Consider the following 277,038-nt stretch of genomic DNA (forward strand, 5'->3'; position numbering starts at 1 on the left):
TGACATTTGCAATCTTCCAGTCCTCCGGAACCATGCCAGAATCTATCGACTTTTGAAAGATCATCGCTAGTGCCTCCGCAATCTCCACAGCTACCTCCTTCAGAACACGAGGGTGCATTCCATCTGGTCCAGGAGATTTATCGACCTTTAGCCTATTCAGCTTCCTGAGTACTTCCTCTGTCGTAATTTTGACTGCGCACACTTCTCTTCCCTGCCACCCTTGAGTGTCCGGTATACTGCTGTCTTCCTCAGTGAAGACTGATGCAAAATACTTGTTCAGTTCCTCTGCCATCTCCTCATCTCCCATTACAATTTCTCCAACATCATTTTCTATCGGTCCTATATCTACTCTCACCTGTCTTTTTACTCTTTATAAACTTGAAAAAGCTCTTAGTATCCTCTTTGATATTATTTGCTAGCTTCCTTTCATAGTTAATCTTTTCTCTCTTAATGACCTTCTTGGTTTCCTTTTGTAAGGTTTTAAAAACTTCCCAATCCTCTCTCTTCCCACTAATTTTTGCTTCCTCGTATGCCCTCTCTTTTGCTTTAACTTTGGCTTTGACTTCTCTTGTCAACCACGGTTGCATCCTTTTTCCACTCGAAAATTTCTTCTTTTTTGGAATATACCTGTCTTGCACATTCCTCGTTTCTCGCATAAACTCCAGCCACTGCTGCTCTGCTGTCTTTCCCGCCAGTGTCCCTTTCCAGTCAACTTTGGCCAGTTCCTCTCTCATGCCACTGTAATTTCCTTTACTCTACTGAAATACCGACACATCAGATTTCGGCTTCTCTCTTTCTAATTTCACAGTGAACTCAATCATGTTATGATCACTGCCTCCTAAGGGTTCCTTCACCTCAATCTCTCTAATCACCTCCAGTTCATTACACAATACCCAATCCAGTACAGCCGATCCCCTAGCGGGCTCAACAACAAGCTGTTCTAAAAAGCCATTTCGCAGACATTCTACGAATTCTCTCTCTTGAGATCCAGTGCTGACCTGATTTTCCCAATCCACTCGCATGTTAAAATCTCCCACCATTATCATAACACTGCCCTTCTGACAAGCCTTTTCTATTTCCAGTTGTAATTTGTAGTCCACATCCCTGCAGCTGTTTGGAGGCCTATAAATAACTGCCATCAGGGTCCTTTTACCCCTGTGATTTCTTAGCTCAACCCATAAAGATTCTGCACCTTCCGATCCCATGGCATTACAGGAAAGATACTGGCATGGATAGAGGAATGGCTGACAGGCAGGAGACAGTTAATGGGAATAAAGGGGACCTTTTCTTATTGGCTGCCAGTGACTAGTGGCATTCCTCAGGGGTTAGTATTGGGACCAATACTTTTCACATTGTTTGTCAACGATTCAGATAGTCTAATTGATGATTTTGTGGCAAAGTTTGCTGGTGATACAAAGATAGGTGGAGGGGTAGGTAGTGCTGAGGAAACAATGTGATTACAGCAGGACTTAGACAAATTAGAAGAATGAGCAAAAAGGGTGGCAGATGGAATGCAGTGTTGGGAAATGTATGATAGTGCATTTTGGTAAAAGGAACAATGTTATTTAAATGGGGAGAAAATTGAAACATCAGAGGTTCAGAGGGACTTAGCAGTCCTCACACAAGACTCCCAGAGGTTAATTTACAGGTTGAGTCTGTGGTAAAGAAGGCAAATGCAATGTTGGTATTCATTTCAAGGGGAATAGAATATAAAAGCAATAAGATAGTGCTAAGGCTTTATAAGACACTAGTTAGGTCACACTTGGAGTATTGTCAACAGTTTTGGATCCCATATCTCAGAAAGGAAGTGTTGTCATTGGAGAGAGTCCAGAGAGGATTCTCAAGGATGATTCCGGGAATGAAGGGGTTAACATACGTGAAGCATTTGGCAGCTTTGGGCCTGTACTCACTGGAATTTAGAAGAATGCAAGGATCTCATTGAAACCTGCTGAATGTTGAAAGGGCTAGATAGGGTGGATGTGGAGAGCATGTTTCCTGTGGTAGAGGTGTCCAGAACTAGAGGGCACAGCCTCAAAACTGAGGGGCGACATTTTAGAACAGAGTTGAGGAAGAATTTTTTTTAGCCAGAGAGTAATGAATCTGTGGAATGCTCTGCCATAGGCTGTAGTGGAGGCCAAGGCCGTGGGTGTATTTAAGGCAGAAGTTGATAGTTTTCTGATCGGTCAGGGCATCAAAGGATATGGCGAGAAGGTAGGTGTATGGGGACCAGGATCAGCCATCATGGAATGGCTGAGCAGACTCAATGGGCTGAAATGGCTTTATTCTGCTTCTATGTCTTATGGTCCTATGTCACCATATACTACCTTGAGATTTATTTTCTTGCAAACATTCACAGTAGGATAGAGAAATAAAATAGAATAATTGAAAACCTATAACAACCAATGTGCAAAAGAAGACAAACTGTGCAAATAAAAAAAGCAAATAGATAACACTGAGAACCTGAGTTGTAGAGTCCTTAAAAGTGAGTCCATAGGTTGCGGAATCAGTTCAGTGCTGAGGTGAGTGAAGTTATCCACGCTGGTTCAGGAGCCTGATGGTTGAAGGGTAATAACTGTTCCCGAATCTGGTGGTCTGAGACCCACGGTTCCTGTACCTCCTTCCTGATGGCAGCAGCGAGAAGACAGCATGGTCAGGGTGGTTGGGGTCCTTGAAGATGGACGCTGCTTCCTTACTGCGCTCCTTGCAGACATGCTCAGTGGTGTGGAGGGCTGTGCCTGTGATGGACTGGGCATTGGAGTTGATATGCTTCAGTCAGGCAGGTAATGGAATGCTCTCCATTTTGTTTGGGTGAGTGCATTGTCAGAACTTTCTGGAAGCTTAACATTGTCTAGGATAAAATGGTTTGATTGCTACACCATCCAATACTCTGAACAATCATCCTCCCCACCCCTCCAGCAATCATCCTCCCCACCCCTCTGAACAATCAGTCTCCCAACCCCTCTGACCAATCATTCTCCTCATCCCTCCGAACAATCATTGTCAAGTCAGATTTCTTTTTCTTCTTTGAACATGTGCAGCTTCCCCACTTGAAAGAGATTGAATGTGTCTGCACAAGGGTTTTTTAACTGGATTCCACTCAATGACCAAACAACTTTTCCTTATTCCTCCTATTATTTTTCGCAAGTGTGGCAGTTTGATAGTTCCATTAGTTCCATCAGTTCCATCAACCATTAACCATTAGCCATTAGTTATTAGTCATTAGACATTAGTCACTAGTCACTAGTCACTAGTAACTAGGTAAAAAACTGGCTACCTCTGCGGACTTTGTAGACGGATTCGACCTGCACCTCTCCGCAGCACTCAGGCAGCGGGTTCCATCCAGTCTATCAGTGGATTCTTCCTATTACTTTTAAATGTTATTTTCTTTTGCCTCTAGGTCCCAATACTTTCTAGAAACTCTAGTTTGACTTGACACCTCCCACTCGATCTTCCCATGGAAACATTGGGGAGATTGCCAGCTTCAAAGGCAAACTTGGTGGTCCCAGTTTGGTGTTCTTATGATGTATTGTTGACTTGACTTACCATCTGTTCCTCAGCAGGTAGTAAGACAACCAGCCGCCTGACGTCCCTGTGAAGGATGGTGGCTTGGATCCCGTCTTTTTTCCCATCAGAGATTGGATGCCTTATTGTTACTTTCAGAGCTTTTGTCACAGGAACACTGTAGCTTGGGAAGATCCTGACGTTGACGTCCCTCACGATGCCTTTGCTGTCTGGATTAGTATTGACGACTCTGCCAAGCTTGAAATATCCTCTCAGTGCATTTTGATCGCCTAACCAGACGATGTTCCCTACAGTGACGTTTCTCTGTGCAGTATGCCACTTGCTCCTGACAAACAAATTAGGACCAGTAAGTTGGATCCAGCACCTCCAGAACTTGGTCACCTCTGACTGCATTGCTCGGAGTCCTTTGTAGGGGTAGCTGGAAAAGTCAAAGGTTTTGAAATCCCCACTTTGAGATGCTTGACCGAGTAGAAGAGTGTTGGGTGTGACATACTGAATACAGTCTTCCCAGCTCTGTACCCTGGTGTCAATTGGGCGCTCATTGGCAAGGTTGGCTGCTATGTGAAGAGTTGTCTGGAACTCACTGTAACTGAGCCCAGACTCCTTCCCAAGACTCTGGAGTGCTCTCTTTACAATGCGTACAGTGGCTTCTGCAGCACCATTTCTGTGTGGAGAATCAGGCGGATGGATTTTCCACATCCACTCCGTTCCACTTTTTGCCACGGTCTCCTGCAAGGCTGCTTTGTTCAGGCCGTCCAAGAATCTGTACAGCTCCTCCAAGACTGGTTTCGCTCCAATGAAATTGGTGCCTGGATCTGACCAGATCTTTCTTGGATGTCCCCTGATTGCTGTGAACCTTTGATAGGCCATCAGGAATCCTTTGGTTGATAGGGTGTTTACCAACTCTGTGTGGATGGCTCTGCTGGCCATGCAGCAAAAGACCACTCCCCAGACTTTCAGTGTTACTCTTTTCTTGTCATCATCTTTTACTTGGTAGGGTCCGAAGAGGTCCACCGTTGTGAACTGTAATGGTGCAGCAGGTTCGGTTCTTTCTGGCGGCAAGTCACCCATTACTTGTTGACATTTCCTTGCTTTTGACTTCCTGCAGAGCATGCAGCCATCAACAACTTTTTGGGCAATTTTCCTTCCCCTTATGACCCATGCCTTTCTTCTCATCTTGAGCAAGGTTCCGGCTACTGTGTCATGACTCTCATTGTGGGCCTCCTGAGTTAACAGTGTGGACACCCAGGCATCATAGGGCAAGATGGGGACACCAACTTGATCTTCTTTGAAGATTTGCACTCGACCACCACAAACCAACAGCCCAGAGTCTTGGTTTTTGTAGACTACCAGCCTGTCTCGAGTGGTGCTTGGGAAGGTTGCGCCCTCTTGTGCTGCTAGAAAAATGTCTCTTAGAGTCTCGTTCCCTTACTGAGATGACTCCTGACAAAGAAACTGCCTCCCACTTTGGACTGTCCACGGCTTGATTTTGTCCAGTGAACTTTTTTGCTGGTCTCCAGATCCATGCAACTGTTTTGACTAGTCGAATTCAAACATTGAACCGCTTGACGTCCACAAGGCTTTGGATGGCTGACGCTGCAGGCGGCCTCCATTGGTCTGTTTTGACCTGGTACTGTTTTTGTGCTGGTTCTTGTTTCTTTGCCTTGGCCCTTGTCAAAACAGCCACAAATGCCTTCTTTTGCAACTGGTTGATGCTTTCTCTGGCAGTGGCTGCCAGTTCTTTGGCTGTTTTCATCGGCCACTCATTCACTGGCAAACTCAAAAACTTTGGCCCATTTTGCCATTCTGAGTCTTCATCCAGGTCTTGAGGTCTGGCTCCTCTGGTGATTACATCAGTGATATTTTGTGGACCAGGAGTCCACCGCCAGTCCTGGATCCCTGTGCTGTTTTGAATCTCTCCGATCCTATTTGCAAAGAATGTTTGATAGCCATAGCTTTCTCGCTGTACTGCACCAAGGACTGTTTGGCTATCAATGAAATGGTACCACCTCCCAACTTGGATTCAGCTATGCAGCTCAAAGTACTTTCTCAGGCATGAGGCAAAAACTGCTCCACACATCTCTGCTTTGACAGCATCTCCTTTGTGATCCAAGGGAGTTAATTTGGTTTTAGATTCCACCAGCCTGACGATTGAGCCCTGGTCCGAGTTCCACCTTAGGTACATCACTGCTCCATAGGCGTGCTTGCTTCCATCAGAGAACGTGATTGCCCAGGGTTCCTCAGTGAAGCATGGGGGAGTCAGTGCCCTGGTGAACTTTACCTTGCTAAGTTGACGTACTCCTCGAAGAGCTTAATTGCACCCTCCCTGAGGCCATCTGAGAGTGCTATGTCCCATGTGTCTTTGACTGGACACCTTTCGCCCTTTGCCTCTTGGAACACCCTTCATACCAGAATAGCTCCCTCCTGCTTAGCAGGAGTTACCAGGCCAACTGGGTCATACAGCCCTGATACTTGGCTGAGCAGTTCTCTTCATGTCAGGGGGTTTGGCGTCTGGTCTCTGATTTGCTCTTGTAGAAGGTCTTGGCCAAGTCTCATTTTTTTCTTTCTCTTCGAGAAATTGATTGCAATCATGACGTGGAGCTTGTCCTCCTTTACTATGTAGCCCAGGCCAAGTGCCTTGTTGTCATTATCGCGCATTTCGTTTGGCAAGACCATGGTTTCTGCCTTGGACTTCTCCAGCTTGTCATTGCACTCTTTCCTCCCACTTTGCCCAGAAAAGACCCAAGGCTTGAGCTCGAAACCTCCAGCCTTCAGGATCTGCTCCACGTTTGCTGTGATGGATTTCAGCTGGTCAAGGTTGCTGTGGGATGTGAGAATGTCATCAACGTAGCTGTCATGTTGGAGCACCTGCCGCTCCCCTCTGAGGTGGCGAAAGGAGGGAGGTTAGCAGTTTCTCACATTGCTAGCTGCGCAATGCACCCTGCTGGTTTATCTCCGATGTTCACTCTTGTGATTGCATATTCCCCCAGCTCCTCGTCCTCGGAGTCTCGCCAGAGGAATCTATGCAGGTGCACTTCTCGGTCTTCCAACCAAACTGAATTGTACATCTTTTTATGTCACCCAGAGCAGCGTAGGTCAGCGTGAATCTGAGTAGGACAGTGCAAATCTGGTTGACATCTGGACCTTTCATTAGCAGGTTGTTCAAGCTCACGCCTCGGAACTTTTGGCTGCTGTTCCACACGAGTCTCACTGGGGTCGTGACAGAGTGCGGGTTCGGAGCAATAAGGTGACTCACGTACCAGACTGGCCCGTTCTAGTTGATGACCGTGTCTTTGGACAATTTAATTGCAGCCCTTTGATCGACCATGTCACGCCCTTCAGCTTTCCACTCAGGTTCTTTGGCTAGTTGCTTTTCCGTCCTGAGAAATGTAGCATCAACTGTTCTTTTATTGTTTGGCAAGGAAGCTGGATCTTCTAACCAAGGATATCTGGCGTGCCAATGTGGTTCCTTGCTGTGGTGGTCACCTGTGACATAGGTGAGGCCTCTTCTTACAACTTCAAGTTCCCTCTCCTCAGCAAGAGTCATTCCTTTGCCGTCCGGCTGGCAGTTTCCACAGCGGCAACCCCTGCATTTTGGCTCGCATGCTGCGCCAATACTATCCCACTTTCACCACTCTAGGAAGTCCCGGTTGGTGCTTGAATTACCTGACTCCTGGAGCTTGATGCCATCCTGTTTGTTTGGTGGAAGTTGCTCTGGGACTCTGCTGGTGAGCTCCCCATACTTTACAGCAGCTGCTCTCATTGACCTTGCAAAATGTGTCTTGGACATGTGGGCTGACACAGACAGCTCCTCAAAGAGATCAGGGTGTGCTCCTCCGACCGTCTTCTCCAGTGGTCCGTCCCACAGCACGAGGTCTCCAACAGCTCTTGTTCTCTGAGGCGCGAGCTGACCTTCTCTATGGCTTATGAGTAAATTTATTTCTCTGGGTCTCACAAGTTCACCAAGCAGTATGTCTGGGAAGAACTTCTGCAGTTGCTTCGGTGTCACATATTTGTGGACATTTGCAATGCTGTCTAGTCCATAACAAACCAATTGGTGTGATTTGAGAGTGGCCTTGGGAGTGTTTACTCTGATTTTTAGAAGGTACCGCTTTGTCTCCACCTGAACCTTCATCCCCCCAACTCCATGGACAACGAGAGTGATTTCCTCACTTCTGAGGTTCAGTCTGCTTGCAGCCTTGTGGGTTATATAATTGGTGTCTGAAGCCAAGTCAATTAACGTCCTGATTTTTTGCCCAGCATTAGCTGTGACCTCGAGAAGCATCATAATCACTGGCAGCTCTTGCAATCCACTTTCCACCAGAAGGCCCGGTTTATCTTTCACAGATCTGAAGGCTCTGGATGCAGTGTTTGAAAATACATTGCGACATTGTTTAGCCAATTCTGGTGAAAGTTTGCTGAAGAACTCCTCTTGATCCTTTGTATATTTCTTCCTGCCTTTATCTTCCTCTGGACCAAATCTGCTCTTTTTCTGACCTGCACTGCTTTTTTTTATTTCAGCATTGGGACACAGATAGTAATGATGCTCAGGTGTATGCTCATCCTTGCAGTCTTGGTTTTTACACAGATAGGCGGGTTTGCAGTATGAACTGTCATCATGAACCTCGAGACACCTCTTGCATGCCCCCAACTTTCTTACTGCAGCCTTTTTCTCTGGTAGCTTTAGCGCTCGAAACTGTTTGCAAAAGTAGAGCTTCCTTTTGTGCTTTCCATCACCACAGTCTGCACACCCTGCATGGTCGTTGCCTGACTTGGTAGACTTGGTTCTGGCATGTCTTGGCTCAGCCCTGGCTCTTCATCCCTCAGTTGCTCGAGCTGCTCATATATGCTTTCTTGCCCTTTGAAGAATTCCAAGAGACTGTCAAGCCGATTACCTGGTGTCACAGCATTTTTCCTGTCAGTGACATAGACCAGCCATTCCTTTTCGCGAGTTTCTGGAAGTTTACTTTCAATTGATTTTGTCACCAGCGGATTTTTGATAGCACCCGTGTCTCCAAGGTCACTCAAGTCTTGAAGTGCTTTATCTGCAGCTTGAATTAATTCCACTATTTTCCGTGACTGATGACTTCTGACAGCTGGCATTTTCTGCAACTCTTCCACTATTTCAATAGCAATGCACGTTTGATTTCCACAGCGGTTTTCTAGAACACAGAAGATGTCATCTGCAGTGTTATAAGTAGTGAGGAGAAGGTCTCTTCTGATTTTGTCGTTAAGACTGTCCAGCAGTTGAACCTCTTTCACCTCTCTTGAACCGGTTGACTCTCCCTGCCTCTGGAGTGCTTCCCAGTCCTTTCTCCACCTGTGAAAATCACATTTACTGCCAGTAAACTTGGGAAGGGCCGTTGGTTTCAATCTGATGGCTGGCGTGGGAAAATTGGAGGAAAAGTCCAACGCCGTCGGTGTTAGTCTTTCAGCATTCCCCTTTTTCCTTGCCTGTATGAAGTGGCCCTTCTTGGAAACCAAGTTGGGGATGTGGAGTTCAAGCCCCTTTAGGTGACTCTGAAGGTCCTTCTGATCCCCTGGCGGGATCCATCGTTTCCACCGACCATGCACCCCATTCGCTGTCGTTACCAGTCCTTGCAGGTGGTTAAGCATGAAGTCATACGCCTCCTGGTGGCCATTGGGTTGTACAGCAGTGACATTTTTACATTCACCTTCTGCTGCTTGTAGTGCTGTGAGCAATTCAACATTTCCAAAGTTGGTCCAAAGAGTCTCCTGGATTAGGCTTCTGACCTCCTTTAGTTTCAACTCACACTCATTTGCTGTCTTTGCCAGGTCAGCTTTTTGCTGTTTGGTTAACACAGCTACTTCCTCTGTGTTCAGCTCCACCTCCAGTTCTGCAATGAGTCCGGACTCCACATCATCATTGGCTTCCATGAATTTCTCGGCTTCTATTGTGAGTTTATTGAAACTGACTCTGAGCTCCTCTTCAGACATGTCTTCATAGGTCCTAGTAATACTGTTGACCAGACGAGATAATAATCTTCTTGCTGTCGTTTCTCTACCTTGAGTTGCTCAACTGATTTCCCAATAGCTTGATTAGCCAGTTTGATTTCCTCTGCAGGCTGTCCACAGGTGAGAAGGTAAGTACAACTTTTTAATGATGCTTTGATGTTGTTTCATCTTAACTTGATTGTCTTCCTTTTTCAGGATTCCAGGTTATTGCTTCTGTTGTTCCAGCTCAAAGCTCCCAGATTTCTGTTTCCTGGTCCTCCAGTTTCCTGGTCAACCAGTTTTTTCACTGTCAAGTCGGATTTCTTTTTGTTCTTTGAACATGTGCAGCTTCCCCACTTGAAAGGGATTGAATGCGTCTGCCCGAGAGTTTTTTAACTGGATTCCACTCAATGGCCAAACAACTTTTCCTTTTTCCTCCTTTTATTTTTCGCAAGTGCGGCAGTTTGATAGTTCCATCAACCATTAGCCATTAGACATTTGACATTAGACGTTAGTCACCAGGTGAAAAACTGGCTGCCTCTCTGGACTTTGTAGACGGATTCGACCCGCACCTCTCCGCTCCCTCATAGACTGTTATGTTTTCAAACCGGGCGACCCTTCCCGAAGGTTCCCGAGCTCTTCTTAAACTTCACACCATTTTCCAGAAGCGCCTGTGCGCGATGACCCCCGTGACGTGAAGCTAGTGCTAACCCAAAACGCAGTGACAGCAGTGCTCTCTTCCATGAAACAGTCTCTCAAGTTATTTAAAGTTCAGCAGATTCCAACGCTGCTCCCGGACTGCCGCTGTGATGCTGCCGGGTCCTCCCGATGTTCCGAGCAGAAGCAGCACTCAGGCAGCGGGTTCCATCCGGTCTGTCAGTGGATTCTTCCTATTACTTTTAAATTTTATTTTCTTTTGCCTCTAGGTCCCAATACTTTCTAGAAACTCTAGTTTGACTTGACAATCATCCTCCCCACCCCTCCAAACAATCATCCTCCCCACCCCTCTGAACAATCACTCTCCCCACCCCTCTGAACAACTATCTTCCCCACCCCACTGAACAATGTTTCTCCCCACCCCTCTGAACACTCATTCTCCAAACACCAGCTTACGCTGGTGGAATTGGAAATGCACTGCATTTATTCACATTGGATATTTAGAAAGCAACTTCTTAAACCAGTGACCTTTACTATTGAGGACAAGGTCACCACGGAAATGAGAAATTTACCATCTTTAGACTCTCATCCCAGTCATACACCATCTTGACTTATAATATGTCACGGGTCATTCATTAATCATTACTGAGACTAAACTGGGAGCATTCTTCCCAGCAACACTGTGAAGGGTTTTTCATCAATGGCTACAAAAGCCCGAACACCACCAGCTTCTCAAAGGATGTGTAATAAATGCTAGCATTACCAGATTACCAAAATGATTAACATTAAACAAATGTGAGAAGCAATGAGATACTGTGGATAGGATGTAGAAGGCGGTTCTGCTGAAAGAGTAGTTTTATTTACCTATTAAGAGATAGAGTGTGGAACAGCCCCTTTTGGCCCAGCAAGTCATACTGCTCAGACCTACCTGTTGAACACTAGCCTACTCAAAGGAAAACTTACAATGACCAATTAACCTACTAACCGGTATGTCTTTGAGGGAGGAAACTGGAGCACCTGGAAGAACCATGTGGTCATGGGGAGAATGTGCAGACTCGTTACTGAAGGTGCCAGAACTGAACTCTGTGCTCGGGAACACCCTGAGCAGGAGTATCATTGCACTAACCACTATGCTCCCATGGCACATAGTACGAACAGTTTGGGTCCAAGTGAAAAAGGTAGAACCAGAATGGAATTAATATCTGAATATTGTCTGAGCTAGGTGCAAATCAGCATAGGGTCAATGAAGTCAGAGAGTTGAATTTGTGGTCAAAGATTGATGCGGAAGAAATGAATCTTAGTTTAAAGTGTACTGGATCCTGCACTATGGAAAGAGGGAGACACAACAGACTGCAATTGCTTGAATCTGGAGCAAGAACAAATGGCTATGTCCATTTCCCTACATAGATGTTGCCTCACAGATAGATGCTTCAGGTTTCTGGATCATTGGGTTCCCTTCTGGGGGAGGGTATGACCTGTATAAAAAGGACAGGTTACACCTGAGCGCAAGGGGGACCAATATCCTTGCAGACAGATTTACTAGAACTGTTGGGGAGGGTTTAAACTAAATTGGCAGGGGATGGGGACCAGAGTGATAGGGCTGAGGATGGGGCTGTTGATACACAAGTTGATATAGTGTGTAGTGGATGATCACAGTATGACTGAGTTTCTCATACAAACAGAGGGTGCAATAGTTCAATCTAAAACCGGTGTATTATGCTTTAACAATGGAGGTGACAATGGGATGAGGGAGGTTTTGGCAATTGTAGACTGGGAACACAGGCTATATGGTGGGATGGTTGAGAAACAGTGGAAGACTTTCAAAGAGATTTTTCACAGTGCTCAACAAAAGTATATTCCAATTAAAAACAAGTACAGTAAGGGTAGGGAGAGCCAGCCTTAGATAACTAAGGAAATAAAAGAAGGCACCAAACTAAAAGCTTGTGCATACAAAGTTGCCAAGAGTAGTCGGAAACTGAAAAATTGGGAAAACTTTAAAAAGCAACAAAAAACCACTAAGTAAGCAATAAAGAAAGGGAAACTAGATTATGAAAATAAACTAACACAAAATATGAAAACAGATAATAAAAGTTTTTATAATTATATAAAGCAGAAAAGGGTAGCTAAAGTGAACATAGATCCATCGGAGGATGAGAAGGGGGAATTGATATTGGGTAATGAGGAAATGGCAGAGGATCTGAATGACTATTTTGTGTCGATCTTCATGGTGAAGGACATGTCTAGCTTGGCAAAGACAGATGTTATGGATGTGATGAGAGGTGAGGATCTCGATACAATAGCTATCACTAAAGAGGTAGAGCTGAGCAAACTTGTGGACCTGAAGATAGATAAGTCCCCTGGTCCTGATGGAATGCATCCCACGGTACTGAAAGAAATGGCAAGTTTATAGTAGAGACTTTGATAATAATTTACCATAATTTTCTGGACTCTGGGCAGGTCCCGGCAGATTGGAAGATGGTCATGCCACTGTTTAAAAAAGAATGTAGGCAAAAGGCAGGTGACTGTAGGCCAGTTAGTTTAAAATCTGTAGTTTGAAAATGCTTGAAGCTATCATTGAAGAAGAAATAGCAAGGCATCTGGAAAGAAATGGATCCATCAGGCAGACGCAGCATGGATTCAGCAAAGGCAGGTCCTGTTTGACAAACTTACTGCAGTTCTTCGAGGATATAATGAGCGCAGTGGATAGAGGGCAAAAGATGGACATTATTTACTTGGATTTCCAGAAGGCATTCGATAAGGTGCCACATAAAAGACTTATCCATAAGATAAGGATGCATAGAGTTGGGGGTGATGTATTAGAATGGATTGGTTAACTAATAGAAAGCAGAAAGTTGGGATACGTGGATGTTACTCTGGTTGACAATCAGTGGTGAGTGGTGTGCCACAGGGGTCGGTGCTGGGCCCGCAACTGTTCATGATATACATTAATGATCAGGAAGAGTGAACTGAGTGTAGTGTATCTAAGTTTGCTGATCATACAAAATTGAGTGGAAAAGCAAATTGTGCAGAACATACGCAGAGTCTGCAGAGAGATATAGATAGGTTAAGTGAGTGGGCAAAGGTCTGGCACATGGAGTACAATGTTGGTAAATGTGAGGTCATCCACTTTGGAAGGGAAAATGAAGGAGCAGATTATCATTTAAGTGGTAAAAGACTGCAGCATGCTGTTGTGCAGAGGGACTTGGGAGTGTTTGTGCATGAATCACAAAAAGTTGGTTTGCAGGTACAGCAGGCTATCAAGAAGGCAAATGGAGTGTTGGCCTTCATTGCTGGAGGGATTGAACTTAAGAGCAGGGAGGTTATGCTGCAACTGTACAAGGTACTGGTGAGGCTGCACCTGGAGTACTGTGTGCAGTTCTGGTCTCCTTACTTGAGGAAGGAGATACTGGCTTTGGAGGCAGTGCAGAGGAGGTTCACCAGGTTGATTCCAGAGATGAGGAGTTAGTCTATGAGGAGAGATTGAGTCGCCTGGGACTGTATTTGCTGGAATTCAGAAGAATGAGAGGAGATCTTATAGAAACATATAGAATTATGAAAGGCATAGATAAGATACAGGCAGGAAAGTTGTTTCCACTGGTAGGTGAAACTAGAACTAGGGGACATAGCCTCAAGATTCGAGGGAGTAGATTTAGGAAGGAGATGAGGAGGAACTGCTTTTCCCAGAGAGTGGTGAATCTGTGGAATTCTCTGCCCAATGAAGCAGTGGAGACTACCTCAGTAAATATATTTAAGACAAGGTTGGATAGATTTTTGCATGGTAGGGGAATTAAGGGTTATGGGGAAAAGGCAGGTAGGTGGAGATGAGTCCATGGCCAGATCAGCCATGATCTTATTGAATGGCGGAGCAGGCTCAATGGGACAGATGGTCTACTCCTGCTCCTATTTCTTATGTTCTAATGTAGTGAGACTGTGAGGAAGGACAGGCAGATGATAGGGCAAATTTGCAGTCAATGGGATAAGGTGACATGCACATGGGGCAAAATCAGAAAGGCTGATGAACACAGGACTGAAGGTGTTATATTTGAATGCATACAGTATACAGAATAAGGTAGATCTTGTAGCACAGTTAGAGATTAGCAGATATAATGTTGTGGGCATCACTGAGTCACGGCTGGAGAAAGGTCTTAGTTGGGAACTGAACCTCCAAGGACACTCATTGCATTGAAAAGACAGGCAGGTAGGCAGAGGGAATGGGGTGGCTCTGTGGGTAAAAATGAAATCAATTCCTTAGAAAGAAGGTGACATAGGATCAGGAGATGTAGAATCCTTGTGGCTGGAGTTAAGAGACTGATGGGTGTTATATACAGGCCTCAGAACAGTAGCCAGGAGATGGGATATAAATTTCAACGAGAAGTAGAAAAGCCATGTAATAAGGGCAATGTTGCAATAGTCATGGGGAATTTCAATATGCAGGTAGATTGGAAAAATCAGGTTGGTGTTGGATCCTAAGAGGGGGAATTGGTAGAATACCCATGAGATGGCCTTTTAGAGCAACTTGTTGTTGATCCAACTAGGGGAAAGGCAATTTTGGATAGGGTGTTATGTATTGAGCCAGATTTGATTAGGGAGCTTGTAAAGGAACTCTTGGGAGGCAGTGATCATAATGTGATGGAATTCACCCTACAGTTTGAGAGGGATAAGATAAAGTCAGATATAGCAGTATTACAGTGAAATAAAAGGAATTACAGAGGCATGAGAGAGAAACTGGCTGAGGTTTATTGTGAGAGGACATTAGCCAGGAAGATGGCAGAACGGCAATGACTAGAGTTTCTGGGGGTAACTTGGAAGGAACAGGAAAGATACTTCCCAAAGATGAAAAAGTATTCTAAAGGGAGGATGAGGCAACCTTCGCTAACAAGGGAAATCAAAGACGACATAAGAGCAAAAGAGAAAACATAAAATATAGCAAAAATTAGAGGAAAGCCTGAGGATTCAAAAGCTTTTAAAAACCGTCAGAAAGTAACTAAAAAGACTACAAAGAGAGGAAAGATGAAATATGAAGGTAAGCTAGCCAATAACATCAAAGAAGATACCAAAGGTTGTTTTCCCAGATACATAAAGAGTAAAAGAGAGATGCCAGTAGATATTGAACCACTGGAAAATGACACTGGAGAGGTAGTAATGGGGGACAAAGAAATGGCAGACAAACTTGATAAAATAAGCTCAAGTCAGAATGGTTTCCTAAGGGGAAATATTGCCTGAAAAATCTGTTAGAACTCTGTGGAAATAACAGGCAGGATAGATAGTCAATGGACGTTGTTTACTTGAAGGCCTTTGACAAGGTGCTGCTCAAGAGGATGCTTAACATTATCAGAGCCCATGGTATTACAGGAAAGATACTAGCATCAATGGAAGATTGGCTGACTGGCAGGAGGTAAAGAGTCAAAATTTGAGGGTTGTGGTTCTGTGGAATGCTCTGCCTCAGAAGGCAGTGAAGGCCAATTCTCTGGATTCTTTCAAGAAAGAGTTAGATAGAGATCTTAAAGATAGCGGAGTGAAGGGATATGGGGAGAAGGCAGGAAAAGGGTACTGATTGTGGATGATCTGCCATGATCACAGTGAATGGTGGTGCTGGCTTGAAGGGCTGAATGGCCTACTCCTGCACCTATTGTCTATTGTCTTAAATAAGGGGGTCCATTCTGGCTGGCTGCCTGTGACAAGTGGTGTTCTGGGGAGGTCGGTATTGGGGCTGCTCCTTTTCATGTTATATGTCAATGATTTGCACGACAGAATTAACGGCTTTGTGGCCAAGTTTGCACACGATACTGAGAAGAGTAGACAAGCAGGTAGTGTTGAGGAAGCAACCTGTCTGCAGAAGGGCTTAGACAGATTGGGAGAATGGACAAAGAAGTGGCAGATAGATATAGAGTAGGGAAGTGCACCTTGGTAGAAGAAATAAAAGCATAGAATATTTTCTAAATGGGGAGAAAATTAAAAAAATCAGAGGTGCAAATGGTCTTTTGAGTTCCCTAAAAGTTAACTTGCAGATTGAGCTGGTGATAAGGAAGACAAATGCAATTTTAGCAATCATTTCAAGAGGATGAGAATATAAGAATAAGGATGAGATGCTTGGAACAATACAAACAGTTTTTGGTCCCTTATCTAAGAAAAGACATGTTCGTGTTGGAGAGGATCCAAAGAAAGTTTATGAGAATGAATCCAAGAATGAAAGGGTTCATGTATTAGGATCGCTTATTGGCTCTGAGCCTGTACTCGCTGGAGTTTAGGAGAATGAGGAGGGAGTTCATTGAAACCTATCGAATATTGAAAGGCATAGACAGAGTGGATGTGGAGTTGACGTTTCCTATAGTGGGACCTAATGGCACAACTTTAGAATGGAGAGACATTGAATTGAACTGAATTGACTTTATTTCTTACGCCCTTCACATACATGAGGAGTAAAAATCTTAATGTTACATCTTCGTCTAAATGTGCAATTTATAGTAATTTGTAATAAATAGTATGTACAACAGGACAGTCACTTTAATATAGGGATACAGTTATGTCAGTGCAAATTAATCAGTCTGATGGCTTGGTGGAAGAAGCTGTCCCAGAGCCTGCGGGTCCTGGCTTTTATGCTGTGGTAGCAGCTGGAACAGTTTGTGGTTGGGGTGATTTGGGTTCCCAATGATCCTTTGGGCCCTTTTGATACATCCATTTAGAAAAAAAAGATGAGAAGGGATGGAGTGTACTTAAAGCAGAGGTGGATAGGTTCTTGATTAGTCAGGATGTCAAAGGTTACAGGGACTGGGCAGGAGAATGGGGTTGTGAGGGATAATAAATCAAACATGATGAAATAGTGGAGCAGAGGTCAATGAACTATGTGGCCTAATTCTGCTCCTATGTCTTATGATCTGTTGAGGAACAGGAACAGGAAGGGAGCAGTTACTCTACTGGGGGTATTCTATAGGCCCCCTGATAGCAGCAGAGATACAGAGGAGCAGATTGGGAGGCAGATTTTGGAAAGGTGCAAAAATAACAGGGTTGTTATCATGGGTGACTTTAACTTCCCTAATATTGATTGGCACCTGATTAGTTCCAAGGGTTTAGATGGGGCAGAGTTTGTTAAGTGTGTCCAGGATGGATTCCTGTCACAGTATGTTGACAGGCCGACTAGGGAGAATGCCATACTAGATCTAGTACTAGGTAATGAACCAGGTCAGGTCACAGATCTCTCAGTGGGTGAGCATCTGGGGGACAGTGACCACCGCTCCCTGGCCTTTAGCATTATCATGGAAAAGGATAGAATCAGAGAGGACAGGAAAATTTTTAATTGGGGAAAGGCAAATTATGAGACTATAAGGCTAGAACTTGTGGGTGTGAATTGGGATGATGTTTTTGCAGGGAAATGTACTATGGACATGTGGTCGATGTTTAGAGATCTCTTGTGGGATGTAAGGGATAAATTTGTCCCAGTGAGGAAGATAAAGAATGGTAGGGTGAAGGAACCATGGGTGACAAGTGAGGTGGAAAATCTAGTCGGGTGGAAGGCGGCAGCATACATGAAATTTAGGAAGCAGGGATCTATTGAAGAATATAGGGAAGCAAGAAAGGAGCTTAAGAAGGGGCTGAGAAGAGCAAGAAGGGGGCATGAGAAGGCCTTGGCGAGTAGGGTAAAGTAAAACCCCAAGGCGTTCTTCAATTATGTGAAGAAAAAAAAGGATGACAGGAGTGAAGGTAGGACTGATTAGAGATAAAGGTGGGAAGATGTGCCTGGAGGCTGTGGAACTGAGCGAGGTCCTCAATGAATACTTCTCTTCGGTATTCACCAATGAGAGGGAAATTGATGATGGTGAGGACAATATGAGTGAGGTTGATGTTCTGGAGCATGTTGATATTAAGGGAGAGGAGGTGTTGGAGTTGTTAAAATACATTAGGACGGATAAGTCCCCGGGGCCTGATAGAATATTCCCCAGGCTGCTCCACGAGGCGAGGGAAGAGATTGCTGAACCTCTGGCTAGGATCTTTATGTCCTCATTGGAATGGTACTGGACGATTGGAGGGAGGCGAATGTTGTCCCCTTGTTCAAAAAAGGTAGTAGGGATAGTCCGGGTAATTATAGACCAGTGAGCCTTACATCTGTGGTGGGAAAGCTGTTGGAAAAGATTCTTAGAGATAGGATCTCTGGGCATTTAGAGAATTATGGTCTGATCAGGGACAGTTAGCATGGCTTTGTGAAGGGCAGATCATGTCTAACAAGACTGATAGAGTTCTTTGAGGAGGTGACCAGGCATATAGATGAGGGTAGTGCAGTGGATGTGATCTATATGGATTTTAGTAAGGCATTTGACAAGGTTCCACACGGTAGGCTTATTCAGAAAGTCAGAAGGCATGGGATCCAGGGAAGTTTGGTCAGGTGGATTCAGAATTGGCTTGCCTGCAGAAGGCAGAGGGTGGTGGTGGAGGGAGTACATTCAGACTGGAGGATTGTGACTAGTGGTGTCCCACAAGGATCTGTTCTGGGACCTCTACTTTTAGTGATTTTTATTAACGATTTGGATGTGGGGGTAGAAGGGTGGGTTGGCAAGTTTGCAGATGACACAAAGGTTGGTGGTGTTGTAGATAGTGTAGAGGATTGTCAAAGATTGCAGAGAGACATTGATAGGATGCAGAAGTGGGCTGAGAAGTGGCAGATAGAGTTCAACCCTGAGAAGTGTGAGGTGATACACGTTGGAAGGACAAACTCCAAGGCAGAGTACAAAGTAAATGGCAGGATACTTGGTAGTGTGGAGGAGCAGAGGGATCTCGGGGTACATATCCACAGATTCCTGAAAGTTGCCTCACAGGTGGATAGGGCAGTTAAGAAATCTTATGGGGTGTTAGCTTTCATAAGTCGAGGGGTAGAGTTTAAGAGTCATGATGTAATGATGCAGCTCTATAAAACTCTGGTTAGGCCACACTTGGAGTACTGTGTCCAGTTCTGGTCGCCTCACTATAGGAAGGATGTGGAAGCACTGGAAAGGGTACAGAGGAGATTTACCAGGATGCTGCCTGGTTTAGAGAGTATGCATTATGATCAGAGATTAAGGGAGCTAGGGCTTTACTCTTTGGAGAGAAGGAGGATGACGGGAGACATGATAGAGGTGTACAAGATAATAAGAGGAATAGATAGAGTGGATAGTCAGCGCCTCTTCCCCAGGGCACCACCGCTCAATACAAGACGACATGGCTTTAAGGTAAGGGGTGGGAAGTTCAAGGGGGATACTAGAGGAAGGTTTTTTACTCAGAGAGTGGTTGGTGCATGGAATGCACTGCCTGAGTCAGTGGTGGAGGCAGATACACTAGTGAAGTGTAAGAGACTACTAGACAGGTATATGGAGGAATTTAAGGTGGGGGGTTATATGGGAGGGAGGGTTTGAGGGTTGGCACAACATTGTAGGCTGAAGGGCCTGTACTGTGCTGTACTATTCTATGCTCTAACTGCTCTGACCATTTCTCCACAGAGTTATTGCTTTACCTGCTGAGTTCCCTCAACTCCTTTGAGGAGGAGATGGAAGAACTGAACAGTTCAGGCAATATCTACGTTAGTGGTCGCCAACCTGTTGATGGCGATTGACCGGTCGATCTTTGAGACTTTCCCAGTAGATCCCAAAAAAAAAGAAAAATAAATACACAAATAGTGTCGTAATATGAGCATTATAAAAATAAGTAATACTAATTAGGATAATGGTAATATAGCAATACTGCTGCTACTGAAAGCTGTTTGTAAAGAGAGATTTTTTCCGGGTTGCAGGGTTTTAGTTCCGTTCTTTCTGCCCAGTATGCCTGTGTGTAGCTCCCCCGCCATGCACCGCAGTAGAAAAGAACGGAAGTAAAACCCCGCAACCCGGAAGCAACCTCTCTTTACAAACAGCTTTCCGTAGTGGGAGTATTGCTATATTACCATTATCTTAATTTGTATTAACTTATCTTTATAATGCTCACATTACAACTCTTCTACCCCTTTAAATTCCAACATTCCCCAAATGTAAATAACTGGGAAACAAAAAACGGTGGTGTCATTATCTTGCGTACCTCTGAAACTAATACTAGTGTCTCAGTAACAGTTTACCAATACAAAACACTTGAAAAACGTGGCAGATTCGACATTCAGTCTAACAAAGGAAACTGTCCATTCAAATATTCAGTCTGTCAGGAGGTTTGCGAGGGCGCTGTGCTGCAACAGATGAAAATTATGAAATCTAAGTACAGGAGCTGTCTTACTGACAGACACTTCACAGACTGTCTCAAACTGGCTGTCTGTAGTTATGAGCCAAATTTCAGGGAACCAGCAGAAAGTATTCAGCTCCAGTCATCACACTGAGTGAAACAGTCGATCTTTATTCATTTATATTTCATGTTGAAATAAAATTAAATAATGAAATATAGAATTAAAGGTGTTGTAATGTGAGCATTATAAAAATAAGTAATACTAATTATGATAATGATAATGTAGCAATACTCCCGCTATGGAAAGCTGTTTGTAAAGAGAGGCTGTTTCCGGGTTACGGGGTTTTACTTCTGGTCTTTTCCGCCCGGTGCGCATGCGTGTGACTAACCGATTTAGTAAGTCGATCTTGCCTTTCAATAAGGCCGAGGTAGGGGATCTTGAGCTTAAAAAGGTTGGCGATCACTAATCTACATTATGTAGGGAAATGGACAGAGCAGGTTGTCTTTTTCTCCAGAATTCCTCCAGCAGTTTGCAGTTTGCTGCAGGGAGATGCTAAGTTAGTATGGGCTTCACTTGACTGAGGATTGACCGACATCCCGGAAAATTGAAATCTTGGATTTCAACGTCAAGCTAAAGATGAGGTTTGGGGAAGAATGATTCAGTGACGAAAACTAAATAGAAGGTTCAGGAGAATGTAAGATGCGATGGGATCAGTACGTTTCTGTTGCTGAATCAGTGAGATAGGTTTGAATCCACAGCTTTTTGGTAATAGTTTATAAGGAAGGGAAAAGCATACAGTGTAAACATATAGGCTTTTTTCTCCAGTTCTGCTGAAGGGTTTTGGCCCGAAATGTTGACTATACTTTTTTCCATAAATGCTGCCAGACCTGCTGAGTTCCCCTAGCATTTTGTGTGTGTAGCTCGGATTTCCAGCATCTGCAGATTTTCTCATGTTCGTGATATAAAAAAAACAAAGTTCAGAACAAGATTCAAAATCATTGTTAAGTTTAATATCACTGGTATATGTCGTGAAATGTTTTTGCCTTTGTGGCAGCATTACAATGCAATATATGATAATAGAGAAAAAAAATCTGTGAATTACAGTAAATATATATGCATTAAATATTTAGATGAAATAAGTAGTACAAAAATAATTTTTTAAAGAAGAGTAGTGAGGTAGTGTTGATGGGTTCAATGCCCATTCAGAAATTGAATGGAGTTACGATATGCACCCAATCGCGCCAGCTTCTGGAATTTCAACGCTCTAACTCTCTGGAGTATGGATAGCTGGTGCGGCCCCTTTAAGAATCCAGCTCTATCCCTCTAATTCACTACCGTGATTAGGTGCCAGGATTTCAATATTTAGGAAGCACCTGAATGGAGGTTCAGTGCTCGATTGGAAGCTCAACTTGGATGATTGTCCAGTGTTTTATTTAGTGGTCAGTTCTTGTTTCAGTTGTACCATGTCTCAATCCTAGCCTCGGATACTCCAGCACCTGAGTCCCACCCATCCTCGTCTAGGTCTGTTGTCACAGATGGCACACAGAAAGAAACTGTTCTTGAATCATTGGGTTTGTGCCTTCAGGCTCCTGAACCTCCTTCCTGATGGTAGCAATAAGAACAAGGCATGACCTGGGTAATGGGGGTCCTTAGTGATCACCTTTTTGAGTATCACTCCTTGAAGACACCAGGCATGATAGTTGTACGCTCCTCTTGCAGGATGTGGGAAGGCAGGGAGACCTCCAGTGTCCCTGACAACTACAAATGCAAGAAGTACATCCAGATGCAGCTTCTAACAATCCATGTTAAGGAGCTGGAGCTGGAACTGGATGAACTTCGGAACATTCTGGAGGCTGAAGGGGTGATAGATTGGACATATAGAGCGGTAATTACACCCAAGGTGCAGGATACAGGACACTGGGTGACAGTCAGGAAGGGGAAAGGGGTCAAGGAGCCAGTGCAGAGTACCCCTGTGGCCATCCCCCCAACAACAAGTATATTGCTTTGGATACTATTGTGGGGGGGGGGGGGAATGACCTTACAGAGGAAAACCACAGTGATCGGATCTCTGGCACTGAGTCTGCCTCTGTGACACAGAAGGGAAGAGGGGAGAAGAGGCGCACTGTGGTGATGGGAGGTTTGTTAGTTAGGGGCATGGACTGAAGGTTCTGTGGGTGAGAATGAGATTCCTGGAAGGGATGTTGCCTCCTAGGTGCCAGTGCTAGAGTGGCTATGACTACATTGTAAGTAGCTGATAGGTGGGTACTTACAGTGATGTCCTAACACCTCTACTCTGGCGTCTCCCCTACAGTTCACATCTCTATTCATGCAAAGATAAGACTAATGATCCTCTCATTATCTCTATGACTCTTAACAGCCCTCAGGTGATTGCTGTAACTTTAAACAATTCACAGAGTTTATAAACCAGAAAATTACCCACCATGGATCAGAACTGAAGAAGCCTCTTGGATGAGTGGTGAAATGTCTTCTAGACAACACAGCAAGTCCAGTTGCCTTGAGTCACTACTGCTTGACATACATTGATCTGGATGACTGAGAACCTTTATAGACATATGTCTAAAGGTTAACTTGCAGGTTGAGTCTGCAGTGAGGAAGGCAAATGCAGTGCTAGCATTCATTTCAAGAGGACTAGAGTACAAAAGCAAGCATTTAATGTTGAAACTTTATAAAGCACTGGTGAGGCCTCACTTGGAGTATTGTGAGCAGGTTTGGGCCCCTCATCTTAAAAAGTATATGCTGAAACTGGAGAGGGTTCAAAGCAGGTTCATGAAAATGATTTCAGTATTGAATAGCTTGTCCAGTGAAGAGTGTTTGATGGCTCTGGGCCTGCATTCACTGGAATTTGGAAGAATGAGGGATGACCTATCAAGTGGTGAAAGGCCTTGATAGAGTGGATATGGAGAGGATGTTTCCTATGGAGGGATAGTCTAAGACCAGAGAACTGAGGAGATTTACCAGGGTGCTGCCTGGTTTAGAGAGAATGCATTATGATCATAGATTAAGTGAGCTAGGACTTTACTCTTTGGAGAGAAGGAGGATGAGAGGAGTCATGATAGAGGTATACAAGATATTAAGAGGAATAGATAGAGTGGATAGCCAGCACCTCTTCCCCAGGGCACCACTGCTCAATACAAGAGGACATGGCTTTAAGGTAAGGGGTGGGAAGTTCAAGGGGGATATTAGAGGAAGGTTTTTTACTCAGAGAGTGGTTGGTGCGTGGAATGCACTGCCTGAGTCAGTGGTGGAGGCAGATACACTAGTGAAGTGTAAGAGACTACTAGACAGGTATATGGAGGAATTTAAGGTGGGGCTTATATGGGAGGGAGGGTTTGAGGGTTGGCACAACATTGTGGGCCGAAGGGCCTGTAATATACTGTACTATTCTATGTTTTTATCACATCCTCAGAATAGAGGGGCGTCCTTTGAGAACAGAGATGAGGAGGAATTTCTTCAGCCAGAGAGTGGTGAATCCATGCAATTCTTTGCCACAGGCAGCTGTGGAGGCCAAGTGTTTATGAACATTAAAGTCAGCGGCTGATAGATTCTTGATTGGTCAGGGCATGATGGGATATGGGGATAAGGCAAGAGATTGGGGCTGAGAGGAAAATTGAATCAGCTGTGATGAAATGGCAGACTTGGTGGGTGAAATGGTCTAATTCTGATCCGATATCTTCCAGTCTTATGGTCTTAAGATGTTTTGGATACTATGGAGGCGGTGCCCATAATGCAGTAGCCTCCTGAGCACTCCCCCGCCCCCCATACCAGCCAGTGATGCAGCCAGCTAGAATGCTCCCCACAGTACATCTGCAGAAAGTTACGACTGTCTTTGGTGACATACCAAATCTCCTCAGACTCCTAATAACTTAGCCACTGTCGTTGCATTGCGTCAGTATGTTAGGCCCAGTATAGATCCTCAGAGATATGGATACCTAAAAACTTGAATTTGCCCACTCTTTCCTCTTCTGATCCCTCTGAGGACTGATGTGTGTTCTCTCATCGTTCCCTTTCTGAAGGCAACACTTAGTTCTTTGGTCTTACTGATGGCTCTTCACCTGAAATCACATTGCATTAAAAATGAGATGAAATAGAGCCCTGGTAATCTGCTATCTCGTTCTTCACAGTTCCCAGTGGTTTGCATCTTACTTCTGGTCTCCCATGCTCCAGTTGAACTTGGTTGGGCTCACTTGCCAAAGTCCCTACTCTCTATAGAGTGTATAGGTAGTACAGTAGCAGAGTGATAAGTGCAACACTTTACAGTGCTGGTAATTAGAAGATCAGCTTTCAATTCCCACTGGTGTCTGTAAGGAGCCTCCCTGTCATCACATGGGTTTTGTCTAGGTGCTCCGGTTTTATTCTACTCCCCCAAAAAAAGGATGTGCCGGCAAGGGTTAGTAAGTTGTGGATGTGTTATGTTGGCACCTGATGTATGGCAACAAGAAACATAGAAAGACTACAGCACAATACAGGCCCTTCGGCCCACAATGCTGTGCTGAACATGTACTTACAACACTTGTGGACTTACCCCCCCCCCCGCAACACACACACACACTGTAAATGATGACACATGATGAATTTCATTCTACATTTTGATGGACATCTATCAAATAAAGTCCATCATTATCTCACTGGGGCCCCAGCTGCTGAGCTCCAATTAAACTCACCAGCCCCTGGATCCAGGTGCTTTCCCGGACCTCTATGGTGCCCCAATTTAACAAAAATTGACACAATCTAACAGCCATTACAGAAACAATACTAGGGAGTGTGGCGGAATGGAGGGACCTAGGAGTACACACTTGTGCACAGCTCACTGACAATGGCATGACGAGTATACATGGGTGCTGAAAAAGCATTTAGCTGTCTGGCCTTCATCAGTTAGGCATTTCTGGGTCACTGTGTTGTAGCTGCCTGTCATTGGTGAGGCCACACTTGGAGTGCTGTGTACAGTTTTGTTCACCCTGTTAAGGAAAGAGTGCAGAGAAGATCTATGAGGCTGCTGCCAGGCCCAGAGGACCCAAGCTACAGGGAGACGGTGTCCAGGCCAGGTCTTCGTTCCTTGGAATGTAGGAGGCTGGTAGGTGACCTTACAGAAATACAGGAAGCATAGACCAGATGGAGGGTAGCGGTCTTTTCCACAGGGCAGCAGAGTCCAAAACTAGGGACATGGATTTAGGGTGAGAGGGGGAATCTTTAAAGGTGATCAGAGGAGCAATCATTTTCACGCAGAGGGCCATGAGCATGTGGAACGAGCTGCCAGAAGGAGTGGTTGAGGAAGATGTAACAGTGTCATTTAAAAAGCACTTGGGTAGGTGCATGGAGGGGCAGGGGTTAGAGGGATGTGGGCAGAGTTCAGAAAATTGGGCCTAGGTGGGTTGGTATGGGCTAATTTGCCCTGAAGGGCTGTATCCATGCTCTATGACAATGACAATGGAAATATGGGAGCTGGGACATAAAACAAGCTGCACAAAGAGTGTTTAAAAAGCATTTGGACAGTTTGATGGATGGGTAAGGAATAGGAGGGTACGGGCCAAATGCAGGAAGATTGATTTGGCATAATAGATCCACGCCAGTGACTGGGGTATGGAGGCCTGATGTCTGCAAGTCTAAGAAGCCAAGGCCGAGGACAGGAGGCCTGGAGACAGCCTGTCCAAGGGCTGTAGATCTATCTGTGTGTGTGAGGGTAGAAAAGGGGCTTGTTTGCTGTTGTTGTATTATTTTGTTGTTGCTGTTGCTTGCGTTGTTCTGCCGAACATTACTGGCATACTATGTTGGCGCTGGAGCATGGGGCAACATTTGCCGGCTGTCCCCAGCACATCCCTGGGTGTGTCAGTTATCTTTGCAAATGACACATTTCATGGTTTGTTCCGATGTACGTGTGACAAGTAAATCTCAATCTGAGTCATAGATGGGCGTGTTGGTCAGCAGGGGTGAGTTGGGCTGAAGGCCCGTTTCCATTGACTATGATTATGGATGTTAGGAGGAAGCAGGTTCACGGGTTCGGTAAGTGAGGCAGAGGACACTGATTATGAATAGGCACAGTGATCATTTATTTACAAGCAAACATCAAACATTCAACCAAACATCTAAGACCCCCCCCATTCCCAAGATACACAATCTACAAAACTAAAGATCCAACAAACAGTTACTTTTCAGTAAAGTTACTAAGAGTGTGCGTGCACCCTCTAATCTGCAGCGTACTTTGCCAATGGTTGTTCAGCACTGGTTGTGACCTCAGCCTGAAGCGGGCCGTGGGGATGAAAGGAAGAGGCTGGGCCTCCTGCACGTGCTATTCTTATACCCCTGAGGTGCCTGAAACCGGACACTGGTGCCGTGACACACAAGGCGACCAATGGGAAAGAGCTGCTGCATCCTTTAAACCGGCCAATCGATGACTGGCACGTAGGAGTGGCCATTGACCAACAAGTAAGCTAACACCCCAAATGACTGAAAAATTGCAAACGTCTCCACTCTTTAGGAAAGGAGGAAGGCAGCAGAAGGGAAATTATAGATCAGTTAGCCTGACCTCAGTGGCTGGGCAGATTTGATGTCAATCGTTAAGGAAAAGGATATGAAGCATTTGGTGACACAGTCAGCATGGTTTCCTTAAGGGAGAATCTTGCCTGACGAACCTGTTGGAATTCTTTGAGGAGATTACATGTAGGTTAGATAAAGGGTATGCAGTGGATGTTGTAAATTTGGACTTTCAGATGGTGCCACATATGAGGCTGCTTACCACGTAAAGAGCCCATGGTATTTTTGACGAGTTACTGGCTGACGTAGTTAGAGCATTGGCTGATCGGTAGGAGGTAGTGAGTGGGAATAAAAAGATCCTTTTCTTGTTGGCTGCTAGTGACTGGTGGTGTTCTGCAGGTGTCAGTGTTGGGACCACTTCTTTTTATGCTGTATATCAATGGTTTAGATGGAATTGATGGCTTTGTTTCCAAGTTTGCAGATGATATGAAGTTTGGTGGAGGGGCAGGTAGTGTTGAGGAAATAGGAAGGCTGCAGAAGGACTTAGATGGATTAGGAGAAAGGGCAAGAAAGTGGCAAATGAAATGCAATGTTGGAAAATGAATGGTTGTGCACTTTGGTAGAAGAAACAAATGCGCATATTCTGAGATGTAAAGATACTTGGGAGTCCTTGCGCAGAACACCCTGAAGGTTAACTTGCAGGTTCAGTCAGTGGTGAGGAAGGCAAATGCAACATTAGCATTCATTTCAGGAGGGTCTTTACAAGATGGGTGACCCCAGCCATTATCAATACTCTTCAGAGATTGTCTGCCTGGCGTCGGTGGTCGCATAACCAGGACCTGTGATGTGCACCAGCTGCTCATACAACCATCCACCACCTGCTCCCATGGCTTCATGTGACCTTGATTGGGGGCTAAACGGGTGCTACACCTTGCCAAAGGGTGACCTACAGCCGGTGGAGGGAAAGAGTGCCTCACACCTCCTTTAGTAGAGAGGTAGCTCCACCCCACCACCCATGCATTGAGCTAGAATAAGGTATTAAAAAAAAGCAATGCAGAACAAACTGTAAAAGCTACTGTAAATGTGCAGTGCAGGTAAACAGTGAGATGCAAGGTCATAATGATGTAGATTGAGAGGTCAAGAATCCACCCTATTGTATAAAAGGGCCATTCAAGAGTCTGATAACAGAGTGATAGAAGCTGTCTTTGAACCTGGTGGTACATGCTTTCAGGCTTTTGTATGATAGACTGTACAGGTCATTGGTCAGACCAGACATTTGCAATATTGTGAGCAGTTTTGGGCCCTTTATGTAAAAAAAGCAGTGCTGGCATTGGAGAGTGTCCAGAGGAGGTTCACGAGAATGATCCCAGGAATGAAAGGGTTAACATATGGGGAGCATTTGATGGCTCTGGGCCTGTACTCACTGGAGTTTAGAATAATGAGGTGGATCTCATTGAAACAGACTGAATATTGAAAGGCCTATATAGAGTGGATATGTAGAGGATGTTTCCTATATTGGAAGAGTCCAGGACCAGAGGGTACAGCCTTGGAATTCAAGGACGTCTCTTTAGGACAGAGATAAGGAAGAGTTTCTTTAATGGTGAATCTGCAGAATTCATTGTCACAGACCTGGAGGTATATTTAAAGGTATATTAGGTATTTTTAAAGCGGAGGTTAATAGGTATATTTAAAGTGGAGGTTAATAGGTATATTTAAAGTGGAGGTTAATAGGTTCTTGATTGGTAAAGGTGTCAAAAGTTACAGAGAGCAGACATGAGAATGGAGTTGAGAGTGTAACTTTTGGTTCGGTTTGTGGCTTGATCTAAAACTGCTCACAATATTCCAAATGTGTGGTCTGACCAATAACCGATGTAGATTGAAAGGAGCTAACTCAATATGATGGTCACATCATTATTGAGTACATATGTACACAATGTCCGACAATGTTGAACTTCTGATCAATGTTCCTTGCCTTAGACACAGGTGTACAGGGATTAAGTTTCAATACCTTTTCTTTCAGCCGCTTTCACCAGGTCTGAAAATGAATTCCATCTGGGCTTTAAGGCATTGCTCTCTGCATTAAGGGCACTGACACCTGAAATTGTTTCATCCAGTTTACCTCAGCTTGAAATCCCTGATCTAATTTCACTTGGTTTCTAAATATTTAAAAATGTTAACTGGAGTAAACGATGGATTAACTGTCTGACAATACGTTGCCTTTCAGGATCACATTTTAGCGCAAGGTAAGAATATATCGCTTTGTTTTCCAAGTGCTATTATCAGTTATGTAAACACTGCTAATGTTACTGGGCACAGACCAGTGGAGGATTGATAGGGTTGTGGAAAATAACAGTTTATATGAAAGCAATAGAGTGTTACGACTGCGTAGGTTGAAATTCAATAGGGCATTGAAAGGAGTTATGAGCTGGATAGAAATTATTGACTATTCAGTCATTAGAAGTGCCAGCGATGAGTCACAGTAAACTTTCTGCTGGCAGTCTTCAATGCCGCAGACCCTGATGTGCGGCAAAATGCAGTCCTGTCAAATTCAAACTGACTGAGAGGAATTGTGGGAATGGGAAAATGTAATAAAAACTCAGCACAGGTCTAAAGAATTCAAGTAGAGGATCAGGTTGCCTGAGTTTACACTGGTCTGGAAATTCAGTGATGTTTCAGTGAACTCTACAACTATAAGAATTAGAAGAAAGAGCGAGTGACACCCTCCCTTGAACCTGTTACATCATCACCACAAATCTGATCAATTGTCTCATCTCCACGTTTCCCCTCTGATCCTCATCACCCTTTATAGCCCAAGGACTACTGTAGTCCAAAGACCTATCCATCCCCACCCTGAACTTCCTCAGTCTCCTCGGCTCTTTGGAGTGGAACGTTCCAAATTAATTGACAGAAGAAATTCCTCCTTAATGCTACCTTAAAAGGTGATTTTTAAAATTCTGAAACTATACTTAAAGGTAAAACATCCCCTCAGTATCTATGTGGCTAAGTCCCCTCAGACACTTTACATGTTTTAATCCTGTATTTTTCTAAACTCTAATGAGTTTAGACCTAAGCAACTCAGTTATTTCTCATAAAACAACAACGTCAAGTCTGAAATCAACCTAATGAACCTTCTCTGCAGTGCTTCTCGTCACAACATGCGCTGGCAATATTGGAACCCAAGTGCGGAGGAAAGACAGACTCCGATGTAGAGACGGCGACCGGGGTTTGTTCATAATAATTCCCCAAAAATTCGTGGCTCAGCTGAGCGACACTGGGAGAAGTAATGTTCCCAAAACTAGGACCCCACGATAGGCACTAATCAGGCATCTGCTTAAGTAATACAAGTAACACAAATCTCCAAGCTTATCAAAATAAGTTAGCAAGCTTAAACAGGAAGCACCTGGAAACTGCCTTACAGAGAGCGAGTCACTTGAAAAAAACACAAAGAAGCCTGAACGATGTTTCACTCTTATTAAACAACAAATAACCATTTTAGCTGCTCTATAAACCTCAGAGCCCAATGCCCTCTGGCGCCCCTAACAGGCCTGAAGAGCTCATTACACCTTCTAGTGCAAGTATGTGCGGTTGTCTCAACAAGTTTTCTACACATAGAAACTTCCCTCCTTTAAACTATTTCCTCCTTGCAACAATACCTGAGACATAATTTACATTCCTAATTATTTGCTGTATCAGCATGCAAACTGTCTGTGCCGAAATCAAATCAAATCAAGTTTAATTATCATTCAACCATAATAGAAACAGCAAATGAAACTGTGTTCCTCTGGGGCCAAGGTGCAAAATCAAACAAAATAGCACATTTGAAAAAGCGAGCAAAGAAGTATATTAATGTGAAAAAAACATATATAAAGACCAAGACCCTCAGCCACATGTCCTACAATTGCTACTGCAGTCTCTCGGCAGTTTGCAGGTGCACGCAATGCAGCCTTTCATTCCCTGCTTGAGCATGGGGGTGTAAGGGTCTTTGCCCCACTGACTCCCCCATTGCCGAGGGTGAATAGCCGTCAACCCCGCCAAACAGTGCAATTGCTTTGGTGCGGATAAGGTGTGAGTCGCCCAATGATCAGCCATGACACGAGTATGAAACAATATACAAAGTGCGATAAAGAATTATACTTTATAGCAAATTTTTTGGTGTTGGGTTAGTAGAAACAAGAAAAGGCGCCACATAAGTAACTTATCAGTCTTGTGCACATAATATTTTAATACGTTGGAGCTCACGCCTCCGATTCTATCCACAGCATCCTTCCGAGACTTCGGCCACCCTCCGAACCCCTGAGGTCCGGTGTCCGCCGCCCGGGAACCACCGTCCGTTCCTCACATGTCTGTCCTCTCTGCTCGCCTCCCGAAAAAGCCCGCGCTCCTCGACTCAGCACACATATACAAGATAACAGAACGTGACTTCCATTGGCTAACAAATGAATACAATTTCCATTATCTCCCTGTATAACCCAGACATTGCAGTTACAGAGAACCCCTTGCTCAGCAGTTAACATTACGAGAAGCCATTTTAACATAACACTTCAGAGAAGCCATTTTGGTAATAAGCAATCAACAGTTAACAGTCCACCTGGTATACTGAGAGCCCTACAGAGGTCAGCATGACAGGAGAGGCAGAACGCCCCGCCAAGCACAGGTGCCATGCTGCACCGTCTCTGGCATTTCAAAGGCACCTGATGCTCTTCATACAGCAATATTCTGTTTTTTTTTCCATATTTAAAAATATTTTCTTATTTTTTTAACTAAATCCTAGCTAGCAATGCAAATCAGAGGTAATGAAACATCTATAGTTTTGTTAGCAGATAACAGGTAGTCATGGCAAGTGCCTGACCTTAAGTTTGCAAAAATAGACCAAATGCTTACGTTACACACATAAAAATTGCTGGTGAACGCAGCAGGCCAGGCAGCATCTATAGGAAGAGGTATAGTCGACGTTTCGGGCCGAGACCCTTCGTCATTTAGTCCTGTTGAAGGGTCCCGGCCTGAAACGTCGACTGTACCTCTTCCTAGAGATGCTGCCTGGCCTGCTGCGTTCACCAGCAATTTTTATGTGCGTTGCTTGAAATTCCTGCATCTGCAGATTTCCTTGTGTTTGCGTGCAAATGCTCACGTTGCAGGTTTTGTTTTGCCCAAAGCCCCTGCGGTCTTTATTCTGTCAACTACTACATCTATCTTCTCAAAGTGAAAACTACTGAAATCTCTGGGTTTTACTCATTAAATCAGACACTTGCTAGAAGGGATGAATTCCTCTTTTCATTATGTCCAACCTTTGGTACCTCTGTTGTTTCTCAGATGCTGACACAGCTTGATCATGAATTTGTGTGGCTTATGCCAAGCTGGTTCAGCACTCACTTAAGACTCCAATGGCTTTGTTGATTATTCCATTCCCCATTCTGGTTTCCCTTCACCTTGTCTCTTCTCCTTGCCTGCCCATCACCACCCTCTGGTGGCCAACCTCCTTCCATGGTCCATCGTCCTCTCCTATCAGATTCCTTTATAAAGCTGCCAGGTTACTTTATTGTACCCATATCATTGTGAATTATATTTGCCTTGTGGATCCCCACCAGGAAGGTGGCCTGGTCTCTCAACTGGCCTTCTCTGTTCCAATAAATTTTCCATTTCAAATGTTTGCAAGTATTTTGAAAAATAAAACATCTTACCTTAATTATAAGACAATATAAGCTATTATTTCAAGTATGGTCCAAGAGAGGTATACAGTAATTCAGGAATAACTGAGATTTATCAAGAAAAATGCATGAACTACTAAACAGAAACATTTAACCAAAATTGTTTTTAATCACAATTATTTATCGAATGTTTGAGAACATCAAGTGGTAAATTAAATTACTCCTTTCTTCCTACATATTTGAAAACCTTAGCAAGAACTTGAACTTGAAGAAACAGGGTTCCTTATCTAAGAGCAAGGTTCTTCTGATGGAGAAAGCACAAAGGATCTGGAATTGAAGCAGATGTTCCTGGAGCTCGTGGAATCTGTAAATCACTGGAGACTCTGGGTCCCAGCCTGTAGTACAAGTAATCCTGAAGTTTGCTCCATTAGGATTGGTTTGCTGTCAGAAGTCTTCTGCTTGTGGTTTCTGCCTTTCTGAATTCAGCAGGTCTATCTCATTTACATTTATTCGCCCTTGAATGTGGTGGCATCAGAGTGTAGTGGTTAGCGCAACACAATACCAACTGTAAGATCGGGGTTCAACTCCTGCTGCTCTCTGTATGGAGTTTTGATATTCTCCCCGTGATCACAAGGGTTTCTTCCGAGTGCTCTAGTTTCCTCCCACATTCCAAAGACGTATGGGTGAATTGTGGCATGCTATATTGGCACCAGAACTATGGCGACACTAGCGGGCTGCTCAGCCCAATCCTTGCTGACGCAAAACGATGCATTTCACCGTACTTCTTGATGTACAAGTGACAGACCTATAATCTTGAGTCAGACGACAAGATCACAGGCAGTGTAAGGGCCCCATTCCCAGAATACCATTCACTCCTGACGGACTTTGATGAAAAGCAAGTCAGGGGCAGGGGAACATTTTGCCTCCTGCCAAAGCTATAAATTGATTAAACAATTTTTAAAAAATCTGTAAAGCATCACTATAAGCTATTACTTGCAAGCACACGAATTACCGACAAAGTTTTAAAACTAGGGAAGTTAATTGAAACGTATAATTACATAGTAATTACAAGGATCAAATTAAAGCAAATTAATTCCATCTTCTCTTCTTCCTTAGCTCATACTTCCCCATGGGAGTCTCCAATCTTATGCCAGGAGTGACCTGAGTTCGGATCAAAGAGACGGCTCCTGCGAGCAATGGTGACGAAACCCTGCTCCATCACTGAAATCCCTGTGGAGTTCTGCACCGTAGTTCAGTGGCAGGTGTGTTTCCATCGGTCACTCAGTAAGTCTCGGACTTGCGTGTTTGGCAAAGAATGGAGGACGTCAGTGATTTACTGATGTTTCAATGACTGGAATCTAGAACTTCTGACTGGAACTCTTAACACCAGCCCAGCCAGCCTTGTCCTGTTACTTTTTTATGCATTTGAGATAATGTTAATATCTTGGTAATTGCAGTGAAGAGAATATTCTGTACCAGACATTTATTTTATGTTCTTGGAAAGATTGAAAGTTCTTCCAAGTGACAAATCAAGTTTTATTCCTGTCTCAATGGGGAAATTTTATCATGTACTCAAAAACTTACAAATGAAAGAATCAGTACATGCAATCGAATGAGCTTGACGGGCAACTTTTTCACACAAGGGGCGGTGTATATATGGAACAAGCTCCCAGAGAAAGTGGTGGTGGTGGGTAAAACTACAATATTTAAAAGATATTTCGACAGGTACATGGATAGGAAAGATTTAGACCATAAGACCATAAGACAAAGGAGCAGAAGTAGGCCATTCGGCCCATCGAGTCTGCTCCGCCATTTTATCATGAGCTGATCCATTTTATCCTATTTAGTCCCACTGCCCCGCTTCTCACCATAACCTTTGATGCCCTGGCTACTCAGATACCTATCAATTTCTGCCTTAAATACACCCAATGACTTGGCCTCCACTGCTGCCCGTGGCAACAAATTCCATAGATTCACCACCCTCTGACTAAAAAAATTCTTTCGCATTTCTGTTCTGAAAGGGTGCCCTTCAATCCTGAAGTCATTACCTCTCGTACTAGACTCCCCCATCATGGGAAACAACTTTGCCACATCCACTCTGTCCATGCCTTTTAACATTCGAAATGTTTCTATGAGGTCTCCCCTCATTCTTCTAAACTCCAAGGAATACAGTCCAAGAGCGGACAAACGTTCCTCATATGTTAACCCTCTCATTCCCGGAATCATTCTAGTGAATCTTCTCTGTACCCTTTCCAACGTCAGCACATCCCTTCTTAAATAAGGAGACCAAAACTGCCCACAGTACTCCAAGTGAGGTCTCACCAGCGCCTTATAGAGCCTCAACATCACATCCCTGCTCCTATACTCTATTCCTCTAGAAATGAATGCCAACATTGCATTCGCCTTCTTCACTACCGACTCAACCTGGAGGTTAACTTTAAGGGAATCCTGTACGAGGACTCCCAAGTCCCGTTGCATCTCAGAACTTTGAATTCTTTCCCCATTTAAATAATAGTCTGCCCGTTTATTTTTTCTGCCAAAGTGCATAACCATACACTTTCCAACATTGTACTTCATTTGCCATTTCTCTGCCCATTCTTCCAATCTATCCAAGTCTCTCTGCAGACTCTCCATTTCCTCAGCACTACCAGCCCCTCCACCTATCTTTGTATCATCAGCAAACTTAGCCACAAAGCCATCTATTCCATAATCCTCCCATTTAGTGGGAGGTCGGCCAAATGCGGGCAAGTGGGACTAGTTCAGTTAGCCATATTAGTTGGGCTGAAGTACCTGTTTTCTATGTTGTATAACTGTATGAGGAGCTCTATTAGCTGTGCACAGTGCCCCCTTTTTAAGTAGACTTGCCAAAAATAAACCATCAAATACAATTAAAGAAACAAAATTAAAAGGAACTGTTCAACAACAGGGGAGAGAAAATTCAGGGGAATGTAGGAGGTGGATTTGAAAAAGGTGACCAAAATGTGAGAGGGAACATGGAAAGAAACTGGAAGGAGATGTCACTCGGAGGGTGAAACTTTTCACTCAGGGGGTCGTGAGAGTACGGAATGAGCTGTCAGCACAAGTGAGCTCGATTTCAAAGTTTAAGAGAAATTTGGATAGGTACGTGGATGGTAGAGGTATGGAGGGCTATGGTCCCAGTGCAGGTCGATGGCAGTAGGCATGGAGTGAACGTGCCAAAAGGCTTGTTTCTGTTCTGTACTTTTCTATGACTCTAAATGCGGAGAGCTTTTTCTTTAGGGAAGAAAGGGACAAATACTATATTACTCCTTGTCTGCATGCAGGAATTGGACAGTATGTATGTCTTGTGTTGTACTCCACTTGTGAAATACAGATCCATTGAAGTCAACAGAACTGAGTTTTGCCAACAGAATCCATTGTGGATCAGGTGCATGTGACAGAACTGTGGAAGGTTATTGATAAGTACTTGGTACATGGAAAAAGAAAGGGTTAACGACGGCAGAGCAAAATAATTGGAAATAGAGTATATCGATAATTATAAACAGAAAGAGCTAGAAATACACAACATCTGTGAAAAGGGAAATAGAGTTAATGGTTCAAGCAGATGACTTTTTAATCAGATCTAAAAACATTAGAGATGTAGCTAAGGAATTTGTCTTTGGTTCGAATCACAATACAAGTGCACGTGCACAACTCTACACAGTAATTATGCTGGTGACCTTGGAAGAGGTTTTTACCGTTTATTCCTTTAGAGGATAAGGACACTATGATGAAGTGACATTTATTAAACATTCCTAAATGTGTCTAATGAACCCACACCACCCAATTACATCGCCAAATTCAAATTTAAAGTACATTTATCATTAAAGTATGTTTGCAGTATACAACCTTGAGGTTCGTCTTCCCATAGACAGCAACAATACAGGGAAAACCATGAAACCCATCAAACCCTAACGTGCAAAGGAAAATAACAAATCATGCAAATGGCAAAAAAAAGTGAAAAATACAGACTATAAAACACCAAAACACAAAATCATTGAAAGAGCCCAGGTATATTCAGTCCAGCTCACTTCAGTCCAATCCAGTGCTGTGTTTTCGTTATCTACAGGCCACAGAGCCAGTGCACACCATTCAAAATCACACTTAATAGCTACAAAAAAAAGGACCAATTAATCTACTAACCCATACGTCTTCGGAATGCAGGAGGAAACCGATGGACTCAAAGCCATGGGGAGAGTGTGCAGACTCCCTTCAGACAGTGACAAGAATTGAGTCTAGGTCACTGGCACTGTAAAGTGATGTGCTAAAGACCGTACCACCCAATTTTACAATTCATTTGTCCATGTTTGTCCAGATTAGGCAATGATTCAGTCAGTGGTGATGCTCGTTTTTTCTCTCTCTCTGATTTCAACGTTCTGATGATCTAATTCCCCATTAATTGTTATTTTGTTAGCCCACTGGGTATCCTGAATACCATCTGCACAATCATCTACAAACGTACTGCTTGCAAGTGAACACTAAACCCAGACAGGCAGCAGAAATAATCCCTTGGGCTTGAAACTTGACAGAATATAGGCTACACACATCAAAGTTGCTGGTGAACGCAGCAGGCCAGGCAGCATCTATAGGAAGAGGCGCAGTCGACGTTTCAGGCCGAGACCCTTCGTCAGGACACTCTTCCTATAGATGCTGCCTGGCCTGCTGCGTTCACCAGCAACTTTGATGTGTGTTGCTTGAATTTCCAGCATCTGCAGAATTCCTGTTGTTTGAGAATATAGGCTATGTTGTATCCATCAAGAGATATATTTCCCTTTGCTCACAACATTAATGTGTTAAGGCCCTTTATTTAGCAACACATGCAGTAGTCTCTCTTCGTGTGTTATGTGGGTTCTCATTTCAGTCACCTTTTACAAAGCTTACTGAGACAAGTCGCACGATTTTTCATTAATTTATTTATTGAATGTGGATGATGCTGAGAGCTATTGATTTCTAACTACCTTTCGATTGATTGGTTTGCTAGACTGTTTTAGTGGGTGGCTGAAGGTCAGCTACATTAGTGAGTGTGGAAGCACATGAAGGACAAGACCTGTTTGGGATGGAAGATTCTCTTCCCTTAAGGACACTGGTGAATTAGATGGGTTTTAACAACAGCCCAATAATCTCATGCTCACTGCCATTAATTCCAGCTCTATTTAATTGAATTTAAATTCTCCAGCTGCCATTGATGGGTTTTAATAATCCAGGTTTCTTACGCTAATCCTGTAACATAAACAGCTTGTACAGTGCCCTTACGGCACAGCCCAATAATCAGTACTGCACTCCTAGAGCGTTATCAACATAGCAGAAGATACTATTTTACTGGCTACTCACTCTTTTCTGGACTACCTGGACAAGACTAATGATACACTCAGTGGCCACTTTATTAGGAGCACTGGTACACCTTCTCATTAATTCAAAGCTCAAAGAACAAATTTCAAGGTAAATTTATTATCAAAGTACATATATGTCACCATGTACAACCCTGAAATTCATTGTCTTGTGGGCAAACTCAATAAATCCATAGAATAATAGTCATTATAGAATCAAGAAAGATTGCACCAGTGGGTGTTCAACCAATGTGCAGAAGACGACAAACTGTAGAAATACAAAAAGAAATAAATAATAGTAATAAATAAATAAGCAATAAGTATTATGAACATGAGTTGAAGAATCTTTGAAAGTGAATCCATTGGTTATGAGAACATTTCAATGATTGGATGAGTGAAGTTGAGTGATGTTATCCACTTTGGTTCAAGAGCCTGATGGTTGTGAGGTAATAACTGTTCCTGAACCTGGGGATGTGAGTTCTGAGGCTCTTATACCTTTTTCCTCACGGCAGCAGTGAGAAGAGAGCATGTCTTGGGTGGTGTGGGGTTCAGCCAGTCATGTGGCAGCAACTCAATGCATAAAAGAAAGCAGACATGGTTCAGTTGTTGTTCATAACAAACATCAGAATGGGGAAGGAATGTGATCTAAGAGACTTTAACTGTGGTATGATTGTGGCGTCAGATGGGGTGATTTGCTGATCTCATGGGATTTTCACGTACAGCAGTCTCTAGAGTTTACAGAAAATGGTGCAAAAAACAAAAAAAAAAATCCAGTGAGTGGCAGTTCTGTGGGTGAAAACACCTTTTAAAGAGAGGGATCAGAGGAGAATGGCTAGACAGTAACTCAAATAACCATGCATTACAATGGTGGTGTGCAGAAGCACATCTCCAAATGCATAAGATGCCGAACCTTGAAGTGGAAGGGCTACCGCAATAGAAGACCGTGAACATACACTCAGTGGCCATTGTATTAGGTACAGGAGGTACCTAATAAAGTAGTGAATGAGGGTATATCAGGCCTAGGCCTTATTGGCCGATCTCAATCAGTATGGATTGGTAACAACATCACCTCCTCACTGACGATGAACGCTAGTACGTCCCAAGGCCTCGTGGGATTGTCTGTCCACTCAGTGACCAGATTGGTTTCAACCAGGGACTATGGTTTCCCTTTGACTTTCCAACCCTGTGCAGGTTGGTAGGTTAATTGGCCACTCTTTTGGCCCCTGTGAAGCAGGTGAATGGCCGAATTTGAGGAGAAAGAGGATGAATAAAGTAAACTGGATGAGTGTAAATGGACGGTTGTGGTTGGGGAAGGCCGGTGGTCTGCAGGTTCGGCTTCTCTGTTGTATTTCTTTGTTACTCTATGACTTTATGACTGGGCAGCTATTAAATGAGTCAGATAACAAAAATAAAGACACAGCTTATTGCTTTCTTTTGTAACCATGTTATATTCCTGTTTGCTTCAGTTGGGTTACTGATCAGTGTTGAACCCCAAGATGTACATTGCAGAGGTACTCGGGGAAGATAATATCATTCCCATCTGTGTGGCTAGGCACAGTTCAAACGCCATCTGTAAATTTGCCAATGTCACAACTATTGCTGGCAGAATTTCAGAATACCACCACCACTTACAAAGTGAAATCAAGCGACACAAATGACAACAAGGCTTCGCTTCCAGATGAGCTCAATGCCTGCTATGCTCGCTTTGACCATCAAAGCATGGAGAAACCATCACCAGCTCAGCTCCCACAATCCCTGATGATCCTGTCAGTTCTGACTCTGAGGGTGACATGAGATCATTCTTCAGAAAGGTAAGCCCACAGAAAGCACTGGCTCCAGAACTGGCACCTGGCTAAGTACCACAGACCTGTGCTGATCAGCTGGTTGGAGTATTCACTGAGAAGTTTAAGAACTCACTGTGGCAATCTGAGGAACCCACTTGCTTCAAGTAGGCTTCAATTATACCGGTGCCTAAGAGTTCAGGGTGACCTGCCTCAATAACTATTGTCCAGTAGCACTTACATCCACAGTGATAAAGTACTTTGAGAGACTGGTGATGAAACACATCAACTCCTGCCTGAGAAGTGGCTTGGATCCACTCCAATTTGCCTACAGGCACAGCAGGTCCACAGCAGATGCCGTTTCATTGCCTCCTCACTCAACCCTGAAATATCTGGACAGCAAGGTACATACTTCAGGATGTTCTTTATTGACTACAGCTCAGATTTCAATACTATCATTCCCTCAGAATTAATCAATAAGCTTCAAGGCCTTGGCCTCAATACCTCCTTGTGCAATTGAATCTTTGCTTTCTTCACTTACAGTCCCTAGTCAGTTCAGGTTGGCAACAACATCTCCCCCACAATGCCTTTCTCCAGGTGCACCACAAGGCTGTGTGCTTAGCCCCCTGCTCTGCTTGCTTTACACTTATGACTGTGAGGCTAAGCACAGTTCCAATGCCATAATTAAGTTTGTTGATGGCATCACTCTTATTGGCCAAATCAAAGGTGGTGACAAATCAGCATATAGGAGGGAGATTGAGAATCTGACTGAGTGGTGCCACATCAACAACCTCTTGCTCAATGTCAGCAAGACCAAAGAGCTGATTATTGACTTCAGGAGGAGAAAACCTGAGGTCGATGAGTCAGTCCTCATCAGGGCATCAGAGGTGGAGAGAGTTAGCCACTTTAAGTTCCTCAAGTGTTATCCTTTCAGAGGATATGTCCTGAGCCCAGTGAGCAGGTGCAATTATGAAGAAAGTATGGCAGTGCCTCTACTTCTTAAGAGTTTGTGAAGGTTTTAACTTAACATCTAGAACTTTGACAAACTTCTATAGATATGTGAGGAGAGTATATAAGCTGGCTGTACTACGGCCTGGTTTGGAAACACCAATGCCCTTGAATGGAAAATCCTACAAAAAGTAATAGATACAGCCCCGTTCACCATGGGTAAAGCCCTCCCCGCAACTGAGCACATCTACACGGAGCGTTGTTGCAGGAAAGCAGCATCCACCATCAGGGACCGCCACCACCCAGGTCATGCTGTCTCCTCGCTGCTGCCATCAGGAGGGAGGTACAGGAGCCTCAGGACTCAAACCACCAGGTTTAGGAACAGTTATTACCCCTCAACCATCAGGCTCTTGAACCAGAGGGGATAATTCCACTCAACTTCACTTGCCCCATTTTTGAGATGTTCCCACAACCTATGGACTCACTTTCAAGAACTCTTCGTCTCATGTTGTCGATCTGTATTATCTATCTATCTATTTATTTATTTATTTCTGTTTGTATTTGCACCGTTTGTTGTATTTGGCATGCTGTTTGTCCACTGTGTTGGTGCAGCCTTTCATTAATCCTATTATGGTAATTAGATTTATTGAGTATGCCCACAAGAGAATGAATCTCAGGGCTGTATATGGTGACAATTAATTCTAATAATTAATTTACTTTGAACTTTGATGAGGAGGCATACAGGAGTGAGATAAATCAGCTGGTCGAGTGGTGTCACAACAACTAACTTGCACTCAAAGACAGTAAGATTAGGGAATTGATTTTGGACTTCAGGAAGGGGAAGTCGAGGGAACATACACCAATCCTCACTGAGGAATCAGCAGAGAAAAGGGTGAGCAGTTTCAAGTTTCTGGGTGTTGACATCTCTGAAAATCTATCCTATGCCCAAAATATTAATGTAATTACAAAGAAGACACAACAGTAACCGTATGTCATTAGGAGTTTCAGGAGACTTGGTATGTCACCCAAGACTCTCTCAAATTTCTAAGGATGCATAGTGAAGAACGTTCTAACTGATTGCATCATCACCTGGTATCCAGCTGTCACTGCACAGGATTAGAACTACTTACAGAAAGTTCCAGACTGAGCTAGTTCTGTCATGGGCACTAGCCTCCCCAGCATCGAGGACATACTCAAAAGCCGATGCTTCAAAAAGGCGGCATCCATTGTTAACGATCCCCATCCTCAGAACATGCCCTCCTCTCTTTATTTCCATCAAGGAGCAGATAGAGGAGCATATAGACACACACTCAGCCTTTTAGGAATAGTTTCTTCCCCTTAGACATCAGATTTCTGAATGGACAATGAACCTGTGAACACTATCTCACTATTTTCCCTCCACTTTTGCACGACTTACTTATTTTAATTATATATATTTCTTATTGTAATTTATAGTGTTTTTATTATGTACTGCATTGTACTGTTGCCGTGAACCAACAACATTCACGACACATGCCCGTGATATTAAACCTGATTTGGATTCTACTTCTGAATACATGAAGAACTTACCTGCACAAAGTGAACCATGTTGATACATGAATCTGAAATATTTCCTTAGACTAATCATATTAAGTGAATAAAAGAAAGGCAAAGTTAATTGGAGACGGGTGGGCGAGTGTTTCCTTTGGTGGATGACAATGCCTAGTGGATTACTGCAATTAGTCAATGAAGATTTTCCAATGTATCTATACATACAGGCAGATGAGTGCAGAATAGCTGGATGATTCTAGAATAACTATTTTGTTTCAATGTGACAGTAACATTTTAGAATTATGTCACACAGCCACAATGTCGGAACACGAGCACCAATAAAGAATTCTAATCTGGCACTGCAATGGAGTTTCTATAGATCAATTAGTTTTGATACTGCTCTCTGTGTAATGAAGCCACACAGAACAGACAAATCCCAGGATCATTCTTGATTCTATGCAGTATTAGGTGATCTAAGCTCTTTCTTATGCAATCCTTCATTAGTTAAGTAAAATTGTTTATCAGGATAAGAGGGAAAAAAAGTGCTTTAAAATATTTTTCTTCTTTGGCAAATATTTGAATTACTTTGTAAACTTACAGTACATCCTAACTAAAAACAAACAGATAAATGAGAACCAAGTAGACAGTGTGGTGATATGGATGGACACTGGTTGCACTGTTAATGTTCTACCTTTGGAGAAACACCAATATGTTTGACTTTGTGATTGCTTTGATATGGAAACTATAGAAAGGGTGCAGAGGAGATTTACAAAGATGTTGCCTGGATTGGGGAGCATGCCTTATGAGAAAAGGCTGAGTGAACTTGGCCATTTCTCCTCGGAGCGACAGAGGATGCGAGGTAACCTGATAGAGGTGTATAAGATGATGAGATGCATTGATCGTGTGGATAGTCGGAGGCTTTTTCCCAGGACTGAAATGGCTAATGCGAGAGGGCACAGTTTTAAGGTGCTTGGAAGTAGGTACAGACGAGATGTCAGGGGTAAGTTTTTTATGCAGAGAGTGGTGAGTGCATGGAATGGGCTGCAGGTGACGGTGGTGGAGGCAGAAACGATAGGGTCTTTTAAGAGACTCTTGGCTAGGTACATGGAGCTTAGAAAAATAGAGGGCTATGGGTAACCCTAGGTAATTTCTAAAATAAGTACATGTTCGGTTCAGCATTGTGGGCTGAAGGGTTGTATTGTGCTGTAGGTTTTCTCTGTTTCTATGATTTTGGACTACTGCATTTCTGGATGGAGTCCTTTGTGATACTGGTTTCGATAGAGCATGGCCCCCAATATTCCAGCCAATCAACATCTAAAACACAATAGCTAGCCATCCACAAATCGTCATTTGTGGGAGATTGTTGTGCATGCACTGGCTGTTTGCATAAGAACATAACCATGCTTACCATGGTATCATAGCAGTTAGCCCGCCTCTAATACAACTTCGGGGTTCGGAGCTCAGAGTTCATTGCTGGTGCTGTCTGTAAGGAGTTTGTACCTTCTCCCTGTGAATATGTGGGATTTCTCAGGATGCTGTGTTTTGCTCCCACAGTCCAAAGTCATATCATCTATTAGGTTAATTGTACAAACGTAAATTGTTCTGTGATTAGGTGGGTTGTCAGGCAGTGTGGCTGGTTGGGCCAGATGGGTCTGTTCCACACTGTATCTGTAAATAAAAAACATAAACAAAATCCACAGATACCTCTCATCACACACCTCTTGGCCTGACAAGCTATTGTGTTATGCTCTTGTACTTTATCATTTAGCTGCAAATTTTTCAATAGATTTTACACTTTATTCTGCATTGTTTATGTTTTACCTTATTCTAGCTCAAGGCACTGTGTAATGATTTGATCTGTATGAACAGTACACAAGATAAGCTTTTCACTGTGTCTTGGTACACGTGACATTGATAAGGCAAAACCAATACTGAACCAACAGCAATACCATGTCAGTTTTGAAACTTAAAGCTGCTGAGTATTGTCCCCGGGTTTTAAATTGGAACTCTCCACCCAACAACATGATGGGAATAACGTAAACATGAGGAATTCTGCAGATGCCGGAAATTCAAGCAACACACATCAAAGTTGCTGGTGAACGCAGCAGGCCAGGCAACATCTCTAGGAAGAGGTACAGTCGACGTTTCGGGCCTGACGAAGGGTCTCGGCCTGAAACATTGACTGTACCTCTTCCTAGAGATGCTGCCTGCGTTCACCAGCAACTTTGATGATGGGAATAACCTTAGGTTCAAGAAAACAGCACAACAGGAGAAATTCGAGGTGATTAGTAAGTGCCAGTAGCACCCACCTCCAGTAACTTGAAAAGAAAATAAAGTTTTTTTTAATGAAAGTTGTATATTCTGATTCTGAAATACTCAATTCAGAAACAGCTTAATTCCCTTTGTCATCAGGTTTCCGAACTGAACCCATGAACACTACCGTACTACTTTTTGTTTCTCTTTTTGCACTGCTTTTTTAATTTAACATTTTAAAAGTATAATTATATATGTTAACTTTCATATACTGTAATTTACAGGTTTATTACTATGTATTGCACTGTACTGCTGCTGCAAAACAACACATTTCACAACATATGCCAGTGATACTTAACCTGATTCTGATCCTGTTTGCTGCCAAAACCATTAAAGCCTTCGAAGATACTAACAGGGTAATTTCAAACCATGTTATCTGTCATGGTATTAAAGGAAAGCAAGTTATAATGGAAACAAATTGTGAAAGGATCATTGGAGCCGTCTCATGTTTCCCGTAATCCACCATATGTCACGTTTGTGATCTCATTAAAAGCCATAACTCTAATCTCTATCAGCCAGTGTTGCAAAGCTCTGAAGAGAGAAACACTAATTAAATAAAACTTAATGGTATACTTTCAATGCACAATCAATATACAAATACAAGAAACAGAAGCTGGGGTAAACAATCCAGAAACAGGAAAAAGTCTGCAGAAACTGGAAATATAAACCACAGACACAAAATGGTGGAGGAGCTCAGCAGGTCAGGCAGCATCTATAGGAATGAATGGATAGTTAACGTTTCAGGCCAAGACCCTTTTCAGGACTCTTCAACCTTTACACATGTCCCAACATTCAGAAAGGTTTAGCTAATCTTTTACTTCAGAACCAATACCCCATACGTACCCCTTATAAAGGCACAGGTCAAAAAACACAGAAATAGTCCCTTCAGCTTCTTCTCCATGCTGACCATCAAGCACCCATCTGTACTAACCCCATTTACCTCCACTTGGTCTGCCATCTTCATTTCTTTGGTGATTAAGATGCTTGTCTGAATACTTTGCAAATGTTGAGTATACGTGCTTGTACCAATTACTTAGGCAGTATGTTCCAGATTCTAACCATCTTCTGAATTTAAAAATTTCCTCTTCTGATCCCCCCTTAATCTCTTACTCCTTACCATAAAGCTCCACTCCCTATTTTAGACACTTGGAATCTGTGCAATTTCGGAGAGGGTAAATGGCATGTTTCCTTTACGTGGTTACATTTAGGGATTTATTTGCATAAGAAGGCTATCATAAACAGCATACCATTGATCCTGCTAATTGTAGGAATCTCACAATATGCTTTTCGAGCTGCTATGGTGAACCTCGGTAACTTGCAAATGAATATTGATCAGAATAGTTAAGCAGGCGCCATTTAAGTGAAGGTTTATTGAAGACCAATGCACTGAGCCTAACAAGAAGCAGGTCTAGCATTTCGATAACACCATCATGTGAACACTTAGCTTGATTGTTTATTATTCCCCTGTGCACCATTTAAATAGAACGATTAATAAAATATTTAAAATAAATGGTTTACTTTAGTTGAATACAGAAAAAAATTATCATGAGCTATGATAATCTGGTGATATTGCTCTGGGTAATTTCTCCTCGGCCCCATGATCTAAATACACTAACACCAAAATCAATGTGTGTCCACTTCACTGCTAAAATAGAGTTCTATCGAAATCAATGAAAGAAACTTACAGAAGCAGAGTATAATTTGTGCCTTCTGCTTCACTCGAACAGCTTACTATTGTCTACTATTTCTGATATGAACTAAAGTTCAAAATTCAGAGTCACTTTTAATATCAGCGGCATATGTTGTGAAATTTGTTAACTTAACGACAGCAGTACAGTGTAATACATGATAAATGCAGAAAAAAACTGAGTTACATATGTATATTAAATAGTTGAATTAAAAATAATTAGTGCAAAAACAGAAATAAAAAAAGTAGTGAAGTGGTGTTCATGGGATCATTGTCCATTGAGAAATCAAATGCAAGTGTTAGTTTAAATTTTTTTTTATTGAGATGCAGCGTGAAACAGGCCCTTCTGGCCCTTCAAGTGGTGCTGCCCAGCAATCCCCCAACTTAGTGCTAGCTAATCAAGGGACAATTTACAATGAACAATTAACCTACCAACCATTAGGTCTTTGGACTGAGGGAGAAAACCGGAACTTAATAAGTATTTTGCGTCAGTCTTCGCTGTGGAATTGTTGCAAGAAAGCTGAACAGGAGATTGTGTGAGATATTGCTTTCAACCCCTACCTCAGCTATTTTTGACCCACACTAGAATTACCATTTAATTATTGGATTGAAGTCAGCCAGAAATAATTAATGATGGGGCTTGGCCAATATAGACAGAGACTCATGAGATCATTACCTTTAGCCTGAGACTCTGACTCCTTTGGTTACAAGAGACAACGCTATTTAACAGGGAGTTTGTCGCTCTGACAGCCTCCGGACTAAAGAGTGCATATGTTGGTTTTCCAAAAGCATTATTTACACTCAGTAGCCAATTTATTAGGTACTTCCTGTATCTAATAAAGTGGCCATTGAGTGTATGTTTGTGGTCTCCTGCTGCTGTAGCCCATCCACTTCATGGTTTGACGCTTTGTACATTCAGAGATGTTCTTCTGCACTGTTATAACGCGTGGTTACTTGATTTACCATCGCCTTCCTGTCAGCTTGAACCAGTCTGGCCATTCTCTGACCTCTCTCATTAACATAGTTTCTAAACCTCGATATTTTCTATTTCTATGTTCAGGCCATCACTGAGATATTCAAAGGAATCAAAAATAGTACTAAAAATTTACACACGATATGTTGAAGGAACTCAGCAGGACAGGCAGTATCCACAGAAGAGAGTAAACAGTTGATGCCTTGGGCTGAGACCTTTCATCAGGATTGGAAAAAAATATGAGAAGTAAAAGCAAGAAGGTGGGGGGAGGGGAGGAAGGAGTACAAGGTGGTAGGTGATAGGTAAAGCCAGGGGAGGGGGAGGGGTGAAGTAACCTGAGTGTGGCCTCATTGCAGCAGTAGAGGAGGCCATGGACTGACATGTCAGAATGGGAATGGGAAGTAGAATTGAAATGGGTGGCCACTGGGAGATCCTGTTTTTCTTTTGGTGCTCAGCAAAGTGGTCTTCTAATCTACTTCAGGTCTCACCAGTAAACAGGAGGCCACACCAGGAGCATAGGATACAATAGGTGACCCCAGCAGACTTACAGGTGAAGTGTTGCTTCACCTGGAAGGACTTCTTTGGGCCCTGAATGCTAGTGAGGGAGGAGGTGTAGGAGTATTGTGGCACTTGTTCCGCTTGCAAGCATAAGTACCAGGAGGGAGATCAGTGGGAAAGGATGAATGAACAAAGGAGTTGTGTAAGGAGCGATCTCTGCAGAATGTGGAAAGTTGGGGGGGGGGCGCACGAAGAGGGAAAGATGTGTTTGGTGGTGGGATCCTGTTAGTGATGGTGGAAGTTATGGGAATTATGTCCGTGTCCATAATTCTGTTTAGACCACACCTGGAGTATTGCATATAGTTTTGATCACCCCATATCAGAAGAATGTTGAGGCTTTGGAGAGGGTGCAGAAGAGGTTACCAGGGTGCTGCCTGGTTTAGAGGGCATGTGCTATCATGAGAGACTGAATAAACTTAGGTTATCTTCTCTGGAGTGCCGGAAGCTGAGGGGAGATCTGATAGAGGTTTATGAGAGGCATAGATAGAGTAGACAGGGAGTATCTGTTTCTCTGGGTTGAAATGTCCAATACCAGAGGCCATGCATTGAAGGTGAGAGGGGGTAGGTTCAAGGGGGATGTGAGGGGTAAGTTTTTTACTCAGAGAGTTATGGATGCCTGGAATGTGCTGCCTGGTATGGTGGTAGAGGCAGATACAATAGAGGCTTTTAAGAGACATTGGGACAGGCACGTGGATGTAAGGAAGATGGACAGATATGGGCATTGTGTAGGTAGGAGAGATTAGTGTTTGGGTGTTTTTGATTTGCTTTTTAGCTGGTTCAGCAGAACATTTTAGGCCAAATGGCCTGTTCCTAGGCCGTGCTGTTCCACATTCTATATTTAAAGCAGAGACTGGTGGGTCCTTGATTAGTCAGGACATCAAAGTTATAGGGAGAAAGCAGCAAGATAGGGTTGAGAAGGATAATAAATCACCCAGGATGGGTTTGTGGAGTAGATTGAATGGGCCAACTTGTCTAATTCTGCTCCTATGTCTTATGTTTAAATAAACATCCTAATGTGCATTTCTACTTCCAGAATAAATTTTCACCAAACATCTATCCATTTTAAAGCAAAGTTATATAATAGACCCCTCTTTATATTATCTGTTTATATTTCTTTTTGTAGTTCCTCCCAATAGTCTGTTAATGTCCATTTAAATGAGAAGATCTCAACACAAGGGAATGAGAAATCACTAATCAGCTTATCAAAACAGTGATAAGCAGGTTTCCCTCTATAAACTGTAACTTTATAAGCTGGCTTCTCTGTGCCCATTAAGGTTGTGTGCTTTTGGCATGATGAAGATGAACATTTCAGAGTCCTAGCTTTCTCTGCTCAGTAACTAGGACTGGCATATGTTAGAGGCCTGGCCTGCAGTAAAATGAGTCCTGTGTCTTCCAAAATGCTGGCGAAACCCAGCAGGTCAGGTGGCATCCATGGAGAGGAATGAAGAGTCAATGTTTCTGGCTGAGGCCCTTCATCAGGGTCTCAGTTCAAAATGTTGATTATTTAATTCCTGTCCATGGAAGCTGCCTGACCAGCTGAGCTCTGTAGTGACTGTGAACAAAGTCACCGGAGAGACACTGAGGTTAGTGGATATAGGAGTGTTTTATTCACCAAGAACTAGCAGCAGGCATAATACTGAGACACTCTGGGAGGAAGAGGCCTCCCAACCCAATGTTACCTGACAGAATCAGAATCAGATTTAATATCACTGGCATACATCGTGAAATTTGTTAACTTTACAGCAGCAGTACAATGAAATACATGATCAATAAATGTAGAGAAAAAACTGAGTTACATTAAGAATTTATATGTCTATTAAATAGTTAAAATAAGTAGTGCAAAATAACAGAAATAAAGAAGTAGTGTTCATGGGTTCAATGTCCATTTAGAAGTCAGGTGGCAGAGGGGAAGAAACTGTTCCTGAATCACTGAGGGTGCACTTTCAAGCTCCTGTACTGCCTTCCCGATGGCAACAGTTTGAAGACAGCATGAACTGGGTGGTGGCGATCCTCAACGTTGAACGCCGCCTTCCTAAGGCACCGCTCCTTGAAGATGTCATGGACACTATGGAGGCTGGTACCCATGATAGAGCTGACTAATTTTACAGTTTCTGCAACTTTTTCCAATCTTGTGCAGCAGCCCCCCCCCCCACCATACCAGACAGTGATGCAGCCAGTCAGAATGCTCTCCACGGTGCATTTGAGTGTTTTAGTTGACAAACCAAATCTCCTTAAATTCCTACTGAAAAATAGCCACAGTCTTGGCTTCTTTATAGCTGCATCAATATATTGCATCCACGTTAGGTCCTCAGAGATCTTGACACCCAGGAACTTGAAATTGCTCACTCTCTCCACTTCTGATCCTTCTATGAGGATTGGTTTGTGTTCCCTCATTTTACCGTTCCTGATGTGCACAGTCAGCTCTTTGGTCTTGCTGACGTTGAGAGCAAGACTGCTGCTGCAACAGCACTCATGGGCATATCTCGTTCTGTACGCTCTTCCATCAGCACCTGAAATTCTGCCAACAAATGTTGTATCATCATCATTTTTAGATGGTGTTTGAGCTGTGCCTAGCCACACAGTCATAAGTGTTGAGAGAGTAGGTCAGTGGGCTAAGCACACATCCCTGTGGAGCACTAGTGTTAATTGTTAGCGAAGAGAAGGTGTTATTTTCAATCCGCACAGGTTGTGGTCTTCCAGTTAGGAAGTCGCGGATCCATTTGCGGAGATTGCTACGGAGGCCCAGGCTCTACAGCTTTTCAATCAAGGCAGTAGGGTTGATGGTGTTAAGTGCTGAGCTATAGTCAATAAACAGCTTCCTGATATAAGTATTTGCATTGTATCTGCTGTAGTTATTGTGGTGATAGGCAAGTTGCAGTGGATCCGGGTCCTTCCTGAGACAGGTGTTGACTCTAGCCAAGTCCAACCTCTCAAAGCATTTCATCACAGTAAATGTGAGATCTACTAGACGATAGTTGTCGAGGCAGCTCACCCAGCTCTTCTTGGGCACTGGTATAATTGTTGCCCTTTTGAAACAGGTGGGAGCCTTCGACTGCAGCGGTGAGAGATTGAAGATGTCTTTGAATGCCCCTGCTAGTTGATTGCCACAGATTTTCACAGCCTCACCAGGTACTCCATTGGGCCTCGCTGCCTTGCAAGGGTTTACCATTTTGAAAGACGTTCTGATCTTGGCCACCGAGACAGACATCACTGGGTCAGTGGATGCTGCAGGGATTTTCATAGCTGTAGTTTTATTCTCCCTTGAGCATAAAAGGTGTTGAGCTCATCTGGTAGCAGAATATCACTGCCATTCATGATATTGGGTTTTACTTTGTAGGAAGTAATGGACTGCAAACCCTGCCAGAGTTGACATGCATCCAATGTCACCTCCAACCTCACTTGGAATTGCTCTCTCTTGAAATAGCCCTCCGTAAGTCACACCTGGTTTTCTTATATAAACCCGGATCGCCAGACTTGAATGCCACAGAACTAGCCCCCAGCAGACTATGAACCTTCTGGTTCATCCACAGCTTTTGGTTTGGGAATGTACAGTAAGATTTTGTAGGCACAAACTCATCCACGGGTTTTAATGAAGTCAGTGACAACTATGGCATACTCGTCCAGGCTCAAAGATGACTTCTTGAACACAGTCCAGTCCATTGATTCATAGCAGTCCTGAAGGCACTTCTATACCTTCCTGGTCCAAACCTTGTTGGTCCTCACTACTGGAGCTGCAGTCTTCAGTCTCTGCCTATACTCAGGGAATAGAAGTACACCCAGGTGATCAGACTTCCTGAAGTGACAGCATGGAATAGCACGTCAGGCACTCTTGAACTTAGTGTAACAGTGGTCTAGCATGTTATTTCCTGTGGTACCATAGGTGGTTTGGTGATAATAATTATTTAGTGACTTTATCAAGCTGGCCTGGGTAAGATCCCCCAAAATGTTGGGGAAGGCATCAGGATATGCTGCTTCATTCCAGTTGGTTACATCAAAATGTTGATTCCATTTTTATACGCCAAAGATCAAAGGTAACAGCAAGACAATGCTATAGATACAATATATCTATAATGCTTCCTTTGAATAGCTTATAGTTTTCACACACCTCCTTCTTCGCACCCAAAACGTATGTTCATCAGCATTGTCTGGTTTGCAAGCAACTCCAGTCCAGAGCTCCAGGAAACCTATTGCTCAGGGCTGTATTTTTAAATCCAATCTACAATCCACGTTCATGTCTGAAGATTAGTTGCTGGTGAAATTAATATTTGCTATACACTCTAATTCCAAAAAAAAGTGCCCTAACAAGCTTCTCCTGAATTTTTGTGTGTTACTCTGAATTTCCAGCATCTGCAGAATCTCTTGTGTTTATGCCAGTGACTTTCAACTTGCCTTTGTCATCTAACTCAAGGGAACTCAACTATTGACTTGTAATTCTGTGAATGATGTTTTCTTCTGGATTTTGAGTCAACAAAAAGCAAGGGCACCTGATTTGCATTTATAAAGCATCTTTCATGACCTCAGAATATCCCATAAGGTTTGTAAACAGTGACAGAGTTCGGACATTCACTCACAGTTAGAAGTCAAGAATTGTGGCTGTTATACAGAGCAAGCTCCATATAATTGCTGGTATTGGCCAAAGCAACTTTCAAAAGAGAATTGGATATAAAGCTGCAAAGGGAAAAATTTGTCAGGCTATGAGAACGGAGGACCAGGATAAATTAGATAGGTCTCTCAGAGCCAACAGACACAAGATGTATTGAATGGATTCCTTGCATGATTTACCATCCTGCCATTAGATTAGATTATGAGGACACTCAGTCCTCGTTTATTGTCATTTAGAAATGCATGTATTAAAAAATGATACAATGTTCCTCCAGAATGATCACAGAAACACAGGACAAACCAAGACTAAAACTGACAAAACCACATAATTATAACATAGAGTTACAACAGTGCAAAGCAATACCGTAATTTGATAAAGAGCAGACCACTGGCATGGAAAAAAAAGTCTCAAAGTCCTGATAACCCCATCATCTCACACAGACGGTAGAAGGGAGAAACTCTCCCTGCCATGAACCTCCAAGCGGTGCAAACTTGTCGATGCAGCACCATTGGAAGCACCCGACCGCAGCGGACTCTGAGTCCGTCCGAAAACTTTGAGCCTCTGATCAGCCCTCCGACACCGAGCACCATCCTCTGCCGAGCACTTCGACCCCGCCCCGGCCGCTGAGCAACAAGCAAAGCCGAGGACTCGGGGCCTTCCCCTCCGGAGATTCTGGATCACACAGTAGCAGCGGCAGCAAAGCAGGCATTTCAGAAGTTTCACCAGATGTTCCTCCGTGCTCTCACGTCTGTCTCCATTAAATCAGGATTGTGCACGGCACCCTACCTGACAGATAACAGACATCACCACCGGAGTGGCTGCTGCGAGCTGCGTCCCGCCACCATCTTCTCCTCTCGCCATTCAGGTTTATTGTCAAATGCACAAGTATGGTGGGGTATAAGTACAATGAAAAATTTACTTGCAATAGCATCAAGTAGTTTCAAACAACACACAGAATATAAATAATATAAGGCCATAAGACCATAAGACATGCGGGCAGAATTAGGTCATTAGTCCGCAGACTTGATACTTGTATATATAAGTTATACAAGACAGTCAAGAGAAAAAAAGGACTGTGCAAAAACAAGACATTATTACAAAAAATACAATCAGAGATAAGTCCATGGTGGTGCAAGAGGTAGTGTTCTATTGCTGAGGTAGGATTAGGCTTGTGCAGGGCAGTTCAAGAACATAATAGTCATAAGAAAGCAGCAATTGCTGAGCCTGGTGGTGTGGGACATCAGGCTTCTGTACCTCCTGCCTGTTGGCAGCAGCAAGAAGAGGGCATGGCCTGGCTGGAGATCCTTGATGATCAATGTTGCCTTCCTGAGGCAGCACCTCCTGTAGATGTTTTCAATAATGAGGAGGGTTCTGGCCAAGATGGATAGTCTCTATCCAACAACTCAAATGAGAACAGATCTGATTTGATTCAAAATACAGACTTGGGACCTCCTGCAGCCATATGAGCAAGCAGACTGGAAGATGATGAGATGATATCCTCAAATGGATTGCTTGCACCTGCCACCACTTCTGCTTGGCATCCTTGAGACTACCCTGGAGTGTTGCTTGATGACATCTGTAGCCTCCCTGGCAAGCCTCAGGGTCGCTCAGCTCGCTGTCGTCTAGGGAAATAGCCCTCCGCCCCACCAAACTGGGTAATTAGTTTGTGTGGCTGCTGTGTGATCTACCTCACCCCACCCAAATAACAGACAATACACCAGATACGATTAAATGAATTACAGTTTATAGATATTACTGGAACTATATAATTAATAGAGATAAAATATAAAAGGAAAATAAAAGGCGCCACACTTATCGAGGTTCAATCTCTTCGTGCACAAACAGTTGGAGCTTGGGACCCTCCTTCTTCACCCTGCGATCCCCTCGGACCACCTCAACCTGCTGTCTGGGACCAACCACGGTGGTCGACCAGACGCTCCACATGAGTCCATCTCTGTCTCCTCTCCTCGACGAACACACTGGACCTCGGACTCCTGCTCGGGGTCCGACCCCGTTAGCGGACTCACAGCACCTGGTCCATCCTCCCTCTCTCTCTCGCACCTTCTGCCCAAAAACCCGCGCATCACAGTAACTTACAGACACACAGAAAGAATAACATCTATCCCAATTGATTTATTCACTCTCTTATCAATAACATAATCCAAACAAACTGCTAGCCGGAGGACTTTCTCAGCAGTTAACATAACAAAGAAGCCATTTCAATTATAACATAACAAAGAAGCCATTTTAATTAGCCTACGCAGTAACATAAAAGAAGAAACCCCTTATACATCATTTAAGTCGAATTCCTGCTGCTCTTGGGGTCGATAGTATTTTGGATGGTCAGATCTATTTAAATCCAGTTAGGGTCAAAGAGGCAAAAGGTCAAAGAAAATTTATTATTATTATAAGTATCTATCACTAGATACTACCTTCAGATTCATTTTCTTGCCGGCATTTACAGGACTATAAAAAACACAATAGAATTTATGAAAAGCTATACCTAAACAAAGATTGACAAACAACTAATTTGTAAAAGAAGACAAATTTTGCAAATAAAAATATAAATAATACTGAAAACATGAGTTGTAGGGTCGTTGAAAGTGATTCTGTGGGTTGTGGAATCAGTTCAGAGTTGAGGTGAGTGAAGTTATCCACCTTGGTTCGGGAGCCTGATGGTTGTAGGGTAATAACTGCTCTGAATCTGGTGGTGCAGGCTGTAAGGAAACAGAATGATGCATTGGTTTGATATTTGTACAGGAAGTACTCAAAACAAGATCCAGAAACTTATCCTGTGACAGAAAGGATTTCAGTGGTTGCTGCAGAAATTGTCAGCTTCAGGAGGTCTTCACAGATCTCTGCTGGTCAGGATCAAATTGTGGACATCGACAATCTAAAACAGATGGGGAAGAGTTGAAGCCACCAGAGCATCAATAGAAATGGCAATTACTGGTATCAGTAGGAGTCTTTGATTCAAGAGATACAACCTGACTACTCATCTACTTTATGCAATCCATCACTCATCTGTCAACCGGCCAAGCCAGGAATTATTCCATAGTTTAAAGATGAGAAAATGGGCAGATGCTGGAAATCCGAGCAACATTCACAAAATGCTGGAGGAACTCAGCAGGCCAGGTAACATCTATGGAAAAGAGTAAACAGTCGATGTTTTGGGTCGAGACCCTTCATCAGGACTGGAAAAAAGGATGAGAAGTTAGGTCAAGAAGGTGGGGGATGAGGAGGGAGAAGTACAAAAAGAGGTAATAGAAGAAACTGGGAGAGGGAGAGGGTGAAGTAAAGGGTTGGGAAACTGATAGGCTAAAGAGATAAAGGGCTGAAGAAGGGGGGTCTGATAGGAAAGGGTAGAAGACCATGGAAGAAAGGGAAGCGGGAGGAGCGGCAGAGGGAGGTGATGGGCAGGTAAGGAGACGAGGTGAGAGAGGGAAACAAGATTGGGAATAAAGAAGGGGGGGGTGGAGCAATTACCAAAAGATCGAGAAATCGATGTTGATGCCATCAGGTTGGAGGCTACCCAGACGGAATATAAGGTGTTGCTCCTCCAACTTGAGTGCGACATCCCTTTCTGTCAAGTGAATCCATGGTCTCCTCTACTTCCGCGATGAGGCCACACTCAGCTTCTCCAGCCCTTTATCTCTTCCACCAATCAGCTTCCCAGCCCTTTACGTCACCCCTCCCCCCTCCAGGTTTCACCTGCCGCCACCTTCTTGATCTAACCTCTCATCCTTTTTTTCCAGTCCTGATGAAGGGTCTTGGCCCGAAATGCCAACTGTTTACTCTTTTTCATAGATGCTGCTGGCCTGCTGAGTTCCTCCAGCATTTTGTGTGTGTTGCTTATTCAGTAGTTTGTTCTGTGCGGTTGTCTCCTTTTAGAGAACCCCAGGGACTTAAGAACAGAGTTTACCGTTCTTTATATAGCGCCTGAAGGAATGATGTACTTTAAAAGTGTAATCAGTTATAATGTAGGAAACACTGCAATTAGTTTACAAACTCTTGTCATTAGCAATAAATATTAGTTACACACCAGAGAGAATTTCCCTATGAAGAGGGTCATACCTTTTATATACAACTAACAATGTCATAGAGTTTTACAGCACAAAAATGTGCCCTTCAGCCCATCACCTCCATGCCGATATGTTTGCCCATCTATACCAATCCCATTTCCCTGCATTAGCTCTAAATCCTTCTACATCAGGGGTTCCCAACCTTTCTTATGCCATGACCCCTACCATTAACGGTGGGGTCTGTGGACACAGGTTGGGAACCCCTGCTCTACATCTTGCTTATTTAAGTGCCTGTCTAAATGCCGCTTAAATGTGGTAACCATATATACTCCGCCACATCCTGTGGCATTGAGTACCAGGTACATTACAGACTCTGCGTGAATATGTTTCCCTCGAAATCCCCTAACACATCCTTGTGTGTGTTGGTTATTAACACAAATGACACATTTCACTGAATGTTTGATGTGCATATGATAAATAAATGTAAATTAAAAGCAAAATATAAATTTATTTATTAATCTTTTATTTGTTGAAGTACAGCACAGAATAGGCGCGTCTGGCCTTTTGAATTGTGCCGCCCAACCATCCCCTGATTTAATCCTAGCCTAATCATGGGACAATTTACAATGACCAATTAACCTACCAACCAGTATGTCTTTGGACTGTGGGAGGAAACCAGAGAACCCAAAGGAAACCCACACGGTCTACGGGGAGAATGGGCAAACTCCTTCAAGGCAGTGGTGGGATTTGAACCGTGGTCACCTGTACTGCAAAATGTTAAGCTAATTACTACATTTCCATGCCATCCCAATGCCTAAATCCTCTTTAAATCTCCTTCCTCTCACCTTAAATCTAGCTTTTGATACCCCATACCATGGGACAAATCCTTCCTCTATTTTGAAAACCTCCCTAAATTTGCCTCGTAATCTTTAAGACGCAAGGCAACACTTCACTATTCGTAAAGTCTCTGGGAACTCAGCAGGTCAGGCAGCATCAAAGGAGGGAAATAGACAGTCAAATTTCAGTTTGAGACCCCATGATCGGTAATACATGGTGAATTCCCCTGAACTAGTCTCTGGAGCTGAGCATCACTGTTACCCACACTGACACAACTGTCAACTGAGTTGCAGATATAAAGCCAACAAAACAACGACATGAGTAGTAGCCTCTGAAGCATTCCACTAAGTTTAAGGTAGCTCTTCCCTCAGTACGTAACAAACATACATCGCAAATCAATCCTCTTAAACTGAGCCTTTAATCCATGACATCATCCCAGGGTCTTTTTGAAGGTCAATATACACTCAGTAGCCTCTTTATTAGGTATTTCCTTCACCTAAACGGAGTGTATATTCATGGTCTCACATAAGCATCCTTCTTCTCCAGGTGTGTAAGGACGGTATGTAGAGCTGTGGCTATTGCGTCCTCTGCCTATCGGTTGTGTTGGTTGGCGAAAATTGTAGGGGGTCCAGTTTGGGTGGTAGCAAGCTGCAGATTTAGTCCTTGACCAGCATCTCAAAGCATTTGCTTATTATTGAGGTGAGTGCGACAGAACGCCAGTTGTTCAAGCACGTTACCTCGGTCTTTTTTGGTACTGGGACAATGGTGAATAATCTGAAGCAGGAGGGCACTCCACGCTGGGAGAGAGAGAGAGTAAAAATGTCAGTAAACACACCTGCTAGTTGTGCTGCGCACATCCTGAGTACTCGCCCTGGGGTGCTCTCTGATTCCGCAGCCTTGCGACTGTCCACTCGTTGGAAACATCTGTGTACCTCAGCCTCAGAGATGACCAGCGGTAGCTCTCCTCGGAGGCTCAGAGTTAGCGACATCGAACCGAGCATGAAAGCGTTTGAGCTCATATGGGAGAGAGGCTGCCATGTTGGTGGCAGCACTGCGTTTGGTTGTGGTGCTCTATTTAGAAATCTGGTCTGAACAACAACTGAACCTCTTGACCACGCCTGAATGCTTTTATGCATTTAGTTGCTGCCTCAAGATTGGCTGAGTAGATATTTACATTAACATAATAAAGTGGCTGCTGAGTATATCTTTCCTGAATTTGGAGTCCAAAGCCGAATGCAATCCTTCAGATCAGATCTATAACAAAGCTTTGAAAAATAATTGTAGGCAAATTTATTTGATCCTTCAACAGCCAGAACCCTACCTGCCACCACTTTGACACCCTTGGGGGGGGGGGGGTACAATGGAATACAAAAGTCTTGATGACTCATTTGAGTTCCTGCTCCTCGCAGGGCCTATATTATTTTTTTCAAATCTATCACACCATCAGGAAGTTCGTCCCTTATACCCATCAGCCTCTGTATGAGAAACCTGCCCTTCAGATCCCCCTTAAATATTTTATTATCTCACAGCTTTAGTAAATTTAGTGTTTTAGTAGAGGTGACCTATCCTGGAGTTGAAGGCCTGTCTCGTAAGCATGTGGGGAGGAGGGTGGGAAATGGGTTTGTTTTGCTGTTACTTGCTCTGCAGAACATTTTGGGCATGCTATGTTTGCGCTGGTATGTGTGGAAACACTTGTGGTCTGCCCCCAGTGCATCCTTGTTTATTGATGCAAATACTGCATTTCACGGTATGTTTCAGTGAACATGTTAGAAATACATGAATCTGAATCTGAATTTGAATGCTAAGATCTTTCTAAGTCCTGATGGGCTACTGAGGGCAAACTGTAAATTGTTGAGGTTGTTCTCTACACTGATGTCTTGATTCCCCATCCACCTCATTAGCATTCAACAGCAAGGGTTAAAATTAAGCCTTCCTACATATACTGCCTTAACGAGGTGGGGTTGGGGGGAGCGGTGGGGTGCTCTGCCTCCCAGGAAATATGTTGGAAGAAGCTAGAACTAGTAAACTCACTTTTCATACTTCATCCTCTAGATTAGTGGTCCTCAATCTCCTGGCCGCGGACCGATACCAATCCGCGAAGCATGCAGTTGTGCAGCGGTAGCTGGGATGCACCCAGCACATCTTTAAGAAAAAAGCGGAAATAAACAAGCTATTTAATTAGGTGCCGCCTGGCACGTAAATGTCGGCCCAGATCAGAGGCAATTGCTGATTGCGTAGAGCAAGTGAAATCGGCAATCGCCTCTGATCTGGGCCGACATTTACGTGCCGGGCGGCACCTAATTAATTAGCTTGTTTATTTTGGCTTTTTTCTTAAAGATGTGCTGGGTGCGTCCTGGCTACCGCTGCACCACTGCATGCTTCACGGCCCGGTATCGGTCCGTGGCCCGGAGGTTGGGGACAACTGCTCTAGATGATAATGACTCTCTCACTAAATTACACCACCTCTCCACCAACACCTCTGGTCTTATTAAACCTATTCTTTAAATTGAACACCTAAACTTTCAGTCCCCAGTATCTCTCTCTTTTCATCTTAAGAGAAAGCAGGGTAAGCATCCACTAGCCCAACCTATAACTGAATATCATCATGACTGATCCTCCACATATCTTTCAATCACATTCAGGAAAATGCTCAAACCTCAAACCCCTTTGCCATTCCCCACCCCACCCCCACCCCCAAATAGTATCAATAATTCCAAAAGTTCACAAACTAAAATTTCTCTTCACCACTGTCCCAAACAGCTGACCTTTTCTCCAGAGTTGATGCCTCTATCTGTTGATTCTTTAGTCATAGGAAACAGCTTATTGGGACTTACCCTGTCCAGTCATCTCTGAAGTGTGTTTCATACAGAGCACCTCCGACTCTCCTAGCACACTCCTTCTTCTCAGGCAGTCCTGGGACTCAAGGATGGCCTACTTCCCCTTTGTTTTGGGCCAATGTGGGACCTGCAGCCTCTTTGGCAGATGGGCAGAAGATGGCTGATGGGATGGGCCGGTGTGCCGTTTATAATGTATTGTGCTTCACCTGCTAGTACCTTGGAGCTGCAACATGAGAGAACCCAACCTGCTGAGTTCATCCAGCGTACTGTAAGTGTTGCTTTGATCACAGCATCTGCAGATTATTCTGTGTTTAACTTGGAGATGCTGTGTGCTCCTGATGCAAAGACTCAAGGTTCTCAATACCATCCCGACTGCACTAGTCAATGAGGGATTCAGTTAAATGAATCAATGCTGTAGGGATCGCTCCCACCTTGATTCCCTTCTCCATTCAACCCTCCTCATTAATAACTCTCCTGGCATATACCCTGGCAAGCAATGCAAATGCAACACCGGCCCATTCACCACCTCCCTTACCTTCATTCCGGGCCTCAAACAGTTCTTCACTCCACTCCACCTGCTAAAAGCAGAATTTCCCAGTGGACAGCCAGTTTAATTCCAATTCTCATTCTCATTCCGACATTTTGGTCTATGGCCTTCTCTTTAGCTGCAATGAGGCTACTCTCAGATTGGAGGAGAAACACCTCATATTCCGACTAGGTAGCCTCCAATCTGATGGCACGGACATTGATTTTTCCTTCCAATAATATTTCCCTCCTCATTCCCTCATCTATTCTCCATTCTGATCTCTTACCTCTTCTCCTCACCTGCCTCTCCTGGTGCCCCTCATTTTCCCTTTCTCCCATTGGTCCACTCCCCTCTCCTATCATATTCTTTCTTCTCCAGCCCTTTACATTTCCCACCCACTTGGCTTAATCTATTACCTTCTACCTGGTCCTACTTCCCCTCCCCCATCTTTTTACACTGGCATTTCCCCCTTTCCCCCTCCCCCATTCCTGATGAAGGGTCTCAGCCCAAATGTCAACTGTTTATTCATTTCCATAGATTAGATTAGATTAGATTAGATTCAACTTTATTGTCATTGTGCTGAGTACAGATACAAAGCCAATGAAATGCAGTTAGCATCTGACCAGAAATGCAAAGAATAGTGTTATTTACAAAATAACTGCAAATAAAAAGTAAGTGCTACAGCACACAAATATAAAAGTACTGAGACAGTACAATATGGGTGCAATACTGCTTAGCGCTGTGATGTGAGGTTCAGCAGGGTCACAGCTTCAGGGAAGAAGCTCTTCTTGTGCCTGCTGGTGCGGGAGCGGAGGCTCCTGTAGCGCCTACCAGATGGGAGGAGAGTAGAAAGTCCATGGTTAGGGTGAGATGCATCCTTGATAATGCTTTTCACCCTGCCCAGGCAGTGTTTATAGTAGATGTTCTCAATGGTGGGCAATTGGGTGCCGATAATCCGCTGGGCAGTGTTCATCACACGCTGGAGTGCTTTGGGGTCTGATATGGGATCGTTGCCATACCACACTGAGATGCAGTTGGTGAGTATGCTCTCAACGGTACAGCGGTAAAAGTCCGTCAGTATCCTGGGACAGAGGTGAGCTTGACCTGCTGAGTTCCTGCAGCGTTTTGTGTAAGTGTCCCTCTGGATTTCCAGCATCTGCGGGATCTCCTGTGTTTACAATGCTGCACTTACTCTCAGGCAACACAGGTGTCCCTGTCCACGGAGACCCATACTGCTCAGAATCAGGTTTAATTTCACTGACATATGTCACGAAATTTCTCGTTTTGCAGCAGCAAAACATTGCAATACATTAAAAATACTATAAATTACAATAAGAAATATATATTTAAAAAATTGAGTATTGGGTGCTCTTTAGCTGGATTGGAGGAGTGCTTTGTCGAGCACTTCCACTCCTACTGCCAAAAACAGAATCTCCCAGAGGACAGCCATTTTATCCTGTATTGCTGTTGCTGCCTATACAAAAATAAACAAATGGCCTATTTTCCATTTTCATCTTAGACCCTACTCCTCAAAGTTACTTCTCCAGTGTAGCCTCCAGTCTTTGCCCAGCCACTGATCTTGGGTCATACACCAAGTGTAGCTTCAGCACAGTTTTATATTAATTTAGGAATTATTACTCTTGTGTTCCATTCTCCCTGCAACGAAAACCAAGCATCCCCAGGTTAAGCTAGGGTAAATTGTTCACTCAATCCTCCAGCAACCAGGAACTGTGAACAGCTTTCTGTGAATTGTTCGTAGCACACACAGTTTGCAAGTCAGAAATATGGCTGTGAACACAGCTTACAGAGGGCAGGAGATGCCTGCATTCTCAGATGAGTTGTTTTGGACACCAGCTGAATGGGTTTGTCAAATCCCTACTGACAGTGTCCAAACGTTTGGTGGTGGTAAATAGGGATGACCTGTATTGTTGTTGCCGGTTATATAAAAACAAATGGTTATCTTCCATTGCCGTCTTAGATCTTTACTCCTCCAAGATAGTTCTCCAGTGCAGCCACCACAGTAACCAATCATGTGTAATTTGAGGGAGTTTCTTTGGGGGTACAGCTGGCCCACATTGCCACCTACAGATGGAAGATTTTTGCAAAAACCCTGATTCTCAGCCCTGATATTTGAACTACTTAATTAGATCAGTAAATTAATTGAAAAGATTCCGCAGGCATTCTGTTCAAAATACCTGCATGACCTAATTAAACTCAAATTGCCCAGTTGCAATGGATTAAGGTTCCTGAAACAAATGAATAGTGTTGAACAAAAAGTGCTTCAGGCTGCTATAGAGCAGCCAAGCACTGCGTTCTGAAATGATTATCTACACCCTACTCACTTTGGTAGTGCTTCTGTGGGTTGATATTGGGTTTGGTTTAGGTTTCACTTTGATTAAAGGTATCTAATCTATTTGTGATTGAGTTCAATATTTTAAAGATTGTACTGCTGTATCAGAAATATGGGTGGCAGAGCAGATAGTCCCTGCTGAAGCATCACTTCCACATACCGGCACGTGGCAGGCCTTAATTTCAAAGCCAATCAGACAAGATTACAGGTCGGCATCAGGAATATGTTATTCAGCAACTCGACATGCTCTGCCATTCAATATGATTGTAACCTCAAATCTTTATTCTCTCTAGCCCCAGTTTTCCCAACAGTTATGCATGAGTGGTGGACATTTGAAAACAGAGATAAAAATGGAATTCTCCTGCATCACCATCAGCAGTGCACCCGTAGAACAAAGTACAGCTCTGGACAGGCCACTCAGCCCCAGATGTTGTGCAGATCTTGATGATAATTTAGATTAAATGTCCTCCTGTGCATCATCCATATCCCCCCCAATTCCCTTCACATTCTTGTGTCTATCAGTTCTTCTTCTAGCCTCCAACTCTCCAGGGAGAACAATTCAAGTTTATCCAATCTTTCCTTATAGTTCGTACGCTCTAATCCAGGCAGCATCCTGGTAAATCTCTTCTGCACGCTCTCCAGAGTCTCCACATCCTTCCTGCAAAGGGGCAACCAGTACTGCATGTAGTACTCTAATTGTGGAGTAAAGTTTTATACAGGAGAACTGCAATATGATTTCCTTATGCTTATACTCAACACACATACCAATGAAGGGAAGTATGACATTTGCCTTCTTTACCATATGATATACTTGTGTAGTGAACTATGGACCTGGTCTCCATGATCCCTCTTTACCTCAATGCTACTAAGGGATCTACCATCAACTATATACTTTCTTCTTTCATTTGTGGTCCCAAAGTGCACAACCTTATACTTGGCCAAGTTAAACTCCATCTGCCACTTCCCTGCCCATGTCTGTAACTGATATATATCTCACTGTATTCTTTGATAGTCTTTTATACTGTCTGAAATTCCACCCATCTTGGTGTCATCCACAAACTTGCTAATCCAATCATCCACATTTTCATTGAAATCATCAAAATATATTGAGGAGATGTCCCAGTACTGATCCTTGCAGAGCACGATTAGTCACGGACTTCCAGCTGGTAAACAGATTTCCACCCCAACTCTCTGGGCAAGCCACTTCGAATGCAAACATACAAATCACCCTGGATCCCATGCTTCTTTATTTTCCGAACCAACCCACCATGGGGGTCCTTAATAAATGCCTTACTAAATTCCAAATGTTTAACATTCATTCCTTTATTAAGCTTCTTTGTCACCTCCTCAAAAATCTTGATCGAGTTTGTACGGTATGGCCTGCCATACACAAACCATGTTGACTGTTCCTATGCAGGCTATACCTTTCCTAATATGTATAAATCCATCTAGCAGCATTCTCTCCAACAGCTTCCCAGCCAGTAATGTGCACTGGGCACTTATCCACCTTATTACTTTTCTGAAGAACAAGCCCTGCCTAAGACTATAAGACATAAAAAATAGGAGCAGAATTAGGCTATTCAGGCCATTGAGTTTTCTCCTCCAATCCATCATCGCTCACTTATTATCCCTCTCAACCCCATTCTCCTGGCTCTAACCATAACTTTTGACACTCTTACTAATCAAGAACCTATCTACCTCCGCTTTAACTATACTCAATGCCTTGGACTCCTCAGCCCTTTATGTTCCCTCTTTATCCTTGAGTAGTCTCACCCTCTCCCTAGTTATCCTCTTGCTCTTGATGTATGTGTAGAATGCCTTGGGATTCACCTTAATCCTACTTGCCAACAACTTGTCCTGGGACCTCCGGGCTTTCCTAATTCCCTTCATTAGTTCTTTTCTGGCTTCTTTAGACTCCTCATGTGCTTCGTTTGATCCTAACTTCTGAAACTTTACACACTTTTTCTTTTTCTTCTTGACTAAATTCGTCACCTCTCTGGACCAAAGGTTTTCCTATCTTTCCATCCCCATCCTTCCTTCAAACAGGAAGATACCTTTCCTGTACTCTGTGTAATTGATCTTTGAACACCCTCCACATGCCTGATGTAGACTTGCTGGAAAAAAAAAGGTGTTCACAATTAACACTTCTTAGTTCCTGTCTAATGCTCTTGTAATTTGTCCCACTCCAATTTAAAATTCTCCCTCAAGGACGATACCTATCCTTATCTATAGCTATTCTGAAAGTTAAGGAGTTGTGTTCACTGTTCCCTTACTGCTCACCCAATGAAAGGTCAGTCACTCGGCCAGGCTCATTACCCAACAGCAGGTCCAGCACGGCCATTCCTCTCGTTGGACCGTCCACAAATTAATTTAAGAACCCTTCCTGGAAATGCTTAACAAATCCTTCTGTACCTAAGCCCCTTGCACTAAGAAGGTCCCAGTTTACCTCAGGGAAGTTGAAATTCCCCATGACAACAACCCTATTATTTTCACACATTTCCATAATCTGATCACTTATCTGTTCCTCAGTGTCCCGATGGCTATTTGGGCCCATCAGTGTGATTGCACCCTTCCTGTTCCTGAGTTCCCCCCAAATGGACTCAGAGTCTGACCCCTCCATTATGTCTCCCCCGAGTGCAGCTGTGATATTGTCCCTGATTACTTGATTAGTAGTGCAACTCCCCCCCCCACCCCCACCCCCACCCCCACTTCTATCTCCTCTTCTATCTTTTCCAAAACTCTGAAAACCTGGTACATTAATCACTCATTCCTGCCCCTCTCTCAACCGATGGCTACAACATTGTATTTCCATGTACTGATCCATGCTCTAAGTTCATCACCCTTACCCATAATACAAAATGTACACTTCAAACTATCCAGCACATCATACCAGTTATTTTCATTTTGCCTTTCAATACTTCCCCTAACATCTACCTTCTGGTCTGATCCTTCCCTAAATGACCAGTGGCTTCAATTCCCAGCCCCCTGGAAAACTAGTTTAAACTCTCCTGAGCAGCATCAACAAAACTCCCTGCCAGGATATTGGTTCCCCTCCAGTTCAGGTGCAACCTATCCTTCTTATACAGGTCACCCCTTCCCCAGAGAAGGTTCCAATTATCCAAGAACTTGAAGCCCTGTCCCCTGCACCATCTCCACAGCCACTCATTCATCCGTGCTATCACCTCATTCCTACTTGCACTAGCCCGTGGCACCAGGAGTACTCTGGAGATTACAACCTTGGAAGTTCTTCTCTTCAGTCTCTTGCCTAACTCTATATACTATCTGCATAGGACCTCTCACGCTTTTCTGCCTATGTCATTGGTGCCAATATGCACCACAACCCCTAGCTGTTCATTCTCACATTTGAAACTATCCTGCACCCACTCTGACACATTATGGACACTAGCACCCGGAACGCAACACACCATCCTGGTGTCTCTTTTGTGGCTACAGAATTTCCCATCCGTCCCCCTAAAAGGAGGAGGAGAAGATGGCGGCGCGACGCAGCTTGTGTGGCCACTCCGGTGAATGATGTCTGTAATCTGTCAAGTACGGTGCTGTGCACAATTCTGATTTGATGGAGGCAGTCGTGAGAGAACGGAGGAACATCTGAAGAAACTTCTGAAATGTCTTTTTCGCTGCCGCTGTTACTGTGTGATCCAGAATCTCCAGAGGGGAAGGCCCCGATTCCTCGGCTTTGCTTGTTGCTCGGCGGCCGGGAGGAGGTTGAAGGCGCTCGGCAGAGATGGTGCTCGGTGCTTGGTGTCGAAGGGCTGGTCGGAGGCTCGAAGTTTTCAGACGGACTCAGAGTCGGCTGGGGTCGGGTGCTTCCAATGCATCGGCAGTTGTCTGTGCCTGGAGGTTTATGGCAGAGAGAGTTTCTCCCTTCTGCCGCCTGCTATCGGGGACTATCAGGAGTCGATCGGAACTTTGAGAGTTTTTTTTACCGTTCCCATGGTCTGTTCTTTATCAAATTACGGTATTGCTTTGCACTGCTGTAACTATATGTTATAATTATGTGGTCTTGTCAGTGTTAGTCTTTGGTTTGTCCTGTTTTCTTTTTGAAATATTGCTCTGGAGGAACATTGTATCATTTCTTAATGCATGCATGCATTTCTAAATGACAATAAACGAGGACTGAATGTCCTCATAATCTAATAATCTAATCTAATTATCAAGTCCTCCATTGCCTGACTTTACCCTTTCCTGTGAAGCCTCAAATCCGGCCACAGTGCCACCAGCCTGGCTGTTGCTGCCATGATCTGATGGGTCATTATCCTCCACAGCAGTACCCAAAGGGGTATACATGTTGCTGAGGGAATGGCCACAGAGGAACCCTGCACTGATTTCTTAATCCCTTTATGTTTTCTGGCAGTCACCCATCTCTTGTCCGAAGCCTGTATTCTGGGTGTGATCAGATCTTCAGAAGTTTTGTCTATAATATCTTCAGCCTCCCAAATGGTCCTGAGTACATCCAACTCCAGCTCCAACTCCTTGATCTGATCAGTCAGGCTTTGAAGTTGGGTGGACTTCCAGCAGATGTTGTAGTCAGGGAAACCGTCAGGTATCTTACATTCCCACATCTGACAGGAGAAGCATGTCATCCTGACTACTCTATACTTAAAAAGAGCTTGCTTCTTCCTACCTGCTGACACTGAAGTCTGCTGACACTGAAGCCTTCACATTCTATCACTGGCACGCTCAGACAATGGCTGCCCTGCTCGATCCCACCTTCCTTCTATTGGCAGCTGAGTTTAGGTCTCCGATGTCAACACTTCCCGTGCCTGTGCAGCTCAAAAAGACTTGCCCTGACTAAATCTGCTCCTTTTATCCTCTCTTCTGTCTTCTGTAGGGTTCTGACACCAATACTCAATGTCCTTGTGGCTTAGCTGTTGAGTTTGCTCCTCTTATACTCGCACTCCAAACTTTGGTAAACCTCTGACGTTCACACTTTCTGCACCTGTGCAGCCCAACAGGACTGGCCTTGACTGAATCTGCTCCTTTTATCTTCTCTCTCCCAACATCCGTAGGGCTCTGATGCCAACACTCACACTTCTCATGCCTGAGCCGAAAAAAACATTAGCTATCCTCCAATCCTTCGGCACCTCACCCTTTACTAAGAATATTTCAAATGTCTCTGCTAGGGCCCCTGTAGTTTCTGCACTAGCCTCCCACAAGGTCCAAAGAACACCTTGTGAAGCCCTGGGTAGTTATCCACCCTATTTTGCCTCAAAACAGCAAACACCTCCACTGTAATCTGTATACCGTCCACTGTTGTTTTGCCTCACATTTATAGATTCTGTGTCCATCTCCCGGGTAAATATAGATTCAAAAAATCCATTTAAGGTCTCCCTCATCTCAACTCAATGCATAGATGACCAATCTGAACTTCAAGAGGAAAAATTTCGTCCCTTGCTATCCGTTTGCTCTTAATATCTGTAGAAGCTCTTGAGATTCTGACTCTTGACCATGTCTGCTAGAGCAACCTCATGTCTTCTGTTAGCCCTCCTGATTCCCTTCTTAAGTGTTCCTTTGATTTTCTTACATTCCTCAAGTATCTCATTTGCCCTTTCCTACCTACACCTGCTCTGTGCCTCCTTTTTCCTGCCAGGGCCTCAATATCTCTTGAAAACCAAGGTTCCATAAAACTGTTACCCTTGGCTTTTATTCTGCCAGGAACATACAAGCTCTGTACTCTCAAAAGTCACTTTTGAAGGCTTCCCACTTATCAAGCACACCTTTGCCTTAAAGCAACCTGTCCCAATATACACCTGCCAGATCTTTTCTGATACCATCAAAACTGGCCTCACTCTAATTTAGAATCTCAACCCAAGGACCAGACCCATCCTTCTCCATAATTATCTTGAAATTAATGGCATTATGATCGCTAAGTGCAAAGTGTTTCCATACACAAACTTTTGTCACCTGCCTTGTCTCATTCCCTAATAGGAGATTTAGTATTGCATTCTCTCCAGTTAGGACCTCTATGTACTTAGTAAGGAAACTTTCCTGAACACATTTGACAAACTCTATTGCTTTCAGCCCTTTTATAGTATGAGAGTCCCAGTCAATATGTGGAAAGTTAAAATCACCTACTATCACAACCTAGTGTTTCTTGCAACAGCCTGCTCTCTCTCTACAAATTTGCTCCTCTAAGTCTTGCTGACTATTCGGTGGTCTATAATCTGGTCATCCATTTCCTGTTCCTCAGTTCCACCCATTTAGTCTCAGTGGACAAGCTCTCCTGTCTGTCATGACTTCTTCCCTGACTAGTAATGCCACCCCTTCCCCTTTAATCCCTCCCATTCTATCATGTCTAAAGAAATGGAAACCCTGGAGTACTGAGCTACCAGTCCTGCCCCTGCTGCAACCAAATCTCACTGTTGGCTACAATGTCATAATTCCATGTGCTGATCCATGCCCTAAGCTCATCTGTCTTTCCTACAATATTCCTTACATTGAAATACACACAGCTCAGAACATTCGTATCACCATGTCCAACCTTTCGATTCCTGACTTTGTATGTAGGCTGAACAACATCTTTCCCCACAATCACTTCACTCTTTGCTCTAGGGCTTTGGTTCCCAACACCAATTTTTATCCTCTTTTTAAAAATATAAGTATATCATACTTTGGGGTTCTCCTTGACTCTGCTCACCAAGGACATCTCATGGCCCTTTTGGCCTTCCTAGTTGTCTACTTCAGCATTTTTATGCTATTGTTATAGTACACAAGGGCCCAGTCTGATTTTTAGCTTTCTAAACCTTACATATGCTTCCTTTTCCTTCCTGACTAAAATTATGACCTCTTGGGTCCTGCAAGTTTCCCTTACCTTACCACCTTGTTCCTAGTGAAATATGCTGACCCTGAACTTCAAACAGCACATTTTTAAACAACTCCCACATGTCAGGCGTGGACATGTCTAACAGAGTACTGCTGTAACGTTCTCCACCATCATGTCTAAAACAACAAAGCCAGGTACATCTAGCTGTCAACACACATCAAAGTTGCTGGTGAACGCAGCAGGCCAAGCAGCATCTCTAGGAAGAGGTACAGTCGACGTTTCAGGCTGAGACCTTTCGTCAGGACTAGGGTCTCGGGTCAGGACTAGTCCTGACGAAGGGTCTCGGCCTGAAACGTCGACTGTACCTCTTCCTAGAGATGCTGCCTGGCCTGCTGCCTTCACCAGCAACTTTGATGTATGTTGCTTGAATTTCCAGCATCTGCAGAATTCCTGTTGTTTACATTTAGCTGTCAGTCCTTTCCCTCACAGAATCAGGTCTCTGTAATTTAAGAGACTACTGACAGGTATATGGAGGAATTTAAGGTGGGGGGTTATATGGGAGGCAGGGTTTGAGGGTCGGCACAACAATGTGGGCCGAAGGGCCTGTACTGTGCTGTACTATTCTATGTTCTATGTTCTAATGGCATCAACATCATAGTTCCACATACTGGTCCAGTCTGTAAATTCATCTTCCTTCCCCATAATACACCAGCATTTGAAATAAACACATTTCAGCCCATCTGTCCCATCATGTTTAGTACAGCTTACCCCTTGTTTGTCCTTCCTGTCATAGCATCTTTCTTGTCCACAAGCCATCTCTCTTGTTCTCAATCCTGCCCTTGTAACCCTGTTGCTGTGATTCCAGCACCCTGTCATTCTAGCTTTAAACCTCATAAGTATAACTAGCAAACATCCCAGTGAGGATATTGGTTCTCCTCAAATTCAGGTGCAAACCTCCCTTGGAAGAGAGTCCAATCATCTGTAAATCTGAAGCTCTCCCTCCTGTATCAGCTCCTCAACCACATGTTGACTCCACTACTGAATATTGTATATCTATTTCTCACCCCACTAGCACGTGACATGCACAGTAATCCTGAGATTGCAACGCCGGGGTCCTGCTCTTCAACTTTCCACCTAGCTCCTTAAAATCCCTTTACAAAGCCTCATTCCTGCTCCTGCCTATGTCATTGTTACCTATATGGGTCACAACGTCTGGCCCATCACCCTCCATGCACCTGTTCAATTGCTTCTGAAATGATATCATTGTACCTGCCTGTCTCAGCCACTTCTTTTGGCAGTTCAATCCATAGACACACCAACCTCAATGTGAAAAAATTGCCCCTCACGTTCCTTTTAAATCTTTGCCCTCTCACCATAAACCCAAGCACAGTGTGGCCTCACTGATAACTTGTATAACTGCAATATAATGTCAAACATGGTGGATTGAATTGCCAATATCAGCAATGATATTAAAAGCCCCAATTTATGTGTAATCTAATCACACATTAGTATCCATTTTGTGAGTTTGGTTAGTTGAGGGGCCTTTTATCAATTGTTCTGGGTGAATGGTCCCACAAAACAACTTCTCACTCAACATCAGCGAAACCAAAGAACCGGTGATAGACTGGATGAGGAAACCGGAGGTCCATGAGCCAGTCCTCATCAGGGGATCAGAAATGAGAGGTTCAGTAACTTGAAATTGCTTGGCGTTATCATGACAAGTGAGCACGGCAGTGCCTCTACTTTCTTAGAAGTTTGTGCGGATATGGTGTGTTATCTAAAACTTTGACACACTCTAGAGATGCACAGTGGAGAGTACTCTAACTGGTTGCTGCACAGCCTGGTATGGAAACACTAATGCCCTGGAACGGAGAAGGCAACTGAAAGTGGTGGATACCACTCACTCCATCACAGGAAAAACCCTCTCCACCATTGAGCACATTTACAAGAAAGCAACATTCATTATCAAGAACCCCTACCATCCAGGCCATGCTCTCTTCTCAGGCAGGAGGTACAGGAGTCTGAGGTCTCATAGTACCAGGATCAAAAACAGTTATTGACCTTCAACCATCAGGTTCGTGAACCAGCGTGGATAACTTCACTCACCTCAGCTCTGAACTGATCCCACAACCTACAGAATCACTTTCAAGGACTCCACATCTCATGAGTCAATAGCTAATGTTCCCAGTATTACTTATTTCTTTTTTACTTGCACAGTTTGTCTTCTTTTGCACACTGGTTGTTTGTCGTGCATACGTTTAGTTTTTCATAAATTATATTTCTTTATTATCCTGTAAACGCCTGTAAGAAAATGAATCTCTAGGCAGTATATGCTAACAGACATGTACTTTGACATTAAATTTACTTTGACATTGACTTTGACTTTGGTGTTCAGTGGCATTCTTGCAATGGGCTGGAAAACCCGCTCCACCAATGTGAAGGAAGGAATCTGGCTGGTACAAAGAGAGTACTGCATTGCTGGAGATCCCATCTATTAGCTGCAGGTTTTAAATCCAGCCTCTGCTCGACCTGCTGAGTTCCTCCAGCGTGTTGTGAGTGAGCCTCTGCCTTACCCGTCAGGTGAATGCAAAAGATCCCATAGAACCTGTTCAGTGATAAGCAGGGGAACATTACCCTGAGTTCTCTGGTCAACATCAATGAAAACAGAATATCTGAGCTGAGTGCCAATTAGACAATTGTTTTGGGGATCTTTCTTTGGCATCATTTTCTGTATCACAGTGGTTTCCACAGACCAGAATAAAAGTGGTTGTAAACTGCTTTGTGTTGCCGGGGAAACAAAGGCCGAGTTTTTCACATCCATTTTTAAAGAATGACATTTATGTAAAGCAATGTGCGTACGATTGTTATCTGCTGATCCCTAGACTCTGAAGACAATGACCATTCCAATTTCCCTAAAGCTGGAACCTGGCTTTCTTAAGGAGAGTGTTGAAGGTTTCATCACATCCCATGGCAGACAGGAGAGCAATCTGGTTTCTTCCCGAGTTTTCTATCAGACCATACGACACAGGAGCAGAATTAGGACTTTCAGCCCATTGAATCTACTCCACCATTCCATCATGGCTGATTTATTTTCCCTTTCAGCCCAATTTTCTTGCCTTCTCTTCATAACCTTTGACACCCTTACTAATCAAGAACCTATCAACATCCACTTTAAATTTATCAGCCTCCATTGCTGTCTGTGGCAATGATTTCCACAGATTCACCACCCTCTGACTAGGAAGATTTCTCCTCATCACTGTTTTAAAGGGACTTCCCTCTATTCTGAGGATATGCCCTCTGGTCCTAGGCTCACCCACTATAGTTAATATCCTCGCCACGTCCATTTTATCTAGGCTTTTCAATATTCGGTAGGTTTCAATGTTCAACATGTTATACCCCATCTGGGGTACCCTTAACTGCACAATTGATGCAGATGGCTTGATAATGAAGAGACTGAGGCAAACGCTTCACCTCAGGTACCAGTCCTGGAAACAATTGCTCCATCCTGCCATTATTTACCTCAACACCTTCTCCTGGTGGTGAGTCCTGGGGGAGAATGTACTAATTCCTTACAAGCAGTGGCAGGAATCGAATCCGGGTTGCCTGTACCGTAAAGCACTGTGCTAACCACTACGCTACCATTGAATTGGTCATTGGTTGTTGGTTTATTATTACTGAGATACAGTGAAAAGTTGTTTTGCATGCCATCCATAAAGATAACTGCAAACTGTGGAGATAGTGCAACAGGTAAGGCAATAACAGAATGTAGAACATATTACAGTTGTGAAGAAGATAGACAAAAAGGATGGAGGCACACGAGAGACTGCAGATGCTGGACACACAGAAAATGATGATAAGGCGGCATCTAAGGAAGGAAATGAACAGTCAACATTTTTGGTCAAAACCCTTCATCAGGACTGAAAAGGAAGGAGGGAGAAACCAGAATAAAAAATGCAAGAGCTACAATAAGGTAGATTGAAAGATCAAGAGTTCATCTTTAAAGTACGAGAAGTCTGTTCATGAGTCTTACATAGAAGCTGTCCTTGAGTACAGTGCTACGAGTATGTGCTTTCAAGCTTTATATTAATCTTTTATGCAATAACCTCAGTGAATTGCAATGTAAGCTCGGTGGTATATCCCAAAGTTATGAAAATTACTATATCAATGCAAATGCTTTCTTTTATTACTTTGCAAGTCTTGCTGCTTCTAAAAATTGGAGCATAGCATAATGTCAATAATAATCAAAAGAGAATGCTCTTGTGGGTCACCATTTTGGTTTATGTAGTGTGTAATGTGCACTCTGTTTATGCCCAATTCCTTTGCAGCTTCTGAATTAGTTTCTTTGAGCTCTTTGATAATAGTGACAGTTTCTGTAGCACTTTTAGAAAAATGTCCACAGTGCCCTGCACTACAACATTGTTCCTTTATATAACAGGCTGAACATTATAAAAAAGATGCTTGGTATTATCAAATCAAACTGAAATTAGAATAGATTAGATTAGATTCAACTTTGTGTCATTGTGCCGAGTACAGATACAAAGCCAATGAAATGCAGTTAGCATCTAACCAGAAATGCAAAGAATAGTGTTATTTACAAAATGACTGCAAATAAAAAGTAAGTGCTACAGCACACAATTATAAAAGTACTGAGACAGTACAATATGGGTGCGATACTGCTTAGCGCAGTGATGTGAGGATCAGCAGGGTCACAGCCTCAGGGAAAAAGCTCTTCCTGTGCCTGCTGGTGCGGGAGCGGAGGCTCCTGTAGCGCCTACCGGACGGGAGGAGAGTAAAAAGTCCATGGTTAGGGTGAGATGGATCCTTGATAATGCTTTTTGCCCTGCCCAGGCAGCGTTTATGGTAGATGTTCTCAATGGTGGGCAATTGGGTGCTGATAATCCGCTGGGTAGTTTTTACCACATGCTGGAGTGCCTTGCATTCCGATACGGGACAATTGCCATACCACACTGAGATGCAGTTTGTGAGTATGCTCTCAATGTTACAGCAGTAAAATCCAGCCACATCAAAACATAGCAGGACTGATGAGCAAAAGATTGGCCAGAGAGCTGGGTTTCTAGGAGCATCATAAAAGAGGAAGGAGAAGCAGAGAGGGGCTGAGGTTTAGGGAGGTCCTTCCAGGAGGTGGGTATGGTAGGGTGGAGGCAGTTTAGGCTGAAACCCTATCTGTTTAAGCTGAGGAATGGGAGAAGTATGACATCTCATTATAGGTCAAAAGGGAAATCTTAAGGCCTTGGCAGTTGTACACTTTTTTTTCCCATTGTTATAGCAATTTCAAATCAAAGTAAAATTTATTATCCATCAGGCAGCATGGTAGCGTAGTGGTTAACACTTTGCTTTACAGCGCTAGCAACTTGGGTTCAATTCCTACCACTATCTGCAAGGAGTTTGTATGTTCTCCCTGTGAAGTTTCCTCTGAGTGCTCTGGTTTCCTCCCACATTCCCATGATGTATGGCTGAGCAAGTTAATTTGGTCATGTGGGTGTAATTGGGTGGCACGGGTCACTGGGCTGGAGGGACTTTACTGTGCTGTATTCCTAAATGCATAAGATAATCAAAGTACATATATGTTACTATATACTACCTTGAGATTCATTGTATTGCAGGTATTTACAGAAAATGTAAAGAAATATAATAGAATTTATGAAAAACTATGCAGAAGCAAAGACTGACAGACTATCAATGTGCCAAAGAAGACAAATTGTACAAATAATAATTTAAAAAATGTAATACTGAGAACATGAGTTGAAGAGTCAACTTCAAAAGTGATTCTGTCACTTGTGGAATCAGTTCAGAGTTGTGGTGAGTAATTCAGGAGCTGGATAGTTTGGGGTAATAACCATCCCTGTACCTGGCGGTGTAGGACTTAAGGCTTCTGTATCTCCTGCCCAACAGTATTAGCACGATGAGAGCACAGCCTGAATGGTGAGGATCATCAATGGTGGATGCTCCTTTCCTGTGGCAGTGCTCCATGTAAATGTGCTTAATAGTGGGGAGGGTTTTGGCTGTAATGGGCTGGGTGGTATTCATCAAATTTCTTTAGACTTCTCCATTCCTGGGCATTGGTGTTTTCATGCCATGATGTAATTAAACCATTTAGGATACCTTCCAAGGTGTATCTATAGATGTTTGTCAAAGTTTTTAGTGAAGTGCCAAACCTACCCATATTTCTAAGTAAGTAGAGGTGCTGTTGGGCCCTCTTTGTGATGTCACTTATGTGCTGATCCCAAGATAGTTCATCTGATACATTAACGCCAAGGAATTTAAAGCTCCTGACCCTCTCCACCTCTGAACCCGTACTGAAGACTGATAGATGGATTTGCTGCTTCTTCTTTCTGTAGTTAATAATCGGCCTGTTGGTTTTGCTGACGCTGAGTGAGAGGTTGTTGTTGTGGCACCATAAAACCAGATTTTCAGTTTGAGGGTGATCAAAAGGCCCAAGTTGGAGGAGGGAAAAGATCTCAGGTATCTCAGCAAGGCTGGAGGAGATCAGAGAGATAAGGGGTGCTTTAGAGGTCAGCATTTGTACCTTTGCACTTTCCACTCAATAGATACCATGTCACTTTCCTGTCTGTTAGCCAGAGCAGACCACTGAAGCACTAACAGGAGTGCTGATGGTGATTCAAATGTGAACAGATACATTCAAGGCTACCTTCCAATGTCCCTTTGTTTCATAAGTCCACAGAAACTGCAGCATTTATGTGTGCTATGATAATTTTCATTCAGAACTGTGAGACTCAGCAATGACAATTACAATGTACAGAGCCATAAAACCTTTCCAGGGAGCAGCTATTGATGTCCCAGTCTGCATGTTTGAATTCACACCTGACTGTATATCTTCTGTGGGGTTTGCTCCGTTTGTGAGCTCCATTTTGTGTCAGGCTGAGACAAGCACTGTGCATATTAATCACAGCAACACACGCACAAATAACATTAGAAAATCTGAACCAGGAAATGCTTTATCCATTTTCTCAATGGGTGGAGCTTCAACTGGATTTAGGTTCAAGCACACTTAAACATGTGTAAAATAAATACTACACGTAATTTATGTATAAGGAGTGAACACTTTGCTTTTCAATTCACAGGAGCACCAAATCCCATACAGGAATCACACAGTATATTGCACTTGTGGACACTGTGGCATAGTGAGTACAGGGGTATGGCCAATTCTGCTCGCACCTCTGCGACATTCACTCCTCTCTCCATAGCGCTGACCCACTGAATCTGCTCTGGCTCCTACACGCTTCATGTCTGAGAGCTTCCACAGTGATCTGCCCCTCTGTGTGATGAACTGAGACTGGGGCTATGGGTCTACCCCAGCTGCTCCAGGCTCTATCGACTCAGTTTGGTTCGAAATGTTGTTGCTTGCTTTTATTGTTCGCATGATTCGTGTTTTTTTTTCCTTTCTCTGCTCATTGGGTGTTGGTCTTTTTTTAAAAATTTGGATTCTTCCTTCTTTCTTGCTTTGTGGCTGCCTGTAATCAGGTTGTATAATTTATACAAAGTTTTATAAAAAATGTACCTTGAAACTTTTGAATTCTTTGAATAGTTACTTCTGTTTATAATTACATAAACCTTGTTTCTGGCAGTGAAATGCCTTCAATCTGAAACATTAACTGTTTTGCTTTCTACGGATGCTGAATGACCTGATGAGTTTTTCCAGCATTTTCTTTTTTTTGGATTTCCAGCATCTGCAGATTTTTTTTCTATTTCCATTTGGTTCCTTTTCTTTCATTTCTAAGCATCCCTTTTCTTTAAAATTTATTTACTTAAAAGTTTTGATCTGTTTTAAAATTTAACAGAACCTTTATCATTGTCACATATCAAAAAACAGTATTACGATATTGCTCCTTTGGCAACATATCCTGTCCTTTGTGCTTAGATGTAGTTATCCTTCTCTGGGATTCCTACATTGTGTCAGTGTCTCTGTAACTCTAGACGTAATAGCTATTGGTGTAGGTCCTGATTCACTCTATTTATAAACAGTTCTGGTTTAAGCCAGAGATAGATTATTTTTTCATTGTACCTTCTGGTCTGTCTCAGTATCAAATTTATCAATAATTTTGACAACATTCTAGACCTTCAGAACTGGATCTTGCACGTGAACTATTTACCTGTTCAAGAACTCAGGATATGAATTATCATGAACATGAGGAAATCTGCAGATGCTGGAAATTCAATCAACACACCCAAAATGCTGGTGGAACCCCACCAGGCCAGGCCACATCTATGGAAAAGAGTAAACAGTCGATGTTTCATGCTGAGAACCTTCATCAGGACTGGAAAGGAAGGGGAGAAGTTAGAGCAAGAAGATGGGGGGAAGGGATGAGGAAGTACAAGGTGGTAGGTGATAGGTGAAACTGGGAGAGGGGAAGGGGTTGAAGTGAAGAGCTGGGAAGCTGATAGGTAAAAGAGATAAAGGGCTGGAGAAGGGGGAATCTGATAGGAGAGGGTAGAAGACCATGGAAAAAAGGGAAGGGGAGGAGCACCAGAGGGAGGTGATAGGCAGGTAAGGAGATAAGGTGAGAGAGGGATACAGGGATGGGGAATGATGAAGGGTGGGGGAGAGCGGCAATTACTAGAAGTTCAAGGAGGCTGTGGAGTGACTTGTCGGAATGAGAATGGAAAGTAGAATTGATATGGGTGGCCACCGGGAGATCCTGCTTTTTCTGGTGGACGGAGCATAGGGGTTCAGCAAAACGGTCTCCCAATCTATGTCGGTATACCATGATCTGTCATGGTAGCTGTAGGGTTAGCTTTCCTTCAAGCATGCAACTGGCAGTCATAGAGTAACAATGCATCGAAACAGGCCCTTCGGCCCAACTTATCCGTGCTGGCATTTGGCGCATATTCCACTAAACTGTTCCTGTCCGTGTAGTCATCTAAATTTGGGATATAGATGGAAATCCATACAGTTGTGGAGAGAGCTTCATGCAGGTAATAACAGAGGTTAAGACTGAGCCAGTATGCCTGAGCTATAAAGCTGAAATGTAAGAGGTGGATTCAACGAGTAATTAAGAAAGGTATGTTAAAATTTGCTACAAGAGGATTTAAGAGTAGAGACATCTTGCTCCAAGGTGTCTTGGATCCTGGAGATATTGTGTAGATCTCATTCTCCCACCAATTCCAGCTTACTTCTTCCTGATTTTGTGGAGAATCTAATTTGCTTGGCAGATCTACTTAATACTTACTGCCATTCCATGGCCTGGGTAGTGCTTTCATATAAGCTTTAACAGGTGCTCTCTGAAGTGGCAATGAGGCTCTAGCTCTTCCTTTGTGCATTTCTTCTCGAATGTTTGGAATCCTGTCTCTACAAGGCCATGTTCTTTCAGATAATGTAGGGACAAGGTCAAAATGCTGCACTGGTATAGTTCTGAAATCTTTTCAAGTAGGCTTGAGGTAAATTGGTTCCTGTTATCACACATCAGTTTCTCAGGAACTCTTTCTACTGCAAACAGATTACAAATTACTATTGTGGCCTTCAACACTTCCATCCTTTATTTGAATGAAAGCTTGGAATTGAGGTTTTGTGTGTAAACAAATGAGTTCCTATGGGATGCTAAGGTCTAGATCATACCTCAGCAGCCACCAGCACTTTCTGATGAGTTTTCATTGTCACCCACAGCATTTTAACAGATTTTATTCTTAATTTAAAGATGTTAATGCAATTCACAACTGATCTGACCCTCTTCTCATTTCTCCATACAAAGGTAGTCCTAGAATCATAAAATCATAGTCATACAGCACACCAAATAGGCTCTTTGACCCTAAGAAATTCTGACTAAATTTTCCATCTAAGCTAATCCAATTATGCACACATTTGGCCGATATCACTCTAAACATTTCCTACTCATTACCTGTCCAAATTTCTTTAAAATGTTGTTATTGTAGCTACAAACATGTATCTGCTAGGTTAAATTCCCCTTGAATGTTGTATTGTATGACAATTCCAGATCTGGCCAATAAAATACTAGTTACTAATAAGCTGTCATCTCTGTCCAGCCAATATCCTCTTTTGTGGTTGGTTGACACTGCCATGGTTGACAGAGCCCTCACATGCATTCCCTCAATTTAACACACATCTGATTTTACACCTGTTCTCATTGCTGCTCCAGAGACAGTGGTGATAACTTTCCTTTGGTCCTCGAAACTAGCCTTCACAGCCAACATGTACAACATTAGGAACAGCTGTTTTTGGGCAAGTCCACATCTGACGTGGAAGGGCTTAAAGACCAACTGTACAGAGTTCAGGTCAGGTATGTTCCAGTAAGAAGGAAGGACAAGGATGGCAACATAAAGAAACCTTGAATCTCCAGCGAGGTGATGTATTTAGTCAAGAAGAAAAAGAAAAAGTGTGTAAATCTTAGCAAGTTAGAATCAAACAGGGCCCTTGAGGATTATAAAGAAGCTTGAAAAGAACTCAGTAAGAGAATTAGGAAAGCCAGGAGGAACCATGAAAAGTGCTTGGCAAGTAAGAATCCCAAGAGAATCCCAAGACCTTTTATACATACATCTGGAGCAAGAGGATAACTAGGGAGAAGGGAGGAGTGCTCATTGATAAGGGGGGGGGGGGCGCATTTGCTTGGATGCAGAGGATGTGGATGAAGTCCCTAATGAGTACTTTACATCTGTAATTTACCAAGGAGGACATGGAGGATAGGAGGATCATTGCTGAGAGTATTAATATGCCAGAGCATGGGTTCCCAAGCTTTTTTATGTCATGGACCAATACCACTAAGCAAGGGGTCCATGGAGCCCAGGTTTGGGAACCCCTCTCTAGGGCATTTCAAAGTAAAGGGAGATGGTAGTGTTAGGTCTCTTAAAGAGCATTAAGGTGGATAAGTTCCCAGCGGCTGGTAGGATATACCCCGTGTTGATTGGTCAGGGCATAAAGGGATATGGGGAGAAGGCAGGAGATTGGGCCTAAGTGGGTTAATTGGATCAGCCATGATGAAATGGTGGAGTAGACTCAATGGGCCAAATGGTCTAATTCTGCTCCTATAACTTATGGTCCTATTGACAGGGGCAAGTGAAGAGATTGCTGGAGCCATGGCCAATATCATTTTATCCTCTCTAACCACAGGCAAGGTCCCAGAGGATTGGTGAGTAAAGTTGTTCCATTATTCAAGAAGGGAACCAGGGATAATCCTGGAACTATAGACTGACAGCCTCATGTCAGTTACAGGAGAGAATTATTAAGCATAGGATTTATGAGCATTTGGAAAATCTAATTAAAGGCGACACAGCATGGCTTTCTGCAGGGAAAGCTGTATCATACTAACTTGATTGAGTGTTTTGACAAGGGGACAAGGGTGATTGATGAAGGTAGAGCAATGGATGTTGTCTATGTTGATTTTGGTAAGGTGTTTGACAAAGTCCCTTAAGGGAGGCTCATCCAGAAGATTAAGATGCATGGGTGCAATGGTGAATTGGCCAACGGATTCAGAATTTGTTTGCCCATAGAAGTCAGAGGGTAGCAGTGTCTATTTCCCAAGATTGAAATATTGAACACCAAAGGGCATGCAGTAATGGTGAGAGGGGTTAACTTGAAAGGAGATTTGAGGGGCAAGTCTTTTACACAGAAAGTGGTGGGTTCCTGGAATGCACTGCCTGGGGTGAGGTAGAGACAGATGCATTAGAGACTTTTAAGAGATATTTAGATAGGCATATGGAAGTGAGGAAAATAGAGGATATAGGCATTGTGTAGGCAGAAGGGATTAGTTTAGTTAGCCATTTGATTTCTAATTTAACTGGTTCAGCATAACATTGTGGCTGAGGATCGGTTCATATGCTGCACTGCTCTATTTTCTAGATTCTAACATTACTACCACCAGGGAGAAGGCACAGGAACCTAAAGACTCACACTCAACACTTTAAGATCAGCTTCTTCTCCTCTGCCATCATATTCCTGTATGTTCCCTGAACCTGTAAACACCACCTCATTATTCATCTTTTGCACTATTTATTTCATAACTTTCAGTAATTTCATTTTATTGCACTAATTCTGGTATTATCCTCCATGATTTCTGTCAGCTGCTACGGGGTCCCGTCTCCAGTCACATCTTCCCCATGTGTTGCCTTTCAGCTTTTCATAGGGACATCACTGGGCTACTGATTGCTTCCCACACACCACTCCCTGGCACTTACGACGTAAACTGAAAGAGGTATGAAACTGATCTTTTCAACTCCTCCTTCAACTCCATCTGGAGACCTAATCAGCCATTCCAGATGAGGCAAATGTGCAGCTCCATCTCTTCCAACCTTGTCTGCTTCATTTATTACTACTTAGAGACACAGCAAAGTAACAGGCCCATCCAGATAGTGACCACATAGTAACAGGCCTTTCCAGACAGTGACCACATAGTAACAGGCCCTTCCAGACAGTGACCACACGGTGACAGGCCCTTCCAGACAGTGACCACACGGTGACAGGCCCGTCCAGACAGTGACCACACGGTAACAGGCCCGTCCAGACAGTGACCACACAGTAACAGGCCCTTCCAGACAATGACCACACGGTTGACAGGCCCTTACAGACAGTGACCACACGGTAACAGGCCCGTCCAGACAGTGACCACACAGTAACAGGCCCTTCCAGACAGTGACCACACGGTGACAGGCCCTTACAGACAGTGACCACACGGTAACAGGCCCGTCCAGACAGTGACCACACAGTAACAGGTCCTTCCAGACAGTGACCACACAGTAACAGGCCCTTTCAGACAGTGACCACACGGTGACAGGCCCTTTCAGACAGTGACCACACAGTAACAGGCCCTTCCAGACAGTGACCACACAGTAACACCACACGGTGACAGGCCCTTCCGTACAGTGACCACACGGTAACAGGCCCTTCCAGACAGTGACCACACGGTGACAGGCCCTTCCAGACAGTGACCACACGGTGACAGGCCCTTCCGGACAGTGACCACACGGTGACAGGCCCTTCCGGACAGTGACCACAGGGTAACAGGCCCTTCCAGACAGTGACCACACAGTGACCGGCCTGTTTGTCTCAAGGAGCACATGCCATGTCAACAATTAACCTACTAACCTGTATGTCTTTACAAAATGATAGGAATCTGGAGCAGTCAGAGGAAACTCCCCATGATCACAGGGAGAATGTATTATCTCCTCAATGACAGCGGTGAGAATTGAGACAGATTGCTGGTGTTGTAAAGCTTTATGCTAACTGCTGCACTACTGCGTTTGGCGCTTTTAATGTGGCCTCCAATACAATGGTGAAACCAAACTGGGAGCAGGTGACCAGTTTGAGGCTCATGGGTGTTCTGTCCACAACAGCCTTCTTGTGCTTCATTTGATCTCTCCTTCCCATTCCCACACCACCTGTCCTTTTGGTAGTGTCATGAGACCCGAAATATTAAGTTACACCTTTTGCTTCATGCAGATGCTCCTCGACCCCTTTAGTTCTACCAGAGGTCTATTTTTTGTTCTCTTGTTTTACTTGGCTTTGCCGGAGTCACATTACTAGGTATCATCTCTTCATACCTAGTCCTCTCATTTGATCCTTCTCTTGTGAGATTATGCTCCATCAGAACCATTTCTTCTTTTGGTTTGTTATTTCAGAGATCAGTCATTTCTGAAAGCTCAAAGTAAATTAGCCCTCAATAGAAGTTCTTGTAGACTTTTGTTCTTTCAGCCAGTGATCAATATCTATTATAAATTTTCTTCTGCGGAGATAGATTTTCAACTCTTCACATCCATAACTGACTGCTAATGTTATGTCGGTGTATTTTATTTCTGCTTTGGCTCTAATATAATTGGTTTGTCATTTTCCAGTAAACTGGCTCCCACTTCATTCGTTAAGGTATCTGCCTGCAAAACGATAGATTTTTTTATTCTGTTTTTCATATGACAAGCTCTTTTTCAAACTCAATATCACTTTAGGTTTATTTAAGTTTATTCCATGGGATTATAGCCAAGGTATTCAGCATTTTCCTTCATTGATTCTCTGGGATTTGTCATCGTATGACACTTTTGGGAAAAGAACTCGTTGTGCCAACTTGTCTTGGTGTGCCTCTCCATCAGCAACTGAGGCTTCTTCATGGCGTGGCCTAACTTAACTGAGATCAGCTGTAGTTTCTAGTACTTTCCATCTATGGAACTCATTGCCACAAATGGCAGTAGAGGTCAAGTCACTGGGTATATTTTAAAGAAGAGATTGATAAGCTCTTGATTAGTAAGGACATCAAAGGTTATGGGGCAAAGGCAGGAGAATGGGCTTGAGAGGGATAATAAATCAGCCATGGTGGAATAGCAGAGCAGATTCAATGAGCTGAACAGCCTCATTCTGCTCCCTTGTCTTGTGGTCATATAGTCGTATGGTCTAACTTCCCACAGTCTGGTCAGCCAGTCCTCCTTGTTTATTCCTCTTCTTTCCCTTTCTGCTAACCTCAGATCTAAAGTATTCATGTTATGCCATTTCATCACAACTTAACTTTCAATAGACAATAGACAATAGGTGCAGGAGTAGGCCATTCGGCCCTTTGAGCCAGCACCACCATTCACTGTGATCATGGCTGATCATCCACAATCAGTAACCCGTTCCTGCCTCCTCCCCATATCCCTTGACTCCGCTATCATTAAGAGCTCTATCTAACTCTTTCTTGAAAGCATCCAGAGAACTGGCCTCCACTGCCTTCTGAGGCAGAGCATTCCACAGACTTCACTGACACATTGTCTACAGGCAGTATCTACAGGAGGGGCTGCCTCAAGGAGGCAACATCTGTCATCTAAGATTCCTGCCATCAGGCAGAAGGTCCCACACCACCATGTTCAGGGACAGCTACGTCTCTCTAACCATCTGGTTCTTAGACCAGCCTGCACAACCCTAATCACTACCCCAGTACAGTACCACCATGGCCATTTTGACCAAGTTGCACTATAATAGAATTTCTTTGTTCTTCTTGTGTTCTGTCTTTTCTAATACATGGTATATTGAACTATTACTTCCCTTGTGAATGTTGTGTGATGCTCAGTGCCTGTGATGTTGCAGTAAGTATGGTTTTCTCTACACCTGTGTATACAGTATGTACTTGTGTACATGGCAATAATCAGAATCAGGTCTATTAACACTGACAAATGTCATGAAATTTGTTGTTTTGTGGCAACATGACAGTGCAAGTCATAAAAATTATCCTAAGTTACATTAGGAAAAAAATACATAAATAGTGCGAAGGTGGAATAGTGAGTTAGTTTTCCTGGGTTCATGAACCATTTAGGAATCAGATGTTGGAGGAAAGCAAGCTGTTCCTAAACTTTCCTGTACCTCCTCTCGAATGGTCGTGATGAGAAAAGGACATGTCCCAGTTGGTAAGGGTCCTTAATGATGGATGCTGCCCTCTCAAGGTGCTACCTTTTTGAAGATGTCCTTAATGGAGGGGTAGGTTTGTGCCTGTGATGGAGCTCAACTTCGATTTTAATCCGAGCAAACACAACAGGGAAGAACTACATGTTGTCACCACCATATTGCTTTGCTTCAGTTTCCAAATCAGAATCTTCTGTAATATCACCCGCATACGTCGTGAAATTTGTTAACTTAGCAGCAGCAGTACAATGCAATACATTATAAATGTAGAAAAAAAGCCCGAGTTACAGTAAGTATATATACATACATTAAATAATTGAATTAAAGTAGGTAGAACAAAAACTGAAATAAAAAAGTAGTGAGGTAGTGTTCATCAGTCTATGTAGAAATCGGATGGCAGAGGGGAAGAAACTGTTCTTGAATCACTGAGTGTGTGCCTTCAGGCTTCTGTACATCCTTCCTGATGGTAACAATGAGAAGAGAGCTTGTCCTGGGTGGTGGGGGTCCTTAATGGGGTTCCCTCTGAACTCATCTTCTGTTAGGCTCTCAAGAAAGATTTTTCTGATAAGCTGAATGGAATGATGTCGTTTTGCAGACCAGGTTCATATCTCTTAATAGTTAATGGCTGTTTGTTTGTTTCTCCCCTATTTCCCTGATCAGGATTAAGGTGTGAATTTAATTTCCTCATGAACTATCACATTTCTGCACTCTGTGCAGATGTATGGTTCCAATCACAGTGGATTCAGGTTGATTGGGGCACATCGGGACCTGTACATTTTGCCTCAATTAGCCAAAGTTTCATGAAAATAGTTCAAGAGGTATAAACAAGACAAACTACCAGTTAACTGAATGACAAGTTCCATACTTAACAAATTTGAACATGACCAATACTACTACAGTACTATAAAACTGTGTATTAGCTACTAATAGTTATTGATGGAGGAATTCATCCAGTGTACACTGCTGTGTTCTTTTGATTGACTGTAAATGAACAAAATCAGAGCAGACACCTAGTGCAGATAATGGACTACCTTCACCGCCTTCCTGCATGAAATAGTTTTGTAATCCAACAGTAAATTTGCTGGCATCCTATGTAGTCACTAGCTCATGTTCAAATGTGTCACCTTTATCACTTTCCTCGCCTTTATATTTCCCGCCTTGGTGACTGGATACAATGCTCTCAATGATTGCATCCTCCAAATCTTCATTTTCCTTGTAACGTTCAAGATGATTGCCAATACCTTCAAATTTTTCAAACTTGTTGAAGTAGTGAAATTGTTTCATTTTCACTCTTGGCCATTTCTGGCATCTTCAATATTGAATGCTTAAAACAGTGATGAGCAAACCATTTTTGAATTATCTTACTGTTATTTCTTGCCTTTTCCATGTTTTTCCTCGTGTAATGCCCATTCTTCTCAAAGCTTGCCTTGACGATGTATCAATTCTACAATTGTAGATTTCAGCACTCCAGTTATCTCTGATGAAGGGTCTCAGCCCAAAATGTTGATTGTTTACTCTTTCCATCGATGCTGCCTGGCCTTCTGAGTTTCTCCAGTGTTCTGCGTGTATTACTCTAGTTATCTCTGCCAGCTGGCAATGAATGCTGTTAGTGAATGGCTTTTCAACTGGTCCAGTAGGTTAATTTTTTTGGCTGGTGTCAAATATTTTCGTCGGATCTTGGCAAGGGTCTGAATTTTTTAAACAAAATTTTAAAAAAATGTCAAAGATCTATGCTTTTGAATTGACATTTGTCGACCCCAATGGATAAATAACACAAGCACATGGGACTAACGCTATTTAAAAACTGTTCGCTCTAAGCACAGTGTAGCGTCTAATGGCAAAAAAGTGTGCATGACTGATGCTAGTTAGAAACTTTTCAGTAACAGTGTCCTATCCCAGTTAGGTGGCATTGTGTCCCAAACAAATGAAGGAAATCTTGGCTGTTTTCTCAATTAGATTTTGTTCTTTAGGAATTGTCCCAAATAAGTGGCTGCCCCTATTAACCAATGGCCCAAATTAACTGGAATCCACTGTACTGGTACTGGTATGTCCTAAGATCCTTGTATAGATGTTGTGATATAAAAGCAGAAAGTGTTGGAAATGCTCAGCAGCTCAGGTAGTATCTAGGACCATTTCTAACAATTTTTACTCTGGATTTTCTGCATCTGAAACTTTCTTTATGGACATTATAAAGCTTTTCATTGCCCCTTTGGACCTTGCCTCATTTCTACTTCCAGTTTTCACATTTTCTCCAGTGGCTGAGCTTTCGGCATTTCAGCTCTATACCAGGTATTTTCAGACTGTGGCCATTTGCTGCTCCTCTGAAGCCTTCTTGGACTCTAGTTTCTATAGTTTTGCCCCTGCTGTCAAATTGTATCATCATGCTTTGTTTCCCAGCACTGCTCTGATGATGCCTGTCGCGTAGTTGGTGCCTTCATTAGTCTAACGTGCCTTCTGATCCTCTCACTGAATCTCTGGCCTGTGCTGTAGGGTGCTGCTGCTCACCCAAGATTTCCTGAAGGTTGGAAATATACTGAGCCCAGAGTGAGTTGGCCCCTTAGCTTTCGCTCATTTCCTTGCACATGCCTTTCCTGTTGCCCTGCCTTGCAAGGATTAACAGACTCAGCTAATTCCCTGTCTTGGGCTTTGAACTTTAAACGGGTGAATCTGATGCCTTTACCTTTAAAATATAGATCTACATTTGTTCTTGTATTGCCATGTCATTGCGATTTTTACAAAATGAGCCAGATTACTCCATTCTCTCAGGAATCTAAGTGAATCTTATCCAAAAAATACGTGAGTGAGACAAAGGAACATAAATATGATTAGAAGAGTTAAATTTTGTGGAAGATAATTATTCCCTGTACATTTGTAGGAGGTACATTTTTTTTCTCACTAGGACTGAGAAGGCTAAGAAGACATTTGTTAGAGATGAAGGGTCTCGGCACAAAACATTGTTCAGTTCCCCCGCCATCTGTAAGGAGTTTCTATATTCATCATGTGACTGCGAGGGTTTCCTCCTGGTGCTCCAGTTTCCTCCCGCAAGCCAAGTAGGCTAATTGGTCATTATCAGGAGAAAACAGAATATTGGGAGTAGCGGATCAGCTATTGGAGGTCTCCGTACCCGGAGAACTGCATGCACGCTCTCTCTTTCTCTCATTGGCGTGCGAGAGTTTGCTGCCAATTCTCCAGTCGGAGAACTTGGAAAAGGTGACGAGGCAGACGTCAACACCGTAAATCACGAGTTGTTCATCTTTGTCAGTCTCCCCTCTTTCTGCGAAAGGGTGACACCTCTCTGCTCTTTAATTAGGGAGAGACAGAGCCTGCGGCATGCCAAATTGGTGATTAGTTTTTCTGTACTGCAGGTTATGGTCTCCCTTGGGGCCTTTGCTTGCTTGGTGGGTGGAGGGTGCTGATGCTGTTTTATTGAATTAACTGAGGGAGGGAAGGGTCGATGCTTTGCTGCTGCTTGTGCATGTGAGAGGGTGAAAGGGGCTTTGGGGGTTCGAACGTTTTTACTGTCACTCATTCTTTGTGTACTCCTCTGTTTTTGTGGATGTCTGTGAAGACCAAGAATTTCAGGTTGTATGTTGTATACATTCTCTTGTATTAAAATGGAACTATTGAACTAATGTAAATTATCCTGTGATAAGGCTTGGGTTATGGAGGTGGGTTGCTGGGCACCGTGGCTCGTTGGGGCAAAAGGGCCTGTTTCGTGCTGTATGACTAAACAAAATAAGGAACAGTCAGATTACTGAATGGACAATGAAGCAACACATGAACATTTCCTCACTACATTCGCTCTACTTTTGTACTACTTACTTAATTTATTTTTGAAAATATATATCTTATTGCATTTATATTTTTTTTATGTATTGCACTGACCTGCTGCCACAAAACAACAAATTTCAGGACATACTGCGCAGTAAGTTAGTGATATTAAACCTGATTCTGATTCTGATCTTATACCCATCGTACCATCAGTTGAACTGGTATGCGAACACCAATGCCCAGGATGGGAAACCTCTGCAAGAAGTGTAGGGAACAGCCCAGATCATCACAGGAAAAGCCCTCTCCACCACTGAGCTCATCTACACAGAGTGCTACCACAAGAACCGTCATCAAGAACCTTCAGTATCCAGGCCATGCTCTCTTTTCACTATGACTGTAAGGCAGCAGGTGCAGGAGCCTTAGGTCCCACAGCACCAGGTTCAGGAACAGATATGACTCCAGAACCGCCAGTCTCCTGAACCAGCGTAAATCACCTCAATACTGATTTGACCCCACAATCTAGAAACTCATTTTCAAGGTCTCTGCATTTCGTGTTCTTAGTGTTATTTATTTACGTTTTTTATTATTTGCATGATTTGTCTTCTTTAGTAAGTTACTTGATTGTCGGTCTTTGTTCATTCAATCTCCGGGAGAAGGTTCAGGAGCTTGAAGACTCGTACGGCCAGATTTGGGAACAGCTTCTTTCCAACTGTGATAACACTGCTGAACAGATCCTGACCTGGATCTGGGCTGTACCCTCCAAATATCCAGACCTGCCTCTCGGTTTTTTTGCACTACCTTACTTCCCATTTTTCTATTTTCTATTTATGTTTTATAATTTAAATTTTTAGTATTTACTAATTTTAACTATTTTTAATCTCTTTAATATTTAATATTTGTAATCCAGGGAGTGTGAAGCGCAGAATCAAATATCACTGTGATGATTGTACGTTCCAGTACCAATTGTTTGGCGACAGTAAAGTATAAAGTTTTTCATACATTATATTGTATTTCTTTATTTTCCTGTAAATGCCTGCAAGAAATGAATCTCAAATTTGCTTTGAACTTTGAATTCAATACATTGTCCAACGATGTGTCCCTGGCTCTTGTATTTTCTCCTTAAGCAATGCGTTAGTGAAGTGTTTGGGTGACCATCACAGAGAACCCAGCCCCTTGGTGTGCAACAGTAGCCAGGACTGTGCTCCTTCTCTCCAGATCCTTTACAGAGACTGCACCAAACTTCAATGCTTCCCTCAGCACGTATCCCTGCACCTAAGAATGTGCCAGTTGGCAGCAGACATCCCCTTACTGTTTGGGACATCACATTTTAATAATCTCCTGCCTTTGAACAGTTGCGTGCTTGCCCAGGGGCTTTTGGTACAGTAGTGGATTGAATAAGGATCTTTTGAGGGAAATAATTGTTCTGTTTTTGCTGAAGTTTTAGACGGGCAGGTATCAGAGATTAGAACCGTTGATACCCATTTTTGCCTGAGCCAACAAAAGATACAAGCTTTGCAGAATTCAGGCCAGCTGCTTTGATTTGCAGATCAGTCAGGCACAGAGCATTTTGTTTCCAGGCTGATCTAATTATGCCATGTCCAGACATTGATTGGGCATGTGTGCCTGGGTGAAGTGTGAACGGCGGATCAATCAGATAATAAGCACTGGAAAAGAACAAGACAGAGAATAAAAATGCTGAAAATTGGAAATGAGAAAAATACAGCAAGGTCAGAGATGCTCATTCAGTGTGGCTCAGAACGACCAGTTAATAAGTCAGGTGTAAATTCTTCAGAGCAGGGTCCGAGAAGAGGAAGCTGCGAGGTTGAGAGAATGGTTTTATTCGAACATAGAAAGAACAAAGAAAACCTGCAGCACCATACAGGCCCTTCAGCCCATAATGCTGTGCCGAACATGTACTTACTTTAGAAATTACCTCAGGTTATCCATTGTCCTCTATTTTTCTAAGCTCCATGTACCTATCCAGGAGACTCTGAAAAGACCCTATTGTATCCGTCTCCACCAGTGTCACCAGCAGTCCATTCCATCCACTCACCACTCTTTGTGTAAAAAACTTACCCCTGACATTCCCTCTGTACCTACTTCCAAGTACCTTAAAATTGTGCCCTCTTATGTTAACCATTTCAGCCCTGCGAAAATAGCCTCTGGCTATCCACACGATCAATGCCTCTCATCATCTTATACACCTCTATCAGGTCACTTCTCATCCTCTGTCGCTCCAAGGAGAAAAGGCCAAGTTCACTCAACCTATTCTCATAAGGCATGCTCTCCAATCCAGGCAACATCTTTGTAAATCTCCTCTGCACTCTTTCTATAGCTTCCACATCCTTCCTGTAGTGAGATGACCAGAACTGAACACAGTACTCTAAGTGGGGTCTGACCAGGGTCCTATATTACCTCTCAGGTTTTGAACTCAATCCCTGGTTGATGAAGGCCAATGCACCGTATGCCTTCTTAACCACACAGTCAACCTGCACAGCAGCTTTGAGTGTCCTATGGACTCGGACCCCAAGATCCCTCTGATCCATCACACTGTCAAGAGTCTTACCATTAATACTATATTCTGACATCATATTTGACCTACCAAAATGAACCACCTCACACTTATCTGGGTTGAACTCCATCTGCCACTTCTCAGCACAGTTTTGCATCCTATCAATGACCCACTGTAACCTCTGACAGCAAACAACACTATCCACAACACACCCAAACTTTGTGTCATCAGCAAATTTACTAACCCATCCCTCCAGTTCCTCATCCAGGTCATTTATAAAAATCACGAAGAGAAGGGGTCCCAGAACAGATCCCTGAGGCACATCACTGGTCACTGGCCTCCATGCAGAATACGATCCGTCTACAACCACTCTTTGCCTTCTGTGGGCAAGCCAATTCTGGATCCAAAAAGCAATGTCCCCTTGGATCCCATGCCTCCTTACTTTCTCAATCAGCCTTGCATGGGGTACCTTATGAAATGCTTGCTGAAATCTGCATACACTACATCCGTATGTTCCACCTTCATCAATGTGCTTAGTCACATCCTCAAAAAATTCAATCAGGCTTGTAAGGCACGATCTGCCTTTGACAAAGCTGCGCTGACTATTCCCAATCATATTATGCCTCTCCAAATCTTCATAAATCCTGCCTCTCAGGATCTTCTCCATCAACTTACCAACTACTGAAGTAAGATTATAAAGCCTTTTTCTTCATAGAGTCTGCAAGGGAAGGATAAGGAAGTGCGTCAATTGCTCTGTGCTGCTGTTCACACTCCACATGAACCCACTTCAGTTAACCCAACATGCATTGTACTCCTGTCTGTCCCATGTCTGGCCAGACTTCCATTGGTCAGCTGTTCGTCATAGACTGGGGTCCCACTCCAGCGTAGTGGTTAGTGCGACACTATTACAGCTGTGCCCTCTGCAAGAAAGCTTGTATGTTTATCCTGTGTGTAGGTGGGTTTCCTCTGGGTCCTCTGGTTTCCTCCCAGAGCCCAAATATGTACTGGTTAGTCATCTAATTGGTCATGCTAAATTGTTCTGTGATTAGGCAGGGGTTAATTTGGTGGGTTGCTGGGCATCGTGGCTTGGTGGGCCAGAGGGGTCAATTCTGCTCTGTATCTGTAAATATAAATAAAATTGATGTAAATATAGGCCGTTCCATAGTCAGTTTGTTGGGACCACTTCTTTTCACGTTTTGTGTCAATGATTTAGATGACAGAATTGATGGCTTTGTGGCTAAGGTTGCGGATGGTATGATGATAGGTGGATGGGCAGGAAGCAGGGGGTCTGCTAAAGGACGTAGACAGACTAGGAGGAAGAAGCAACAAATGAAATACAACGTAGGTAAGGTCATGCACTTTAGTAGAAGGAATAAAGGAATAGACTACTTTCTAAACAAAGAAAACTCAGAAAGCAGAAGTGTGTAAAGGAACCTGGGAGTCCTCATGCAGGATTTCCTAACAGTATACTTGCAGGCTGAGTCAGTGGTAAGGAAGGCAAATGCGACATTAGCATTCATTTCAGGAGGACTAGAATACAGAAGCAAGGATGTAATGCTGAGGCATTATAAGGCATTGATCAGACTGCACTTGGAATATGGTGCGCAATTTTGGGCCCCTTATCTAAGAAAGGCTGTGCAGCCAGGAGAGGGTCCAGAGAGGGTTCACATGAATTATCCCAGGAATGAAAGGGTTAATGTACAAGGAATGCCTGATGACTCTGGTCCTGTACCTGCTGAAGTTTAGATGACTGGGGGGGGGGGGGGATCTCATTCAAACCTATGAAATATTGAAAGGCCTAGACAGAGTGGACACGGAGAGGATGTTTCCTATAGTGGCGGAATCTCGGACCATAAGGCACAGCCTCAGAATAGAAGTAAGTCCCTTTAGACAGAGATAAGGAGGAATTTTTTTAGCCAGAGGGTGGTAAATCTGTGGAATTCATTGCCACGGGTGACTATGGAGGCCAAGACATTGGGCATATTTAAAGCAGAGGTTTATAGTTTCTTGATGAGGAAGGATATCAAATGTTATGGAAAGAGGGCAGGAGAATGGGGATGAACAGGATAATAAATCTGCCATGATTGAACGGTGGAGTAGAATTGATGGGCCGAATGGCCTACCTTTGCTCCTATACCTTATGGTCCAAAGCCATCAGGTGAAAGAATGTGTGTGAACATTGAGCAGGACTGAACAGGCCCCATTACAAAAGAGATAAGCTCTTTATTAGCTAATGTCATCTGTACCTGGAGAGAAGATGGGTGTTACCAGGCCACCCTGCTGAAATAGTTATAGACGAAGCAGAGCCAGTATCATCACTGGTCAACAAAATCTTTGTGGAAGAGGATTGCTGTGATGTTCCAGGAGCCCCACTGTCACAATTGCTATGGGAGTTGACTTGAATTAACTTGACGCATCCGCCTACCCAGCTTACCCTATATTTCAACTCCTTATTTCAACTACCTCATAATGTAGCAAGTTCCACGTTGTCACATAATCTGAGTAAAGATCTTTCTCCTAAATGACCTTTTGGATTTATTACTGACCAGCTTGTCAAACCTGGATGCCCCAAGAGACATAAAGAATCCTCTTACGTCACAGCTAAGGTTTTTACACAAAGTGTGGTAGTAGAGGCTGATACAGTAGGGACATTTAAGAAACCCTTCAATAGACACATAAATGTTAAAAAAAATGGACGATAATGGGCTGTGTAGGAGGGAAGAGTTTGATTGTGTAGTAGGATATATAGTTTGTTACAACACTGTGACCTCAGGGCCCATACTGTACTCTACAGTTCAATGTTTTATGTTTTTGCATTCACATAGAGATAGAAATAAGGTTGAAAGTCGGTGTGATAGTATTATTGCTGCAGCCACCTCCAACCCTACAATCATCTGAGGTTCCAGCACTCCTATAATTGTGGCCTCTCATACATTATTGATTTCACAGCCTAACAATTGGCGCCATGTCAACAACAGCTTACTAGAAAGCTAAAAAAACTACAGCACAGAAACAGGCCCTGTGGCCCATCTAGCCCGTGCTAAACAATTGAAACTGCCTCATCCCATCAACCTGTGTCTGGACCATAACCCTCCATGCCTCTCCCTTCCATGTGCCTGCCCAAACTTCTATTAAAAATTCTATTCTATGAAAATGTCCAAATTTCTATTCTATGAAATCCATCACTTGCACAAGGAGCTCATTCCACATTCTCACCACCCTCTGGGATTTCTTGCAGTTCCCTGTCTGTCCCCACACTAATTAGATGTGACTCTTTGATTAAACATTTTTAAAACTTATTTGTTCATAGAATGGAGGTATTGTTAACATTATTGGGATGTAATATAGGATGATAAGACTGCAGTCTCTTCTGTGCTGAATATTCAGTGGTTAAATGCAGACAAGTGTGAGGTGTTGCATTTTGGCAGGACAGCCAGGGGCAGGATTTACACAATGAACAACAGGGCACTGAGGAATGTGTTAGAACAGAGGGATCTGGGAATACAGATCCATAATTCCTTGAAAGTGGCATCACAGGTAGATAGGGTTGTAAAGAGAGCTTATGGTACAGTGGCCTTCGCAGATCAATGTATTGAGTACAGGAGTTGGGACGTTATGTTGAAATTGTGTAAGATGTTGGTGAGGCCTAATTTGATGTAATATGTGCAGTTTCTGTTACCAACCTGCAGGAAAGATGCAAATAAGATGGAAAGAGTGCATAAAAAATTCACAACGATGTTGCCAGAACTTGAGGACCTGAGTTATAGGGAAAGGTAGAATAGTTAGGACTTTATTCCTTGGAGCGTAGGAGAGTAAGGTGAGATTTGATAGAGGGATACAAAATTATGAGAGGTAGAGATAGGGTAAATGCAAGCAGGCATTTTCCACAGAGGTTGGGTGAGACTAGAATTAGAGGTTAAGGGTTAAAGATGAAATATTTAAGGAGAACATGAGGGAAAACTTCTTCATACAGAGGGTGATCAGAGTGTGGAACGAACTGCCAGCAGCAGTGGTGGATAGGGGCTTGATGTCAGCATTTAATGAAGTTTGGATAAGTACATGGATGGGAAGGATACTGAGGACTATAGTCCAAGAGTAGGTTGTTGGGAATATGCAGAATATTGGTTTGGCATGGACCAGAAGGACTGAGGAGCCTGTTTCTGTTCTGTAGTGTTCTATGATTCTATGACTCTAACTCTATGGTCAGTGTTCAGTTTCTACTTCTTCATGACTACGTCCTAACACTTTGCTAATTGCAAATTATCATCAAAATCTCCTTTTAAATTTATTCTTTTGGGAAATGTGGATGTTGCTGGTAATGCAAACATTTATTGTGTGTCACCAATTGCCCCTGAAGCAAGGAGTCTGCTAAGAACCAACCACGATGATGGGTCTAAAGCCAAGTAGAGGTCAGACCACGTAAAAATAGTAGGCTTTCTTCTCAGAAGCACATAAATGAACCAGGTTAGTTCTTACAATAATTGGCAGTTACACACTGGCCATCATTGAGACCAAGTTCTTTTGTTTAATGCCAGATACGATATATTTAATTACTTGAATTTGTGTTCCTCAACTATCATGGTGGGATGCTTTTTCTTCCTGGATCAATGGCCCATCTGTCTGGTTGCTCATCCACTTTAACCACTAAGAGCCATAACATGTATCCCCTCATGTATCTTTGTGTCATATAGCATTTTGGAAATATTGAATGTTAAAGCTAAGCTTTTAATGTACAGAAGAGAAGACACTATTTCATTGAGTCCAATGCCCACCAATGTCATGCTGTGACTTGTAGCGTGTACTATCAACAGGGTGGACTTAACCTTACTGATCGTATGCTCTTCCCAACAATTTGAACCTAAGAGGAGGTCAAGGGAGGTAAAAGTAAGGGATACTATTACAGCTACAGAAAGGGTGGGTAATGTAGCAGGATCCTCTTTGAGTCAGTATGGGTGGACGTCAGGAACAGGAAGGGAGCAGTTACTCTGTTGGGAGTATTCTATAGGCCCCCTGGTAGCGGCAGAGACACCGAGGAGCAGATTGCGAGGGAGATTTTGGAAAGGTGCAAAAATAACAGGGTTGTTATCATGGGTGACTTTAACTTCCCTAATATTGATTGGCACCTGATTAGTTCCAAGGGTTTGGACGGGGCAGAGTTTGTTAAGTGTGTCCAGGACGGATTCCTGTCACAGTATGTTGACAGGCCGAAGGGGAATGCCATACTAGATCTAGTATTGGTCAGGTCACAGATCTCTCACTGGGTGAGCATCTGGGGACAGTGACCACCGCTCCCTGGCCTTTAGCATTATCATGGAAAAGGATAGAATCAGAGAGGACAGGAAAATTTTTAATTGGGGAAGGGCTCTCGGTTTTCTATTGACCTTAGTCAGAACACTTCCTTGATCTTCCGCAACTTGTAAATCTTCCAATCTGCTCTGAATGGACATCTAGAGTTTCGCTGATCCCTTCCAAAGTGGGTCATTGTTTCTTCTCGCTGGATTAATTCTTCAGTACATGACCGCAGTGCGGTGCAAATCCCCTCTCTTCCCTGTGTCTCATTCAGATTGACGACCTGGGTTTCCATCCCCCGGTCCACCACCGTCTGTCCCAACACCAGGAAGTTCAACTGGTATGTCGGGTCATTTTCCTCACATTGCATCAAACTCCTCCGGCCAAAAATTCCTCCACATTTGACACTTTGCTTCGGTCGCCCGGGCTCAGCCACTCGCCTCGCCTCATAGTCCACTCAGGCGAATCCAAGCTCTAGGCGGTCATCCACATACATCAAAACTCCACACACCTTCACTTCCCCCATGGTCTTCCTCATGCCCCGCGGGAAGGATGCAGGGGCTCTGGATATGCCCTTGGATATCTTTTCGGATCGGAAGAATCCTAGGGAACTAGTAAAGGGCATCTTCAGCTCAACAGCCACACTCCTCAGGATCTGGCAACATCCACCCCTCAGATGCAGCACATTAAACCACATCACATAATCCACACACACGCTGCCTTCATCTTCCACGCCGCCAGGGCCCAGTTGCCGCGACCTCTCTCTCACTGAGGTGTCTTCAGCAGTCAACTCCCCTCCCTCGTGGTGGTTCGGAGCATCTACTAAGAGGGTCTCACCCTCAGCTACTTTCCCCAGGCCGTACCACCGCTGGGTCTCGTTTAAATTCGGTACCGGCTCAAGGCTGCTACACACGTCCTCAGAAGCAACTCGACATGCTGGGTGCCCAGAAAATGCCTCCATGAACTCCAGGGTCATTAACCAATCATCATCTTCTGGATAACTACTGGCACTGGTACCCAAAGTCTCCGGTGCCCTTGCGGTTGTCAAGGATAAATGCTTCAGACACCGGTTGTAAAACGAACTGTCCAACAACTTGATCTGTGCCCCGGGGTCGAGGATGGCTTTAGCATCGCTTTCCTATATCCATAGCGACACCCTGGGGCGTGGCCCCTCTAAGCCTTCAGGAATAGGGTCTTTTCCTTTCGGAAGTTCATTGGTACATTGCTGGGAACATGCTTCCCCAGAGACCCCAAGCCGTTCCCCCACTGGCCTTCCACTAAGTTTCCCGACACCTCTCTGATCAGCTGAACAACTGATCCCCTGAAATGATCCCCCTGGCACTGCAAGCAATTTAGCCGCCCTCCTCGCCAGAGAAGACACTGAAAACTTTCCCCCCCTCTTTCAAATAACTGACAGCTGTCACTACGGTGTAAGTGAACCTGACAGCTCTAACACCGTCACCAGCCCGCCTACTCAAACTTTCAACCAGTCCCTGTCGCTCTCCCTCAACCGAGCACTGCCACTCATCTAACAACTGCGAGATCCGCTCCGCCCGCGTCTCACACGCCTCCGCCCCTCCTGGGGTGGACACTATCCCAAGTGCCAGGCGGAGCCTGCCAGAGCTACAACATTTGTTCGCAGACCCTACCTACAAATCAGACCACTCTTCCCTCTCTCTCTCCCAACCGCTTGGGCAGCTCCGAGTGCCACCTCCAACTCGTCAATGCCAGCCCGATCTCGAACAAAGACCTCACCCACAACGCATACAGCAATAACCAGCAAATAACCCACAGAGACACACATTACAGATTTAAACAGGGTACCCACACAGCATACCAGCAGACTCAATCCCGGACAAAGCCCGCACAATGTAGCCCCCCCGGCCACCCTCAGGGTCGCTCGGCTCGCTGTCGTCTAGGGAAACAGCCTCGGCCCCGCCAAACTGGGTAATTCGTTTGTGTGGATGCTGTGTGAGGTACCCCACCCCGCCCAAATAACAGACAATACACCAGATGCAATTAAATGATTTACAGTTTATAGATATTACTGGAACTATATAATTAAAAAAGAATAAAATATAAAAGGAAAATAAAAGGCGCCACACTTATCAAAGTTCAATCTCTTCGTGCACAAAAACCGTTGGAGCTCAAGGACCTTCTTCTTTACCCTGCGACCCCCCTCGGACCACCTCGACCGGCCGCCTGGGACCAACAACGGTGGTCGACCAGACGCTCCACACGAGTCCGTCTCCGTCTCCTCGCCGAACGTCCCGCTCGGGGTCCGACTCCATTAGCGGAGTCACAGCACCTCGTCCATCCTCTGTCTCGCTCTCCTGCCTTCTGCCCCAAAACCCCGCGCATACAGTATCTTCAAATACACCAAAACCATAACAACTATCCCAATGGGTTAATAGCACTCTCTTATCAGACTCTAAAGCAAAAACAGTTAGCGCAAACTTTCTCAGTGATTAACACAACAAAGCCGCATCCCCCAGATTAACATAACAAAGACGCCATTTTAATTAGCCTCCGTAGTAATATAAAAATCGAAACCCCCCTTATACTAGCTTAGCATCCAAAGATTCCCTCTGTTGCACCCTCAAGACATGGCCAGTATCAAAGGACCATGCAATTTCAAGTAAACTTCAAAACTTGACCAACTAAGCATTGGGAATTGTGGTCTTGCCAGTTCCACTAATAAGTTTGAGAAAGCATTTTAGGTATGACTGAGTTTATTGGAATAGGGTTTTGGATGTTGCCTAACTATCTCACTTACATTTGTTCAGTGAAATAACAGGACAAGTTTGTGCTTTTTCAAGCTCTCAATGGATTGGCTCCTATTCTCTGGGTTATTGATCTGCTGTGTTTGAGATGTTCAGGAAGTGAAGAGCTGCTCCATATGAGCTTGTCCTTATTGGCTTCTCTGTGCAGACAAGGACAAGCTCATACAGGAACAGTCTTCTCATCATGGCTGTTGGCTCCACTAGAGAGGAGACAGTTGCACAATTGTGACGACACTTTGATCATGTCAAAGTTATCACGATCTTTTGACAGTGAGGTGGCCCAGAGCCCCGAGGGTCTGTCAAAATGATGCATGTCTCAGGCTGAGATGCAGACTTACATTCAAAACTGTACTTTTGGAGAAATTGATTTGCAGAGGAGTTTGACATCCCCATTCATCACTTCTAACCATAAAATAAACTACCCAGTTACAATATACCATAGAGGTCATCATATCTCTCAAAGTGTCATGCACAGCTATGTGTTTCACAGTTCAAAGTAAATTTATTATCAAAGTACATATATGTCACCATACAACCCTGAGTTTCATTTTTCTGTGGGCATACTCAGCAAATCCATAATAGAATAATAACCATAATAGAATCAATGAAAGACTGCATCAACTTGGGTGCAAAAGACAACAAACTGTGTAAATACAAAAAGAAGGAAATAATAATTAATAAGGGAAAAATACCAAGAACATGAGATGAAAAGTCCTTGAAAAGTTCCTGAGTCTGGTGGGGTGAGTCCTGAGGCACCTCTACCTTCTTCCTGATGGCAGCAGCAAAAAGAGACCATGTACTGATGATTTTCTATGCTTTCTTCATAATTTCATTTACATGACGGGCCAGGACAGGTCCTCCAAAATAATAATGGTGAGGAATTTAAAGTTGCCAACACTCTGATTCTCCAGTGAGGACTAACTCATGAATCTCTGGTTTCCTCCTCTTGAAATCAATAATCAGCTCCTTAATCTTGCTGACATTGAGTAAGAGGTTGTTGTTGTGACACCACTCAGCTAAGTTTTCAATCTCCCTCCTATATGCTGATTCCTCACCACCTTTGAATCAGCCTATGACAATAGAGTTGCCATCAAACTTGAAAAGACATTGGAGCTGTGCTTAGCCTCACAGTCATAAGCATAAAGCGAATAGACCAGGGGGCTAAGCACACAGACTTGTGGTGCACCTGTATTGATGGAGATTGTGGAGGAGATGTTTGGAACTGACTGGGGTCTGCAAAGTGAGGAAATCAAGGATCCAGTTACACAAGGAAGTATTGAGGCCAAAGTCTTGAAGCTTACTGAATAGTTTTGAGGGGATAATTGTATTGAATACCAAGCTGTAGTCGATAAAGAGCATCCTGATGTATGCATCTTTGTTGCCCAGATGTTCCAAAGTTGAGTGAATGAGATGGCATTTGCTGTGAACCTATTACTCCGGTAGGCAATTTGGAGTGGATCCAAGTCACTTCTCAGGCAGGAGTTAATATGTTTCATCATCAGCCTCTCCAAACACTTCATCACTATCTATGTAAGTGCCACTGGATGATAGTCATTGAAGCAGGTTACAACATCCTTATTAGGCACTGTAGGCTGGTATAATTGAAGCCTGCTTGAAGTAGGTGGGTACCTCAGACTGCTGAAGTGAGCGGTTAAAGTTCTCAGTGAACACTCCAGCCAGTTAATCAGCACAGGCTTGTAGAACTTGGCCAGGTACCACGTCTGCGCCAGATGCTGTTCATGGATGTTTTTCATTCAAGCCCATGAGGAAATAGGAAAACAATCAGAATAATTAATTTGTGGTTCATTCATTTAATAAAAGATCTTTCAGCAATCCACTGTATTTCTCCAATTAGTACCACAGTTAGCAAATTTGTTAAAGACAGGAGTGAGGGGGAAATGCATCAGTCCTCATCCCAGAGTCGCAATAAAATCCTATTTAACGCTTGGCATGTGGAATTTACTTAGAAACATAGAAACATAGACAATAGGTGCAGGAGTAGGCATTTGTCCCTTCAAGCCTGGACCGCCATTCAGTATGATCATGGCTGATCATCCAACTCAGAACCCTGTACCTGCCTTCTCTCCATACCCCCTGATCCCTTTAGCCACAAGGGCCATATCTAACTCCCTCTTAAATATAGCCAATGAACTGGCCTCAACTGTTTCCTGTGGCAGAGAATTCCACAGATTCACCACTCTCTGTGTGAAGAAGTTTTTCCTCATCTTGGTCCTTAAAAGGCTTCCCCTTTATCCTTAAACTGTGACCCCTCGTTCTGGACTTCCCCAACATCGGGGACAATCTTCCTGCATCTAGCCTGTCCAATCCCTTTAGGATTTTATACGTTTCAATAAGATCCCCCCTCAATCTTCTGAATTCCAGTGAGTATAAGTCTAATCGATCCAGTCTTTCATCATATAAAAGTCCTGCCATCCCAGGAATCAATCTGGTGAAGCTTCTTTGTACTCCCTCTATGGCAGTATAATTGCAGTATAATTGCTCACCTCTCCTGGGTTTGGACCTCAGACTGAAACTGGTGAAATAAACTCTGAGCAAAATTCAGAAAAGAACGATGCATTTGCACAGGAATAAATTTTACACTGAATTAAATAATAAGCACTAAGCACTCTTTTTTTCGACGCAGTTGACAGAGAGCTTCAGCTCCAGTGGCTCCTCGGATATTGGTTAGTCATCTGTGACTGATGGAAGGCCTGATTGGAACTTGAGTGACAGGAACCTGTCTATTTGGCTGATCTTTTCCTCAAATTAATTTACCCATTTCTCATCTTTTTCTGTTGGTATCCTTAATGGTACAAGTGTGTCAATCACAAACATGAAAGTTTCATTTATTCTGACTCCACAGCCATCTGAGAGCTCCACTAACTTAAGTGTCAGAAAACTACTTCCTAATTATATTCCTTAATGTCATCTTTTAATATTGTACCCCCTTTTACTCTGAGTATATGCCACAGTAGGAAAGTATACAATTCTTTTCATAGAACATCGAACAGTACAGCACAATTATGCAATTGATGGTAATAACAGAATGGTTTTAGTTTGAAAAGAACCAGTTATTTCATCAGATCCTCTCCAGTTCTATGTTAGAGCAATCCCACCTAATCCTCTTCACCATTCTCTCTGCAATTCTTCTCAAGGAGGAGAGGAGAAGATGGTGTGGTTTATGTGGTTTTTGTCAGTTTTTCAGTCTTGGTCTGTCTTGTGTTTCTGTGATATCATACTGCATACATTACTAAATGACAATAAAAGAGGACTGCGTGTCCTCATAATCTAATCTTTTAAGGTGGTTGGGAACTCAATGGCTTAGGATCTAAGATGTGCTATTGTGCAGATGAGATGTTAAACAAAGTGACACATCTCCCTCTTTCCTCTTCTTTTCTCTTCATCTACCGATCATCTCCCTTTGGGTCCCCTCCTCCTTCCCTTTCTCCCATAGTCCACTCTCCTCTCCTATCAGATTCCTTCTTCTTCAACCTCTTTACCTCTTCCACCTATCACTTCCCAGCCTCTCACTTCAAAGTTCAAAAAAAAGTTTAAAGTAAAATTTACTATCAGAGTGCTTACAACCCTGAGACAACCCTGAGATTCTTTTTCCTGTAGGCATACATAGCAAATCTGTAGAACTGTGACTGATCAATGCACAACAAATTGTGCAAATGGAAATATGAATAAATAGCAATAAATAATGAGAACAAGAAAGAGAATCCTTGAAGTGAGACCATCGGCTATGGGAACACCAGAAATAGAATGAGTGTAGTTATTCCGTTTTGTTCAAGAGCCTGATGGTTGAGTGGTAGTAACTGTTCCAGAACCTGAAAGTGTGAGTCCTGGGGCACTTATACCTTCTACCTGATGGCAGCAACATGAAATGAGCCCCATCTACCTATCTTCCCTGTCACCTGGCCTCACCTGTCACCTTTCAGCTTGTATTCCTTCGCCACCACCCCCACCTTCTTATTCTAGCTTTCTCCCCATTCCTTTCCAGTCCAGAGAAGGGTCTCAGCCTGAAACATCAACTCTATTCCATTCTATTCCATTGGGTTCCTGCAGCATTTTATAAGTGTTAGTCTGGCTTTCAAGCATCTGCAGAATCCCTTGTGTTTAATATGTTTAACAAAGACCTTCTATCCCTGCACAGAGACATTAATGATTCCACTTTCAAAGACCCAGTGATGTCCTGGCTGATATTAGTGCCTCAGCTCCTGTCATAATTATATCCATACCTGTTTGTTTGTTTATCTGTCTATCTAAAATCTATCTATCTCTCTAAGTATCTAAGTACTTAGTTATTTATTTGTTTGCTTGTTTGTTTATGTATTTATTTATTCGTTCGTTTATCTATCTACCTATTTATTTCTTGATACAGCACAGAATAGGCCCTTCAGCCCTTCGAGCCGCACTGTCCAGCAACATTGACTTAACCCTAGCCTAATCACGGGACAACTTACAATGACCAATTAACCTACTAACTATCTGGGTGGCCTTCAACCTGATGGCATGCGTATCAATTTCTTCTTCCAATTAAAAAAAAAATCCCTCCCGCTCCCCTCCTTTTCTATTCCCCTCTTTGGTCTCGAAGCTCTTTTCACCTGCCTATCACCTCCCCCTTGTCCCCTCCTCCTTCCCATTCTCCTGTGGTCCACTCTCCTGTCCAGTCAGACTCCTTCCTCTCCAATGTATTATCTTTCCTATCCACCTGACTTCACCTTATCACCTTCTAGCTGTCCTGCTTTCCCTCCCCCCGCCTTTTTATTCCATCTTCCCTCTTACTTTCCAGTTCTGATGAAGAGTCTCGGACTGAAACGTCGACCGTTTATTAATTTGCATAGATGCTGCCTGACCTGCTGAGTTCCTCCAGCATTTTGTGTGTGTCGTTTTCGATTTCCAGCAGCTGCAGGTTTTCTTGTGTTTGCGACCTGCTAACCTTTATGTCTTTGGATTGTGGGATGAATCCAGCGCACACAGAGGAACCCACGTCCACATGGGGAGAAGCATATAATCTTGCCTACAGAGTGTGTTGGAATTGGACTCTGAACTCTGAAGCCCCAATCAGTAATAGCATCAAACTAACCCTACGCTTCTATGGCACCCTGAAGTTCTGAGAACCAAGAAACTTTATGGAAGATTCTTAAGGAAACATATTCATAAAAAATCGCACTCCTGCAGAAAAAAAGTGCTATAACTTCTCTCTCTATCTTGAAGACCTTTGACTAACATAAACATGCCAGTTGGGGATTTCTTTCTATTACGAGTGAAATGCCCTGTAGATTTTTCTGCTTTCAGTTAGGCACATTCCATCTGAGTCCAGAGAGACTAAAGTAGTAAGAGTGTGTGCAGGTGACTGCACAGAATGCTGAGGTAATTAACTTTCTTAAAATGGTTGAAAAGTGCTGGCCCTCTATATCCCCCAGAGTGGTACAAAGAGAGATGGTGTCATCGAGATCTGTGTGGAATATATTTGTGCAAGGGATCTCAAGAACACATAACAGGCTATGATTCTGTACAGTCTCATTTATGGGGCTTTGATATTCTCTGCTTTTAAGACGATCAAGGGGTGACTGAGATAAGTAGGCTGATTATTCAGCCATGGGACAACACGTGATTTTGAATACTTAAACTGCAATGTATCTCCCTTCATTTTCTCTACCTCAATACTGGAATATTTGAATATTCAATACTCAATATTCCAATATAGGAATATTTGTACATCTGTATTTCTGCATCTTTCATCTCTTTTCTCTTCAGAATCCATCTTGGTCACCTCCGTCAGTGGACCGCACCTTAGAACTATTACCGTTCGGATATTTGTACGTCAGTGAATCTGGATTTATACAGACCTGGTGTTAATCTGGAACTTACTGAGTGATTGTTTGTTCTGCTGGTAGACTCTGCGGCAAGTCTGGTTTGGCTGGGACTTGACAGCATCACCCTGGGAATCTTCATGCCCAGGACTGGAGGCCCCACTCAGCTCAGCTGTTGAATGGGCTAAATAAGACTTTTTAATGTTTATCTTAATCCATTAATATCTAAGTCTTTTGATGAATCTGTTATATTTTTATATCAGTTTGGAGTTTTATTTTGCTAGTGGTTTACAACAGATTATAGTTTTCAAGAAACTCTGAGTGCCAGTGATACTAAAATTCCTCCTCCATGTTTGTGTTCTGTCAAAGCCTGCTTCTCAATTGTATACTGTCTGATGCTTCCTTGCCATCTGGGACTTACGACTTGAATCCAGGATGTGGAGGAACAGTGAGATTGCAACTCCACATCCAGCCCAGGTTAGACAACATAGGCAGTATCTTCAGGCTGTGACTGGAGCACTGGATGTATAGGCTAATATTCTCATATAGAGCTCAGTACTAACCTTGTTATGGCTATTATGAGGTGTTTTGGAACAATTGCTACAATAAAGTTGTACTATGATTAAATGGTGTCATTGTGTATAATTTGGGAATAAATACAGAAAAGCTTGCATAAAATAGTCTACTGCAGTGATATCAGAAGCTTTGATTACAGTGAGTCTTGAATTTGAGGCCTAGTGTTCGGTGATCGGTGGTGAATCTGTGGAATTTGTTGCCACGGGCGGCAGTAGAGGTCAAGTCATTGGGTGTATTTAAGGCAGAGATTGATAGGTATCTGAGTAGCCAGGGCACCAAAGGTTATGGAGAGAAGGCGGGGGAGTGGAACCAAATGGGAAAATGGATAAGCTCATGATAAAATGGCGGAGCAGACTCAATGGGCTGAATAGCCGACTTCTTCTCCTTTGTCTTATGGTTTTATGATCCTGGGATCGATGTTGAGAATCGAGGACCAACGGTCAAATCAGAAGTCTGGAAGTCGGGGCACCGTGGCTGGAATGTACTTAACTCTGCAAATCCGCTGGGGAGGTCGAAGGTTGGGGCCTGCAAGCTCGAGTCTGTGTCCGCTGGAGGCTGGAGGCCTGTCCTAGGGTTAAAGGATGTGCATGGGTGGGAGGGAGCAATGGGGACTTTTGTTTTGCTGTTGTCCGTTGCTTGCATTCTGTGTTGTTCTGCCGAGCACTGAGGGCGTGCTGTGTTGGTGCTGGAATGCGTGACAACTTAAGGCTGCCCCCAGCACACCCTCGGGTGTATATTTTGTTAATGCAAATGATGCACTTCACACATGTTTCAATGTATACATGACAAATAAACTAGAATCGTGAATCTCGAATCTCAACCATTCCCTCTGGGCTACAACATTACATATGCACCTTTCTCCAGGATGTGCGCACAAAGAGCAGACTACTTTTTCCCAGTACTGAAGCAGTGCTACATTTACAAGGTTAAAGTGGCAAGCAGATGCTCCACCTATCTATCCTCTCAGGTGGATTGAGAAGGTCTTTTTGTTTTGAAGGAGAATAAAGGTAACTGTCCTGATGTTTATCAATAACCTAATCCATCTGATCAATAGTCAGCTGCTATAGAGTATGTGGGAACTGCGCTAATGGGATATCCTAAAAAACTCTAAGCCTACCCTTCTTTAAGTTCTCCGTCCGTTGTATCCGTCACCTTCTCGAGTGTAAGTAACCCTGCATGCATCAGCTTCCCAGCCAGATTTCTATTTATACATGTTCCAGTTTTGTGCTGAGCACTGTTAATAAATTAAAATGAACTTGTCGTTTGGCATGGGATTTTTTTTGCCCCTTAGTTGTAATTGCGATTATGATCTGCTCTTGCTCCTGCAAGCCATCAGGAGTATATCGTACTGTTGTATAGTGTCAGGCGCAGAAAGACTTCGCAATATACACAATGTCTCATTTAGTTTACAAGGAAAAGTCAATAGATGTGATAAATACTTAATAAAAATAAATCAGTTTGCAAGTCTGCCATTAATTTCCCTTTCCACGATGTTGAATGTGATCAACGTGAGTCCCTGGGCTGAATATACTCTCCCATTGCTATTAACAAAGGAGATGACATGCAGGCTTTTGATCAGGGGATTACCTCGTAAAGGATTGGAGGCAGCGCAAAAGAGATTCATCAGGCAGATTCCTGGGATGAGAGGGTTGTCCGTTAACAGAGGCTAAACATGTTGATTAGTAAGGGTCCAAAGGTTATGGGGAGAAGGCAGGAGCATGGGGTTGAGAGGCTGAGAGGGAAAGTAAATCAGCAATGATCGAATGGTGGAGCAGACTCGAAGGACAAATAGCCTTATTCTTTTCCAATGTCTAATGGTTTTGTGGTTGAGTCTGTAATCTCCAGAGTTTAGAAGAGAAAGGTGATTTGTTGAGACACACACTCAGTGCCCGGTTTATTAGGTATACCTGCACTGTTGCTCATTAAAGCAAATATCTAATCAGCCAATCATGTAGCAGCAACTCAATACATAAAAGCATGCAGGCATGGCCAAGAGGTTCAATTGTTGGTCAGACCAAATTCAGGATGGGGAGGAAATGTAATCTAAGTGATTCTGATCGTGGAATGAGTATTGGTGCCAGATGGGGTGGTTTGAGTATCTCAGAAACTGCTGCTCTGCTGAGATTTTCAGATACAAAACTCTCTAAAGTTTACAGAGAATGGTGTGAAAAACAAAAAAATCCACTGTTAATGTGAGAGGTCATAGGAGAATGGGCAGATTGGTTCAAGCTGACAGGAACATGACAGTAACCATTTTAAAAACAGTGGTGTGCAGAGAGCATCTCTGAATACACAACACATCAAACCATGAAGTGGACGGGCTAGACCAGCAGAACACTATGGCCATACACTTATTGGCCACTTTATTAAGTACAGGAGGTACAGGAACCTCAGGACCCACACTACCAGTTCAGGAACAGTTACAGGAGGTACCTAATAAGTACAGTAACATATATGTAAATTTAGTAATAAAATTACTTAGAACTTTGAAATCTGCCGTGATTGAATCGTGGAGCAGACTCAATGGGCTGAATGGCTTAATTCTGCTGTTTTATCCTATAACTGGGCCTGTATTCGCTGGAGTTCAGAAGTGAGGGGTGATTTGTTGAGACACATAAGTTTCTGAGGAACATGACAGGGTGGATGTCAACACATTTTCAATAGTTGGCGAGTTATGAATGAAGGGCTGCTGATTGGTCTGAGCCTGAAACTTTGACTGTTTACTCTTTTCCATAGACACTGCCCGACCTGCTGAGTTCCTCCAGCATTTCGTGTGTGTTGCTTTAGATTTCTAGCATCTACAGATTTTCTAGTGTTTCTGAATGAGGGAATGCTGCTACAAGATAATAGGGCTAGTCATTTAAAACCGAGATGTGTAGAAATAAGGGAGATTTTGAAGGGCACCTTGAGGGGAAGCTTCTTCACTCAGAGGGTGGTGAGATTGTGGAATGAGCTGCCAGTGGTAGTGGTGGATGCAGGTTCGATTTCAGTATGTTAAAAAATTTGGATTAGGAAGTGAATAGGAGGGGTATGGAGGGCGAGAGTCCAGGTGCAGACTGATAGGACAAGGAAAATAATACTTGGACATGAACTAGATGGATGGAAGGATGTGTTTCTGTGCTGTCGTGTTCTATGAATCTATATTTTGATGTATTTAACACAGTGGTAGATACTGTACGTTTTTGAACGCTGGGTGATTGAAGGCAATGGGGAACTGGTAGAGATACCTGGGTTAGCTCAGGCATCATATTATTGAATGGTAGGGCAGGCTTGAGGGCCCTGTTGGTCAAATCCTGCACCGATCTTCTGCTGTTGTGGCTGAGCAAGTACAGAGCTTCATGGCAGCTCAGAGCCTTGAGTTTCAACCCCAAGCACTGACGATTTTTTTCCTCCCCACAGATGCTGCTCAGCCCACTAAGTTGCTCCAGCACATTGCTTGTTGCTTAGTATTTTGAAGTCGGGGACATTGACCTGGGAGAGGATTCTGATGTTGATTTGTCCACCCTCCTCCCATGCACAAGCAGCAGCAAAGCAATGACCCTCTCCCTGCCCCACTTCAGCAAAAAGCATCAGCACCTTCCACCCACCAAGCAAGCAATAGCAAAGCCCCCAAGAAAGACCATGATCTTCAGTACAACAAAAACAGTTCACCTGACAATTTGATCTCTCTCTCTCTCTCCCTCACCCCCCTCTCTCTCTCTCTCTCTCTTACCCCTCTCTCTCCCTCTCTCCCTCTCCCTAATAGAGGGGCAGAGAGGTGTCACTCAGTGAGAGGGGAGACATAAACAAAATAACTTGCTAACTTACAGCAGTGGTCCCCAACCTCCGGGCCGCGGACCGATACATTGCCCTGAAGAACGCAGCGGTGCAGCGGTAGCCAGAATGCACCCAGCACACCTTTAAGAAAAAAGCCAAAATAAACAAGCTAATTAATTAGGTGCGCATTCTAGCTACAGCTGCACTGCTGCATTCTTCGTGGCAATGTATCTGTCCGTGGCCAGGAGGTTGGGGACCACTGACTTATAGTGTTAAAGTTGGCTGCATTGCTTTTTCCGAGTTCTCTGACTCCAGAATCTCAGGTAAAGATATCCAGGAGTTGAGAGAAACTGTTTCAAGGACATTCAGAAATTCTGTTGATGAAAATGTAACATCTTCACCAACTCATGGGAATTCCTGCCTTTGCGTTGTTCAAAATATAGCAGGTATTTTAATGAAGGTACTAGGCACTTAAGGTCTCCATGACCTGAGTACATGGAGACCAAATGCAAAGGACAAAACTGTTGACAGCATCCCAAACAAATCATTCACTTACTGCATCAACTTCCACTGGATCCAGCCGTGATAGATTTTGTGGATCTTGCACACTGTTCTTGCCACCAAATTAGAAGCAACTCATTCTCAGACCCAAGGGAATGACTTAGACAAAAAAGAAGACTCAAGTAAGGAGTTCCAAAATTTTAGCCCAGTAGTGACAGGAGGGTTTAAATTAGTCTGGCAGGGATGTGAGACCCAAAGTAATGAATAGAGTGTTGAAACAAATATAACATTTAAAGCAAGCAAGTCCAGTAAACACAGACAAAATGCTGGAGGAACTCAACAGGCCAGGCAGCATCTATGGAAAGATTATAGTCGACGTTTTGGGCCGAGACCCTTTACCAGTAGGCTGGACAAGTAGGCCAGGACAGGGAGAAATGAAGGTCTGATAGGCTACCTGCATTTACGTTAATGCAAGAAGCAGATGAGTTCAAGATATGGATTGCCACATGGGATTGTGACATTTTAAAGATCAGCTTTATTTGTCACAAGTACGTCGAAAAGCTTAAACAAGCATCACTCCCCACTAACATCTTAACTACATTCTACAGAGACGTGGTTGAGAGTGTGCTGACCTTTTGCATCACAACCTGGTACTCCAGCTGCAAAGCTGTCGACAAAAAAGCCTTGCAGAGGGTGGTTAGGGGAGCAGAGAAGGTTATTAGGGTCTCCCTACCTTCTGTCCAAGACCTCTTTCAGAGTCAATGCCTCCAGAAGACACGGTACATCATTAAAGACCCCTCACACCCTCTCCATGAACTGTTTGTTCTTCTGCCATCAGGCAAACATTACAGGAGCATCAAAACTAAAACCACAAGGCTACTAAACAGATTCCTCCCACAGGCAGTCAGACTGCTGAATAGCTGCTCCACCTGACTCTGCTTTGGACACTTTTAACTTGCTCTGGACAATTATAACTTGATTTTAACTGACATGTGGCTGTTGTGTTTTACTATTTATTGTTATGTTTATTATTTAGTGTTGCATTTGTTATGTTATGATTGCACTGCTCCTGAGAAACGCTGTCTCATTCTGCCCTGCAGAGCTGATGTATGGTTAGAATGACAATAAAGTTTTTTGAATCTTGAATCTTTGAATCTTGAATATCAAAACATACAGTGAAATGACGAAGAGAGTCTGACGATATGCTGGGGTCAGCCCACAAGTGTCGCTAGGGTCCAGCGGCAACGTAGAATGCCCACAACTTATTAACCCTTACTAATCCATCTGTCTTTGGAATGTGGAGGAGAAATTCCACGTGGTCTTTGGAGAACCTACAAACAGTGAAGGGAATTGCACTTGATTGCTGGTTCTGCAAAGTATTATGCCAGCTGCTTCACTGTGCTATTATAGACAGGCACATTGGAAGCTTGATGTTCCAGGGTATAGATGTTACAGGCACGATACAAGAAGAAGTAAAGCAAGAGTGGGAGTTGTGATTTGATTAGGGAGAACAACATGGCAGTACCTGAAGATGATAGTGTGTAGGGAACAGCCAATGAGTATATGGGGGTAGAACTTAGAAATAAGAGGAAGTGAGAACTTTGAAGGGATTGCATTATAGACACTCCAAGAGACAGGAGGAATTAGAGGAACAAATTTGTAGAGAGAGTGCAGATAGGTGTGAGAATGATCAAGCTGTAATAGTAGATGGTTTTAACTTCTCTAACATTGACTGATGCTGCCACAGTATTAAAGAATTAGATGATGCAGCAATTGTTATGTGTGCCCAGGAAAAGTTTTCTTCAGCGAAACCATAGAAGGGGCAACACTTGAACTCCTATTGGGCAAGTGGCTGATGTATTGACGGGGAAGAACTTTGCAACAAGTATCTAATTCCATGAATTGAAAATAGTTAGAGAAAAAGACAGGTTAAAGCTCTAAATTGGGGCAAGACTTATTTTGATGGCATTAGACAGGAACTTGTGATGATTGATTAGCAGTACAGCGGTGTAGCAGTTAGCCTAACACTTTACAGTGCCTGCAGTAAGATCAGGGTGCAATTCCCGCCGCTGTCTGCAATGAGTTTGTACCTTCTCCCCGTGATCGTGTTGATTTCCTCCGGGTGCTCTGGTTGCCCCACACATTCCAAAGACAGATGTGTTAGCAAGTTGTGTGCACGCTATGTTGGTGCTGGAAACATGACAGCACTTATGGGCTGCTTCCAGCACACCTTGGACTGTGTTGGCTGCTGACACAAACAATGCATTTCATTGTATGTTTCAATGTTTCACTGCACATACATATGATATATAAAGCTAATCAGGTATACAGAAGCTGTCAGCAGGTGAAGGGGCATGTGGAAAGAGGGGAGGCTTTTAAAGCTGAGATAGGGAGAGTCTGGGGCCAACATTTCTAGAAGGGTAAGTCTGGTAGTATTTTTGAACCTTGGCTGATGGATAGTAAGGTATTGGATTTGTGCATTGGAAATTGAGTCTCACAAATTTAATAGAGTTATTGAAGATGTGACCAAGAGGATCGATGAAGGAAGAGTAGTAGATATTGTCTATGTGGACTTTAGCAAGCGTTTTGACAAGATTCCTCATAGTAGACCGGTTTGGAAATGAGATCAGTTGGGACCCAGTCTGAGCAAGTCAGCTCTATATGCTCTGTCTGTCAGAGAAAGCAGGATCTCCCAGTGGACACACATTTTAATTCCACGTCCCATTCCCATTCTGATATGTCTATCCACGGCCTTCTCTACTGTAAAGATGAAGCCACGCTCAGGTTGGAGGAACAACACCTTATATTCCGTCTGGGTAGCCTCCAACCTGATGGCATGAACATTGACTTCTCTAACTTCTGCTAATGCCCCACCTCCTCCTCGTATCTCATCCGTTATTTATTTATTTATATACACACATTCTTTTTCCCTTGCCCATCCTCTGGGCTTCCCCCCCTCCCCCTTTTCTTTCTCCCTGGGCCTCCTGTCCCATGATCCTCTCATATCCCTTTAGCCAATCAACTGTCCAGCTCTTGGCTCCATCCCTCCCCCTCCTGTCTTCTCCTATCATTTCAGATCTCCCCCTCCTCCTCCCACTTTCAAATATCTTACTAGCTCTTCTTTCAGTTAGTCCTGACGAAGGGTCTCGGCCCAAACCGTCGACTGTACCTCCTCCTCGAGATGCTGCCTGGCCTGCTGTGTTCACCAGCAACTTTTATGTGAGTTGCTTGAAATTCCAGCATCTGCAGATTTCCTCGTGTTTGAGCTCTATACAACATTGGCTTGGTGGTAGGAGGCAGAGGGTGGCAGTGGAGGACTGTTTTACAGATTGGTGACCTTTGAGCAATGGTATGCAGCTGCATTCAGTGCTGGGTTGACTGTTGTTCGTTGTATATATTAATGATATGGATGTGAATATAAATAGTGTGGTCAGTAGGTATGGAAATGACACCAAAACTGGTGGAGTGGTGGACAGTGAAGAAGCTTGTCTAAGATTACAACAGGATCTAGATCAGTTGGGTGAGTGGGCAAAGGAATGGCAGATGGAATTTAACTTAGACAAGTGCAAAGTGATGTATTCTTGGAATTTAAACCAAGGCAAGACATGCACCATTAATATCAGGGCACTGGGGAGTGTTATAGAATAGAGAGACATGGGGAATGTACATAGTTCCCTGGAAGTGTAAACACAGCTAAAGAAGGTGTTGAAGAATGCATGTGTGAGGATTGCCTTCCTTGGAAGAGACACTGAGTACAAGAGCTGAGATGCCTTGGTACAGCTGTACAAGACATTGGGGAGATGCATCTGGAATACTCTGTTCGGTTCTGGTTGTCATTGTTTAGGAAGGATGTGATTAAGCTGAAGAGGGTGAAGAAAAGGTTAGTAAGGATGTTGCTAGGACAGGAAGGCTTAAGAGATTGCATAGTCTGGGACTGTTTTTCCCAGAGTGAAGGAAGCTAAAGGATGTCCTCACAGAGGTTTCTAAAATCACGAGGGGCTTAGATACTCTAAGGGCCTTAGAGTAATGGAGGTTCAAACTAGAGGTCACCAGTTTGTGGTGAGACAGGCACGATTTAAATGGTTCTGAAGGAGAAAGATTTTCATGGAAGCTACTGGATATATAGGATTCCTGCCTCTGTTTGTAAGGAGTTTAAATGTTCTCCCCATGACCACATAGGTTTCCTCCAGGTGCTCTGGTTTCCTCTCACAGTCCAAAGACATACTGGTTGGTAGGTTAATTGGTCATTGCAAATTGTTGCATTATTAGGCTAGGATTAAAATGTGAGGTTGCTGGGAGGCATGGCTTAAAGGCCGGAAGGGCCTATTCCATGCAGTATCTCAGTAAATAAATAAACTAGTTATTTAAATACAAATCACGCTGCAGATAAATTGATCGAGACAGGTACAATTACAATGGTTAAAGACATTTGGATAGGATCATTGACTGGAAACGTTCAGTGGAACTAAATGCAGGAAAATGGTACTGGATCAGAAAGTTTCCTTGGTTGATATGAACGTGGTGGACTGAAGGATCTGCTTCTGAGCTGTATAATTCACTGACTCTATTCTAAGCCCAAATGCTCTGACATGTCCCAGTTGGAGCGAGTGTGTGGCTTGCCAAGTAATTTAGAATGTATGCTTCTTCTATCAACCTTCTGTCTTCATCGTTTGAGGTGCTGGAGGATGCAGGTTTGGGAGATGTTGGAAAGTTGTGATGCTGCTCTTATATTTGGCATTCACTGTTTCCTTGACAAAGGGCAGTATGTTTTCCTCCTGCCAATTTATTTTTGCAGCACACAGCTCTTTTTTTGGTCCCAATTGTAAATGAGGCAGCTGGGGATTGATTTCAAATTTCAAATTTTAATTCGATTTATTTTCCCATACTTTCTCTCCTGTTAAAACACGGTTCACTGTAAAATCTCAAAGTTAATGGTGAAATGCATCATTTTATGTCAACAACCAACACAGGCTGGGGATGTGTTGGGGGCAGCCCACAAGTTTTGCCGTGTTTCTGGCGCCATCATAACATGCTGCCAACTTACTAACTCGCACATCTTTGGAATGTGGGATCACTGCTGCCATCAGGAAGAAGGTACAGGAGCCTCAGGACTCACACCACCTGAGGCTCAATCCGGCTCTTGAACCAGGGGGAATAACTTCACTCGCCCCATCACTGAACTATTCCCACAACCTACTGATTCACTTTCAAGGAGTCTCAATATTTAGTGCTTATATATTTATTATTATTATTTCTTCTTTTCTTCTGTACTTGCACAGTCTGTTGTCTTTTGCCCATTGGTTGTTGCGGTCTTTAATTGATTCTATTATAGTTCTTGGATTTACTGAGTACGCCTGTAAGAAAACAAATCTCAGGGTTGTATGTGGTGACAGAAATGTACTTTGATAATAAATTTACTTTGAACTTTGAAAGTTGAGCACCCAGAGGAATTCCAAGCAGTTACGGGGCGAACGTACAAACTCCTTACAGGGAGTGGCAGGAATTGAACCCCAATTGGTGGTGCTGCAAAGTGATGCGTTAACTGTTACGCCACGGTGCCACCCTGTTTAGTGTTGGACCTACGGAAGCTTCTTCTGTATCGATCATGTCACTGGAGACGCAAAATGAGCCTATGAAATATGATCAGGATCACGCCATTCAACTCTTCATTTATGCTCTATCATGGACAAGATCATGACTGATATTTTACCTCAGTCCCCTTTCCTTGGTTCCCTTAAACAGAAGGTCATCTCCACCAGCCAATCCCATGACAAAAATGTAAACAAAGAGAGAGAGAGAGATGGATAAAGAGCAAAGTGAATAATAGACTGCCGGCTGGTGGTGTAGTGGCGTCTGCACTGGACTTCGAGGCGAAAGGTCCCCGGTTCGAATCCAGCTGCCTCCTTGCATGCTTTTGTGCTGCGTACAGCATCAAGCTAGCAACTCTGCCTCATAAAAAAAACAGACAGAAATGCTAATTAGAAGAAAATGGCAAGTTTGCCACCCGATGCGCCACAAGGCCTAGTAAGCAACAACAAATGATATACTGAAAATGAGGGCAGTGATAGAACAAGAACCACGAGGGTAAAAGTTAATACCAGATACAATAGAAATTATCAAGCAAATGCGAGTCTTAGATTGGCTAAATCCAGGCTGGCTTTTTCTACTGCGGTTGGGTGAGACTAGAAGTAGAGATCATAGGTTAAAGCTGAAAGGTGAAATATTTATGGGAAACCTGAGAGGGAACTTTGCTTGGAGGGTGGAGAGAGTGTGGAATGAGCTGCCAACGGAAGTGGTGAACCTGGGTTCGATTGCATCACTTAAGAGAAGTTTGGACAAGTACATTGATGGGAGGAGAATGGAGGCTGGTCGATGGGCCTAGGCAGAACAACAGACTAGATTGGCCGAGGGGCCTGTTTCTGTGCTGTAGTACTCACTGATTCTATGAATAAATATAAAAACACAGAGGGACCATATTTATCCTCTGCGTGGACCCCTCATCAGGCACCATTTTTTCTTCAAGATCTGTAATCCAGTCAGGAACATAAACAAGGGGGTGATGGATGACACAATTCTAGGGATTGGCATCCCAATAACCATTTATAAAGATTAAGGAGAGGTGATTCAAGTGCACCCATGCAGCTTTGCTCCTATTACACTAAGGACAGGCCAACCCTCTACAGAAGCAGCCAAATTTAATTCTTTTTTCTTGCTATTCACATGATTCCAATGCACTTCTGACTGGTCTCTCTCCATCTTCTGTCTGTGTGCTGTTCCGTGCTCAAAACCAGCTGCCTGCTTGAAATCCAGTACATAAACAGTACATAGTCTCCCTTCACTCGTGTCTTTGCTGACTTCATTGGCTTTCATGGAACATAGAACATGAGAGCACGGTATGGGCCTTTTGTCCATGATACTTGTCAACCTTTGAACCTACTCTAAGATTGCTGTAACCTTTCCCTCCCACATAGTGCTCCGTTTTACTAGCATCCATGTGCCCATCTAAGAGTCTCTTAAATGTCCCTAATTTATCTGTATCTGCCTCTACCATCACCCTTGTCAGTGTGTTCCACACTCTCACCACTCTCTATGTAAAATACCTACCTCTGACATTCACCTCCACTATTCTTTCCTCCAATCACCTTACATTTATGCCCCTCACATTAGCCATTTCCCCCGGGAAAAAGTCTTTGCTTATCCATTCTTATCATCTTGTACACCTCTATCTAGTCACTTCTCATCCTCCTTCGCTCCAAAGGGAAAAGACCTCGCCCGCTCAACATAGCACTTGTAATCAAGTAGACATTGCCTCAGTTTCATCACCTGTCTGCATCACTGTCTGGTATGGGGGGTGGGTGGTTGCTACTGTACAGGATTGAAGTAAGCTGCAGAGAATTGTAAAATTAGTCAGCTCGTTCATGAACACAAGCCCTCGTAGTATCCAAGACATCTTCAAGGAATGGTCCCTCAAAAAGGCGGCATCCATCATTAAGGACCTCAACCACCCAGAACTGCCCTCTGTCCATTGTTACCATCAGGAAGAAGGTACAGAAGTCTGAAGGCACACACTCTGTGATTCAGAAACAGCTCCTTCCCCTTTGCCATCTGATTTCTGAATAGACATTGAACAATACTTCACTTTTTTTAATTGTTTCATTGTTTCAGATTATCTCACTGAGCTTACTCTTTCCCATCACTCCTAGCCCTTTAAATCTTCCAGTGGCGCTCCCCTAAATCTTGCCTCTCTTTCACCCTTCTCTTTATTTGCACCGCCATTGTCAGCCATGCCCTCAAAGGCTCAAGGCTCTGGGTTCTAGCTCTAAACCAATCTGCCTCTCTTCAAGTTCCAATGCTAAGACACTGCCTAAAATACTCTTTTTCCACCAAATCTTTGATCATTATTTCTAGTCCAACTGTGACACAGAACCAATTGATGGTTGCTTAGTGTCTGGAGATTTTTCTTTAAGTTAAAGTCACTTTGTATTTCTGTGTCCTTGTTGTTACTGATCAGAAAGAGAATCCAGTTTATGATTACAGCCTTCGACTATATAATGGGAAATTTGTTGTTTTGTGGCTGCAGTGTAGTGCTACAACACATAAATTGTGATGTAAATAAATAGTGTAAAAGAAAAGGAAGAATGTGCTCTTGGATTCCTGGGCCATTGAGAAATCTGGTGGTGGAGGGGAAGAACCTGTACCTGAATTGTTGAATGTGGATCTTCCAGCTCCTGTACCTCCTCGCTGATGGCAGTAATGATGTTCTATAGTGTCGATCAGGAATTCCTGTAGCAACGGAATGAACCTGCAGTGTACTGAGTGCATCCTCCACAACTGGTATGGTTTCTTTAGGTAAGCCCCAGCTTCAGCCAGCCTTCAACCCGGAGCATTGCTCAATATTGACTTGCCTATATTTAAGTTTTTCATGGCTTTTGGGAGAGTGCTCCTAATTCACATTATTGGATGTCTAGTAAATACATTTTGCACAGATATTTTGAGACATATTTTTGGCAATGCATGACCACAATGAAACATGAGCAATATCAACTCAACAAATGGGTCAGACTGCCAAATTTAGCAAATGCTAAGTGACAATAAAACATTTAAAAAAAAAGTTCTTTTTCTGAAATGCTGATACCACCCTGATAGTGAAGGAGTGCTGACAAATGGGTCAAATTACTGTGAGAATAAAGGCCAGTGCAACACTGACTTGAATTTATATAGCATCTTTAATATGGCAAAAATACCCCAAGGAACTCATCAATGATGAACGATTCCAAGGACGATAGAATGAATGGCTTTGTGGCTGAGTTTGCCAATGATACAGAGATAAGTGGAGACGCAAATAGTGTTAAGAAAGCAGGGTGTCCGCAGAAGGACTTGGATAAATGAAGAGAATGGGTAAAGAAGTGACAGGTGGAATACAGTGTCGTAAAGTATATGGTCATGCATTTTGGTAAAAAGAATAAAACTGTTGACTATTTTCTAATTTGGGAGCAAATTCAGAAATCAGATGTGCAAAGGGACTTGGGACACTGAGTGTGGAATTCCCTAAATGTAAACTTGCAGGTTGAACTGGTGGTAAAGAAGACAAAAGCAATGATAGCATTCATTTTCAGAGGACTACAATAGAAAAGCAAGAATGTAATGTCTAGGTTTTATAAGGAAATGGTCAGACTGCACTTGGAGTATTGTGAACAGATTTCCATTCACAGTACTCCACATCTAAAAAAGGACATGCTGGCATTGGAAAAGGCCCAGAGGAGGTTCAACAGAATGATCCAGGGAATGAAAGGGTTAATTTATAATGAGTGCTTGAAGGCTCTGGGCCGGTGCTCATGGGAGTTTGGAAGAAGAGGGGGAAGGATCTCATTCATTATTGAAAGGCCTAGATACAGTGGAACTCTGCATGGATGATCCCAAGCCTAGCTGAAAAAAGAGAAGGGTTGGGCACGGGGCTAGCAACCCCATCCCATAAATCCCCAGTGCTATAGCAACGCCAAGATGCCATCCCTGGGAGAGGAAGGCTACACCATGAAGTTGGGCTACACCGGGAGACAATTCGAGGAACTAGCCCAGGACGGAGGACTCTGGTGAGCTACTGTTGGTGGCCTATGCCCCAGTAGGAGTTATGGGGCTTATCGAGATAGAGTAGATGTGCAGAAGATGTTTCCAACAGTGGGACAGGCTTGGACCAGAGGGCAGGATCTCAAAATAGAAGGATATCCCTTTAGAACAGGGATGAGGAGGAGTATCTTTAGCCAAGGGTGAGGAATCTGTTAAATTCATTGCCACAAACAGCTGTGGCGGCAAGTCATTGGGTATATTTAAACTGGTGGTTGATAGGTTCTTGATTAGTAAGGGCTTTAAAGATTGCGGGGAGAAGTCAGGAGAATGAGGTGAGGTGAAAAATAAATGAGTTATGATGGAATGGTGGAGCAGACAGGATGGGCTGAACGGCCTCATTCTGCTCCCATGTCTTATGGTTTTATGTTCTAACTGCAAGGGTGGGTAAAGAAACAAAATGTCAACCACCCAGAAGACATGTGTTTAAGCTGAGGGGGGTGGGGGGGGGAGGCTGATAGGAGATGTGTGCGGTAGCTTTTTTCCCCTGGGAGTGGTGGGCGCCTAGACGGGCTTCCAGGGGTGGCGGTGGAAGTAGAACCGAGAGTGGCGGTTGAGAGGCTTTTAGACAGACACATGAATACGTGGGGAATGGAGGGTTACGGATCATAGCGGGCAGGAGAGATTTAGTTTAATTTGTCGATACGTTCTATGTGTTCAAAAGTAACTCAGTGAATTTGATATCATGAGGTTATGATAACAGAGCATATCGTGCATTCAGCTTTGAATCTCAGGCTACAATGAGCTAACACGACACTGAGCAAGGCGAGCAGCGCAGTCCGCGTCCGTCCTGACCCACGGGCTGCAGTAACACAGCGTGTCAACTGGCCGCTATTTTCCAATGAAAGAGACACGACAGATTGATGCTGAAACTGAGGAGAAAGCTCACAGAGGGCAGGATGTGTGATTTAAAATCCCTCTGGATATCTATTTACTGTGCTTACGAGGTCAGAGTGTGGACCTCAGAGAGAAAGCACTTTGAACGCATCGATGGGGCTTGCTTTCCCTTTACAAGCACAGCGAGTATGCGAGAGCGAGACGCTGGAGTTAGTACCTTGAAGGGTTGTATTAATATTTGAAACACTGGGTGGCATGAGACTGTGCCAGACAAGGTTGCTGAAGTTTAGAACGGTGATTTTCATTGGCTCCCTCGAAGGTGTGATGACATTAGGTTCTGCCTGAGTTTAAAAGGATCTTCTCACAGAGATCGGCAGCGCAGAGAGCTGAGTGCTGAGTTCCTGATACCAGCAGAGCGTGAACCTGAGCCACCCCGAAGAGAGAGAGAGAGAGCAACCAAATTAAAAAAAAAACACCCACAGAGAGACATTGGCAGTCTAACCATGAGCGAGGTGAGGCTTACAAGTAAAATGACTAGAGGTTTATTTTTCTGTGCATGCTAAGCATAGTTAATTATCGTGCCTTCAACCTATTGTAGCATGCACAGCCGTCCTTCTGCAGTTTCACAAGTTCTGTCTGGATGATTGGATTTAAAACTGAATGGTGTTCCCACTCATTACTTTTAATCGTGCTTCTTTTTTCTTTATCTAAAAACTGTGAATAATTAAAGTCATCTTGAAGAAAAAATAACAGATCATTTGATAACTAGCCAGGAGATCTTTCACATTTGAAAGACAAACAAATTAGGTTTTAGCTTCAAACGGGTGTGTGTGTGTGTGTGGGGGGGGGGCGTGGAAGCCCAATGGGGTGAGAGAAATTGTTTCTATTTCACCTCTTGTTAGATACTCACAGACCTGTTGCATATTTCTAGTGTGTACTAATTCAATTTTATTTTGTCAGGGCTAATTTATTATTCATCTAATTTCTTTCTGGTTAATACTAAGCTGTATTGTGTTTTCCAATTTACCAGGGGCTTTAAATGTTAAAATTGTGGTCGTTCATTCATGGCTTCCTGAGGAATTTTACTTGGGGGAGTTTTAAGTAGAATTCAGAAACCTGAGGAGAGTTGTACCTTTATGATAAAATTGGAATAGAATTGGCAGATTATGTTTGCATCTCATAGCAGGAAAGTAAGGTATGAGAAGTGCTCTGTCTGTAGAAAACTGGACAAGAACTGATCAAGGGAAGCAAGTGAGACAGACAGAAGGTAATGAAGAAATGGAAAAGTGAAGTGAAAAGATAATAGCAAGAAAAACAAAGGCAGGCGGAAAACCAGGGGATCACGGAGAGAGTGTTTTCGGAGTGGGAGAGAGTGAAGAGAAAATGCGCAGGGAGGGGTGATAGAGAGAAGCAGTGGCAGAACACAGAGCAGGGAAACACAGAAAAAGAAGATCACTTGTCTCAGTGCTAGGAAAAAGACAAACATGGACACAATATGCAGCATAATGTCAACACAGCGTGAGGTCAAATATAAAGGGGAAAAATTGGCAAAAAGAAGTAGAAATATTCATAAATAGCAGAAGGCACGAGGACCATATATGTACAGTGCCGAGTCGACTGCACTTGTAAAATTCTCTGTCCAGAACCTAGTGTGCTTTGAAATGTTGGCAGCAGATTAAAAATGTCGATGCTTGTAATTAACTCTTAATTTTAACAATGCTCTTACAATGAATTCTGTACTCTACCAATTCATTTTCTCTTTCTGTTCACTGAAAGTAAAAACCGTTGCTTGAGCTTCTATAAGAGATAGCCTTGATAAAGAAAAGCTATTTGCTCTTTGAGTAATTCCATTTTTGTACAGAAGACAAGCAGAGTGTAATTTTGATTTCTCATTGTTTGAAATGTGCTTTCTCCCGCAGACTTAGTTCACTCTGTGTAATGTCAGCTTGTGTCTGGTGATGAGGCACTAGAGTTAATGCTTTGCTGTGCAGTCTGTAATGAATAATAGATTGTTATAGCCTAGATTGGCAGAGGCTTCCCTTTCTTTCATCTGATTCAAATCAAATCCCTTACAAAGAAATCTTGATGAAGCTTTGCTTCGGTGTTTGTGATAAAAGGGAATCCACTTGCATGAAATTCACTAAGGTACTGGTGAAGGCTTATTATTGTCACATGTAATAAGATACAGAGAAAAGCTTGTCTTGCATACTGTTCATGCAGATCAAATCATTACACAGTGCATTGAGTAGAATAATGTGAAAAAATAACAATGCAGGATAAAGTGTAAAAGGCACTGAAAAGGGCAGTGCCAGTAAATGATAAAGTGCAAGGTCATCACTAGACAGATTGCGAGGTCAAGAGTCCGTCTTAGTGTACAAGGTCCACTCAGGAGTCTGATAACAGTGAGATAGAAGCTGTCCTTAAGCCTTGTGGCATGTGTTTTCAGGCTTTTGTACCTTCTGCCCGATGGGAGAGGGGAGAAGAATGAATGTCCGAGGTGGGTGGGATCTTGGATACTAATTAAACAGCACTATAATGTCAGCTGCTCCTCATAACTGACACTGAGGTTCCTATACTGGCATGAGGCTTCTGTTTTATCAATAAGGGATGTTTGTGGCTGGGCAAGTTATGGCTGGATGGGGCTGGGGGAGGGATTGGAGAAGGTGCCACGGTGGGTGAACGGCAGCAGTTCATAACTCCTGCGCTTTCGAGACCATAAAGCTGATCGAGTGCATTTCACACGATATGTTAGGATTAGTGATGAAGGTCTTTATCACAGAGGAACGTTGTAGCAAGCATCTTAAAGAAGGCAGCATAGGCAGAGTGGAAGAGAGGTGTTGGATTTCCAGGCTGAACACAATGTCCTTGTTAGTTGGAAAGTGGGTGTGACCTGAACCACAATTTACTATACACTTCCCTGGGATTATTTCTTTATATTTACAGCTTCCATTTGGTTCACAGGTATTGGACATAGAATGCAGAACCAGACAGTGCAGGAGCAGACCCCTTGGGCTACAATCTCATTAAACGCGTAATTAAATGCTTAACTAAACCAATTCCTTCTGCCGACGAGATGTCCATATCCCTCCATTCTTGGCAAATTCATATGCTTTTATTTAAGAGCAGCTTAAGTGACCCAATTGCATTTGCCTCTTCTACCACTCCTGGCAATACATTCCAGACACCCTCTGTGTAAAAAAACTTGCTCGGCACATCTCCATTAACTGTGCTTCTCCCCACCTTAAATATTGCATTAGTATTTGGCATAAATAGGCATAGATATTAGGTATAAACAATTGGTTTATTGATCATTACAGAATGTCTCTCTGGTGCTTTCTACTCCTTCCCCTTTTCCCAAACCTGATTCCCCTCTCCCTGCCCCACTTCCCACTCTCGGTCCACAAAAGAGACTCACATCAGAATCAGCTTTATTGTTACTCACACATCATGAATTTTTTTTTTAATTTTTGGTGCCAGCAGTACAGTGTAATATATAAAATTACTACAGTACTCTGTAAAAGTCTTAAGCACCTTAGCAATACATAAGTGCCTAGGACTTGCACGGTATCGTATAATGGCGCAAACAAAACAGAATGCAATATTACAGGTGGGGCCTAACTAGAGTTTTATAAAGCTACAACATAACTATACAACTGTTGAGCTCATTGCCTCAACAAATAAAGGCACGTATGTCATATCCGTTCTTTATCACTTTATCAACCTGTGCAGCCACTTTCAGGGGGCTAGTGACTTGGACCTCAAGGTCTCTCTGCATATCCACACTGTTAAGGGTCTTGTCACTAACAGCGTGCTACCTCTTTATATTTTATCTCCCAAAGTGCAACACCTCACATTTATCTGGGTTAAACTCCAGCTGCCACTTCTCTGCCCATATCTGCAACTGATTGAAATCAACTGTATCCTTTGGCAATTTTCTTCACTACCTACAACACCACTAATCTTTCTGTTTTCTGCAAATTATCCATCTATATCTCGCAGAATAGGTCCTTCTGGCCCTTCAAACCACACCGCCCAGCAAACCCTGATTTAGTCCTAGCCTAATCACAAGACGATTTAAAATGACCAATTAATCTACCAATTGGTATGTCTTTGAACTGTGGGCAGAAACTGGAGGAAACCCACACAGCCACGGGGAGAACGTTTAAACATCTTACAATCGGTGGTGCAAACCTACTAAGCTACCCTTCCACATTTCCATTCTGGTAATGCATGCCGAGTGACCGTCACTCAAATATTGAGAGAGGTTTCTCTTTCAGAGTTTCCATCATATCTTTGTGGGAAAGCCTGAACTCTTCCTGTCTCCCCAGGGAAAACTGCACTACGTTGGAGAAGGGCAGGACAAAACTCACCTCCAGTTTTCCACATTCTTTCTTTGTTTTACCACAGATTTACTTCAAATGAAAAGAGCACATGGACATTACTCAGGAAGGCATCAGGGACACCGTGGTTGCAGTGATTAAACATGCTGTCCACTCCCTTGAAACTGGGCTTTGAGTGTCAAATAAGAGTCTAACGTGTCAGCAGAGCAAAGGTGATGGTGGCGGGTGGGGGGAGAGTGAAAAAGAAATGAGGAGACATGGAGTTGAAGAGGGGGGGAGAAGAGAGAGGGCAAAGAAATGATAGGAGCAAGGAATAGAGTGTTCTAGTGCAGAGAGAAAGGGAGGCACGAGAGGAACAAGAGGCTGCAGAGATCGGAGGAGGACACTCAAAACTGGCGCATGCTAAAGGCAGCAATCCAAAATGAATCCAACAGATGGTCACAGATATTAAACATTTATAATCTGTAAATATTTCAGTTGTTGCAGGACACTGCAGGATATTGAAGAATCGTTGCTTAATTAGTACTGCGTAGAAAAGAACAGGGAATAATGTCATTTGCCAGGGAGAGTGAAAGGATGGATTCGGAGTATAATGAGAGGGAGTCAGAAGGTTGGAAATGAGCTGAGGGACGCAGAGCGTGACTGCAGATGTTGGAAGAGAAGCTCCAAGCGCTGAGCTGGATGACAGTCTGTGCACTTGGTATTTTAAATAATAGATGTTGATTAGAAAGAGTTTTGTGGGCCCTTTGGTGTCTGTGGGGATGAAGAAGGCCCTCGCCTTTGGTCACACACTGTAGTATTCAACAGCGTAAGCTGGAATGTGCAGGAACTGACGCAGGGTCTGTGTAGAGCTGATTGACCTCAGTGAGGACACACTTAGAGATACCAATCTCTATTGATTCTTCTGCCGACTCTCGAGAAAAACCTTAAGGGCATTCGGGCACCGTAGAATTACACATTGCTTTACAACATTGCTGACTTTTAGGCTGAGTGACATTAAGGCACCTTCCCTCCCATCTCTTCCTCTGCTTTCCTATCCTATCATCCACTTTCCCTCCATTTCTGCTCTCTGATCCCCTCTTCTCTATGCTGCTCCTCGCCTTTCCGCCCCATCCCATCCTCTCCTCTCCTCTCCTCCCCTACCCCATCCTCTCCTCTCCTCTCCTACCTCATCCTCTCCTCTCCTCCCCTACCCCATCCTCTCCTCTCCTCCCCTACCTCATCCTCTCCTCTCCTCCCCAACCCCATCCTCTCCTCTCCTCCCCACCTCATCCTCTCCTCTCCTCCCCAACCCCATCCTCTCCTCTCCTCCCCTACCCCATCCTCTCCTCTCTGCCCCTACCCCATCCTCTCCTCTCCTCCCCACCTCATCCTCTCCTCTCCTCCCCTACCTCATCCTCTCCTCTCCTCCCCAACCCCATCCTCTCCTCTCCTCCCCTACCTCATCCTCTCCTCTCCTCCCCTACCCCATCCTCTCCTCTCCTCCCCTACCTCATCCTCTCCTCTCCTTCCCTACCCCATCCTCTCCTCTCCTCCCCTACCTCATCCTCTCCTCTCCTCCCCTACCCCATCCTCTCCTCTCCTCCCCTACCTCATCCTCTCCTCTCCTTCCCTACCCCATCCTCTCCTCTCCTTCCCTACCCCATCCTCTCCTCTCCTCCCCTACCTCATCCTCTCCTCTCCTCCCCTACCCCATCCTCTCCTCTCCTTCCCTACCCCATCCTCTCCTCTCATGCCATCTCATCTCCTCTCCTTCCTTCCCCTCGCCTCCTTCATCTTGCCTCTCCTCTGCATTCTCGGCTCACCTCTCCTCCCCTTCTCCCTCCCTCTCCCCCATCTCCCTACAGCACACCCATTCCCTCCTCCTCCCCCTCCCCCTCCCCTCCTCCCTCTCACCTTCTCCCTCAAACCTCCTCTCCCCCTCATCTCCTCCTCTCCCCTTCATCTCCTCCTCTCTCCCTCGCCTCCCCTTCCCAAGGCTGAAGTGGGAATTTTGGATCTTTGCCCCTAAAACCCCACTTCCATTGCCAGTGATAGGTCTCAAGGTATAAAATTACTGGAGTCCCAATCCCAGTAACATCCCAGAGAATACTGGATTGCTGGGGGTCTATTATCTGGACTCCTGTGGGGCTGAAACCTGAGGTTTGTGAATGCCCCATGGGGATCCCTGGTGTCACGTAAGCAGAGTGTAGTGGAAAAGAGGAGGGGTGTACTTACATCTTAGACACTGAAGGCCATTTGATTCTTCCAATCCATGCCAGCTCCCAACAGCACAAACTCATCAAGCTCACTGCCCATTTGGGTGTTGATCTGTAAATTACAAAATAGCAGAGCAAGGAACAGGCCTTTTGGCTCACAGTACCGTGCTGAACCAATTCAACGAAATTACACCGAATCCCTTCTGCCTGCAGATAATCGATACCCGTCCAAACCTTGCATCTGGTGCCTCGGTAAGAGCTTCCTGGACACCTCTAGCACATTTGTCTCTGGTATTATCCCTGGCAGTGCATTCCAGGCTTCTGTTGCTCTCCGCTCTTACTTTCTCTCTGTTGAGCATCAGCCTCCCTTTTACCACCGACCTACACCACGTGATAATTTACTGTTATCCTGCCAGCGTATTTTGGCATGTGAGAGGAAATCCGAAAAGCCACACAGTCTCAGGGAGTAAATGCAAATCCCACATGTCCAACACCTGAGGTGACAATCGATTCCAGCTAGCTGGAGTTCTGAGACAGCCACACCAACCGCTGGATCACCATCCCACACAGGTGGCACTTCAGTAAAATCTTCCACTAATTCCAAGTGCTTTCCATCTGCAATGTGAGAAACACACTGACCATTTTTCACATAGCAAGACCGCACAATGACCAGGTTTTTAAAAGGCATGACAAAAATCCAAGGCTGTCACCCCTATTCACCCAACGAGTACCCCCACCCGAGAGAGCCAATGGGGTATCAATTAACAACTTGAGTGTGGAGCTAACAGTGTAGAATTCTCTTAAAGTCTCACTGGAAAGTCATCTTAGGTTTTCCTTCACAAATCCCAGAAAACCTGGAAATCCAGAGCAACAACCACAAATGCTGGAGGCACTCAGCAGGTCTGATGATTTCCTCCAGCATTTTGTGTGTGTGTGTGTGTGTGTGTGTGTGTGTGTGTGTGTGTGTGTGTGTGTGCGTGTAGCGTTAGATTTTCCTTCGGTTGTTTCTGGAGTGATGTTTGAACGTCTCCGCTTCCTCAGGAGGAGACTAAAGAGATTTGCCATGTCCCTGTTGACCCAATTATTATTGTTGCTCCATTCTGTCTGGATGCATAATAGCTCGGTATGGAAACTCCTCTGCACATGACCACAGGAAACTGCAGAGGGTCATGGACACAGCTCCGAATGTTGTGGAAAACAGCCTCCCCACTATCGATTCTGTCCACACTCCTTGCTGCTTCAGTAATACAGCCAGCATAATCAAAGACCGCACCCACTCCAGAAGATACAAAAGTCAAGTTTATTGTCATTTAGCTATATACATACAAGCGAGACAATGTTTCTCCAGACCAGGGAGCAAAGCGCAGTAGTACACACAATACATATTTAACACACAACAACTTAGGAAAGTAAGCATTAATAGCTCTACAAATGAATTAGCATAAACAAAGTAAAGTGAATAATTTAAATATTGTCGGGTACAGTACAAATTATCCGGTGACACTTTGAATGCGATGTGGCAGGGAGTTCAGAAGCCGAATGGCCTGTGAGAGGAAACTGTTTCCCATCCTGACCGTTCTTGACTTTATGCATCAGAGAACCTGCCTGATGGTAGAATGTCAAATAGAAACATAGAAACATAGAAAATAGGTGCAGGAGTAGGCCATTCGGCCCTTCGAGCCTGCACCGCCATTTATTATGATCATGGCTGATCATCCAACTCAGAACCCTGCCCCAGCCTTCCCTCCATACCCCCTGATCCCTGTAGCCACAAGGGCCATATCTAACTCCCTCTTAAATATAGCCAATGAACTGGCCTCAACTGTTTCCTGTGGCAGAGAATTCCACAGATTCACCACTCTCTGTGTGAAGAAGTTTTTCCTAATCTCGGTCCTAAAAGGCTTCCCCTTTATCCTCAAACTGTGACCCCTTGTTCTGGACTTCCCCAACATCGGGAACAATCTTCCTGCATCTAGCCTGTCCAATCCCTTTAGGATTTTATACGTTTCAATCAGATCCCCCCTCAATCTTCTAAATTCCAACGAGTACAAGCCCAGTTCATCCAGTCTTTCTTCATATGAAAGTCCTGCCAGAATGCTGGATGGATGGATGGAATTTTTGATAATACCTGGAAAGCCTCAAAGCACATACCATCAGGTTTAAAACAGCTTCTATCCTGGACTTCTTGTATAACAAGATGGACTCTTGACCTCACAATCCATCTCATTATGATCCTGCGCTATGCTTTCTCTGCTGTCTTACACTCTTATCTGCATTGTTATTGTTTTACCTTTTTCTATTCCGATGGACTGTGTGATGATTTGATCAGTGTGAACAGTGTACAGGACTGTATCTTGATACATGTGACAATAATAAACCAATATCAGTACCAATAACTACAAACTTTGGATTCATGGCAAGGGTACTGCCAACTGAGCCAAAGCTGACTATTGGCACACTGTGATCGCCCACTGTGAGGAGAGCTATGTAGCAGTGAAATAGAGGGTTTTGTTGCAGTAGTGCTTTTGAATGTCAACCTGAAGCAACCTTGCATTTTATGATGAGATATCATTTATTATAAATGTACTTACTTTCAGGGAATGGGCTGAGAAGAGGGGATAGGCTTTTGTAAGTTTAGAAAGTTTTGAAAATATCTTGCTATCATTCACCCAGGCAATGCTGGAGAGAACCGCTGTATTTTTTTCGTCCATCAATCCACTATTTGCTTTTGTTGCAACTCAGATTTGAAAGCTTTTACTGTTCTCAATGTCTGCCTCAGGGTTTTGTGTGTATGTATGTGATAAGGTTCAAGGAAGCTGTCACTGTGGTGAATGTAGACCTATTTAAGGATATAGGTACATTTTAAAATGCATTTATTGTTTTCTCCTGGGCTTTCCCATTGTATGGTAAAGCAATTGAGCATCAGTTGCATTAGACATGCTGTGGTTAGAGGTATGGAGATCTCCTGGTGTTGGAAATGTATTATTTCAGAGGAGGCAGAAATCCCTGTGGGCCAGGAAGACATAATATACCTGCATTTTGATCAGATACTTTCTTTGTTTGACAGTACTAATGGTGGATTTTCTTTCAAAGGCAAGAGGAGATCCTGGGAGGTTTCATCTATTTTGCCCTCAGAGAGAGTCAGGAGGTCTCGAAACTTGTCAGTCCCGTTGTGGACTTAGAGGGTCCACTGAGTGGGCTCCACTTTCCAGAAAAATGACTATCTACTCCTCTGGACTAGACATTACATTGTCTTTGAACATTTCTTCAGGAGCAAGGGCTGTGGGAGAAGGCAAAATGGTATTCGAGACCAATGCTCATCCTTCAACCAATACCATTGGATAAATCTTAGTAATTATCTTTGTGGGATCTTGTTGTATAGAAGACAGTTGTGCAACCCTGTTTCACAACAATAGCTATTTTTCAAAATGTAATTCCTCAGTTGTAAGAGATAAGATTGGCTTTATTTGTCATGTGTACATCGAAACGTACAGCGAAATGTGTCATTTGTGTCAAATCAAATCAGCGAGGTTTGTGCTGGCCAGCCTGCAAATGTCACCATGGTTTCAGTGCTAACTTAGCAAGCCCACAACTCACTAATGCTAACTGTATGCCTTTGGAATGTGGATGAACTCAGGGCATCCAGAGGAAACAGGGGAGAGTGTATCATCTCCTCCTCAGAGACAGAGGCAGGAACTGAACCCCTATATTACAGCTGGCACATAAAGCATTGTGCTAACCACCAAGGTAAGTACTGTTCTTTTGGAGATCCCCTGATTGCAGATGATGCAATATTAATGTAAATCTTTCTTTGAAGACAGAAGACTTTTGCTTATTATTGGTACCATTCCGAACAAGGCTCCAGGTATCTTTTGTCGCTATAGCTGAATGCCACATGTATGATGCTAAATTGTGACAAATGAAGACGCTCCCAATAATTGGGGTAGAGTTATTTCCCATTCAGATTCAGATTTACGTATTTTTCACATGTACATCAAAGCAAATATTGAAATGCGTCCGTAGCGTTAACAGCCAACATACACAAGGATGTGCTGGGGGCAGCCCACAAGTATCGCCACACATTCAGGTATCAACATAGTATGCCCAACATGCTCAGCTTACAACTCACTAACTCTAACCTCAACTGTGCATTTTTGGAATGTGGGAGGAAACCGGAGTACCCAGAGGAAACTCACTTGGTTACGGGAAGAATACAACCTTACAGGCAGCAACGGGAATTGAACCCCGATCGGTGATCAGTCGTGCCATAAAGCAAATGCACTGTGCTGTCGTGGCCCTTAACTTTATGACTGTGTTCAAACGTCTTTTCCAATGGATCTCATGCCCGTCTTGTTAATGCAAATGTAACATCAATAATGTACATCTCCAAAACATCTATAAGATATTAAATTGTCCTAAGACACTTCGTTGGAGCTTAGACAAGCAAAATTTATCACCGATTGTCAATATGTGGTGACTCTTGCAGATGGCCCTCTGCACCATCCTCAGACTGAGGTTCCATTTAGAGAATGAGCACAACTTTGGTTAAAGAGACACAAAGACGAGAAAGTCTGCAGAGGCTGGAAATCCAAAGCAAGACACACAAAATGCTGGAGGAACTCAGCAGGTCAGGCAGCATCTATGGAAATGAATAAACAGTCAACGTTTTGGGCTGAGACCATTCACCTAACCACCAGTACCCATTTACCTCCCTCTCCAATCTCTTCTTTCTGCAGGGTTCTCTCTGTCCGTGATTCACTTGTCCATTCGTCTTTCCCTACTTTCCTTCCTCCTGGCATGTATCCCTGCAGGTGCCAGAAATGCCACATCTGTCCATTCACCACCTCCCTCACCTCCATTCAGAGCTCCAGGTAGTCCTTCCTGGTGAGACAACACTTCACCTGCGAACCTGTTGGGGTCATCTACTGTATCCGGTGCTCCCGATGTGGACTCCTCTACAGTGCTGAGATCCAGTGTAAGTTGGGGGACCGCTCTATTGAACAGCTCTGCTCCATCAGCAAAAAGCAGAATTTCCCGGTGGCTAACCATGTTAATTCTTATTCCCTTCCTTTTCGGACATCTCAGTCCATGGCCTCCTCTTCAGCCACAATGAGGCCACTCTCAGGTTGGAGGAGCAACACCTCGTATTCCATCTTGCTAGTCTCCAAACTGATGGTCTGAACATCAATTTCTCCTTCCAGTAATTTTTCCTCATTCCCCTTCCCTCTTCTTCTATTCCCCATTCTGATTTCTTACCTCTTCCCCTCACTTGCCTATCTCCTCCCACTGGAGCCCCTCCTTCCCTTTCTCCAATGTTCTACACCACTCCTACTGGTCTCTTTGTCCAGCCCTTTGCTTTTTCTCGTTATCACCTCCCATTTTCTTATTTCATCCTTCCTCCCCCCGCCACACCTGGCTTCAACTGTCACCTTCTAGCTTGTCCTCCATCCTCTCCACCCACCTTTTAATTTTGGCATCTCTCCTCTTCCTTTCCAGTCCTGAAGAAAGGTCTCGGCCTGAAACGTTGACTGTTTATTCATTTCCATAGTTACAGCCTGACCTGCTGAGCTCCTCCAGCATTTTGTGTGTGTTGCTCTGAAGGAATTGCATGGTTTGTTCTTATTAATAATTTTATTATGAATTAAATTTATTTTGATAAAAAAGTAAAGGGCCTATTTGGTGTAAGCTATTGACTGATGGTGTTCATTAAAGAGGGAAATTGTTTCCTACTGCTGCAGCTTATAGTTTATTGCTGGTGTGATGCAGATCCAATATGCACCACTTACAAGCTACCGTGCAGTTATTCATCCTGGCTGCTCTGCCAACGAACTCCGTCAGCTAGAAGCATAATCTTAGCAGGAGCTTGGGAAAACCAGTGCCTGTGGCTTCACCTCCAACTCACACACCATCCTGACTTGGAGATACATTGCTGTTCCTTTGTCGTCGCCGGGTCTGAAACATGGAACTCCCCGGCCAACAACACCATGAGAATACATTCAACAGGACTGCTGTGGTCCAAAAGGCAGCTCACCATAGAGGTGAGCAATAACTGCTCAGAAAAAAATGTTCTAAAACTAAATATATAAAAAAATTAAATTGGAACCCTTTGTCTTTGCTGTTCTTTACCGAGCAAATTCTTGCTACCTCCAAAGTGAGAATAGAAATTATCTGCCACATTGCCTTCATTCATTCAGAGTAAAGCACGCAAAATGCTGGAGGATGTCGGCAGGTCAGTCAGCGTCAATAAAAAGGAATAAACAGTCGACGTTTCGGGCTGAGACGCTTCTTCAGTCCTGATGGAGGGTTTCGCATTGCTCTGAGAACCGTGCATAGAGGATGTTAAAGATTCCCAGAAATGCCAGCACCATATCGCATCACTTGAAAAAGAAATCAAAAATCTCCTCACAAACGACAATTTACTTTGTTGAGCAGCCTGGTATGTACAAATGGGTCATTTTGTTTTTGGCACAATCATACTCAAGCAATTGTGAGATAGGTAAACTGTTTGGTTTCGATCGATATATTTCAGAAGGAATAGTGGGAGTCTGGCTTTGATTGATATATTTTAGGAGGAATAGTGGGTCAGAGAAGTGTTTTTCTTTGAATGAAGAAATTCGCTCTTTAATGGTCTGAATGACTGGGACGTATGGTTTATCATAAAATTTGAAGAGATGACTGAACAATTATGTATAACTTCAGCAGTGCAGTACACAGCTGTTACTTGCACAAACTCATAGTCTGGAGACTCAAGAAGTGACATTGCCTACTCAATAAGCCAAGATTTCCACCTGGATGTGCATTCCCTTAATACTGTTGGGAGGTCCTGGCAGATTATTTCCTCTTACTGTATAGTAAACAGAGAAGGCAGCGTTGTCATCCTTTCCATGTCTTACCTTGGAGGTGTGTGACCTTACACAAGTGATTGCACAGAAAAGAGGAGGGTAGAACTCTGGAGAATTTCAGTAATGCTGGTGGTGCCTTTGTGGGTCCATTACCATTGTTGGTTCTGCCTAAGAAGGATGTACTCAGATCTACAGTCAGAGACTGCTCAGAAATAGAAGAACCTTGAGCCGCCAGCCAATATAAGAGCAAAAAAACTATTGTAGTAGGGTGGTCGCCGGTTGCTCGACCATGGTTTTCGGTCGGGCACCGGACGCTCGGAGAGATTCGGTGGGGGGTGGACACCCAGTGCTCGGCCAGGGGCCGTGGTTGAGTGGTCGGTGACTTGGGCCGGCTCCCCCACCAGACATAGTCTGGTGAGGAGGTTGTGAGGACACCCAGCAGGACTGAAAAAAACAAGACCTGACAAAGGGCGGATGAGCTCCTTGTGAGCCAAAGGCCATCTTCCGTGGAAGAGATTAAAGCCTCACCATGTATCTACGAATCGTATGCTATGCACCTAGATAGAAGAGACATGATGAACTTGGGCGCTGCACCATGTGCCTGGACCTGCCCAAGGCCTCCGCCTAAGGGAGCGCTGAGCTCGAATAAGCGGCCGCGGCTCGAGGCCGACATGGCCTCAGGCTCGAGTTTGGCGGGGGTGGCGCCAAGGCGACCAGCAAGAACAAACTGGAGGAGAGGCTGTACTCGGTGCTGCCGCAAGATCGAAGAAGATGGAGGTGCATAGCCACCAACCCCAGATTCAGGACCGCACCCACTGACTGGGTAGGGTGGACACCCCTGGCCTTTGGCCTCCTTTTCCTTGAACATGCCCCATGGACCGATCCAGCAGCCACCCCTCATACTTTAGAACTGTCGAAATGGAAGAGACATTTGGATAGGCACATGGATGTAAGGAGGATGGAGGGATATGGGCATGGTGTAGGTAGGAACAGTTAGTGTTTGGATGTTTTTGCATTGCCTTTTAGACAGTTTGCCACCACATTGTGGGCTGAATGGCCTGCCCCTGTGCTGTACTCTTCTATGTTCTGTGTGTGGCAACCAATTTGTGCACAGGAAGCTCCCATAAAGATTGTGGCAATAGCCACAGGAACTGTCCCAATGATGTTGGCTAAGGAGTAAATATATTAATGAAAGCACCGATGTGTGTGGTCTTTTGGAATGGTTCCAGGGGCTCTTTGACATTCTCAGGGCCTTTGGTTTAATGTCCTGATGTGTGGCATCTTCGTTTGTTCAGTGCTTTCTCAGTATACCGCTGAAGGCGACAACAGGTACAATGAAATTACCAATTGAAGTCTGAGACTGGATTATAATGTGGAATGTATTCCGTGATATGATAATTAATCTTATTTTAGATTAGTGTTTTTCCTCATGTGGGTCATGATCTCAATGCTAAAATGGAACACTTTTACTCCTGGTGACCCAGAAATAATTTGCGAGCTATTGGCTGTGGAGCTTGCAACCTATTTATCTTACTTGAGTTTAATACCTCTTAAAATATCAAAAGGAAAAAAAAAATCACAAGAGGTATGAAATGATAACTTTCCCCTCAATATCAGAAATCCTTCTGGACCTATTTCTCAGTGATCTTCTCAAGCTCTTTACAGCCACTCAGATGGGATGCAGAGAAATGCTCCGTCAACTTTGTCCAAATAGCATAAGATTTCCTCTTTAAATTGGGTAGAGTAAGACAGTAAATGTACATGGAAGTTATTTTATTGTAGTGAGTGTGCAAAAGATAATTGTGTCTATTGGGAATGAATATCCGTCTGGCCGCATCATGTGCTTCCTGCCAAACAAGAGTGACATTTCCATTTTGTGCACCAGCCAATTCTGTGACCTTGTTGAACTAGATTAGAAAATTTGGTTATAATGGAAATTAATGAACAGGTGGACACACTCATTAGGTTCCAAACCAAAAATATTGGCCGTCATTGTGAAACAGAGGGTGAGAGAACAGGGAGGGAGGGAGGGAGAGGGGGAGAGGGAGGAGAAAGGGAGAGAGAGAGAGGACAGAGGTAGATGTAGAGGGAAGAGAGGTAGTGGGAGAAGATGAGCGAGAGGAACAAAGAGAAAGAGAGAGATTGAAAGGAGGAGAGAGGGTCAGAAGTAGAATGTAGAAAGAGAGAGGAGCAAAAAGAGAGATGGGGAGGGAGAGAGGGAAGGGAACAAAGGGAGAGAGAGATAGAGGGAGGATAGAGGTAGTGGGAGAGAGAGAGAGAAAGAGAGAGTAAGGAGAGAGAGGAGAGAGAGTAAGGAGAGAGAGGAAGAAGGGAAGAGAGGGAGAGAGTTTTGACCTGTTCAGTCAGAACAAGGACTTAAAGCATTATAATCTACATAATGCTTTAAGTCCTAGTTCTGATTGAACAGGTCAAAGCTCACTGTCTCTGTCTCTGACTGTCTCTCTCTGCAACAATGTAGCAAGGAAACATTAGAAAGTACAGGATTTTAAGTTTATTAGTAGCTTCCACAGTGCCCAAGAGGCAATTTGTCAGATGTTCTTTTAGTATGAATTTCAGCATTGCCTTAGCCAAATTAACTACCTGTATGGTTTGAAATAAACTGAGGTTAGGCACATCTGGAATTGGATGGCATGACTATGTTCATGTCACGTCGGACTTTTATACAGCAGGTGCAGATCTATGCATAGTGTGTGTGCAGTTCAAAGGTCAGAGCACTATGCAAAATCACATACAAACTATTTGTTCCCTTCGAATTATTAATCTAGCATAAAGAATTGTTTGTTTCTTTTTTGTTTTGGTATAGCTAGGATTTATTTGGATCTTTAATTTTTCTCAAATGGAGCAGCTTAAATATCTGGGAGCAGTCCAGTGTTGACCCCATTGTTGTTTCTGGAGTCACGTAGAGGCACTGGTCAAACCATAGTTGGAGTTTGTGAGCACCTTGGGCCCGTTGTCTAAGAAAAGATGGGCTGGCATTAGAGATGGTCCAGAGGAGGTTCACGAGAATGATTCCAGAAAAGAAAGGGTTATTGTATGAGGAATACTTGATGGCTCTGGGCCTGTACTCACTTGAGCTTAGAAGAATTGGGGGGGAGGGGATTCTTATTGAAACCTATCGAATATTGAAAGGACTAGATTGGGTGGACTTGGAGAGGACACTTCCAATAGTGGGACAGTCTAGGAATGGGACATCCCTTTGGAACAGAGATGAAAAGGAATTTCTTTAGCCAGAAGGTGGTGAATCTGTGGAATTCATTACCACAGTTTACTGTGGAGGTCAAGTCACTGGGCGCATTAAAGTGGAGGTTGATAGATTGTTAATTAGTAAGGGTGTCAAATTTTACAAGGAGAAGGCAGGAGAATGGGGTTGAGAGGGATATGATGGCCCGCCAGAGCAGACTCAATGGGTCGAATGGCCTAATTCTGCTCCTATGTCTTATGGTCTTATTTTACAAAAGGGGAAATATTTGGAATACTATATTTGTCACTTCTCATTCTGTGGCCTCTCAGCTGAACTTGGTTAACAAGTTCAAGATGTAGAGTTAGCTGTGTGTTTGGTTGGCATTTCCTACAGTGATATGTTTGCCACAGTAGTTGTAGCTGGTGGTTTCTGTTATTTGCGAAAGAGGGAGGCCTAACAGATTTTATTCAGCCTTAAATGAGTCCTTCCTCCGTTCCCAGCGATGTCTGGGACAGAAGTTTACCTTTGACTGTGAAAATGGGCGTAGAAATGTTGACTGCTGATTATACAAACACTGATGTTGACTATAAATAAATCAGAACAGTTTTCAATACTTAATGTCCACTGTAGCTTAGTTGTGGCTCACCTGATTTTCATGGCTCTACTTTCAAATCCAGAAACCGAGACTACGACATCGAGGGCAGGGGTTCCCAAACTGGGGTCCACAGACCCTTGCTTAATGCTATTGGTCCATGGCATAAAAAAAGTTGGAAACCCTGATCTAGGGTAACATTCCACTGTACATTCCAGAACGAGGGGTCACAGTTTGAGGATAAAGGGGAAGTCTTTTAGGACTGAGATTAGGAAAAACTTCTTCACACAGAGAGTGGTGAATCTGTGGAATTCTCTGCCACAGGAAACAGCTGAGGCCAGTTCATTGGCTATATTTAAGAGGGAGTTAGATATGGCCCTTGTGGCTAAAGGGATCAGGGGGTATGGAGGGAAGGCTGGTACAGGGTTCTGAGTTGGATGATCAGCCATGATCATACTGAATGGCGGTGCAGGCTCGAAGGGCCGAATGGCCTACTCCTGCACCTATTTTCTATGTTTCTATGTACAGTTGAGAGAGGCAGATTTTGTGTGTTACTCTGACCCGACCTGCTAATTTTCTCCAGCATTTTGTATGAGTTGCTCTGACCTGACCTGCTGAGTTCCTCTAGCATTTTGTGGGTGCTATTGAAGGGGTGGTGTTTTGTGATTAACACTTGAACTCCAGATTTTTAACTATTAGACTTCAGGTGCCATGGTAGTGTAGTCAGTAGTGTATGGAGGTATGGTCGTGTGGAGTAGTCAGGGGTCTCTGGGTAGTGCGTCTCGAAGGGCTGGAATGGATTTTCTACGCCTTAGCTCCAAATGAAATAAGCAAATAAGATGAATTCCCTGCTCTCTCAGGTGAATGCAGAAAATAAAATCGATGTTGATATTTAAATTGCATCATTGTAAAGAATGGAACAACTAATTTGTTTAGAACAAGTGAATGAAGTAAGTGATGGATGGCCTGTTTAGGACAAAAGTAAAAATAGAAAGAAGTAGGAAGTACTCAGCAGGACGGGGAACATCTGTGGAGAGGAAAACGTTAGAATCTCAAGCTGAGCGCTGGAACGGAGAGAGTCAGAACACCACAACTGGATAGCTGAAATCAAGGAGAATGCTGGGAATTGCTGGCAGCTGTGAAAGGTGGGTTACTTTTGTGCGCAGAAGATGTTTCATCAGAGTAGTCCGTTTCTGACACGATTTCAGAAATCCGGCAGTGTGAAGGTTTTGAATTCAACGTCAAGTCCTGAAGGCTGCAAGCTGATGTCTGTTTCTGAATGCAGGCTGATGAATTACTGTCAAGCAGGTGATATGCCCCAGGACTCTGTCATATTTTGAGAGCATGCTTGGGAACATGCTATAATATATTGTAACAATCACAAGGCTTTTCATTGAGATATTCCAAAATCTTGATGGGCTCTTTCTAGACAACTATGCTGCGAGTTGACAATCAGCAAAGAGTCTTTTTCTTTTTAAATATACTGAGGTAAGAAGAGCGAGAATAAATTGATGATAGCTATTGCATTGTGATGCTTCAAAAAATGGACCCGTGAGGAAATTGATGGAAGTTGCTGACGTATCACAAAAGTCAAATGGAGAGAATTTTTAGCTGTAAATGTTAAACAAAAGCTGCCCGGAGAGCAGCATGAAGCTACAGAAGTGTAATAAAGACAGCCTGGAGGAATTCAGAAGAGCGGAGAAAGTAACTAGGTTACTATTGGCATTGAGAATATTAATGACATTGAAAGCAAGCCTCAAGGCCATTCCTGATCACGTGACAGGTACTGTGGCATAATGCATACAGGCCAGCATAATTCATTATGAAGGATAATCTAGTAACATGCCAAGTCGAGTTTGTAACACCATGACACTGCATCACAAATCCAATATGCTTTCATACCCTACGCCACTAAATTGGTAATATAATTTGCAATGCAGCCTGTGGTACCAACTGCAAACAATATCAAAAATATTCACACTGCTTTCAGCTTGAATAACTTCACACTTTGCTGTGGATTTGTTCCCTCACAAATTCTCAAGGGTATCTGCACTCTCCATTTTGGATTCATCCACCTGAGAAAGCAGATGGGGCCTTGGTTTTGCACCTTCTCTGTGAGATGGTACCTTTCTCAGTACTGTAGTGAAGTGTTAACCTGGAGCACCTTCTCGGGTCTCTGGAGTGAAGTTGGAGCCCGTAGCCGTCTGCCTCAGGATTGAGAGTGTAACCCACTGAGTTGAGGCAGACACTGACATTAAGTACAAGATTTGATGTGAACTTACAACAGCTAGAATATATTAAAACTTGTGACATGAATTACAAGGAAAGGATAATTAGATTGTGTGCAATAACAAAAACAACGATGGAATCACAAACCAATTACAGGAGAGCACAACAATATAAAAAAAATGAAGCGAGGGTCATAATACAATTTAAGGTAGAAAGACAGGTCATTTAAAAGAATAGGAATTGCTTTTGCGCAATATGTGTTCATATCCTCCACACACCAAATATAATGATATGTTCTTGAGTGAAATTTTTAATATTGTAAGAAAATAAAGAGTCAGGTCTGTTTATAAATAGCATATGAATAAGATCATGGGCTAGAATCTGGTTTTACAGTCCCTCAGGCCATTTCTGCTATCCAATTAAATCATGGATGTGATCTTCATCTAAACACTCTGACCCTATAATGCTAAGACCCCTACCTAAAACAAATCTTTCAATCTTTTATATTTTCAATTTGAAGCGCCAATGTAAACAGATCTTTGTTGTGTGGAGTGAGGTTCTGATATCCCCCACTCTTCTTGTGTGAACAAGTGCCTCCTGGAAAGGACCAGCTCTCGTTTTCGAGGCATACGGCGTGGAAACAGTGCCTGCAGGAGAGAGCATCACTAAAGCAGGCTTCTAGTCAATGAATATCCACATCACTTATTTCTGATGGCATTGGTTGAGAGATGAATAATATTGGCCATGATTTCAGAAGTATTTCCTGCTCTTGTTTAATTACTTGCAGTCGAATCCTTTGAGTCTCATTACTAAGGCATGATGATATGGCAGTTCTACAGTGCGGTGCTAACTTGGATGATATACAGACGTCTTGGAGTGAGCCTGGAACCACAACCTTCTTCGTAGAACAGGGAAGCTGTCTGATCCTTCTCCATCACTGGAAGGTACAACTGGATGCCATTTCCAACCAAACCAAGTAGCACAGCAGCAAAATCAATAGTCTTACTGCAGTTGTGATGAACTATCTTTTAAGCATTAATGCTGGCACCCGGCCAACTGAATGCAATGGGAGTTTTGGCATTTAAATACTAAATGGATTAGTAGACTTATAAAGTTACAGCCTCACAGTGCCAGGCACATGGATTAAATCCTGATGTTGGGTGCTGTCTATGTGGAGTTAGCATGTTCTTTTTGTGACTGCGTGTGTTTCTTTCAGATGCTCACAAAGGTAGATAGATTAGTAGGTTAATTTGGCATTATAAATCGCCTCTGGCATGTAATTGAGTGTTAGAGTCTGGGGAGAATTTAAAATAATGGGGTTAATGTTGGATTAGTCCAAGTCAGTGGTTCATAAAATAGGTGGGCCTAATTCTATGCCATACCTCTTTCTGACTCTAGAAGTTCCATCTCGAAACATTGGAAAGGTATGCCTTGGTTCCAGTGATTTTTAATGGAATCCGTATAAAAATGAGAATATTTTTGTTGTTGTAATATTTGAATATATATATATATATATATAGCAAAATATCATACTTATCAAGGTGCTTCAGAAAAGCATTAACAACCAAGATTTCACACTTCACACAATGAAATATTAAGACAAATACCCAAAAGATTAGGTAAAGAAATAGGTTTTCAGGAGTATCTAAAGGAGAGAAAGAGAGAAAGAAACGCATAGGAAGCAAACACATACGAAGTCCTGTTGGTAAGACTTGAACATAGAGCATAGAAATCTACAGCCCATTACAGGCCCTTCGGCCCACAATGTTGTGCTGACCATGTAACCTACACTAGAAACTGTCCAGAATTTCCCTAGCGCATAGCATTCCACATACCCACCACTCTCTGTGTGAAAAGCTTACCCCTGACATCCCCTTGGTACCTAGTTCCCAGCACCATAAAATTATGCCCCATCGTGTTAGCCATTTCAGCCCTGGGAAAAAGCCTCTGGCTACCCATACGATCAATGCCCCTCATCATCTTATACATCTCTATCACGTCACCTCTCATCCTCCGTCATGCCAAGGAGAAAAGGCCAAGTTCACTTAACCTATTCTCATAAGGTGTGCCCCCCAATCCAGGCAAAATCTTTGTAAATCTCCTCTGCACTCTCTCTATAGTTTCCACATCCCTCCTGTAGTGAGGTGACCAGAAGTGAACACAGTATTTCAAGAGGGGTCTGACCAAGGTCTTATAATAGCTGTAACAACTTGAGGACTTGTAAGTTGAGGACCCGAGTTCTAGGGAAAGGTTGGATAGGTTAAGACTTTATTTCCTAGAGCGCAGGAGAATGAGGGGTAATTTGATAGAGGGATGCCAAATGATGAGGGGTATAGATAGGACAAATGCAAGCAGGCTTTGTTCACTGAGATTGGGTGAGAATAGAACTGGAGGTCATGGGTTAAGGATGAAAGGTGAAATATTTAAGGGAAACATGAGGAGGAGAGTGTGAAACAATGCCGGCAGAAGTGATGGATGCAGGTTATATTACACCATTTAAAAGATATACATGGATGGGAGAGGTACGGAGGGCTGTAGTCCAGGTCCAGTCGAAAGGACAAGGCAAACTATTAGTTTGGTATGGACTAGATGGGCCATAGTCTTCTATGACTCTAAAACTGACAATGAAGGACATTAGAAGATGACCAAAAAATCCTTGGAAGATCAATGAGATTTTATGAGATTTCTTTGAATACACTTGCCCAGTATATCAATTTTGGCATTGATTATGCTCTTTTCAAAACTCCACAAATTTAAATTTAATTGTGCAATCTCTTGTTCCCTTCACCTTCATACGTTTGCAGACTTTCTCCAGAGGATGTCACAGGAGATAGATAATGCACTTCCATTATTAAACTATCAGAATCAGAATCAGGTTTAATATCACTGATATTAAGTTTGTTGTTTTGCAGCAACAATACAATACAATACATACAAAAACAGTATAGACTACAAAAAGAAATGTTCACTTCGTGGCCACTTTATGAGATACATTCTGCACCCAATAAAGTGACTACTGAGTGTACGTTCATGGTCTTCTGCTGCTGTACCCCATCTACTTCAAGCTTTGACGTGCTGTGTGTTCAGAGATGCTCTTCTGCACACCACTGTTGTAACGCCTGGTTATTGGAGTTACTGTCGCTTTAATCAGTCTGGCCACTCTCCTGTGACCTCTCGCATTAACAAAGCATTTTCATCCATAGGGATACTGCTCACTGGACGTTTTTTTTTGTTTCTCATACCACTCTCTGTAAACTCTATAAATTGCTGCGTGTGGAAATTCCCAGGGCATCAGCAGTTTCTGAGATACTCAAACCAACCCCTCTGGCACCAATCATCACTCTGTAGTCAAAATCATGAGATTATGTTTCTTTCCTATTCTGACTTTTGGTCTGAATAACAACTGAAACTCTTGACCATGCTTTTCTGCATTGAGTTGCTGCCTTATGATTGGCTGATTAGATATTTGCATTACCGAGCAAGTGTACAGGTATGCCTAATAAAGTGGCGACTGATTGTATACATACTGCAGATAAAGAAATACATTAAATAAGTAATGTAAATGAAAACAAAAATAGTGAGGTAGAGTTAAAAATGACAATGGAGCCCCATCATGATTTTTGGGGTTGGCAGGCATGTTGCTTGCCATCCTCCGCTCATCGCAGAAAATTGTTTAAGCTTGAAACTGCTGGCAGCCCAGTGGAATATGTCTAATTAATTGGTTATTTTTCAGAGTGGCATTAAATATCAGCTGGGTTGAGCAAAAGTTTTTTTTTGCCTCAAGAATATTCAATTGCGGCAGCTTATCACACTACCACTAATGAAATGATCTCCCAAAGCATCCTGGCCTTAACATGTTGGCTACCCAAACACCCCCCTCAACCTAACCACTTCAGCCGGGAGAAAATACCCAGAAAAATGTGGTGGAGAGATAATAATTCTATAGTTCATAGTTCCATTTGATATCAAAGAATGTATACAATATGCAACCTGAAATTCCTGTTCTTCACAGACTTCCTCAAAAACAAAAGAGTACCCCACAGAATGAGTGACAGAAAAATGTTAGAACCCTAAAGCACCCCCACTCCCCCTCCCATGCACAAGCAGTAGCAAAGCATCGACCATCTCCTCCCCTACTTACTTCAGCAAAAAAATGTATCAGCATCCTCCACCCGCCAAGTAAACAATAGCAAAGACCACGATCTACAGTACAACAAAAACTAATCATTCACTTGACAACTCAACAGGCTCTCTCTATCTCCCTAATCAAGGGACAGAGCGGTGGCCCCTTTTCACAGCAAGACGGGAGACCAACAAAGACAAACAACTTGCTGATTATGGTTTTAAAGACTGCCGTATCGCTTTTTGACCCCCGAGTTCTCCGACTAGAGAATCGACAACAAACTCTCCCCCCCACCCCACCAATGAGGTGGAGAGAGAGAGATAATGTAGAGGGAGACACAGGGTGGATGTGTTCCTATTGAAGGCCTTTTTGAGCGAGGATGGAAATGAAGTAAGGCTGAAAATCGACAAACAGAAAATGCTGGAGCAACTCAGCAGGCCAGGCAGCATCTATGACAAAAGCAAACAGTCAGCATTTCACTCCGAGACTCTTCTTTAGGACTGGAAAGAAGAGATGAGAAGTAGGAGGTATTTCCAATCTGAAAAGTTCAAGAGGCATCTATACTTCTTGCTGCCTTGGTGAAACAGCTTTGACCCCATTCAAGACCCTATCCAGCTCGGTCATTCTCTCTTCTCCCCCTCCCATCAGGCAGAAGATATAAAAACCTGAAAGCAAGGTCAGATTCCATCCTGTGGTCATAAGACTATTGTACAGCTCCCTGGAATAATAAGATGCACTCTGGACCTTAGATTCTATCTTGCTATGGCCTTGCACCTCATAATTGGCTGCACTGCACTTTCTTGTAACTGTGAAGCGTAATCCTGCAATCTGTTATTGCATTTCCTTTTCAAATATAGACAGAGTGAACATGAAGAGCATATACCCAATAGTGGTCGAGTCTAGAACTAGGGGACACAAACTCATTTCCTTGCATGCTTAATTTTTGGAGCATCCAAACACAAACTTAAAATGTTTCATCAAAAGTAACAGAGAACCAGCATCTGCTCTTAACCTTTGTGGGTGAATTTAATCTCAAATGAAGCACAGAAAAAAAAGGGAAGTACAAATGGAGAGAAGGAAGAGATAAAACAAAAAGAAGTAAATGTAAAATTAAAGATTTGACATTTTTAAAACATCTAGAAAAATTCCTGAGTGTGGCAAGCTAGCAGAGTGGGAGTCATAACACTATCACCATGCTGGTGACCCTGGTTTGATTCTCACTGCTGTCTGCAAGGAGTTTGTACATTCTCCCCATGTCCACATCGTTTCTGCTGAGTGCTCTGATATCCTCCCACAGTCCGAACTCATGTGAGTTAGTAGGTCCTGTGGTCACATGGGTGAAATTAGGTAGTATGGGCTCTTTGGGCTAGAAATGTCTGCTCCCTTGCTGGATCTCCAAATAACTAAATAAACAAACAGGACCTTCCAACCTTAAGGAATGAGACCTTTTTTATAATTGTAGGCTGCCTTGGTAAGAAAGACTGACTGACAGTCATTATCAATAAGTACACCATTACAGGGATGCTTATGCTGTTGACTCTTGGGTTTACTATTCCATACCAAATTTAATTGGTAATTAGGAGACAAATATGGCAAATTCTTGGAAATCATGAAGGGGTTTTTAGGACGCTAATGGTGTAGGAAAATTAATAGCCAGTTTGCAACATATTGCTATTTGCAACACCCAGCCCTCTCTCTATTTCTGGGCACTCTAATAACTGTGCTCACTGTTCACAGGTTTATTCCACCCGCCCCCCCCCCCGCAAATGCGTGGGTGCACTAGACTGTAAGGGGAGAAGGTGTCAATTAATGTTACTTCCAGTGAGAAATAAAACTTATAGACCAGTTTCACTACTTGCATATGTAAATAAGCAGTGAAAAAAAGAGCAAAAATAGTGAGGTACTTTTCATGGGTTCATCTGACCAAAGTTCAAAGTAGATTTATTATCAAAGTATGTATATGTCACCATATACTACCTTGAGATTCATTTACTTTCAGGCATTTGTGGGTAAGTAAAGAAATATAATAGAATTTATGAAAAAATATATTTAACAAAGCAGGAGAGAAGATATTATTCCTAAAATTTAAGTGTGGGTTATATAGCAGGACCTGATGATCTGGTAGACGTTAACTAACTGGGACCCTGCTTCCAATTAAGTTCAACTTACAAACTCTCGTAATGGGAGTTCAGCTCTTACCTAACTGTGAGAAAAGGAATGGGCTGTTGCAGATCCAGCAGGTTAGTTCCTTACCAGTCTAATGGCACAAAATGGGTCCGTGGACGAAGTGCCTATTGAAATCTGGTGGGAGCATCATTGATAAATGTAAAAGGAGTACTGTGGCTAAGGTAGGGATGCTGATGATATTCTCAGTAACGTCTGAGATGGCCATATATCAAGAAAGGTTTCATCATCATACAACACCTTCAAAGATATACTAAAGAACTCTATCATATCTGTGTCTGTCTGTCTATCTATCTAGCCCTTGAACTAGGAGGATTGTTTGGCAAAATTAATTACATTTTTGGTGCTGCATAGATATATACTCTAGACTGGCTAAGGATGGCAATTTCCCTCCTCCTGGGGGAGCGGGGCGTTCGTAAACCAGGATGGTTTTGATACAACTTTGTATCTATATGGTCATTTATATGAATGACTAAATATTTTGCTACTAATCTGTATCTAAATTATGATTCGTTATGGGAGTTGAACCGTAATGTGTTAATTTATGCCTCTGAATTTCTAATCTGACAGTTTAACTACTGCACCACAACCATACAAGACAGCAATGAAATCCTTTGCTAGTATGTCACTGATGCAGAGTAGGAATCATCGTTGCCAACTCGCACAAGGCGTGCACACAGAGACAGTTCTGTGACAATGATCACATAAACTGTTTTAAACACATAGGGGATTACTGTACTATGTCCCATTAGTATTGTAACTAATGCCCAAGAATACATAAAGTGGTGGATAAAGTCCTCCCCACCACAGAGCACGTCTATGAGACGCACAGCCACAAGAAAGTAGCATCCATCATCTTGGACCCCCACCATCCAGGCCATATTCTCTCAGTGCTACCTTTGAAAGATAGGAACTGGAGCCTTAGGTTCCACACCAGAAACAGTTATTACCCTAAAACCATAAGGCTTCTGAACCAGGGTGGATAACTTCAATCACCTCAACACCGAACAAATTTCACAACCTATGAACTCACCTTCAAGGACTCTGCAACTCATGTTCTCAATATTATTTCTTTACAAGGAAAATAACGAAATACTTTGTTAATCACACTTTTTCTGGCAAACTATCATTGCAAGCAATAGTCTGTAACTTCCCTTTGGACTTGGAGGCAATTCGATGTGGCAGAACCGAGGTGAAGCAGTGGGCCTGTCGGTGAGAGTGAGGAAGACCCGAGGTTTGATCTACTTGAGTGGCGTGCTGAACTGGAAAGGTTGGATACAGGCTGAATTGAGTCAGTGAGGTCCCAACAACAGAGCATATCGAGGCAACCAAACCTGATGTTTGGATGAAGATTTAGGTGCAGGGCCAGATTGAAAAGGTTAGGGTGTCAGGGCTCGAGGCTAGGGATAGGCTGTTCAGTTTACAGCTCCGCGATGTTTACTCGACTTTGCGCTGAACTATGGGTCTCGGACTCTCTTTGTGGACTTCAGTCCAGAATGATATTTGCTTGCAGTTATTATTTGCATGATTTGTTTCTTTTTTTCTTTCTGTATATTAGGGAGTTTGACGATTTTTTAAAATGGATTATTTTGGGTTTCTTTGTTTCGTGGCTGCTTGTTAGGAGATGACTATCAAGGTTGTATATTGTATACATATTTCGATAATAAATGTACTTTGAACTTTGTACTTATTTACTAATTGTTAGTATTTGTTTGTTTTTCCAGTATTTGCACAGTTTGTCTTGTTTTGTGCGTTGTTTGCCAGTCTTCGTAGTTTCTCATTGATTCGATTGTATTTCTCTGATCTGCCGAGAATGCCGGCAAGAAAATGAATCTCAGGGTAATACGTGGTGACATGTACGTACTTTAATGATAAATTTGCATTGAACTTTGACCTCACCTGCTACTTTCGGTATGGGAGCGAGATCCTCCACATCCATCTAGAGGACAAATTAGTTCAATGACACGTTTGAAATCTGCATTGACATTTGAACCTGGTGGTCCCTCAGTATTGCTCTATAGTGTCAGCTTGTCTTGTGCTTAAGACGGTGGCTGAAACACATTTGAGTCAAGAGGCAAGAGTGGTGTGTCCACCAAAATAGGTGCAAGGTTATTGTGAAGGAGAGAATAAGCTTAGCAGCCTTGTACATTTCATATGCACAGGAAAAGTGAATCAGGGAAATGAAAGTCGTTTTAGCGGGTCTGCTTTGATGTATGAGTGTAACATTCACATCTATCCGCATGACAAACTGTGAAATGAAAAACACGCTTTTTCCACCTCCACCCACTGGATTCTGCCAAAGCCAAAAATAGAAGAATAGAAATAACATTGTCCACTGATATCTAATGTGTTTACATGAAGAGATGTATCGACTTTATACAGCAGGACTCATTTCCAAGCCAGCATGCTCCTTACAGAGAGTGGGAACTAACCCATTGTGTCTTTCATTTTATATCTCTTCCCTTGTGCACGGACAGTCTCTTCATAGACTTGAATCACCAATGTACTAATTTTTAATAAAAGGCAAATGAAACGCATGGTTTAGAGGGTATTTACTATCATGGAAGGCTGGATATAACGGGCTGTTTTCTTTGGAGCGGCCGAGGCTAAGGGGAGATCTCATTGAGGTTTATAAGATTATGAGAGGCACAGATAGAGTCGACAGGGAGAATCTGTTTCCCAGGGTCAGAATGTCCAATACCAGAGGTCAGGCATTGAAGGTGAGAGGGGATAGGTTCAAAGGGGATGTGAGGGGTAATTTTTTTTGTACTTAGAGGGTGGTGGATGCCTGGTGTAGTGACAGAGGCAAATACAGTAGAGGCTTTTAGCAGTTGTTTAGGCAGGCATGTGGCTGTAAGGAAGATGGAGGGATATGGACACTGTGGAGGGAGGAGGGATCAGTGTTTGGGTGGCCTTAATATGCTTTTTAGCTGGTTCAGCACAACAGTGGGCTTGTTCTTGTGCAGTACTGTTCTATGTTCTATGTTAACACAATTGTTTATTCTTAGTATAATTTCAATGAACAAATTCATAATCTTTTGTTAAAAGGTTGTGATTAAATAAACTTACATTAACATACAGTACAGTATGAGCTGGACTTGCCAATGGAAATTGGGCAGATATACCTCGCTTGCAACAATTTAAAGAATATTTATAAAGCTTTCTAGTTCCATACACAGTTTAAGGCTTCTACAAACACAGTCACCATATAAATCTTCTTCATAAAGCTTCTGACTGTTTCTTTATTGTTTTCTTTGGTTCTCATAGCCAGCTTTATAAAAAGAGCAGGAAATGTCATGGAACTATTCTGATGGATAAAGGCTGCTGCTGAGATTTTCTTTACTCCATATATAGTTAATCGTAACCATATGAGTTGTATTCCACTGAGACAATCTCTATGTGGTACAAGCAGAGCAGTGGTGGTTCTAATTCTGCCACAACCACACGCAGTCATTTCGGGATCTCAGGGCAAAAGATGGCACTGCAGCTCTGAATCTTCCAGCTGTTGCCTTTGCCCTGCTGTCTGTGCTGAGAGTTAGGATGTGTGAGCAGTGCTCTGCGACATATCCCCGCACCTCTCATTTGTACAACAGGATTCATTTCAACTTTCAAGTCTCCGGCCCAGACTACTCAGAGCTTCAGGCATTGACCACTTTAACTAGAAGCACTGGACATCCGCACATGTTTGGCCAAGCGCAGAATGAACCAATTTACTGACTGATTCACTACTTGATCTGACAGTTGGTTCTGGTGTCAGTCAGCTTCCACCAGCGGAGCTCAATTTTGCTGAAATTCCCAGCAGCAAAGCTAGAGAGTTCAATGTCAAAGTCAAAGTCAAAGTCAAAATAAGTTCATTATTAAACTACATGCACGTCACCATATAATACCTTGAAGTTCATTTTCTTGCAGGCATTTATGTGAAAATAAAGAAATGGAATTTCTGAACAACTATACATAAATAAATGCTGATAGCTAATGTGCAAAAGACAAATTGTACAAATAAAAAAAATAGCACTGAGAAGATTAGTTATTGACTCACGAGTTGTAGAGTCCTTGAAAGTGAGTCTGTAGTTTGTGGGATCAGTTCAGAGTTGAGGTGAGTGAAGTTATCCAAACCGGTTCAGGAGCCTGGTGGTTGAGGGGTAATATTTGTTCCTGAACCTGGTGGTGCGGGATTTAAGGCTCCTGTACCTTTTAGCCAATGGTAGCAGTGGGAAGAGAGCATGGTGGGGGTCCCTGATGATGGATGCTGCCTTCTTGTGGCAGTGTTCCTTGTAGGTGTGCTCAATAATGGACAGGGCTTTGCCTGTGATGGGCTGGGCTGTATCCATCACTTTCTGTAGACTTTTCTATACCTACTTGTTTGCCCTTCCATACTAGGCTGTGATACAACCAGTCAGGAGCACTGTTTCTTATCTTTGGGCTGTTTAGACCTGATGCATAAACCATAACCCTGGTGGGCTGTGTAGAACTTGTGCGGCTGGCAATTCCAAAGTAACACCGAGACACATGCAGAGTAGGGTTAGATCCCCGATCAGATGGAGCACAGAATTCAAACTGTGCCAAACCTCGAGAAATAAAAATCCATCTTATACATGAACAATGGTAACTGTATTTTTCATCAACGTCTACTTAAGCATGAAGAAAAATAGTAAGATAATGAATTTATGCCAATGGTACAATAACCATTTCACCCGGTGCATGAGTCCTCAACTTTGGAATTCCAAGTGATTAGCTTTATTTGCCACACGTTCATTGAAAATGCATCATTTGCGTCAAAGCAAATCAGAGAGGATTATAAAACGCAAACAGGAATTCTGCAGATGCTGGAAATTCAAGCAACACACATTAAAGTTGCTGGTGAATGCAGCAGGCCAGGCAGCATCTCTAGGAAGAGGTGCAGTCGACGTTTTGGGCTGAGACCCTTCGTCAGGACTAACTGAAGGAAAAGTTAGTAAGAGACTTGAAAGTGGGAGGGGGAGGGGGAGATCCGAAATGATAGGAGAAGACAGGAGGGGGAGGGATGGAGCCAAGAGCTGGACAGGTGATTGGCAAAAGCGATATGAGAGGATCATGGGACAGGAGGCCCAGGGAGAAGGAAGAGGGGGAAAAACCCAGAGGATGGGCAAGGGGTATAGTCAGAGGGACAGAGGGAGAAAAAGGAGAGTGAGAGAAAGAATGTGTGTATATAAATAACGGATGGGGTACGAGGGGGAGGTGGGGCATTAGCGGAAGTTAGAGAAGTCAATGTTCATGCCATCAGGTTGGAGGCTACCCAGACGGAATATAAGGTGTTGTTCCTCCAACCTGAGTGTGGCTTCATCTTTACGGTAGAGGAGGCCTTGGATAGACATGTCAGAATGGGAATGAGATGTGGAATTAAAATGTGTGGCTACTGGAAGATCCTGCTTTCTCTGGTGGACAGAGTGTAGGTGTTCAGCAAAGCGGTCTCCCAGTCTGCGTTGGGTCTCGCCAATATATAGAAGGTCACATCGGGAGCACCGGACACAGTATATCACCCCAGCCGACTCGCAGGTGAAGTGTTGCCTCACCTGGAAGGACTGTCCGGGGCGCTGAATGGTGGTAAGGGAGGAAGTGTAAGGACATGTGTAGCACTTGTTCTGCTTACAAGGATAAGTGCCAGGAGGGACCTCCAACGGGATCCCACCACTCACCTCCAACGGGATCCCACCACTAAGCACATCTTTCCCTCTCCCCCCCCCCCCCCGGCTTTCCGCAGGGATCACTCCCTATGTGACTCCCTTGTCCATTCGTCCCTCCCATCCCTTCCCACCGATCTCCCTCCCGGCACTTATCCTTGTAAGCAGAGCAAGTGCTACACATGCCCTTACATTTCCTCCCTTACCACCATTCAGGGCCCCAGACAGTCCTTCCAGGTGAGGCGACACTTCACCTGTGAGTTGGCTGGTGTGATATACTGTGTCCGGTGCTCCCGATGTGGCCTTTTATATATTGGCGAGACCCGACGCAGACTGGGAGACTGCTTTGCTGAACACCTACGCTCTGTCCGCCAGAGAAAGCAGGATCTCCCAGTGGCCACACACTTTAATTCCACATCCCATTCCCATTCTGACATGTCTATCCACGGCCTCCTCTGCTGTAAAGATGAAGCCACACTCAGGTTGGAGGAACAACACCTTATATTCTGTCTGGGTAGCCTCCAACCTGATGGCATGAACATTGACTTCTCAAACTTCCGTTAATCCCCCACCTCCCCCTCGTACCCCATCCGTTATTTATTTTTATACACACATTCTTTCTCTCACTCTCCTTTTTCTCCCTCTGTCCCTCTGACTATACCCCTTGCCCATCCTCTGGGTTCCCCCACCCCCGCCCCCGTCTTTCTCCCTGGGCCTCCTGTCCCATGATCCTCTCATATCCCTTTTGCCAATCACCTGTCCAGCTCTTGGCTCCATCCCTCCCCATCCTGTCTTCTCCTATCATTTTGGATCTCCCCCTCCCCCTCCCACTTTCAAATCTCTTACTAACTTTTCCTTCAGTTAGTCCTGACGAAGGGTCTCAGCCTGAAACGTCGACTGTGCCTCTTCCTAGAGATGCTGCCTGGCCTGCTGCGTTCACCAGCAACTGTGATGTGTGTTGCAGAGAGGATTCTGCTGGGGGCAGCCCTCAAGCATTGTGATGCTTCCAGTGCCAACATAGCATGCCCACAATTTACTAACACTAAACTGTACATCTTTGGAATGCGTGAGGGAATCAGAGCATCGGACGAAACCCACAACTCACAGGCAGAATGTACAAACTCCTCACAAACAGCAGCGGGAATCGAACTCCTATTGGTGGTGGCTGGAGCTGTAAAGCAATCACACTGACTGCTGTGCTACGTGCTGGCATAGGAGGAGGCTGTTTAGCTCAAGAGCTCTCCCATTCCCAAATTAATTTCCTCCATACCATTTCTCTTGATTCCCGTCAGCTCCCTCCAAGTTCTACCAATCAACCTACACGCTTGAGGCTATTTACATTGGCCAGTTAATCTACTGACCCACCCATCTGGGATGCGGGAGGGGATGCCCAGTGGAAATGCATGGAGTCACAGGGAGAATGGACAACTTGACACAGACAGAAGCTGAGGTCAGGATTGATTCAAAGTCAAAATCAAAGTAAATTTGTTATCAAGCTATGTATAAGTCACCATACCTTAAAATTCATTTTTCTTGCAGGCATTTTCAGGGAAATAAATAAATACAATAGATATTATGAAAAACTACACACAAATAAAGCTTGACAAACAACGAATGTACTAAAGAAGGCAAGTCATGAAAATAGCAAAAAAGCAAATAAATAGTACTGTGAACTTGAGTTGTCAGGTCCTTTAAAGTGAATCTATAGGTCAGTTTCACATTGAGTAATAATAGCAACCTGCCACTGGGTCCTACGTGTCACAGATCCCTTATCTGCATCTGTTTACTTAAAGATGCTCGTTATAACATCCCTATCAAAGTTTTAATCATTTGCCCTGACATTTCCTAACATGACTCAATATTTCATATTTGCTGCTGCGAGGCATATTGCAATCTTGTACTTCATTAAAACTCTTCGTTGTCTACCTCCGAAGTTTTGAAACTCAAAATAGGTCAGATCACAGAATAATAATGAGGATGTCAATATAAAGTAGAAAAGTTTTAAATTAATTTTTGTAATATTACTTGAAAGGTACCCCCAGTGGCCACTGTATTAGGTCTCTGATAAAATGGCCACTGAGTGTGTGGTCGTGATTTTCTGCTGCTGTAGCCCATCCACTTCAAGCTTCGAGGTGTCGCGCATTCAGAGATGCTCTTCTGCATACCACTGTTGTGACACATGATTATTTGAGCTACTGTTGCTTTCCTGTCAGCTTGAACTAGTGTGGCCATTCTCCTCTGACCTCTCTCATTTATCAGGTGTTTTTGCCCACAGAACTGCCACTCACTGGATTTTTTTTTTTTCCGAACCAATCTCTGTAATCTCTAGGATTGTTGCGCATGAGATCAGCAGTTCTGAGATACCCAAGCCATCCTCTCTGGCACCAACAATCAATCCATGGTCAAAGTCACTTAGATCACATCTCTTCCCCATCCTGATGTTTGGTCTGTACCTCCTGACTATGCCTGTATGATCTTATGCATTGACTTACTGCACGTGATTAGCTGATTAGATATTAGCATTGATGAGCAGGTGTACAGGTGTACCTAATAAAGTGGCCACTAAATGTATATTATACAACTCTACACCTACTGCAGCATCTGGGCCTGAGCACAGTACAGCGCAGGGGCTCTCAGTGATAGCAGCAAAATGCCTAGCATTTGGTTTCATTCCAGCTTTCCTTTCAGTCTTTCTGAGATGCCATCTGGGAGGAAAAGATTCAGCCCATTCAAGCCTAATGTACTTTCTATTCTTTACAGTATAGATCCACAACACAAGCTGTAATCAAAGGATTGTAGTTGGGCCAAGATTAATTTGACAATACATTACTATGCCAATGTATAGTATACAAGGTACTTTTCTCTAATAAAACAGAAGATGTTTGGGGAAAAAAATCTGTAGCAGAAGAAAGAGAGTTGTGTTTCAGGTGGATAACTTTTCACCAGAACTGGCAGAGTCAGAATTTGTGTAAGTTTTAGTTTTAATTTTTAAAGACACAGTACAGGTCCTTCTGGTCCAATAAGCCTATGCCGCCAATTTAACCATGTGACCAATTAACTCATCAACCTGTACGTCCTTGGAATGTGAGAGGAAAGTGGATCGCCAGGAGGGAACGCACATGGTCAGAGGAGAGCACGCAGATTCCTTACAGACAGTGGCGGGAAATGAACTTGGATCGCAGGCAAAGCATTTGTGCTAACCGCTGGGCTACCGCGCCATCCCACGGGCCGTTTATGCTGGAGTAAAAGTAAGGGGTAAAAAGGAAAAAGGAAGCAGCAGTATGAGGTAACTGAATGACTAAAGTGATGATGGAGCTAACCTTTTAGCCATTTGTCTCTCACTGTCTTTCTCACGTTTCTTCATAATTACTGTGACAGCACTGCAAAGTGTTTCGCTGGATGTGAAGAACTTTGCATGTTCTGAAAGGAATGTGAAGGAAACCATATAACTGCAATGTTTGCTTTCCCATAATGCCAATGGAGCCAAACTTGGGAAATATCAACAACTACTGCAAAGTTGTGTATTTAGCATCAGCAAGTGGGAACATATCTTGACCAGATTCCAGAATCTATTTAAGGTAACAGCTCATCACAGGTAAAGGTGTTTGGGTGGCATTGGAAAATCAGCAAAAAATACAATGGAAATGAAACTCAGGGAGAATTATTAATCAAATATTGGTTATTCTGGGCTATCACATAATCACACTTACACTTGGTGATTTTTTCCTCAAAATAGGTTCTGGATTCTGGTCAAGAACATTCCCACTTACTGATGCTATGTACACAACTTTGTAGTTGTTGTCAACATTTGCAAACTTTGGTTCCATTGGCATTGTAGAAAAATAAAGCCTTGTTTTGTTCCATATACGGTTCCCTTCATATCCTGTTCAGAATATCCATAGTGCTTCTCAGCCAGTGAAACACCTCTTTGCAGTGAAGCCACAGTAATTATGAAGAAAATACAGCAGCGAGATACGGTGACCATGAGCCTTAACCACTCCTCTCTGACAAGAACAGTCTTGATGTGCGTGTGCGTGTCTAGAAACTTGTTATCCTGCTGCCAATTATCTGTCTATGTAAATTGTATTTATGGAGGTATTACTGTTTGGAGATAGGAAATGGAATTAGAATTGGTTTATTGTTGTCACTTGTACTGAAATCCAGTGAAAAGCCTGTCATACAGGTTGATTTATTACATTGTGCATTGAGGTTGTACAAGGTACAACATTAACAGGATAAAGTAACAGTTACAGTGAAAGTACAGGTCGACAATAAGATGAAAGATCCAATGAGGTAGATTGTGAGATCAAAAGTCCTCAGAAAGAACATCTGTCTATAAAAACTTTGGAGTCCTAGTGTGTGTATCAGGTTCTGATTATGTTCTTTAATCAGGAGGTAGTATGGTAAAACTTCACAGCAAAAGCCTAAGGTAACTCTGAGGACTTTGGAAACTCCAAGTCTTCAGTGCGACCTACAGCTGCCTCCTGAAGCCCCCCACACTTTTCCAAGTGACATTTTTTAAATGCAGAGCAGAGTGAAAACCTGCTTTATTTGAACCAAGCAGCAAACTGCTGGACGAACTCAGCGGGATTGTATTTTTTTATTGTGTGTTGGACAATGGCCGCTTTAAGTACCTGGGGACTTTAATTCTTGCCGGCACAGCTGGCAAGTGATGTTGCACAAGGAAAGAAGTCGTTAGGTGTCCTGCCAGACATGCTACCACAGATACTGATGAGAAGTGCCCAGTCAAAGGTCAAAGAAAATTTATTATCGAAGTACGTATATATCACCATATAAAGCCCTGACGTTCATTTTCTTGTAGGCATTCACAATAGAACAAAAAAAACCACAGAATCAATGAAATCTACACACAATGACTGACAAACAACCAATGTGCAAAAGAAATAATCTGTGTAAATACAATAATTCTGATAATAATTTAAATAACTAATACTGAGAACACGAGTTGTAGAGTCCTTGAAAGTGAGTCTGTAGGTTGTGGAATCGGTTCAGAGTTGAGGTGAGTGAAGCTATCCATGCTGGTTCAGGATCCTGATGGCAGAAGGGTAGAAGATGTTGCTGAACCTGATGGCATGGCACCTAAGCCTCCTGTACCTCCTTCCTGATGGCAGCAGTGAGAAGAGAGCTTGGCATGGATGTAGCGGGTCCCTGATGATGGATGCTGCTTTCCTGTGACAGTGCTCCCATTGTAGGCCTGCTCAGTGGGGCAGACAGCATTGCCTGTGATGGACCGGGCTGCATCCATCACTTTCTGTAGGCTTTCCTAGTCTTTGGCATTGGCGTTTCCATAAGAGGCATGACGCAACTAGTCGAGGTCTGTGATTGACACAATTTAGCCTGGAACTGGTAAGAATCTCAATTTATTCCTGGCTTTTCATCAAAAATTTGGCTTTGAAGTGGCAAGAAACACAATTTATTCTCAGTTTCCCATCAATCAGTATTGAATGAAAAGTAAATGCGATGAAATTGCATTATCTGGTCACAGAGATCTGTGCAATGTTTCTGAAATTCAGTTCTATTGAAATCAATAGAGAAGAATTTCAGAAACAGAGTACAAAGTATATTTACAGTTCCCATCTTAGAATTTCTCATGTCCTTAGAAACAGTTAAAAATTCCACACACAGGGGTGGAGAAATTCATCACATGGATCCTATACAGATGCATTTTATCTATTGAAACATAATTTACCTGGCTAAGTGAAGTTAAGAAGAAGGTGGGGTTAATTTTTTGCATTGTGGTGTAATTTTGTAATTTGTACTCAGTGGTCAGGAACAGGAAAGCCTGTGTGTCTGTGTGTGTGTGTGTGTGTGTATCTGTGTGTGTTTGTGTCTGTGTGTCTGTGTCTATGTATCTGTGTGTGTGTGTGTGTGTGTGTGTGTGTCTGTGTCTATGTATCTGTGTGCGTGTGTGTCTGTGTCTATGTATCTCTGTGTGTGTGTGTGTGTTTGTGTGCACATGCACATATACCTGCATTTATGTGTGCATACGGGTGTGTATGTATGATTGACAAATCTACACAATGGTATGCATGGATACGCAGTGGGGGTGGGAGGAGGGGGACGGAACATTAGAGTAGTGGTTAGCACAATGTTTTACAGTACAGGTGACACGGGTTCAGTTCCTGCTGCTGCCTGTAAGAAGTTTGTACATTCTCCCTGTGACTGCTTGGGTTTCCTCCTGGTGCTTCAGTTTCCTCTCACTGTCTAAAGACGTACTGGTCGGCAGGTTAATTGGTCATTATACATTGCCCCTGATGAGGCTAGGATTAAATCGGAGGTTGCTGGGCAGTGGCGTGGCTCGAAGGGCTAGAAGGACCTATTCCATACTGTATCTCAATAAATAAATGAATAGTTACCTGCTATTTCACCACATATATAAGGTGTTATTTAGAAGGTTGGAGGTACTTCATCCCCCAAGCATCCACTGTGCAGCAAAATGAAAATAAACACACACTTCTCCTTTCAACGATGCAGCATAAAACATAGAGAAGGGCAATTGTAGACGTGAGAATGTCCCTGGTAAATAGGGCAGGGAGACAGTACTGCAAAATTGATGACTGTTTCCTTTTTAAACTACAAGTCATGTCACATCTGATGGGTGTTAAACACAAGCACAAGCAGGTCATATTTTATGAAAAAAGCATTTATGAATCAAAGCAGATAATTGGTTTGAAAGCTAAAAGGTTTTCCATTAGTCGAAGTACCAAGCAAAGGGTTTATCATTTTTTATGCAGTATATCACAAATTTTAGAAAAAGGAAGTGCATATTTTTTCATTCTGTGTAACAGATATGTTGGTAACAATTTATATGCTTTTGTGAAGACTTTATAAAAATTAGTCACCAAAGTATAGTAGTAATTCTTCCCATCATCACAAAATTGAATTGTGCTGCTTCTTTTCTCTTGGATTCCATTTGCTCCCATTCTTCTTTTCCCTCATTAACCTCTCCACCAGCCTTCTAGGCTAAGATAAAAAAAAAGATAATTTGAGACTTCAAAAAATAATGAAGGAGGTGTTCCAGTGATTTAATAAAAGAAGATCAATGTCCTTGGCACTGAAGTAATATCTTGCTGCTCACTGCTCTATCAATAAGGCGCTGTCTACAGAGCATGAAAACTGTTTAGCCTAATGTGGGCTCCACGATAGATCATAGCTCTCACGATGAGCAAAAAGATTCTGCATAGTTTTCAGGTTTATTATCACTGACTTAATTTGTTGTTTGGTGGCAGCAGTGCAGTACAACAACAATGCATGAATAAATTATTATAATTTATAATAAGAAATATATAAAAATAAATAAATAGTGCAATAAGGAGCAAAAAATGAGGCAGTGTTCATGGTCCATTCAAAAACCTGATGGCAATAATAGAAGTGTAAGTGTGTGTGTGTGTGTGTGTGTGTGTGTGTGTGTTTAAGATATATATTTATATATATGGAGGGAGTGGGCTTTCAAAGTTTAAAGTTCAAAATACGTTTCCTGTATGTATGCCACCATACACTACTCCAAGATTCATTTTCTTGCAGGCAGTTATAGTAGAACAAAGAAATACTATAGAATCAATGAAAACTATAAGCAAAGACAGACAAAGAACCAATGTGCAAGATAAAATAACTGCAAATCTATGCATATCCAGTTCTTTTGTTTTTGATGTTACTGATTGATTAGTTTGCACCACCTGGAAACACTGAATATCAGATCCTAACTACTCTCTGAGCAGAAAACATTTTCCTCACATGGTCTTTACGTTATTCACCAATGGGAGCAGTTTTCCTCTCTTTACTCTGGACTAAATTAATCAATCACTTGTCCATCCCAGCCAAGCTCTCAATCATCTGAACTCCAAGGGGAAGAATCTCATTTTATTCCAGTCTCAACTTGTATCTGAAATCCCCCATCTCCAGAACCATTCTAATAAATCTATTTTTTTTTCATAAACCATCACTAGGAATTTCAAATATTTCCCATAGCCGTCAGAATTGGTTTCTACAGTTTCAAATAACTTTGCTTCTTTTTGTATTCTGTTCATCATTTATGAACCCCGGGTCCCCTATACTTTACCGAGAAGCTACTTTCAAAGATTTATTGTACATTTACACCCTCTGTTTCCATTTCATTTAGAATTGTTCCATTTCATCCAGAGGAGAGGGGACTCTGGATTTGATGTACACTAACGTTAAGGATGCATACAGCTCCTCTCCCCTCCCCCCACCGGGAAGGGCAGATCACAGCCTGGCGCATCTAAAACCCTGCTACGTGCCTCTGGTGAAGAGTAAACCTGCAACCTCGAGGACAGTGAGAAAATGGTCGGAGGAGGCTTATGAGGCGCTCCAGGGTTGTTTTGAGGTGACAGACTGGCAGGCACTCTGTGAGCCACATGGAGAGGATATTGATGGGCTCACAGAGTGCATCACTGATTACATCAACTTCTGTGTGGACTGCAATGTTCTGACAAGAACTGTCCCTTGTTATTCAAATAACAATCCATGGGTAACAAAGGACATTAAGGACATCCTGAACGCTAAAAAGAGGGCGTTTAGGGATGGAAATAGGGAGGAGCTGAGGGCAATACAGAGGGACCTGAAAGCCAGGATCAGGGAGGCTAAAGACAGGTACAGGAGGAAGCTTGAGTGGAAACTCCAGCAGAACAACATGAGAGAGGTCTGGAGGGGGTTGAGGACTATCACTGGGTTCTGGCAAACTAGCAACAGAGGAGTTGAAGGCAGTGTGGATAGGGCCAACGAACTTAACCTGTTCTTTAACAGATTTGACATTGTGACCCCTGCCCATCTCCCACATGAGTCATCTGTTGTCTGCCCCCAACCAACACATATTCCACTCTCCCCTCCTACCCCTCCTCACAGTCCCCCACCCTGCTGTCATGACGATACCCCTTCCCCACATGAAACCACCATGGTGGGCTTCACAGCTAAATAGGTGAGAAGACAGCTGAAACGTCTCAACCCAAGCAAGGCTGCAGGACCGGATCATGTCAGTACCAGAGTGCTCAAAGCCTGTGCCCCTCAGCTATGTAGAGTACTTCGCCATGTATTCAACCTGAGCCTGAGGCTCCAGAGGATCCCTGTGCTGTGGAAGATGTCCTGCCTCATCCCTATGCTGAAGACGCCGCGCCCCAGCGGCCTCAATGACTACAGATCGGTGGCATTGACCTCCCATATCATGAAGACCCTGGGGAGACTTGTTCTGGAGCTGCTCTGGCCTATGGTCGGGCCACACTTAGATCCCCTCCAGTTCAGATGCCATCGTCTTCCTGCTGAACTGTGTCTACGCCCACCTGGACAAGCCAGTGAGCACTGTGAGGGTCATGTTTTTTGACTTCTCCAGTGCATTCAACACCATCCGCCCTGCTCTGCTGGGGGAGAAGCTGACAGCGATGCAGGTGGATGCTTCCCTGGTGTCATGGATTCTTGATTACCTGACTGGCAGATCACAGTACGTGTGCTTGCAACTGTGTGTCCGACAGAGTGATCAGCAGCACTGGGGCTCCACAGGGGGCTGTCTTGTCTTCCTTTCTCTTCACCATTTACACCTCGGACTTCAACTACTGCACAGAGTCTTGTCATTTTCAGAAGTTTTCTGATGACTCTGCCATAGTTGGATGCATCAGCAAGGGAGATGAGGCTGAGTACAGGCTATGGTAGGAAACTTTGTCACATGGTGTGCGCAGAATTATCTGCAGCTTAATGTGAAAAAGACTAAGGAGCTGGTGGTAGACCTGAGGAGAGCTAAGGTACCGATGACTCCTGTTTCCATCCAGGGGGTCAGGGTGGACATGGTGGAGGATTACAAATACCTGGGGATACGAATTGACAATAAACTGGACTGGTCTAAGAACACTGAGGCTGTCTACAAGAAGGTTCAGATCCGTCTCTATTTCCTGAGGAGACTGAGGTCCTTTAACATCTGCCGGACGATGCTGAGGATGTTCTACGAGTCTGTGGTGGTCAGTGCTATCATGTTTGCTGTTGTGTGCTGGGGCAGCAGGCTGAGGGTAGCAGACATCAACAGAATCAACAAACTCATTCGTAAGGCCAGTGATGTTGTGGGGATGGAACTGGACTCTCTGACGGTGGTGTCTGGAAGGAGGATGCTGTCCAAGTTGCATGCCATCTTGGACAATGTCTCCCATCCACTACATAATGTACTGGTTGGGCACAGGAGTACATTCAGCCAGAGACTCATTCCACTGAAATGCAGCACAGAGCGTCATAGGAAGTCATTTCTGCCTGTGGCCATCAAACTTTACAACTCCTCCCTTGGAGGGTCAGACATCCTGAGCCAATAGGCTGGTCCTGGACTTATTTCCTGGCATAATTTACATATTACTATTTAATTATTTATGGTTTTATTACTATTTATTATTTATGGAACAACTGTAATGAAAATCCAATTTCCCCCCGGGATCAATAAAGTATGACTATGACTATGACTATGACTATGACTATGACTATTGTATCTCCTTAAACTTCCTGCCTGTGTTCCCTTCTTACTAATCTGTGTTAAACTTGGTCCTGATGAAGGGTCTCAGCCTGTTTATTCCTCTCCATAGATGCTGCCTGACCTGCCGAGTGCCTCCAGTGTTTGTATGTGTGTTGCATTACATTTCATCCACCACTTATCCACCCGTTCTGCTGGACTACCTTGCAGTCTGTTACTATCCTTCTCACTTCTCAGCACCATGTTATCTGCAGATTTGAAATTTTATTTTGTATGGCAATCCAAGTCATCAACATAAATTAAAATAAAGCAGGGGTCCCTGCATCAATCCATGGGGAACATCACTGCCTGCCTTACTGCAGTCTGAGAAACAGCCACTGGCAACTGCTCTCTGCTTTCTGTTTGTAACCTGGTTTCCTGTCCAACCCTTTAATTCAATTGATCTCAGATTTATTATCCAGCTTTCTGCGTGGGACTTCATCAAATACTTCAGAAAATCCTTAGAAATAATATTTACAGCATTCCTTTCATCAGACATGTCTGAATTCTTTGGTTAGATTCTCTCAGGTTAGTCAAAGATGATATGATTTCATAGCAATTTATGTTGGCTGCCTTCTAGCAAATTCAAACTTTTCCAAGTATCTGTTGATGTTTTGCCTTATCGGAGATTCTGAAAGCTTTCTCATAACCAAAGTTCATCTCACTGGCTTATTGCCAGGTAAGTTCTTACTTCTTTCATGACAAGGGTGTTACGTTTGCCAGTTACCTGTCCTTTAGCATCTCCTGTGTATCTAGGGATGATTGGAAGATCATGACAAGACTTTCCGCAATTGTCAACCATCTACAATGAACGGTATCAGACATGGTGATCTAACGACTATACTGACTCTCCCACTAGCATCTCCTTCCAGTTCAACCTTCACCCTCCCATTACCTCCAATATCTCCAATTCAACTGAGACTTTGACAACTATATCATCTACTTCTTGGCATTGATATCTTACTTATCCTTAAATGAACCACCTCTTACCAGACTCTCATGATTTAATGTAAAAGTGAAAATAAATTTATTATCAAAGTACACGTTGTATATGTCACCATATACAACCCTGAGATTAATTTTCTTGAGGGAATTTACAGGAAAATAAAGAAATACAATGGAATTTATGAAAAAATGACACATGAATAAAGACAGACCAACAACCTATATGCAAAGGAAGACAAAACGTGCAACTACGGAAATTAACTCTGAGAACATGAGTTGTAGGGTCCTTGACAGTGAGTCTGTAAACTGTGGAATCAGTTCAGAGTTCAGGTGAGTGAAGTTATCCATGCTAGTTTAGAAGCCTGATGGTCGTAGGGTAATAACTGTGTCTGAAACTGGTGGTGAGGGACCTAATACTCCTGTGCCTCCTACCTGATAGTAGTAGTGAGAAGAGAGCATGGCCTGCATGGTGGAAGTCCTTGATGACTGATGTTGCTTTCTTGTGTCAATGGCAGTGGTTCCCAGCCTAGAGTTCACAGACCCCTTGCTTATTGATATTGGTCCATGGCACAAAAAAAGCTGAGAAACCCTGCTCTACCATATGTAAATGTGCTCAATGGTGGAAGGGCTTTGCCTGTGATTGACTGCGTTGTGTCCCCTAATTTCTGTAGACTTTTCCATTCTTGGGCATTAGTGTTTTCATACCATGCTGTAATGTAACCAGTTAGGATACTCTCCTCTGTGCATTTGTACGTAGAAGTTTGTCAAAGTTTGAGGTGACATACTGAATCTATGTAAACAGATTTCTTTACATGTATAGAAGACATTTAGATTTCCTTTTATGTAAACTGCATCCTCTCCTCATACTTTCTTAGCTCACTCTACTTTCCTTTCCACTTCCAGTCTCAGTCTAGCTTGATGGAAGTGTCATGGTCCGGTCCGTTTGTCCGCATTCCGGTTCACAGTCTGGTCCATTGATCTGTATTCCAGGTTTTTCGGATTTCCCTTGTCCTATTGTGTGCCTTAATTGGGACACATGATTCTGATTTTGGGCTGGCTACATAATAGCTTCTGTGTTCAGCTTCATTTGCTGGACTGTTCCCTTCCCTTCTCCTGTAATGCCATCAGGATCAACTGCCAGGGCAAGATTGGGGTCTTGCTGTGTCTAGATAAGGAACTGTCTCTTTGTGTCCTCACCTTTGCTAGGTAGGTATGGCCGTTTGCTGCTACCTTGAATTTGGAACTGTCTCTGTGTCCATGCCTTCACTAGGTAGGTTTGGCCATTTGCAACTACCTAGTGTTGGGAACTGTCTCTGTGTCCACACCTTCACTAGGTAGGTCCAGCCATTTTCTGCTACCTTGTGTTGGGAACCGTCTCTTTGTGCCCTCGCCTCCAATGGGTAGGTCTGGCCATTTGCTGATACCTTGAGTGGAGATCTGTCTCTCAGTGTTCTGTGTATGAGTCCCAGCCCTACATCCTGCTCCCTAGGAGGGGTCCTGACTCCGTGTAGAGCCCCGGCACCAAGTCCTGTTCCCAAGGAGGGGTCCCGGCTCTGTGTTCCATGTTCCTGTTCTCCCTCGACCAAGGCTCTGTGTTCCTGTCTCCCTTGACCTAGTCAAGACTTCGAGTTCTCATCCTGTCCACGTGCCTCGCCCAGCCCAGGAGTACCTCGCCCAGCCCGGTGCTGGGGTTCCCTCGTCCTGTCCAGGAGTCTCACGTCTAGTCCTGTTGCCACTCCTTGTCCTGTAGCCACATTTTGTACTAACCTGGATCCGGGGTCTGAGCCTGAGTCAAGACCCAGGTTCCAGGTCCCTGTCCAGTCTCTGCCTCGGAGTCCCTGTCCAGGTTCCAGATTCCAAGTTCCTAGTTCCTTGTCCAGGTCCCGCTTTTCTAGTCTAGTCCTAGCCCAGGCCCTGTATCCTAGCCTCGTCCAGGGCCTGTATCTTGTCCAGCGTTGTTTCTTCCCCACTTTCCTTGCTTGCTTGATACACCTAGTCCTGTTCCTAGTACTTCAGTGTCTGTGTCTTGCATTTGGGTCTGCTACCAGTGCCCCCCTTATGACAGGAAGGATGTTGCCAGGACTGGGCAGATTGAGTTATAAGGAGAGACTGGATAGGCTGGGATGGATTTTCTGGGAGCAAAGGGGTGACATTATAAAGGTTTATAAAATCATGAGGGGCAAGGATAAGTAGATGCACATGTTTTTTTTTCCCTGGGGGAAGGAAGCTCAACACTAGAAGACATAGTTTTAATGGGAGAGGGGGAAGACTTAAAAGTTACTTGAGGGGCAACATTTTCACACAAAGCACTAAGTGTATGGAATGAGCTGCTGGAGGAAGTGGTGAACATAGGCAAAAATTACAATTTTTAAAAGACATTTGGACAGCTTTATGTTCAATAAACGTTTAGAAGGATGAACATATGCCAAAAGCAGGCAAATGAGCCAATCACAGGAAGGCATTGTAGTTGGCACGGACAGGTTGGGCTAATTTCTGATTCAGATTTAGATTTATTTATCACATGTATGGTGGATTCTGGTTAATTGGGGCAGCCCGTTATTTGGGACAACTCTTGGAGAACAAATCTAATCAAGAAAATTGCATGGATTCCTTTTGTTTATACAGCGTTCTTGGGACAGGAGACTGTTGCCAAACAGGTTCTAACAAGCGTCCTTCATGCGCACTTGTGTGCCTGCTAGACACTACAGTGTGCTTAGAGCAAACAGTTTTTAAATAGAGTCAGTTGTATGTGTTTTTGTTCAAAAGGCAGTGATTTTCATCACTGATAGTTGGTGAGAAATAAATAGTGAGAAAACTCAGCTGCTTTGCTCACTTCAGTTTCTAGAATTGAGGCTTGGAGGTGCTAGAAATGGTCAGGAGTGAGAATGAAACGATTTCACTACTTCAACAAGTTAGGGTCTGCGAGGAATTTGAAGGTATCAACAATCATCTTGAATGTTACAATGAAAATGAAGACTTGGAGGATGCAATTGTCGATAGCATGGATAACAAAGGTAGTCCATTATCTTCACTAGGTGCCTGCGCTGATTTTGTTCATTGCATTCTCTGGATGAATTCCTCTATCAATAAATATTAGAAACTAATTCACAGTTATATAGTACTGTGTTGCTATTGCTAGTGTGTTAATTTGTTCTGTTTTTAATTTAAGTACATAATTTGTCACTTAGTCGGTCCTTTTTATACCTTTTTAACTGCTTCTATGAACTTTGGCAAATTGAGACAGACACTTAATTGGGCCAAAATATACTGGTTCTGCTGTGTCCCAATTAACTGAGATCCTCGTTATATGGAAGCATATAGTGACATATATTTTTTGCATTAACAACCATTACAACCGAGGGATGTGCTGGGGGGCAGCCCACAAACGTTGTCAGACATTCCAGCATCAACACAGCATGCCCACAATGTTCAACAGACAACTAAACAAGCCCCTTTCCTCCCTTCCATCCACCCACCTACGCACACAGACAATCCTCCAACTCCAGGATTGTCCTTGCACCCTCCAGGCTTTGTCCATGGGGCTTCGACCTTGAGATTACCGATTGGCCTTGGGGTTTCGATCTTTGAAATCAACTCCTGGACTAACTAATGGCAGGATCCCGTACTCCAGGCTTGAACTCAGGGCTCATTGACTGACCAGCCTTCGTATCTTCTGCTTGGATGGACTTCTGGTCACTGGCATTTGAATGTGGAGCGGAGGCCTGGACTGCAGGTGTCCTTCAACACCCATCCATGTTGCTGGTTTTCAAATGTGGAACATGGAGCACAGAGCGGAGGAATGACCTCTAGCTCCTCCACATCCCTGTCCCTAAGTCTTAATCTGACCTCTAACTTCCCCACATCACTGTCCCTAAACCCCAACATGATGTCTAATTCCCCTCTCTGTCCCCAAAACACCATCCCGATGAACTAAAAAAAACAACCAAGTCTATGCTGGAAAACTGATTGACTCTATGGCTTACTGAAGTTATAGACTTGTCATATATCATACACCTTTCATTTCCCCCTTATTATCACCTCCTTCCATTGTTATCCATGCACTCTTTGGTTCGCATTCCTTTCTTCCTTGGGGGAATGAACGTACTTTGTTCCTCAAACAGCTCTTCAAAAATCCCCCATGGTCTGTAATAGTTGTATCCATCAATATTTGATTCTACTTTATCCTAAGCCCTTTCTCCTATAATTTAGCTCTAACTTGGGCTTCCCCTGCCCCTCACCAGAATTAACCTGAACTGTATGATCTGGTCACAAACAAGAGAAAGTCTGCCGATGCTGGAAATCCGAGCAACACCCACAAAATTCTGGAGGCCTGCTGAGTTCCTCCAACATTGTGTGTGTGTGTGTGTGTGTGTGTGTGTGTGTGTGTCTGCTGATCCCTGATCCTCAAGGGTTCTCCACTTGGTCAACCTCATTGCTCAGGAGCAACCCAACCCTGTCATCTTCCCATTTGCGTTGGAAACACGTTGAACAAATTTCAGAAAATCTGTCCCTTCTTTGTTCTTTACTCTGACATCATTGGAGCTCTTGAAATCACTGTGAATTTTGCACATTTCTGTAATTTCCCTGAAGATTTGCTACTCTATTTCTGTTTAATGGCTGTATAATGCCCCCATTAAGAGCTTCCTTTTGGTTTTGTAACTCAAATGTAATGGATTCTATATTTGACCTTTCAAAGACATCTTCTTTCTTCAACACCACTGTATCAATATTAACGACACGGTAGTGTAATGGTTAGCACAACGCTTTACAGTATGAGAGACCCAGGTTCAATTCCCGCTGCTGCCTGTAAGGAATTTGTATGTCCTCTCTGTGTCCGCATGCGTTTCCTCTGGGCACTCCAGTTTCTTCCCACAGTCCAAAGATGCAGCGGTTGATTGGTTTATTAGTCATTGTAAATTGTCCCGTGGTTAGGCTAGCGTTTAATCGGGGATTGCTGAGCAGCATGGCTCTAAGGGCTAGAGGAGTCTACACCACACTGTATCTCAATAAAATAAAATAAAAATACAACTCTGAGGTTAATTTTCTTATGGGCATTCACAGCAAATACAAAGAAACAAAAAAAAAGGCAAAATAATATTAATGAATAAATATTGAGAATACCAGATGACGAGGCCTTAAAAGTGAGTCCTTAGGTTGTGGGAATAGTTCAAATGGCCTGAGTGATGTTGAGTGGTTATCCTCTCAGGTTTAAGAGCCTGATGGTTGAGGGGTAATAACTGCCCCTGAACATGGTGGTGTGTGTCCTGAGGCTCCAGTACCTCTTTCCTGATGACAACAGTGAAACATGGCCTGGATGGTGGGGGTCTCTGATGATGAATGCTGCTTTCTTGCATCATGATCCATGTAGATATGCTCAGTGGTGGGGTAGGCTTCACCCACGATGGACTGGGCTGAATCCATTCGTAACAAGGTGGATGAATTGAAAGTGCAGATTGTTATTAATGATTATGATATAGTTGGGATCACAGAGACATGGCTCCAGGGTGACCAAAGATGGGAGCTCAAAGTTCAGAGATATTCAATATTCAGGAGGGATAGACATAGAAACATAGAAAATAGGTGCAGGAGTAGGCCATTCGGCCCTTCGAGCGAGCCTGCACCGCCATTTATTATGATCATGGCTGATCATCCAACTCAGAACCCCGCCCCAGCCTTCCCTCCATACCCCCCGACCCCTGTAGCCACAAGGGCCATATCTAACTCCCTCTTAAATATAGCCAATGAACTGGCCTCAACTGTTTCCTGTGGCAGAGAATTCCACAGATTCACCACTCTCTGTGTGAAGATCTCTGTCAATCGTTTAAGTGTCATTTGCCAGTCTATCTTAGCTAATTCACGTCTCGTGCCTTCAAAGTTACCCCTCTTTAAGTTCACAACCTTTGTTTCTGAATTAACTATGTCACTCTCCATTGACGATGGATATGCAATGGCAAGCATTTAAAGATTGCATGGATGAACTACAACAATTGTTCATCCCAGTTTGGTAAAAGAATAAATCAAGGAGGGTAGTGCACCCGTGGCTGACAAGAGAAATTAGGGATAGTATCAATTCCAAAGAAGAAGCATACAAATTAGCCAGAGAAAGTGGCTCACCTGAGGACTGGAAGAAATTCAGAGTTCAGCAGAGGAGGACAAAGGGCTTAATTAGGAAGGGGAAAAAAGATTATGAGAGAAAACTGGCAGGGAACATAAAAACTGACTGTAAAAGCTTCTTTAGATATGTAAAAAGGAAAAGACTGGTAAAGACAAATGTAGGTCCCCTACAGACAGAAACAAGTGAATTGATTATGGGGAGTAAGGACATGGCAGACCAATTGAATAATTACTTTGGTTCTGTCTTCACTAAGGAGGACATAAATAATCTTCCAGACATAGTAGGGGACAGAAGGTCCAGTGAGATGGAGGAACTGAGCGAAATACATGTTAGTAGGGAAGTGATGTTGGGTGAATTGAAGGGATTAAAGGCAGATAAATCCCCAGGGCCAGATGGTCTGCATCCCAGAGTGCTTAAGGAAGTAGCCCAAGAAATAGTGGATGCATTAGTGATAACTTTTCAAAACTCGTTAGATTCTGGACTAGTTCCTGAGGATTGGAGGGTGGCTAATGTAACCCCACTTTTTAAAAAAGTAGGGAGAGAGAAACCGGGGAATTATAGACCGGTTAGCCTAACGTCGGTGGTGGGGAAATTGCTGGAGTCAGTTATCAAAGATGTGATAACAGCACATTTGGAAAGTGGTGAAATCATCGGACAAAGTCAGCATGGATTTGTGAAAGGAAAATCATGTCTGACGAATCTCATAGAATTTTTTGAGGATGTAACTAGTAGAGTGGATAGGGGAGAACCAGTGTATGTGGTATATTTGGATTTTCAAAAGGCTTTTGACAAGGTCCCACACAGGAGATTAGTGTGCAAACTTAAAGCACACAGTATTGGGGGAAAGGTATTGATGTGGATAGAGAATTGGTTAGCAGACAGGAAGCAAAGAGTGGGAATAAACGGGACCTTTTCAGAATGGCAGGCAGTGACTAGTGGGGTACCGCAAGGCTCAGTGCTGGGATCCCAGTTGTTTACAATATATATTCATGACTTGGATGAGGGAATTAAATGCAGCATCTCCAAGTTTGCGGATGACACGAAGCTGGGCGGCAGTGTTAGCTGTGAGGAGGATGCTAAGAGGATGCAGGGTGACTTGGATAGGTTGGGTGAGTGGGCAAATTCATGGCAGATGCAATTTAATGTGGATAAATGTGAAGTTATCCACTTTGGTGGCAAAAATAGGAAAACAGATTATTATCTGAATGGTGGCCGATTAGGAAAAGGGGAGGTGCAACGAGACCTGGGTGTCATTATACAGCAGTCATTGAAAGTGGGCATGCAGGTACAGCAGGCGGTGAAAAAGGCGAATGGTATGCTGGCATTTATAGTGAGAGAATTCGAGTACAGGAGCAGGGAGGTACTACTGCAGTTGTACAAGGCCTTGGTGAGACCACACCTGGAGTATTGTGTGCAGTTTTGGTCCCCTAATCTGAGGAAAGACATCCTTGCCATAGAGGGAGTACAAAGAAGGTTCACCAGATTGATTCCTGGGATGGCAGGACTTTCATATGAAGAAAGACTGGATGAACTGTGCTTGTACTCATTGGAATTTAGAAGATTGAGGGGGGATCTCATTGAAACGTATAAAATACTAAAGGGATTGGACAGGCTAGATGCAGGAAGATTGTTCCCGATGTTGGGGAAGTCCAGAACGAGGGGTCACAGTTTGAGGATAAAGGGGAAGCCTTTTGGGACTGAGATTAGGAAAAACTTTTTCACACAGAGAGTGGTGAATCTGTGGAATTCTCTGCCACAGGAAACAGTTGAGGCCAGTTCATTGGCTATATTTAAGAGGGAGTTAGTTATGGCCCTTGTGGCTAGGGGGATCAGAGGGTATGGAGGGAAGGCTGGTGCAGGGTTCTGAGTTGGATGATCAGCCATGATCATAATAAATGGCGGTGCAGGCTCGAAGGGCCGAATGGCCTACTCCTGCACCTATTTTCTATGTTTCTATTACTTTTGGTGGGCTTTTCCATTCAAGAGCATTGGTGTTTCTATACCAAGTCATGATGCAACCAGTCAGTATACTCTCCAATTCACATCTATAGAAGTTTGTCAAAGTTTTAGATGACATACTTAATCTGAAAAAATAAAACTGATGAATTTAATGTGGTTAACCGTCTCCTCCTCAGATGCCCTGATGAGTACTGGCTCATGCACCTCTGCTTTCCACCTGCTGTAGTCAAGGATCAGCTTCCGGTCTTGCTGGCATTGAGTGAGAGGTTGTTGTTGTGGCATCACTCAGCCAGATTTTCAATCTCCTTCCTATATTCCTAAATTTATTTAAGGCATCCATTAGTCTTGCAAGACCATGGATCTACACCTGGAAAGTCTTCACCCTCCAGGGCGCAGGCCTGGGCAAGGTTGTATGGAAGACCAGCAGTTGCCCATGCTGCAAGTCTCCCCTCTCCATGACACCGATGTTGTCCAAGGGAAGGGCATTAGGACCCATACAGCTTGGCACCAGTGTCGCTGCAGAGCAATGTGTGATTAAGTGCCTTACTCAAGGACACAACATGTTCCCTCGGCTGGGGCTCGAACTCACGACCTTCGGATCGCTAGCCTTAACCACTTGGCCACGTGCCCACAATATAAATAAATAAGGGATAATTATTAAGAACATGAAATGAATAGTCCTTAGGTACAGAGGAGATGTCAGGGGTAAGGGGTAAGTCAGGGGTAAGATGTCAGGGGATGTCAGGGGTAAGTCAAGGGGATTGGGCGGCCGGCAACGGTCGTGTAGGCGGATATAATAGGGTATTTTATGAGACTCCTGGACAGGTACGTGGAGCTCAGAAAAATAGAGGGCTATGTGTAACCTGAGGCAATTTCTAAGGTAAGGACATGTTTGGCACAGCTTTGTGTGCTGTAGGTTTTCTATGTTTCCATGTTTCAAAGTGAGTCCATTGGTTGTGGAAATATTTCAGTGATGGGGCAAGTGAAGTTGAGTGAAGTTACCCTCTTTGGTTCAGGAGCCTAATGTTAGGGGTAGTCAATGTTCCTGAACCTGGTGATGGGAGTCCGGAGGCTCCTGTACCTTCGTTCTGATGTTAGCAGTGTGAAGACAGCATGTCCTGGGTGGTGGAGGTCCCAGATGGTGGACACTGCTTTCCTGTGACAGTGTTTCATGGAAATGTGTTCAATGGTTGGGAGGACTTTACCCAAGATGTCCTGGGCTGCGTTTCCATACCAGGCTGTGATGCAGCCAGTCAATATACTCTCCACCACCACACACCTGTAGAAGCTTGTCAAGGTTTTAGATGTCATGCCAAATCTCCACAAGCTCAAAAGGAAGTAGAGGCACTGCCATGCTTCCTTCATAATTCCACTTGCGTGCTGGGCCCAGGACAGGTCCTCGGAAATAATAACTGAGGAATTTAAAATTGCCAACCCTTTCCACCTTTGATCCTCCAATAAGGACCGGCTCTTGGACCTCTGATTTTCTATCTCCTGAAGTCTATAATCAGCTCCTTGGTCTTGCTGGCATTGAGTAAGAGGTTGTTGTTAAGACTCCACTCAGCCAGATTATCAATCTCCCTCCTCTGTGCTGATTCATCACCATCTTTGATTCAGCCTACAACAGTGGAATCATCAGCAAACTTGAATATGGTGTTTGAGCTGTGTTTAGCCGTACAGTCCTAGGTGTACAGCAAGTAGAGCAGGAAACTAAACACACAGCCTTGTGGTCCATCTGTGCTGATGGAGATATTGTTGCCATTGTTGGTAGAATTTCAGATGGTGACGAGGGGGCACACAGGAGTGAGATATGCCAACTAGTGGAGTAGTGCCACAGCAACAACCTGGCACTCAGTGTCAGTAAGACGAAAGAGCTGATTGTGGTCTTCAGGAAGGGTAAGATGAAGGAACACATACCAATCCTCATAGAGGGATCAGAAGTGGAGAGAGTGAGCAGCTTCACATTCCTCGGTGTCAAGATCTCTGAGGATCTAATCTGGTCCCAACATATCGATGCAGTTATAAAGAAGGCAAGACGGCAGCTGTACTTCATTAGGAGTTTGAAGAGATTTGATATGTCAACAAATACACCTAGAAACTTCTATAGATATACCATGGAGAGCATTCTGACAGGCTGCATCACTGTCTGGTAAGGGGGAGGTGGGGGGTTGGTGCTACTGTACAGGACCGAAAGAAGCTGCAGAGGGTTGTAAATTTAGTCGGCTCCATCTTGGGTACTAGCCTACAAAGTACCCAGGACATCTTTAGGGAGCGGTGTCTCAGAAAGGCAGCGTCCATTGTTAAGGACCTCCAGCACTCAGGGCCTGCCCTTTTCTCACCGTTACCGTCAGGTAGGAGATGCTGAAGGCACACACTCAGCGATTCAGGAACAGCTTCTTCCCCTCTGCCATCTGATTCCTAAATGGACATTAAAACCTTGAACAATACCTCACTTTTTTAATATATATTATTTCTGTTTTTGCACAATTTTTAACCCATTCAATATTCATATACTGTAATTGATTGATTTTTTATTATTACTATTACTATTTTTTATTTTGTTTTTTATTCTATACTGTATTAGGTATTGTATTGAACTACTGCTGCTAAGTTAACAAATTTCACGTCATATGCCGGTGGTAATAAACCTGATTCTGATTCCGATTCTGACCCAAGCTGACTGGAGTCTGTAAGTGAGGAAATCCAGGATCGACTTGCACAAAGAGGTACTGAGGCCAAGGTCTTGGAGCTTATTGATTAGTTTTGAGGTCTTGGAGCTTATGAGATGGTGTTCTCCTCTCTCCCATTGGGTGGAAGACAGAAAACTCTGAAAGCGCATGTCACCATGCTCAAGGATAGCTATCCTACTGTTACAAGACTTTTCAATATTTCCCTGGTATAATAAGATAGATTTTTGACCTCACAATCGATCTTGCACCTTATTGTCCACCTGCACTGCACTTTATCTGTAGTCGTTACACTTTATTCTGCATTCTGTTATTGTTTTATCTTGTACTACCGCAATGCACTGTGTAATAATTTCATTTGTATGGACAATATGCAAGATAATTTTTTTATCGTACATGTGACAATAATAAAGCAACTCCAGTTTATTCTTCCTTGCCCTCATCACATCATACAGGCAATATATCCTGATGGTGGTGCAGCACATTGGTTCGGTTTGTGGGACTGCTTGATTGATCTGCAGGCACGTCTGTTACAGCATTCAGACCTGATCTGCACCCTCCCACCAAAGAAGTGGACCAGAGCCCCTGACTTTAGGTTCCTCTCTTAGATATCTGCAATAAAGTTATTAGTGCTCAGGAGTAGTTAAATGTTGGAACAGGTCAAGATGTTTGAATAAAGGGCATGACGTACGGATTGCACACTAATGAAGGGGCTGACATTCAGAGATTATGAATGAATACCTAGAGATTTCATTTTACACTCTTTGATGTGCTGAACAGGTGCAGGTAGTGTTGAATTGAATACCCAGCAGCAAATCTTGAATTTGGTTAAAATACATCAAAAACAGCACCATGATATTTTATATCCAGCATTCCGCATTAACACAAGATGAAGGGTCCTTATGAAGGATCTCAGCCGGAAATGCTGACTGTTTCGGAATGGAAGCTGTAAAGCGCCGACTGCAGGACAATCTAGAGTCTGAGAAGATCACTGTGGCCTCCCTCTCCCTTAATGGTGACATTTACTTGGAGTGTTGCAGACGAAGGGCCCAAAGCATTGTTCAGGATCCCTACCACCTATCCCACAATATCTTTAACGTACTACTGTCATGAAGGAGGTACAGGTGCATCAGGACTAGGACTGCCAGACTGGGTAACAGATTTTTCCTCCAGACTGTGAGACTCATGAAAACACTGCCACCACTGAGGTTTCATCACTAGGAAAGCGAGCTGTTTACTGTTTACAGCTTATCTGTGTTGCACACTTCATATGCATTTTGAATTATATTTCGCTTTGGTGAAGGCATCATCAATGTGTTAAATTGCAAGGGGATGTCTTGTGCCCTGAAGGCCAAGGTACGAAGTTTTAGGGCAGGACACCCACCAGGAACATATTAGGATTAAGAAAAGATTTAAAATTAAGATCAGCTTCATTTGTTGCATGTACATCAAAAGCTCAAATCATACAGTGAGATGTGTCAATGGGTCAATGACTAACACGGTCAGAGGATGTGCTGGCATCGGCCTGCAAGTGTCATTATGCTTCCAGCACCAGTGTAGCATGCCCATGACTTTCTTACCCAAACCCGTATGTCTTTGGAACGTGGGAGGAAACTGAAGCACCTGGAAGAAACCCACACTGTCATGGGGAGAATGCACAAACGTAGAAACCCCTTATGAACAGTGGTGGGAATTGAACCCCAATCTTCCAATTGCAGTAAAGCGCTAGGCTAAACGCTACACTATCGTGCTACTCCAACCGGAGAAACCAAGCATGAAGTGGCTATAACAGTCCCCTCCAAGTGGGGGAATCCCCATTCATTTCAAGTCCTCAGAAGTGAGGTGAAGATCACCGAACACATCTGTCATGTGTCCTTTCAGTAAACAGATCAGGGCTTCACTAATCTGGTAAAGTCATTCAAGGGAAAGGCAAGAGGGATTACTATGTGTCAAATGATCTGTTGGCTAATTACTAGTGAGCAATTACATTTGGAGAGGGTCAATTTGTCTGGATTAGGGACTATGCATTTGCAGTCTGCTTATATAAAAAAAAAGTAGCTCTCTATAAAGATGTATTCTACTGCTTATTAAATTAATCCCACCCATTTAGGACAGCATGGTCGTGTAGTGGTTAGTGTAATGGTTTCCAAACCTTTTTATTGGGTTACTGTGCCCTTGAATCCCAGACTACATCTCTAACACCCCCTCTCCCTTTCCAGCTATTGCATAAAAACTATAAAGAATTTTAATTTACAACGCACAGAAAGAATCCAGGAAATGCACATTCAAAGCAGTGACAAATAATAGCAAAAATTATTCAAAACTAATTAAAGCTACAAATAAAATTAGTTTTTATTTAGTTACAGCAAAAACTACTTTCTTCAACAATTTTAAAGCACAATTAGTAGTCCAACTATTCACTGTTTCATTGCCTTTTTCATCTTTCAATGAAATGGATGGGCTTGGTGTAGTGATATCAGCTTTTCAATATCAGGCTGAATGTCACTCAGGAGTCTCAGATCCCCATGTTCAGTAATTTGCAGTCTGTTTTGTTGCTTTGAAAGAAGTTAGGTGACTATATTGAAACTGCACTCCACTAAATGTGATGTTGGAAAGGCAATAAAGAACATTTTGATCTTTTTCCACCTTGCAGGATAGCATTCAGAGATTCCTCTTGGCAATCAAAAGTCTTGACGTAATTTTTTGAACCTCAGTTTCAGCCCAGTCATTTTGTAGTAAGATCAGTCCTTCCTCCATCTTTCCTGCTCATTACAAGTGTTCAGGAATGGATTTATTACCAAATTGGAATTTGGATCAAGAGAAGTTCCTGAAATCTCTCTGACATGTCTTTGTGCAGTTTACCCAGGTGGGCACAATAGACTTGAAGATCATCAGCTGGAATTCTTTCTTTCTCTTCCAAAGTAGAGAGGCTCAGAAATTGGAAAAGGTCATCATGGCCAATGATGTACTTAAACAGCATTAACTTGCACAGAGATATAGACATGGCCGATTTGACCTTGATAAGATTCACATAATTTCTTAACAAGTGAAGATTGACTTCATTAAACTTTGCAAATAATTCTGGCAAATACGCAACGTCATGCCTAATATTCTTGAGTTGATTACTCAATGAAGCACTCAAGTCTTCAAAGAATTTTATCACCGTTTCAAAAAAGCACATAAAAGTGTCTCAGTCAGTTTCCTTTTGAGAGCCATCTGACTTCTATTTGCAATAGGAAGCATTCAAACTATTCATCATTCCCAATACACTCTTGAAATAGTCAAGAACTAAGAGCATGGACTTGATTTTATTTACCGCTGTGATAACAGTGTTTAATGATTTGTGCAGCCAATCACTTAGGTTTCTTGTGACAAGGTGTTGTCTGGGAATTACAAGGTGAATGGTAAATATGTGTTTTTTCAAGAGAGTAATCACCCCATGGTTATGACCTCCTGTCATTGAGATACCCCATCTTTGCACAAGCAAGAATATTAGTGAGTGGAATGTCCTTCTCTTAGAAAAATTACTCAACAGTCTGAAATATTGACTCCCTCTTCTTCTCTGTTTCTGGTTGTCTCGCAAATAACAACTATTGAACCACACTATCATCTTTTATGAAGTGAACACAAACAAGAAACAAAAATTGTTTGCCTGGCAAAGTTGATTGTCCACCTGCAAAGCAAATTATGTTGTCCTACGTATGTTTGACAATGTGTCTTCCACATTCTCAAGTAGTTCATCTATTTGTATTTGAACAAGGTTGTTGCTGAGTAGAATTGCTTAATTATTTGGTCTGGTGACTTATGCAAATCCATACTCAGAACCTCCCTTACTGCTGGCAGAAGCAGTTCTTTTCCAATTGTATGGGGCTTTCCAGATTTAGCAGTGAGCAAGGAATGTTGTATGAAGTACGCAAACCATTACTGTTTCGATGTGAACTGCTGGCATACATATTTTGAAGTGTTTTCCATTTCTGAAAGTTTTCATGAAGTGACTGAAATAAGCCAAGTTCTTGTTTGTTTTATCCGAGTGTATTCCCTTGAAATGTTCAAGGGGCCTGGATGGTTTTATTGCCTCATTAGAAAAAAAGACTTTTTCACACAGTAGACTCATTGACTGCTGTCGATTGCTTGGTGCTGGTGTAAATCCATATTTCAGATACTCCACATATACTTGTTTTTCATTTGGTTTGCTTCTGCCACTTCCATTTTGGATTAACAACCATGGTCAATTGCCTTTTTTTTAAGTCCAAACTCACGCTCTGCAATCATTAACAGGGAAAGTTATGATGTCATCATAGCTCAGGCAAGACCTGACTCTCTGCTCGAAGGTATATAAAGTGGGGCAGTGATGTCCCAGCTTGGCCATGGGCTAGAGAAATACTTCAAGACCATTCGATAGGGCTGATTCTGAACTTTACCCCATTGAACACCATACCCTAATTCGCATGAATTGGACTAGCTAACACTGTATAGCAGTAATGAACAGCAATAACGTGTAGGCTGGGCCTGGAAATAATACAATTTCTTCTGTCCAGACTTCTTATGATATGCCAAATTCAGAAGTGTCGCATTAATTTTCAACAACTATAATACATTTTGAACAAAGTCAAAGAGAATGGTGAGTTAGCAAGAGATGAGATGATTACATGATCAGTGTAATCAATTATGAGGCACAGAGAACCAAATGCTTATAATAAGGAATTCATTTCTTAAAATATGTGTTGGGCATGTGGCCAAGTGGTTAAGGCGTTCATCTAGTTATCTCAAGGTCGCTAGTTCGAGCCTCAGCTGTGGCAGCGTGTTTGTGCCCTTGAGCAGGGCACTTAACCACACATTGCCCTAGTGTCTGTTCGAGGAGTGGCGCCCCACACAGACTTCCAATCTGCACCTTGAAAGGCATGAAAATGCCCGACACAGGCCTCTCAAGGTCTGAGTTGATGTTCCCTTTCTTAAATTAATCCTGTAATCCCTTAGCTGCTCCCTTGCTACCAAGTGCCTTCCCACCAACCTATTAATTGTTAACACGCCCTTAGACTGTCCCACAAAACCCAGGGGGCGATATTGCCCACTTTGAGAACATTGGCTTTACAATGCCAACGAACAAGGTTCAATTCCCACTACTGTCTGTAAGGAGTTTCTCCTCATAAGGCATGTGGGTTTCCTCCCACCTTCCAAGTGCACGTGGGTTAGGGTTAGTAAGCTGTGAGCATCAATTTTATCATCTGAAGTGTGGTGACACTTGTGAGGCTGCCCCAGCACAAACTGGCCATTACTGCGAACAATTGATTTCACTACGTTTCAATGTTTCGATGTACATGTGATAAATCTTTGTTGAGCTATTCTTTATCTCTTTATCTCTGTTCTGCTGGGAGATTAAACTATTAATAGTTTGCTGGGAATTCCCCTGATGGGCTTCCTCATTGTCCTGTTCCCTTTGTTCCTGCTGTTTTTCCAGCCGCAGCCTCTTGTCTCTCGGGCTCTGCCTCTCTATTGGGCTACGTCTCCGGCATCAGATGTAGTTTCTGACCGTAGGTCATGCAGCATAGAGCACATGTAGATGAATTCCTTGCACCTACAGGGCATCTCACTGCAAGGTCCCTTTGACCTGATACAGATGCTGCAATCTAATTTTCTTAATCCATAATGATTCTGGTGCTTGCCTGAGTCTTGCTGTATCAGCGCTCAGCAGCTGTGATATGACTGCAGATTAGATTCAGAAACCAAGAAAGTAATATTTGTCCTTAGGGATCCATCCCTCTGAGCAATACTTCTGGATGTTTGGTTTCCCTGAGAATGAACTCATCGCATGTACTTGCCAGTAATGTAGCATTCACCATGAGGATGTTTTTCTGAATACCCAAAATAAACTGAACATTGAGAGAATAAAAAGCATTTACATTTCAAAGTGAATCTATCATCAAAGTAAGGGTAAGGGTACGTTACCATAAGACCGTAGGACACAGACAGAAGAGGAGAATTAGTTCATTTGGCCCATCAAGTCTTCTCTAACATATCATGTTGGCTAATTTATTACCTCTCTGAACCCCACTCAAGTTCAAGTTCAATTGTAATTCAGCCATACATTAACGCAACCAAATGAAGCCGTGTCACCCTAGGGCCAAGGCACACAACATAATACTAACAGTCATATACAGCCCAAGCACATAAAGCACAAATAAGAAAGCAGTAAAATACAGTCACACAAATAAGTAGCCCAAGTCTCTGAATGCATGAATGTTGCAGCAATCTGCAATTGAACATAATGCATCTTGTCTTCTGTGGAGTGAACACTTGAGGGCCGTATTGATGCCTCCGGCTCCCTTGTATGGCTGCAAACAGGTGACACCACGACTTCAGGCCACACAACTCCCTTGCTGTCCACACAGCCCAAGGCACATATAGCACATATCAGTAAAATACAGTCACACAAAAACACATATAGTCCAAATCCCTATGTCCATGTATGTTGCAGCAGTCTGTAGTTGAACACAATACCTCTTGCCTTCTGCTAAGTGAACACTGAAGGGCAGCAGCATTGCTTCTGGCACTTACTATACATTATAGGCCAATAAAGTATAGTTTTTATGGTCCTTATGAACTTGTTGACGCGTGGCCAAGTGGTTAAGGTGTTCATCTAGTGATTTGAAGGTCGCTAGTTCGAACCTTGGCTGAGGCAGCATGTGTGTCTTTGAGCAAGGCACTTAACCACACATTGTTCTGTGATGACATTGGTGCCAAGCTGTATGGGTCCTAATGCCCTTCCCTTGGACAACATCGGTGGCATGGAGAGGGGAGACTTGCAGCATGGGTAACTGCCGGTCTTCCATACAACCTTGCCCAGGCCTGCGCCCTGGAAACCTTCCAAAGCGCAAATCTATGGTCTCATGAGACTAACGGATGCCTATGAACCAAAGAGAGCAGTCAATAGCTAGCCAAACTGATGGCAAGCCAGCCATCCTGGCTGATGCCACTGAACACAATTCTACCTGACTATCACAAGCAATGATGATAGGAATGTAAGACAATGAGACATAGGGGCAGAGTTAGGCGATTTGCCCCATCGAGTCTGCTCTGCCACTTGATCATGGCTGATCCATTTCCCTGTCAAACCCATTCTCCTGCCTTCTCCCCATAACATATCGCCTGGATTACCTGTACCTTACTCCTGAGAGCTGCAAATTACGACTATGCAGCGATCTGTGTTTGAAGTGTTTCTTATACCTCGGTGATGAAATATTGGGAAACCTGAGCCTCTGATTATATCGAACATCATTATCAATGTATGCTGGCCATTTGAACTTATAACAGAAAAAATCAAGAAACACTCAGCAGGGCAGGCAGAATTAATGTTTAAGTACATGTTGCCCGTCCTGTGGATGTATTATTCATCAGTGAAGTCCACTGCAGTCATGACCAAGGTCAATGACTTTCTCAACAGCTAAAAGTCTCTAAAAAAACACACATTTGAGGATTATTGAGGTTAATTTGAGGACACTCTTTGAGGTTCGGAAAGGATTTGAGCCTGCTGTTCTGAATAATGCCCTGGCATACCTCCTGATGTCAGCAACTTTAAATGGACACAATTGCAAAAAAAGTAGTGAGATGTCATTGTGTTTCAAGATGGTGCTGAGCTGAGACCTCCATTGAGACGTGGCTCAGATAAAATTGTTTTTTAGGTTCGTAAGGATGGTTTTGGGGTCAGGGATGGGACTTGGGGTCAGGTTAGTGTTTTTGGAGAGGGGTATGATGGAGTTAGAGGTCAGGTTGAAATCTAAGTCTCCGCTCCGTGTTTGAAGGCCAGGGACGTGGACGCGGGACATCTGTGGTCAGTTGTCGGAAGTTGGGCCGGCAGAAAGTGGATGAGTGCCTCCTCGGGTCACTGAGCTGACAGCGGGTTCTGGAGTTGGAGTTCCCTGCGGGAAGGAGGAAGGGGTTCCCATGGCCCCCTGGGTATGCAAATCGGCGAGTCCGGAGTTCAAGGCCTAGTGTTCAGTGATTGCATGTCCTGGGATCAATGCCTGATGGTTGAATCGGAAGCCCAGAAGTTGCGGCCCATTGGCCAGAACCAAGTCTGCATATCTCTGCTAATCCACTGGGGAAGTAAAAGCCCAATGTCTGTGAGTCCGAGTCCAAGTGCACTGGAGGCTGGAGCCTGCGCTGGGACTAAAGAACTGTCTATTTGCGTCAGTAGGAAAGAGGCTTGTTTTGCTGCGAATGTTTCGTTGCTTGTTGTGCTCTGTGTTCTTCTGCCAAGAATCGTGGGCATGCTAAGATGGTGCCGGAATGTGTGGTGACCCCAGCACATCTCCGGGTGTGTTCGGTTGTGTGTACTTTGATAAATAAACTTGAATCTTGAATTGTCCTGCTGCTCTGGGACGGCTTAATGAAGGTCATATGTTGAACATCAAACTCTAATTTATAGTCCGTAATAGAGGAAGGATGCGACTGGCACAAGGCAAACATTGGATGCAGTGAGGTTCATTATACACTGCGGTTCTCTGGGCTAATTTCCCATCAGGCACAGCTTCACCTGGAAATGATTACTAGCGCAATCAAACTCAGAATAAATTGCTTTTATGTGCGAATTGAGCATGAAAAATGAGCACTCCTATCCAATTTTGAGACTAAAGCAATTAATTCTAAATATCGAGGGTAACAGAAACTATTGGGTTCAGATCTATTGCATGATAAAAATAGTTGATGTCTCATTGGAGACAAGCCTAAAGGCCTTATTGAAAAGTTCATGATGAGGGATAATAAACTGAGTTACATCGTCCAGGTAGATTGCTACCCTGCAATCCAGAGAGCTATTGTAATGTTTAGAAAATAAATCCTGAATTACACAGAGTAGCTTTATTGGACCTTTTTTGAGTGCTTGTTTAGTTGATCATAGCTCAGCACATCCACAGATGGCTGGTAATTGCCACTCTGGCCTTCTCTTCTGACTTCTCTCATTAACAAGGCATTTTCTCCCACAGCAATGGATATTTTCTGTTTTTCACACTATTGTCTGTATACTCTGAGACTATCCCCAGTTTCCGTGATACTCAAACCACCCCATCTGGCACCAACAACCACGATCAAAGTGCCTTACATCATATTTTTTCCTCATTATGCTATTTGGCCTGAACAACATTTTAACCTCTTGACCATGTCTGCATGGTTTTTTTTCTGCATCGAATTGTTATCACATGATTAGCTAAATAGATTTTTGTATGAAGAACAGGTGTACCTAATAATGTGGCCACTGACTGTACAACACTCTACTGTTCATATCATCGGGAGTGAACTGAATTAGATAATAACTAGCTTCTGTAATGATGGAGATTCAGATTGAGGTTCAAAATTCAAGATTCAAGTTATTTATCAGGTGCACACCGAAACACACAGTGAAATCTGTTGCATGCATCAACAACCAAAACAAGCGAGGGTGTGATGGTGGCAGCCCGCAAGTGTCACCACTTATCTAGTGTCAACATGGCATACCCATAATGCTCGGCAGAACAACACAGAATACAACAAAACAGAAAATAACAAACGACAAAACAACAACAGCAAAACAAGTCCCATTCCTCTCTGCTGCCCACACACATACATAGTCCTCTAACCCTAACACAGGCCATCATCTTCAACCTCCAACCTCCAGCCAACTTAACCTCAGACACTGGGCTTCGACTTCTCCAACACACTCGCAGAGATTCCCAGCCTCGGAGCTCGGGCCAATGGGCCTCAATGTCCGGACTTCTGATTCGACCCTTGGGCCTCGATTCTCAGCATCAACCCCTGGACCCACTAGTCACTGAACACTAGTCTTCAAATTTTGTGCTCATCGCTGACGGAACCTCCGACACTAGGCCTCAAGTTCTGTCCTCACTGATGTGCAAATGCAACGGGGCGGGGGTGTCATTGGACCTTGTTCCTCCTGCTGAGATGTTGAGATGGATCACCACCCCCTCATAACTGCTGACATCCGTTGCACTCATGCAGATGAGGGTACAGGAATAATGCAGCCCTTCTAGAAATGTCCAAGTTTAAACTCCTCTGGACCACACTGCACTCAAACAACACTGAGGAGGAGTTTGTTCGAGGAGTCTTCTCGCCCTCTGGCAGTTTTAATTATTTGTTGCTATTATTGAGTGCATTTGGCTGGACCATGGGACTTTGGCCTGATCCAATGGCTGCTTAAGTGCTTAGTTCTGACTCCTCTGTACTTGTTTTGAGACTATAATTGTGGTGGTCCAATTAAACAATATGCTCAATTTTATGTGCTATGAGTCACTGTCACTGTTGGTAATTGCATTCTCCCATCTCCCCTGCACGTTAGTTATGCACTGATGCACATTTGGCTGTCCCATTGAATAGAAAGCAATTTTTTTTTTTTATTCTTCCTTATGATTAATCCACTGGCACATGGGTTAATGGATCCGCATTGAATGGAATGAGTTTCGGAGCGCGCGCACCAGAAATGATCGGTGGTGAAGGAACGTTAATTGGTCAGGTTGCTTCAGCATTTCAAAAGAAGAAAAAATATCTGGCCAGGTCCAGCATCTAATCAAATTCATTTTCCTTCTTTTTGCCCAGAAAGCTATTCCAAGTGCTATTATCCTTTACCTGAAGATGAGAATTCCTGCCTCGATGCCTTTGCCCAATAGTTGAGATTAACAGAACGCTGAGTTCCAATGTCACATATTCTAGTATCCTTAAAGGCCTTTTTGATGAACAAAGAAGGTTGCCGTGCTTTCCTAAGATGTTTTTGAGTTTTCTTTGGTGATTTTTACTGGTTATAAAACTATTAAGAAACTTCTCTCTGTCTTTCGTTCAGGGTTGAATGGCTTTAATCTTTTTAGCTTTTCTCCAACGCTCTGACAGCTGATAATAGGATTGATCATTGTGATCTTCACTGCGCTGCTTCTAGCCGGCGAATGCTTTCTATAGCCTCTGGGAGTCATAACTAAATGTGACAACTGGAGTTACTGATCCATTAGAGCTGCCTACATAGATTCAGCTCAGTGCTTTCACACATTCACACCTGACTTAGCAAAGGAATATTCCTAGTACATATTCAACTGCTACAGTGTTGTATCTGATTGAACATAAGAAATGGGAGCAAGAGTCAGAAATCTGGCCCATCAAGCTTCCCCCCACCATTCAATAAGATCATGGCTGATCTGCCTGTGGACTCAGTTCCACCTTCCTACCTTTTCTCCATAACCGTTAATTCCCCTGTTATGCAAAAATCTATCTCACCATGCCTTAAATCTATTTAATGAAGTAGCATCTACTGCTTCGATGGGCAGAGGTCCACCATGCACAAGGAAAACCAGTTTCTACTCATCTTTTTCCTAAATCTATTCCCCTGAAATGTGAGGCTATATAACCTAGTTTAAGTCACATTTACCGATGGAAACAATGTTCCTACCTCTATCTTATCTATCCCTTTTTTAACTTTATGTTTCTTCTGAATTCTAATGAGTATAACCTCAGGTGACTCCATCTCTCCTCGTAGATGTACCCTCTTATTGCTGGATTCAACCAGGTAAACCTCCTCTGCACTTCTCCTAAAGCCAGTATGTCTTTCCTCAAGGAAGGAGACTAGAACTGCATACGGGCAGGTTCGGCCTCACCAGTACCCTGTACAGTTGTAGCATAACCTCCCTGCTCTTAAATTCAATCCCTCTGGCAATGGCCAACATTCCATTTGCCTTCTTGATAATGGACCCAGATTTCAGTGTATTGCTGCGTGCCTTTACTTGAATAAATTTTAGTTGGGGGAGAATCTCACATGTTTGGAAGAGAAAACAAAACATACTATGATTATGGTGGCAATCTGAGAGGCAAAGAAAAAATGTAACTAGACAATAATATGTAGGAGCAGAACTAGAATTGATGTATTATTATTATATGTACCAAGATACCGTGAAACATTTGTCTTGAATACTGTTCATTCAGGTCAGATCATTACATAGATTACTGAGAGTAGAACCCTGGTTTGGGAACACCCAGATTTTCCTCTTTGATAGATAGTCAAAGATAAGCTGAATTAGACCATTCAGCCGATTAAATCTGTTCCACCATTCAATCACGGCTGACTTTTTTCTCTCAACCCCATTCTCCCACCTCCCCATAACCCTTAACCTCTTTACCAATCAAGAACCTGTCATTCTCTGCCTTAAGTACACCCAATGACTTGGCCTCTCCAGCCTTCTGTTGAAACAAACTCCACTGATTCACCACTCATCATCTCAATTTTTAAGGGATACCTCTTTAATCTGAGACTGTGTCCTTGATTCTAGACTCTCCTACTAATGGAAACATGAGTCCAACTTCCACAACGAGCACTAGAGAAATTAAATTATGCTTAAGTCAGGATTACAGAGCTGGCATCAATAATAGTGACTAATAACTTGTTATAAAAGCCGATCTGGTTCCCAAATGTTCTCTTGGGAAGAAAACCTACCATTCTTTTGCTAGGCTGTGGGGAAGACTAGAGGAAAAACCGCTGACTAGATTGTTCAACTGGAAGCAGACACACACAAGATGGCCCGAATAGCTTCTTGTGTTGAAACAAATGTTTGATTATATGCGATGTGACTCCAATCAATCGCCATGTGGCTGACTCTTAATTGCGCCCTCCGAAGACAGTTCTTGGAAAAGTAATTAGGAAATGGGCAATAAGAATTCATCTTTCTCGTGATGCTCACAGCCTGGGAAAAAATTTAAAAAAAAACGTTATTAGCCTAACAGCCTTTGCAATTTAAGCTTCCTCCATGGTTAGTAGAATGGACCTGAAGCTAAGGGTTTGGATAGAGTTATTTTTGGAACTGTGTGAGAACCAATAATGACTTGAAAAAGAATATTTACACTGCTGTGGCTGGGAGTTAAAATAATTTGATACAAAGTAAATTCCATCTATAAATAGATGAAGCATTTTCTTCATGGATAAGAAGGAATGTCATTAACAAGATGCCTGTGATTTTTCTTCAAGATGATGGTAGTGTGTGGTTGCTTTTCATTGTAACGGCTCAAAGTTATGATTTCTTTCACAAAAGATGTGCACATTTATAAATGAGTTTTAATGATTGATGCTGTGCAATTGAATTAGGTATCTCTTGGATAACTGAGTCAGGGGAAGAGAATTCACTGCCTAGTATTACAATAATGGCAGGAATTGAAACACTGGCCATAACAATAGACAGAATGATTCACCGTAGCTGAAGAATCGCTCGCATTTGTTGCACCTTTCACAGTCTGAGGCTTTCCGATAGCACTGTACAACCTGTATATCCTTTCGAAACACAAAGAGATTCTACAGATACTGGAAATCCAGCTACACATGCAGACTGCTGGAAGAACTCAGCAGATCATGCAACATCTATGGAGAGAAATAAACAGTTGACTCTTCAGCCTGAGACCCTTCATCAGGAAAGCAGGTGTATTTCCAAATCTGTCATGGTCCAGTCCATGAAGTCTGCATTCCAGTTCACGGTCCGATCCATCAATCCTTATTCCAGATTTTCCGGTTTTCCCTTGTTCTGTTGGGAGTTCCTCAATTGAAGCACCTGATTTTCATTTTGGGCTGACTACATAAATAGCTCCTGGGTTCAGCTTTTTGGTGGACTATTCCCTTCACTTCCCCTTCCTTCTGAAACCTTGCCTGCTGCCTTTGCCTGAAGCATTGCCTGCAATGCCATCAAGTTCAACTGCCAGAGCAAGACTGGGGCCTTGCTGTGTCAAGATAAGGAACAGTCTGGTGTTGTTTGGAATTGTCTTTTTGTGTCCTCGCCTTCACTAGGTAGGTCCGGCTGTTTGCCACTACCTTGAGTTAGGAACAGTCTCTGCGTCCTTGCCTTCCCTAGGTAGATCTGGCCGTTTGCCACTACCTTGTGTTGGAAACTGTCTCTTTGTGTCCTTGCCTCCGCTGAGTAGGTATGGCTGTTTGCTGCTGAGTGGGGAACTGTTTCTTCGTGTTCAGTGTACTGTGTATAGAAAGCCCCGGCCCTTGGTCCTGTTCCCAAAGAGGGGGTCCTGGCTCTGTGTGCTGTGTACAAGTCCCGGCCCTATGTCCTGTTCCCAAAGGGGTCCCAGCTCTGTGTTCCATGTTCCTATGTTCAAGACCAAGGCTCCAAGGTTCCCGTGCTCAAGTCCAAGGTTCCTGGGTTCCAAGTCCAAGGCTCCGAGGTTCCTGAGTTCCAAGTGTAAGGCTCCGAGGTTCCTGTCTCCCAAGACCAAGTCAAGGCTTCATGTTCTCGTCCTGTCCATGTGTCTCGCCCATCCCAGAAGTACCTCGCCCAGCCCTGTGCTGAAGTTCCCTTGTCCGGTGCTGGAGTTCCCTTATCCTGTCCAGGAGTCTCAGGTTCTGTCCTGTAGCCACATCCTGCCCTAGCCTAAACCCGGATTCTAGTTCCGAGTCAAGACCCAGGTTCCGGGTTCTTGTCCAGGCTCTAGTTCTGGAGTCCTGTGTCCCTAGACCAGGCTCCTTGTTCCTAGTTCCTTGTCCAGGTTCCGTGCTTCTTGTCCATGTCCTCGTCCAGGCCCTGCATCCTAGTCTTGTCCAGGGCCTGTGTCTATGTCCAACATCCTTTCTTCCCCACTTCCCTTCCTTTCTTGACACTCCGAGTCCTCTTCCTAGTACCTCAGTGTCTGTGTCTTGCATTTGGGTCTGCCACTAATGCCCCCCTTATGACAAAATCATTTAGAAATTCACCTGCAGTGTTAAAACATCAAATACATTATCTAATCTGCACAGAGCAACATACCAAATGAATGAAATGAGATGAAAGACTAGGTGATGTTACTGAGTTGCCTTGGCCAGGAAACTTGAAAGAAACATCTGTCCTTTTGTAAAATATAACTTTCTCCATCCACTTAATTGAGAAGATGTTTAGCATCTCATCTGAAAGAGGTATAGTTTCAATGTGCTGTTCTTGACCTTGTTCTCAATCGTCTGGAAAGGGATGAATCCACAACTTCCAAAAGCAAAAAGCAAGAGCAATCGCCCATGATCTCTGATCCAACACTTGGCCTTGTCTGGGACATTCGCATGGGTATTTACAGCTGTGATTTGAAGTGCTAAATGGCCATTCAGAACAACCAAGTGCTGCCAGTGTTGAATCAGAGCAAGTTTAGCTTGCACTCAGCCAGGTGATCCACCCTCTCTGCCTGTCTCCAGATACTTGTTCTTCTAGTACAAAAGGAAGGTGTATGATTTCCCCTGTCTTTGTTGATCAGTCAGTGTGGTATCTGGAGCATTGTTCATGACTTAAATGTATGCACATGGACATTGACAGCGACCTCATTCAGCCTCTTGCTGCGATGATGTTGAGTAGCTATTTAAACTGAAAATTAATTAAATCCATCAGTAAGTGGCTTTGCTTCAGCTGAAATAATTTGCTCGTTCTCCTCTAAGTTTCAAAATGTGTCGCATTCCCAACAGGCATTCCAGTGAGTGCTGAGTAATTGAGGTATAGGTTCAGGTTTATCGTTATTATTATAATTTAATCATCAGAATCGGATTCAGGTTTATCGTTATTATTATAATTTATCGTACTTTGTATTACTGCCGCAAGAAACAGATTTCATGACGTACACTTTATTAGGTACCAGAGTGGAACTCGGTGTGGTCGTCTGCTGCTGTGGCTCATCCACTTCAAGGTTTGACATGTGGACTCAGAGCTAATCTTCTGCACAACACTGTTGTAATGCGTGGTTAGTTGAGTAACTGCTACCAATCTGTCAGCTTGAACCATTTTGGCCATTCTCCACTAACCTCTCTCATTAACAAGGTGTTTTTGACACAGAACTGCTGCTCACTGGAATTTTTTTTCTCACCGTTCTCTGCAAACTCTAGGGACTGCTGTGCGTGAAAATCCCAGGAGATTAGCAGTTTCTCAGATACTCGAATCACCAATAATCATTCCACAGTCAAAGTCAGTCAGATCACATTTCCTCCTCATTCTGATGTTTGGTCTGATAAATAACTGAACCTCTTGACCACGTCTGCATGCTTTTATGCATTTGGTTGCTGCTACATGATTGGCTATTAAGTATTTGCATTAACAAGCAGGTGTATCTAATAAAGTTACTGCTGAGTGTATGTCATGAAATGTGTTGTTTTGCAGCAGCAGTACAGTGCAATGCATTATAGAAAACTATAAGTAACAATAAGAAATATAAAAGATGAATAAGTAGTGTGAAAGGAGAACAGAAGAGTGAGGTAGCGTTCATGGCTTCATGGACCATTCACTAATCTGATGGTGGACGGGAAGAAACTGTTCCTAAAGATTGACTATATGTCTTCAGGCTCCTGCACCTCCTCCCTGATGGTAGGAATAGGTGCTGCCTTTGAGATGAATCTGGTCCCTCAGATTAGTGTAAATAACAATAAAGGAATATTTCAAGAAGAGCATACGTTAATTCTGAGTGTTTAAGGTGAGAGAGGAAAGATGTAAAAGGGACTGGGGTGGGGGAGAGCAACATTTTCACACAGTAGTGGGTAGATGGACTGAGCTGCCAGAGGAAGTGGAAGAGGTAGGAACAATTATGCCATTTGGACAGATACGTGGATAGGAAGGGTTTAGGCTAGAGGGATATGGGCAAAACAGAGGGAAATGGGACGAGCACAATAACTTGATTGATTGATATGGATGAGTCGGAATGTTTCCACACTGGATAAATCTCTGACTCTGTAACCTGATGTCCTGAATAATATTGGTCTCTCAATTAACATCACTAAAGTAATTTCTCTGGAAATTGGATTGCTTAACATTGCAAACAAAAAGTTCCAAAATCCACACTTTCTGGAGTAAATAGGTTCAGCGATTATATCTGTGTGAAATTATGCCAATCACGAAATTGGACTGGGTACTTTTGATGACATTTATGTAAAGGCATCTGACATTTTACTGTCAATATGCGCATGTTGGATAGTGTGAAGGTCAAAGTCTTGTTTATTGTGATACGCAAGAACATGTACACAAAAGTGCAATAAAAAACTTAACCTGCAGAAAAGTATCATTCAAAAGAAAAACATTAATTTAATTTGTATATTAAATTTAATTTATTATTGTCACATGTAGTGAGGTAGAGTGAAAAGCTTGTCTTGTATACTGGTGATACGGATCAATCCATTCAAATAGTGTATTAAGGGAGCACAAAGTAAAATGATGGTGAAAATAAAGTGTTACAGTTTCAGAAAAAGTGCAGAACAGGTAGCTGATAATGTGCAAGATCATATTGATAAAGCACTCACTTTACACCGCACGCTGTCGGAGCAGTACTGCCAGGATAATCAAGGACACGACCCACCCAACCAACACACTTTTCGTCCCTCTTCCCTCTGGGAGAAGGTTCAGGAGCTTGAAGACTCATACGGCCAGATTTGGGAATAGCTTCTTTCCAACTGTGATAAGACTGCTGAACAGATCCTGACCCGGATCTGGGCCGTACCCTCCAAATATCCAGACCTGCCTCTCGGTTTTTTGCACTACCTCACTTTCCATTTTTCTATTTTCTATTTATAATTTATAATTTAAATTTTTAATATTTTCTATCTATATGTAATCCAGGGAGCAGGAAGCACAGAATCAAATATCGCAATGATGATTGTACGTTCTAGTATCAATTGTTTGGCGACAATAAAGTATAAAGTATTGAGGTCTATGGTTGACCTTAACATACTGGGGAATCATTCAATAGCCCTATAAGTGCTGGGTAGAAGCTGTCCTTGATCCTGGTGGTACATGCTTTCAGACTTTTTCATCTTTTGCTAGATGAGAAATGGAAGAAGAAGGAATATTCTAGGTAGGTGGGTCTATAGTTATTCTGGCTGCTTTACTGAGGCTGCAAGAAATGTAGATAGAGTCCAAGGATGGGAAGCTGGTTTCTGTGGTGTCCCGAGTTGTGTCCATAACTTTCTACAGTTTCTTGTGGTAATGAGGAAAGCAGTCACCAGCCCAAGCCATGATGCATCCAGGATGCTCTCTATGATGCACTGATAAAAATATGGTGAGTGTCTAAGAGTGTCTGCCAAATTTGCGTAGCCAGCTGGGGAGGTAGAGATGCTGGGGAGCTTTCTTGGACATGGAGTCAACTTGGTTGGACCAGGACAGTCCTGATGAAGGGTCTTGGCCAGAAACATTGGCAGTTTACTCTTTTTCAGAGATGCTGCCTGGCCTTCTGAGTTCCTCCAGCATTTGAGCAGGCTATTCTGGACTGGGTTTTGAGCAATGAGGAAGGGTTAATTAGCAATCTTGTCGTGAGAGGCCCCTTGGGTAAGAGTGACCATAATATGGTGGAATTCTTCATTAAGATGGAGAGTGACATAGTTAATTCAGAAACAAAGGTTCTGAACTTAAAGAGGGGTAACTTTGAAGGTATGAGACGTGAATTAGCTAAGATAGACTGGCAAATGACACTTAAAGGATTGACGGTGGATATGCAATGGCAAGCATTTAAAGGTTGCATGGATGAACTACAACAATTGTTCATCCCAGTTTGGCAAAAGAATAAATCAAGGAAGGTAGTGCACCCGTGGCTGACAAGGGAAATTAGGGATAGTATCAATTCCAAAGAAGAAGCATACAAATTAGCCAGAAAAAGTGGCTCACCTGAGGACTGGGAGAAATTCAGAGTTCAGCAGAGGAGAACAAAGGGCTTAATTAGGAAGGGGAAAAAAGATTATGAGAGAAAACTGGCAGGGAACATAAAAACGGACTGTAAAAGCTTTTATAGATATGTAAAAAGGAAAAGACTGGTAAAGACAAATGTAGGTCCCCTGCAGACAGAAACAGGTGAATTGATTATGGGGAGCAAGGACATGGCAGACCAATTGAATAATTACTTTGGTTCTGTCTTCACTAAGGAGGATATAAATAATCTTCCAGAAATAGTAAGGGACAGAGGGTCCAGTGAGATGGAGGAACTGAGCGAAATACATGTTAGTAGGGAAGTGGTGTTAGGTAAATTGAAGGGATTGAAGGCAGATAAATCCCCAGGGCCAGATGGTCTGCATCCTAGAGTGCTTAAAGAAGTAGCCCAAGAAATAGTGGATGCATTAGTGATAATTTTTCAAAACTCGTTAGATTCTGGACTAGTTCCTGAGGATTGGAGGGTGGCTAATGTAACCCCACTTTTTAAAAAAGGAGGGAGAGAGAAACCGGGGAATTATAGACCGGTTAGCCTAACGTCGGTGGTGGGGAAACTGCTGGAGTCAGTTATCAAGGATGTGATAACAGCACATTTGGAAAGCGGTGAAATGATCGGACAAAGTCAGCATGGATTTGTGAAAGGAAAATCATGTCTGACGAATCTCATAGAATTTTTTGAGGATGTAACTAGTAGAGTGGATAGGGGAGAACCAGTGGATGTGGTATATTTGGATTTTCAAAAGGCTTTTGACAAGGTCCCACACAGGAGATTAGTGTGCAAACTTAAAGCACACGGTATTGGGGGTAAGGTATTGGTGTGGGTGGAGAATTGGTTAGCAGACAGGAAGCAAAGAGTGGGAATAAACGGGACCTTTTCAGAATGGCAGGTGGTGACTAGTGGGGTACCGCAAGGCTCAGTGCTGGGACCCTAGTTGTTTACAATATATATTAATGACTTGGATGAGGGAATTAAATGCAGCATCTCCAAGTTTGCGGATGACACGAAGCTGGGTGGCAGTGTTAGCAGTGAGGAGGATGCTAAGAGGATGCAGGGTGATTTGGATAGGTTGGGTGAGTGGGCAAATTCATGGCAGATGCAATTTAATGTGGATAAATGTGAAGTTATCCACTTTGGTGGCAAAAATAGGAAAACAGATTATTATCTGAATGGTGGCCGATTAGGAAAAGGGGAGGTGCAACGAGACCTGGGTGTCATTATACACCAGTCATTGAAAGTGGGCATGCAGGTACAGCAGGCGGTGAAAAAGGCGAATGGTATGCTGGCATTTATAGCGAGAGGATTTGAGTACAGGAGCAGGGAGGTACTACTGCAGTTGTACAAGGCCTTGGTGAGACCACACCTGGAGTATTGTGTGCAGTTTTGGTCCCCTAATCTGAGGAAAGACATCTTTGCCATAGAGGGAGTACAAAGAAGGTTCACCAGATTGATTCCTGGGATGGCAGGACTTTCATATGAAGAAAGACTGGATGAATTGGGCTTGTACTCGTTGGAATTTAGAAGATTGAGGGGGGATCTGATTGAAACGTATAAGATCCTAAAGGGATTGGACAGGCTAGATGCAGGAAGATTGTTCCCGATGTTGGGGAAGTCCAGAATGAGGGGTCACAGTTTGAGGATAGAGGGGAAGCCTTTTAGGACCGAGATTAGGAAAAACTTCTTCACACAGAGAGTGGTGAATCTGTGGAATTCTCTGCCACAGGAAACAGTTGAGGCCAGTTCATTGGCTATATTTAAGAGGGAGTTAGATATGACCCTTGTGGCTACGGGGGTCAGGGGGTATGGAGGGAAGGCTGGGGCGGGGTTCTGAGTTGGATGATCAGCCATGATCATAATAAATGGCGGTGCAGGCTTGAAGGGCCGAATGGCCTACTCCTGCACCTATTTTCTATGTTTCTATTTTGTGTGTGTTGCTTAGATTTCCGGCTTCTGCAGATTTTCTCTTGTTTCTCTTGTTAAATAGCTATACAGGCTATTTAAAGTTCACTTCTAGAAACTTAAAGCTCTCAACCCTCTCAACGTTAGCATTGCTGATGTAAACAGGAGTATGTGCTCAGCCATCTTGCTCCCCCCACCCTGGGTGAAGCACGTAAGTGCAATTACGAGGGAAGCACGGCAGTGCCTTTACTTCCTGAGAACTTTGCGAACACTCAGCATGACATCTAAAACATTGACAAACTTCTATTGGTGGAGAGTTGGACAGAAAATCCTACAAAAAGTAGTGGATATGGCCCAGACTATCATGGGTAAAGCCCTCCCCACCATTGGGCATATCTACATGGAGTGTTGCTGTAGAAAAGCAGGATCCATCATCAGGGACCCCCACTGCCCAGGACAAGCTTTCTTCTCACTGCTGCTGTCAGAAAGAAGGTACAGCAGCCCCATGACTCACACCACGAGATTCAGGAACAGTTATTACCCCTCAACCATCAGGCTCTTAAACCAAAGGGGATAACTTCACTCACCTCATCACTGAAATGTTCACACAATCTATAGACTCATTTTCAAGAGCTCTTCATTTCATGTTCTCTATTTATTTCTTAGTTGTTTATTTTATTTTATTTCTTTTGTATCTGCTCAGCTTGTTATCTTTTTTACACTGGTTGTTTGCCCTGTTGGTGTGGTCTTTCATTGATTCTATTATGGTTATTGGATTTATTGAGCATGCCTGCAAGAAAATGAATCTCAGGGTTGTATATGGTGAGCTATATGTACTTTGACGAAAATTTCCTTTGAACTTTGAACTCCGAAATCAGCATGCTATCCGTTGTTGCTGAGTAAAAATTCACTTTGATCTCTTTCCAGTTTGTGGTGTTTCCAGGTTGACCAAAATTCCTACATACTGATAAGCACTATTCCTAGCAGGAATCACAGTGGATTGCTATGAGCTTTCTGCAAGTAGAATTAGGGGATTCCCCAGTGTACCAGAATAGCTAAATACTAATTTGAGGCCCAATGGAGCTCTTGCCTCAGAGGGAAGACACTAAATATGCTGGTTGTAACACTCTTCACCTGTTCAATTTTTACATTAATCCTTTTTTTTTTAAATGTAAGAACTTTGCTTCATTGAATTAGTGAAGACCACTTCTGAAATAGCACTGATCCTCTGGTGTGTGTGTGTGTGCGTTCTATTTAAGTAGTTCATCTCATTAATAATTTAGGGTGGCAACTTCTTCTTCTGATCAATGCATAAGAAAGCTAGAAATAACTTGTGCAGAATGCAATATGCATTCCCCGAATGGGGAGTGATTAAAGCCCAGTCCTTGTTGTATTCATACAAAATGACCCTGGCTTACAGGAAAAGTTAAGATTGGAGCTGCTTCTCAGCACAGATTTAATTGAACCTTGGGGGGAGGGAGGTGATTAATATTTCCTGTTAGTAGTATCTCATTTGCGTGCCCCATCTTCTCTTTAGTTAATTTAATTTACTGTAGTGTTTAAGAAGCTACATTTGACCAGCGCATTCAATAGAAGGAATGCTAGAATGAGTTGTCTCCTCATTCTAACACAGTTTTAACAGACCCACTAAATTAAATGCATTTTTCAGATTTTAGCATGCGCCTCTCGAGGAAATGTTCTCTGGTGATCCGAGTGGATTTCATGGAGTACTGAGCACCCCTCCAGCACAATCCTCGTTGGTTTGATTTGACACTAACGACACATTTCACAGTATGTTTCCATGTGAACGTGACAAATAAAACTAATCTTCTACTATGTAACACATTTTCTTGTTTTCCAATTACAACCAACTAACGAATGTTACGTGATCGTTGAAAACACCACTTTCTATGCATTAGTCCTGCTCCCCGTGTTTGGGATTGAGGAATGCTTTGAAGGGAGTTTAATTTTGCACGTAAACCAGGGAGTGCCAGCTTGATGGTGGCCAATGAATAGGCTCAGAAGGAGGCCATTCAGCCCATCATGTGTCAGCCATCTCACTCATAGATAGGGCAGACTGTCAGAGTCTTTTTCCTGTGGTAGAACTTACCTCACCTATGCAGTTCTGATCTCGACAGTCAAAACCTTAGAGAAGAGGGTTAGCAACCTCCTCAGGAGATGGCTGGGGCTGCCAAAGAGCCTGAGCAGCATTGCATTATATGGACACCACAACAAACTGCAACTGCCCTTCAAATCCTTGGAGGAGGAATTCAAGGTAACAAGAGCCAGAGAAGTGGTACAGTATAGGGACTCAAGTGATCTGAAGATGGCTAGAACAGGGATCCAAGTGAGGACTGGCAGGGAGTGGAGGGCAGAGGAAGCTGTTCAGGAAACAGAGGCAAGGCTGCTTCACAGGAGGCTGGTGGGAGTGGTCACACAAGGCCGAGCTGGGCTAGGATCCTTTCCAACTCCCCAAAAGGACACCAGAGGGAAGGAAAGGCGTTGTCTAGTTCAGGAGGAGGTGAGAGCAGTAGTGGAGGAGACGAGAGCCTGCAAGGCAGTGGGAATGAAGCAACAGGGAGCTTGGACAAGATGAGAGAATGCAGTTGAGAGAAAGTGACCTGGGCTGAGCTTTAGAAAGCCGAACCACACCACATCCAATTTCTCATCCAGGCAGTGTACAATGTGCTTCCAAACCCATCAAACCTGCACACATGGGGCAAGGCAGAGTCATCTGCGTGCCCACTGTGCTCCAAGCGAGGAACCCTGGAGCACATCCTCAGCGGCTGTGCAAGGGCACTTGGTGAGGGACGGTACTGATGGAGGCATGATCAGGTCTTGAAGACCATCGCTGAAGTCATCAGCGCAGGAGTTGAGTGGGCAAAGCGGTCCCGACCCTCCAAGCAGACCGTTGCCTTTGTCAGAGCTGGGGAGCAGCCAATACCTGCCAAAAGAACATCTGCAGGCATTCTGACCTCTGCAAGGGACTGGCAGCTGTTGGTGGACCTCGAATGGCAGCTGAAGTTCTCCAACCATATCATAGTCACCACCCTGCGACCAGACATTGTCCTAGTGTCTGAGTCTACTAAGCAAGTGGTGCTGCTGGAGCTGACAGTCCCATGGGAAGATAGCTTGGAAGAGGCCTTTGAAAGGAAGCTCTCCAAGTACGCAGGACTGGTCAGCAACTGTCAGCAGGCTGGATGGAGAGCGAGGTGTCTCCCAGTGGAGGTTGGTTGTAGGGGGTTCAGCTATTTGGGCATCGAGGGAGAGAGGAAGAGGAGAGCCATCCACAGTATCACCGATGCAGCAGAGAGGGCCTCAAGATGGCTGTGGCTCAAAAGAGGGGAGCCATGGAGTCATAAGTAGCTAGCCATCTGGACACAATCTGGGGTCTGATCAGCCCGGCTGGGTCACCTGGAGGAGGATGTATGATATTGGAAGACCCAAAACACCCGGTGATTTCAGGAACATCACTGAAGATGTGTCCAGAGGTATCAGTAGATGTATGTACACAGTCCTGTTGAGTGTGTCGTTTTAAGTTGAGAAGAGTAAAGCCATGTTGACTTTCCCTAATCATTCCCAATCTATCGACTAGAATAATAGAATATAATAACTTTCCTTCTATTGATGTCAGGCTCACTGGACTATAATTTGCTGGCTTATTGTTAGAGACTTTCTTAAAGAAAGGAACAGCATTACCTCCAATCCTCCAGCACCTCACCTGTGGCTAAGAATGTTTTAAATATCTCTGCTAGAGCTCCCCACAGGGTCTGAGGGTACGCCTTGTCAGGCTGGGGATCACCCTGGGGATTTATCCACCATAATTTGCCTCAAGGCAGCAAACACCTTCTCCTCTGCGTCGAGTTCATGTTCTCGCTGCTGCATGGCCTCATTTCTTTAGACTCCCTAGTAAATACAGGTGCAAGAATCTGCTTAAGATTTCTCCCATTTCTTTCGGTTCCACACAGTTTACAACGCTGATCATGCAGAAGACCAGTTTTGTCCCTTGCAATCCTTTGCTCTTAGGATTCTCCTTCACCTCGTCTGCTCGAGCAACCTTAGGTCTTATTTTAACCCACCTGGTTTCCTTAAAAGTTCTCTTGCATTTCTAACAATCCTCAGGATTTGTGCCTGCCTAAACTTGCTATGCATCGCCTTTTCTTTTCTTAATAGGGCCTCAATATCCCTCGAAAACCAAGGTTCCACAAGCCTGTTATCCTTTCATAGTCATAGTCATACTTTATTGATCCCGGGGAAAATTGGTTTTCGTTACAGTTGCACCATAAATTATAAATAGTAATAGAACCATAAATAGTTAAATAGTAATATGTAAATTATGCCAGTAAATTACGAAATAAGTCCAGGACCAGCCTATCAGCTCAGGGTGTCTGACCCTCCAAAGGAGGAGTTGTAAAGTTTGATGGCCACAGGCAGGAATGACTTCCTATGACGCTCTGTGTTGCATCTCGGAGGAATGAGTCTCTGGCTGAATGTACTCCTGTGCCCACCCAGTACATTATGTAGTGGATGGGAGATATTGACCAAGATGGCATGCAACTTGGACAGCATCCTCTTTTCAGACACCACCATCAGAGAGTCCAGTTCCATCCCCACAACATCAATGTTCAACGCTGACTGGCAACTCCTGCGATATTGCTGGTGCCAAACTGTATCAGTCTCTGCCGTTCCTTTGGATTCATCAGCTGTTTGGAGAGGGGGAGCCTGATACATGGGCAACAGCTTGCTCGCCATATCGTACTGCCTTGGCTTGCGTATGTACACAGCTAGGACACCACATCCATGGTCGACCCCAACCAGTGGAGGGTCTGATTAAATACCACTGGCAGATCCCTTCTCTGCTTCATGGCAAAGATCCTAGTTTCCCCAATGTAGAATTGACTTTCTTTTAAAAGAAGCGTGTTCAGATGTAGACCACGTGCACGGAATTTCCGGCAAAAATGAACATAGTCATGGTCATACTTTATTGATCCCGGGGGAAATTGGTTTTCGTTACAGTTGCACCATAAACAATAAATAGTATTAGAACCATAAATAGTTAAATAGTAATATGTAAATTATGAAGTAAGTCCAGGACCAGCCTATCGGCTCAGTGTGCCTGACCCTCCAAGGGAGGAGTTATAAGGTTTGATGGCCACAGGCAGGAATGACTTCCTATGACGCTCTGTGCTGCATCTCGGAGGAATGAGTCTCTGGCTGAATGTACTCCTGTGTCCACCCAGTACATTATGTAGTGGATGGGAGACATTGACGAGGATGGCATGCAACTTAGACAGCATCCTCTTTTCAGACACCACTGTGAGAGAGTCCAGTTCCATCCCCACAACATCACTGGCCTTACGAATGAGTTTGTTGATTCTGTTGGTGTCTGCTACCCTCAGCCTGCTGCCCCAGCACACAACAGCAAACATGATAGCACTGGCCACCACAGACTCGTAGAACATCCTCAGCATCGTCTGGCAGATGTTAAAGGACCTCAGTCTCCTCAGGAAATAGAGACGGCTCTGACTCTTCTTGTAGACAGCCTCAGTGTTCTTAGACCAGTCCAGTTTATTGTCAATTCGTATCCCCAGGTATTTGTAATCCTCCACCATGTCCACACTGACCCCCTGGATGGAAACAGGGGTCACCGGTACCTTAGCTCTCCTTTCACTCTGACAGGAACATACAAACTCAGTATTCTCAAAATTAAAGGCCTCCCACCTACCAAGTATATCTTTTCCAGAAAGCAATCTATCCCAATCTGCATTTGCCAGATCCTTTCTGATATCATCAAAATTGGCCTTTCTCTAATTTAGAAACTCAACTCAATGATCAGACTTATGCTTTTCCATAATTACTTTGAAACTAATGGCATTATGATCATTGGATGCAAAGTGCTCCCCTACACAAGCTTCTATTCTTTCAGGACTATTTAACTGCCTTGTCAAACAGTTCTTAAATTCTTCAGGATAATAACTCAGAGTCTGCAGGAAAAGAACCCCGCTTCTTCCTCCCAGCTTCCCTCCTGGAGTCTTGAACCATTCAGGAAGTCCCTTTGATATGTTTCACTGGGAGCATCTAACGAAAAATTGCCATTCTTTGTAGCAGTTTTCTGGTGGACACAGCAGCTGTACATGGAAAGATATTGTTGATGTTTTGAGTCAAAATCCTGCATTAAGACAGTAGATGACACCAAAATTGGTGGTAGAGTGGACTATGAAGAAGGCTTTAATCTCCTATATTCAATGCAAATTCAGATTACACATCCAGTCCTCATAAGTAATAATTTGCAGCTGAATGTTTTCTAATTTTATGAATTTCTTTCTGTTATGTCCATCAAACTTCTGCTTGGATCATATCCATAACCATTTAATTTACAAAGTGCTGCATAGGTATCAATGACCTGAAAACACAATGTTATCACAAATCTCGAGTTGACGGCTCTTTGGATCACAGCCTGTCCAATTCCTTGTGAATGCACTTGAAAGAGGGAAAAACTGCTGTTAATATTTTTCCTCAGGAAGTGAGTTGAATAGCTTTCTCCAATTATAACACCATAAATCTTCTAACTTGATCTTCAATATAACCCATGAAGTTTTTCCTCCACCACCACTCTGCAACCCCGTCTCCCTCACATTCCATCATCTACTCCTGGGTCCTCGGAGGCTCCTTCTTCCTCTCACCCCAACCCTCCCCTCTCCACTGACACCACCAGCCTCCCTCCCCCTCCCTCCTCTGATCCCAGCTCTCATCCGTGCCGGGTCGTTACCATCCCCTCCGACCTTCAACTGTCTGAGGCAGAGCGCTCCGTCCTCAGTAAGGACCTCACCTTTGTCCCCCTTCGCCCACACCTCAGCGAGTTCCGTGTTCGCTATGACGCGGAACTCTTCGTCTGCCAGCTCTGTCTTCGAGCCTACTTCTTCAACAAGGACACTTCCACCCCCACCGATAACCCCTTCTCCCTTCTTCAACCCTCCTCCTCTAACCTTCCTCCTCTTCATGGACACCCCGCTCTGGTCTTCTGCCTGCTCTGGATCTCTTTATTGCTAACTGCCGACGGGACATCAACTGTCTTCACTTCACCGCACCTTGTTCCCATTCCAACCTCACTCCTTCCGAACGCTCTGCTCTCCACTCCCTCCACACTAATCCTAACCTTACTATTAAACCCGCCGATAAGGGGGGTGCTGTTGTAGTCTGGCGCACTGACCTCTACCTTGCCGAGGCATAGTGACAACTCGCGGATACCCCCTCTTATTTACCCGTCGATTATGACCCCACTAAGGAGCACCAGGCCATTGTCTCCCACACCATCACCGACTTTATCCGCTCAGGGGATCTCCCATTCACTGCTACCAACCTTATAGTTCCCACACACCGCGCTTCCTGTTTCTACCTCCTACCCAAGATCCACAAATCTGCCTGTCCAGGTAGACCCATTGTCTCAGCTTGCTCCTGCCCCACCGAACTCGTTTCTGCATACCTCGACACGGTTTTATCCCCCCTTGTTCAATCCCTTCCTACCTATGATCGTGACACTTCTCACGCTCTGAAACTTTTTGATGATTTTAAGTTCCCTGGCCCCCACCGCTTTATTTTCACCATGGATGTTCAGTCCCTATATACTTCCATCCCCCATCAGGAAGATCTCAAAGCTCTCCACTTCTTTTTGGATTCCAGACCTAACCAGTTCCCCTCCAGCACCACTCTGCTCTGTCTAGCGGAATTAGTCCTTACTCTTAATAATTTCTCCTTTGGCTCCTCCCACTTCCTCCAAACTAAAGGTGTAGCCATGGGCACCCATATGGGTCCCAGCTATGCCTGCCTTTTTGTTGGCTTTGTGGAACAATCTATATTCTAAACCTGTTCTGGTATCTGTCCCCCACTTTTCCTTTGCTACATCGACGACTGCATTGGCGCTGCTTCCTGCACACATGCTGAGCTCATTAACTTTGCCTCCAACTTTCACCCTGCCCTCAAGTTTACCTGGTCCATTTCTGACACCTCCCTCCCCTTTCTAGATCTTTCTGTCTCTACCTCTGGAGACAGCTTATCTACTGATGTCTACTATAAGCCTACTGACTCTCACAGCTATCTGGACTATTGCTCTTCTCACCCTGTCTCTTGCAAAAATGCCATCCCCTTCTCGCAATTCCTCCGTCTCCACCGCATCTGCTCTCAGGATGAGGCTTTTCATTCCAGGACGAAAGAGATGTCCTCCTTTTTTAAAGAAAGGGGCTTCCCTTCCTCCACCATCAACTCTGCTCTCAAACGCATCTCCCCCATTTCACGCACATCTGCTCTCACTCCATCCTCCTGCCACCCCACTAGGAATAGGGTTCCCCTTGTCCTCACCTACAACTCCACCAACCTCTGGGTCCAACATATAATTCTCCATAACTTCCGCCACCTCCAGTGGGATCCCAGCACTAAGCACATCTTTCCCTCCCCCCCCCCCGCTTTCCACAGGGATCGCTCCCTACGCGACTCCCTTGTCCATTCATCCCCGCCATCCCGATCTCCCTCCTGGCACTTATCCTTGTAAATGGAACAAGTGCTACACATGCCCATTCAGGGCCCCAGACAGTCCTTCCAGGTGAGGCGACACTTCACCTGTGAGTCGACTGGGGTGATATTCTAAGTTCGGAGCTCCCGATGTGGTCTTCCATATATTGGCGAGACCCGACGCAGACTGGGAGATCATTTTGCTGAACATCTACGCTCTGTCCGCCAGAGAAAGCAGGATCTCCCAGTGGCCACACATTTTAATTCCACATCCCATTCCCATTCTGACATGTCTATCCATGGCCTCCTCTACTGTAAAGATGAAGCCACACTCAGGTTGGAGGAACAACACCTTATATTCCATCTGGGTAGCCTCCAACCTGATGGCATGAACATTGACTTCTCAAACTTCCGTTAATCCCCCACCTCCCCCTCGTACCCCATCCGTTATTTATTTATATACACACATTCTTTTTCTCTCTCTCCTTTTTCTCCCTCTGTCCCTCTCACTATACCCCTTGCCCATCCTCTGAGCTTCTCCCATCCCTCTTTTCTTTCTCCCTAGGCCTCCTGTCCCATGATCCTCTCATATCCCTTTTTGCCAATCACCTGTCCAGCTCTTGGCTCCATCCCTCCCCCTCCTGTCTTCTCCTATCATTTCGGATCTCCCCCTCCCCCCACCACTTTCAAATCTCTTACTAGCTCTTCTTTCAGTTAGTCCTGATGACAGGTCTCGGCCTGAAACGTTGACTGTATCTCTTCCTAGAGATGCTGCCTGGCCTGCTGCATTCACCAGCAACTTTGATGTGTGTTGCTTGAAATTCCAGCATTTGCAGATTTGCTCGTGTTGAAGTTTTTCCAGCAAGTTGTCAGGCAGTTAAACGATGAGCTTCCCATCTGCATGCATCAGATTGGTGATGACAACCAAGGAGACACTGAAGAACCTGGTTTCTGATTTCACTGATACCCCTGTTGCCATATTGAGGCAATGTCAGAGAGGTAGTCTTACAAATGACTTATTAACCACAGTTTCAGTTCCTTCTATTTTTAGTCAGAAGGTAAAAGAGCAGAATTAGGCAGTTATTCCCTGCTCATTGAGCCTGCACTGTCATTCCATCTTTTATTATCCCTCTCATCCCCATTCTCCTGTCTTTTTCCCCGTAACCTTCGATGGCCTTACTAATCAAGAACCTATCAACCTCCACTTTAAATATAATTCCATGATTTGGCATCCATAGCAGTCTGTAGCAATAAATTTCCAAGATTCACTACCCTCTGGCTAAAGAAATTCCTTTTCTCTATTCTAAATGGACATTCTTCTATTCTGAGGCTGTGCCCTCTTGTCCTAGTCTCTACTATAGGAAATATCCTCTCCACATCCACTCTATCCAGGCCATTTAATATTCAATAGATTTCAATGAGATCCCCCTTTGTTCTTCTAAACTCCAGCGAGTACAGGGCCAGAGCCATCAACTACTCCTCATATGCTAACCTTTTGTTTCTGGAATCATCTTCATGAACCTCCCCTGGACTATCTCCAATGCCCACTTGTCCTTTCTGAGATAAAGGGACCAAAAATGCTCACAGTCCTCCAAGTATTTTCTGGCCAACACCTTATAAACCCTCAGCATTACATCCTTGCTTCTGTATTCTAGTCGTCTCAAAATATTCTTACATTCTTATCCCTCTTTATTATTTGTTCATTCTGCTACTGCTGTCTGTATCTAACTATCTGCAAATTACTTGCCATATTTCCTACATTACAAAATTGAGATCAGTTAAATATATTTGACTAAAAGTTGGCTTGTAACATCCTGGCTTCAAGAGAACCATGATATAAATAATGTACAGTAAATGTAAACCTTCTGGCTTGCTGGTATAAGAATCTATCCATCCATCAATTATCCAGAGAAAACCTCATGGACTATTTCCTGGCAATTAATGCCCTGCACAAAGTCCGTGGGCGGAACGCATAGATACATCTAAGCATCGAGGCATGACAGTGATTGTGCTAGTAGCAATTACGTATTGTGTGTGACAAATCCCAGACAAGGTCCACAAATAAGTACACCCCCAATAACCATTCAACCAATCAATGTGGCATGAAATGAACTGGATATTGATGATGCATGTAATTGGTTTTCATTATATCCAGTATCTTAATTCATGCTTTTGATTAAATGACATCCTTGCACAATTTTGTAGCTAACTTCTATTTTTTTTTAAGAGTTTGTTTTTATGACATGCCCTGTGAGATGATATAATAACCTCACAGCCTGAGCCTGCGATACATCAAAACACAGAATAATGGCAGTGAAGAAATTTATCCAACCTTCTGCAGCATCAAACGACAGATGAATTATGTCAATGGGAAGGAACAAGCTGTCGATGTTTTGGGCTGAGACCCTTCATCAGGACCTGATTTCCTGCTGAAGGGCCTAGACCCACAGTGTCATATGTCTATTCCTTTCCACAGATGCTGCCTGACCAGCTGAGTTCCTCCAGCAACTTGTGTGTGTTACACTGGACTTCCAGCATCAGCAGAAACTTTTGTTTTCAAATATGTCAACTTACCAAAATGGGGGTAAAATCAGTTAATTACAGTGTGGATTAATTGCTTTCACTGAGCTGTTGTATAAATATGATCTATTTTCGCTGCAAATTTGAAGGATGAGCCCTGCAGTCAGCGGCCAGTCTGGAAGCTGTGCTTTCAAGTAAAAGGAACCTAGGTCACCATTCAAAGAATTTTACAGCAGCTTTTGGCCAGTGGTTGTTCTTAAAGCAGATTGGCCAAGAATTTCCTTTGCATACTGTGCAAAATGTTCCTCTTTGCAAAGGTATTGAATCCAAAACCCAGTAGTTAAGGTTTTTATGGATTAAAGAGTTTGTTAAGTTTGTTCCTAATACGTTCTAAGCATGATATGTGATTGCAAATAGGCTGGCAGATATGTGCGATGTGAGAGATAATATACTTGTTAGCATTGTCTAAAATTTCATATAACATGTATCTGCAGATGATGCAAGCCACTCACACAGAATAAGGTCTTAACTGGACAATTGAGGTTTCCTTCTGCTTAAAATGTTTGCACCATTGACCACTTCGCTCACAGCTGCACCCAAGCTGAGCATTGGTATGATTCCCAACCAGGCAAATAGGTTCCTGACCCTTGAAACTTTGACCTTACTGGAGTTCACTCACCTCAATACTGAACTGCACACACAAAATGCTGGAGGAACTCAGCAGGCCAGGCAGCATCTTGTAAATGTAAACGGGATACTTGGTAGTGTGGAGGAGCAGAGGGATCTGGGGGTACATGTCCACAGATCTCTGAAAGTTGCCTCACAGGTGGATAGGGTAGTTAAGAAAGCTTATGGAGTGTTAGCTTTCATAAGTCAAGGGATAGAGTTTAAGAGTCGCGATGTAATGATGCAGCTCTATAAAACTCTGGTTAGGCCACAATTGGAGTACTGTGTCCAGTTCTGGTTGCCTCACTATAGGAAGAATGTGGAAGCATTGGAAAGAGTATAGAGGAGATTTACCAGGATGCTGCCTGGTTTAGAGAGTATGCATTATGATCAGAGATTAAGGGAGCTAGGGCTTTACTCTTTGGAGAGAAGGAGGATGAGAGGAGACATGACAGAGGTGTACAAGATATTAAGAGGAATAGATAGAGTGGATAGCCAGCACCTCTTCCCCAGGGCACCACTGCTCAATACAAGAGGACATGGCTTTAAGATAAGGCGTGGGAAGTTCAAGGGGGATATTAGAGGAAGGTTTTTTACTCAGAGAGTGGTTGGTGCGTGGAATGCACTGCCTGAGTCAGTGGTGGAGGCAGATACACTAGTGAAGCCTAAGAGACTACTAGACAGGTATATGGAGAAATTTAAGGTGGGGGGGTATATGGGAGGCAGGGTTTGAGGGTCGGCACAACATTGTGGGCCGAAGGGCCTGTACTGTGCTGTACTATTCTATATCTATCTATATCTGTGGGAAAAAGTACAGTCGTCATTTTGGGCTGAAACCCTTCAGTAGGACTGAAGGAAAAAATCTGAGGAGCAGATTTAAAAGGTGGGGGAGAGGGGAGAGAGAAACACCAGGTGATAGGTGAAATCTGAAGGGAAGGGATGAAGTAAAGAGCTGGGAAGTTGATTGGTGAAAAAGACTGAAGGCCATGGAAGAAAGAAAAAGGGCGGAGGAGCACCAGAGGGAGGTGATGGGCGGGCAAGGAGATAAGGTGAGGGAGGGAAAAGGGAATAGGAAATGGTGAAGGAGGGTAGTGTTTGAGGGCCTACAACCTATGGACTCACTTTCAAGGACTCTACAACTCATGAATCTACATTAACTATCTATCTATTTTTGCTTTTCGTATTTGCACAGCTTGACCTATTTTGCAGATTGGCTACTGTAAGTCTTTTATGTGTTTTTTCATTGACTCTGGTATTTCTTTGTTCTGCTGTGATTGCTGTCAAAAATGAATCTGAGTAGTATACAGTGACATATATGTAATAAACGTTGATAATATATTTACTTCGAGAGTTTGAATCGCAACTAAATCTGCCAAAGCATTGATCGCAGTCCAATCCTTAAAGTGCTGACTTCCCTTGTGTCCTGCACCCCAATGTTGATATCTTCTGACTCCCACCATCATCTCTCTCAGCCCTCACAGGCTGTGACCCTTCCAAAGCTGCCATTGTGGAGAAATGTGCATGGTGTTGGCTGCAAACCCTTAGCTTTGTGTATTGGATGTTGCTCCTCAGACACTGCACAGGAAACCGTTGTAAACTGTGCACATTGCCAGTTCTATGCACCCATGGATGTCCGGGAGGATTTCTGGTTCATTACCTGGCCATGAAACATTACTGTGGGTGGATCTGTGACTGCCTTTCATTAATTGCAGTAAGTATTCATTAGCTGTAAAGTGTGTTAGACATCCTGTGATCTATATAAAGGCAAATCTGTTCTCTGTAGCGCCATTAATGAGACGTTACATGAAGGTAATGGCAGGGTTTATTTGTCAAATAGCAGAAGGAAACTGAGGAACTGAAAGTTAAGGAAAAGGAGGGAAGGTGAGGAGCTTTACAGGATGGTGAAACTGAGGCCGGGTGGAGGCTGGTGGAGGGAGGGAGGGAAATGGTGAAGGGAGTGAGTCAGGATGGTGCCGACAACACATAGCGATGTTCTGTGGGCCGGTCACAAAACATCTAGGCATACCTCTTCTGAAGTACTGTCTCTGCAATCTGTATCCTTTAAGTAACTTACCTTTAAACTATCTAAACGAACTAGAAACTTTCACGATATATTCTGAAGGACTCAGTGCGCTTAACCCTTAGGAATGCAGGTACGGGAGGAGGGGGTGGGGGGGATTTGTATTTCATGATAAACTCTTCATCATATTCAGATGTAGCGGTTTTGTCTCACTCTTGTTCCATTGATCCGGATCATCTTACGATTAAGTGCCATCTGTTCTACTTACTAAGAGAGTTCTCCTCTGTGATCCTGAATGCAGTTTATGTACATCCAAAGGCCAATGTTAAGCAAACACTTGAGACAGTCAGTACCGTGATTAGCAAACAAGAAATAGCCTACTTCAAGCAACACACATCAAAGTTGCTGGTGAACGCAGCAGGCCAGGCAGCATCTCTAGGAAGAGGTACAGTCGACATTTCAGGCCGAGACCCTTCCTGATGAAGGGTCTCGGCCTGAATCGTCGACTGTACCTATTCCTGGAGATGCTGCCTGGCCTGCTGCATTCACCAGCAACTTTGTGTGTTGCTTGAATTTCCAGCATCTGCAGAATTGCTCATGTTAGCCTACTTCAATCAGTCTTGCATGAAGAAACACCTGCCCAATTATCATCAACATATTACCTGCAGCACCAGGGGTCCCGCACACTCGGCCATTGCTATACTGTTTCATCGCTTGAATGAATTTTGGGGCATCTCATCGTCTGGCTGTCCTAGTCCTCCTAGTCCTACTTGCATACAGGCAGAGACTAAAGAGCGAGGCTCCAGAAGTAAGGACAATGAAGAGGTGGTCACAGGAGGCAGAGGAGCGGCTATGGGACTGCTTTGACTCACTAGACTGGACCATGTTCAAAGACTCAACATAGCATTCAACCAAATACGCCAAGCTTGTCAGTCATGGACAAGTGTGACCATTTAGTCTTCTTCAGCCCTGGATGAAACAAAGGATCCGCAATCTGCTGAGGACCAGGTCAGTGGTGTTCAGGTCTGACGACCAAGTAAAAAACAAGAGGTCCAGGTATGAACTCTGGAAAACCTTCTCACATCCAAATTGGCAACTGGAATATCAGGATCATGCTCAACAGCTGTGGCAGGGCTTTAGTGCTCTCACCTCCGACAAAGTAAAACCAAGCAGCAAGGTTTCACTGCCAGATCAATTGCTTAATACCTTTTATGCTCACTTTGGGCAACAAAACATGGAGAAAACTTCACCACCTCCCAGGGCCATGAGCTGAGAAGTGAGAGCACCCTTCACGAGGGTGAAGCCATGGCAAACATCTGGCTCAGATGGGGTAGCTGGTTGAGTGCTGAAGATCTGTGCTGGTCAACTGCCTGGAGCACTCACCAATTACTTTAAGCTCTCACTTTGGCAGTCTGAAGTACCTAACTGCTTCACAGTTTCAATTATACCACCTGCCCAAGAAGAATATGTTAGCCTGTTTCAATGACTATCATCCAGTAGCACTTACACCACAAGGATGAAATGCTTTGAGAGTTTGGTGATGAAACATATCAACTCCTGCCTGAGAAGTGACTTGGATCTGCTCCAATTTGACTACCATCACAACATGTCGACAGTAGATGCCATTTCATTAGCTGTTCACTCAACAATGGAACATCTGGACAGTTAAGATGCATACATCAGGAAACTCTTCATTGACTACAGTTTGGTGTTCAATACCATCATCCCCTCAAACTAATCAATAAACTCTAAGACCTTGGCCTCAATACTTCCTTGTGGAAATGGATTCCCGATTTCCTCACTTACAGACTCCAATCAGTATGGATTGGCAACAGCAGGTACATCACAAGTATGTGTGCTAAGCCCCCTGATTTGCTTGCTTTATACCTACAACTATGAGGTTAAGCACAGCTCCAAAGTCCTATTTAAGTTTGCTGACGACACTGCTGTTGGCTGAGTCAAAGGTGGTGACAAATCAGCATATAGGAGGGAAATTGAAAATCTGGCTGAGTGGTGCCACATCAACAACCTCTCACTCAATGGGAACAAGACCAAAGAGCTGATTTTTGACCCGGAGAGGAAAGCCAGAGGTCCATGAGCCAGTCCTCATCGGAGGATCAGAGGTGGAGAGGGTCAGCAACCTTAAATTCCTCTGTATTGTCATTTCAGGAGACCAGCATGTAAGTGCAATTATAGTACCTCTACTTTCTTAGAAGTTTGTGAAGATTCCATGTTATTTAAAACTTTGACAAACTTCTATAGGTGTTTAGTGGAGGGTATACTGATTGGTTGCATCATGGCCTGGTATGAAACACTAATTCCCTCCAACTGAAAAGCCCACAGAAAGAAATAGATACAGCCCAGTCCATCATAGAAACATAGAAACATAGAAAATAGGTGCAGGAGTAGGCCATTCGGCCCTTCGAGCCTGCACCGCCATTTATTATGATCATGGCTGATCATCCAACTCAGAACCCCGCCCCAGCCTTCCCTCCATACCCCCTGACCCCCGTAGCCACAAGGGCCATATCTAACTCCCTCTTAAATATAGCCAATGAACTGGCCTCAACTGTTTCCTGTGGCAGAGAATTCCACAGATTCACCACTCTCTGTGTGAAGTTTTTCCTAATCTCGGTCCTAAAAGGCTTCCCCTCTATCCTCAAACTGTGACCCCTCGTTCTGGACTTCCCCAATATCGGGAACAATCTTCCTGCATCTAGCCTGTCCAATCCCTTTAGGATCTTATACGTTTCAATCAGATCCCCCCTCAATCTTCTAAATTCCAATGAGTACAAGCCCAATTCATCCAGTCTTTCTTCATATGAAAGTCCCGCCATCCCAGGAATCAATCTGGTGAACCTTCTTTGTACTCCCTCTATGGCAAAGATGTCTTTCCTCAGATTAGGGGACCAAAACTGCACACAATACTCCAGGTGTGGTCTCACCAAGACCTTGTACAACTGCAGTAGTACGTCCCTGCTCCTGTACTCGAATCCTCTCGGGTAAAGCCCTCCCCACAATTGAACACAAGTGTTGCAGCAAAGTAACATTCATCATTAGTGGCTTTCACCATCCAGGCCTTGCTCTCTTCTCACAACTGCCATCAGAAAGGAGATTCAGGAGCCTCAGTACCCACACCTCCAGGTTCAGGAATAGTCATTATCCCTCAACCATCAGGCTCTTGAATCAGAGGGGATAAATTTGTTCATCCCAACACAGAACTGTTCCCATAACCTCTGGATTCACTTTCAAGGACTCTTCATCTCCTTATTTATTGTTTAGATATTTATTATCATTACTTTGATTGTTTTATTTGTCTTTTTGCATTTGCACGGTTTGTTGCTTTTTGCACATTGGTTGTTGGTCCATCTCGTTAGGTGTGGTGTTTCATTGATTCTACTGTGTTTCTTTGTAATTGCTGTGACTGTCTGCAAGAAAATCTCGGTTGTATATGATGACGTATATGTACTTTGATAATAAATTTATTTTGAAATTTGAGAGGAGACACAAAATTCTGCAGGCACTGGAAACTTTGACCAATACACACAAAATGCTGGAGGAACTCAGCAGGTCAAGCAGCATCTATGGAGGGGAATGAACAATCAATGTTTCAGGCCGAGTCCTAATAAAGGGTCTTAGCCCAAACTGTTAACTGTTGATTTCCCTCCGTAGATGCCACCTGACCAGTTGAGTTCCTCCAGTGTTTTGTGGGTGTTGCTTGTGCAAAGATATTAAGGGAGAGGGAGAAAGGGTGATGGAGAAGCAGGGAGGGATGCTGGTGAAGTAAATCTTGTAGCAGAGGAATGAAGGGAGGGTTGTGGGAGAGGGAAGGAAGGTAATGATGAAGAAAAGAGGGGAGGTAGTGACTGAGATCCTGGAAATGTGTTGGTAGAGGGATAAGGACTGAAATGACACACTGAGCACCCCACCTCCACAAATTATCTGATGTTGAAAATTAATATTGTTTGGAGCCACATAAACTTTATTAATATTTAGAATTCTGAAGGAACATTACAGAAGAAATGAATCTGTGACTTTAAAGTGTGCTTGGAGATAAAACTCTGAACAGTTGGAATTGTCACATTTCACACTGAATAGCAAAATTTTCTGGGTCATTGTGAGGTGGAAAAATGCCAAATAAATCCATGTTTTCTCTCTTGCCACTACCCCTCAGGTTTCCATGGAAACCCTCTGCATCATCTCAATCCATATCCATAGGAATTTCCAGACAAATGAGGGATGGGATCATTATTCCTGAGTCTAACTATCTTCTCTAAATTTCTCAGAAGAGATGAGTGGCCACACACATTGAGAAAGGGAAAGGAGAGGTAGCATGCACGGGAGATATTTCAGCTGCAGACCATGGTGCATGGCCACAAAGAAGGTCAAACAGATGGACTGCACCTCAGTGTTCTGAAGGAGGTAGCTGAAGAGATTGTGGAGGCATTCATAATGATCTTCTAAAAATCACTAGATCCTGGCATGGCTCTGGAGGACTAGACGATTGAAAATGTTACTCTTCAAGGAGGGAGGGAAGCAGAAGAAAGGAAATTATAGACCAGTGTCCTGTCCTGTACATTTCCTGGCCTGTGTTTTCCTCTCTAACCTGTGTTGCAGTTTACCGAGACACCCGCAATTATCCTTCCATTCCCAACACCTGCTGGGGACTGCTTAAAAACAAGGCCACTCCCACTGCCACTCTCCCTCTCCGCAAACAGTGCTACCACACCACACATCACCTTTCTTTCCCCCCCCCCCCCCCTTTACCTTAATTCTAGTTTAATACTTTTTGTTTGTAATTCCTGTTGTGGCCTGACTCCTTTGCGTCACTTCCTGAGAGCCGAGGTTGTAACATTATGTTACAGCCTTGGCTCTTAGGAACTAACACCAGTTAGCCTGATTTCAGTGGTTGAGAAGATGTTGGAGTTGATTGTTAAGGATGTGGTTTTGGGGTACTTGGAGGCACATGGTAAAGTAAGTCAAAGTCATCATGGTTCTTAAGGGAAAATTTTGCCTGATAAATCTGTTGGAATTCTTTGAGGAAATAATAAGCAGGATAGACAAAGGAGAATTGGTGGATGTTGTGTACTTGACAAGATGCCGCACATGAAGATGCTTAGAAAGAGAAGAACCCATGGAAAGATGCTATTATGTATAGAGCTTTGGCTGATTGGTGGGAGGCAATGAGTGGGAATAAAGGGAGCATTTTCTGATTGGCTGCTGGTGACCAGTGGTGTTCTGCAAAGATGGGTGTTGGGACCGCTTTTTTATGTTAAATGTCAATGATGCGGATGAAGGAATTGATGACTTTGTGGCTAAGTTTGTGGATAATATGAAGATAATTGTGGGGGCAGGTACTGTTGAGGAAACAGGGAGGCTACAGATGGACTTAGACAGATTAGGAGAATGGATGAAGAGGTGACAGATGGAATACAGTATCAGGAAGTATATGGCTATGCACTTTGGTAGAAGGAATGAGAGCGTAGACTATTTAATAAACGGAAAGTTCAAGAATCTGAGGTCAAAGCCACTTGGGAGTCCTTGTGCAAGATTCCCTAAAGGTTAACTAGCAGTTTGAGACTGTAGTGTGGAAGGCAAATGTGATGTCAGCATTCATTTTGAGAGGACTAGAGTATAAAAACAAGGATGTAATGCTGAGGCTTTATAAGGCGCTAGTGAGGTAGTTTTGGGCCGCTTACCTAAGAAAGGATGTGCTGACATTGGAGAGGGTTCAAAAGGGGCTCACAAAAATGATTCTGGGAATGGAAGGCTTATCATGCGAGAAGCATTTAAGCTCCAGCCTGTAGTCACTGGAAGTTAGAAGAATAAGGGGGAATCTATGTGAAACCTATTGAATGTTGAGAGGCCTAGGATAGAGTGGATGTGGAGAGGATGTTTCCTATAGTGGCGGAGTCTAGCACCAGAGGGCACAGACTCAGAGTAGAGGGATGTCCATTTGGAGCAGAGATGAAGAGGAATTTGTTTAGCCGGATGGTGGTGAACCTGTGGAGTTCATTGCCACAGTTGACTGTGGAGGCCAGGCCATTGGGTATATCTAAGGTGAAGTTTGATAGATTCCTAATTGATGGGCTAATTCTGCTTCCAACTCTTATGGTCTTATAGCCTTATAACCTCCTTGATTAGAAGTGACCATTGGGCATTATTCAGTTCATCATGATCAAACTGAAAAAGGTCCAAGGGTAAAATGCCTTTCTCTTGTTCTGTTGGACTGTGATTGGCTTCCATCCAGCCCAACAGTTGAAAAATTAGTCACACTGAGGATTAGTCAAGGGATGTTTCCTTGTGTCACCACACATTCCAGCACCAACGTGGCATGCCCACCACGTTCAGCAAAACAATACAACCAACAGCTGGTAGGTGATGGGTGGAACTGGATAATGAAGAAATGAAGGGCAATTGAAACTAGGTGGGAGAGGATAAAGAGTTTTGGCAATGAAGCAGTGTGAATGGGAAAGATAGATGGGGAGAGAGAAATCAAGTGGTTGTGGGTGTAGGTTACCTACAGAGCTTGGGCAGGCCTGTTCCTTATGGGGTTCCCAGGTTGGCTCAGTTCCTTCTGTTAAGCTACGTGTCCTGTGATGAGGCCTCCAGCTGTTTCCCATTCACATATCCATATTTCAAAATTCTATCCGTGAAGCCAAATGCAGGTGGCATACTTTTAAAGGTCACAAATACATTCTCCACAGGTAGTTACATTTGTGTGCCGAATCTCATGACTCAGAACCTGATTTATGTTGTGCATTGATTACATTCTGCAATTAATTCTACTCTTCAAATCAGTAACTGTACAATGTGCCTGATGTTTCAAACTATTTCATCTTTCCAGTTTGAGCCACGTATCCTTAATTTTATATATCTTTGTGTAAAACAGTGTAGGTATTGAGAAATACTCCAGTTTTAATTGTCGATGTCTATATTCTTCTAGTGGAGGCAGTGCATTGGGGTGATCTATTTTGTTACTGGGACTCAAGATTCAAAATTCAGATTTATTTATCACATGCACATCAAAACATACAGTGAAATATGTTGTTTGTGTTACCAATCAACATACTCGAGGATATGCTGGAGCAGCCTGCAAGTGTCGCTAACAGCATGCCCACAACGCTTGGTAAACAACATAGAGCACAACCAAACAGAACACAAGCAAAACACACAATGTGTTGGAAGAGTTCAGCAGATCAGGTAGCATCTATGGATGGGAATAAACAATCGATGTTTTGGGCTGAGACCCTTCATCGACTGTTTATTCCCATCCAATAATGCTGCCTGACCTGCTGAGCTCCTCCAGCCCATTGTATGTATTGCTCTAGATTTCCAGCATCTGCCATACCTCTTGTGTCTATAGAACACAAACAACAGCAACAAAACAAGCCCTCCCATCTACCCATGCATCAATCCCAGTTCAGTACAGGCCTTCCCTGTCCTCCAGCGGACTCAGATTTGCAGACATTGAATTTTGATTTCTCCAGCCAACTCGCAGAGACCCACAGACTCGAAGCTCCTGCAACGGACCTCAACTTCCAGACTTGGGATTGGTCCAGGTACATCTAGATCAAGCAGAGTCTGAAGTTCCTTCTCTGCTGCCTATCCACTATGATTTTGGTCAGGTCACTGAATGTTAAGAGCAAATTTCCTCATTGGTATAAATCCATCTCACACAGCATCCCACAAATTCTCTTTCACATGTTTTTAAACTTATTTGTTTAATCCTCTATGGTGAACTGGCTTTGGGCAAGACAACCATTGGCCGCCCACAACTGTGCTACAAGGATGCCTGCAAGTGGGAGATCAACATCCAGTCCTAGGTGGAACATGCAGCTGACCACACTGGATGGAGAAGCACCCTAAAACAACACCTTAAGTCAGCTAAGGAGAAGAAATGCTGCATCTCCAGCAGAACTGAGATCACTTATAGATGTAACCTACGCATTAGACACTGCACCAGCAATGTGGATAGCTAGGACACAACATCCATAGCTGACCTTGATCAGTGGAGGGCCACTTCATTCATTCAAGGGACATGGATTTTACTGGCAATGACGGCATTTTCTAACTCTCATATCCCTTAAAATAAGAAAGCTTAGAGTCAACTTCATAGGTGGGTCCCAAGTCACACATTAGACTGACCAGTTAAGGATAGCAGGTTTCTGTTGTGGGCATGCACTGAGGGAGAAACAGGGCTTGTTTTTCTGCTGTTTTTTCTGTTTCGTTGTGTTCTGTGTTATTCTGCTGGGCATTGTGGGAATGCTACATTAGTGTGTGTGACACTTGCAGGCTCGGGTGTGTTGGGCGTTAATGCAAGCGACGCCTTTCATTCTATATTTCAACATGCATGTGACAAATAAACTCGAGTGCTTTCTTCCTTTGAAACACACTAATGAACCTTTTACCTGCACTTCATTTTCTCTGTAATGGTTAGGCTCCACTCTGCATTGTTACTATTTTACCTTATTCTATCTCAGTACAGTGATCTGACTGGTATGAACAGTACACATGACCAACTCTTCACTGCCATGTGGGAATAGAAAGGAATCACCAGACCAAAGGTGGATTTTTGCAGCAATCCAACCATTTCTCCCTCACCACCGCTGAGACAGGCTATTTAAGTTCTGGATTTAATACTCATTTAAATCCCCCACCTGCTGTGCATGGATTTGAACTCATGCTTCAGGATCAATGATCCAGAACTCAGGCAACGACTTCAGTAACATCTCAGAAATCTGCAATGAATCTGTAGTGCTTCGTTCTGACATTAAAAATTTCCAGTTCCACAGCAATGTTATTGAAGTGTTTCGAAGAAGTGTTCTTGTGCCAAATCCGTTACTGCTAGTCAAAGCAGACAGTAGCAACATGTTCAGTAGCGTTATAACTCAAAACTGCATCATCCAATGGATTCATGCCAACTCATTTCTAAACAAAACCCTCTGGGAACCTAAAGGACTTATTAAGATTTTATTTTTTTTCCCTTCAGCTAAACTCAGTAACATTTCAGAGGAAATAGTCAATTCTCACTTAGTATTTTCACTCTGAGACTTGAACTGGAACCTAATTAGGAGTTTGAGGGCTCAAATGGGCCATTTCTTCTGCTTATGGATATGTCGCCTAATGCAAAATGTAAAATAGCCGGAACAAGTGGTTGTCTTGGTTTGGTTAGTTCAATGTCAGAAGGCAAGCTCTTATTACATCTTTCCTAAATAATGGCATTCACCATCCTTGAACAGTGTGCATTGATCAAGTATGTTAGAATACAGGACATTGAGGGTTAATTCAGCCCTCTCCCCAGTCTCAGTCACTTGCAATTGGTGGTTATATTTTGGAACACGAACCAGCTCTAGCGTTAGGGTCATAAGGCTGATTAACAATTTCCATCCAATCATAAGTCCATAAAGATACAGGAGCAGAATTAGGCCATTTGACCTATCGAGTCTGCTCTGCCATTTCATCATGGCTGATCCATTTTCTTCTCAGACCCAATCTCCTGCCTTCCCCCTCATATCCTTTCCTGCCCTGACCAATCAAGAATCTATCAGCCTCTACCTTAAACATACATAAAGACTTGGCCTTCACGGCTGCCTGTGGCAATGAATTCCACAGATTCACCACTCTCTGGCTGGAAAAAATCCTCCTCATCTCCATTCTTAAAAGAATGCCGCTCTATTTTGAGGCTGTCCTCTGGTCTTAGACAATCTCACCATAGGAAACATCCACTCTATCAAGGCCTGTTCGATAGGTTTCAATTAGGTCACCCCTCATTCTTCTAAATTCCAGTGAATACGGGCCAGAGTCATCAAATGCTCTTCATATGACAAGCCATTCAATCCTGGAATCATCCTTGTAAACCTCCTTTGAACCCTCTCCAGTTTCAGCACATCCTTTCTAAAATAATGTGTCCTCTTGAAATGAATGCGAACATCTCACTTGCCTTCCTTACCACAGACTCAACCTGCAAATTAACCTTTAGAGAATTCTGCACAAGGACTCCCATATCCCTTTGCACCTCAGTTTTTGTATTTTCTCTCCATTTAGAAAATAGTCTACCCTTTCATTTCTTCTACCAAAGTGCATGACCATACACTTCCCTTCTGTAGCTTCCCCATTCCCTCAAAACTACCTGTTCCTCCATCTATCTTCGTATCGTCTGCAAACTTTGCAACAAAGCCATTAATTCCATCATCCAAATCATTGACCTATGACATAAAAAGATTCAGCCCCAACACAAACCCCTGTGGAACATCACTAGTCACTGGCAGCTAGCCAGAAAAGGCTCCCTTTATTCCCACTTTTGGACTCCTGCCAATCAGCCACTGCTTTATCCATGCTAGAATTTTTCCTGTAATATCATGGGCTCATACCTTGTTAAGCAGCCTTATGTGTGGCACCTTATCAAAGGCCTTCTGAAAATCAAAGTACACAACATCAACTGATTCTCTTTTGTCTATCCTACTTGTTATTTTTTCAAAGAATTCCAACAGATTCGTTAGGCAAGATTTTCTCGAGGAAACATTGCTGACTACGGCTTATTTTATCATGTGCCTCTAAGTACCCTGAAACCACGTCCTTATCAATATCTTCCACTGAGGTCAGACTAACGGGCCTATAATTTTATTTCTTCTGCCTGTTTCCCTTCTTGAAGAGTGGAGTGATATTTGTAATTTTCCAGTCTTCTGGAACCATCCCAGAATCTAATGATTATTGAAAGATCATTACTAGTGTCTTCACAGTCTCTTTCAGAACCCTGGGGTGTACACCATCTGGTCCAGGTGATTTATCTACCTTGCGTTCCCCAAGAACCTTCTCTCCAGCAATGGTAACTTCAGACACTTCATGGCCACTGACACCTGGAACTTCCACCATTCTGCTAGTGTTTTCTGCAGTGAAGACTGATACAAAATACAAACATACTTATTCAGTTCGTCTGCCATTACCTTGTCCCCCATTACTACCTCTCCAACATTGTTTTCCAATATCCACTCTTGCCTCTCTTTTACACTTTATGTATCTGAAGAAACTTTTGGTATCCTCTTTAGTATTATTGGTAAGCTTATTTTCATATTCGATTTTTACCTTCTTCATGACTTTTTTTTTAAGTTGACTTCTGTTGGTATTTAAAAGCTTCCCAATCCCCTAACTTCCCAATGATTTTTGCACTACTATATGCCCTCTCTTTGGCTTTTATGTGGGCTTTGGCTTCCCTTGTTAGAAATGGTTGTTCATCTTTCCTTTTAGAATACTTATTCCTCTTTGGGGTGTATACATCCTATGCCTTCTGAATTGCTTCCAGAAATTCCAGCCATTGCTGCTTTGCCATCATCCCTGCCAGTGTTCTTTTCCACTCAATTCTGGCCAACTTCTGTCCAATGCCCATGTAATTTCTTTTACTTCCAATCCTTGGCTGAGATACTCTAACAAACCAGCATGTCTCTCTGATTTTCTATGCATTTGCTGATTACATTCCCGGTTTGCTAAGTTGAACAGCAATATGTTAGGGGAGAGACTGGCCAGATTTATTCCTTGGAACATAGGAGTCACCCCATAAAACTGTTTAAAATTTTGTGAGGCATAGTTGGTGTGGATGGTATTATTCTTTTTCCAAGGGCAGGGGAGCCTAAAACTAATGGGTAAAAAGTAGGTTTTGGGTGAGGGGATAGATTGAAAGGGGACCTAAGGGGTAATGTTTTCACACAGAGGGAATCAGAATCATAAACAGAGTCAGGCTTATTATTACTGATAAATGCCCCGAAATTTGATGTTCTGTGGCAGTACAGTATAAGCCATTAAAAAATTACTGTAAATTACAATAAATTAGCAGTGCAAAGAATGAATAATGAGGTAGAAATGAAGTGTTGCGTACATGGAGCGAGCTGCCAGACAAAGTGATTGAAGCAGGTACAATAGAATCAATCAAGAAACATTTGGGCAGGTACATGGAGCTGTGGGGTTTAGAGGGAAGATAGGCTGAATGCAGGAAAGTGGGTCTGGATGGGCAGAATGGCTTGTATTATTCATCATCATTATGTGCCCTGTCCGACAACGTGGGTGACCACGGGTGTTCTTGGCATACTTTTTTTTTATAAACAGAAGTGGTTTGGCATTGCCTTCTTCTGGGCAGTGACTTTACAAGACAGGTGATCCCAGCTATTATCAATACACTTCAGAGTCAGTGGTCGCATAACTAGGACTTGTGATGCGCACCAGCTGCTCCCACAACCAACCATCACCTGCTCACACGGCTTTACGTGTCCCTGATCAAGTGGTTAAGCAGGTGCTATACCTTGCCCAAGGGGTACCTGCAGGCTCGTGGAGGGAAGGAGCACCTTATACCTCCCTTGGTAGAGATGCACCTCCAGCCCGCCACTCATATGATTATTAAATACTTTAATTTTCTGCTCAGCGATAACACCTTCATTCTAAGAATACGAGCATGTGCAATCTAGCCTGGTAATACCAGTGCCATACCGAAAGAGCACTGCACGGTTTGGAGATCCAGCTTTCAATTGAGCAGTGAAACCAAATCTCTAGGAGCTCCTTCAGGTCCCAGAACAAGCAAATCAGCTTTGAAGAACAGGGAACTTACCACCACTTTCTGGAAAACATTCAACTCACTAATTGCTCACTATTCTTTATGGGAGCCTGCTGTGTATTGTGGCTGCCAGACTTCTTACCTTCTCATAGTGACTGTGCTTGAGAATTACTCCTGTGGCTGTGAGGCCTTCCGAACATCCAATGGTTATGAGAATTCCCATTATCCAAAGTTTATTATTTCTGCCTTCTGTGTTAATAGTTTGGGAGAACGTCAGCAGTGTTTCCTCATTGCAATGTGCCTCTTGAGAATAAGACTTTGTACAGTAGCATGTCTGTGCCAATAAATGGTGCTGCATTAAGCTTTGCTTCAGTGAAGCAAGTCACAGTATTTCAGAAATAATCTAATTCATTAAAAAAGCACTAAGACGCCAAAAAACCTACAAATATTCATTGTATAATTATTTGCATTAGACAGATATAGTTCAGACTTTTCACACATTCATTTTACTCATATGTCTCTAGTTCCATAGATGTTATTGCCCATCCTGAACTCTGCTTTATGTAAGGGCTGTTTCAGGGGCCAGCCAACTATTAATCACCCTGATGCAGGGCTAGGGGCCACACCTAGACTAAACTGGAATATAAAAATGAGCAGAATTAGTCCATTCAGCCCCTTGGAGTCTGCTTCACCATTCCATCATGGCTGATTTACTATCCCTCAACCCCATTTTCTTGCCTTCTCCCCAGATGCCCTTCCTAATCAAGAACCTATCACCTCTACTTTAATGACTAGGCCTCCATAGCCATCTGTGGCAATGAATTACACAGATTCACCACCCTCTGCTATAGAAATTCCTCATCTCTGTTCTAAAGGGACATCCTTTTTTGAGGCTGTGGCCTCCGATCCTAGACTCACCCACAACAGGAAACATCCTCTCCAGATCCAGTCTATTTCTCCAGATTGAGCAGGAAAACTGACTTCTCTCACTGAACAGTACCTGTAAGGTTTTTTGATAACATCCTTGCATCTCTAATGCTCTCTATTACTGATCAAGGTTTTCCACTGAGACACAAAAGACAGCAGACGCCGGAATCTGGAGCATCAAACTTTGAGGAACTCCATGGGTAGGCAGCATCTGTGGGAGGAAATGACTTCTGGATGGTCCAGGTCAAAACCCTGCACCAGGACTGAGTAACACACAAAATACTAGAGGAACTCAGCAGGCCAGGCAACATCTATAGAAAAGACATTTCAGGCCAGGGCCCTGCAGCTGGACTGGAAAGGAAGAGAGAAGACACCAGAACAAAATGGTGGGGCGGGGTAGGGAAGGAGGAGGAGGATAGCTAGAAGGTGACAGGTGGGTGGGAAAGGTAGGAAATTGGAGAGGAAGGAACCTGATTGGAGAGGAGAGTGGACCATGGGAGAAAGGAAAGGAGGAGGTGATAGGCAGGTGGCAAGAGGCCAGAGCCCAGAATGGGGAATAGAATATTTTTTTTTAAACCAGAAGGAGAAATTGATATTCATGCCATGAGGTTGGAAGCTACCCAAATGGAATACAAAGTGTTGTTCTTCCACCCCGAGGGTGGCCTCATCTTTGTACTAGAGGCGGCCATGGACTGACATGTTGGAACAGGAAGGGGAAAATCAGAATCAAAATGTTTAGCTACCAGAAAGCTCCGCTTTTGACAGATGGAGCAGCAGTGCTCGATGAAGTGGGCCCCCATTTACAACAGGTTTCACCAATGCAGAGGGAGCCACATTGGAAGCTGGACACAATAGACAACCCCAGCAGGACTGAGAGTGGAGAGGCAAGATAGCCAGCACAGAGAAGGGAACAGAAGAATTGCAAAGCAATAGGTGGACTAAGGAGGGGTGTGAGAGGACAGGCAGGAAGTATGAGGTAGGGGAGGGGAGGTGAGGTGAGGTTTGGTAGAGTTGGAAAACAGCAGCAGCTATATAATAGATAGAAGGAGCACAAGTTTAGAAAACAATAGATGGAAAAAGGCTGGGGGGAGTGTGAAAATGGGAGATAGCAGATGGAGAGAGACAAGTAGAAACAAAGTGCTATACAATCACACTCAACTCAAGCCACTTCCTATCCATTTCACCCACAGAGGCTGCAGGACAAATCAGAATATTATTGACAGAGTCTCCAGATTTAACAAACCCAGAACTGGCAGCTACTCCAGCCAAAGTCTGATCCTACCAACCAGGGTCAGTGTTTGTGGAGAATGGTGTCACATTATCATGTCTGCCTACAATTGTCCCTAGTAGGCCCACACAGTTCACAGGTATTCATACTCTCCTGGGTTCATGAAAGCTCAATCATACTGTAACAAGAGAGCTATGGGTGGCAGTGAACCCAAATGCAGAGTCAGGTCAAGAATTAACTCAAACACAAAATAAACAAGGCAACCCAAACAAAATCCAAAGCCTAAAACATAGTGCTAGAAATGGAAAACTTACCATTAGCACTGAGTGGTCCAGCCTCAGGCCTTTAAGTACAGACTTTCCATGAAACATAGAAACATAGAAAATAGGTGCAGGAGTAGGCCATTTGGCCCTTTGAGCCTGCACCACCATTTATTATGATCATGGCTGATCATCCAACTCAGAACCCCGCCCCAGACTTCCCTCCATACCCCCTGACCCCTGTAGCCACAAGGGCCATATCTAACTCCCTCTTAAACATAGCCAATGAACTGGCCTCAACTGTTTGCTGTGGCAGAGAATTCCACAGATTCACCACTCTCTGTGTGAAGAAGTTTTTCCTAATCTCGGTCCTAAAAGGCTTCCCCTCTATCCTCAAACTGTGACCCCTTGTTCTGGACTTCCCCAACATCGGGAACAATCTTCCTGCATCTAGCCTGTCCAATCCCTTTAGGATCTTATACGTTTCAATCAGATCCCCCCTCAATCTTCTAAATTCCAACGAGTACAAGCCCAGTTCATCCAGTCTTTCTTCATATGAAAGTCCTGCCATCCCAGGAATCAATCTGGTGAACCTTCTTTGTACTCCCTCTATGGCAAAGATGTCTTTCCTCAGATTAGGGGACCAAAACTGCACACAATACTCCAGGTGTGGTCTCACCAAGGCCTTGTACAACTGCAGTAGAACCTCCCTGCTCCTGTACTCGAATCCTCTCGCTATAAATGCCAGCATACCATTCGCATGCCAGCATACCATTCGCTGGAATGTGGCAAGCCATAATTGGCAGTCGGAGTCTTAAAGGGAGGCTGGCAGATAACCACACTCCAGGGAACTGGAGCACCGAAACTGTTCAGTCGGGACCATGTCACCATGGACTGCACAGGCTTCCTCGGGGTCCTCCAATTTCCTCCAACAATCCAAAGTACTTAATTATTTCATTACTAATTAGAAGTAATTAACATACTAGGTAAGCTAATTGGTACCTTGTCCCATGATTAGGTTAGGGTTAATTGTTTCGTGGGGTTGCTGCCACAGCATGACTTGAAGGGGTAGAAGGGCCCACTCTGCACTGTATGAATAATATTTTAGCTTTCATCTGAAACTTATGATCTCTAGATCTCTAGATTCACTCTCACCAAGCCTGCGGGGAAAGCCTCCATTCATTCACCCTATCTACACCCCTCATACTTCTGTATAGTAGAATCTGAATCTGAACCAGCTTTAATATCACTGACATACGTCTTGAAATTTGTTACTGTGGCAACAGTACAGTGCAATACATAATAAAAAAATATATAAATTACAGTAAGAAATATATATACAAGTAAATTAAGTAAGGGTGCAAAAAGTGAACAAAAAAAGGAAAAAATAGTGAGGTAGTGTACATGGATTCATTGTACATTCAGAAATCTGATGGCAGAGGGGGAGAAGCTGTTTCTAAAACATTGGGTGTGTGCCTTTAGGCTCCTGTACCTTCTCTGTGATCGCAGTAATGAGAAGAGGACATGTCCTGGGTGAAGGGTGTCCTTAATGACAGATGCCATCTTTATTGAGGCATTGCCATTTGAAGGTGCCCTAGATGCTGGCGAGGCTAGTGCCCATGATGGAGCTGGTTGAGGTTTATAAGTTTCTGCATTTTCCAATGATCCTGTGCAGTGGCCCCTCCATCCCAACGGTGATGCAACCAGCTGGAATGTTCTCTACAGTACATCTGTAGAAGTTGTAGTGACGTACCAAGTCTCCTCAAACTTTTACCATTTCCACTGCTGATCTCTCGATGACTTCCCTCAACTTCTCCTTCTGAAATCCACAATCAATGATTTAGTCTACCTGACAATGAGTGCAAGGTTGTTGCAGTACTCAACCAGCTGATCTATCTCACTGCTAAATGCTTCCTCGTCACCATCTGAAATTCTGCCAACAGTAGTTGTGTTATCAGCAAGTGGTGTTTGAACTGTGCCTAGCTATACAGAATGGCTGTATAGAAGGTATAGCAGTTGGCTCAACTTGCATCCTTGAGGTGCACCAGTGTTGATTGTCAGTGAGGAGGAGATGTTATTTCCCATCCGCACTGTGTTCTCCTGATGAGGAAGTCAAGCAGGGCGAAGTGCAGAGGCCCAGGTTTTGGAGCTTGTGGCTTGGTACTGAGTGTATGATGGTGTTGAACCCTGTGCTGTAATCATTAAACGCAGCTTCACGTACAGTAGGCATTGTTATTTTCCTTGTGATCCAAGGCTGAGTGGAGAGCCACTGAGATTGCATCCACTGTAGACCATTCGGTTGGCACAGGTTTTCAAAACCCTACCAGGTACGCCATCGGGGCCCGACGCCTTGTGAGGGTTCACCCTCTTGAAAGACATTGGCCTTTGAGACAGAGATCACCGGGTCACCAGAGCTGCATGGATTCGCACAGGAGTAGCTTTATTCACTCTTTCAAAATGTGCATAAAAGACATTGAGCTCATCTGGGAGTGAGGCATCACAGACTTTCATGATGTTAAATTTCACCTTATAGGAAGTAATGGCCTGCAAGCTCTGCCAGAGCTGACGTATAACTGATTCCATCTCTAACTTCAATTGGAATTGTTCATTCGCTCTTAAAATAGCCTCTTGTAGACCATGTGTGGACTTCTTGAATGGTTATGGATCACTGGTCTTGGATGCCAAATATCTAGCCCTATATGAGATCTCCCCTCATTCTCCTGTGCTTCTAGGAATAAAGTCCAAAACTATTCAACCTTTCCCTACAACTCAGATCCTCAAGTCCTTATAAATTTTCTCTGTACTCTTTCAATCTCATTGATGTAGGGAGGTGAGCCAACCTTGTAACCTAGTCTAAGATCAATCTAACTTTTCTTTGCGACATTGCCCCCATTGTCCTATTATCCATGTGTCTTTCTAAGAGTTGCTCCGAAAGGATCTGTCTCTACCGCCATCCCTGACAGGATGTTCTTTGCACTCACCATTCTCTGTATAAAGAACTTACCTTTGTATCTCCTTATACCTGTACTTTCCTCCAATCATCCTAAAATTGTGCCCCTGTGGTATTAAGCATTTTGTCCCTGGGAAATGTATCTGGTTATCCACCCAATCTATGCCTCTTCTCCTCTTCTACACCTCTGTCAAGTCACCTCCTAGCTTCTGTCACTGCAAGAAGAAAAACCCTAGCTTGCTCAGCCTATCTTCATAAGACATGCCATCTAGTCCAGGTAAATCTCTCTGCATTTTCTCTAAAGCTTCCACATCTTTCCTATAAAAAGGTCTACAATGAGGTCGAGGAACGAGAGTCCATTCACATTGGGCCAGTGCAGAAAGGTGGTTAGATAGCAACGGGCTTCCAAAAGCCATTATCATCCTCTTTGTCCCATCCAATTATGGAGAAGAATTGAAATGTGGAAATTCTTTCATAGCTTCTGTTCCAAAGCTTGTAGTCAGTGTGGCAGAATGCCCAAGGAGTAATACAGGAGTTAAAGGTCTCTCGTCAGCACCAAAAATCTCAGTACATTGAACAAAAACTCCTATCTCTATAGAAACACATGGCAGTATATTAACACTCTCTATCACTAGTAAGAGGTTTGAACCACTGATCATTTCTATACATAGATACATTTTTAACAGCAGGGGATGAAGCAATCCAATTCCACACAAGTTAATGGAAAGAGATTTTAAGTGCCTGTTTGCAGCAATCTTCCATTATTACAACCATAACTCATTAAACTCTTATCAATTGTGAATTACAGAGGCGGCCTATCTAATATATATTGTGAATTCCCACAAAATTAACTATGGAATGCAAAGTTAATTATAGGTGGGGAGGGGAAATTGCTGCTTCTTGTACCATCACTCACATTTTGTGTTCAGTCCTCCTGCAAGGTGAAACTCTGTTTGTCTGAATTATTATTGCAATATCGTTGTAAAGGAAAGCAAAACTCCTTGAATTTATATAAGGGCTCTTATGACTATGCGACGTCTTTAAACCCTTTACAGCCAATTAAGTTCCTGTGATTTACTGCTACGGATAAATGCATCAAATAGCTTACAAATTCAAAGGTCCCACAAACAGAATGAATGACCTGACAGTCTGTTTTGGATATTTCACTTGAGGGATAAATAATAGCCAGGACAAATTTTGCTTCTTAATCATCATTGTGTGACTAACCTCAGCAGCTTGGTTTAGATGAATGAGAAACCAGCATTCAGTAGGTCAGATCTGCTGGGTTGTGCAGAAAAATTCACTTCAATTAACTAATTTTGTCAATTCCTTTCTACTTCCTCGTGGGTAGTTCCCAATACTGGGAAATCTGGACTTAATTGACCAACCACAGTTCACTGTAGCAGAACATTATTTTGCTGTAAAGTGATCCACTGCTGTGTTGTTTGGAATTGAAGACCATAAGATATAGGAGCAGAAGTAGGCCATTCAGCCCATCGAGTCGGTTCCGTGATTCAATCATGGACTGATCCAATTCTTCCAGTCATCCCCTCTCCCCTGCCTTCACCCCATACCCTTTGATGCCCTGGCTAATCAAGAACTTATCTATCTCTGCCTTAAGTACACCCAATGACTTGACCTCCACAACCACTCATGGCAACAAATTCCATGGGTTTATGACTCTCTGACTGAAGTAATTTCTCCGCATCTCAGTTCTAAATGGACGTCCTTCAATCCTGAAGTCGTGCCCTCTTGTCCTAGAATCCCCTACTATGGGAAATAACTTTGCCTTGTCTAATCTGTTCAGGCCTTTTAACATTCAGAATGTTTCTATGAGATCCCCCCTCATTTTCCTGAACTCCAGGGAATACAGCCCAAGAGCTGCCAGACGCTCCTCGTACGGTAACCCGATCATTCCTGGAATCTTTCTCGTGAATCTTCTCTGAGCCCTCTCCAATGTCAGTATATCATTTCTAAAATAAGGAGCCCAAAACTGCAAGTGTGGTCTCATGAGTGCCTTTATAGAGCCTCAACATCATATCCCTGCTCTTATATTCTATACTTCTAGAAATGAATGTCAACATTGCACTCTCCTTCTTCACAACCGACTCAACCTGGAGGTTAACCTTTAGGGTATCTTGCACAAGGACTCCCAAGTCCCTATGCATCTGTGCATTTTCAATTCTCTCCCCATCTAAATAATAGTCTGCCCATTTATTTCTTCCTCCAAAGTGCATGACCATACACTTTCTAACATTGTATTTCATTTGCCACTTCTTTGCCCATTCCCCAAAACTATTTAAGCCTTTCTGCAGGCTCTCTGTTTTCTCATCACTACCTGCTCCTGCACTTATCTTTGTATCATCAGCAAATTTAGCCACAAATCCATTAATACTGTAGTCCAAATCATTGACATACATCGTAAAAAGTAGCGATCCCAACACTGACCCCTGTGGAACTCCATTGGTAATCGGCAGCCAGTCAGGATAGGATCCCTTTATTCCCACTCTCCATTTTCTATCGATCAGATAATACTCCACCCATGCTAGTAACTTCCCTGTAATTCCATGGGCTCTTATCTTGTTAAGCAGCCTCCTGTGCGGCATCTTGTCAAGGGCCTTCTGAAAATCCAAGTACTCCACATCTACTGCATCTCCTTTGTCTACCCTGCTTGTAATTTCTTCAAAAAATTGCAGTAGATTTGTCAGGCAGGATTTTCCTTTCAGGAAACCATGTCGGCTTTGGCCTTTCTTGTCATGTGCCTCCAGGTACTCTGTAATCTCATCCCTAACAATCGATTCCAGCAACTTCCCAACCAATGATGTCAGGCTAACAGGTCTATAGTTTCCTTTCTGCTGCCTCCCACCTTTCTTAAATAACGGAGTAACATTTGCAATTTTCCAGTCATCCGATACAATACCAGAATCTATCGATTCTTGAAAGATCATTGTTAATGCCTCCGCAATCTCTCCAGCTACTTCTTTCAGAACCCGAGGGTGCATTCCATCAGGTCCAGGAGATTTATCTACCTTCAGATCATTAATCTTCCTGAGCACCTTCTCAGTCATAATTTTCACTGCACAAACTTCACTTTCCTAACACTTTTGGATGTCCGGTATACTGCAGACTTATTCCACTGTGAAGAGTGATACAAAATATGCATTCAGTTCCTCTGCCATCTTGGCATCTCTCATTACAATATCTCCAGCGTCATTTTGTGTTGGTCCTATATCTACCCTTGACTCTTTTTTACCCTTTATATACTTTAAAAAGCTTTTAGTATCTTCTGTGATATTAGTCGCCAGCTTCCTTTCATAATTCATCTTTTCCTTATGCAAGTTTTTAAAAGCTTCCCAATCCTCTCTTCCCACTAGCTCTGGCTTCCTTGTATGCCCTCTCTTTTGCTTTTACTTTAGCTCTGACTTCACTTGTCAGTCACGTTAGTGCCCTTCCCTTTGAAAATTTCTTCTTATTTGGAATATGCCTTGCACTTCCCTCATTTTTTGCAGAAACTCCAGCCATTGCTGCTCTGCTGTCCTTCCTGAAAAGTCCTTTTCCTGTCAACTTCAGTCAGTTCCCCCTCATGCCATTGTAACTTCCTTTATTCCACTGAAATACCGACACATTAGATTTTATTTTTTCCCTCTCAAATTTCAATGTGAACTCGATCATATTGTGATCACTGTTCCCTCAGGGTTCCTTAAACTTAAGCTCTCTTATCACCACTGGATGATTGCACAATTTATTTAATTCTGCTGTGTATTTGATTCCATTTTAGGATAAGGTATCTTAAAAGGAGAGCAAGATCTTTTCAGGTCATTTCAGTTAGACATTTCACATTCCATGCATGGCTACCTCCATTACAGATTCTTCCTCCTTTCCCCCCCAAGATAACACACCTATCACAACATCGAGAGTGCCAACTTACCATAGGGATTAAAACATCAAGTCCTAGTAGCTCTACTTCTTCACCATCTTGCTGAGCACAGCACCAAAACCAATTTTCATGGAACTGTCATGTGTATTTTTAAATTAAAGCATCATGTAAAAAGCACTATTCTCTTGAGTAAGAACAGCAGATAGGCAAATTGGTTCCAAGTTCCTGATGTGTTAAAGCCTTTGCAACATCAACAAGCCACAGCCATGTCATGGAACACACTAATGATGTCCAAGTGCTTGGATAAGTACTGTCCAATGACCGTTATGAAATATAACAGCGTCCCAGCTAAAGAGCCCTGATTAGTTGACAGCCTATTCAACATGCTAAAACATTCTGTTAACCACTGGGTATCATGCCCAAAATGAGTTGTAGTTATTTACCAAGGCATCTGACAGCATCTTCCAAATCCCTGAATTCTACCACAGAAAAAGAACAAATCCAATAGATGCCCATGAAAAGCATAAGGTTCACTTCCAGGCCATCCACCATCCCAATCTGGGAACACGTCCATGGCTGAGTACTGGAAATTACATCAAACAATCCTGAATCTGAATGTTGAATGTTGACATTCCTTCACAGCAAATGGATCTGAATGCTGGAACTCCTGACCCAATAGCACCATGGGAGCACCTTCTCCAGGTCAAGAAAGTCATTGGTTATATTAAAGTAGAAGTTGAGAGGTTCTTAGTTATTAAGGGCATCAAAGGTTACTGGGAGAATGCAGGAGAATGGGATTGAGAGGGATAACAAATTGCTCATGATTAAAAGGTGGATCAAACTTAATAGACAATGGTGGGGGAGTCTAAGACCAGAGGACACAGCCTCAGAATAAACATCCATTTAGAATGGAGATGAGGAGGATTGCTTTAGGCAGAGAGGGGCAAATCTGTGGAATTCATTGCCACGGCTGTGGAGGAGAAGTCATTGGGTCTTCTTAAGGAAGAAGTTGATAGGTTCTTGATTAGTCAAGGCATGAAGGGATACAGAGAGAAGCCAGGAGATTGGGGCGGAGGGGGAGATTGATCAGCCATGACAAAATGGCAGAGCAGACTTGAACGGCCAAGTGGCTATCTTATGGTCTTGTGGTCATGTGGCTGAATGGCCTAATTCTGCACATAGGTCTCATGGTCTAAGTTGCTGTCAAAGTCACATCCCACAAAAATATATATATTTTTAAATACTCTTGGATCAGTCACTTAAAGTTGGGCTGAGATGGCAATAAGACCAGAAGACATAGGAGCAGAATCAGAGATGGCTATAAGACCATAAGACCTAAGATCTAGCTTCTCTCTAAATTTTACTCCCCTTACAACTAACCCCCTTGTTTGGGAACATATTGTCTAACAAGACAACAGCATGATTGTTGCCTCCTGCTCTTAATTTTTATTGCCTCACCTAGTCAATGAGATGTATTTCCATGAAGACCAACTGGGCAGGATGTAGCTTATTTGACACCTGAAACATTTGATGGTAGTTGGCACCTTAATGTCAGTGGGACTTCCATGGAAAAAGAATTAGTTCAGCTATTGTCAGAAGGAACAGCTGAGAGGACATGGAAATGAAGGAAGCTCGTCATTGATACAGAAATTCAAATGATTACTTAGGCATGACATTCAAATTTTCTTTCTAAGGTTCTCAGTTGACCAAATATTTTCCTAATGTAAATGTGTGTCAGCAGTTATGACATTTTGCCAGGGATGTGTTACTATGTGCGTAGTACAAAGACACTCAGCAGTGAACTTTCTAAGAGGTTAACATCTCAGTGAGAACACATACCTTTTAACAATGTACTGCGTGGGGGGAAGCAAGCAAAAGAGAAAACACGCCTGACAGCTGACTTCCAGATGTACACAAACTCCAGCAAGCTTCAGTGCATAGTGATCTAGAGCAGAAAGGAAACAACTTTATGCAAAATTGTCACCTTGTAATTACACACTCGGCTGATATCATTGACAGGAGGGCGTAATTGCTGCATGGAATATTTACAAAGACAGTTTCCACTATTAATCGTGGACTTCAAAATAAGAATGCATGTCTGAATCATCATGTGTACACTGATCTAAATATTCACTTAGCCCACTCCCAGTCCCGACTGGAAGGAAGCAATCTTCTTGTTGTTTGGTGGTGCAGAACACAAACTTTAACTTTGCACTTGGGGACGAGATAACTAAGAACAAAAGCTGTCTGCAGCTGGGGAGGTGTCAAGTGCCATATTGTCCCTACTATAGGTGGTGCATTGGATAGCAAAAGGCAACAGCAGCAACAAGGGCTTTCCAATCATTGGGATGGATCCATGCATGTGGAAAATGCATTTTTTAAAAAAATGGCATTTTGTTTTCTTTTCCAGAGGAAAAACACTGGAGCAAAGTATGGAAAAGAGAAGGCATCAGATGGCAAAGGTAACCAGCTTTAATATTCTACACTTGCATGGCAGAGAATAGTAGAGAAGCTAAGAGGTCTTTAGCACAGGAATTTCTTCATGTTGAAGTGGTTTCTTCACAGTGAAATCTTCACCCAGGTCTTCTAGAACAGAAGAAATATTATTCTCCAATCTGATGGCATGAATATTGGTTTCTCCTTACGGTATCTTTTCCCTCCCTCTCCCCTCTTCCTCCATTCCCTCTCTGGCCTTTTACCTCTTCTTTCAGGTTTTTGCAAATAAAGCAACTTGAGATGTTTTAAGTTTAAGAAAAAACGTAACAACTCATTTATTGTACTCCAAACACTGAACACGAAGCATGGTAAAAGTAATTTACATAGTTACATCATCACGTCAGACCAGCCCCTTAAAGTGAGCCCCAACTCAATGTCGGTGGTTGTGAATTCTGTACATTTCCACCAGTTACATTGCCCTACATTCTCACCTGCCTATCACTTCCCCCTGGATCCCCTCTTCCTTCTCTTTCTCCTACAATCCACTTTCCTCTCCTATCAGATTCCTTCTTCTCCAGCCCTTTACTCTCCCACCTAGCTAACTTCACCCATCATCTTCATCAAAGTTTTCTTCCCCTCCCACAACCATTCTGTTGTCTTCCCCCTTCCTTTCCAGTCCTGAAGAAAGGTCTTGGCGTGAAACGTTGACTGTTTATTCATTTCCGTAGCTGCTGCTGAGTTCCTCCTGCATTTTGTGTGTTGCTTTGAATTTCCAGCATCTGTACAATTTCTTGTCTGTATTACTCCTGAGGCCTGACAGCCTCCAATTTGTCTTCTACCTTCAGGATCATTTAGTGCTAGAGGAACTTATTGCCATGGCTAGTACCAAGTTCCTTTATCACTTATTGAAGTTGCTACACAAAAAATCTGGACACATTTAGAAGTCTAGACATATGTTGGTGCCAGAATATGTGACGGCACTTGCGGGCTGCCGTCTAGCACAGCCTCGGGTGTGTTGGTTTTTAAAGCAAACAATGTCCTTTACTGTATGTTTTCATGTAAACATGATAAATAAACTTGGCTGTTAAATCCTGTTTTAATGACAGTCAGCTGAAACTAATCGGAGTTTCCTGACTGAAGAATATATCACACCCCACCGATTGAAGGGCAAAATTCTTTTTTTCCGCTTGTGGCTGGTTTAACAATCAGCCCAAAGTTTCCAGCTGTGACATGAACAATGAGCATATGGGTGGAATGCCTTAGCACTGCTTGTACACCATGAATGCTCCTTAAAATAATGTTGCAGACATCAATTCCTTGAATCTTCAGTTCTCTTGCTTGCTTTTACATATTCTTTTCCCCCGTTCCAGTGCGTTATTTAGGCAGAATCCACCCTGTCAATTAGTCACTACCTTTATTAAAGAGCAAGAGGTGCCAGTTGAGGTCATTTCTCCCCCTCAGTTGCTCCTCTCTCAGAGTCATTGACTTGAATGAAAGAAAGCCAGATACCAGGAGCTGGTAGAGTAGTGCCAGAGATGGGGGTGGATGGTACAATGTGAGCCTATAGAGGTGGGGTAGAGAGGTTTCCTTGGCTGCTTGCTGTGCAGAACCTACTCTCTCCTTGGCAGTACAGGGTCTGCAAAGAAATGAGTGGTCAGGACCATCACAGATTGCTATGGATCAAGAGATGTGACCCGTAAACCAATGCTGCCAGGGCACAAGCCAGGGTCTGATCAACCCTGGACTGGGCAAGAGTGTTTGATGTTGAAAGACCCGTAAAACACGCTAACCCCAGGTTACATCACACATAATGTGTCCAAGCACATCCTACGATGTACCTCAGCATCAGCTTCCTCCTGGATTTAGTATTCTGGTCACTATAACTAACATTGCTACATTGAAAGGCAATACTTCTGTAGTCCAGAAAATAACTACCAGTTTTCACTGTCAGGTAGGTTCAGAGAAATCGCTACAACACAGAAAGAGATCATTTATTCCAATGAACCATTTCTATATCTCAGCAAGGACTAGCAGAACAGGCTTATTCCTAAGTTCTTTCAATAGTATAGTTTATTTCTCGAGAATCTGTCCAATTTCTTTCAGAAAGTGAAGAGTAAATAGAGTCCCACCAGTCTTTCAGGTTTTGATTTTCCTATCTAGCTACATGAAAATTTTCTTCAGATCACCCCATCTCCTCTGCAACACATTTTCAATCCCTACCCTCTGGACGGGAATGGGTTCCCTCTGTTCACTCTATTCCAACAAGAAAAATCAAACTTTCCATGTAACAGAAATCCCCCATCACTGTAACCATCTCTTTGGCATCTTCTCTATAATCTTTGCTTCCTTGTCATAGTGTGGTGACCAGTATTAGACAGAAACAAGGATCTGTGACAGAGGAGCTAATCTCTGCCCAAACACTTTACACTCTTAACTATCAATCACTTGGTTTCCCATCAGTTTTTGCTTCATGGTAGATGTTTGAAACAAGGAAAGAGATGGAGCATGTTCCAGCAAACAATCAAATTATGGCTGATTTGTGATCTAGCTTCATACTCTTGCCTTTCTCCTTAAAGCCTTTGCTAATTTAACTCTCCCAGACTCGTAAATCAATATCTGACCCACAATTAATTAGCATTTCCTGATGAAAAGTTCATCTTTCTAAAAATCTGGGGTTTTTAATTTCATTCATAAAACATAGAATATTGCAGCATTTCACAGGCTCTTCAGCCTATGATGTTGTGCCGACTTTTAACATACTCTAAGATCAATCTAATCCTTCCCTCCCACATAGCCCTCCATTTTTCTATCATCCATGTGTCTATCTAAGAGTTCCTGAAAATTCCCTGATGTACCTGCCTCTACCATCACCATGGGCAGCATATTCCATGCATCCATCATTTTCTGTGTAAAAAAAAAACATACCTCTGACATTCCCCCCCATACTTTGCTCTAATCACCTTAAAATATGCCTCTCCCCCTCATATTCATCATTTCTGTCCTAGAAAAATGTCTCTGGCTATTCACTCGATCTATCCTGGTATCATCTTGTCCGCCTCTGTCAAGTCACCTCTCAGCCTCCTTTGTTCCAAAGAGAAAGTTTAAAGTTCAAAGTAAATTTATTGTCAAAGTACATATATGTCGCTGTATACAACCCTGAGACTCTTTCTTGCAGTCATACTCAGTAAATGCAAGAAAACACTGTAGAATCAATGAAAGACCACACCCAACAGGATGGACCAACAACTGATGTGCAAAAGACAACAAAATGTGCAAATAAAAAAGTCAAAATAAATAAATAAGCAATAACTATCACGAACTTGAGATTAAGAGTCCTTGAAAATGAGCCCTAGTCCTAGTTCACCCAAACTATCCTCATGCTCTTCAATCCAGGCAGCATCCTGGTAAATCTCCTCTGCACCTTCTGTAAAGCTTCCATATCATTTGTATAATGAGGTGACCAGAAATGAGCACAGTATTCCGAGAATGATCTAACCAGAGTTCTGTAGAGCTGCAACATTACCTTGCTGCTATTGAACTCTGATTAAGGAAGGCTAACACATCATACACCTCTTCAGCATCTTTTCAACCTGCACAGCAACTTTGAGGGATCTGTGGACATGGACCCCAAGATCCCGCTGTTCCTCCACGCTGCTAAGAATCCTCCCACTAACCCTATATTCTCCTTCAAATTTGACCTTCCAAAGTGGATCACTTCGTATTTTTCCAGATTGAACTCCACCTGCCACTTCTCAGCCCAGCTCTGTATCCTACGAATGTCAATATAATCCTTGACCAGCTTCTGCACTATCCACAAAAAAACACTAACCTTCGTGTCACCTGGCTGCATCACAGGCTGCTATGGAAACACCACTGATCTTGAATAGAAAAGCCTACAAAAAGTAATGGATACGACCCAGTTTGTCATGTGTAAAGCTCTCCCCACCACTGAGCACATCTAGACGAAGCATGGTCACAGAAAAGCAGCATCCATCATCAGAGACCCCTACCACCCAGGCATGCTCTCTTCTTGCTGCTGCCATCAGGAGCCTCAGGACTCACACCACCAGGTTCAGGAACAGATATTACCCCTCAACCATCAGGCTCCTGAACCAAAGTGGATAACGTCACTCAACTTCACTTGCCCCAGCATTGAAATGTTTCTACAACCTATGGACTCATTTTCAAGAACTTTTCATCTCATGTTCTCAATATTTATTGCTTATTTATTTCAATCACATGGCGTGTGGCCAAGAGGTTAAGGCATTCTTCTAGTGATCTGAAGGTTGCTAGTTCGAGCCTTGGCTGAGGCAGTGTGTTGTGTCCTTGAGCAAGGTACTCAACTACACATTGCTCTGCGACGACACCGGTGCCAAGCTCTATGGGTCCTAATGCCCTTCCTTTGGAAAACATCGATGGCGTGAAGAGGGGGGACTTGCAGCATGGGTAACTGCCAGTCTTCCATACAACCTTGCCCAGGTCTGCGTCCCGGGAACCTTCCAAGACGCAAATCCATGGTCTCACGAGACTATCGGATGCCTATTTCAATCACAAACAAGAGAGAATCTGCAAATGCTGGAAATCCAAGCAACAAACATAAATTGCTGGAGGAAGTCAGCAGGCCAGGCAGCATCTATGGAAAATCCTGATATAGGGTCTTGCCCTGAAACATCAACTATTTACTCTTTTCTATAGATGATTCCGGGAATTAAGGGGTTAAAATATGAGGAGCGATTGGCTGCTTTGGGCCTGTACTCACTGGAATTTAGAAGAATGGGGGGGGGGGGCGGAATCTCATTGAAACTTACCGAATGTTGAAAGGACAGGATAGGGTGGATGTGGAGAGGATGCTTCCTATGGTTGGGGTATCCAGAACCAGAGGTCACAGCCTCAAAATTGAGGGGCGACCTTTTAAAACAGTGGTAAGGAAGCACTTTTTGAGCCAGAGAGTAGTAAGTCTGTGGAAAGCTCTGCCACAGACTGTGGTGGGGGCCAAATCTGTGAGTATATTTAAGGCAGAAGTTGATCGTTTCCTGATCGGTCAGGGTATCAAACGATTTGGTGAGAAGGCAGGTGTATGGGGTTGAGTGGGATTCAGGATCAACCGTGATGGAATGGCGGAGCAGACTTGATGGGCTGAATGGTCTAATTCTGCCCCTATGTCTAATGGTCTGATGCTGCCTGACCTGCTGAGTTCCTCCAGCATTTTGTGAGTGTTGCTTGTTTATTTATGTATCGTTTTTATTTATTTATTTTTGTATTTGCAGTCTGTTGTCTTTTGTACACTGTTTGAACGCCCAAGATGGTGCGATCTTTTATTGATTCTATTATGGTTATTATTCTATTAGACACTTATTGAGTATACCCACAAGAAAATGAATCTCAGGGCCGTATATGGTGGCATATTTGTACTTTGATAATAAATTTACTTTGAATTTGCTAATGTATCCGACTACTTGCTTATCCAAGACATTTGGATACATCAGAAAGTGCAGAGGTCCCAAAATGGATCACTGTGGAACAGGACTGCTCACCCAACACTAGGTAGGATATGCTCCATCCACAACCACCCCTCTGCAAGCCAATTCTGAAATGCTTGTAGACAGTTCTCCTAAGGCCTGATTCTGCCCCACATTATCCTAGATTCTGCTATCAGTAAAAATATTTCTCTTCCATTTTCCCCCATTAATTCCATCTGGGCATCATCCTTCACCTCTCCTTTTGGCACTTTCCGCATTCCTGTCCCTCTCCTCATTATACTGGCTATTTTCTCTATCTCAACAGTTCCTTCTCTTCCCCCAAAGGTGCTGCTCAAACAGCTTGTGTTCCTCCAGCAGATTGTTCATTGTTTCTTCATTAGTTCTCCCTAACAATTTGAAAATCATGAATCATGCCAACTCTGGGCTTCTACATATCAGGAATATAACCTTAGTTTATAAAGGTTATAATTTAACCTTTGAAGCCCAGGTAATATTTTAGTAAATCTATGGTGTATGCTCTTCAAAGGAATATATTTTCCTGAAGTGTGTTGTCCACCCCTCTGTACAAAGGTCGTCTTCCTTTAAAACGTTTTGATCATTTTCTCAGCCTCTCAAGAGAGTTTTTAAGATTCAGAAGTCCCTTTACACTACTACTCTGACTAAATACCTCTTTTTTTGGAAATGGCATTAAAGAAACACCAGAAAGAGATTTAAAAAAGAACTTTTGTTGTTTATAAACGCAAGAGATTCTGAAGATGCTGGAAATCCCAAGTAACACATCCAAAATGCTGAAGAAACTCAGCAGGTCAGGCAGCATCTTTGGAGAGGAATAAAGAGATGATGTTTTGGGCCACGACCCTTCAACAGGACTTTTGTTGTCTGTCACCTAATCTGCTGCAGTCAATTACCGGATAAGTAAATATTTAAATAAAAATAATTTTTTAGTGGTACAGCAGAGTAACAGGCCCTTCTGGCTTAATAAGCCTGGGTCGCCCCATTACACCCATGTGACCAATTACCCTCCAACCCACACGTCTTTGGAACGCGGGAGGATACTGGAGCACCCGTAGGAAATTCACGCTGCCGTAGGGAGAATGTACAAACTCATTACAGACAGCGATGGGATTTCAACCTCAGTGACTGGTGCTGTAAGGTAATGCATTAACCCATATGCTATCATGACTCCTGCGTAGTATTTAATATTTAATAATAAATTAGAATACTTAATACTCTAGGTTCTGAATGACCCTGGTGAAGTACAAATTAATATTAAATTTAACAAATAGATCCAAAAATGTTGGAATTAATCAACTTTAAATGGAACAGACTTGCTACACACTGTAGGCAATATAGGAAATTGAGAAATGGGCCATTTGCCGTCCTAGGAATAATTGATTTGTTCTGAGGACAGCCGTAATAAATCTTAGCTATAACATAATGAGGAAGCAGGAGGGCTGTGGTGGGTATGGCTATTGCTGCGTGCTCCGTTCAGCAACTGGAAGCTGAAGAGGGTGGTGAAGGTGGTGTTATCCATAGTATCATCAGAACTGAGAGAGTGAAAGTTCAAAATAAATTAAATCCACCGTTGGAAAGCCATCGTCAGTGAGCAGGCAGATTCCCGTGAGCCTTCTAAAAATAAATGTCACAACGTGTTAAAGCTCCTTCACCCCAGAGCCAGAGCAGTAAATCAGTTTCTTCTTGAGGATCGTTATTCAGTTCACGGAGATTAATTTGCTGAAGCCGTGCTTCTGAGAGGGCAATCGATGAGGATGCAGGCCATGCCTGCCACCGCAAATCAGCAGCAGCAGCAGCAGCAGATCGATTCTGCTTAGAAGTAACCTTTTATACAGCTATTCACACTGTTCGTTCCAGAGATGCTTGGGTTGGGCGCAAGTGAAGGGTTTAAACGGTGGAGGTGACGTCAGGGTAGCCAGAGGTACACTGGCCACCACACTGGTAAAACGGCGCACCCCGCGCCCCTTTAAAAAAAGAAAATCCAGTGCTGAGGCGCGAAATGGGCTTACTCAAGGTGGCAGGCTAGCGGAGTGGTTCGCACAACGCTTTTTCAGTGCCTGCGACCTAGGTTCAATTCCTGCTGCTGTCCGTAAGAAGTTTGTACGATGTCCCTGTGACTGCGTGGGTTTACACTGGCTGCTGAGGTTTCCTGCCACAGTCGGTAGGTTAATTGGATATTGTAAATTGTCCTGTGATTAGACTAGGGGGATTGTTGGGATGTGTGGCTTCAAAGGCCAGGAGGGCCTATTATGTGCTGTATCTCAATAAGTAAAGGAATTCTAATGTCATTGTCAAAGTTGGTCTTCCCTAAACATGGATGGTGCTCAAACTGATTTCTTTGGGAAAGCATTGTCTGTAGCACTCAATGTCTTTTCACTTTCAAACTATTTTCCACCTAAAGAGAACTATTCATGATGAAAATGGTCTCCACCTTCACCAGCCTCTTGTGAATGATTCATATGCCTTGAATACACCAAAACTTTCTACAAAGTCCATTTACGGGGTATCTGCTATATCGTTTCTTTCACCTAGAATAGGTGGGACAGTGGTAAAGCTAATAGAACTGCTATCTTGTGATTCAGTAAGTTAATGACCCCCGTAAATTTCCTATTAAGCAATTTGGGACATACTGAGAAAGAACTGCATTGTGACTCAGTACCTCAAGGGGGCTGAGGGACCTCAGGAGGTCAGTGAGGGGGGATGAATGGGTCAACAATTGGCCAAAGCTGACCTTCCAGTCTTTCCTTCTCCTAGATGTGGCCAGAGCTTCAAAGGAGGACACCGAGGAGTTTGACATTGACCTGGACGCCCCTGAGACAGAGAAGGCTGCTGTCGCTATACAGAGCCAGTTCAGGAAATTTCAGAAGAAGAAACAGGATCCTTCTTAGGATTTCTGCTGGGTGCTGCGAGGCAGCACGTGAACAGACAACTCCCTCAAAGCTTTCTTCTGTGGGTGCATGCAGTAAATAAAAACTCTGCAGTATCTGTGTGTCTTGAATATATACCCTAAAAATGCCTCTGTAATACTCCCCTTAGTTGTTCCCTTGTAACCTATTCACATATTAATAAAATTAGTATTGTACCCAATGCACTTTCAGTGAACTTCTTTCTGAAGTCTGCAGGAGATGTACTGTCTACTGCTCCTCGTGCTACTCCAGTTCAGCTCTCACAGCAGCTCAGTGTAACTGAAGTCACAGGAGACCCCAGACGTGGAATATGGAGCAACAGGTCAACAGCAACAGGAGAAACTCAACAGGTCAGGCAGCATCTCTGGAGAGAAGCTGATGTTTTGGTTTGGGACCCTTTATCTGGACTAGTGGGTCCACAGACCTCTCGGTTAATGATAACGGTCCATGGCATAAAAAGGGTTGGGAAAACCTGATCTGGACTGTAGTTGACTGTCCACTTCCCTCTATAGATGCTGCCTGATCTCCTGAGTCCCTCTCATGCACAAGGTCAAAGTCGAGTTTATTCTCATTTACAAAAGTACATGTACGTATGCAAAGATGCAATCAAAAACTGACCACGGCAGCATCACAGGCATATAGCATTCGATGCACAGCATTCACAAGAAGAGCATAAATTAAACATAAATTATACAAAATTATGCAAGAAAATAACACAATTATAATAAAATCTGTCCATTGACATACAAAGCGATCACAGTGATGCTGCTCTGAGATTGTTTAGGTTGGTTCAAGACACTGAGTCTTTGAAGGGAGGTAATTATATGTCCTCTTCTCATTGATATCATCAGAGAGGAGGTGCAGGAGCCTGAAGACACACACTCAACATTTTAGGAACAGCTTCTACCCCTTCACCATCAGATTTTTGAATGGACAATGAACCCATGAGCACAATCTCACAAAATGTTTCTGCTCTCTTTCTGCAGGGAGCAAAGGGTGTTGGGAGTGGCGAGGGTGGAGTGCCGCGGGAGGGGTGTGGGACAGATGGCAGAGAAGGAGTGCCGGGGTGAGAGATGGTGCAGGTACAGACACATCCAGCTCTGAGACACCTGGCAAGATCATTTGATTCCAAACAATTGGTTTATTGATCATTGCAACTGGTGCTTCCTGCTCCCTCCCCTCCCCCTGCCCCCTCCCCACTCTCAGTCCTCAGTAGAGACCCATATCAGAATCAGGTTTATCATCACTCACATAGGTCATGAAATTTGCTTTTTTTTTGCAGCAATACATAAAATTACTGCAGTACTGTGCATTAGGCTCCCTAGCTCCCTAGCTATATACAGTATGTGTACCTAAGACTTTCTCACAGTGCTGTATGTCTTATAATTTATAGTCTATTAATGTATTGCACTGTAGTGCTGCCACAAATCAGCAAATTTCATGACATATGTCAGTGGTAATAAATTAGATTCTGATTCTATTCTTGAATCTGGTGATTTAGGATTCAGACTTCTGTACCTCCAGCCCTGTTAATAATTGCAAGAAGATGGCATGGAGTGGGTGTTCGGGACCTCTGATGATAGATGTTGCCTTCTTGAGTCAGTGTTTCATGTAGATACTACCAAGGGTGGGGAGTGATGTGCCAGTGATGTACCGGGCTGATTTCACTACTCTCTGCAGCTTCTTACATTCCTGCGCGTTTGAATTGCCATACCAGACCGTGATGCAATCAGGCAGGATATTTTCAACAGTACATCTGCGAAAGTTTGTTAAGATCGTTTGAGTATTTGATGATACGCCAAACCTCCTTAACCTTCTAAAAAAAAAGTAAAGATGCAGTTATTCCTTCCTTATGATTGCATCTGTGTGCTTGGCTCAGGGCAGGATATCTGATATATTAATGGTTTGCACGTAGCTCAGTGCCACTAGATCAGTACGATTCAGATGACTAGTTTCTGGCCAAGAAATCAGTCCTCACAAACAAAAATGCAAGATGAGTTACTTTACATTCCCAAAACTCTGTGATATGCTCTCATTTTCTGTATTTGGCACGTGTACATTTCTGCTCTGTGTTGCTATTGTCCCAGGGTCACACGTAAACCAGACAGGTCAGAGGCAGCAGATTTCTTTCTGTAAAGGGTGATATCTTTCTCTGTCACTATCTATGAAACTAACTGTTTGAAACAAGTTATTTTAATAACTGAACTTAAACATTCCTAACTGCTTTACTGGGTGATGAGTAACGACGGGACCCTTGCTGGCTTCCCTGGATTACTCATCTCATAGTGCAGCTGTTCCTGCCCACCTTGTGATTCCCACCTCAAGGCGAGTAATGACTGCTCAAGCGAGATGCTGGAAATTCACAATGAGAAAAGGAAAATGCTAGCTACCGTCAGCAGGACAGAAATTGTGAGGAGCACGAGGGAGGACACGAGCTAGTAATTCAGGTTTTGAGCTTTCACTGAGTACAGGCAGTGATCCCGTTAAGGTGCACCATAAACCTTCATATCATCACCATTGACCCTTCCATCATCCATCGGAGTTCAACCTTACTATTCACAATAAAACTAATGACTAGGCTCTCTTAACCAAAATCTTTACTGACTTTGGGAATTTATACCTTTAGCCAACAAAAGCAATGCTCAGACCAGCAAGTCAAATCACTTTGTCCACTTTCACTTTTAAAGTCCCCCACTTAGCTGATAGGTAGTGCCCAAACATTCTTCTGATGGACAACCTGAAGAGTTTAATTCTTTTAAATCTGCTAATTAAATTTGCTGATGACACTACACCGATTGGCCTAATCTCAAATAATAACGAGGCAGCTTACAGAGAGGAAGTCATCACCCTGACACAGTGGTGTCAAGAAAACAACCTCTCTCTCAACATTGCAAAAAGAAAGGAGTTGGTTGTGGATTACAGGAGGAATGGAGATGGGCTAACCCCTATTGGCGTCAATGGATCTGGGGTTGAGAAAGTGAACAGCTTTAAGTTCCTTGGCATAAACATCACTGAGAATCCCACATGGTCTGTACATACCGGCTGTGTGGTGAAAAAGACACAGTAGCACCTCTTTCACCTCAGATGGTTGAAGAAGTTTGATATGGCCCCCCCAAATTCTAAGAACATCTGAGAACATCTTGACTGGCTGCATCACGGCCTGGTATGGGAACTGTACTTCCCTCTAACGCAGGACTCTGCAGAGAATGGTGTGGACAGCCCAGCACATCTGTAGATGTGAACTTCCTACTATTCAGGATATTTACAAAGACAGGTGTGTAAAAAGGGCCTGAAGGATATTGGAGACCCGAGTCACCCCAACCACAAACTGTTCCAGCTGCTACCGTCCGGGAAATGGTACCACAGTATAAAAACCAGGACCAACGGTCTCTGGGACAGCTTCTTCCACCAGGCCATCAAACTGATTAATTCATGCTGACACAACTGTATTTCTATGTTATACTGACTGTCCTGTTGTACTATAAATTGCTCATTGCACATTTAGACAGAGACATAACGTAAAGATATTTACTCCTCATGTATTTGAAAGATGTAAGTAATAAAGTCAATTCATTCAATTCAATTCATTACTGCATGAAACTCCTGCAACTGGAGCAGATGGATGGTCAGCTATGAAATCAGTTCCCACATGGCCAATGAAGCTTTGACGACAAGATATAACGTCCTGTTTTTCATTATCATTTTATTGCGGAACAATTTAGGGAGTAGTCAGAATGAGGAACCCAACACCACAAGGAGTAGTTGAGGTCATTATTCTACAAGGCAGTATTGGTATTGTATCTGGTGTTCTCTGTGTGGCCTTCTTTATGATGGAGAGACCCGGGGCTGATTGGAGGATTGTTTTGTTGAGCATTTTCGCTCTGTCTGCTGCGACATCCAGGATCTCCAGGTTTCAGTCACACTTCCCATGGTCCCACCAACATGTCTGTCCACAGCCCCCATCACTGCCACGTTGAAGCCAGGTGCAGACCAGAAAAGCAACTCCTCACATTCGGTCTTGGTGGTCTCCAACCTGGTGGCGTGAAAACTAATTTCTCTAACTGTCAGCAATCACTCCCCTCTTCCTTCCCTCATTTTTCCTTATCCTTGTGGTCCCTTTACACCATCTCCTTCCTCTCCCTGAACTTCACCGTTACCTTCACCTTCCTCCCTCTGGTTCCCCACCTCCCTCCTTTTATTCTACAATCTAATATCCTCTCCTATTAGATTCCATCTTCTTCAGCCCTTTGTCTTCCCTGCCAATAACCTCCCAGCTTCAACCCTTTGTCTAACCTAATGTGGGAGGAAAATGGAGCCCCTGGAGAAAACCTTACAGACAGTGGCAGATTTGAACTGGTGCTGTAGTAGCATTACGCTAAATGTGCCCCCACATCTCTCCAAATGTATAGTGATTAATCCTCAAGGACATAGCAATTTGTAGCCACCAATGTGCTGGCCTATTGGCTCTGAATCTGAAGCACAGTCTGAATGTGCATCCCTTTTTTAATCTTTCCTGTCTTCTTTTGATCCATCTTCCATCTCCCTCAGGCTATTCTCTCTTCCAAGACACTTCTAATTATCTCTTGAACCAATTTATGCTGTCTGCTTTAATAGCTTTTCGTGGTATTTTCATTTCCCAATTCACTGTGCTTTTGGTGAAAAGATCCTGACTGGCATTGCACACTGCTTCTAACTTTACTAACTTATTTCATGTGGACTCTAAGATTTGTGATCAATGCAGTTGGATCAATTTGACTGTTACCTTGTGGCAGGCAGGTATCACTGACAAAGCCATTGTTCGTTGCTCAACCTAATTGCCCTTTCAAGGGGCATTTCAGGCTTGATGATGACGTGGAGGTACATGACACAGGATTTCTTCCCCGCAGAAAATTATTATCATTGAAACTAATTTTACTTCCATTTACGTACACTCAGTACCAACTTGAATAGTTAGACCTGCATGCGAATACAAATATCCAATCAGCGAATCAGGTGGCAGCAACTCAATGCATTGGGAAACGAGACGGGGCAGGTGACAGAAGCTTGTGTAGGGGAAAACTTTGCATCTAGAGAACACAATCCAATTAGTTTCAAGGTTATCATTGGAAAAGGAAAAGTGTAGACTATTGGTTGTGACTTTCTTTTGATTTTGATGGTATCAGAAACAATCTGGCAAGTGAGGATTGTGACAGGAGGCCCAAGGGTGGCTAATGTAACCCCACTTTTTAAAAAAGGAGGGAGAGAGAAACCGGGGAATTATAGGCCGGTTAGCCTAACGTCGGTGGTGGGGAAACTGCTGGAGTCAGTTATCAAGGATGTGATAACAGCACATTTGGAAAGCGGTGAAATGATTGGACAAAGTCAGCATGGATTTGTGAAAGGAAAATCATGTCTGACGAATCTCATAGAATTTTTTGAGGATGTAACTAGTAGAGTGGATAGGGGAGAACCAGTGGATGTGGTATATTTGGATTTTCAAAAGGCTTTTGACAAGGTCCCACACAGGAGATTAGTGTGCAAACTTAAAGCACACGGTATTGGGGGTAAGGTATTGGTATGGGTGGAGAATTGGTTAGCAGACAGGAAGCAAAGAGTGGGAATAAACGGGACCTTTTCAGAATGGCAGGCGGTGACTAGTGGGGTACCGCAAGGCTCAGTGCTGGGACCCCAGTTGTTTACAATATATATTAATGACTTGGATGAGGGAATTAAATGCAGCATCTCCAAGTTTGCGGATGACACGAAGCTGGGTGGCAGTGTTAGCAGTGAGGAGGATGCTAAGAGGATGCAGGGTGACTTGGATAGGTTGGGTGAGTGGGCAAACTCATGGCAGATGCAATTTAATGTGGATAAATGTGAAGTTATCCACTTTGGTGGCAAAAATAGGAAAACAGATTGTTATCTGAATGGTGGCCGATTAGGAAAAGGGGAGGTGCAACGAGACCTGGGTGTCATTATACACCAGTCATTGAAAGTGGGCATGCAGGTACAGCAGGCGGTGAAAAAGGCGAACGGTATGCTGGCATTTATAGCGAGAGGATTCGAGTACAGGAGCAGGGAGGTACTACTGCAGTTGTACAAGGCCTTGGTGAGACCACACCTGGAGTATTGTGTGCAGTTTTGGTCCCCTAATCTGAGGAAAGACATCTTTGCCATAGAGGGAGTACAAAGAAGGTTCACCAGATTGATTCCTGGGATGGCAGGTCTTTCATATGAAGAAAGACTGGATGAACTGGGCTTGTACTCGTTGGAATTTAGAAGATTGAGGGGGGATCTGATTGAAACGTATAAGATCCTAAAGGGATTGGACAGGCTAGATGCGGGAAGATTGTTCCCGATGTTGGGGAGGTCCAGAACGAGGGGTCACAGTTTGAGGATAGAGGGGAAGCCTTTTAGGACCGAGATTAGGAAAAACTTCTTCACACAGAGAGTGGTGAATCTGTGGAATTCACTGCCACAGCAAACTGTTGAGGCCAGTTCATTAGCTATGTTTAAAAGGAAGTTAGATATGGCCCTTGTGGCTACAGGGGTCAGGGGGTATGGAGGGAAGGCTGGGTTCTGAGTTGGATGATCAGCCATGATCATAATAAATGGCGGTGCAGGCTCGAAGGGCCGAATGGCCTACTCCTGCACCTATTTTCTATGTTTCTATGTTTCTATGTTTCTATGTTTTCTGGCAAAGGTGCACTAGCTAAATGGAAGGCCTTCAAAAGTGAAATTTTGAGAGTACAGAGTGTGTATGTTCCTTTCAGAATAAAAGGCAAGAATAAGAGATTTATGGACCATGGCTACACCACCATCAAGAATGCCTACTGTGCTATCCCACACTCTCAGTTCGGGAAGTCTGATCACCTGGCTGTACTTCTGCTCCCTGGGTATAGGCAGAGACTGAAGACCGCAGCACCAGCAGTGAGGACCAAGAAGGTATGGACAAGGGAAGCACAGGAGCACCTACAGGACTGCTTAGAATCGGTGGACAGGACTGTATTCAGGGATACATCTTTGAACTCGGATGAGTATGCCGCAGTTGTTGCCAAATTTATTAAAACCTGTGTGGATGAGTGTGTGCCTACAAAGATTTACTGTACATTTCCAAACCAAAAGCTGTGGATGAACCAGGAGCTACGACATCTGCTGAAAGCTAGATCTGTGGTACTCAAGTCTAGCGACTCAGGCCTGTACCAGCAAACCAAGGATGATTTGTGGAGGACTAATTCAAGGGCGATGAAACAATTTCAAACGAGATTGGAGGTGACATCGGATGCACGGCAACTCTGGCAGGGTCTGCAAGACATTACTTTCTACAAAGCGAAACCCAATAGCATGAATGGCAGTGATGCTTCACTACCAGGTGAACTCAATGCCTTCTATGCCCATTTTGAAAGGGAGAATATAATGACGGCTGTGAAGATCCCTGCTGCATCTGATGACCCTGTGATCTCTGTATCAGAGGTCAATGTTAGGTTGTCTTTATAGAGAGTGAACTCTCGCAAGGCAGAAGGTCCCGATAGAGTACCCGATAAGGCTCTGAAAACCTGTACAAACCAACTAGCGGGAGTATTCAAGGATATTTTCAGCCTCTCACTGCTACGGGCAGAAGTTCCCACTTGCTTCAAAAAGGCAACAATTATACCAGTGCCTAAGAAGAATAATGTGAGCTGCCTTAATGACTATCACCCAGTAGCACTCACATCAACAGTGATGAAATGCTTTGAGAAGTTGGTCGTGACTTGACTGAACTCCTGCCTCAGCTTGGACCTGGACCCATTGCAAATTGCCTATCGCCACAATAGGTCAATGGCAGACACAATCTCAATGGCTCTCCACATGAATTTAGACCACCTGGACAACACAAACACTTATGTCAGGATGCTGTTCATCGACCATAGCTCAGCATTTAATACCATCATTCCCACAATCCTGATTGAGAAGATGCAGAATCTAGGCCTCTGTACCCCACTCTGCAATTGGATCCTGGACTTCCTAACTGGAAGACTACAATAGGCGGATTGGTGATAACATCTCCTCCTCGCTGACGATCAACACTGGTGCACCTCATGGGTGTGTGCTTAGCCCACTGCTCTACTCTCTATATACACATGACTGTGTGGCTAGGCATAGCTGAAATACCATCTATAAATTTGCTGATGATACAACCATTGTTAGTAGAATCTCAGGTGGTGAATAGAGGGCGTGCGGGAGTGAGATATGCCAACTAGTGGAGTGGTGCCACAGCAACAACCTGGTACTAGACGTCAGTCTGATGCCCTGATGAGTACTGGCTCATGCACCTCTGCTTTCCACCTTCTGTAGTCAAGGGTCAGCTTCTGGTCTTGCTGACATTGAGTGAGAAGTTGTTGTTGTGTTACCCATGATGCCCTGGGCTGCGTTTCCATACCAGGCTGTGATGCAGCCAGTCAATATACTCTCCACCACCACACACCTGTAGAAATCTCAGCCAGATTTCCAATCTCCTTCCTACGTTCCTAAATTTATTTATTATTATAAATTAATGGCTCCATCTGTCTAAGTAGACAATGGATGCGCCCGTTCTGGGGCACAGACCTGGGTGATGAATATGGAGATCCTGGGCTGCCCAGACATCAAGATCCCCCTCTCGGCCTCGTGGATGTGGTCCAAAGGAACGCAAAACAGTACATTTGACATCAGCTTGGCTGCAGAAGCTGCCGGGAGGTGACGTGATATGTCATCCAACCGCCTTAGGGGCTCCACTCTGGATTTGTGTGGAGTTTACTCCTTAGCCTTCTCTTCTCCCGAAGATACCCACAAGGCAGTGGGATCGGTAACCCTGGATAGGGGTCCATACTGGGTACTGTCAACCAGAGCCAGCTGAGCCCACGACTCGTGTAAGGCAGGGTCGTCACGCCCTGTAGAAACATAGAAACATAGAAAATAGGTGCAGGAGTAGGCCATTCGGCCTTCGAGTCTGCACCGCCTTTCAGTGTCATCATGGCTAATCATCCAACTCAGAACCCTGCACCAGCCTTCTCTCCATACCTCCTGGATCCCTTTAGCCACAAGGGCCATATCTAACTCCCTCTTAAATATAGCCAATGAATTGGCCTCAACTGTAGTAGTGACATATGGAGCCACTACCCACTACCCAAATTATTATAAATAAATAAACAGTATATATTGAGAACATGAAATGAATAGTCCTTAGGTACAGAGGAGATGTCAGGGGTAAGGGGTAAGTCAGGGGTAAGATGTCAGGGGATGTCAGGGGTAAATCAAGGGAATGGGCTGCTGGTGACGGTGGTGGAGGGTACAATAGGGTCTTTTAAGAGACTCCTTGACAGGTACATGGAGCTCAGAAAAATAGAGGGCTATGGGTAACTTGAGGTAACTTCTAAGGTAAGGACATGTTCGGCACAGCTTTGTGGGCCGAAGGGCCTGTATTGTGCTGTAGGTTTTCTATGTTTCTATGTTTCAAAGTGGATCCATTGTTTGTGGGAATATTTCAATGATGGGGCAAGAGAATTTGAGTGAAGTTACCCTCTTTGGTTCAGGAGCCTGATGTTAGGGGTAGTCAGTGTTCCTGAACCTGGTGATGGGAGTCCGGAGGCTCCTGTACCTTCGTTCTGATGTTAGCAGTGTGCAGACAGCATGTCCTGGGTGGTGGAGGTCCCAGATGGTGGACACTGCTTTCCTGTGACAGTGTTTCATGGAAATGTGTTCAATGGTTGGGAGGACTTTACCCATGATGCCCTGGGCTGCGTTTCCATGCCAGGCTGTGATGTAGTCAGTCAATATACTCTCTACCACCACACACCTGTAGAAGCTTGTCAAGGTTTTAGATGTCATGCCAAATCTCCACAAGCTCAAAAGGAAGTAGAGGCACTGCCATGCTTTCTTCATAATTCCACTTGCGTGCTGGGCCCAGGACAGGTCCTCGGAAATAATAACTGAGGAATTTAAAATTGCTAACCCTTTCCACCTTTGATCCTCCAATAAGGACTGGCTCTTGGACCTCTGATTTTCTATCTCCTGAAGTCTATAATCAGGTCTTGCTGGCATTGAGTAAGAGGTTGTTGTTATGACACCACTCAGCCAGATTATCAATCTCCCTCCTCTGTGCTGATTCATCACCATCTTTGATTCAGCCTACAGCAGTGGAATCATCAGCAAACTTGAATACGGTGTTTGAGCTGTGTTTAGCCGTACAGTCCTAGGTGTACAGCAAGTAGAGCAGGAAACTAAACACACAGCCTTGTGGTCCATCTGTGCTGATGGAGATGTGGTTGCCATTGTTGGTAGAATTTCAGATGGTGACGAGGGAGCACACAGGAGTGAGATATGCCAACTAGTGGAGTAGTGCCACAGCAACAACCTGGCACTCAGTGTCAGTAAGATGAAAGAGCTGATTGTGGTCTTCAGGAAGGGTAAGTTGAAGGAACACATACCAATCCTCATAGAGGGATCAGAAATGGAGAGAGTGAGCAGCTTCACATTCCTCGGTGTCAAGATCTCTGAGGATCTAATCTGGTCCCAACATTTCGAAGTAGTTATAAAGAAGGCAAAACAGCAGCTATACTTCATTAGGAGTTTGAAGAGATTTGGTACATCAACAAATACACTAAAAAACTTCTATAGTTGTACAGTGGAGAGCATTCTGCCAGGATGCATCACTGTCTGGTTTGGGGGGGGGGGGGGATACTGCACAAGATGGAAAGAAGCTGCAGAAAGTTGTAAATAAAGGATATAGTGGACAGCAAAGAAGACTATCAGAGCTTGCAGCAGGATCTGGACTGGCTGGAAAAATGGACTGAAAAGTGGCAGATGAAATATAATACAGACAAGTGTGAGGTGTGCAATTTGGGAGGATTAACCTGGGTATGTCTTACATGGTAAGCGGTAGGGCACTGAGGCATGCGGTAGAACATGGGGAATTGGGAATATGGGTCCATAATTAATCGAAAGTGGCATCACGGGTAGATAAGGTTGTAAAGAAAGTTTTTGGCACATTGGTCTTCATAAATTAATATATTGAGTACAGGAGTTGGGACGTTATGTTAAGATTGTGTAAGATGTTGGTGAGATCTAATTTGGAATATAGTGTGCAGTTTTAGTCACCTACCTACAGGAAAATTGTAAGTAAGGTTAAAAGAGTGCAAAGAAAATTTACAAGGATGTTGCCAGGACTTGAGGACCTGCGTTATAGGCAAAGGTTGAATAGGTTAGAACTCTATTCCCTAGAACGTAGAAGATTGAGGGGAGATTTGATAGAGGTATACAAAATTATGAGAGGTATGTCGAGGGTAAATGCAAGCATGCTTATTCCACTGAGACTAGAACTAGAGGTCATGGCTTCAGGGTGAAAGGGAAAATATTTAAGGAGAACATTAGAAGGACTTTTTCGCTCACAGGGTGGTAAGAGTGTGGAATGAGCAGCCAGTGCAAGTGATGGATGTGGGGTTGATTTCAACAATTAAGAGAAATTTGGATAGTTACATGGATAAGAGGGGTACAGAACGATATGATTTATGGGCAGGTTGATAGGTCCAGGCAGATTAGTGGTTTAGTACAGACTAGATGGGCTGAAGGGTCTGTTCTGTGCTGTAGTGTTCTATAATTCTATAAAAGCATGCACATATGGTCAAGAGGTTCAGTTGTTATTCAGACTGGACGTCAGAGTGGGGAAGGAATATGACCTAAGTGATTTTGACTGGAATGATTTTTGGTGTCAGATGGGGTGGTTTGAGTATGTCAGAAACTGCTGGTCTCCTGGGATTTTCATGCACAACAGTCTCTTGAGTTTACAGAGAATGGTGTGAGAAAACAAAAAGCAATCCAGTGAGCAGCAGTTCTGCAGGTGAAAATGCCTTGTTAGTGAGAAAGGTCAGACTGATTCAAGCTGACAGGAAGGGGACAGTAACTCAAACAAGCGTGGGTCACATCAGAGGCCCACAGAAGAGCATCTCTTTTCACACAACATGCCAAACCTGCAGCAGCAGAAGACCACAAAGATACACTCAGTGGTCATTTTATTAGATACAGGAGCTATGTACCTAATAAAGTGTAATTTGCTGGATTTTAAAACAGCAATGGATAATCAGAATCAAGTTTATTAACACTGATATATGTCATGAAATCTGTGGCACAGAACAGCACACGTCAATACTGAAAGTTTCAGTAAATAAATTAATAGTTCAAAAGAGCAATACTAAGGTAGTATTCATTGGTTCATTGACTGCTACAAAATCTGATGGTGGAATGGAAAAAGCTGTTCCTAAAACACTGAGTATGGATCTTAGATTAGATTAGATTAGATTATGAGGACATGCAGTCCTCTTTTATTGTCATTTAGTAATGTATGAGTTAAGAAATGGTACAATATTCCTCCAGTGTGATATCACAGAAACACAGGACAGACCAAGACTGAAAAACTGACAAAAAACACATAATTATAACATATAGTTACAACAGTGCAAAGCAATACCGTAACTTGATGAAGAACAGGCCATTAGCACAATAAAACGTTTAAAGTCTCTCGAAAGTCCCACATCTCTCGCAGACCCTGCCATACCTGACCACAGTCCGACTCTGAGTTGTCCGAAAACTTCGAGCTCCGACCAGCCCTTGGACACCGAGCACCGAGCACCACCTCTGCCAAATGCTTCGACCCCAGCCCCGGCTGCCAGCAGCAGGCAAAGCCGAGGATTCTGGGGCCTTCTCTCCGGAGATTCTCGATCGCACAGTAGCAGCGGCAGCGAACCGGGCATTTCAGGAGTTACTCCAGATGTTCCTCCGTGACCTCACAGCTGTCTCCATTCAAATCAGAATTGTGCACGGCCCCTATTTAACAATACAATATCATTTCACTGGAGCCGCTACGCGCGCTGCATCACGCTGCCATCTTCTCCTCCCGCCTTGTAATAAAGAGAAGAGGGGATGTCCTGGATGGTGAGGGTCCTCTTAATGATGGATGTCGCCTTCTTGAGGCACTGCTTCTTGAAAATGTTCTTGATGGTGGGGGGCTTGTGCTTGTGATGGTGTTGTGCTCCTCTGCAGCCTCTGTACATTGGATGATCCATACCAGGTGGTGATTTAACCAGTCAGAATACTCCCTGCCGTAGAAATTTGCTCAGGTTTTCGTGACCTTAATGCAAAGTTATGTCTGATACTTAATGTAGATCACATAAGCAGTGGGATGGAATTGATGGGATTCCTCTGTTACTCAGCATAGTGGTGTGAATGGCCTATTTCTATATTGTTAGGACATATGATATTTTATGATAATTAATCTAGCCATCAGTATTACCATGGTGGTAAATAAACCACAGAATCAGCCTTATTATCACTGATAAACTGTATGTCATGAAATCTGTTGTTTTGCAGTGCCAGTACAGTGCAACACATGAAAATTACTATATTTTTATACTACAATAAGAAAAAAAAGTAGCGCAGAAAGAGAGTAAAATACTGTTCATGTTTTCAGCGATCTTTCAGAAATTTGATGGCGGAGGGGAAGAAGCTGTCCCTAAGATGCTGACTGTGTGTCTGCAGGCTTCTGCAGATCCTCCCTGATGGGAGTAATGAGAAGGGGACATGTCCTAGATGCTGAGGGTCCCCGATGATAGGTGCCACATTTTTTTGACGTATCATTTTTGACGATGTCCTCGATGATGGGGAGGAGGTTTAGTGCCGTGTCCACTGCTTCTTCCTGCCCTTCTGTGGCATCCAACCACTTCCACTCTGCTGCCTCTGCAGTTTCCTTGTCCCTCCTGCGCCCCTTGGCCTTTGCGACCAGCCGATCTTTGCTCCTTCCTCGGGCATCTGCTGGTCCCACCTGCTGATCACAAACCCCTTCTCCCAACTCAATGTCCATCAGAAAGCCCAATCGAAACACTGCTTCGTCTCAAATTGTTCCTGCGGCTCGTCAAAAACCGGCCAGGTGTAAAATAGGGTAACCTTGACCACTAATAGACGTTGGCTCCCCATACAAAGTGTTGAATTTCCTGAATAATGTGCCTTTATTCTTTTTCTATTAGTCACTGCACTCTGCTACATTTGATTTTTTTTACAACAATGTGCTTATTGAGGTTAATTACCAGTTAATTTCAATCCCTATCAAGATATCTTTGAAAGACTGCAATTATATTTTTAAACATTGCTTATGTTAACAGTGCCTGGGGCGATGAATTAAGGGTGATTATCTGAGTGGCAGTGCAAATTGCTAGCCAGAAGTGACCTGGCAACACCAGCAGGCTTTTAAGTTCTAAATTTCTGGTCAATACAACAAACAGGAGGGGCTCAAAATTCACCCTGATGTAAACAGCCAGCTTCCACATCCTGCAACTCAGTGGCAACAAGGCCCTGAGAATTCAAGAAAGGCAACAAGAATTCCATTCTGACACACACACAAAATGAGTACTGACGAAGGGTCTTGGCCTGAAATGTTGACTGAGTACTCTTTTCCATCGATGCTGCCAGGCCCGCTGAGTAGCTCCAGCATTTTTGTGTGTTTGTGTGTTGCTTTGGATTTCCAGCATCTGCAGATTTTCTCCTGTTTGTGAAGGCTGAGTGAGTCAAGTTTCCTGCCTGAGGCATGCAGTTGGGAGATCTGCACCAGCGTTCAGTATGTTGGTGTATTATTGTCACATCTACTGGGGCACAGTGAAAAACATATCTTGCATATTGGTCATATACTAAATGCTGGATCAATTCATTACAATGGTGCATTGACGTAGTACAAGGTAAAACCATAACAGGATGCAGAACAAAGGGTTACAATATAGAGAACTCAAGAGATTCTGCAGATGTTTGAAATCCAGAGTAACACTCACTAAATGCGGGAGGAACTCAGCAGGTCAGGCAGCATCTATGGAGAGGAATAAAAATTCAACGTTTCAGGCTGGCCGAGACCCTTCATCAGGATAGGGCCTTGGCCCAAAATGTTAACTCTTCATTTCATTCTATAGATGCTGCCTGACTTGGATCACACAAAGTAGATTGGGAGGTGAAGAGTCCACCTACTCATCGCAAACATGAGAAAATCTGCAGTTGCTGGACATCCAAAGCAACACGCACACACACACAAAGTGCTGGAGGAACTCAGCAGGACAGTCAGCATCTATGGAAAAGAGTAATCAGTTGATGTTTCAGGCCAAGACCATTCTTCAGGATCTTATCGTACTCGGGGGCCATTCAATACTTTCATAACAGCGGGATAGAAGCTGTCCTTTTCCTTGGTGGTACATGCTTTCAGGCTTTTGTATCTGGTGGGAGGGGAGCAAAGAGAGAAGGTCGGGGAGGGGGTGGGAGTTTTATTTTGGCAGGCTGCTCTGCTGAAGCAGGGAGCATTAACATAACATTCAATGGTCTAGAAATTGGTGAAGGCTTGTTCAGTGGTTGACCAATAAGTGTTCCTTCAGGAGAGTCTGCAGATGGGAATTTAGCAAAAGTCACACCCTCACACATACCTGGCTTTTTCCTTGTGTGTGTCACCATTGCAGAGAAGGGCTGGGCGATCACAAACAAATGGACTCTCCAGGAAGTAGAGTCCAAACAAAATATGTTTATAGAAAACAAACTCATTAGAAGACTTTCAGGTACATCACTTTACCAGGATCCTACATAATGTGACACGAACGGAAACAGGCTCACCAAGACCACAATTGCTCTCTATACACATCTAGATCAATCCTATACTACCATTCACTGTACTAGGAGAAACTTATTGCAACAAATTAACCTACTGACCCGCGCGTATTTGGTTCTAGTGCGGGGTATGACCCGGTATTTGGATGGTTTAGACACTGGCCCAGGTAGACCAGTAAGGCAGGGTGTTGGGACCAGAGGTGAGGATCAGGCTGATTCTGCTTACAATTCCTTGATCTTTACTCCTCTCTCCATGGCACTAAGGCTGCAAGACTCCACCGGCTGCTACACGCTTCGCACCTGCGAGCTTTGCATTGATTTTCTCTGCTGCGCAATGAATTGAGACTGAGGTGGTGGGCCTACTCAGGGCTCTGGGACTATGGACTTAGTTTGGTTCTCAGTGCTGTAGCTAGCTTTTATTATTAGTGTGATCTGTGCTTTATTTTTCTCTTTGTTTTTGTTTTGGTCTTTTTTAAAATTGGGTTCTGTTGGGTTTCTTGTTTTGTGGCTACCTGTAAGCAGACAAATCTCAAGCTGGACAACTTATACATACTTTGACATTAAATGTATTTTGAACTTTGAGCACCACAGGGAGAATATAGAATCTCCACACAAGCAGCAACAAAGGCCAGGATTGAAGCTAGCCTGTTGGGGCTGTAAGGCGGCAGCTCTGTTAGCTGTGTTATTGGATTTGCACCATTGTTTATGTATTTGTTTGTTTGTTTATTTATTTACTTATCTATTAATCAATCGATCTGTCTATCTATCTATATCTTTAGAGTTATAGAATGGTAACAGGCCCTTCTGGCCCAACAAGCCCACGCTGTCAATTACCCCCATGTGAACAATTGACGTTCCAACCCATACTTCTTTGGAATGTGTGAGGAAACCAAAGCACCCAGAGGAATCCCACGTGGCTGTGGGGAGAATGTATTACTTTGGGGATCACTCGGAATTGGGAATGAAATTGTAAGTGTTTAATACAAGAAAGCATAGTTTTCAAGTGATTAGAGGAATGTAAGTGGGGGATGTCAGAGGGTGGTTTTTTATAGAGAGTGGAAGGTATATGGCTGCCAGGCTGGTGGGAGAGGCAGATACAGTGCCTATAAAAAGTATTCACCACCTCCCTCCCCCCCCCCCCCGGAAACATTCATGTTTTATTGTTTTACAACTTTGAATCACAGTAGATTCAATTTGCCTTTTTTTGACACTGATCAACAGAAAAAGGCTCTTTCGTGTCAAAGTAAAAACAAAGTGTAAAGACGAAATTTTGCAGTGTCCAGATGTGCAAAGCTGATAGAAACCTATCACCACAGGCTCAAGGCTGTAATTGCTGCCAAAGGTGCATCTACTAAATATTCACTTGAAGGGAGTGAGTACTTACGCAATCAATTATTTTGTGTTTTATATTTGCAATTAATTTAGATCACTGTGTAGAGATCTGTTTTCACTTTGACACAAAAAAGTCTTTTTCTGTTGATCAGTGTCAAAAAAGCCAGATAAAATCTACTGGGATTCAATGCTGTAAAACATTGTACATGAAATACATTTAAGAGACTCTTAGATAGGCAAACGATTGAAAGAAAAATGGAGGGAGGGAAGGGTTAGATTGATGTTGTAATAGGTTAAAAGATTGGCACAACATCTTGAGCTGAAGGACTTGTACTGTGCTCTAATGTTCAGTGAAAGGAAAGAAGTTAGCTTTCAATAGGGGAGACGACATCAGAGGTGCTTATTGTGAAGACTTTCCGATCAGGATCGCATTGTGTGTCTCGAGTTAACCATTAATAATAAGGAGTCAATCTGCAGTTTTGAATTGAAGCCCAGGGGCAATATCCACTAAAATATCTGCTAGTCTTTTATTTTAGCTTAGAACTTCAGTAGGCTTGAGCATTCTGGACTTGCGCCAAATGAAATTTTTTAAAAAAGCAGCTGATATATTGCACTATCACCTGAAAATAAACCTCACAGTTTTTCAATTTTTTTAAACTAACTGCTGCTGCAATGATTTCCTACATTGTGATTTTGTTATTTTTACAAATTGCACTTCTCACTTTTTCCTGCTGAATGATGAGATGCTAAGCCAACAACATAACAAGCCGATGTTCCGTGGTAATGAAGGTACTAGTTTTTTTTAGTCTAAATCATAGACTTGTGGTGAAGCCTGTTATTTGAGCTGTCAGCAGTTTTGGGGCTTTAAGTTACTTGGCTTGCTATGTTGGCAGTGGTTGATAATCGTTAGCATTTCAATTAGATGTTCTCTTTCCAGTCTCACTTGATGCCACTGAAATCTTCATGTAGCAAAACTTCAACAGATTGTACTGGATGCTCAAGAGAAGCCAACAGAGTCCTTGAATATGTAAATCAGCTGAAAATATTAATTCATAACTACCATGGGAATCGCAAAACTTAGCAACAAATAGAACTTCTAAACACAAGAGATTCTGCAGGTGCTGGAAATCCAGAGTAACACGCGCAGAATGCTGCAGGAACTCAGCAGGCCAGGTAGCATCTATGGAAGAGTTGACATAAGAACATAAGGAACTGGAGCAGGAGTCGGCCATCTGGCCCACTCAGCCTGCTCCACCATTCAATGAGATCATGGTTGATCTGGCCATGGACTCATCTCCACCTACCTGCCTTTTCCCCATAACCCTTAATTCCCCTACTTTGCAAAAATCTATCCAACTTTGTCTTAAATATATTTACTGAGGTAGCCTCCACTGCTTCATTGGGCAGAGAATTCCACAGATTCACCACTCTCTGGGAAAAGCAGTTCCTCCTCATTTCCATCCTAAATCTACTCCCCCAAATCCTGAGACTATGTCCCCTAGTTCTAGACTCACCTACCAGTGGAAATAACTTTCCTGCCTCTATCTTATCTATCCCTTTCATAATTGTTTATGTTTCTTTAAGATCTCCTCTCATTCTTCTGAATTCCAGCAATTACAGTCCCAGGCGACTTAATCTCTCCCCACAACTTAACCACCTCATAGAAACACAGAAGAGAGAAATCTACAGCACATTACAGTCCCTTCAGCCCACAATGTCATGCTAAGCATGTAACCTACTCTAGAAATTGCTCAGAATTTCCCTACCGTATAGCCCTCTATTTTTCTAAGCTCTATGTACCCATTGAAGAGTCTCTTAAAAGACCTTAATGTATTCACCTCTACCACCATCGCTGGCAGTGCATTCCACGTATCCATCACTCTCTGTCTGAAAAACTTACCTCTGACATCCCCCTTGTACCTACTTCCAAACACCTTAAAATCATGCTCTCCTCTGCACTCTTTCTATTGTATCCACGTCCTTCCTGTAGTGAGGTGACCAGAACTGAACAAAGTACTCCAAGTGGGGTCTAACTAAGGTCTTATATAGCTGTAACATTACCTCACCTTGCTCATCATGTATACCTCCATACAGTGGGCTGTCACTTGTCAATTATTAGTCTCCTTTCTTTAGCATTATCAGGCATAAAAGCTTTTGAATGGTCCATGAGCCCATGAACACTATCTCATCGTTCAGCTTCATAACACCCCAGTGTTCTGAAAGAGGTGGCTGAAGAGATCGTGGAGGCATTAATAATGATCTTTCAAGAATCACTAGATTTTGGAATGATTTTGGAAGTCCGGAAAATAGCAAATGTCACCCCACTCTTCAAGAAGGGAGAGGGGCGGAAGAAAAGAAACTATAGGCCAGTTACTCTGACCCAGTAGTTGGGAAGACATTGGAGTGGATTATTAAGGATGAGATCTCAGGATACTTGGAAGCGCATAATAAAATATACCTTAGTCAGCACAGTTTTCTCAAAGGAAAATCTTGCCTGACAACCTCATCTCCGGAATCAACCTAGTGAACCTCCTCTGTACCACCCCCAAAGCCAGTATATCTTTTCTCAAGTAAGGAGACCAAAACTGCATGCAGTACTCCAGGTGCAGCCTCACCAGTACCCTATATAGTTGTAGAATAACCTCCCTGCTCTTAAATTCAATCCCTCTAGCATGAAGGCCAACATTCCATTTCCCTTCTTGATAGCCTGCTGCACCTGCAAACCAACATTTTGTGATTCATGCACCAGCACTCCCAAGTTCCTCTGCACAGCAGCATGATGCAATTTTTTTACCATTTAAATAACAATCTGCTTTTTCATTTTTCCTTCCAAAGTGGATGACCTCGCATTTACCAACATTGTACTCCATCTGCCAGACCCTTGCCCACTCACTATGCAGACTCTCCGTATCTTTTGCTTTTCCACTCAATTCAGTATCATCAACAAACTTAGATACACTACTCTCAGCCTCCTCTTCCAGACTGTTAATGTATATCGTGAACAGTTGTGGTCCCAGCACCAACCCCTGTGGCACACCGCTCACCACTGATTGCCAACCAGAGTAATGACCATGCATCCAACTCTCTGCTTTCTATTAGTTAACCAATCCTCCATCCATGCTAATACATCACCCCCAACTCTATGCATCCTTATCTTATGGATAAGTCTTTTATGCAGCATCTTATTGAACACCTTCTGGAAATCAAAGTAAATAATGTCCATCTGTTCCCTCTATCCACTGCGCTCATTATATCCTCAAAGAACTGCAGTGATTTTGTCAAACAGGACCTACCTTTGCTGAATCCATGCTGCGTGTGCCTGCTGGATCCATTTCTTTCTAGATGCCTTGCTATTTCTTCTTTAATGATAGCTTCAAGTATTTTCCCAACTACAGATGTTAAACTAACTGGCCGATAGTTTCCTGTCTTTTGCCTACATCCTTTTTTGAACAGTGGTGTGATATTTGCCTTCTTTCAATCTGCTGGGACCTGCCAAGAGTTCAGAGAATTTTGGTAAATTATCACCAAAGCCTCTACAATAACGTCTGCCATTTCTTTCAGTGCCCTGGGATGCATTCCATCAGGACCAGGGTACTTGTCTATCTTCAGGACCAGAGGACTTGTCTATCTTCAGGACCAGGGTACTTGTATATCTTCAGGACCAGGGTACTTGTCTATCTTCAGGACCAGGGTACTTGTCTATCTTCAGGACCAGGGGACTTGTCTATCTTCAGTACCACAAGTTTGCTCAGCACTACCTCTTTTGTGATAACTATTGTACTGAGGTCCTCACCTCCCATTGCATCCATAACATCTCTCTTTGGCATGTTAGATGTGTCCTCCACCATAAAGACTGACACAAAATAGCCATTCAAAGCTTCTGCCATTTCCTCACTACCCAATATCAATTCTGTCTTCTTGTCCTCCAAGGGAGCTACACTCACTTTAACTACTCTTTTCTGTTTTATATAATTATAAAAACTTTTACTATCTGTTTTTATATTTTGTGCAAGTTTATTTTCATAATCAACTTCCCTTTCTTTATTGCTCACTTAATGGTTCTTTGTTCCTTTTTAAAGTTTTCCCAGTCTTCCAGTTTCTCACTACTCTTGGTGACTTTGTATGCTCAAGTTTTAGTTTGATGCCTTTTTTTATTTCCTTAGTTATCCAAGGCTGGCGCTCCCCAGCCTTACTGTCCTTGCTTTTAACTGGATATACTTTTGTTGAGCACTGTAAAAAATCTGTTTGAAAGTCTTCCACTGTTTCTCAACCATCCCACCATATAGCCTGTGCTCCCAGTCTACACTAGCCAAATCGTCTCTCATCCCATTGTAGACTCCATTGTTTAGGCATAACACACTTGTTTTAGATCGAATTATTACACCCTCCATTTGTATGAGAAGTTCAGTCATACTTTGATCACTCTTTCGTAACTACAAGATAACTAATTTTACCTGTCTCATTGTACAGGACCAGATCTAAGATAGCATGTTCCCTTGTAGGTTCAGCAACATGCTGTTCAAGAAGACCATCACAGATGCATTCTATGAAGTTCTTCTCAAGACAGCATCGACCAATTTGATTCACCCAATCTACGTGCAACTTAAGTCCCCCATGATAACTGCTGTCCCATTCTTACATGCCTCAGATATTTCTCTGTTTATTGCCTGTGCCACTGTAATGTTATTATTCAGTGGCTAATAAATAACTCCCACAAATTATTTTTTCCCTTTACTCTTCCTAATTTCTAACCATATGGATTCAACATTCTGCTCCTTAGATCTTATATCGTCTCTCACTATCGCCCTGATCTCATCTTTAATTAAGGGCTACCCCACCTCCCTGACCTTCCTGCCTATCCTTCCGTATTACCTGATATCCTTGGATATTTAATTCCCAATCCTCTCCACCCTGCAACCAATTCTCTGTAATAGCCACCAAATCATACCCCTTTGTACTGATTTTTGCCACATACTCACTGACCTTGTTTTGAATACTAAAGGCATTCAGATAAAGTCCCCTTACACTCATTGTGCTTTTAATATCTTGTAATCTTTTACTCTTTTGCACTTGACTTTTCTTCACTCCACTCTTACTTTTCTCTTTTTTATCATTATCCTCACTTTTCTTTTTTACTTTACCCATACTTCTCCAACCTGTTGAACCCGCCCCCTACTCTTTAGTTTAAAGCCCTGTCCACAGCCTCAGTCACGTAATTTGCTAGGATCCAGGTCCCATCACGGTACAGGTCCTGATGAAATGTCTCGGCCTGAAACACTGACTGTTTGTTACTTTCCGTAGATGCTGCCTTACCTGCTGAGCTCCCCCAGCATTTTTGTGTGCTACAACAAATAGAACTTACAATAAAATAGCACTTGAAAAACAGCTTGTCCTGAAGCTGCCCTGACTCACTTACTTTCTGTGGATGCAGGGGTCGCCACGCTATGGCCTCATCCTCACCCACACCCCTCTCCACTCCCATTCCCCCCCTACCCACCCTGCTACAGGGAAGCTGAGAAGGCCACAAGCTCTGTAATCATGAGGCAGGTACATCTGTGACTCTACCTGTTAGGAACTCTTTGGATCAGCGGGAGGCATTTGGCAACCAGACCTTGGCATTCTACTTCACCTGAATATCATTAATTTACCTAATTGTGGCTTGTTTTACCTGTTAATTGCTCCCTGAAATTTATCGTACTGTATATTGGTAACTGCGGGTTCTCTCGTGCAACTTTGTACTGTTTAAGTTGAGGGCCTTGAGCACTTGTCTCTCAGTCTTGAACTAGCTTTTCCATGGTGACGTTCATTCTGAGTGATCTGTGAATAAACTCTTGTTCCTGTTTTGCACTCGAGTCTCCGGGTACTCTGTGTTTGGGCTCGCTAGCCTGAGTTCACCGTTACATTACTTCCTTAGGAAGTTTGAGAAGAGTTGGTATGTCGACAAAGACCCCCTAGAAATTTCTCTCAATGTACGGTGGAGAGCATTCTGACGGGCTACGTCACTCCCGTGTAGTGAGGCTTCAGTGCAGAGGGTTGTAGATTTAGCCAGCTCCATCACAGGCACAACACCCCCACCATCTGTATGGATCCCCACCGTCTGCGGCATGGCCTCTTCTTATTACTACCATCAGGGAGCAGCTACAGGAGCCTGAAACCCACACTCAATTATTCAGAAATAGCTTTCTACCTGCTATCATTAAAAATCTGATCAATCCATGATTCTTCCCCCCGCCTAAATGCACATTGAACCTGTGAACACTACCTCACTTTTTTAATATAAATTACTTCTGTTTTTTTGCACGATCTTTAATCTATTCAATATACGTATACTGTAATTGATTACAGTATTCCGTGTACATGCATCTATTGATGCTTCTGGACACATCTTCAGTGATGTTCCTGGAATCATCGGGTGTTTTGGGTCTTTCAACATCATACAACCTCCTCCAGGTGACCCAGCCGGGGCTGATCAGACCCCAGCTTGTGTCCAGATGGCTAGCTACTTATGACTCCATGGCTCCCCTCTTTTGAGCCACAGCCATCTTGAGGCCCTCTCTGCCGCATCGGTGGTACTGCGGATGGCTCTCCTCTTCCTCTCTTCCTCGATGCCCAAAATGCTGAAGGCTCTCACTAAAGAACGGGCTATCCCTACAATCCCCTACAACCAACCTCCACTGGGAGACACCTCGCTCTCCATCCAGCCTGCTGACAGTTGCTGACCAGTCCTGCGTACTTGGAGAGCTTCCTTTCAAAGGCCTCCTCCAAGCTATCTTCCCATGGGACTGTCAGCTCCAGCAGCACCGTTATTATTATTATAATGATTTTATTTTTTTTTCCTCTTCTATATTATGTATTGCATTGAACTGCTGCTGCTAAGTTAACAAATTTCACAACACATGCCGGTGATAATAAACCTGATTCTGATTCTGATTCTGATCCATGAACACTAATCATATTATTCCAATATTCTTTGCACTATTTCTTGATTTTTGTGAATAATAGTAATTTTATGTTTTTTGCACTGAACAGCTGCCACAAAACAAAATTCACCTCATTTAAGTCGGTGCTAATAAATCTGATTCTGAATCACTCTGCTCTCAGTCACCCCGGCTCTAGTGCCTTGACTGCCTTTAACAACTTGCCATTGTCAAAGGCTGTTGAACCACATTTAAATGTCTGATTTTAGAAGATATCTGCAAACCCTCAAGCTGACTTAGATCAACCCAAGTGGTGCAAGTGAGCTCGATTTCAACATTTAAGAGAAGTTTGGATAGATACAAGGATTGTAGGTGCAGCTTGATGGGAGGAGGCAGTTTAAATGGTTTTGGCATGGACTAGGTAGGCCTGTTTCTGTGCTGTACTTCTCTATGATTCTACTTAAAAAGGCATTAATACAATTAAATATTATTAAAATGTATTAAATGCCGATACATAATTAAAATAGATTAAATGAAAGAAAATAAAGTGAAATAACTCAAATGTCCACTTGTATATCTTTTTCTATAGGGTGTCTAATGTGTGTCTACATCAACAGTGTTGAGGTTGAGAGAGTTGAGAACTTCATGTTCCATGGTGTGAAAATTACCAATTGCTTGTCCTAGCCCAATTACTTTAATGTCACAGTTAAGAAAGCTCACCAACACCCCTTACTTTTTCAGGAGGTTAGAGAAACTTGGCCTGTCCCCGTTGGCTCTTACGAAGTTTTATTGATGCACATGGAAAGTATTCTGTCAGGATGCAAAACACTTTGGTATAGCAACTTATATATATAAAACACCTTATATTCCGTCTGTGTAGCCTCCAACCTGAAGGCATGAACATTGATTTCTCTAACTTCCATTAACGCCCCACCTCCCCTTCGTACCCCATCCCTTATTTATTTATTATTATAATTTTTTTCTTTCTCTCTTTTTTCTTCCTCTGTCCCTCTCACTATGACTCCTTGTCCATCCTCTAGGCTTCCCTCCCACTTTCTTACTCCCTAGGCCTCCCGTCCCATGATCCTCTTCCTTCTCCAGCCTCGTATCCCCTTTTGCCAATCACCTGTCCATTCTTAGCCCCATCCCTCCCCCTCCTGTCTTCTCCTATCATTTCGGATCTCCCCCTCCCCCTCCCACTTTTAAATCTCTTACTGTCTCTTCTTTCAGTTAGTCCTGACGAAGGGCCCGAAACGTCGACTGTACCTCTTCCTAGAGATGCTGCCTGGCCTGCTGCGTTCACCAGCATTTTTTATGTGTGTTGCTAGTATAGCAACTGCTGTGCATGTGAATGCAAGAAGCTAAAGAGAGTTGTGGACGCGGCTCAGTACATCACAGGAACCAGCCTCCCCTCTATGGATTCTGTCTATACTTTTTGATGCTTCAGTAAAGCAACTAGCATAGTCAAAGACCCCACACACCCCGGACATTCCATCAGGCAGAAGATCCAAAAGCGTGAAAGCACATACCATCAAGCTTAAGGACAGCTTCTATACCACTGATTGTGCCTCTTGAACAGTAAAAGATGGTCTGTTGGCCTAACAATCTACCTTGTTAAGATCTTATACTTTATTATTTACCTGCCCTGCACTTTTTCAGAAGCTTTTACAATTTATTCTGCTGTGTTATTGCTGTACTTAAATCTAACTCGATGCGTGCTGTAATGGTTTGATCTGGATGAACAGTATTCAAGACAAGCTGTTCACTGTATCTTGGTACTTTTTAATATCTATAAAATTTTGGACAATATTAGGCCAATGGCAAGTAAACATTTAAGTTATTTCACTTTATTTAAATAAAGGCTTGTTTTATTCGCGGCCCGGGGTGAAACTGAAGGCTGGATGTGAAGTGCATCCTCCCCTTCTCCAGCACATTGTTGGCACCAGTCTGGGATCAATGGCAAGGTTACTGATGTGGCAGGTGGTCAAATGTGCTGCCGTTTACCTCAGTTCCTCTGGCACCTTTGCCTTTCACCATGCACGTTCAGGTAAGGAAGATGTGCTGAGGCTTGAGTCAATGAAAGTCCAGGTATTCTCCTTGAAACTTCAGGCATCAGTCAGTTGGATCCATGCTCCTGGACCACATGAGCAAAGGCTTGGCCAAAAAGAGAGGTTTTAACAAATGTGTCAAAGGAAGAGAAGGGTTGGCAGAGAGGTAGACAGATCTTGCAGAGGGAATTCCAGTGTCTAGGGCCTCAGTGGGAACAACAAAAAAGGATTTTAAAACATGCTTAAGAAGTTAAAATTGAGGTTCCTGCTGCAGGGTGGTTAGCAGGAATGAGAAGAACGTAATGTGAGATAAGACACAGGTACTGGAGTTTTTAACATCCTTATTTGCAGAGGGAAGAAGAGGGAGGCCAAGTACAAGTCCAGACTCGTGGTAACAGAAATGCGTATGAAGGTTTGAGGAGGAGTTGAGTAGGGACAAGAGATTCTATGATAGTGAGACCATACGAGGCAATCTCCTAAAATTCCCATGAATTGAGTAGTAGTACTACAATTACTTGAGTTGATTTGGCAAATGATAGTCCTGTTCCAGTTTTTGTTCATTTTTTTTTGAAGTGGAGGGTATTTGGGGCTGGAACCTCTCCCTTGACCTTACTGACATGGGTGGCCCTACCTGGAGCTTAGCTCAAGATGGCATCTCTCTGAAATGCACAAGCCTCTCCACAATAACAACGTGATGATCCTTAAAAAAAGTATGAATTGAATATTGCAGATGAGCCCAAGAGGAAGCTGGATATGTATATATGGAACGTGAATTGAGAGCTATTCTGAAAGAGTTGGGCAGGGATAAGGACGATAGAAAAAGACTGGAAAGGCAGCATAGATTGAGCAAGGTGGCCAGTTTTTAGCTGTGCTGTAAACCATGCATGGAACCTATTTATCCAGCAAGTTAAGGAGCAGTCACCTGGCAGGTAATCTTTATAATGTATTAATTTCCTGTTTGAACTGGCAATGGCCCTGGGCTAGAAATTGATCTGATAATTCTCCCTTGTTAATGAGAAAAGACTGAAGGTTATTTAGTGGAGATGTAAGCGAGCTAATGGATTTCTAAATCTATAATTAAAAAGTTTGCTTCTCTTGTGTACAATTAGCCCCATCTCACACCCTCAACCCTGTGTTGTCACAGTGAAATGACACCTTTGTGTAATGTTGTACAATGAGATTAACAACTGTTTGACATTTTTTTTGAACCTTTGGTTATCAGTCAACATGATTTGTGCTGTTAAACCACATAATCGAATGTTTTGGCAAAGAGAGAGTTTTAAAGAGCATCTCAAAAGGTATTTCATGTTATTGAAGTCTGCCTGACAATAATCTTTAAAGAGAGCATAACCCACTGAATTTCTTTATAAAATTATATTCTTTAATGAGGGGGATTATTTATAAATATGTTGACATTACTGCTTTGCCATCAAACATGGCAAAAATGCATTTTTACAATTCTGAAAGATTCTCTTTAGGATTTAGAGTTGTAGAGTTCAGTATTTCTTGTGAGAAATGTGCATATTGAGGTACACTTGCAATGTGTTATAGCTTATGTGAAACTTTTTACCCCAATTTTACCACAATAAACCACTGTTATGAGAAACTGGTACAAATTTTCAAATCCTGGTGTAGAAAGCTACTGATAAGATGAGCTACTGGCCCCTGGTCAGATCAGCCCACAATCCCCTGCAGTTTTCCCACCAGGAGCATGTTGGAGTTGACGATGCTGTCATCACCCTGCTGAACAGAGCCTACTCCCATTTAGATAAGCAGGACAGCACTGTGAAGGTCATGTTTTTTGATTTCTCAAGTTCCTTCAATACCACAGAGCTCTCAGTGCTGGGGGAAAAGTTCCATTCACTGCAGATTGGCACTTCCATTGTATCCTTGATAATGGGCTACCTCCTGGATAATGGCAGACCGCTGTTTGTGTGGCTTCAGATCTGAGCGTCAGACATGGCTATAAGCAGCACTGGGGCCCCTCAGGGGACACTATTGGCTCCCTTCCTGTTTACCTTGTATACCTCCGACTTTGGATACGACACTGAGTCATGTCATGTGCATAAATCCTCTGATGACTCAGCAATAGTTGGGTGTATAAAGGGAGGGTAGGAGAATGAATACAGGGCCCTGGTGGAGGACTTTGTCAAATGGTGCAAGATGAATCATCTGCAGCTCAACATCAGTAAGACAAAAGAGATGGTAATAGACTTTAGGAAGACTAAACCTGCAATGCTTCCTGTAACTATTGATGGCAAGGACGTGGATGTGATGAGAACCTACAGGTAGCTGGGGGTGCATCTGGATGACAGATTTGAGTGGAGCGCCAACACAGAGGCTGTGTACAAGAAGGGCCAGAGTCGCATCCACTTCCTGAGGAGACTGAGGTCCTTTGGAGTATGCAGGCCTCTCCTTCACATGATCTAGCAGTCTGTTGTCACCAGCACAATCTTCTATCCAGTGGTGTGCTGGGGCAATGGCATCAACACAGATGATGCCAACAGGCTCAATAAACTGATTAGAAAGGGTAGCTCTGTTATAGGAGTCAAACTGGACATACTGGAGGCTGTGGTAGAACAAAGGACCCTACGAAAAATCTTGGCAATTCTGGACAATGTTTCTTACTCTCTGCATTCCACCTTGGCTGAACAGAGGAGCACTTTTAGTGATAGACTAAGACAACTGTGCTGCTCCAAAGAGTGCATTCTTGCTCCAATGAGGTCATTCTTACCCTTGGCCATTTGGCTCGATAATGAGTCAACATATAGCTAGGGAAATGATGACTCCCTCCTGTTAGACTGTTTGAAGTAACTAATTGTTTTACTCTTTCTTACTTCTAATATTTGCATATTTTGATATCTGCACGCTTGTAATGCTCCTGTAGCACTGTAATTTCCTTTGGGATGAATAAAGTATCTAATTAATAAAGTATCTATCCAAATTAGATTTTAGAGACTCGATTTTAACCGAGTCTGCCCACAACAGTCAATGGCATGTAAAACTGGCAACCCATCCAAACCAGGTACACTGCATTCAGGCCTGGATTTAGGTTGTGCAAATATGCAAAGTTGTCAGGAACAGGGAAATATCTCCCGTCTTCTTGGTTTATTGGTGTCAGTCTCATGTTATATGAGTGGATGGGGTACAAATCTCTGACCTTTGTAATTCAGGAGTGTGTTCACTTGATCACTGCTTCATTCCAGGTGAATGAACTTCAAGTGGTCACATCCTGAGTAGCTTATTAAAGGCCTAGTGATTATCATGTTTCTCAAGCATAGAAGGCCATTCAACCCAACGAGTCTCTGCTAGCTCTCAGTTCAATCCCTATTCTCCCATTTATTTCCCCGTAATCTGTTCTCTTTCTGATGCCTCACCTCTCTCCTGTTTTAAACATAGACAAATCTGTCAGAACAAAAGCACAGGAAAGCTTTTCTGTAAAAAATGTGACTATTAGAAGTTAGCTCCTGCAGGCTGGAACTCTGTGTACCTCCCCAGCCAAGTCCACCATCCTCCTGTTTATTGCCTTCAAGGCTGTGCAACAAGGTGCAAGTCCAGCCTCATTGGAGCAGCAGTGAAATATCTCAGAAGTTTCTGGTTTCTGCCCCCTTCCTTTCTTGGCATAAAACATTAACTGTTTATTCCCCACCATTGATCCTGCCCGACTTGCTGAGTCTCTCAAGTATTTTGTGAGGTTTGCTCAAGATTTCCAGCTTCTGCAGAATCTCCTGAGTTTTGGAGATATCTCCAGTTGGCTTCACTTGCAAATTTAATTCCTGCAGTTTGCTGTAACCAATGTTTCTCAAAATTATGCCCCTTTTCTGTCAGCCTGTCTCTATTAATCAAAATCCTTTCCTGCTATGTGTTCACCCATTAGATAACCTTATGTTAAATCCTTAGTTGATTTGAAAGCATTTAAATCATAAGACCATAAGACAGAGGAGCAGAATTAGATGATTCAGATCATTGAGTCTGCTCCACCATTCCATTCTGGCTGAATTATTATCCCTCTCAATCTCATTCTCCTGCCTTCTCCCCGTAACTTTTGACACCCTGACTAATCAAGAACCTATCAAACTCCACTTTAAATGTACTCAGTGCCTTGGCCTCCACGTCCATCTGCAAGGAATTCCACAGATTCACCACCCTGGCTAGGAAATTCCTCCTCAAGCAACACACATTAAAGTTGCTGGTGAACGCAGCAGGCCAGGCAGCTTCTCTAGGAAGAGGTACAGTCGACGTTTCAGGCCGAGACCCTTCGTCAGGACTAACTGAAGGAAGAGTGAGTAAGGGATTTGAAAGTTGGAGGGGGAGGGGGAGATCCAAAATGATAGGAGAAGACAGGAGGGGGAGGGATAGAGCCAAGAGCTGGACAGGTGATTGGCAAAGGGGATATGAGAGGATCATGGGACAGGAGGTCCGGGGAGAAAGACAAGGGGGGGGGAACCCAGAGGATGGGCAAGGAGTATAGTCAGAGGGACAGAGGGAGAAAAAGGAGAGTGAGAGAAAGAATGTGTGTATATAAATAACGGATGGGGTACAAGGGGGAGGTGGGGCATTAGCGGAAGTTAGAGAAGTCAATGTTCATGCCATCAGGTTGGAGGCTACCCAAACGGAATATAAGGTGTTGTTCCTCCAACCAGAGTGTGGCTTCATCTTTACAGTAGAGGAGGCCGTGGATAGACATGTCAGAATGGGAATGGGATGTGGAATTAAAATGTGTGGACACTGGGAGATCCTGTTTTCTCTGGCGGACAGAGTGTAGGTGTTCAGCAAAACGATCTCCCAGTCTGCGTCGGGTCTCGCCAATATATAGAAGGCCACATCGGGAGCACCGGATGTAGTATAACACCCCAGCCGACTCACAGGTGAAGTGTCGCCTCACCTGGAAGGATTCCTCCTCATCTTTGTTCTAAATGTACAGTATGTCCTTCTATTCAGAGGCTGTGTGCTGTCTGGTCCTCGACTCCCCTGCTACAGGAAACATCCTCTCCACATCCACTCCATCTTGGCCTTTCAATATTCAATAGGTTTCAATGAGATTCTTTCTCACTCTTCTAAACTCCGGTGAGTACAGGCCTGGAGACATCAAATGCTACTCATACATTAACCCTTTCATTCCTGTCATCATTCATTCTCGTGAAACCCCTCTGGCAATACCAGGGCATCCTTTCTTAGATAAGAACCCAAAGCTGCTCATAATACTCCAAGTATGGTCTGACGTTTGTATTCTAGTCCTCTCAAAATGAGTGATAACATTGCATTTGCCTACCTTACCACTGACTCAACCTGCAAGTTAGCCTCTAGGGAATCCTACAAGAGGACTTGCTAATCAAGAATCTCTGAAAGAAAGGGGGTGTAGGGGAAGACTTGAGAGAAAGGAACAGAGGAAGAGCAGGTTACCTGAAACTGGAGAATTTAGTGTTCATGCTATGGGTTGTAGTCTACGCTGTTAGAGTATAAGTTAGTGTTTGGCCTCATCCTGTCAAAGGAAGAGGCTGAGGACAGTTGGATCAATTTGGGAATAGGAAGAAGATTTAATATGGCCAGTGTGGACAGGCATAGGTACTTGGCCAAGCGGTCTCTTACTTGGTCTCACCTATGTAGAGGAGCGCACATCAAGGGCACTGAATGCAATGCTTAGGGTGTTCCTAAGGCTATGCAAATGTTTTCTAGTTCAGCTTTATGGCGGAGTAGACTCAATGGGCTGAATGGCCTATCCTGCTCCTGTGTCACCTGGTCTACTTACCAACTCTCAGCCCCAATCTCCTAGCTTCTTCCCCCGGCCCCATCTCCTCCATCTGCCCGTCACGTACACCCTCCTTCCACAGAATCCCCCATCACTCTCCCCCAATGTCCCCATCTGCCCACCCTTCCACTTTGATCCACTCTTTATCAGCCTCTGTTTCTATCTCCACCATTCCCTTCCCCCAGGGGACGCCATCTGTCAATCAAAGCAGTATGCACCTATCGTTTGTCCGATCTTATCCTACCCCCCTCACACCTTTATACTACCTCTCCCCTCTACCCCTTCAGTTCAGATGAGGGGTCTCGAACCATTTCCCAAAACAGATGCTACCTGACCTACATTGGTTTTCCCTGAGTTCCTCCAGCTGCTGGATATTTGCTCCAGATTCCAACGTCTGTGGTCTCCATTCCAAGAAAGGCTGCAGAATTCCCCCTTTTCTGATCTATCTCTCTCATCGGTTATTAGCAGCAACTCATTATAATTCCTGTCACTCTGCACCTAGGACCAAAGGGACTCGTCTCTTTCTGCAGAATGTTTGAATGGAGAATAAATGGATGGAGAAGGCAGGCCATCCCACGTTAACAGGCTGCCTGGGAGTAATGAATGGATTGCTGCACTCTCTAAAAGCTGAGCAATGCACTGTACTCAGGGATATAAGAAACTATTTTAGAATGTAAGTAAATGATTTCTTTTTAATTTAGAAACCATGAGAAAACTGCAGTGCTGATTGAGCAGGACATGACCAAGGTAGAAGGAAAAGGAAAATAAAGTAAAATGCCACTAATGATTTTTCCAAACAAATATTGGGTTTTACAGGCTCATTCTTCTAAACAGTATGGAAATAAGTTTACAAAAAATGCTGGTGAATGCAGCATTTTTTGTGTGTGTTGCTTGAAATTCCAGCATCTGCAGATTTCCTCGTGACTGCGTGGAAATGAGTTCTTTGGCCCAACTTGGCCATACTGACCAAGATGTCAATCCAAGCCTGGTCCCGCTTGCCTGCCCTTTGCCTATAATTTCTAAACCTTTTCATTCATGTACCTGTCCAGACGCCTTTTAAACTTTTTAATTGTACCCACCTCTATGCTTCCTTTGACAGCTCATTCCATAGACCCACCACCCTCCGTTTTATGAAGATAGATTGAGCAATCTAGGCCTCTTTTCTTTGAAGCGAAAGAGGGTAAGAGGTGACTTGATAGAGATGTACAAGATGATAAAAGACGTAGATCGACTGGATAACCAGAGACTTTTTTTCCCAGGTGGACGTGGCTAAATAGGAGGGGGCATTATTTTATGATGATTGGAGGAAAGTAAAACGGGATGTCAGAGGTAATTTTTCCTAAGTCTATTTCCACTAGTTTTTTAGACTTGCCTACTTTGATTAAAAGACTTTGGCTATTCACCATATCTGTGCCCTTCATGATTTTAGATACCTCTGTTGTGTCACACATTAACCTCATAGTGCTTCAGGGAAGAAAATCCCAATTTATACAACTTTTCCGGATAGGTCAAACCCTCTAGTCCTAGTATCATTCTCATGAATCTTCTCTGCTGCATTTCGAGATTTATGCCATCTTTCTTTTGCTGGGTGACCAGAATCAAGCACAGTACTCCAAGTATGGTCTCACCAATGACATGCACAATTGCAACATGATGTAATAGCTCTGTACTCAATGCCCTGACTGATAAAGGCAAGCTTGCCAAATGCCTCCTTCGCTATCCTACCTACCTCCGCTAAAATACTTTCTGTCTATTTACAGTACTGTGCAAAAGTCTTAAGCACATGTAGAAAAAAAACCTGTAAAGTGAAGATGCTTTCAAAAATAAAGAAATGAATAGTTTCTAAATATCAAAATACTGTATTTACTATAAAGAGCAGTAAACAGTAAAAACCTAAACCAAATCAATGTTTGGAATGACCACCCCTTGCCTTTCATAGAAACATAGAAAATAGGTGCAGGAGTAGGCCATTCGGCCCTTCGAGCCTGCACCGCCATTTATTATGATCATGGCTGATCATCCAACTCAGAACCCCGCTCCAGCCTTCCCTCCATACCCCCTGACCCCCGTAGCCACAAGGGCCATATCTAACTCCCTCTTAAATATAGCCAATGAACTGGCCTCAACTGTTTCCTGTGGCAGAGAATTCCACAGATTCACCACTCTCTGTGTGAAGAAGTTTTTCCTAATCTCGGTCCTAAAAGGTTTCCCCTCTATCCTCACACTGTGGCCCCTCGTTCTGGACTTCCCCAACATCGGGAACAATCTTCCTGCATCTAGCCTGTCCAATTCCTTTAGGATCTTATACGTTTCAATCAGATCCCCCCTCAATCTTCTAAATTCCAACGAGTACAAGCCCAGTTCATCCAGTCTTTCTTCATATGAAAGTCCTGCCATCCCAGGAATCAATCTGGTGAACCTTCTTTGTACTCCCTCTATGGCAAAGATGTCTTTCCTCAGATTAGGGGACCAAAACTGCACACAATACTCCAGGTGTGGTCTCACCAAGGCCTTGTACAACTGCAGTAGTACCTCCCTGCTCCTGTACTCAAATCCTCTGGCTATAAATGCCAGCATACCGTTCGCCTTTTTCACCGCCTGCTGTACCTGCATGCCCACTTTCAATGACTGGTGTATAATGACACCCACGTCTTGTTGCACCTCCCCTTTTCCTAATCAGCCACCATTCAGATAATAATCTGTTTTCCTATTTTTGCCACCAAAGTGGATAACTTCACATTTATCCACATTAAATTGCATCTGCCATGAATTTGCCCACTCACCCAACCTATCCAAGTCACCCTGCATCCTCTTAGCATCCTCCTCACTGCTAACACTGCCACCCAGCTTCGTGTCATCCGCAAACTTGGAGATGCTGCATTTAATTCCCTCATCCAAGTCATTAATATATATTGTAAACAACTGGGGTCCCAGCACGGAGCCTTGCGGTACCGCACTAGTCACCGCCTGCCATTCTGAAAAGGTCCCGTTTATTCCCACTCTTTGCTTCTTGTCTGCTAACCAATTCTCCACCCACACCAATACCTTACCCCCAATACCGTGTGCTTTAAGTTTGCACACTAATCTCCTGTGTGGGACCTTGTCAAAAGCCTTTTGAAAATCCAAATATACCACATCCACTGGTTCTCCCCTATCCACTCTACTAGTTACATGCTCAAAAAATTCTATGAGATTCGTCAGACATGATTTTCCTTTCACAAATCCATGCTGACTTTGTCCGATCATTTCACCGCTTTCCAAATGTGCTGTTATCACATCTTTGATAACTGACTCCAGCAGTTTCCCCACCACCGACGTTAGGCTATAATTCCCCGGTTTCTCTCTCCCTCCTTTTTTAAAAAGTGGAGTTACATTAGCCACCCTCCAATCCTCAGGAACTAGTCCAGAATCTAACGAGTTTTGAAAAATTATCACTAATGCATCCACTATTTCTTGGGCTACTTCCTTAAGCACTCTAGGATGCAGACCATCTGGCCCTGGGGATTTATCTGCCTTCAATCCCTTCAATTTACCTAACACCACTTCCCTACTAACATGTATTTCGCTCAGTTCCTCCATCTCACTGGACCCTCTGTCCCCTACTATTTCTGGAAGATTATTTATGTCCTCCTTAGTGAAGACAGAACCAAAGTAATTATTCAATTGGTCTGCCATGTCCTTGCTCCCCATAATCAATTCACCTGTTTCTGTCTGCAGGGGACCTACATTTGTCTTTACCAATCTTTTCCTTTTTACATGTCTATAAAAGCTTTTACAGTCCGTTTTTATGTTCCCTGCCAGTTTTCTCTCATAATCTTTTTTCCCCTTTCTAATTAAGCCCTTTGTCCTCCTCTACTGAACTCTGAATTTCTCCCAGTCCTCAGGTGAGCCACTTTTTCTGGCTAATTTGTATGCTTCTTCTTTGGAATTGATACTATCCCTAATTTCTCTTGTCAGCCACGGGTGCACTACCTTCCTTGATTTATTCTTTTGCCAAACTGGGATGAACAATTGTTGTAGTTCATCCATGCAACTTTTAAATGCTTGCCATTGCATATCCACCGTCAATCCTTTAAGTGTCATTTGCCAGTCTATCTTAGCTAATTCACGTCTCATACCTTCAAAGTTACCCCTCTTTAAGTTCAGAACCTTTGTTTCTGAATTAACTATGTCACTCTCCATCTTAATGAAGAATTCCACCATATTATGGTCACTCTTACCCAAGGGGCCTCTCATGACAAGATCGCTAATTAACCCTTCCTCATTGCTCAAAACCCAGTCCAGAATAGCCTGCTCTCTAGTTGGTTCCTCGACATGTTGGTTCAAAAAACCATCTATTATACATTCCAAGAAATCCTCTTCCTCAGCACCTTTACCAATTTGGGTCACCCAATCTACATGTAGATTGAAGTCACCCATTATAACTGCTGTTCCTTTATTGCACACATTTCTAATTTCCTGTTTAATACCATCTCCGACCTCGCTACTACTGTTAGGTGGCCTGTACACAACTCTCACCAGCGTCTTCTGCCCCTTAGTGTTACGCAGCTCTACCCATAT

General features: G+C 43.4%; 1 protein-coding gene across 1 annotated transcript; it reads left to right on the plus strand.

Annotated features, from left to right (window-relative positions):
• Positions 1-120,691: 120,691 nt before the first annotated feature.
• On the plus strand, positions 120,692-240,992 carry LOC134347474 (calmodulin regulator protein PCP4-like). Its single transcript, XM_063049798.1, has 4 exons — positions 120,692-120,856; positions 232,385-232,436; positions 237,880-237,954; positions 240,660-240,992. The coding sequence occupies exons 1-4, from the start codon at positions 120,848-120,850 to the stop codon at positions 240,791-240,793; spliced, it is 270 nt and encodes an 89-aa protein (XP_062905868.1). The 5' UTR covers positions 120,692-120,847; the 3' UTR covers positions 240,794-240,992.
• The last annotated feature ends 36,046 nt before the right edge of the window (positions 240,993-277,038 follow it).

The sequence above is a fragment of the Mobula hypostoma genome, chromosome 6 (assembly GCF_963921235.1).
Source record: "Mobula hypostoma chromosome 6, sMobHyp1.1, whole genome shotgun sequence".
Taxonomy (NCBI): domain Eukaryota; kingdom Metazoa; phylum Chordata; class Chondrichthyes; order Myliobatiformes; family Myliobatidae; genus Mobula; species Mobula hypostoma.

Coding starts and splice junctions, on each gene's coding strand:
- LOC134347474 (XM_063049798.1), top strand. Junction 232,437..237,879: donor GAAGGCATCAGATGGCAAAG/GTAACCAGCTTT, acceptor TGCTTATCCAAG/ACATTTGGATACATCAGAAA. Junction 237,955..240,659: donor GACTGCTCACCCAACACTAG/GTAGGATATGCT, acceptor TCCTTCTCCTAG/ATGTGGCCAGAGCTTCAAAG.